At 42.7% G+C, this 257,507-nt stretch overlaps 7 protein-coding genes across 14 annotated transcripts; 6 read left to right on the top strand and 1 right to left on the bottom strand.

Annotated features, from left to right (window-relative positions):
• The first annotated feature begins 1,216 nt into the window (after window positions 1-1,216).
• unc80 (unc-80 homolog (C. elegans)) lies at window positions 1,217-47,325 on the top strand. 4 transcript variants are annotated; one of them, XM_088014825.1, is made up of 66 exons: window positions 1,218-1,417; window positions 2,560-3,041; window positions 3,249-3,297; window positions 3,484-3,640; window positions 4,953-5,281; window positions 5,348-5,471; window positions 5,551-5,615; window positions 5,756-5,898; window positions 8,771-9,044; window positions 9,120-9,254; window positions 9,334-9,550; window positions 9,935-10,075; window positions 11,121-11,389; window positions 11,472-11,798; window positions 12,527-12,661; window positions 12,769-12,916; window positions 15,012-15,062; window positions 15,521-15,669; window positions 17,341-17,504; window positions 19,137-19,235; window positions 19,400-19,608; window positions 20,176-20,282; window positions 20,350-20,443; window positions 21,922-22,094; window positions 23,445-23,657; window positions 23,726-23,861; window positions 25,339-25,472; window positions 25,560-25,737; window positions 25,816-26,025; window positions 26,303-26,400; window positions 26,479-26,679; window positions 26,753-26,860; window positions 27,352-27,490; window positions 27,628-27,809; window positions 28,634-28,765; window positions 30,237-30,423; window positions 30,506-30,634; window positions 30,773-30,916; window positions 31,969-32,069; window positions 32,214-32,300; window positions 32,374-32,557; window positions 32,640-32,734; window positions 32,852-32,941; window positions 34,124-34,225; window positions 34,298-34,478; window positions 34,545-34,810; window positions 35,109-35,243; window positions 35,324-35,462; window positions 35,935-36,031; window positions 36,102-36,272; window positions 36,348-36,440; window positions 36,529-36,747; window positions 36,839-37,039; window positions 38,260-38,383; window positions 38,689-38,814; window positions 38,896-39,019; window positions 39,096-39,302; window positions 39,451-39,635; window positions 39,714-39,879; window positions 39,959-40,138; window positions 40,328-40,475; window positions 41,597-41,653; window positions 42,514-42,595; window positions 43,264-43,369; window positions 43,870-44,063; window positions 45,031-47,325. In XM_088014825.1, the coding sequence occupies exons 2-66, from the start codon at window positions 2,950-2,952 to the stop codon at window positions 45,472-45,474; spliced, it is 10,146 nt and encodes a 3,381-aa protein (XP_087870951.1). In that variant the 5' UTR covers window positions 1,218-1,417; window positions 2,560-2,949; the 3' UTR covers window positions 45,475-47,325. The 4 variants fall into 4 exon arrangements, with proteins under 4 accessions (XP_087870943.1, XP_087870940.1, XP_087870951.1 ...); XM_088014821.1 differs by having other exon boundaries at window positions 20,350-20,503; window positions 30,503-30,634; XM_088014817.1 differs by having other exon boundaries at window positions 1,217-1,417; window positions 3,249-3,640; window positions 38,689-39,019.
• Window positions 47,326-52,374: 5,049 nt separating this feature from the next.
• Window positions 52,375-61,169, bottom strand: LOC106914877 (oxysterol-binding protein-related protein 11). Of its 2 annotated transcripts, XR_001417695.2 has the most exons (14): window positions 60,497-61,169; window positions 60,294-60,362; window positions 60,051-60,226; window positions 59,805-59,884; window positions 59,552-59,734; window positions 58,581-58,785; window positions 58,005-58,141; window positions 56,446-56,586; window positions 55,333-55,783; window positions 54,869-55,055; window positions 54,175-54,357; window positions 53,947-54,100; window positions 53,722-53,871; window positions 52,375-53,635 (listed from the first exon to the last, which is right to left on the bottom strand). XR_001417695.2 is itself a non-coding variant. In XM_088014797.1 (13 exons), exons 1-13 carry the CDS (start codon window positions 60,610-60,612, stop codon window positions 53,806-53,808), a joined length of 2,148 nt encoding a protein of 715 aa, XP_087870923.1. In that variant the 5' UTR covers window positions 60,613-61,168; the 3' UTR covers window positions 52,375-53,805. The 2 variants fall into 2 exon arrangements, 1 of the variants encoding a protein (XP_087870923.1); XM_088014797.1 differs by having other exon boundaries at window positions 52,375-53,871; window positions 60,497-61,168.
• A 240-nt stretch (window positions 61,170-61,409) lies between these two features.
• Window positions 61,410-65,724, top strand: LOC106914878 (glycerol-3-phosphate dehydrogenase 1-like protein). The gene is made up of 8 exons (XM_014982042.2): window positions 61,410-61,853; window positions 62,135-62,312; window positions 63,851-63,991; window positions 64,057-64,195; window positions 64,297-64,409; window positions 64,495-64,728; window positions 64,836-64,942; window positions 65,243-65,724. The coding sequence occupies exons 1-8, from the start codon at window positions 61,813-61,815 to the stop codon at window positions 65,337-65,339; spliced, it is 1,050 nt and encodes a 349-aa protein (XP_014837528.1). The 5' UTR covers window positions 61,410-61,812; the 3' UTR covers window positions 65,340-65,724.
• Window positions 65,725-75,797: 10,073 nt separating this feature from the next.
• On the top strand, window positions 75,798-202,793 carry LOC106914879 (nck-associated protein 5-like). 4 transcript variants are annotated; one of them, XR_015765861.1, is made up of 20 exons: window positions 75,798-75,976; window positions 85,024-85,114; window positions 119,835-119,908; window positions 144,627-144,690; window positions 155,811-155,944; window positions 168,828-168,921; window positions 171,282-171,398; window positions 172,502-172,570; window positions 174,971-175,009; window positions 175,976-176,095; window positions 182,653-182,757; window positions 183,869-184,057; window positions 184,376-187,872; window positions 188,157-188,262; window positions 189,557-189,644; window positions 192,462-192,734; window positions 193,262-193,350; window positions 193,496-193,567; window positions 193,649-193,791; window positions 200,216-200,353. XR_015765861.1 is itself a non-coding variant. In XM_014982043.2 (20 exons), the coding sequence occupies exons 1-20, from the start codon at window positions 75,855-75,857 to the stop codon at window positions 200,486-200,488; spliced, it is 5,751 nt and encodes a 1,916-aa protein (XP_014837529.2). In that variant the 5' UTR covers window positions 75,800-75,854; the 3' UTR covers window positions 200,489-202,793. The 4 variants fall into 4 exon arrangements, 3 of the variants coding, with proteins under 3 accessions (XP_087870921.1, XP_014837529.2, XP_014837531.2); XM_014982043.2 differs by having other exon boundaries at window positions 75,800-75,976; window positions 193,496-193,589; window positions 193,679-193,791; window positions 200,216-202,793; XM_088014795.1 differs by lacking the exon at window positions 200,216-200,353 and having other exon boundaries at window positions 193,649-193,845.
• Window positions 202,794-204,289: 1,496 nt separating this feature from the next.
• On the top strand, window positions 204,290-210,691 carry LOC106914880 (ly6/PLAUR domain-containing protein 1-like). Its single transcript, XM_088008182.1, has 4 exons — window positions 204,290-204,369; window positions 204,747-204,886; window positions 207,885-208,070; window positions 210,377-210,691. The coding sequence occupies exons 1-4, from the start codon at window positions 204,290-204,292 to the stop codon at window positions 210,598-210,600; spliced, it is 630 nt and encodes a 209-aa protein (XP_087864308.1). The 3' UTR covers window positions 210,601-210,691.
• A 5,923-nt stretch (window positions 210,692-216,614) lies between these two features.
• On the top strand, window positions 216,615-220,403 carry LOC106914882 (actin-related protein 3). The gene is made up of 12 exons (XM_014982049.2): window positions 216,615-216,800; window positions 217,821-217,876; window positions 217,958-218,082; window positions 218,153-218,263; window positions 218,344-218,439; window positions 218,684-218,791; window positions 218,866-219,009; window positions 219,091-219,264; window positions 219,340-219,432; window positions 219,541-219,666; window positions 219,734-219,817; window positions 219,892-220,403. The coding sequence occupies exons 1-12, from the start codon at window positions 216,757-216,759 to the stop codon at window positions 219,985-219,987; spliced, it is 1,257 nt and encodes a 418-aa protein (XP_014837535.1). The 5' UTR covers window positions 216,615-216,756; the 3' UTR covers window positions 219,988-220,403.
• Window positions 220,404-220,456: 53 nt separating this feature from the next.
• LOC106914883 (transmembrane protein 182-like) lies at window positions 220,457-225,498 on the top strand. The gene is made up of 5 exons (XM_014982050.2): window positions 220,457-220,783; window positions 222,096-222,192; window positions 222,283-222,396; window positions 222,462-222,599; window positions 224,204-225,498. The coding sequence occupies exons 1-5, from the start codon at window positions 220,616-220,618 to the stop codon at window positions 224,467-224,469; spliced, it is 783 nt and encodes a 260-aa protein (XP_014837536.2). The 5' UTR covers window positions 220,457-220,615; the 3' UTR covers window positions 224,470-225,498.
• The last annotated feature ends 32,009 nt before the right edge of the window (window positions 225,499-257,507 follow it).

The raw sequence follows: 257,507 nt of genomic DNA, 5'->3' as shown, positions 1-257,507 counted from the left end.
TTAAAAACTGGTGGATTTTTATCCACAATCATTTCTCAGTTTTACAGAGAATTAATAAAAATAATGGTGACTTTCCAGTGAGTGACAATTCTCCAGTTAAAATGCCTTGTTGGTGGCCACACTCAACAAACTGAGACTACAATTCACTCAGGGTCACCAAAATTTGACAACAGATTGGAAAATATCATCTGATCCATATTGTTTTGTTTTTTCTTATAATACCCAAACTTATAATACCCAAAGTTTGGGTATTATAAGATCTGGTGTCTTGCTTTGAGCACAGAGACTGAGAGGTTTTTCCTCTATCAAACATGCTATTTATTTTTATCTCTGATACCTGCTGGCCTCTGGTTTGCAACCAGCTTCTTACTATGAGAAACCAGCAATTTCCTCCCAGTGTCAGAATCTCACTGAGTAAGAAACTGCATGAGGTTTTCTTACACTTTAATATGTCTGCAATAATGCATATAAAATAAGCCAATAGAGTTTCAATTTACAATTTGTATATCTTCGTATCATGTGGTAGATCTCAGCCGGCTGGTGGGAGGAAAAGTAGATCTTGGTGTCAAAAAGTTTGGGTACCCCTGATCTAATCACCCAAACCGTCCTGGTTCTGATCTGAACAGAACCCCGACAAACCGGTGGATGTCTTAATATGCATCCATTATGCCCGTTTACAGGAAGAATGATAAATATGGTACAATTGGGATTATCTCGTGAGTAGGAAGGCCTGCTGCTGTAGAGGAGTTGATGAGCAGTAATTGAAATGGAGCTTTAGCAGAGGTTCAAGCTGGAAGACTCCGCCCCCTCCGTTCACCCATTGACGTCATGCTCATCCCCGTCTTCAGCCTGGACCTCACCCTGCACGTTCAATCAGCAATCAGGCTCTTCATAAGAGGATCCACACCCAAACCGTCAGATGCTTCCCAGCTGCGTTCAACCCACCACCTCCCCATCTCCACCCTCATCCTTCGGTTCTCCAGGATGGAACCCTTCCTGACCACCACCACCAGTGTCGGGCCCCGGGGGAGAGCATCCCTAATCAGTTATCGGGATGTTCATCGAGTTCACATCAAATCTCAGCTCAAATCAGCTGCCGGGGCCCGAGCGCCAAAGAACTTTTATTCATTGCTGTCATTAAATCTTTTAATTGTTTCTTGTTCTCGTCTGAGTCTGTCCAGATTGAACCCATCTGTGGGGAGGAAGATAAGAGGAACCGGAGTAGAGCCAGAGAAGTTTATTTCTTGGATTGGTGCTGACAGGAGGGTCGTTCCATGTGACAGGAGAAGAGGCTGGTTGCCTCTTTTAGGGAGCCGAGTGTTAGATGTGCCCTTTCAGCCAGACCTGACCTACCTGGTGGAGGTGTGATCCAGCACCTCAAGTGGAGCCTCACCTGCCAGAACCACAGGGTGACCAGGTGTGTCTGTTCAACACAGGTGTGTCATACCCTTTGACCCCATGAGGTGGGGGCTTTTTAAGAACTTAAAAGTATGCAAAGCTTCCATCCAAAAGAATTCATTTTAACTACATGTGAATGAATGAATGTACTTTATTAATCCCAGAGGGAAATTCACATTTCAGTACAACCTGTCCAAAAACAGCATAAAAACTTCACGCATGTCAAAAATAGTTTATGAATCATTTTATTTGTTTTCTCTTCACATAAATAGAAAAAAATTTGTGTGCTTTAGAGAAAGACTGGATTTAATTTCTAACTCTTTTGTTTGAGCTTACTTACTTTTTCCATGCATGAAATATTAAAAAAGCAGCATGTTCTTTCATTAAGAAGTTTCAATGATACTTTTTTAATTTTATACTGAAAGAAGCAAAACACCTAACCATTTTTTGATGCCTTGGTTGATTTATAAAGTTTGATCAAACTGGACAAAAATAAAATAAAACACAGGAGCTTACCATTTTATCCTGTTAGGGAAGTTTCTTCTTGTGTTGCCTCACAACCAATCAAAAAGTAGGAAATAATTTAAATTCTTCTGGAGGATTAAATAAATATACTGCAGTCCAATATAAAAAAGTAAAATAACCTTTTTTCTTCTTCTTTTTGTACTTTAACCGGGTAAATTAGTAAGAACAAATTCTTATTTACAAGAACATACATAAAATGAACAAACACTAACAGCACTGTTGAATCATAAAACAGCAAGAACAATAGGGACAAGGGCATATTATAAAAGTGACATTAAATTTTAGCTGAAGCATGTGCAGGTTTCAGACAGCATCTGCTTTAAATTACTACACACATGCGTAAAACCAATAGAAAACCACCCACATGTCTGATGCTGCCCTGGGCAACCTCCCATATGGTCCACATCAAACGTCACCTGAATACAATACACGAGTTTTACGACCGATAAATATGATCAGGTTAGGAAAAGTGAAATCATAGTTAGTTAAATGGTGTGTTATCTTTCAGTCCCCGCATAGGTGTTATATTTATATTTAATTGTTATAATTTATATTTAATTATAAAACAGTAAAACATCTGTAATCCTGGTTTATCGGATGAAGGTCAGACTTGATGGTGATGATGTTTCTTCCCAGGTCATTAACCAACCTGTTGATGCTGACAGATGTCAGCAGAAACGTAGCGTCTTTAGAGGAGCTGCACCCCGAACACAGCCCCCCTCTGCGGGGTGGAGGAACCAGAAACGATCGGCTCCAGCCCGCTGCTCCGCGGAGGTGCAGAAATCGTTTTGCTCTCCCCCTTTTTCCTCCTCCTCCTCCTGCCGCCGCTCTCTCTCCCTCTCAGTTTCTACAGCCGCCGATCGACACTTGCAGCCATTTTACGCAGGATGAACCCAATCATGTGCTGAGGAGGGAAGCGGGGGAGGAAGGCTGTGCGGATCACCTGGACGGAGCCAGGAGCCGCAGCCGCAGCGGGAGCGCCAGCCGCGGCTCCCGGTCAGCCAGCAGCACCGGTCCGGGGACAACATGGTGAAGAGGAAGAGCCTGGACGAAAACGAGCCGGAATGCGGGAAGGGAGTCCCGTTCCCCATCCAGACCTTCCTCTGGAGGCAGACCAGGTCGGTGGAGGCGGGATAACAGGTGTCTGGTATTGGTTCGGGTTCGGTTCTGGAGGGAGATGTGGAGGAGAGGGAAGGGGGTCTGGGGGTGGTTGCATGTTTGATGTAAAGTGCCGCACCTGGAAACGCAAATTTGCCCCCAGAAAGTAGGGCAGGCGCAGCTGTGGTGGAGGTAATCTGATTCCAATCATGTTAATGTGGTTTCAGCGCTTTCCTGCGGCCGAAGTTGGGGAAACAGTATGAAGCGTCCTGCGTGGTGAGTCATAATCTGTCTGTTTTTACCTTAATGCACCTTCAGGCCGGTGCTTTTCCTGCTTCACGTGAACTCATCTCCATAATGCTACTGCTGCTGGAGGGGCCATCCGGGCCCCCCACACAGCAAAGAAAGGCTGCTTTAATCCCCGTTTGTCCCCCCACCCTGTGCCTCTGGACGCCGGCCCAGTCCTTTGAGCGGGTCCTGGTGGAGAACAAGCTGCACGGCCTGTCTCCGGCGCTGTCCGAGGCCATCCAGAGCATCTCCCGCTGGGAGCTGGTCCAGGCTGCGCTGCCCCACGTCCTGCACTGCACCTCCATCCTGCTGTCCAACAGGAACAAGCTGGGTGAGGCTCCGGTGATCCAACACAAAGACTTTTTTTTTTTTTTTGCTTATTTATTTTTTTTCTTCAGTATAGCAAGGATTGGTCCAACTTTTTCCTCCCTAATTAATCCAGTTAATCCAGTTTCTATTCATTCATTACAGATCAGTTTATGTAAAAACCCATTTGATTAAAGAGTTAATTTAGATGGTGGCTGTGGAGAGGAGAGATCTCCTGTAGCAGTCTGTATTACAACTAATTTGAAGAAGCCTCTGACTGACTCACTATGTAGTTAGATAATATGATTAACCACCTAATTCATTCAGTACAGCAGAATTTTAATTCAGATCCATTTTAAAATGCACAAAGTTCAGTTTGAGACAAGTTAACCAGTTACAAATACAGTAAACCTCTACCAAGTTTCGTGTTTTTCTGTAAATGTTACACTGTAAAATGCAGCTTGAGAAACTGAAATACAAAAACTAAACACTACTAGACAGGCTATTGGCTGGTGTCTACAAAGCATCCAGGAGCAGCCTTTATTTACTGTGGCACTGATGGGCTGAAAACCAAAAGTAAGGAAGAGGGTAGATATTGGCTTCTATGGCAGCGCTAAGATGGTTTCCACTACGAATATTATGCATATTAATGTATATTTGGTGTTTGAACTTTAGAAATAGACATGTGTTTCTAGAGGAGATCTCAAGCATTTGAAACCTAATTCTGATCCAGTAAAGAGTGAGACTGCAGATCCTTAGTTGTCAAATTATTTCAGTCCAAGTCAGTTGGACTGACTTGTTTTTTGATTCAGTTTAAACTGATTATATACATCCTGGTTTGTTCCAGTTAATTTGCATAAGATGAGTAATGATTGATGCAGCTTCAGTCCAGTTACCTTCAGTAACAAAGTGTGGTTCAGCAGGACATTGCCCTGTTGGGTGTTCGGGTCGGTTATCAGTTGAATGTTTAAAGATTGCTACGATAATCCATTCATTCATCTCCATTAATACAGGTTGCCTCAATTTGATTGATTTCCAGTTGGATTGGAGTCAGAGTTCGGTTCTGTACGTTCCAAACACGTCCTGTCATAGACTGATGAAGCCAAACAGCTAACCGCAATAACCGGCTAGCTCCATTTGTAGCTTGACAGCCAATGAAAATGCAGGAAAATGATCCCATGCTGCTTGTAAAGCAGTAAGACGGGGAACTGCATCCATCAAGCCAAGTTCACCTGTTAACTGGTGTGTGTGCGCCCCCATGTTTAGTGCTGTACTGGGTCGCTGCCGCCTACTGTCCTCTGGACGTTAGAGGTAAAGTTGTCCTTCCCTCCCGTCAGGCCACCAGGACAAGCTGGGCGTGGCAGAGACCAAGCTGCTGCACACGCTGCACTGGATGCTGCTGGACGCCGCACAGGAGTGCAACCAGGAGGCGTTGGGCAACCAGGGCTGGTCCAGGGGCGGCAGCAGCAGCAGCGCCTTCCTCCAGCCACTGGGGAACCAGGGCTCCTCCCCGGGGGCCCCTGGCTCGGGCTCGGGCTCGGGGCCGCAGCACGGCAGCTCCCTGCTGGAGGACGACGACAGCGTGCGGGCCAAGCTGTTCCACAAGAGCATGGCCACCGTGGAGCTGTTCGTGTTCCTGTTCGCGCCGCTCATCCACCGCATCAAGGTGCGTTCCGCTTCACGCCCAGCACCGGAACCGGGGCTTTCCGGAGTCTAACCTTTGTTTGTCCAGGAGTCAGACCTGACCTTCAGGCTGGCCAGCGGCCTGGTGATCTGGCAGCCCATGTGGGAGCACCGGCAGCCCGACATCCCGGCCTTCACCACCCTGATCAAACCGGTCCGGAATATTGTGACAGGTAAACACCAAGACCAGAGAGGGTCTGTTCTCATTTGTTCATGATCAGGATCATAACGGGCTCTGTTCTGTCCCGCCAGCTAAGAGGAACTCCCCAGTCAACAACCAGTGCAGCCCCCAGGGGTCTGCCAACCAGAGTCCCCTGGTGAGTCAGTGTTTAGCTGCTCTCTCGTCAGATTCAGCCTGACGTTTCGTCCCCTTCTGGTTCCTGCCTCTGGGATTCATCAACGCCACGTGTCGGCCCTCCTTCCTGTCTGTCTTATCTGTCCTTCTACAAACCCACAGGGCTTCCAGGTGGTCTGTGAAGCCAGCCAATCAGATTCCTCCTTCCCTGCAGCAGGTGAGCAGAGCTGTCGCCGTGCCAACTCGGTGGAGAAGGGAGGGACGTCCCAGCAGCCCCCGGCGGCCAAGGGGCCCTCCAAGAAAAAGTGAGCACCTTAACCTGAAGTCCAACAGGGTTTAATAACGATGAGCTGATGTTCATATTAACATCATATTTGATTAGTTATGATACGTTGTGGTACATTTTATACATCAAAATGTGAATATTTTTGTCATGTTTCTCCTTGTGGATCTCCTACTGCATTAGGATTTCTGTTTTTCTGTCATATTGATTCAGTGTGAACTATACACTCACACTCTGATCCACTCCCGTAATATTCCTTGATTAAAAAAACACATTAAAAAATGTTCATGTTCAGAGTAGAAGGTTATTCTAATCAGGGTTTTATTTTGGTTTTTGACCTGACTTTTAGATCAGGGCCTGTTTATTTTAAATCCGGAACCTCCAACTGCTTCTCAAGAAAAGCAGGTGTTTCCATAGCAACCAGAGACTTTCTACCTCCTCCGGTAGACATGGCAGCCGTTTTCTAATTTTATATGATGAGGCCTGGAAACGTTACACCAGCAGAGTAATAGTTGGGGAACGCCACCATGTTGGCGGGGAGAGAAAAATGAGCCCTTCAGGCTTCCGTCAGATAAACTGCTCAGCTTATATTAATAGCTGTTCTGTCTCATCAGGCAGACGCAGAGGCTCTTCTCTCACTGTTCTCACTTTAACCCACATAACCAGGGTAATTATGCTCAAGTAATGTCTGACGCTGGCATCAAAGCTGGGGAGAATCTCCATCAATGAGGAAATATTCCAAAATTGTTTTTTTTTTTTTTTTTTGTATTCCATGAGGGTGTTTTTGTTTTTCCAAGTCTGTCACATCAGGTTGGATTCATTCATTTGATTCAGAACCGTGACAATCCTACAAATCCAGGTCTTGTTTATGGGCTGTGAGGGTCCTGATGTGTCCGTCCTGCAGGACTCAGGTGGGATCAGAGGCTCCGTCTCTGTTTCCTCATCAATCAGACTCCCGTTTTTATCCCTCCTCCTCCTCCTCCACTCTGCGGCCGTTTCCGGCGTGGGCCGATCCTCGCCGTTCGCTCCCGTCCTGTCCCGTCCCCGCGGCGCCATCCGCACCTCTCGCCAAGCCGCTGCTGATGCGGAGGCAGTTTCCATGGCGACCCCGGCTGCTGCATCTTCCCCCTTGTGCCAGGGACTGTCGTCACCGGGTCTCCGTGGCAACCCGACAACAGCAGAGGAGGGAAGGAGGAGGCGTCGTCCGCTGCTGCTCTCCGCAGATTATCCTGGCCCTCCTTCTGTCCCTCGCTTCCCTTCTTCTGGTTCCCAATATGTTTCTCTGCAGCGAGCGCTGACCTTCATCCAGCTTATTTATAGTGGACTCACGTAGGCCAAGGCTCCGTCTCCCCCTCACCCCCCGTCCCCCTGCTGCTGCCCAGAGGATGCTGAAGGCGGGCTTTGCCCTTGTTCTCCGTCCTCCTCTGATGGATTATTAATGAGGCATTGTGGCAGGAGGAGTGGACAGTTTTGTTATTATCCCCGTTGACTGACCAGATTTCTAGATTAAAGCAGTGAGAGTTGAAGTGAGACGGAGCAGCAGAACGTGAGTCTGGACAGCAGGAGCTGAGCCGCGTCATGCTTCGTCCCGTTAACTCCATCTCCAAATGGAACTCTTGTCTCCCAAAATAATCCCGGCCATGCAGGCCAGTGATGTGTGCTGTGATTTCTCAGAGCTGTCAGCTTCCCCTCGTTCTCGTTTTAACCAGATTCACCCCATCAACTGGCTGTGATCAGTGCAACGTGCTTATAATGGCAGGTGTGGTCCGATAATACCAGATTGTAAAGAAAATAGAAATATTCACCATCCATCTGTTCTTCATATCTGTTCAGAGGAATGTCCACCAGGTAATCACTAAATAACTAAATATTTAGTGAGGTGGAAAAAAAAACACATCCAAAATTGCTGGTTTCTGTGAAAATTCTGTTATATACATGGAGAAATGCCCGTATGCAAAGACATTAAAAATCAAGTAGCAAGTTTGTGTGTTAGAACAAAGCCAACCAGGACAGATGATGGCAACAAGCTTCAAGAACATTTTATTACATGAAGTTAGAAAATTGGGAGTAGATACAAAAGTACCTCATTTATAGCATCATTCCCACCAGCCGAGTTCAGCTCGTTTTAATCCAACTCCGGTCCATTTATCTTGAAAGTCCGGTTCGGTTGGTGAAGTGTGAACGCGGAATCAAACTCTAAAGTGAACTCTGGTCCTAAAAACCTCAGTCTCGGTTTGGTTGAAATTAACTCCGGTACATTTTGAATGCATATGAGAACACCAAGCGGACCAGAGACTGCTCCAAAAGCAGGAAGTGGACTGCAGCGCATGGTATTTTGGGTAAATACAACCGAAAAAAACGAGCTAGCCTAGTGCTAGTGGGAGAAAAGGTTTCTGGTCTTTAGCCAAAGACAGAAGAGAAATCCTCCACTACTAAAATCTGATTCCACTCCATTTTTCTTTCCATTTTGTGAAGAATGAAGTGTCACTCAGTGTCTTCTTCAGAGGGTTTTGTGTTGTTTCCTTCGGTGGTTCTTGGTGCAGCGCCCGCACAGGCAAGAAGGGGGCGTTCAATGTGTTTGGTTGGTTTGACTCAAAGCAGAGAGAAAAAAAAACCCCTCAGCAGCTGGAAATGGAACAAATGTTTCAGTTTTGATCCTAATTGAACCGAGTCTACCAGAATATCAGGGGGGAAACCAGCGATGATGTAACCGTGGTGATTTAGGAACAAAATGGTCTTTGATGTCATTGCTTTCTTTATGACTCTGCAGCCAGACTGGAGGCTTTGAGGTCCTTTTCGCTTCTCTAACGACTCAGCCGGTCTCAGACATTGATGAAGATATTGATCTGACCGAGCCTGTGGTTGCATCAACTGTTAAGTCTCTGTTCCTCCAGGACGTCAGCTCCTGCCGGTCTGCCGGCGTCTCTGGCGCACCGCGCCCGGTACGCCACCTACTTCGACGTGGCGGTGCTGCGCTGCCTGCTGCAGCCCCACTGGACGGAGGAGGGCGTGCACTGGGCCCTGATGTACTACCTGCAGCGCCTGAGGCAGATCATGGAGGAAAGACCGGAACGCAACCCGGAACCCCTGGTCACCCCGCTGCCCCGCCCTCGCAGCAGCTCCATGGTGGCTGCCACGCCCTCGCTGGTCAACACCCACAAGACCCAGGTAGCAACGGCAGCCACTTACCATCGTCAGATTTAACAACAACTTGATTGATTGAGGTTTTGTTTTGCTGTACAGGATATGAGTCTGAAGTGCAACGAAGAGGGCAAATCTCTGAGCACCGAGACTTTTGCCAAGGTTTCCCTCACCAACCTGCGCCGACAGGCCGTCCCAGACCTGTCCTCTGACCTGGGCATGAACATCTTCAAGAAGGTCAGCGCCCCAGCTTGACCCTACAGCAGGGTTCTGTAGTCTTTAGCAGCACCACTAAAGACTTCTGGTTGTGCTGCAGTTCAAGAACCGGCGGGAGGACCGGGAGAGGAAAGGCTCTATTCCCTTCCATCACGCCGGGAAGAAGCGGCAGCGGCGCATGGGCGTCCCCTTCCTGCTGCACGACGACCACCTGGACGTCTCGCCCACTCGCAGCACCTTCTCCTTCGGAAGCTTCTCGGGCCTGGGTGACGAGCGGCGGGCTCTGGACCGCGGCGGCTGGCAGGCCACCATCATGGGTATGTCACGACGCTGCTGACCTCCAGTCACATTCTCCTCCAGTGTTTCTGTTCGGGGTAACTGACTTGTTCAAGTCTTAGTTCTTACAGTTGAAAACCTTAAATAAGACGAAACGTTTAACACTCCAGTTACTTCAGTAACCTAAAATAAAAGCTCAAAGGAAAGGAGATAAAATGATTTGAACCAGAAGGTTTTTAAAATTGCTGGCTTGTGTATTTTGAAAGGAAATTGTAATAGTAGAGGAGGTGATGTAGTGCTTGTTTGTGAGCTGCAGTTACACAGATTGAGATTTTCCAGCTCATCTAGCCTCCAGCAGCATCTGCTGTTCAGGTTTTTCTTCAAAAACAGCATGTGAATCCCCTCGTGTTTCCATTCCTTTCCAGGTAAATTCACACGCAGAGGCAGCACGGACACAGCTGCCGATGCCGACAGCCTGAGCGCCAAGCACTCCCACTCCCACCACTCCCTGCTCAGAGACATGCCCGACCACTCCAACAGCCACAGCGACAACACGGTGAAGGAAGGTGAGCCGGAATAACGGCGCTAAACAGGGAGGAGCTACCGGCGGAAACCGTTAATAAACATGTCAAGGTTTATTAAGAAACAGAGTCCAGGAGTCGTGTTGTTTAACCGTTAATTAGATCCGTTAGAAGATGGCGGATGTTTCTGTCTCTGCCGGGTTACGTAACGCAGTTATTATTGAGACAAACACACACAGATAACAGGCCTGGTTTTAGACGCAGAGCGACACTCAGAACCTGGTCTGAAGCAGAAAACAACTTCACTGATCACTTATTTTTGTTGTTTTTGTTTCTATACCATGAGAATCTATGGAACCATTAGATGTTTATTTATAGAAGTTATAAATAAATAACAGGAAAATTAATAAATAAAATGTTTTTTTCAATCTCTTTTTTTTTTATCATCATAACCATGTAACTCATCAAGCGATAATAAATGCTGACAAGAAAAACGACCATATTCTTTTCAACATATCAGGCACCTTGATGCAACCTGAAATTTGTTAAACATTGTTAATTTACCACCAAGATTATTTATTTTTTGTGAGATTTGATGACTTTGATTTAAAAGGAAAATAAAAATAAGTAAAGAGGTTTGTAGCTCTCAAAAATAGGGCATAAATATCAATAATAATTCCAGTAACTGCCTCTAACTGGCCAGAATTTGAAGTTCAAGTTACTTACAGTTTTTTGTCGGCCAAAAACGTTTAATGCCTTTAACTTTTAATTTTCAGCTTGTGAAATTGTTTTTCTTTTAATAAAAAAAAAAATGGTAGAGGTGTTTATAAAAATAATAGAAGTTATAAATAAATAACGGGAATAGTAAGTAGAGCAGAAGGTACTGATCACTTATTACCGTTGATTTGTTAATTTGGGCTTTTTTCTTCAGTTTTTATAAAAACTGATGGTTGTTTACGTGTCATGTTTTGGTAATTATTAAAAATGGAAGAGAATGGGGGAAAATTCAGTCGAAGAAAAACCTTTTTGGGGATGTCATGCTGTATGAATTGGTGGATTTGCATTAAAACACTGAACTGTTTTTGTGAAGTGCGATCTCAGATCTCCACCATCACCATGGCGGCGTTCAACACCACGGTGGCCTCCTTCAACGTGGGCTACGCCGACTTCTTCACCGAGCACATGAAGAAGCTGTGCAACCCGTCCGCTGCGCCCGAAATCCCCGTGGAGCCGCTGGCCTGCAGCAACCTGCCCCGCAGCCTCACTGACTCCTGCATCAACTACTCCTGCCTGGAGGAGGGCGAGAACATTGAGGGCACCAACAACTTCGTGCTGAAGAACGGCATGCTGGACCTAACGGTGGGGAACTAGCCGGACCCTGAACGCATCTCCTCACGGCTCCGTCCAGCGGCATAATGCTCTTTCCCTTTTCCCGCACCAGGCCGTGCTGCGGGCGCTCTACGCCGTCCTCGCCCATGACATCAGCTCCAGGATCTGCGACGTGGCCCTCAACATCATCGACTGCCTGCTGCAGGTGGGCGTCGTCCCCGGCATGGGCAAGAAGCTGTCCAAGCCGGACAACAAGGAGAACCAGGAGACCCGGGCCAAAGACCCGGCCGGCCAGAGCCTGGCAGCTGGCGCCCAGGGTGGCGGCCCGCTTCCAGGAGCCGGTGGGGGTGGAGACGGAGGTGGAGGAGGGGGGAGCGGCGGAGGCAGTGGGCAGGGGAGCAAGGATGACGTCAAGAATAACAAAGAGAATGACAAAAAAGTGAGTTCAGAGATTATTCTGTAGATTCTAATCTCGAACACTTCCAGAGGATTATAAGCCTGGCAGGCCACCAGGCTTTACTTGCCAGGCTAAGCAGGGTTTTACTTATTTTATTTTATTTTATTTTTTTTATGTTTCCTTTTTTAGGACTTCGTGGTTGGTGTTTAGGTATTGTCAGTAATGTCTTCCAATAACGTATAATTACACAGCAAAAACACAAAATCTTGTCAAGTGTTTTTTGTCCAGTTTCTAATGCAGATATCTTAGTTTGCTTCATATAAGAAAAACAAACTTACAAGTAGCTTTTTAGCAAGATATAATTCCTTAATATTAATGAAATATTGATTGTAAAGTTCTAGTTCCATTGGCAGATAAATTTATTTATAACAACATTTTTTTCCAAGTTATAAGTGAAATAATCTGCCAATGTAACAAGAACTTTTTCATCAATATTAGGAAATTATTGACTTAAAACAAGCTCCAATGTCTTGCAGAAAAGCTTCTTGTAAGTTAGTTCTGTCTTATATTTGCACTAGAAACTGGACAAACATATTTGGTAAGATTTTGTGTTTTTGCAGTGTACCTGGTGAAATTTTCAGTGTTCCAGTCTACTTTGAACGTCTTTCACCTCAAAAACACGGTGGGCCGTTGGATGACTGACTTAGCACCGCTACCGACGGGCATAGCAAGTTTTCTGGGAGAAAGCCTGACTTTGTTTTCTTCATCAGGAGGAAGAGGGTTCTGGTTTCAGCACCCACCGCCTGGCTCTCACTATGCTGATCAAGATAGTCAAGTCTCTGGGCTGTGCTTACGGCTGCGGGGAGGGCCACCGAGGACTGTCAGGAGACCGCCTCAGGATGCAGGTTGGACACTTGAACTCAGCTGATTATTTCCCTATGAACATGGAAAACACTTCATTCTTGATATTCCCACAGTTCTTTATGATTTTATATTTTATCTTTCATTGCAGGCCCAGAACTGCCTGACTAATCTGTATAAGCTGGACAAAGTGCAGTTTCGCCAAACAATGCGCGAGTATGTCAACAAAGACTCCCTCAATAACATTGTGGACTTCCTGCACGCACTGCTGGGCTTCTGCATGGAGCCCATTACTGACAGTAAGTATGTGGAGTATCTGAGTGGGATGCAAGCCCTCAAAACGTTTGCATCAGCCTTGATTCCAGATGCAGAAACTGGATAAAATTGAGCAGCACAAATATTAGTGTGACATTATTTTTCTACCATTCGTTTAACGGAGAACACATATGCAGGATTTGGTGCAAAAAGTCAGGAATGAAAACATGCTCACATGTTAACATGCTACAGTTTAGCAGGCATGTTAGCATGCTTACCATCAAGTTTAGTTTGCTAACTTCTTAGCACCCAATAACTGCAAAAATACTATGCATTCCCATTCACATTCAGCTTTTCTAGAGCTAATTATTTAAAAAAATATACCTGGTGTTCTAGCAAGTTATAAAAGCATGCAGATATATTTTTGCAACAAATATATTCATTTGTTGCATAAAATTGCTCATCACATTAAGACAAATATGCTAATTATAGATCTTAGGCTAACATTAGCTTTTGAGTGGAAAGAAGATGTGGAAAAAATAAAGCTAAGGAATAAAAAAATGCTCACAAATGACTTTTTGAAGTGAGACTGACTTCTTAAAGTAAGGTTTGGAACAAAAAACATGTTATTAAAATATGGTGGTAAGCATACAGCCAGGCTGGGGCCTGTTTATTTTTATGTTTTTGGTAAAGTTTAACATAATAAACATTTTTATAACTTGATTTCATTTTATTACAAATTTTAGCCATAGACAAATCTGGATAAGGCTTTATGCACGTACGTTTACAGAAGGCAGGCTTTAATTAAACTACTACAGAAAATGGATTTTAAAAATACACTAAAGTAAGATATATGCTGAAAGTTTTTTTTAATGTGTAAGAGAAAAAGACCCCATAATAATATTGTAGAAATGCTAATGTTAGCATAAACCCAAAGTGTGTAAAATTTAAAATAATCCTCGCTACATGAAAAGTTATAAAAAAATATTCCAAACTTAGACATTAGAAATATTTACAACACAACATAAAATGGCACATTAGGGAGTGTGATATTAAGCTGAGCTTAAGGGTTTCTGAAAATAAATAAATAAATAAATAAATACAATGCTGCATTAGCAAACGGCAACAGTGTGTAAAGCTTGGGACCATTAGCTTGGCTAACAGCTAAACCATCATTAAAAATAATCATAGCTTAAACAAGGACTTCTTTAAAATGTAACAATTTTATCAGATACTACTCTGATACATAAAATTGCTAATAATATTAAGGTTTGTAAAGTTTGAAACAAGATTTATCTCAAGGTATTTAAATGTTTAAGGTATATAAAGAGCAGACAAAAGCATAAACATTGTAAACACTAAGATAAGCCTTTCCTGAAGATTTAGAAAAAAGACCACTCTCCTTTGCCAGATTTTTGGTATTATGCCAAAGTAGCATGTTAGCTAAACTGGTCTCAGATTTCAGTTTCTGGAAGACAGATTACTCTAGAAGCAATATAACAGTGATTAAATTAGTATTTGTCCCTTTAGAAGGGCCTCAATAACAGCTAGCATATTAGGAGTGAACAAAGCTAAATGTTTGACCTTGCTGTCCCACCCTGCACCTTGACTTTGCATTCCAGCCCTACCTGTGTCTGTGTGTATCTGTCTTCCCCCTCTCCTCCATCCACTTGTCTTTGCTTGTCATGTTTTTGATGTTTTCCTCCTGCTTACTTTTTCTTCATCCACTTCAACTAGCCGAATCCTGACTTCCTTACTCACTCATCCATTCTGTACACTTGCCAATTGGAAGCTTCTCCCATTGCATTGCTGTTCTAATGGTGGCTATGAGACACATTGAACATGCCAGTTTTCCAGTTTTGCGCTGAAATTTTCAAGTATTTTGTACATGGTACCGTCATTTAGTACAAAATACTCCGCAGTTGGCAAGTTGCAGAAGCAATGAGTGTTTGATTGATGGAAAGTGACCAGGGCACCTTGTTCGGTTTTTTTTTTGTTGTGTGTTTTATTTTTGACTTGTGTGCATCTTGGGGTCGCCTCCTGGTGGAGGTGGGGTGCCATGTCCTTTCTGAGACCACCTTACATGTCTGTGCCGGCCTGATGTCAATCAACTTGTGCCCCGCCTCTTTTCTCTTGCAGAGTACGGCAGTGCAGGTGAGAGGTCCAGGAGGGCGAAAAAAAGAAACATCGGTAGATACACACGATTAATGATTAACAACAGTCAATAACATAAGCAATACGATGATTTTACTCACCCAATCAGACCCTTCCCTAGACACCGCTTTCATCGCTGCACCCCTCACTCTGTCCGAAAGTGACAAACTCGCCTGCAACTCCTAAACTTACACCTGTGTGTGTTGAATCTGGCTTTTTTTTTGCAGTTTCATCTAACTGGACCCAGACAATAAGCCCCCTACTCTGTTTAAAGCAGGCCTTAGTCACTTGCATGTATCCCATACCCAGAATCCTTTTGATTTTGCTTCTCCCCCATATGCTTTATGAACCCCTTTCCTTTGCCCCTGCCTCCTTTCTGTTGTATGGGCTCACAACTCCAGCTGGTCAGTATTGTCCCCCTCCCACTCCCATCCCGCTGACTGAACCGGCTCCTGTATCATCCCCGGTCTCTCCTGCCTTCCTGCTGCTTCCAGACAAGGCGGGCTTCGGCAACAACTTCGCCACGGGGGACAACAAGTCGCTGGCGCAGAACATGGAGGCAGTGGTGGTGGGCTGCATGTTCAAGTCCCTCATCACCCGCTGTGCCTCGACCACACACGAGCTGCACAGCCCAGAAAACCTGGTGAGTGGGACGGGAAGTCCATCACTACTGGTTTTATCACGAATGAACAGAAAGATCCTGACTTACTGCTTTACTCGGTGATCACAGTGTATAATCGGATCTTATTTTCCATAAACAGACCACTTAGTACCGACCGAAACAATCAAGGTACGAACCACTGCTTTGCTTTTATGTATCGGCTTATCAAAAGACCAATGTCAAATTTAATTTTAAGTTTAATTTTTAGCTAAATTTGTTATTTGTTGGTATAGCAGAATATTTGACGTTAAATTATTTATTTAAATTATTTGACTAATTATTCTTCCAAGATAAATACTCCAACACGAAGCACTTCAACAGAAAACATAGAAACATGATTGTTTTTTGTTGTTACTTCATCCACCTGCTGTATTGGTTTCCCCACCAAGTAGCACTAAAGTCTTACATTACAGAAAATATGAAAGATGTGTTTAAAACTAGAAACTGTTAACAATGCTGCACACTTGAACTCATTTTTTATTATTTTGAAAAGTGGAAAATTCTGTTAAATTGATTTGTATTCATTGTGATATTAACTGGACAAGCTAGCTTTAGCTCCTATGTATACAGTACCAGGTATTGCACCCAAGTTAGCTTCAGCTTCGGTAAGTAACACAGGTACCTAGCTTATAGCAGCTATTCTTCCCCCACTTTGTCTGGAGGAATGAAACAAAATGTAAATAGTTTCATCAGAGTTAAAAATATCAGCTGAAGGTTATCATTTTTATTGTAGCCTGCTGTTCCAAATAGAAGAAATAGTCTTCAATACTACACTACATTTAGCTAGTCTTCGTAACATGCTAACATTAACTAAGAGGCAAACAGTACCACATTAGCTAAAATGGGCTCATTAGCACATTGGCCACCATTTGTTTAGATGTTTTTAGCATATTGGCTTGCAACACCATATTAACAAATGAGTGAACAAATTAGCTAATATGCTACAATTAGCTTACATGAACATTTAAACCAGCATTAGTCATTTAAAATGGAATAAATAAAAAAGATGCTCTCCAAGATTTAGAGCTCCATTTTTATTAGCTTACATTTAGCACTGTTGTTGCTAAACAACATACGCCTAGGTAATGGCGGGAATAAATCTAAAGGTTAGCCTTCCAATCTTTGCCGTTATGATAGGCCAGGTCCTTCCAAAGATTAATTAATTTAGACCCACCCATCTTCTATAATATTAGTTCAATATCACATTATTTTCTTTAAGGTAGGGGTATATTAGCTTATAAAACAATATTTCGACTAAAAGGCTCCTGTTAGTTCATTTGTTAGTGTAAATGCATCAAAAATAAAAATAATACAGCTAGCGTATGAAGCTTTACAGCTTCATTTGACTGATGCCACATCTATGCTTCTTTATGGAAGCATGGATTCCACAAAGAACAATGTTATTTATGGTTCATAAATAGTAATACAACGATGACTAGTTTATGTTAAGAAAGGCTTTAGTCTGAACCGTAATAAAAAGGTGCCACAGGCTGAAACGGGTATTTTGATAAAGTCCAGAGAGGATAGCTGCAAAGAATTCATCCTGATCTGTATGGATGTGAGTAAACAACAAATATCTGCCTGAATGTAGCTCCATTCTCCAAAATGGTTTCTCATTCGCACTTCGATCTTACTCTTGCTTTGCCTTTGCAGGGTCTGTACTGTGATATCCGCCAGCTGGTTCAGTTTATAAAAGAGGCCCATGGAAACGTGTTCCGCAGGGTGGCGCTGAGCGCGCTCCTGGACAGCGCCGAGAAGGTGACTGCCACCAAGAAACCCGACGAGAAGGATGACGGCAAACAGTACGGACCAAGAAGGTAGTGGCCAATCACTGGCTGGAGTCATTCTGAGAGACATCGTGTTTTCTCTAATCAATGCCGAACCACTCTCTTGCCTGTAAATGTAAACAACCTCTGTGTATCCAATCACAGTGACTGTTTCTCATCACTGCTTGGTTATTTTTCCTCATGTCTTGTCACCATCTTGTCTGAGTGAATGATTTGATGCTATCGTTCTCAAAATAATGTGGCTAAACACTTGAGAAAGTCCTCTTTGTTTGCCACATTACTTGACTACACCAGCAGCGTCACATAAATATTATGAGTAATATAGTGGTAACAATATTTAGTCCAGTTACAGCAGATAATTCTGGCAAAGCTTAATAGCCGGTTACGTGAAGTGGCTAAAACACAAGGGAAATTTGTTGTTTAGCTCTGGCCCTGAGCTTTTTCCAGAATTTGTTGGCCCCTGTTTGATGACAAAAGTCTTATGTCAAAAAGAAGAGATGAAAAAACAAGTTATTGTTGGATTTAAAACAAAAATGTCCAATCAAGGACTGGGTTTGCAAATTAGTTTTGAGCTAGAAAACCATTATTCAAAACAATGGTTGCATTATTTTCTCAGGTAACATTGTCTCATAAGTACAATAAACTCAACTTAAAAAGACAAGAAAAATGATGTAATGTCCCCTGTTTACCTGTAGGGGTATTGTAGGATAAACAAGTCCAAAATGTAAGCCAACATTATACCTCCAAGGTGAGGCGTTCATGATCATCCTAATCTTAAGATTCTTAAGTATGTGATCCACACCTCATGACCAAAAGAACGAAAGCATTGCCTTCTTTGCTCAACATTTTGGACACCATGACAGACCCAACGCTGTCTATCCATCTCTGGCTGACCCAGAGGGGACAGTCCACCTCCCTCTGATGGTCTCAACCTTGAAGGGGCTTCCTCTCATGGTTCCCACTTGGCTGCAAACTTTCCGTCTGCTCCTGGAAGGCTTTGGCCAGAAGACGCTAACATAATCACATCATCTTTGTAGAGCAAAAAAGTTTGGAAACCAAACATTCTTCTTTCCATGAATATGCTTTTAGATCATGAGAGGGACTAGAAACCAGGGACAGCCTTTGACAAGCAGTCATCAACAGATGGGAAATATGGCACAATTTTTGATATGATAAAAAGACTAGACAGGTGAAAAGATTTCAAAATGTTAAACGCTCTAGGATTGTCTTGTTCAACATGTGACAACAATCTAATGTATTCTACTGAGGAATATGGCAACAGAAGAAGAAATGCCTCTTTCCAGGGCTGGATAACCTAACCGAACGTCATGGAAGAATGTGCTGTGGTTTCTTGAAACCATGGTTGAACTTTTGGGAGAAGCAACAACAATGAACCCCTTTGAATTTAATGTCCTATCCAAAGAGAAATCTGGCGGTGGTACAATCATGGTTTGACTTGTCCCCAGCTGCTGCAGCAGAAACCTGACTTTACGTAAAGACCTACCAAACTGTTGGCATCTGAACCGTTATGAGGCCTTACCCGAACAGTTCAGCTCCATTCTGCAGTTACTTGTCCTGACCTGCTCCTCGCTGCATCAAATGAACTCATTTGGCGCCTTACTCAAGTGGGCTGTGTTGGTATGTGTGTGTGTGTGCGTGCAGGTCTGAGGTGGGTGTGTCCGGGGAGAAGGGTCAGGTGTCCAGTGCTGCAGATGAGTGTCGCAGCTGCATCTCCAGTAGACCCCCCCAGACCCCCGAACAGTGAGTGTCCAGATCACAGCATCTCCATGAAACATCATCTCTGTTGATCCCAGCTGCCATTCCAAACTGTCTGTGCTCCCCTTTGTGTGATCTCACGTTGTTGCCATTTTGGTGCGTAGGTATTCACACCCTCCCCTTACTGCCTTTCCTCTTTGTGCCCCTAGCGATGAACAGATCCCGGGCGCTCTGCTTGGCAGGAAGGACTTCTGGAGGAAGATGTTTAAGTCGCAGAGTGCCGCCAGTGACACCAGCAGCCAGTCGGAGCAGGACACCTCGGAGTGTACCACCGCACACTCCGGCACCACCACCGACCGACGCTCCCGATCCAGATCCCGACGCATCTCGCTCCGCAAGAAACTCAAACTACCGATTGGTGAGTCTAATCAACCTACAACCATCTCTAAACAGCTCAGTTTTATCTTGTAGCTAATAACCAAGTCTTCTTCGTTTCCATGACCATATCTCAATCTGATATATGTGCTTTGTGTCCAACGTTCGTTCATCCTGAGAGGTTGGGTCACTTCATCTCTTCAATCTGCTTTGTGTCTCTCTGTGTGCCTCAGTATGCCGTAGGACCACCTGCCTCCCCATCACTCGCTCTGTCCTACGTATGTGGACGCGGATCCATCCTCATGCAATGTTTTCACCTTCTCTTTGTCCCGTTTGTCTGTCTTTGTCTGTGTCCCATGTGTGCACGCTGCTCCAGACCGGGAGTTCATTTTTGTCAACTTTATGTCTTACGCAATGGGCTTCAGTGCGGAACACCACTGATAATTAGCAAAAATTCCCTCTTCAAAAGACCTTATTTAAGTAAATTCATGTTTCCAGTTCAAACTCTCTGTGTAAATCCTGTTTGTTAGATCATGCATGCTAATGTGCATTAAGCTGAAAGTGTTTCATAAAGGTTGTTTTAGTTGCATTATTGTCCTGATTGGTCCAGGAAACTGGCTGAAGCGCTCCTCCCTGTCTGGGCTGACCGATGGCGTGGAGGACCTGCTGGACATCAGCTCAGTGGACCGGCTTTCCTTCATCCGTCAGAGTTCAAAGGTCAGCCTCTCGGAGGGGCCCCTAGCTGTAGCCAGAAGCACATGTCGTAACATGTTTCACTTTTCAGGTGAAGTTCACGAGCGCGGTGAAGCTGTCTGAAGGGGGCGCTGCGGGGCCGGAGTACGGCAGGGACGAGGAGGAGAATTTCTTCAAGCGGCTCGGTAAATGGAGGTCTGGCAGGAGGAATCCATCCAAGCTTCACCACACAGAAGAGAAAGATGGTAGACCTCCCCTACCCTGGGGTGTCCCACGCTCCATCCTGCTTTTGTCTTTGCGCGCTCTCTCTGTCCTGTCTCAGTGGTGTCCTGTCTCGTCCTGTCTTTGGCCATCTGTTGTCCTGTGTCTCCTGGACAGCTGCTGAACTGAACCTTCTCAGCCCATCAATGTTTGGATCATGTTTCTAAGACGTTTTGCTACAAAAAGTTTCCAGAAGGTTGTGAACAACAAAACAACAATAATGGGGGCATAAGAGATTAACTAACCTGCATTGGCTCCATTTAAAATAGTTTGCAATTCATTAGTTGTATGTTAATAGTTTGAGTCTGGCTCATTGGGCTGGAAATGGGCCCCATATGGGATTAGTTGTGGGTCCCCAGATGGCCTTCCTTGTGTGAGTTTGAAGAAGAATGGAAGCTGGCCACAGCTGGGAACAAAACACAACCTGCCTGAGTCCAGTAATTAGTTGCATATGAAAGGGGGCCCATCTGGGAAAGAGAGACAACATCCATTAAGTAAAGACACCTGGATGTAGACAGATATGGAAATGAGCGACTGGGCTACATGTGAAGCCAAGATGGCTTGGAAAGGGTCTAAAATCATTGGCCCCATTTGGGGTTTACTGCGTACCGTATTGGTCCCAAGGTAATTCCTTAAATAGTTTCCCATCCAGGAAGTTTCCACAAAGTTTTGTTTGGGTTTAATACCTGGTATATATCATACAAAATACTGGTTATTAGTTGTAATTATTTCTAAATGTTACCCATTTAGTTTTGAAGTAAAATTATGTAATTCAGGAATTTTTTTTTCTAAATGTCTAACAATTATTGAGTGCATTAAGTGTTTTTGACTTTTTGAAACTTTTTGTGCAAAACCACAACGCTCAGGCGTGACTCCTTCCACAATAAGTCGCCCTTTTAATCCCAAGATGACCCAGAACCTGAGTGCAATTTGTCCAAAGTGCCTTGTGTTGTTTCCTCCTGGTGAACCTGGACGTTGTCTCTAATAAATCATCTGTTGGAGAGCTTCTCCCTGCTGCCGAGCATCTCCACGCCAGCTCTAGCATGACGCTGTCGGTGCTCCCTCTGTCTCTTCTGTGGTGACGTTGTGGTGGTATTTTCCAGCTGCTAGCTAAACGATAGTATCGTCTGCATACAGCTTTATCTCTGTGGGGCTGCGCTCACACTTGATCTGCCGTTGGAGGTATTTTCTTTGCATCATTTGGCAGCAAGTTGAAGCAGAAAAGGAAACGGAGTTCACGTGTTGGCTCAGCCCGTGGCTGTTTTCTCTCGCTCATGTTTTCATTCGTGTTCAATGTGCTGGAAGGCCACGTTACTTCATATAAAGTGAGACCCTTGATGCAGTTTTCCTGTGAAACGCGACCTGCTGTTCCAGCACCTTCCATCTGCGCCCCGTTCTCCAGGACCTCATGGTTTCCAGGAGCGCTTAGCGGCCAGTCAGGAGGCCATGAAGAACAAGAATGTGGTCAACCTGGGCGCCATCCGGCAGGGGATGAAGCGCTTCCAGTTCCTCCTCAACTGCTGTGAGCCGGGAACCATTCCTGATGCCTCCATCCTAGCTGCTGCTCTAGACTTGGTACAAGCTTCTCTGAAAATAGTCAAAATTAAGACTGTTGGACACCTAACATTGTCTTTTTTTTTTTTTTGTCAAAAGAGGTTATATCCATTGAAAGCCAGCTTCTGATTAGAATACTGAGCAGCCGCCAATGGAAAATGAGGAGAGTACTAGCTAGTGTTAGCTTTGGAGAGGCTAGTGTCCCTCATACAATATCTGTCATACATTAGATAATCCAATGTGACATCAAGCATAAACTTACTGTATGCTGAAACTGGCTTTTGATTAACACTTCCGATTCAGCAGATGGCTAAAGGGCGATTCCACCTAATTTTTCCACTACCTTCAGGATCTTTAATTTGCTTTAATTTAAAATCTTTAATGTGACTGCTCAAACATTTACAAGAATATTTTACATTGAAAGCAGATTAGTTAAAACCTAGTTTGTGACTAGTGAAATCTTTATTTTATTTGTTTTATTGAACTTTCATGGATCCATTTAACAGGTATAACAATCCAAGATATCAAATTTGGTGTTTATTAACTTTGATGTGAATATTTTATTAGCCAGACAATATGCACATAAATGTTGCTTCTTTAAAATGAGCCCAGATGTTATATATTTGAAGAATGAGTTCAATTTGTTTTATAAGTCTTTATTTTTTGTGAAATCAAAAATGTACTTAAGTAGACCATTTTGGAAACATATATATATAATTTATTACCATGGATACTATATTGTATAATATGCTCTGCTATTTTAACAGTTTGAACCTATAATTCTTTATGGTACATATTTTGTAGTTGATTGGTCAAAACATGTTTACATTAATAAAAATAAATGGATAGAATGGCCATATGGCCATCAGAAACCAACTTCATCTCCTGTCCATCATGTTTCTGCTTGGAGAAACAGTAAACTGTCAAAAGTACACTCAGTGCATCTAACGTATGATGACTATTGTATGACAACCATGTTCCTTGATAAAGTTTCCTTTAAAGAAGAACGTAGGAGTCGCAGGTAACAAAATTCCTGTGTCCAAGAAAATGACAAGGAGATAAGAGAAGCGTGCAAGAAAACTTGGTAAATTAAAATAGCAAAACCAGAACAAAGAACTGATAAGGACAAAGTGAGACCCTGTACACAGTCAGAGTTCAAAACCAGTCTAGGCATGCTAGCTTATCCTAAGCTAACGTTAATTAGTAGCCTCCTTCTCATTTGCCAGCAGAGGCTGCTCAGTTCCTGATGCTGGCCTATCATTAATCAGATTAGTAGCACCAAAATTAAGACTACTTAATTAAAAATTTCAAAAATAAAACCAAGCCAGACCAGTTCTGTTTAATCACTTTTTAACGTTTCTCTGCTGTTAGGAGGCTCCAGTTGTGGCTCGCGCTTCCCTGTTCCTGGAGTGCGCCAGGTTCGTCCACCGCTGCAACCGTGGCAACTGGCCAGAGTGGATGAAGGGCCACCATGTCAACATCACCAAGAAGGGCCTGTCCAGGGGCCGTTCGCCAATAGTGGGCAACAAGAGAAACCAGAAGCTGCAGTGGAACGCTGCCAAGCATTTCTGCCAGTGGGGAGATGTGAGTCAAACAGGATCAAACCGAGCTGCTGGTCCGTCTGCCTCTACTAACTGTGTCTGTCTGCGCAGGCCATCGGCACCAGGCTGAGTGAGCTCTGTCACTCAGACAGCGAGAGCCCCGCCAACATCCTGGGCTACATCTACGACGAAGAGACCAAACGCAGGATGAGGAAGGAAGATGAGGAAGAGGACTACTTGGAGGACAGTGAGTCACATCCAGACTGCCTTAAGGAAACATCCAGAGCTACAGGGAGATGGTTTAGATCAGAGCGTGTTGATTTGTTTGAATGGCCTAGTTAAAGTCCAGACCTAAATCCAGCTGAGAATTTGTAGAAAAGTTTGGAAGTTGATGTTCACAGATACCAGCCTGGAGCTTTTCTACAAAGAGTTTGCAAAGCTGGTGAAGAATGTTAGCTGTTGCTGCAAAGCCTCGACTCAGGAGGGCTAAATGCAAACACACAGCACACTTTTCAGAGTTTTGATTTGCATAGCATGCTTAAAATGTATCATTTTCAGTACAATACTACTCTGTGTAACATCCCATTAAACATCATTGTGACTTACTGCCTAACTCTAAATCCCACCGATTTCTATAAATGTACATTTTAAAGTCCCGCATTTTTTCTTTTTTCAAACTGATAAACATTTCACTTTGTGGAAACTTTTTTTGATGGGGGAACTTTTTAACTAACTTATACATAAAGCAAACTTTTTGCTGAAATGGGACAGATTTTTTGAAATTTTAAATCTGGAACTGCTACATGCAGTTCCAGATTCCAGAAATGTAGTTTTTCTTTTATGTTGCATGTTTCTGGTCTTTGTATATAAGGGAAAACATTCCAACTTTTAAGTCGGTTAATATTAGAGATGAAACTGGAACTTGACCAAAATTCTTCATACTAAAACTTGAAGTTCTTAAAAATGTATTTAGATTATTTTTTTTTTTTTTAAGTATTTTAATTTAAACCTTAAAGGGACAGTATTACGTAAAATTGACTTTTTTGAGCTTTCCATTATTTCCATCAATTTCAGGGCTTCCTCCTCACAGAGCAGCCCTCCCCTCAGACTCCTCCTCTCAGCTCCTTCAAACTAGCCAGAAGCAATTAGTAAAGACATGGTTGAACTGCTGAGCTCATTATAGGAGCTACTTAGTGGTAAAAATGTTAAAGGGTTACTCGTGGAGCCATGTTGAGTTGTGATGACTTCCTGAAGGCAGGAGTTCTTATTTAAGGAGTTCCTTAAAAAGACAGAGGTCCAAGTTCAAGGCATTAAGCTATGAAGTGAAATTTCAAATTTCTTTTAAGCCATATTTGACATGTATGGCAGTTTTATAACGACTGAAGGTAACATAGTTAAAGGATTGGGCTATAAAATGTCACTATGTGCCTGGAGAACACAAAATACTGCCCCTTTAATTCAAAAGGTTCGAGTTTTGAGCAATTTTTAGTGTGACCAGTAGATGGCAGCAACTGTCTCTTTCTGCCCCTTTAAAAGTTGTTCCAGTGCTGGTCATAAACACACAACTTCTTCATTTTCTTCATAACCATTTTACCTCAGGAGGTCAAGAGTTTAGAATTTAAATGTGCCCAGATTAGAGGTTTTATGTGTTCATTGTGGCTCTAGGTGTTCTATCTTATGATGGACTTCAGTTTATTTGCTAACCATGGTTTTTGTCTCATCAGACACAGTGAACCCTACGAAGTGTGGCTGCCCTTTTGCCCTGAAGATGGCTGCCTGCCAGCTGCTGCTAGAGATCACCACCTTCCTGCGGGAGACGTTCCCCTGCTTGCCTCGCCCTCGGACCGAACCATTAGTGGTCAGTCCTGAACCTCCTCTTCTCTTAATGTTTCCTGTATTAGCACCTCAGATGCTGTACTTGATACGTCATCTCCGTGTGCTTCAGGACCTGGACAGCTGCCGGCTGCGTCTGGACCCGGAGTTGGGCCGCCATCGCTACGAGAGGAAGATCAGCTTTGCTGGCATCCTGGACGACGAGGACGGCCATGACTCCCTGAACAGCAGCAGCCACACGCTGAAGTCTGACACCACGGGGGAGGAGAAGAAGCCCCAGGAGGCTCAGGGTGAGCCACAGGGGGGCAGCACCTGTCCACCCCCCTGCAGACTGTTTTAATATCTCTGCTGCTCCTGTCGCTCCGCAGCTCCTGTCAGGAAGATCCGCATCGGAGGCTCCCGGCTGCTGCAGATCAAAGGCGCCCGCAGCTTCCGCGTGAAGAAGGGCGGCTCGCTGTCTTCTATCCGCCGGGCAGGGAGCCTGAAGAGCACCAAGCTGTCCCGGCAGGACTCCGAGTCCGAGAACGAGGAGGGGCTGCTTTCCCAGACGCAGAGCAGGGACACTGTCACCGACATCGGTGAGTCGGGGTGCAGGGGCAGAACAACGCCTTGGTCCTGAACCCCACTGGGTACAGGCTGATCAATAATCAACAGGTCTGACCTGGGAGTTTCATACACCTGGAAACCTGTGTGTTTGGTGAGATTTGTTTCTAATATACTCTGTAAAAATTTAACTCAGTGTCCCATCAGCTAACTGAGCCCCTCTCTGGTATTTATTGTTCATTTCTGTTCTTTCATTTTCAAACTTGGAAACTGGTAATAAAGAGGTAACACGTGTTCATGTTGATGTTGCAGGGAGTCCCTTCAGCACCAGTGAGCCCAGCATTGAGCCTGAGGGGCAGGGCTCAGGAGGAGCTGAAGACAACTACCACCGCAACATGTCCTGGCTCCACGTACGTCCGTCAGTCTGAGCTGCTGCTCCACAGCTTTGTCCTCCAGACGCTCTGATCTGTCTTTATGTCTCTGTCCAGATTATGATCCTGCTGTGCAACCAGCAGAGCTTCATCTGCACACACATTGACTTCTGCCACCCGCGCTGCTACCAGCACCACGGCCGCTCCTGTGCCCGCCTCGTCCGCGCCATCAAGCTGGTCTACGGCGAGTCGGTGGACAGCCTGAGGGAGGACAGCGCCTGTGGTAACGTCGGAGGACGTGCAAAGAAGAACAAGGAGGTAAGTTAGCAAGGAGAGCTGTTAAAGGAAAACAGAGTCAAGTGTTTTTAAAGCCGTTTTTTTCCCCCTTCAGTGTTCAGATAAATCCTGCCTGAGAACTCCGTCCATGAAGAGGAAACCAACCGACTCCAACACAGAAGGAAAGAAAGACACTGGCATGCTCAAGTACATACGCAACCAGGTCAGCTGCTTTGCTCAGTCCAAGGATTACTTTATTAAATTCAAACAAAAGTTTGAATTTAATATTTCCAAATCCAGATGTGGGCACTAACCCTAAAGCACTAATCATAAACATTAGCTATGCTAATTCACCACATCAACATAGTGTTTAGATGGAACTAATGCTAAAATCTCTAAATTCCACCATGTTAATACCCATTGAGTGTCAGGGACACATCATTTATCGCCCTCTACAGGATCAAATTTCTCATTACACATCCTTTGCACTCAGGAATTGATTCTTTGAAACAGACCTAAAAGTGTACAAAACAGCCAAGTAAATAGTAATCAATGGGAGGCTAAATGCGCTAAATTTTTTCAAAATTAGCAAAATACGCCAAACGGTAAGCTATAAATGAGCTCAGCTAAATAGCGTAGGTGTACCAGCCAGTGTCCAAGTCTTTTGTTAAAGAAGGAAAACGACCATGAATCTGTGAATTTGGTTTATTTCAGGTGATGAGTTTGTCCCCGGCTCCTCTGTCGCTGCTGATCAAGGCTGCCCCCATCCTCACCGATGACATGTATGGAGACATCCAGCCCGCCGCCTGGGAGCTGCTGCTCAGCGTGGATGAACACATGGCAGCCGCTGCCGGTTAGTTCATACGCAACTGAGATTTAAGGGCTAATTCTATTGGATTTCCATCATAATTAGGTTCTCTTCACCTATCATCAACATTCCCTAACTATTTCTACCTGGTCCTCACCTCCACCCCCTTGAATCACCTCCAGCCGCCATGTTTCTCCTATGTGCCGTCAAAGTCCCCGACGCCGTGACTGAGATGATGATGGCGGAGTTCCACCACCAGGAGGCCTGTCAGCGCATCAACTCCATTTTGAAGTTCTGCACTCTGTGGCGTTTTCGCTACCAGGTGTGGCCGCGCATGGAGGAGGGAGCCCAGCAGATCTTCAAAGTACGGAACAACATTGGGGCCGAACACACTGCGGAAAACTGAGTACAACTCATGATTGAGCAGCTTGTACATATACTACACATGCACAAAAATCTATGTAAAGTAGTGATTTTCAAAATGATAGGCAAGGAAACCCTGCAAATGAATAAAGGTTTAATGGCCATGACATGGGGGGCCTCTGTCATGGGTGCCAGCCACCCTTCGCCTGTCATAAGTTTAACATTTTTATTCATTTGTTTGGTTTCTTTCACACATTTCTCTGTGTTTTGAAGTAAACATAAAATAGGTTTGTGGTGAGAGATATTATGTGAAGTCAAATGTTAAGTCAATTGTAGAAGTGAAATAAAAAAAATTGTACTGCCATCATCTTAGCAGTGGTGGGCACTGCTAACTAAAAAGTTAGCTGTGTGTGTTGACCACTATTAATATTCTCTGTATGTCTTAGCATTAGTGTAGTCCCAGAAATAGGTACAATATTTTAAATGTTATGAATTAGTTACTTATTTAATACTTTATAGGTTTTTTTAGTTCATTTGTTTAGTGTATTACATCTTTATTTGAATAAGAAAATCAGACAAAGTAATATTTCCTTCTCACTAAAACAAGAAATTCAAATAGATTTTTTTTGCACCAAATATGTGAAAAGTGTGAATCACTGATCTTTATTTTTTTCTTTTTAAGGTTGAATCAGCAGGTTCTTCCGTTTGTAAATGACTGATTTCAGTAGTTTCAGAACAATGTTTGACATGTATTACTTGGTAGGCACGGCTGTTGCTTAGCTTTAGGGAGTACTTAGTTACTGTAACCTGTTCTCCATCCGTCAGATCCCTCCGCCCAGCATCAACTTCACCCTGCCGTCCCCCATCCTGGGCATGCCCTGCGTCCCCATCTTCGACCCGCCCTGGGTGCCGCAGACCACCGGCAGCGTCCAGGACCCTATAAACGAAGACCAGTCTGTACGCACACAGGGGTTACTTTCAATCCTTTAATTACACTATTTTAACCAAACTCTCTTTGATTCTGATGACGACCTGCCAGCACAAATCATATACCATAATTTTGATCTATGAACTGTCTTTGTTTTTAGTTCCCCACATTAATTCAGTCAGTCCATACCATAGTAAGTTGGTATCTCTGTCCGAGTGTTTGCGCTGATGCATCTTGTGAAGTCAGATCGAGGATAATCATGAGGGGAGGCGGTCCCGATCTCGTGCTGCATCTTTCATCATTTGGGGGAAAAAGTCTTCCAGCACTTGCTTTGACTGCGAGAGGAGTGAAAAATGACAGCATGCGTCAGGCGTACTGACTGTTGACCGTTGTGCTGTTCGTGCATGCTCCATCGACTGAGAATGGCTGAATGTTTGACCGTACCATGTGTTGAGAGGACCGTACTTAGATACACATAAGCATTTTGAAGGATACGGTAACTTTCTCCCAGTTTCAGCCTCTGAACCTGATCAGAGATGCTCCCATGTTGATGGTGTGAACCTGCCAGAACAGTCTGGACTAACCGGTACTGTCAGCAGGGAGGGGTAAAATAAGGCTGAGCATCACTTCTTCAGTGTATTTTTACTCAAGTAGAAAATAGACAAAACTAAAATGCTATGTGCAAATTATGGTATTTTAAAGACCAAAATGGAAAAAATCTGCGAATAGCTCACAAATCTTAAGCAGAAAAATCACTTCTAAATCAGTTTATTTCAATTTATTACCAAAGCTCAAAATGCTACAACAGACTTAACGCACAGAAAGTAACATTAGAATAACAAAGACTTTGTAGAAACAAGAAGTCTCACTTTGACAAACTTTAGGTGTGTCTCTGTGTCAGGTTAATTTTTGGTCCATGTTTGTTCTTCATTCTAACAGGGTGTAGCATCCAGAAAACTTAACAATAAAAGTTCTCAAGTAAAAGTAAAAAGTACAGTGAAGCCCATCTAAAGTATTTTTTCCCCAAAAATGTTACTCAAGTAAATGTAAGTACTAGTTACTATCCACCTCTGGCTTTTCTTCAGGAAGCATGTGAAGGTGGATGAAAAGGTGGATCGGTTTGGGTTATTAATGTGACAGGCAGTGGAGAAAAGTTTTCAAAGTTTTTAAAATATAAGATGATCTAATTAGTCTCCTCATTGATATTAAAGATGCTTCATATTCAGGCTTTTTATGCAGTAATAACTTCCACTTGCTGGTGCTACCTGGTAGCCCTTTAGCCGTTCAGTGACTGTGAGGATTTTAAAAGTTTTTAAAGTGTCTCCAGCTGGCAAAGTTTGAATAATTGGCTTGAACTCTTCACCCTGTGGGTGTTCAGAGGAGCTCACTGGAGGAAAGTTACTGTTCTGTCGTTGAAACCGAGAAGTTCTCCTGTAGACAATCATGTTCGCTGTCCTGGGGGGGTTTGAACGCTCTCCGGCCCCTTTCTCTCGTGTTTAGAAATCATTCTCCGCTCGGGCCGTGTCGCGCTCCCACCAGCGGGCCGAGCACATCCTGAAGAACCTGCAGCAGGAGGAAGAGAAGCGGCGGCTGGGCCGCGAGGCCAGCATCATCACGGCCATCCCCGTGGCCCAGGAGGCCTGCTACGAGCCCACCTGCAGCCCCCCACCGGAGCAGGAGGAGGAAGGTGGGGCCGCCGCCCAGCGCACCGCCAGGCCGCGTTCTGCTCTCTGACGGTCTGTTGTTTCTCTCTTTGGTCCCGCCAGCAGAAGAAGTGGTGAACCTGGCGTCCCGCCGCCTCTCCGTCAGCCCGTCCTGCGCCTCCAGCAACTCCCACAGGAACTACTCATTCCGCCGAGGCTCCGTCTGGTCCGTCCGCTCCATGGCTAGCGCTGAAGGTAGAGAAATACTAGACAACAGGATTATGAAGTCATGATGAGCTTTATTATGTTAAAATTTAACATGAGCATAATGGAAAAAGTCTAGAAAATGTGGCAAAACAATGTTCTAACTTTCACTGGTTTGTTGTTTTAAAGATGAAGAAAACACAACAGATCACACTCCCACACACCACATGCTTCAGCCTCCTCAAGCTGTCTTCCCAGCATGCATCTGTGCTGCAGTCTTACCAATAGTCCACCTCATGGAAGATGGAGAAGTCAGAGAGGACGGTGTGGCTGGTAGGTTAAAAAAAAGACAGTTTTATTATTATTAGTCTTATTTAATATTTTATTCACAGATCCCTGGAGATAGGCACCAGAGGCCCAGATAAGAACCCTCTGTAGGCCCAAGTCCATTAGCGCCCATCAAGCCTGGGCGAAACCTGAGACAGTGGAGGCACTTCTACTTTTAGACAGCTTTCTCAGTCTAGAGAGTTCATGAAGTTAATTATTTTTGTTAGCTATTGGTCGGTGCTAGCAACAATAGCACCAACCAGAGCTAACTAATATCAGAGTTAGCTGATATTAGCTAGTTTGCTAAAATCAGAGCTAACTTTTTCTTTAGCGCTTTAGAGTTTTAGCTAGCTTTGAAAATATTTAGTGTACATAGCTTCCTAACTTTTCAAATAAATTCCCAAGTGCTAATTTACTTAACAACTATAAAACTAAATGAGTGAAATGTCTGATTCAAATAATCACTTCCTGAAGTTCAACTGTTTAGTTTGGTGTCCAATAATAAATTTGACCTGTGGAGGGCGATATAACAAATGTTGTGTCACTGACACATAGTTTGTGTCAACATGGTTGATATTAGCGCTATAACATTAGCTAAATATTCTGTTTGTATAGCGCTTTAGGACTAACAGAACTAATGTTAACACTGCTGTGCTAACCCTGTGGCCAGCACTGGTGCTAGCTAACCCTCAAAATGGCTGACAAAGCCATGATGGAACAGAAGCCTAAATTCAATAAACATTTAGAACAACACCTATTTTTATGGTTTAGTTATCTTGAAAGGGCCACAACTCAAATTATGATTGGCTCACCAACACATTACTAGAATCCATGCTGTTTAATGCTGCTGGTATTCAGACCACTTTCTACTCAAACTCTGCCTAGTGATGGCAGACCCGAATTTCTAATTGGTTTATTTTCCAAAAACAAAATGATTATACTACACCTTTATATTATAGAGGAGCATCCTTCTGCTTAATAAAGTATTTATTTCTAGCCATCCGAAGGTTCTAATTTGAATAATTGACCATTGACTCGCCTCTTACGGTTGGTTTCAGTGAGTGCTGTTGCACAGCAGATCCTCTGGAACTGCCTTATTGAAGATCCTGCTCTGGTTCTCCGCCACTTTCTGGAAAAACTCACCGTGAGCAACAGACAGGTGGGAGAGCTGTTTGAAGACACATTCTTATGATTTTTAAACAAAAATAAAAGCAGCAACAACAAAAAAAACTCTTCTCTACACATCAGCAGAGAATGTATGAATCTCTTGTGTGTGAGTTTTCCAAGCTGCTGCTGTCTCCAGGATGAGCTGATCTACATGCTGAGGAAGCTGCTACTGAACATCGGTGATCTACCCGCCCAGACCTCCCACATCCTGTTTAACTACCTGGTGAGATAACGCCCATCCTCCTGAGTGTGTTTGCTGCTCAGATACCAGTTCCTGACCTGGACTGTGCCTCCAGGTGGGGCTGATCATGTACTTTGTGCGGACGCCGTGCGAGTGGGGCATGGATGCCATCTCGGCCACGCTGACCTTCCTGTGGGAGGTGGTGGGCTATGTGGAGGGGCTCTTCTTCAAAGACCTGAAGCAGACCATGAAGAAGGAGCAATGTGAGGTCAAACTGCTGGTCACCGCCTCCATGCCAGGTCAGCAGCCCGACCTTTCACCCTCACTACAGAATGCAGAACCAGCAGCGTCTGCTGTAAGCTCGTGTCTTTTGGTTTTCAGGAACCAAAACGCTGGTGGTGCACGGCCAGAACGAGTGCGACATCCCCACCCAGCTGCCGGTCCATGAAGACACCCAGTTTGACGCTCTGCTTAAGGTAAACACCCAGTGCTGTCTCCTGTGGTCCACACACAGATATAACTGTAACTTTGCTGAACGAACAGCTGGGATCATGTGGAGGGGATGTTAGTTTTGTCCATCTTCTTCCCACCAGGAGTGTCTTGAGTTCTTCAACATTCCTGAGGCCAGATCGGCTCACTACTTCCTCATGGATAAGAGATGGAACCTCATTCACTACAACAAGGTGCAGCTTGAACCAGACTAAATGAGTTTTTTTGTTGTTGTTGTTGTTTTGTTTGTTTTTTTATCTTTTTGTTTTAGTTTCTCAACATTAATCTGTAGCTGATTAAAACCATTTTCTGGATCACATTATTGACAGAATGAAGCCAGGAGATCTCCCACACACTTCACTATTCTCACCACTTTAACACAATATCATCTCCAAACATCATAATCTTTGTTAGCTTCAGTAAGAGGAAGCTAATCAACATTAGCTGATTATGCATTTAGTTCTGCATTTAGTTAATTAATGTGATGACATAATTCCTGCAAGTTAAACTGATACCCAGATCAATTATGTTTTGTGAAATAATGGTAGTAATAATAATAATAATAATAATAATAATCATATGTGTCAGAGCTGAAATGATTAATTGTGATTATTGAAATATTTGTCGACTAATTTAATAATCAGTTAATCATTAACTAGAGTATATAGACTATACAAAATGTAATTTGCTAAAAGAACAACATACTTATAGCAGTAAATAGGCCAAAACTGTGCAAAAATACAAACCAAACCTTTTGCATTTAAGATGAAAAAAAAAAAATTCTGTAAATCTGTTCTGCCAGGACTCTACAGGCAGCTTTAGCTTCACCTGGTTCACATTCTGTAGAAAACAAAACCTCTGATTAAGCACATTTTGCTATCCAACTATTAATCAGTAATGCAAAAAATAATCAATGAATCTATAAATGACCAAGCATTCACTACAGGATTGATATGTTATTGTATTTTAGGCAAGAAAAGTTTTGTTAATCCAACCCTTTGCATAAAGTGAAAGGCGAGCCAATTTAGTTATTTCCTTATTGACTTGCTGTTAGCTGAAAATCTGTTTTTGTGTTGAGATTACTGTAAAGAATTGATAATCAGACAGAAACGACTAGCAGGAGTTTCAGTTTCAGTTTATTTTCTTTGATGCTGAAGACTGTAGATATTAGCTTCTGTGCTAGTTCCACTGTGAATGTTAATACATATTCAGGTGTATATATATATATATATATATATATATATATATATATATATATATATATATATATATATAAAATGCCTTTTAGAGGAGGTCTCAAGTATTTGTGGATTTTAGCTTAGTGGGGTTTTTTTACATTCCTGATCTACTTCCTGTTTTCCGTTTTGCTCTGTCAGACCTATGTCAGGGACATCTACCCGTTCCGGCGCTCCGTCTCCCCTCAGCTCAACCTGGTCCACATGCTGCCTGAGAAAGGACAGGAGCTGATCCAGAAACAGGTAGTGGCTCCAGACCCAAACTCCTCCTGTGACCCCCAGTAGATCCTGAACCACTGTGTGCCGCCCGCTCAGGTGTTCACCCGGAAGCTGGAGGAGGTCGGCCGGGTGCTGTTCCTGATCTCGCTGACGCAGCGCATGCCGGCGGTGCACAAGCAGTCCCACGTGTCGCTGCTGCAGGAGGACCTGCTGCGCCTGCCCTCCTTCCCCCGCACCGCCATCGACGCAGAGTTCTCCCTCTTCAACGAGCCTCAGGGTGAGTCGGACGTCTGTTAGTGTGGCAGGTGTTGCTACGGCAACGTCAACACTGTGGTCCGTCCAGGTAAGGAGCTGTTCGGCCTGGACACCCTCCACAAGGTGCTGTGGATCAAGCTGCTGGAGGAGATGTTCCTGGGCATGCCCAGTGAGTACCCCTGGGGGGACGAGATGATGCTGTTCCTCAACGTGTTCAACGGGGCGCTGCTGCTGCACCCCGAGGACAGCTCGCTGCTGCGCCAGTACACCGCCACCGCCATCAATACGGCTGTCCACTTCAACCACCTGTTCTCTCTGAGCGGCTACCAGTGGATCCTGCCCACCATGCTGCAGGTATGCCACCGCTGACCGAGTGATGGCCCCCAAACAGCTTCTGGGTGGGCAAACCCACAGATGATACTGCAAAATATAAGAAACATCAACGTTTAGAGTCATTTTCACTTTGACAAACACTGAGCTAATCAAAATGGCGGCGTCTATTAGGCAGCTAACAGACGGCGTCCTATCCAGTAATATCTATGGGTGTTGCTCACCATTTTAGCATGACTCGTTGCTGATGTAGCTAGCTAATATTAGCAGCAGAGATTTGGCGCCTATGGAGAATGACGGTCCTGCTCTGGTTCTGTTCCAGGTCTATGCGGACTATGAGAGCAACCCGTTGCTGCGGCAGGGCATTGAGTTCTGCTGCAGGCAGTTCTACATCCTCCACAGAAAGCCCTTCATCCTCCAGCTGTTTGCCAGCGTCGCCCCCCTGCTGGAGTTCACCGTAAGAGCTGATAAAGTTCCTCAGCCTGTGATGTGTGTTTGCCCTACCGCTCTGACCCGATCCCCCTTGAACACTCCCAGACCAGCACCAGCACCGGCCTGTCTAAAGGCGTATCAGCCCAGTGTCTGTTCGACCTGCTGGTGTCTCTGGAGGGCGAGACGCAGGACGCTCTGGACGCTCTGGAGCTGGTCCAGGCAGAGAAACCGCTGCGCTCTCTGGGTAAAACCTCACCGCCACACACCCAGCAGGTCTCCAGCTGCAGCCAAGGTTCGCCGTAAACCAGTCAGGGTTCCTGCACAGCCTGGAAACGTCTGGAACTAGATGCTGGAGGATTAGTAGAAAAACCACATGGAGAATGTTTTATATGCATCGTTTAATGCTGTCTCCATCCTTCTATTATCACTGACTGTATTCATTTAAAATGGACACTAACACAACGTATAGGCACATTGTGTTTAAACATTCTTCTTTCATTGCATCCTTCATTTTTTTCTTTACTTTCATTTATTGTGTCCTTCTTCCTTTACTTTCTGCATTCGGCCTTTCCTCCCTTGAAGTGAAACCTTGTAGATGGTAGAGTTTAGATGACTCTTGAGTGTTTCTATGGAGACCATAGTTGCCCTGTCCAGGCCTCACCAACAGACCGTTGCCTTTCATTGATTGTCCAACCTGTTTCTTTCTGTCCCTGCAGATTTCTGCTATGGTAATGAAGATCTGGCCTTCTCCATTAGTGAGGCCATCAAGCTGTGTGTGACGGTGGTCGCCTACGCGCCTGAGTCCTTCAGGAGGTAGACTGCAGCCACATCTTCTTTTTCGGTTCCCTACAGCAGACAGGCCCTGACGCAGGTCTCTGGTTAGCCTTCAGATGCTGATGGTGCTGGAAGCGCTGGTTCCCTGCTTCCTTCAGAAGCTCAAGAGCAACACGGCGACAATGGAGTCTGCATCCGCGGCCAGGGATGAAATTGCGGCCATCGCTGCCATGGCAACGTCCCTGCAGGCCCTGCTGTACAGCTCAGAGACCCTCACCAGGTTTGGCTTCCAGCAGTAGCAGCTCTGATGGTTTTAATCTTTGTATTCAGTGCCTGGAAATGTTTCCACCTGCAGACCAATGACCGCCCCGCAGATGTCCCGCTGTGACCAGGGACACAAGGGGGGCACCACCGCCAACCACGCCATGTCCGGAGGCATTAACACCAGGTGACAGTTGATCTGGTATTCCTAAATCAATTCCCAAGAGGAAGAGAATTAAATGAAGGGGTTTGTGTGTGTGTGTGTGTGTTCCCAGGGACAACCTGCACCTGCTGGAGGAGGGCCAAGGCATGCCGAGGGAGGAGCTAGACGAGCGACTTGCTAGGGAGGAGTTTCGCCGCCCGCGAGAGTCCCTCCTAAACATTTGTACTGAGTTTTACAAACACTGCGGACCCCGCCTGAAGATCCTGCAGAACATCGCTGGAGAGCCGCGCGTCACTGCGCTGGAGCTGCTGGACATCAAGTCCCACATGAGGTAGAGCTCCTCCCAGCGCCTGGTCAAAGGACTCTACAGGTAGTGGATGTTTTTCAGGTGTTTGGACGTGTTTTTATCTTTCTCTCATCAGGTTAGCGGAGATTGCCCATGCCCTGCTCAAGCTGGCGCCCTACGACACCCTGACAATGGAGAGCCGAGGCCTGCGGCGATACATCATGGAGATGCTGCCCATCACTGACTGGTCATCTGAAGCTGTGCGCCCCGCCCTCATCCTCATCCTCAAGAGGCTGGACCGCATGTTCAACAAGATCCACAAGATGCCCACGCTCAGGTGCGCTCGCCCACAGGCACTGTGCACCAGGTCTGTTGAACCCCGGACTCCCTTCTCTGTGGTGGCTGTGTCGTGCTGTGACGTGGTGTGTGCAGTAGCTAGGCGGCTTCTCGGCGCTGTCGTCCATCCAGCTGTCTTTGTGGCTTCTGGTGTGTTTCTGTGCCAGCTGAGTGTGAGGCGTTCTGGTGTGTGACGACTTGTGGACTAACAGTGGACCAGTGGCAGTGTTCCCTCTTTGCAGAGGGGTGTGTCCACTCTGAAGATAACACATTACACTAAATATCATGTCGGTTTAGCACTTTAGCATTAGCTTCCACTAAATACCATATAGGTTTAGCACTTTAGCATTAGCTTCCACTAAATACAATGTTGATTTAACGGTTTAGCATTAGCTTCCATTAAATACCATATAGGTGTAGCACTTTAGCATTAGCAAAACAAATATTTATGATTAGCGCTTTAGGCTTTAGGTGTTATCGCCACTAACTTTTTGGCTTATGGTTCCCACCACTGTAGTTCAGCCTAGAAACATACATTCAATAGAGACTGTCTCCATAGCAACGTGTCTGAGTTCAACTGGCAGTGCTAGCGGGATGATGGCTAATATCTTGCTAAAATGATCAGCAGTGAACCCTGTATCTGAGCTACAACCCAACGCACCAATAAAAGCAGAGACGGCGACCATTTATTGGCCAGTGAAGCAGTTGGTTACCATGGTCACAGATTCACGTTAGATTTATTAAGAAATAAAATATGTCCTTTTTAAAGAAGGAAAGACAGTAAAATAAAAACATGAGCAAGCAGATGGGAAAGAAAGAAAAGAAAATCCACTGTTTTATTTTTAAATTCCACTGAATTTTTTGTTTGTTTGTTTTGATGACTGAAGTCACCTTGAGGATGAATTATAAGAGAAAAGCAGGTTAGATGAGGAGCTCAGAGGGAACACTGATCTGAGATGTCTGTTTACTACTGGAGCTGCAGCTGTTTTTAAGCTTAGCTACATTTGATGTCTACAAGTTGATTCATTTAACTAAAATAACGGGAAAAAAAACATTGTTTAATGGCATGGTAAGTGAACTTATACTTTGTTTTATGACTGGATATGAATCCTTTTAGTTAGTTGCATTGGAGATTTAGAAATAAGACACGTTAGAGGAGTTTCCTGTGGGGCTTTCATGCGCTCTTCTTTTGTCATGGGGTGGAACTACGTGGTTTTCCAGGAGACAAGTGGAATGGGAGGCGGCCAGTAATCTGATTGAGGGGATCTGTCTGACCCTCCAGCGCCAGCCAATCATCTCCTTCCTTCCACACCTTCGCTCGCTGATTAACGTCTGCGTCAACCTGGTATGAAAGCACAACCAGCCACAAACCCAATTATGCAGTTTTTCAACTAGTTATTACTTTTTTGTTAAGTGCCATTGCAGAAAACATTACTATCTAAGTATTCCACACCAAGCTAACTGCCTGGTAAGCAGGATAAAGACCCTGCTGGTTGTTGTGAATTGGTTGCTTTCAGGGGTTTCCAGTGACTGTAGTTAAAAGCCTTTACAACAGAGAAGCACCAAAAAGTAGAAGCTGAACATTATTTTGTAACCAGATTCACCTGTTTGAAAGAAAAGTAGACGTCTAGTGCTGACCTTTGTCACCAGGTGATGGGTGTGGTCGGCCCCTCCAGCGTGGCGGACGGCCTGCCGCTCCTCCACCTCAGCCCGTACCTCTCTCCTCCACTTCCCTTCAGCACGGCCGTCGTCCGCCTGGTGGCTCTGCAGATTCAGGTGCTGCTCATTACAAATTCAGCTGACTCTTCAAAAAAAAAAAAAAAACCTGTCTTTAAGCACATTTTTCCTCCCCGTCAGGCCTTGAAGGATGACTTCCCTCTCAGTCATGTGATCTCACCGTTCACCAATCAGGAGAGGCGAGAGGGGATGCTGCTCAACCTGCTCATTCCTTTTGTTCTGACGGTGGGCTCTGGAAGCAAAGGTAGCAACACTAAAATCACTGAACTCACTCTTTATTTTACAGCTTATTAACGTTCTGTTGTGCTGTTGTGTCACAGACAGCCCCCACCTTGAGCAGCCGGAGATATTCCTGCTCCTCCAGACGGTCATCAACATCCTGCTGCCCCCTCGGATCATCTCCACCTCCCGCACCAAGAACTTCATGCTGGACACATCTCCGGCTCACTGCTCCACGCCCGGAGACACGGGGAAGGACCTACGCAGGGAGGGCCTGGCAGAGTCCACCAGCCAGGCCGCTTACCTCGGTACGACTGGGAGCTGGAAACACTTTACCTTCAGTTTAGTTCTGTCAATCAAAGCCTTTAACCGGAGTAATCACACTCTGACTCTGTTAACGCTGACGGCTCTAGTTTCATTACGATTTGTGTGATAACCTGGCTCCACCCTCCACAGCTCTGAAGGTGGTGTTGGTTTGCTTTGAGCGCTCGCTGGGAAACCAATGGTACCGCCTGAGTCTGCAGGTTAAAGAGATGGCTCTGAGGAAGGTGGGAGGCCTGGCTTTCTGGGACTTCATCGACTTCATTGTGCGAACCCGCATCCCTATTTTTGTCCTCCTGAGACCCTTCATACAATGCAAGGTAACGTAGCTTCGTCCATCAGTGGTTTTAGGTTCACCTAGTAGCGGACCTGTTGCTGATTCTTGACGTGTCGTGTAGTTGCTGACCCAGCCGGCCGATTCCCAGGAGGAGATCACGGCGCGGCACCACATCGCCGACCAGCTGGAGCGCCGCTTCATCCCCAGGCCTCTGTGCAAGAGCTCACTGTTTGCAGAGTTCAACAACGAACTCAAGATCCTCAAAGAGGCAGTCCACAGCGGCTCTGGTCAGATAACCGAACTGCTACGCGTTTCTCTACTGATGGTCTGACCTCTTAACTCTGAGCTTGGTCTCCGTCCCAACAGCATACCAAGGGAAGACGTCAATCAGCACAGTTGGCACCTCCACGTCGGCCTACCGGCTCAGTCTGGCCACAATGTCGCGCTCCAATACAGGAACCGGCACCGTGTGGGAGCAGGACAGCCAGCCGTCACGGCAACCATCTCAGGACACACTGAGCCGCACCGATGAGGACGACGAAGAGAGTCAGAAATAATACTTTCAACTGGGATGGGCATTTATCGTTAGAGTGAAAAGTTTATCCATACTGTTCCCCGAAAAAAAGTCACTTATTACAATATGATAAAACTCAAAGTCAATGTCGCCCACCGTTTCTTTCAAAACTTGTTTTTCGTTTGATGTCATCTTACCATCCTGCGCTCCATTTGCTGTAGATGACTCCATGAGTATTCCCAGCGTTGTGAGCGAACACGAGGCCTTTCTCCCCAGAGTGATGTCACAGCGGCGTTTCTCCAGCCACGCCACCGGCTCAGCAGCCGCGCAGCCTGAGAATCCTCGCACCACCATGCTGCCCAGCCAAAGGTAGCATCCCAGACACACGCAACAAAAAACACACCGTAGACTGAAGAGTTAGCTTTGAAACTTAAACATATTTTCTTACAACCTGGCTAGATTAGTGCTTAAGTTCAAATAAGATATTTTTTCCTTAAATGAAACCTGAATTAAGCTAAAAAAAAAAAACACATTAATTGTTTCAACTTAGAAACACATAATGAAAATAATAGCAGGAAAGTTAAATTTGGGTCATCAAAGTTTGTCACCAGTTTTTTAAGTCTTATGTCAACAGGAGTCCCAAACCACATCCTTGTGGAATGCCACAATGTTAGCGTTAGCTTCTAACATTGGCATCGTAATGTTAGAAGCTTTAATCCCTCTGTTCACTCCAGCCATGCATCAATATGATGCTTTACTTATAATTTTTACACTTTTAACCAATATAAATAAAGTCTTAGTGGTGTTATTTCTATACTTGGAAGCAATATACTTAACATTGGTAAGTCTATAAAATACTTTATTTATTTTAAGACTGACTTGTCTCCAATGTAATCAAATGTTAGTTTAGTAGATTTATGGTAAACAGGTTTAAATTTAATAGCCTAGTGATGTATTTACAAAAATTTAAGAATTAGCATGTTAGTGGTCTAGCAACGCAGAGGCAAGAGTACAACATTTCTATGAACTGATTTATGATCCATTTTCTTCAATATCTTAGAGGGACAAAACAAAGAAATATTGAAGTTTTAATAAATTCTGACATCAACACAGCAGTGGGAGCCATGATAGCTAATAGTTTAGCACCTTTCCAGATTGCAGGCAGAAAAGTGTCAAAATGATGTTCTAGGTCGTTCAGTTAGTTATTTCTGTGTTAGTGCAGATTCAGGTCTTCTTTATGTAGCATGCAGGACTTTAACCCAATCATACCCCACACCCACAGTCATATTTTTCTGTGTATATATCTGTGGATTTCTAATATTGCTTTAACTCAGCTGATTTTAAAAGTCTGCTCCGGCTTTGGTTGTTTTCAGAGCAAACGCCCCGGTTTTCCGTCCTAGACATAAATGGTCTCGGGGGGAGGGGTGATGGATCTCAACTACATTCCCTAAACTCCCACTCTCCCCCCTCCCTCCGCCCCCTTTTTACAGTGAACCCAATGTGCTAGATGAGTGCCAGGGCCTTCTGCAGGAGGGTAACCTCTCTAGGTACAGTGGCCCAGTCGTTGTGTGTGTCCCATCGGTGCATTCTTTGCATCTGTCCGCCACTGGGAGGGGGCATGGCCTCGGGACGGCCTCCTCTGCCGGCCGTCGATCACTCATCCACATCCAATCAAATCGCCCCTCTCCACTCTCCTGTCTCCTACTCTTTCTGTGTGGGTCCAGCCTTGTTTCCCCTTCACCTCCCCTTTGAGCTCCACACTGACCCTCATCTTCTCAGCTCATCTTGCTGCTATCCTAACCAGGCCCCCTCCCCCCCCGTACTCCCCACACTTCCTGAACTACAGAGCGCCCCCCCACTGGAGCCTGCTCCTCCTGTTAGCTGTGGGTCCCTCCAGTCGATGTGCCATCTCAACAAGTCAGCCTTCCTCCATCGGTGCCATGGTGTCTCATACTGTTTCCGTGTCTAACCGGCTTCTTGCTGATCAAATTGGGCGTCCTGTCGTGGATACCAATCTGTAGGGGCAACGGGGGAACTGGGGCGGCAACAACTCGCCAACACTTTGCTTTTGCTCCACTTTTCTGCTACTTTTATTTAAAACCCAACCAAAAAAAACCCTCACCTGTTGGTAAACTGGTGTAAGAAGTGTTGCTGCTCCAGCCCCCACTACCCCCTGTTGTGTTTTGGTGTCTGAAGCGTTAGCAGCACTTGTTTCTTTTCCTGCTCTGTGGTTTGGTGTTCTGTAGCATACTGTGTGTGTTGTGATGAGTAGTTTAGCATCTTGTGTCAATTAGAGGTGGGTTTCGGTGAGCGAACACTCGGGTGTTTTTGGGTCCCATCACACTGATACGTTTGTGTGTGTTTCCTGCATTTGTGCGTGTGTGTCTGGTCCGGTTGACTGAACCAGGGTTGCCAGCGTGCAAAGTGAGCCTGGCCAGCAGAACCTCCTGATCCAGCCGCCATTGGGAAGAAAGCGCGGACTCAGACAGGTACTGACATCCCTTCTGTTTGGTCCGGGGTAAGCTAAATTTAATAGCCATTAGCAACCTGGGGGAAATTTTACCAATGGGAAACATGGCCAACTGTCACTTTAGAGGTTTTACGTTTAAACGTTTTTCAAAATGAAGATGTCAATAACATTAATGTGAAGTGCTAGCATGCTCTCTTAGGTCAGGCCATATTTTATTGAGGTGTTGCTTTCCTTTCAGTGTTCAGAAGTAATTACCTGAGTCATTGTGTTAATATTTTTTCCAGTTTAAGATGTTATTTCACAGCTAATGCTAATGGTTAGCACCTACACACTTTTTCTTTGGCAGTTCCTCGTAACTGGCTCTGTTCTTTTTTCTTTTACCACTTTGTTTATTTTGAATCATTACAAACAAGTTTTTTTTTATTTGACTGAGTATGCAGAGAAATATTAGCATTAGCATTAGCCTGCTCTGATAGCTAACATTGCATTTCATTATGGCCGGTTTTCACTGATCTGTCACTAACTTTGTCACACTACATTTGATATAATGTATTACAGATTGCTAATAAGTGACAGCCGTGTGTTCACAGCAGCACAGACAGATTCAGCCTGGTTTGTGTTGAAAGGATTGGCCTGTGGATGGAGAGGAGCTCTACCTGATTGGAAATGATTTCTGTTTTCCTGCAGCTGCGACGCCCCCTGCTGTCCATTCCAAAGACTGAACCGCGTGGCCGTTCTGGAGCCAGACTCTCCACCACTCGAAGGAGCATCCAGCCCAAGAACAAACCTCTGGGTAACGGGAGGTTTTCTGTTTCCTGTTTCTAGATAAAGTCAGACCAGATGATTCTGATAGTCCTGTTGCTGTGCTGACTCAGCGGCCCAAACCCAAAGCAGTGTGTGTGTACCAGAGCCGTCCTTCCGTCCAGACCTCTGTCTTTGTTCCACAGCTGTGTGTTGTACCGCCTGCCACCACACTGACTCTGTCACTTTGTTCTGTCTCATGCCTTATGTTTCGAAATAAAGAAACTTTATTGGACTGTGAAGGTGAGACACAGCCGTTAACCCCTTCCTCTCCACCCTGCAACGGCCCGCCCCCTTTATATCTGCAACCTTATCCAGTAGGGCGCTCTGCATGTCTGTCTTGCTCCCCACCCAGTACCCCAACCACCCGCTTCCCCCCCCCCCCCCCGGCACATTGCCCCCCAAAACCCCACCCTGAGCCTCCACTACAGTGTTAGCCAGGTGCTAGCTACTGAGTTTTAGGCTTCTAACCACTAGTGTATGTTCCCTCAGTGCACGGAGACCAGAAGAGGTCTGTGACCTTCACTGAGACTCAAGGTCAGCAGGGGGCCCAACAGGGGGCTGCGGGCACCACAGAGCCCTCAGGTGAGGGCAGGAAGCCCAGCCCGGCTCCGTCCAAGTCCCCCACCCTGGAGGTGCCGTCAGCCACCGTCACAGCCGACCTGCACGGGCCGGCCAGCATCCAGGTAGATTCACAGCTTCCTGTTTACATTGGATCAGTGAAAACAGTCTCATAGTAACCAGGAAATCCTTTACAGAAATCTCATTTTGTCCACTACAGTAGAGTCAACAAGTTTCCTGTTAAACCAATCGGTCAAGGTCATTCTGAGTGACCTGTAGTTAGCAACAATTCAATAAACTCAAGATTTAATAATGTTATTGTTCTTATTCTAAAGGTACCATAAAATAAATATTAAATTAGTACACTTTCCTACTTAATAATCTGGACACTTCATGTTAAAAAAAAATCTGTTCTGTTGTAGTTTAATGCTTAATCTGTTATATTTGTACCATCCCTGTTTTTATACTCTTGATATATCTATTTAATATTAGATGTTATTTGTGTTTTTTATTGTATTATAATTTTCTAATCTCTAAACTTTGATTTTTTTTTTTTACCTTAACGTTTCTTAATAAAATTAAAACCACATTACTGAATGTTTAATTTTTCTAATATATATTTTTACTGCAAGTTATTTTTTATTAGTTTAAGTTTTAATATTATTTCAAATGAAATTGATTTTAACTCATCTTATGTAATTTTCTTTTTATTAAATTGTATTCTATTGTACTTTATTGTGTAATTAAATTTTTGTTTTTTTATGTCGTTTTTTTGTTTTAAGTTGTCTAACTTAAGTTTAATATTTTATTTTCTTATTTTTTCTTAAGCGACTTCTGTTAAATTCCATTTTCTATGTAGGTTAGCTTAAAATGCTAAAATCAGGAGCATGTTTATGGCTCCAGTCATGAAATCATCTGACCAGATCTGACCAATCGGATGCGGCGATGTGGCTCCACTTTCTGATCAGTTTTCTGTGATGAATAATAATCGGTGAAGACGTTCTTCTTCTGTGGTAGTGAAGTGGCAAAAGGGCTGACAGCAGGAGGCGGTGTTGAGGTGGTTTGTGTGACCTGGCCGTTTGCCGCCCCCAGGTTCCTGCAGCCCTGAGCAGCAAGGAGAGGAGGGAGCAGTGGGGGCTCCGCAGCAGCCTGTCCCCCCCACCCTCTATCTCCCGCCCGTCCACCCCCACTCCCCCATCCCGGACCTGCTCACCCCTCCCTCTGTCCCGCACCTCCTCTCCTCTCCCTCCTCCTTTGCCGGTGCTGAGCGCAGCCCCCGCCCCGGGCCCCCCTCCGCCGCCGCCACTGCCCCCAGCGTCCAGCATCAGGGACAGCCCCGGGGACGAGGACACAGCGGCGCTGCTGCCCCGCGGCAACACCCTGCTGCGGCTGAGCGAGGACGACGGCACAGAGAACCCACTGCTGGCCCCGCTGCTGGCCCCTCTACTAGGCCCCGCCTCTCCCCGCCGCTCGCCCCGCCGCTCCCCACTCCCTCTCTCTCCTGTCGACCTGGACCTGGATGAGTCCCATGTCTGACAGTAGAAGAAGAGTTTCATCCTAGTTCAGCTTCCTCCATCATCAGCTCCACCAGAGTTTTATCATCATTACGACTATTTCCTTCATAAATTCAAAGATTTATTTTTAAACTGTATTTTCAGTCACATATTTATCACTCTTAAATATTAAAGCTTCTAACAGATATTTATAGTTAAAGAAGGAACCCTATGATATTCACATTTACTGCGCCCTCTACACTTACTGGCATCATGGTCTGAAAGCGTCCGTCTAACGCTGGTTGTCGCATATTTTACACATTCCATAGGGTGAATAGTTAAGCTCTGCTGCCACATAGAGTTCGGAGTTATATCAGCTAAATCTGATTTTAGAGATGTTCATAATGAAATCTTAATTATTCACTCTCTGTATCAGTCAGTTTAGTAGCATCAACAACAACAATAGAGTGCCGCAGCAACACAGCTCCTCTACCATGCTTCACATTGTCCCAGTTAGTAAACTCTACATGTTTTATGTTTGTGATGGTAGGACAGAAAGGGCTTTTTTTTTTCCTCTGGCACCACAGGTCGTCAATAAGGAGACAGCAGTTAAATGTTGTCATGGAAACGGGGGTTGTCTAGTCTTAGCACAACTTGTAAATGTTTTAATAAGTGGATATTTGGAGAGAAGACCTGTTATTATTCCTTATGAGTTCCACTTTGAAGAGAAACTGGCCTCGGTGTCTCATCATATTTATTCCCCAGGGAAACAGGAAGTCACAGTTTACTAGTTAAACTATTACATTACTATTGCTACATATTTGTTTCATAGGGAATGCAAAGGCTGGAGCGCAGGGAAGATCATTTCACAGTGAAAACATGTGGAGGTAGCTGAGTTGTACTTTAACTAGGACTGTCTGCACACAACTTTGCTCATACCGACTAAAATTAAGCTTTGCCAAAACAAAAAGCCAAGAAAAAAAACATATGCAGAAAATCAGCCCACTGTTGGGTATAGTGTCTTTGTACCAATCTTCACCGGATCGACCTGTAACTGTAGAGGGCGCTGTCTCTAAAAGCCATTTTAAAGCTAATAAAAAGAACTTAGTCTTTTCATTATGTGGCATAAGAACATATATTCAGTATTTATTTAATAGAGAGTGAAAATGTATTCACATTTATTTCTTTGTCAGTGATTTTAGTCATAAAAATGTCTATTTTAAGCCATCAGGAGCCAACAGATGATGGGAAACAAAAAGCAGAAAAGCCCATTGTTCAGTTGGCCCATTGTTCAGAGAAAAGCAATATTTAATCAGCTCAGTACCCCTTTAAATTTGATATACTGTGTATTGATTGTGTTCTAATAGTAAAACAATAGAAGTAGCAGAAACATGCCTGTAGATTATCTGTAGTTAGCTTGTTTGTTCCGCTGCTACGTGTCGAGTTTCTCATCGTCCTGATGTTTGCGTCGTCGTCGTTCAGCAGAAAACCTCCAGCTGTGATGAACCTCATTGCTCATGTCATGCCTTAAGGGAATCATTTCATCTGTTCAGTTCCAGTTGTGTTTACCAGACATGGTTAGAGGTGTTTTATGCCATAGTTCACACCAATGCACTGTGACTGTAGCTAAATAGCTTCCTGTTTTCTGCTAATGTAACTCTTGTCCTGGAAACCTGTAACAATGGCTGCATGAGACACAATGCAGTTTCTTTTTACCTGCTAAATAAACAGGATTAACATTATGACCTACTTGGTTCATTTATATTGTCAAATTTTGCTGTTATGACTCTTTGATGCCAGTAGGGGGCAGTGTGTTGTTTCCCTTTAGATAAATGTCTTATATTCTCTTGTTTGAATATTTCTCAGCTATCTAAATAAACAAATGTTGTTTACAGCCTGCCTGAAGATTCTTTATTTTATTTTATTTTTTTTTGACAAAGTAGACTTGAGAAAAAACCTGAGCTGAAAATACACTTTTTTGTTTTTCATTCTTTGAAGTTTCTGATTTTTCCCAGAAGTGCAACTATGAAGAACACTGAGAGCAGTGACGAACGCTTCAGGACCACCGCGATGCTCTCATACTGACCTGCTGCCAAGGCTAAAGTAGGTCATTAGAAGCAGATCATGGCTTGGTTTATGGCGTTTGTTTGAATCATCTCCAGGATCAAAGCATCAGAAAAACACAAATTAGCTTTAGAACTGCAGAACTTTTTCTCTTTAAAACGTGTTGAAGAAATGTACAACTTTACCTCTACTGTGGTACATAAATGGTTCATTTCTGGGTTTTCAATCACATCTGGAAAAGTTGAAATTCATCAAGCAGCCATAATTGTACAGTTAAACTTCTAAGTGTAAACGTGTATCTTTATGCTTTAATCTGGTCTATGAATCGAAGATTGTTCACTTTTTTACGAACAGTGATTAATAAAGTAACGCAGTGAAGAGTTTGAGGGCCACGACAGACTGAGGGCCCTCAAATGAAGCAAATCCAGATGAGTTCTCTGGGTTCATGCGTCAATGAGCCAGGCCTGTTCTGAAAGCAAAATGAGACAAGTGACTAACCAGTCAACTGTGATATTAAATTATAAGTACAGTTATTGCTCATCTGAAAAGGTTTCTTGCTTTACAGTCAGGACAAATGCCGTTACTCAGCAGAAGACAAGAAACATTTTAAAGAGGATAATAAATATCATCTAGTTAATAAAGTGTTAGTTGGGAAAGGAGCTAAAGAAGAAGAAGAATAGTCGTGGTGAAATCCCCATCCTGCTGCCCAGCGAGCCTTTCACCCGGCTGATGGAGGCCCACAGGCCCATGGCCATGACCAGCAGGTAGAAGGCCAGCATGACCGTCAGCCCGGCCGTGTGGAGCGCCATGAACCTGATCTGAGGCCAGAGCAGCTGGACCAGGAGGAACAGGTCAGTCAGTTTCTCTCTCTCTTTCTCTCTGAGTGGAAAATGACTAAAACAGAAGAAGAAGCAGCTCTCCCTCTCGGCAGCTTACTTATCACACTACTTTCTGATTTGCTTGTTTTTGGTGGAACGGCAAAAGAAAAATATTTCATTTTAATTTCCAAACAAACTGAAGGATTGGCCGCTGGGTCCTTGGCCAGTTTCTGTCCGTCGGCGGCGTATCTGGTCCTGGTTCTTGGTACTTTTTCTCTTCAAATAGTCGCCTCTGTTTTTTATCTGTTCACGCCTCAAATGTTCCATCACACCAACTGCCACGAAGTATAAATCTATATTTTTATTTTTGTGTTGAATGTGTGTTTTATAATACATTTACCACTAATGACACACAAAAAAAAAAACTTTTCTGCAAAATTCACCAACTGGACAATTTTTGTTAAGTAGTGTAAGATAAATAGTATTTCAAAACAGCAGAAGAAATCTTATGTTTTTTTTCAATAGTAACAATTTTTGTTGTTAATCTGTTGCTAAGAGATGAGTGTGTTTACTGGTAACCGTGCGCCACAAAGTAAACTTCAGATTTTTATTTTTGTGTTGAATGTGTGTTTTATAATATATCCACTACTAATAACAAAGAAAATTAACTTTTCTGCAAAATTCACCAGGTGCACAATTCTTGTTAGTGTAAAATAAATAGTATTTCAAAACAGCAGAATAAATCTTACGTTTCTTGAACAATAACAGGTTTTGTTGTTAATCTGTTGCTAAGTGCCACAAAGTAAACTTCAGATTTTTAAGTTTGCAAAATGTACCAACTGTAAATTTCTTGTGTCTAATTAGGTAAGCATTATTTCAAAAGAGCTTATGTTTTATAAACTATATTACTTAGTATTAATATTAATTTGGTGTTAAGAGATAAGCAGGGTTTTTTTCTGGTAACGAACTGCCACGAAGTATAAATCTATATTTTTATTTTTGTGTTGAATATGTGTTTTATAATACATTTACCACTAATGACAAAAAAAAATAACTTTTCTGCAAAATTCACCAGCTGGACAATTTTTAAGTAGTGTAAGATAAGTAGTATTTCAAAACAGCAGAAGAAATCTTATGTTTTTTCAACAGTAACAATTTTTGTTGTTAATCTGTTGCTAAGAGATGAGTGTGTTTACTGGTAACCAAGCGCCACAAAGTAAACTTCAGATTTTTACTTTTGTGTTGAATGTGTGCTTTATAATATATCTACTGCTAATGACAAAAAGAATTAACTTTTCTGCAAAATTCACCAACTACCTTCTTAACAAGTATAAAATAAGTAGTATTTCAAAAGAGCAGAAGAAATATTAATTTTTTTTAACAATAATATTTGTTGTTGGTATGTTGCTAAGAGATGAGCACGTTTCTGGTAACCAAGTTCCAAAAAGTAAACATCTGATTTTCACTTTTGCAAAATGTACCAACTGTAAATTTCTTGTGTCTATAGCAGATAAGCAGTATTTTGAAAGAGCTTATGTTTTATAAACAATATTACTTATTATTAATTTGGTGTTAAGAGATAAGCAGGGTTATTTTCTGGCAACAAACTGCCACAAAGTATAAATCTATATTTTTATTTTTGTGTTGAATGTGTGTTTTATAATATATCTACTACTAATAACAAAGAAAATTAACTTTTCTGTAAAATTCACCAGCTGCACAATTCTTGTTAGTGTAAAATAAATAGTATTTCAAAACAGCAGAAGAAATCTTGTGTTTTTTTGAACAATAACAATATTTGTTGTTAATCTGTTGCTAAGAGATGAGTGTGTTTACTGGTAACCAAGTGCCACGAAGTAATGAATTAATTTTTACTTTTGCAAAAGTAAAAATCAGAAATGAGTGCATAAACATTGCTAATGTAACTACAGTAGCCTTTTTCCTAAAATAAGCTTTTTAGCTATTTTTTTTATTTTTTAACCATGTTTAGTACACTGAATGGAGGAAGTCAATGTAAGACAACATGCTAGTTATAGCCCAAATGCCACTGGCTGCATTTAGGCTAACATTACCATTTTGGCTAATTTCAGCTTGTACACTAATTTCAACATCTCTCCCCGGCCAGATTAGACACATAGACCATCTTCATCAGTTCATTTTAAATCCTGCCTCGTATTCAAAAACAATCTAATTATTATTAATAATAATGTCACCAAAAGCTGCTAACGCTGCTCATCTGACGGAGACATAAGAGAGAAGCTACTATTCTTTTAACGGATATAGACATTTGTTTACCAGTTGGTTTAATGGTTAAAATACAAGAAAAGTGAAAAACCAACAGACTCATAACCAGTTTACAGCAAAGCATAGAAATGGACTCATTTGTCTCCTTCCCAGCTATCAGCAATGTGGGCTGCTGACGCTGTGCTGCTGTTGGTGTCAAGCTCTCAGTTACACAGAAAAAGCTGGAAGACATTACGTTCTGTCTATTGTTTACGTTTCTGCACCGTACAGAACAAATGTGTTCAAGTGGGTCGTTTACAACCCATCAAATATGGAGCGGCAGCACCATTTCTTTGGGATCTTTCTTTATTCTATTTTTATGCTAACGTAAAATTATTAAACCAAAATTATTTCTTTGCAGCACTTCTCCACGCAAGCAAAATTTCTTGCCACATTTTAAAACAGCACCAGCAGCAAATGTTTTAAAGTTAAATTTCAGTTTACTTTTAAGATATTTTCAAGTCAAGTATAATTCCAAATTTTAAAGTTGATAGAATGATGAAAAATCCTACTTAAATTAATGGTATTAATATACCATTGTCATTCTAAACTTAATATTTAACCATTAAGATTCCTGTTTTAATCCCTAGACTCCTGAAATATACCCTTCTGAAGTCTGTCATGGTGCCTCGAATGATTCAGTGACACAGTTGCAAAGGGTTAAAAGTTTGAGTCATGCAAAACTGATCTGACTGTTTCCATAGCAACGATCAGAAGCAAGACATTCCCCCAAAACTACTCATTGTAGCTATGACCTCATCTAAATGCTTGCATCTCAAAACAGGAGGTTATATAGGAGCAGCTCTTTGACAATTACCACTGTGTTTTTCAAGGATTTTAAAAATGGCAGAGATTGCACCCACCATGTTTTTTCCCCTGACTTTTGGCGCAGGATATGTGATTACCAGAGGAGTGATGAAAGTTTTCAGCAAACTACTCCCTGGAATTACATTTGATATAAAAAGTTACAAGGACGAGAGCACAGAGTATGATGAGTTTAATGCTTATCTTTTCCTTTCCCTCTGGCTGAGGCTTGCGCGGTGCATCTGACCTCTGACCTCAACTCCTCAAACCTGTCCTCCCATGGACCAAATGATGTCCCTCCTACAAAACCAGCCGATGAAAATGATCGAGAAGATCTGGAGGATCAAGAAGACAAAATAGATCTCCATCACCTCCAGGGGACAACTGTCAGTCTCCTGTTGGGCATTTGGACTGAAAACTATGTGAAACTGAGCTTTAAGAACCTCCACTGGTCTGCTGTCCAGTATCAGCATAGAGGAAGAAAAGCTAAACGAGCTTCAAAGCTGCGAGAGAAGACGACTCTGAACTATTGACGCTTGTTTCATCTGTGGACAACATGGGCATTTCCTGAGAGACAATCTGGACAACCCAAAGATCCAACGACAAAACCAGTTGGACTGACAGGAAGCCAGAGGAGACGAGGGAGGATTTCGCTGCAGCAACGCCAACACCGAGTGGGGGAGAGGGGCGAAAAGACATTTAAGATAAGTTATACACACACACTGTCACTACAACGAAAACTGCTTGCTACTAACACTGTCCACATTTACAAATCTTTGTAGAACAATAGGTTTCTGCCATGTATTGCATGGGCAGGCCCCAATAATTCATAGTATTTAAATAAACCCTTCACTGTTATTTAGTAGTGGAGCACATTAATCTGCTAATCATTCTCTGTCCTTTTCAGAGTATTAATAGTTTTGAACCATGTTGTGTGTGAATGTAAAAAAAAAAAAAAATAGAAATGAAGGCTGTTATCAGAGTTTAGAGTTTTATTGGATTATTAGCACACGTCCGTTCCGCTACGACATCGGTGCATTTCACAAATCAGCAAGACAGACGACAGGAAGTCCAAACCCAGAAGTAAAAAGTGACTCCTTTCACTCCAAAGCTCTGACTCTTTAAAGAAAAATAGAAAATCAAAACATGAGAACAGAGCAGACATCAGTGCATCATTCAGGTTAACCACTGGTGGGAAACAACCGACTCTCCCTGGAGGAGGGAGGAGTCGCTAAGGCACCAGGACTGCAGGAGGGGATGGAGGGGCGGTAGCTTATCGATGGCCGAGTGGACTGAACCCGCCTGGAACCGGACCGGTGTCACTGGGACGGGTTCTTCACACAGAACCAGAACCATTCCAGCTCCACAAGGAGGAGGGAACAAACAGAACCGTTTTAAAACAGAGGAGAGCCATGCAGGAGAACCCGGACCAGCTTCTCTACTGACTGGGCAGGGCCGGAGCTAGAGCCACCTGGAGCTGGGGGGCCGACGCCCAGCAAGACCAGCAGCTACAGGAACCACATGGGGCCCCACAGTTACAGGATAAACTGTTAAGCTTTTATTAGCTGTTAATAAAATATGGAATGGTTCATAAAAATTGAAAAATTAGCATGCCTAAAGCAATGTTAACCCCTTAATAACCATTTATTACATGTTTATAATGCTAATAAAGTGTCATTAGCACTAAACGTAATAAATGATTTAAAACTTGTGATATCCAGGCAGTTTGAGTAAAGTGACTTTTTACATGTTTAGATGGATTAAATGAAACCTGAAGATGCTGGATTAATTTATTAAAATGTAGTTAAACAACAGAAAAACAAAATTCTACATTTTTTTTGGAAAAAACATCAGACACTTGTAGACAAAAAATAAACTAATGAATATGGGAAACGGAGTGAAGAAGGCCAAAACTTGTCATTCCAGCATATATGTATATACATATAGATGAATAACATCTGCTAACAAGACTTTGGGGATACATTTCTTTGATTTCTTGAACCAGTTTAGACATATGAACCGTTCTGCAGTGGGATTTTTGAGCAGTTTTCCTGGTTTTCCTGTGAAGTTCGTCCTGATTGGTTGAGCTGCTGGTCTGGAACAGACGCAGCACGTCGCTCGCCCCTCTCTCTCCTCAAACAAACGCTCCTCTTAACCAAAGTGAAGCTGAAGGTAGAGAAAAGAAGCAAACCAAGCAGATCCCAACCCTCCGAACCGTCTTAAGGCTGTTAGTACCTGTACAAGAATACGTCGAGATATAAAAAACGAGCAGCGGAGCAGCAGAGGGGCGGCAGCTCATCCTCCGAGGCTCCGAGCGTCACCTGATTGGCCGCCAGCTGCCAGAGTGCCCTGCCTTCATCCCAACTGTGTGCAACTCACTCACATTCAGCCACCTAAAGCTGGACTTAAAGACAGGAAACGTAGGACTTTGAGTTCTTCCAGAGAGGCTTGCTGTAGGCCCAGCCTTCACCCTGCAGAGAGAAACAGGAAGTAGTTTGGTTCCTGCTGCTAGGCAACAAGAAGGGCCGGCTGTGATGGACGCTCACCTCCCGGTCAAAGTATCTGGTCCTCCACGGCGTCTCAGTCTCGGCCCGCTGGCGCTCCTCGGCCCGCTGCCGCTCCTCCAGGACCCTCTTGTGTTCGGTGGCTTTATCAATGTCCTTCTGCCGCAGCGCCTCCGTCACATGCTGCCACAGCCGCCTGCAACACCAGTTCACCACGTTGGACAACGGATATCAACAACATGGACGCTTCCCGCCAGAAACCCAGCCCACCTGGACTCTGTAGGCGCTTGCTTCTCTATGGGCCGGACTCGCTTCCTGGTGACGGGCAGCTTGGTGACGTCCACGACCTTGGTCTCTCCGCTGGTGTAGCTGAACTCCAGCACGCCGTTCCACTCGCCCTGAACCCGACACACCACCGCGTTGGTGGGGTTGTGCTTCACCTCTGCCGTTACCCTGATTAACAACAACAACGTTTAGCAGGAGCCAACGCTAAAGTGCTCTACCAACGCCATATTTAGCTACGCTAACACTAAAGCTTTATACCAATACAGTATTTAATGGAAGCTGATGGCCAAACTTCAATAATGTCCATATTGTGTAAATTAACGTTTTAGAATCTATCTGAAAATGTTTAGCACACTTGGCTTCCCCTAAATGAAACATTAGCCCTGCTATTGGTGTATTAGCGGATAATAAATCCGTTATTAACATTGTAAATGTGTAAATAATACACATTTACAAAGGCTAGTAAACACTTAGGGTGGATTCTCCCTGGGCAGGTTAAACCCAAACACCTGGGGCTGCGTCATGCCAACAGGACAGACGGGACGCACCAGTCGTTTTTCTATCCTCCAATCAATGGATGGTGTTGTGTGACGCCAGTATCTCTACCTTAACCATTTAATGGAGCTGCAGCTCAAGGGAGGATTAGCTGGTGGTTTCCATGGCACCCAGCGTTACGTACTTGTGTAACTTTCCGCCGTAGAAGGGCTTGGTCTGGAAGGTGATGACAGCCGAGTATCCGGACTTGTTGCAGGCGATGTTGACCTTTCCGCCCAGCTCCACCCAGGGCACGGTGAGGATGGAGCGGGCGTAGGCGCAGGGCAGCGTGAAGGTGTACTCCTCGTCATGCTCCAGCAGATGCAGGCAACCTGGACAGAGACGTCGTGAATCAATCAGAACGGGTAAATCCTCGAGAGGCGGCCGTGAAACCAGACGCTGAACATCCAATCCCACCGGCTCTGATAAGCCTCATTAATTACTCACAGCCGCCGTTAAATATACATCAGCTGCTATCTGTTCTTTCCAGTCTGCATTAAGTACAGAAGAAGCAGCATATCCTACAGCCTGATGCCTTCAGGAACTGAGAGCGCAGTGCTGATCGAAACTAAGTTAACGCCTACGCCACAGGCTGATGAGTTCACTGACCTTCTCCGATCATGGACACGCCGATGGACATCCCCATGAACTTGCTCTTGGTCCACACGTGTGTGTTCACACACATTTGCCTCTCCGGACACTCTGCGTAGAAGCCAGACACCGGGGGATGATGGGACACCTGCTCCGCCACAAAGCGGACCTGGTAGGGCTCCGGGGCCTCGACGGGGGACTCGGCCTCCCCCTGGAGGGCCTCGGGCCCCCGAGGGACCCTCCAGGAGCAGTGGAAGGTCTCTCCGATGATTGGGTTGTAGGGTTTCTTGGCGATGGCGCCCTTGCGGCCCTCGTGGAACGACGTGAGGTAGTACTCCACGAAGCGGATCATGCGGTCCTCGGGGCTGTTGCCGTCGGTGATGGTGACGAAGAGCTCCGGGTGCGACATGAAGTCTGCGTACATCTCCAGCAGGGAGCGCTTCTCCAGGATGAAGGTGGGCAGGACCACCTGAGGGACGGGTTTACAGGTCACACCCTCCGAACCGAAAACCTCAACTCACCACAACACATATTTAACACTTAGCTGGCAGCTTCTGTTAGCTATGGAGATGAGTTTACCTGTCTTCTAAGTAGTGCTTGGCTCATTAAAATCACTTTAAATATGAATTTTTATCTTTAAAATCTTTAAGAGTAGCTAAGGAAACAATGATTAAATGAATCAACTCTAGAAAGATCCACTACATTCAGTCTGTAAATGTATCGACTACCTGCTAGTAGGACAGTTAAGCGCATCAATCCTAATTATACTAATAAAAATATATTTTATTGTTAAAACTGCACCAGGAAAATCCTGATTGGAGCATCTGGAACAGAAGCGACAGGGTTTGATTTGATTGTAACTAGAGTTACAATCTGACCCTGATTTTAGATCATTTCGTAAAACTGATTAAACACCACATGAGCATGAGAACTGCTGTGTGCCTGGTCTCCTGAAGGGGGCAGTGCAATTCAGTTTTAACCAGAAACTGTAGAGAGAAGACATCCAGGTGTTAAACCTGGACATTTTGAAGATTGATGCTTTATTAGCAAAAATTTTTTAGAACTAACAGCTTCCCCTTCTGATGTCAGGCTGATCCTGATCCTGCTCTGTGATTGGTGGACGGGCCGTACCCGGGTCAGGTCCATGCCCAGCTTGAGCTGCGACAGCAGGTGCAGGATGACGCTGCGTTCCTCCTCCACGGCCCCCAGGTCTTCCTCCGTGTCCATGAACGAGTCCTCCACCTCGTCCTCTGGGTCCACCTCCTCCTGCTCCTGCCAGACAGAGCCCAGGGCAAAGCCCAGCGCCTCGGGGTCAGACAGCTCCGTACAGTAGATATTACAATAACACTCTGCTGGTTCTGATCCGTTCTCCATCCAGAGCACCAAAAATGGCTGCTTTTTACTCAAAATACAATAAGCTGCTATTTAAAATAATAAATTAGATAATTTAATGAGATTTTGACACAGAATAAAATTAAGCTCTTCATCGTGCTTGTTCTTAACTTTAGTCAATGTGCAGTTAATATTTAGTCATTACTTAACACCATAAAAACCAGTTTGTTTACTTTCAACAAACTTTTTATTATTTATGTCTGAGGTTGCTAAATAAAAAGCACCATCTGCTCTCAGTCAGTTTTTAATCGCCATCGCTCCAATATCAGTTATCTGTCATAAAAACATGAATATCTATGAATCCCCACCTGTGTCCCTTCCACACACAAAAGGATCCTGGAAATATTAATTGCTTATTTGTATTTTTTATTTATGAATGTTATTAAACTTCAAGTAGTTCCCAAAGTAGATAAAACTCACAAGTTTTAACCCTTATTATTATTAAACTTATAAAGTTTTAGACGTTGTTCGGGTTTAAACTGGTAGATTTAAAGGAAATCATCTGGCAGCTTATTAAATCTAGCTTCTGAACTCTGATTGGTCCACTCCAGGTTGGCCGTATGCTACACTGTTAGCATCAACTCAACCCAAGCTATGCAGGAAATAACTCAAGTCTTATAGGAACCTCTTGGCTTCCTTGACATTTTATATTTTTAATTCATGATGTTTCTTGTTTGAAATTAAACCAAAATGCATTTTTAAAATTTTCCAACATATGAAGACTACTTTCTGTATCCAGAAACAATACAGTGATGAATTAGAACTTTACACTCCTTCCTGTTCTTTTTCACCAAGTTAGTTTCAATTATATGCAATACAAAAAAATTGAAGTCAATAAAATGAAACATAAAAATCAGAAATATCCTTTTTAATTTGCTCTTTCACTTGCTTTTGATTTATTTTCTTTTGTTTGAAATGCATAAACATTGCCATTTACAATTTGATTAATTTTTTTAATTAATTTGTGTGAAAATCCTTGAAAAAGTCTGGTTTTAATGTCTCCTCACTGAAGATGAATTATGAACTGAAATTATGAATTTCAACATAAGGATGGCAGAATTCAGTGACTTTTTCCACTAAACAGAAATGTTCCTGTTTTATTTACAGGTATTTTAATGGCTAAACTTCATAAATATGTGACTGAAACTAATGATGGCATTCATGAGAAACAGAACAGTTACGGCCCAGGAAGAGCATTTTATTGATAAAAACTGATCATGTTCGAAGTTAATAAAGTGACATTAAACAATGAAACATACAGTGAAGGAAGCCTGTCTCCATGGTAACGGCATTCTTACCCCAGAGCAGCTGCAGGTGTCGGGGGCGCTGAGCGGCAGGCGGCCCCCGTCCAGTGGGGTGTGGTCGCCCAGCGGACTGCTCCCGTTCTTCAGGACGTCGTCGTCCCCTTTGCGCTCCAGCCACTCGATGGTGGGCCCTGTGGAGGGAGGCGAGGGCCCCGCACAGGTGTCAGCAGCCGAGCTCATGGTGGCACCCCCTCCCCGCCTCGCACCCCCCCAGCAGCTCCACCTGCTGCTCTGACCCACTGGGAGTAACCTGGCACAACCTCAGACCGTGGCTATCACCACAGCTTTGCCCCACCCACAGGAAGCCTCCTGCTGCTCTAATTGGACGCCTGCTGGCCAGGTAAGGAGATCTGCTGTGAAACTGGGACACATTTAGCCAAGGCAGCGCGGTGGCGAGCGGGTCAGAGCGGATCAGAGCGCTGCTGAGTGGGCCGCTGCAGCTTCAGGACGCCGCTCCTACCCACTCCACCTGCCCAGGTGAATATTTAACAGGTGCAGATCTAATTACCTGTCCAGACGGCCAGCTGCTCCGGTTCCCATCAATAATGCAGCATAATTCCAGTCACTCACCTCCCAGGGCGGCCCGCTGCCGCGCCACCTGCTGCAGCTGCAGGATGTGCAGGCACTCGCTCAGGCAGCTCATGGTGGCCATGGAGGTGGCCTTCAGCATCAGCAGGTCCTGGTCCAAGGGGGACAGGCCGGGGCCCGGGGCCACCGGCAGCCCCTCGATGCTCTGGATCAGGTCCCGGTGCTGGCCCTGGGCCTGGCTCATCATCTGGTCACAAACAGAACCACATCTGGGTCAGAGATGAGCCAACATCAGCTCGATTCTGCTGCTGCAGCCTGCCAGGATGGCAGCAGTGCAGCAGCTCCCCCTGCTGGACACACAGTGCACCACCACTCACCTCACCCCACTACTGAATATTACATGATTTAAGACAGACAATACAGCTAATTACACATCAGCAGGAAATCACACTTTGCCCTCCCGTCTACAGCAGGGGGACCCCTGGGCTGCACCAAAGTGCCATTTGTGGCCCTTGCACTAATTTTTTTGTGGTCCCCAACTGCAGTTCAAGAATAGTAACAATTTCTTACAATGGAAAATGTTACGTACAACATAAAGTATTTGTATTTTTACAACCAGACTGTACGTAGAATGACGTCTATCTAGAATCGTCAACTTTGCAGCAACCAAATAAACTCTGATTTAATTTATTAAACTTCAGTAAATATGGGAAGTGTTTAGAAAGAAAGTGACCCGATTCCTGTTTTCATAACAGGATACGTTTGAATATTCTAAAAACTTGCCATATACAAAGTGGATTTGAAGACTTGATGCCTTTATTTTTCTTATAATACAGCAAATGTGAAAAATCCTTTTAAGTTTTGGATCTAAAGGGAATAACATCACATTTCTTCAAAAAACAAAACAAAACAAAAAACAGACCGATCCAGTCTGTCTGCTGATTCAACACGATTCAGAGACCGAACCAGTTACAGACAGACAGGTGTCGGCCATGTTGGGGTGTGTGTCATACCTCCCTGGCGTCCAGCAGGTGGTCTGGCATCAGGGACTTCCTGCTGGAGTAGACAGAGCCCTTGTGGTTTTGCGTCCAGCCGAACAAGGCCGAGGCACTCTGACTGGGCCGCCGCATAGACAACGGCGAGCTGGCACTGCTCTGGGACGCCACAGAGTACCTGCGGCTGGGGGCGGGGTTGCTCTGGGAGACGAGACACACACATGAGGAAATGGTCCAGAGCCGGTCTGGGTCAGAACCAGAACTCTCCTACCTTGCCCAGGGCCTCGGTGTGGTGCTGAGTGCAGATCTGCAGCCGGCTCACCCAGTGCTGCCTCTCTTTGGCGTCACTGGCTACACACACACACACACACACACACACACACACACACACACACACACACAGGAGAGAGAATCATCGATCCTGTGCCTCACCGGCTGCACATAATGGACCTGCTGCAGATCAATACCAGCAGCTGGATGATGATGGTGATGATGATGATGGTGGTGGTGGGCTCACCTCGCAGCTTGTACTGCTCTCCACTGATAGCGTTTACGGTGAAGGTGTGGGAGTCCTCGTCGCTGGGAGAGATGACGGCCCCGGCCAGCGGCAGGCTGCCCCGGGGTTTCTGGGAGCGGGACTGCTCGTTCACAAAGTACTCCAACAGACCCGCCTCGTTGTTCAGGACGAAGAACCTGGAGGAGCAGCCTGTCAGTGACCAGAGCACCCGGCTTAAAGCGCCAGCGCCAGGTCACAACTCACCTGTACTGCCAGCCTGTCACCAGGTTGGTGTACTTCATCAGGTAGCCGTCAATGTTCTCCATGTGATCGCTTCGGACAGACAGAAATGTTTGGGTCAACACAGACTGATGATCAGCGGCTCCTGACAGTCAACGCGCAGGGCAAAAGCCGCCCCTTCACTCAGGTGAGTCAGGTTGGCAGGTAAACAGAGCAAAAACACCCACCTGTACTGCCAGCTCTTCCCGCCCGCTCTCCCCGAACTGGGGGTTCTGTTCGGGGGAAATGTATCCACTTTCCCCTCGTTCTCCGCGACCCGAACCGCCGCAGTTTCCCCCTGCATGGTCACAAGGCAGAGCCCTTGCCTCCGTCAGCCCTGCTCCTCCTGCGGCGGCGGAGGCTAAAACTTCTGATGCTAAGCTGAGATTTGATCACCCAGCTCGAGCTTCTGGGTTCTAATTTCGCCCCACTCCAGGAAAAATCGTCACCCGCCTCTGGGAAAACCGGTTTGGAGCTCTCCTTCAGACAGTGAGCGGACTACGGTTGGGGAAACATCATGAAACGGTGTAGCTGGGTTAACAGCCTCCGCTAGCTGATGCTATTTACTGCCTCGGCAGGAACGCAATTGTCACGTGACTGTTTGACGGCAGCGCATTTCCGGTTTGGATTTAAAGAAATAAAAACAATTAAAAAACGAAAAACCAAAGTCCGCTGCTAATGATAAAAAATAAAAATTAATTTTTGTAAAAACGCAAAAGTTTTCCAATGTACAGATCGTATGAAGTACATTCAGAGTACTTCAATTTGCCCCTAAAAACGATCACTCGGCCATGTTTCTACAAATACATCGTTTGTAAAACAGATGTTACGCTGATCAAATTTCAATTCTAACCCCTGTTGTCATACAATTTGCTAACTGAACTTATTTATCACCTCATTAATGTAACTTATTTCCATTGTAAATATATTTACAGTATATTGCTAAGATTAAGTAGTTTAAATATGTTTCTATAAATGACGCAATATCTATTTTTTTCTTCATATTAGAATTTTTACTTTTGAATTTAATTTGATTCTCGCAGTCTTAAAACCGTTTACGCCATTATTTTGAAAGTCTCAAACCGGAAGACTAACCATTCAGAGTTCTGCTCCATAGTAGACGTTATGATTAGCGGTGTCCTAATTATTTAGTGGTTATTTATCAATCGGCGCCCTCTAAAACATCAGTGCAGTTTATATGCTGGTGTACTTTATTTTTTACGCACCCAACCCCGTATTCGGCTGCATTATTATCGTCGTTAAGAGTCATTTAATCCTTTTATGTGGAGCTGAAATGAGGAAGTGTGTGGAAATCCATTGAGATTAGCAGGTTTGTGCTCCACGCAACACTTCAGGTTGCTGAAATTCCACGGGAGGCGGAACCGTGGCGAGCTCAGGGTGGAGCGGGTGTCTTTTAGCAACAGCAGGGCGGATAAGGAAGTTCTACTGGCGAGTGGAGAACAACACATACTTCAGTCTGGCAAAGCGTTTATCCAGTTTCAACATGCCTGCTCAGAAAGTCTGCATCGTTGGATCTGGAAACTGGTGACTTTACTCTATATTCATGTTTTTTTGCCTTATGACTGCTTTATGTTGTGGTCAGCGTTTAACTAAATTTGAATTAGGCAGATTCAAACCTGCTGGGTTAATATAATCTGATTATCTCTACTCTGTCACTCCAGGGATTTAAATGTCCTCTTCTCTTCTTTTAAATGTGCAAATAAACCATTAGCATCAAAGCTTTACCAAAACTTGTCACCCTTTGTTAAATAATGCCCTGTGATTGGCTGGAGTCCTCCATCCTGAACTTGTGGCTCTTCCTCCAGGGGATCCTCCATCGCCAAGATCATCGGCCACAATGTGAAGGCGTCCAACCGCTTCAACCCCTTGGTGAACATGTGGGTCTACGAGGAGATGATCGACGGCAGGAAGCTCACCGAGATCATCAACACCGAGCATGAAAACGTCAAATACCTGCCGGGACACAAGCTGCCCAAGAATGTGGTGGGTGTTGGTCTTTCCGAGAATTTATCCTCCACAGTCCTGTCCCTGCAGGAGCAGGAATGTCCCTGGAAAGAGTTTATCTGTCTTCATTAATCCTGACCTGGTTCTGGGGAGCGGAGCAGTACTCTCTGGGAAAGATCAAAGTGTGGCCTTCAAGCCTATTGGTAGTGGCACCATCCATAGATATAATTATTTTTAAAAAATCATTCATTTCTCCATTATTCAACTTCCAACCCATGTCTACCTAGTAACAGGACAGGTGTCCAACCTGAATGTTTCCAGTCCACTGGGTCTGACCGTTTGTCTTGGCTGCAACTCAGTGAAGGTGCAAGTTGCTAATAATTAATAATTAATCAGTATGCTTTTGTACTGTACTTGTAACCAGGTACAGTGGAGCCCTGACTAGTCACAGCTCAGTTTTTGCAGATTATTCTGCGGGTACATAACTTTAAATTATTCATACAAAATTTGCCAATTCGTGGATTTTGTTTTTCGTATCTATAATATTCCAGACAAAATGCAGCTTGGCAAGCTGAGACACCTAAGAGTGATTCTACTAGACATGTTGGCATTTTGCACAGCAGCCAATCTGGGAATGCCATTAATTTTCCTTGGCACTGATTGGCTGTAAAGCTGCAGCTAATGATTATTTTACTAATTGCTTAGTCTGATGATTAATTGGGAAATCAGATTTTTAAAAACAAAACAAAACACTGCATTGTGCAGATTTTTCATTGAACCTTTTTTATACAACATTAGAAATACATAGAAAGATGCACATAAACAAGTTGTTTATTTGTCAAATGAGAAAATAAAAATTTTTGCCTAAATTTCAATAAGAGCATTTCTGAAATGACTGCTAGATCAAAGGTATAGTTATGGCTTCATTGCTGCTCTGCTTGTGCTGTTCTTTCAGCAAATTGTCTTTTTTTAGAATCTGGATGCTCCAGTTTACCATTAATCTATTACTACATTAGTTGTTAGTCATTTCAATAATTGATTTATCACGATTGATTGTTTCAGCTGTAAGTGGCTCAACCACCAAGAGCAGAGACAAGGAAGACTGTAGATGTTAGCTTCTGCTATAGAGCTATGCATATTTAGATATAGTTGGCATTTGAACTGTTAAAGTAGGTGTTTTTAGAGAGAGCCTCAACTATTAATGGATTATAGCTATTTGTGGGTGAAAACATACAGGATGTCCCTGTAAGTCTAATTTTGACCATTTCTGGAAGAGAGACCTCAACATGAACCCAAGGCCAAACGATGTGTAGACAGAGAGTCGTCCCAAGTTCTGAAGAGATGAAAATGAAAAGTCAGTCTGTTGCATTTGTTGTGAAATCTGTAAAAATGCAGAATGAAGCATAAATTTGACCTTTGAAGTTTTTTTGAAAGTAATACAATCCCGTCTCATTCTCATGAAAGCAGTATTGTGTCTCATGTCGTGAGTTTTGGGTATGGCCGTAGCCTGGTCAACACGTTTGAGACGTCAGTCTGGGTGGTGTCGTCTTTAGTGACAGAGGTTGCCGTTTTTACAGGTGGCTGTTCCTAACATCACCGAAGCGATGAAGGGAGCCAGTATCCTGGTCTTCGTCATTCCTCATCAGTTCATCAGTAAACTCTGTGACGAGATGAAGCCTCACGTGACGGAGGGAGCCATCGGGATTTCCCTCATCAAGGTGGGGTTGTGTTGGAGGAGCTGGCTGCAGAGGGTTCTGCTGCTGAACGCTGTGCTGCTCTGCAGGGAATCGATGAGGGTCCAGATGGCCTGAAGCTCATCTCCGACATCATCAGGGAGAAGCTGCAGATTGACGTCAGCGTGCTGATGGGGGCCAACATCGCCAACGAGGTGGCTGACGAAAAGTTCTGCGAAACCACCATCGGTCTGCTCTCGTTCTGGTTAAATGGGAAAAGTGATGATGTTAGCAGCCCACAGCGTGACTTCCAGTTTCAGAGTCTGACTCATGTTTCCGCTTCCATGAAGGGGCGAAGAACGAGGCGCAGGGCCAGCTGCTCAAGGAGCTGCTGCAGACGCCCAACTTCCGCATCACCGTGGTTCCAGAGAGCGACACGGTGGAGCTGTGTGGCGCCTTAAAGGTACACACACGCGTCGGCGTATAACAAACCTCCACCCATTTCCACTTGACCAGCTGTTCTCTGACCCTCTCTATCCCCATCCTAGAACATCGTGGCAGTGGGCGCCGGCTTCTGCGACGGCCTCGGGTTCGGTGACAACACCAAGGCGGCGGTGATCCGGCTGGGCCTGATGGAGATGGTGGCATTCGCCAAGATGTTCTGCAAGGGCAACGTGAGCTCTGGCACCTTCCTGGAGAGCTGCGGCGTGGCCGACCTCATCACCACCTGCTACGGCGGACGGAACCGCCGTGTCGCTGAGGCCTTCGTCAAAACCTCCAAAGTCAGTCAGACACAGGAAGTTCATCGCAACATTTCCCCTTCGTCACTTAATGGAATTGAAATGAGCTAGCTGCCAGGAATCATGGAGCGTTGTGTTTCCCTGTGCAGTCCATCGCTGAGCTGGAGGCCGAGATGCTGAACGGACAGAAGCTGCAGGGTCCACAGACCTCAGCCGAGGTCTACAAGATCCTCCAAAAGCGAGGCATAGTCAAGAAGTAAGTTCCCCACCACATACAGCAGCTCTAGTACCTAGGTTTATACGTATGTAGTATTAAAATTGTATTCCCACTGTTTGGTCTTCTTGTCCAACATCACTGTCTGACCTCATGAATGGATTTCTGTAAAAATGGTCCAAAATTTCCAGAAAGACTCTTCTAAACCTTGTGGGATGACACAGTAGAAGCTGTTACATTATGTTAAAACCTGTTAAGCTTATTTTGTTTCCCCCGTGTGTGTTCATAATGCACGCTTTGTGTTTTCTATCACTAATGCTGTAAAATGTTTGTGTCCAACAGGTTTCCTTTGTTCGTTGCCATCTACCAGATTTGCTATGAAGGGAAGGAGGTGAAGGAGTTCATCACCTGTCTGCAGAACCACCCGGAGCACATGTAGCCTCCAACTGGCTGCAACCTCAACCTCCCACCACTAGAGGGTGGCAGAGATCCACAAGACAAGCGCACAACATAGTAGACAACCTGGCACGTGAAGTGTTTACCTTTGGCTTGCAGTGTGTGTTTTTTTTTTTTTTTTTAATTTTCTAATTGTTATTTTTACTGTTACACTTTGTGGGGACAATCATGAATACAAACTCTTTTTTCTTCATGTTTTAATGGGTCCAAATTCACCATTTATAAGTCAGAGTGCCAGAAGTGTCTTCACTTTTTTACTTTTATATATCACTACACCATGCACATCCCTGATCTCAGAAAACCAACAACGGGTGTTATGTTTTATTTTCATGTGAAGTGTTTGACTTATTAAAATTGGTTTCCGAGAAGCTGTGAAGTCTTTGTTTTCATTGTGTGGAAAACATATCAGCTTTGAAGCATTATGGCAGGAAAATCACACTATTTAAATCTACATTATACATGTTAAAAATCTGTTATCACGCTGTACTGGCAAATCCATGATGGACCAATCATTTGATTTTTATATGTGGATTTTTGGATTTGTTTGTTAGATTCCAAAGCGGGCAGAAAGTGATTCCCATGGAAACCGCTGTAACTCTGTATAAAAAGCCATTTAAGCAACAAACTGCTTCCTTGTCCCATCATTCAGACCAGAAAAACCTTTGGGATTCCCCATCACATTTTCTTTCTATGTGCTTTGACCTTATGTGATTTTCTATTTTGGAATCTGATTTTTAACAATCACTTGTGTTGGTATATTATTTTTAACAGGAAATACAAATAAAGCCTCCAGCTTTGAGGGTTGACAAAGAGCTAACAAAGTGTTTACCTAAAAGCTAACATGTAGCATTTTAGTGCTAATATCAAAAATACAAATATACTTTGAGTGAAAAATATATTTTTCATTCAAACAATTCAGAGCTAAACACCATAGCAACTTCCTTCATTAGCAAATGTAGTCATAAGCATAATTAATTAGGTCAAATGAAATTATGAAATCAAATGTACATTAGCACCTTAGCATTTGAATTAGCTTCGACTAATTATTATAACTGATAGCAAATCAGGTCTAAAGAGAATAGAGATGTAATAAGAAAAGTACATTTTCTTTGAAGGCTTTGTCAGCTCTTTTGGTCTTTATTTGACAGTTGTCAGACAGGATCGCGGGTTATATGCGCCAAGGGTCGTTGGCCTTTGGCGAATGTCAGACTTAGTTACTTCCGGTTATTTCAGGCTAACAGTCACCTTTAGGAAGCCAGCAGCCTGCAATGTGCATTTACAAACACTAGATGGCACTGGTCTCCTTACTTAACCAAATCTAAGTAAAAAAATGTCCTCGCGAAGCAGAAAGCGCAGCTGTGCTTCGTTTGCAAATTATTTTTCCGGTCAGAAGTTGCAGCTAATTCGAAAAATGTATATCACGATTTGCAAACCAATTTTATCTGACAACAAAATCTAAATTAGACAAAGGCTACAAATTCTTCACCGAACAATACCTGTTTGACTATGAAGGTAGGTATTTTTGTTTTGCGTAACCGTTAGCTTAGCATTAGTGAATTTTGTTAGCTACCTAACTACGTGACATAACTGTTCCTTAACCAGAACTTTTTACTGTTTTTGAGCTATAACGTTTTAGGCTCTAATCTTGATCAGATTCTTATATTATAGACTGGAGTTGCCACTCATCCCATAAAATAGGGGTTTGTTTGTTATAAGCAGAGATGTCCGGTGCCGCAGCTCCTTTGTAATGCCTTCCTCTAATCGGACCACTTTTTCGGTAACGAATAATCTAACGAGTTCGTATTTCAAATCCAGTAATCAGATTAAAGTTATTTATCCAAATCACTGCGCATTAATATTTTCTTTTGTATTTATTTTTATTCCTTCTGTGCGTCTTTGTGAGAGACTCTGTGACAGTTAGCACCGACAGAAACATGAACAGTTCATGGAGATGCGCATTTTGTTGCTGGAAAAACAGAAGTGTCGTCAAGCCCAACTGTTATTTGTGGCTTTTGTCTTGTTTTTTCTAAACTCATAAAAAATAATGATTCACCGGTCGCGTTTTTTGGGGGACTTGTGTTTGAACGTGAAGTTGCTCATTTGAGCTTGGAAATGAGCAGATGCATAATGAGAAGAGATACATAATAAGCCCCAGACTATTTAAAATACTATTCTAAGCAACGTTGTTGGAAGCTGTCCTTTATTTTCCATTAATACATAAAATAAACCTCTAAACGTTACATCACTGACAGGCGGTGGTGTATATGTTTCCTAACTGTGGCTAAAGCTGCTGCTAGCTGGTTTACTCATGATCGGAGGCTGGTTCCTTTGAATACAGTTGGAGAATGGTAAATTGACAATGACTAATAACGGTTATCTAACACGTAAACACTGTTTTATAAAACACAGAAAGTGAACCTCTAAACCAGGGGTCCCCAAAAACTTTTTCCTGCGAGGGCCACATAGCTGGGGGGTGGACACATTCGTGCTTTTAGATAGATTTTTACCCAGAATGCAAATGGAAAAAGCCGTGAGTGAAACGGTGACTGGGACTGACTAGTATATATTCCATTGAGGGAAAGTTAGTTTCACATCTGCTCAAGCCCCCTGGTGGTTGAAGAAAAATCTACATATAAACCGGAAAATACAATATATGAAAAAAAACACTGAATGCTCTCTGGTATGAGCAGGCGGGCCGGATCCGGCATTGTTCAGGGGGCTGGACCAAATGATCCGGCCCGCGGGCCGTAGTTTGGGGACCCCTGCTCTAAACGTTACAGCACTGACGGAGAGTATATTTTTTCCTAAATGTGGCTAAAGCTGCTGCTAGGTGGTTTACTCTCCGATCGGAGGCTGTTTATTTTATACACAGTTAGAGAATGGGGAATTTACTATGATTAATAACAGCTATCTAACACTTAAATGCTGTTATTATTAAACTTGCCTTTTATTATATCCTTAAGATTATGAGAATGCGGGAATTTTTCAGCTTGGTTCCCAAGGCAAAATCACACCGGAAGTAAAGATACCCGGTTTTGAGTTATGGCGGCCATTGTCTGACGTCACTGTGAAAAGGGTCTATTTACAAAGAACAGGAGACTCTGCCAAGAACGAAAAAGAATGAGAATAAAGTTATTAAAGCTTTCTGCAGTTTAGGTGAGCATGATTGATCTCAGCTGTTTAAATGAAGCTTAATGATAAAATAGTAATATGCTTTTGAGTAAAAATGCGTGTTGGCATTATGATAGTTTTTGATTCTACTTACATTCTGCTTGAAGTTGCAAGTTTGCTTAAACAAAACCCTTGTTTTCGGAGGCCAACAGCAGCTGAAACAATTTATGGGGGAAAAAAAATTGTGTTAATTACGTCCATCTTTTGCATCTAATAGCATCTTGTTCAGGTGGATGAAATAAGAAATATTGCACAATTACGTCACAATTGACACATGATGTAAGCTCAGTACTGAGGTGGAGCTGTCCCGTATTTTGGATGCTCACTTAAGAATGAGGAACTTTTTCATTATAACGAGATAATTTCTTGTCTTAATCAGATGCAAACCTAATAATTATAGCAAGTTTTAAGTAATGAAGAGCTTTGAAACTGAATAAAACATGTTCCATATTTAAAAGAGGACATATTTAGTCAATTAAGATGACCTCTGCAGTCAGTCATCCTTTCATTGTCTTCCATTAAACGGCTCTATGAGGCAGGTCCTTGTTTCCCTCACCGCTGGCTAACTGTCTCCGCTCTGTGTGGCTGACAGGCCTCTACGGCGACCCACAATGCACTGAGACGGTTCGGGCCCGGGTTCCCATGGGAGAGCCGGGTTCTGCGGGCTCCTCCGTAACGCCACGGCTCCTCTCATATGAACAGGAACTGTCATCAGGCGGGTCAGAGGCGGCCCGAGAGCCCATAAGCTTCTGTTTCAAAGATCGCGTCCACCTTCAGATGGGACTGGGCTTGAAAGAGGAGCTTAATCACCACGGTAACCTGTCTATTCGACACACACATGCAGAACAAGGAGGCCTTTGGGATGGGAAAGGCTGTAGATGCGCTCCCCTCCCTCGTTGTTAGCCCCAAACTCAACGTTTCTCCACTCTCAGCCTCATCAAGAAAAAAAAAAAAAAAAAAATTTCCATATTTACTTTGAGTTAGTCCATCTCCACTGACACGTCTGTCAGTGTGGCTAAATCTGGCTGATTATTAACCTGTCGTGTGTGTGTGTTACGTGTGACGTGGCGAAATGTAAAAATGTCAACTTGTGGTTTTGATGGGACTCCGGTTACAAAGGGAGCCACTTTCTGAGGAAGGAAAAAGTTCACATGAAAGCTGATGACGAGGGTTGGCTGGAGAAGAAACATTTAGCTGCTTTACATCCAGAGGACTTAAATCCATCCATCCATTTATGTGTCATGAATGTATTTTGTTCTCTAAAAATTAGCCACAACAAGACATTGAAAACTGCTGATTATCTCCAAAAATTCTGCCGTTTTCTCTTGCTTATGGTTGAATTGTTACCCAAAACCAAATGAAGACACCGTTTAGCACACTCTACGTTGGGTCCAGATGGGATTTGTGAGCCAGGCTTTATTCACAGTTGGCTTCTCACACCTGTGTCTCCACGGATAAACGTCTCGGCTGTGAATCCCTGGAGAAACGGAGAGGGTTGATGATTATTTAAAGATCTGGGCCAGCGCGGGTCAGGACGACACGCTTTCACATCTTCACGTTTCTGAAACCACGAGGCGCTGCGAGGCAGCGCCAAGTCACAACAGCACAGAAAAACAAGGAATCACAATACGGTTTGGAAAATCAGCTTTGCAAGCAATAAATAATCTCGACAAAAACATCCACCATTCACTGTGATCTTTTCCACTTTAAAATGGTTGAATGGAACTCAAGAGTCAACACGATATCTGGAAAAACAAATGTGTTTTTATACACTTTGTCTTTTATCACCGTAAAAACTCTGTTTAATATCACTAAAAATGATTGTTTATCTTTAAAGTGGAGATTTGAGATTCTGTATTTGTGTTTGCATGAGTTCATAAGAAAATGGAGATTTAGGATCCTGTGCATATCCACTTTGACACATTGATTGATTCTCAATCAATATTGTCTTTATTAATTTTACGTCCTAATACAATATTTAATACTAGGTCAACCTATGTATCTGTCAAATATGACGGCGTATTAGGGTCATTGTACTTAAGGGGGGAAAAAAGGAGGATGCTTCTGTCCAAAAATGTAGACATTTTTAGATTAATTTCAGAAATTTTCTAGAAAAAACCTGGAAATTTCTGAGCTCCAAAAGTCTAAAATTTGCAAGAATTTTAATTTTAAACTCAGAAAATTTCACATTAATTTAATGTATTTTCTAAAAGAGAAAAACTTAGAATTTTTGTTGAGTTTGTAGAGTTGAGAATTGTTGATTTTCAGAAAAGTAATCTCAAAATTTCTGATTGTTTTCATGCAAATTTACAACTTTTTGAGCTCAGAGAATTCCCTTGTTTTTTTTAGACAGTTTCTCAGATTAATCTCAAAATTTCAGAGTACTCCTCTTTTTTTTCCTTCGTAAAATGGCTCTAGTATGCCGTCGTAGTAAACGCAATTGAACCTCGTGTTTTAACTCCTAACAGGAAGTGGTAATTGTTTTGAACCTAGCTGACTGGCTGACAGATTTTAGCTTCGCACTACACTGCCCCCTGTGGGCTTGGCATGTGAAAAACAACGTTCAGGGGTGGATCGGTGTGGGTTCATGTGGATGAAAACTTCTTTGAAAACGATCCATTGTGCTTGATCGTATTATTTTTCAGAGAACGCAGTGGATATGTTAAGTTTTCATAAAACCTGGCTACATCTGGACAAGACCTGAGTTTGTAGAAAACTCAGACTGTGAATCACTGACATCAGCATCTCTCTGATTTGTGGAAGCTGAGCTCTTCTGCGTCCGTGCCTCTCTCAGGTCTCCGCTCCTATAAAGCCACTTCCTGTGTGCTCTGAGGCGAAGAACCAGCAGCAGTACCTGCTTCCTACTGCAGCTGCAAATAACACGGTGATGGAGGAACAGAGCCACTTCCTGCACAGATCCTCCAGGGAAATCCAAACCATACGCCTCTGCAGCCGTTTCTGTCTTGTGGCTTTGACATGTTTGTTATGCAAATTAGCATTGGGGCCACTTTGATCACGGAGCAGTTTATATCTGAAGATCGCACTTGTTTTCTCCATATATATCAAATCATGTTCTGTGCTGACAGAGCCGCCGCGCATCTGGACCTCTGGGAGCGCCTGGTGCTTCCATTACCAAAGTTTATCAGCATTCCTGCTGATGGCGAAACGTGGAGCTGAAGGAACTGCAGCAAACTGGATGGCTTTATGGTCAGTCTGGTGTTCATGGCAGGACGATCAAAACATGGCTGAAAGAAGGATATGCTTTGTCTGAGTTAAATCATCTACAAATGTAGAATTTAGTTCAAATTGGTTACATTTAGGTCAATTCAATACAAATTATACAGCAAAATTATGCTTGTTTTTAAATGAAAAATATTAGCTAGCTCTTCACGCTCCTCTTTGACCCCTGGCCTGACAACAACTCGTTTTGATGCCGTTTCTCTAACTGCACATGAGTGTTTCATCCATCGTTCGGCCATTTTTGCAGTTTGGTAGCAGTTAAAATTCTCCAGCAGCTCAGAAACTTTTCATTCCCAAACTGATTAAAAGACACCAACAATGGAGGACAATGTGTCCATCCAGCCAAACACGTCGCAGCCAGAAAACGCTGCAACATGAACGAACACGTCTTTAAACGAGGCCTCAACGTAGTTAGTTAGCAAGTTAGCTAGTGCTAGTGCCAAAACGTCACTGAAAGCATTTGGTTTATGTGTTCCCCAACACAAAAACAACATAAATGATACCAAAAAATTCACTATTACTGACGTAATACAGTTTTGTCTTCAAGGAGCTAACTGTAAATTACTTTATTGATAGGTTGCTAGGTGATATACACAAACTTCTAACGGTAACTGACGGTTGGCTGTTTTGGACATGGTGCAGCGAGTAAGAGAGCGTACGAGTCACAGTTAAAGGGAGATAACTAGGGAGTGGTCCAACTAGGGTCTAGACAATTGGTTGGTTGGCGCTTGGTTGATGAAGGAACAAAGTGAGTGTTTTGACGAGAGTGTTGTATTTATTGAGCGTAATGTTTATGTTTCGACATGAAATAGTGTTAATATTTGATTAACTGTCGAACAGTTGAAAGTTGGAATACGTTTTAGTTCATTTGTAATATAGAAATGTTATAGTTAAGTAAATACATGTATTGTAAATTTAATTATATTACATAAAATAAGGTTAATTTGTTAAGGTAAAAGGTTAGAACCACTAAGAGTTACTAATGGTATTTTATTAGTATGTTTGTAGCTCTTAAGGTGTGTTCATGTACAAAGGCTGTTGAATAAAGAAACGTGAACCATCAGTTAGAGAGACCATCTTTTCAACCGGGACGCTACACTAACAGCTAGTAGACTGCACCAACTGCTAGCAAAACAACAGTCGATTAGCTAGTTAGCTGACCATGACCTTGTTTGGCAGCTCTGCAACAATTATCATGACCCAATAGTTAAAAAAATTGTAATAAGGAATAGAGAAAACTGAACGGATTGAAAAATATGATCCACACAACACTGGAAGACATTACATTTGAGTTTTCAGCTCTCCTAGAGACTCACAGTACACAACAAAATAAAATAAATATAATTATTTGCGAGCTAAAGAGGTGTATTTTATATGATACATCCGCTTTAGAGGTTGAAAAATAAAACAGCATTTATATGAACATTTATATACTCTTAACTCCGACATACAACGTGTTTAAATTTAGATAGACCAAATAAGGAGGTGATTATGGTATAATTTCTGTTGAACCTTTCCTGCAGGGTTCTGACCTCTCAGAGCCTGTTGGATGGATAGATCCGGGTCAAGATGCTTGTTCTGGACCGTTAGCCATTCCTGCCCTACTGGCATCAAACACAGTTCACCCGCAATGAGAAACTTCTGTCTGTGGCTAGATTGTGATGTAAGGATGGTAGAAATCTCGTTGTCTGGAGCAGATGAGAGTAAATGGAGGGGAGATAATTGAAACCAGCGTGTAGTTTGGGATGGAGAATGAGAATCTAAGTAATGTTTCTGATAAGAGGAGCGCATGCTCACAAGATGTGAATTATTGTCCTGTTGTTCAAAGGAAACCATGCCAGGACCTTTAAAGCGACGGTCCCTGTGGTTACCATATGGAAGACATCGGCATCATTTATTGAGTCAATTAAAGGTCATACATTCTTTGATTAAATTCAAGTCTTTTTCCATTCCGTCTATTAGATTAAGTGCACAAATCACAAATCTCCAATCTCACAATCAAAGAACTGAGAGGGAGAGAGAAATTATAGGCCATCTAATCATTTGTTATTACCCTTTTACTTCTGAATGTTTGATCCCAGCGCTGTTTTTATCCAATTAGCTGCTGACATTCATGTTCAGCTGAACCCTTGTGATGAACCCGTGGCTTTCTTTGTCTATTGGATCCTGTGGCAGATTCTCAGCTTCACTCCAACAAAAACATAATAGGCAGGATTTCATTTGTAGACAATGATATACGCCCCCTTACAGATTACTGTAGTTTTTGTTTTGTATGACCATTTTTAAGAATTCAACCATACCCAACAGTCAAGGTGGCCCTCTTTTCTTTGCAGAATGGCTTTATGTCAGCCATACTGGAGGGTTTCTGAGCATGACCAGGATGTTTGGGTTAATGCTACGACATCTCAAGCACTTTTATGTTCAAAACCTTAAAAATGGTTCTGTAATCCGTCCCAGACTGATAGACGTTGCTTCTCATCAGTTCAGCTTGAATGTCTTTAGCCTACTTCGTGTTGTCAGACAGGTTCTGTTGAAGTGATTTTCAGATTTTTTTACCAGGTTTTTTTGTAGAGACCAAATCAAGACCAAAACATTTAGTGGCTGAGAACAAGAGGAGTTCAAGAGCAGCCCTCCACACTAGCATTAGCTGACGTTAGCTTGTTGATCATGGTGGTTAACAAATAACGAGAAATGGAAACTAATGTCCTAAAACATACAGTATATAATGTTTTCAGTTAGCTACTAAGTTACAAAGATTAAGTTGGCTATCTAGCACAGGTAGGTAACTTAACTAGACAACTGACTCAGGTTGGGTAGCTAGCTAGCTGCCAAACATAGGTTAGCTACCTAAGATAACTGCCTATCTTAGGTAGCTAGCTTAAAATGTATAGCTAATATTGACTAAATCTCTTTGTGAGGAAGTGTAAAACATTCTTGTAGAGAGGCATACAGCTAACGTTGCTAACGTCCCTTACTCATAGCTTCCCTTTGTTTGTGCTTCCTTTATGTTACAATAAAAGTTTGACATATCACCATATCACTGTCTCAGAAACGCTGCTTTCTTTCTTATGGTTGTTTTTTTTTCAGTTATGTTCTTTAGGATTTATGTAGCTGAGTCGTATTTCTGACATCTTCTGCTCCCAGACAACCGCTGCTCACTTTGTTGGAGTGCGAGTGAAAACAGGGTGGAAACGGGTGACAGCGACAACAGAAATGCATAATTCGCAATGAGTCACGTTATTACTTGGATTTAATCATCATGTTGAAACGTTAGCAATTAAATTGGGACAAATATTCCGGCAATTTGGTGATTAAAATCCTGAGGACAAATGCACTACAACACTTCCTCTGGCTCAGGGAGTGTTTTTCCTTCTATAAATCTAAAGCAAATTATGATGCCAGGAATAATTAATGATGTACTGAAGCTAAGTCCAAGATGGGGTTTGGTCCCTTTCTTCCTGGATGGATGGCAGTGTGGGGTCCCTACAGAGAAGCTGATGAAAAGCAGAGTTGTTGGTGAATTCAGCCTGGCAGTGAAGCTGAGAGTCATGTGCCTGCGTTTAAAGGGAGCACAACCAGTGCTTTGGAGGAAGAGCAGGCTGGAGGATCTGCCAAGCCCCAGACGCTGCAGGAATGTCAGCTTGAGGAGCAGCACCTCTTCAGTCCAGTCAGCAGCTCTCACTGAGATGACAGCTAGCATGACGTTAACCTGAAACTTCTGACTAGGACGTTCTGAACAAGAGTTTTAGAAGAAACATTCAGTGTTTGGATGTTTTGGAGCTAAGTGCGTGTCAGTCAGCTGGATGAGGCTCGTCTTGAGCGCTGCGGGCATGTGCAGCGCCTCTCAGGTCCTGGCAGTTAGCTAATAAACACAGGCCTGTCAGCAGCTGCTGCTGATGTAATGAGGAACCTCTCCTCCCCTCCACGCCTCCCTGCCTCTCTGTTTACAAGTTTTACTGGGTGTTGCTGCAGACTTCCAGCCTTGGCAGCACAGATAGTGGGTTAAAGTGTGTTTGTGTGTGACTCCCCCACTAAATCCCCCCCCACCACCACCGACTGCAGCACTTCCAGGGGAATTTACAACAGCATGTTTTCAGCTGCCATGAAAGGAGAGTCCACATCATCATCATGCTGTCTTCCCAACCCAAACACTCCAGAGAGTCTGGGAGCTGCAGAGCTGCTGAGCGGAGCGGAACCGGCCGGCGCTCAGTAAGTTTCACTCCCTGCTTGTTTCTGTAGCCGTGTCGTCATTGTGAATCACTTTCTGCTTCTTGTACGACGCAGGGCATGAGTATATATGCTAGGAAAAGTTTCAAAAGTTCAGCGTTTAACATTTTATTCATTTATTTAGTAACTGCATAAGATGTTGGGATGTATCTTTAGGACTAGAAACTCTTCACTTAAAGCGTGAGTTGTGTGTTTTGGTGTTTTATGCAATTCACTTAAATAATAGAGAAAGAAATAAAATGTTTTCCCTGCAAAATAAGGAACTTGTTCCCCAAGTATGTGGAGTATGTTCAGATCCAATAGTTACTTCCAATATTTCAACTATTATGGTTCACATCATAAACAAAAATTCAATATGAACACATAAATAGCTGCTTGAAAATATGCACATTAAAAAAAATTTAATATTGTCCTCATGCAAGTACAATCCATCTCACTAGATATTAAATTAGCTGAAAGAGACTTTGCTGTAGGATATTTGTTGTCAATTGACACTAAATAAATAAACTGAACTGAAACTGGATTGATTGCAAAACTAAAATGGTTTAAAACAGAGCTATATAAAATCAGTTGGTGGGAGCACAAATTAATGTCATGGATTTTAAGGAAACATAGATTGAACTACTTTGTGCACTTCTGCAATGATTTAGCTAGCTAACTCAAAAGGAAGTTTAAATTAATCCCTTAGACTTAGTCATGTTGCCATTAAAAGACAGATTAAGATTCACATAAGGAATAATAAAAAAAAGTTAAATTAAACAACAAACTCTTTCTTTTAGTTAGGGTATCTAAATGGGGTTTTAGGCAGCCATGCCATTCTTTTACCAGAATAAACAAAAACATGGAAATTTAGTGCGTAAGTAGGAGAGACTTTGAGGACTTCCACTTTGTGTGAGTTTTATGAAGCATGAAATGTCCTGGTCAGAGGAACTGGAGGTAAAACTACTCAAATCTCTACTCATGAATTCACCTTAAATTTGCTTGGTAGCGAGCTAATTTATCCAACACTGTAAAATTAGCAAAACGTAACTGCATGAAAGAGAGAAGTTGAACTTGCATAATCTTGTAAAGACAGGCAAACTAAAGTTCAAACTATAACATTAGTAAAGCTAGTTCACAAACTAACCAAATATTTTTTTTAATAATGCTAGCTAGTTAGCTGATTGCAAGCAATTACCTACGTAGGTCAAGTTAAGTGAAAGAAGCAAAATGTCTGTAAAATTGATCCTGACAAGTCTGCTGAATTATCTGCCTAAACCAAACCAGCTTCCTACTAGCTTTCCTTACAAGCTAGTTAATTTATTCAATTTGGTAAATTAGTAAAAAAATAAAACAACAATGCACTAAGTAATAAAAAACGTTGCTGGGTAGCTCATAAGCTAAAGGTATCCAAACTGTTCTTTATAAAAAGTTGACAAAACTCACTAAAGCTTCCCAGAAACAATGCTACTATGCTAAAGTTTGATGTTAGCTTCAGGCTGCCAAAAACAGAAAACTTCTAAATTATTTTATTATATATAAATAAATAAATACATCCCTTTACAGAGTGGAAAGGTTTTTGACAACATAATGTAACATTAACAAAAAAGTTTAAACTTATTAGCTAGAGATTTAGATGAAAAACTATAGAAAACATTAGCATGTTGGGTTGTCATTGTAAACGTGTAATGACTGAATATTTAAATGAGCAGTTAGACAACTAGATATCACATTTTCAGAAAATACAAAAAATATTTCATAAAACTAATTGCAATTTGTGTGTCATCTTTTGTCTAAAAGACAAAATGGTCTAAAGAAATATTTACTCTTCTATTTGAATTGGCTTCGATAAAATAAAAACTACTGCATTTAAACTGTGCTCATACACAGTTGAGCACAGTTCAGTTTGAGTAGTTTTATGTATGTGGGAAAGGCAAATAAATGAGTTAAGAATGGATTTTAAAGACTCCTTTGTGATCATTTAGGATCCAGATAAATTAGATTGGTTATTTATTCCCTAAAGATAAACTTTTGCCATCTAATAATGATGTATTTTTATCAAACAAGCCTGGCTTTGTGTGCATCTCTTAACATAACAAGAAGTTGAGTGTCTCCCGGCGAAGCGACCCTAATTTGGTGCTTACTCTCTGTTGTTGTGGGTGAAAACAATGAGCCAGCGCTCGGGTTCACATCAAACCCGTGTGTACAATCGTTCTCTGTGAGGGGGGGAACTCCAGTGGAAAACATTCACCAGCATAAACACACTGTTGTTTCTCAAGCTGTCAGCAGTCTGCTGATGAAATGCATGTGTTCAGTGTTCTGGTGAGCTGCCGTCGCATGATGCTCACATACCTAGCTAACAGTGGTGGAGGGGTTGTTGTATATTTTGATAACGGTTGGAAACATTCCTCTGCCCTCTGTCTCTCTCGGCCTGCTGGGCATTCTCACTTGTTTTTCTGGCGTTTTTGCCTAATCCGGCACCGTCATCATGAGAGAGTTCAGCAGAGAGTCACGCTGCCGCCCGAGGAACACCAGCCTGGGGTGTCCCACAACAGGAAGTTAATCAGATCTGTTTCCAGGATGAATATTAAAGCATCCAATCTCTGTTTTGTTCATATTTTCCACTCACCTTTGAACCCACCCCCTCTCCCTGCTGTTTCACCCCCAACAGCAGCTCTGCTGACTAAATAAGAGCTGCAGTCACTCGGACAAGTTCATGCGTGTCAGAGAAGGGCATCGTCATGCTAACAGCTCGTTTCCTTTTGTCTTGTTTGACACAGTTGTAGGTCAAGAGGTGATTAAGGTGTTTGCTTAGAACTGGTCTGTTCAGTCTGCCTTTAGCTGTGGTTGAGAGCAGGTTAAATGCAGGTTCTAGAAACTAATAAAGGGTTTAGCTTTGCTGTTTCAACCTTAATTTAAATGTGCAGCAGCTTTTAGCTAGCAGGTCAGGCTCATTTCCATACACACAGTAAGATTTAAGGCGCTTTCTGGCAGATTTATGCCATCAAATTTTCTCTTCATGCAAACCGGATTTTTCTAAAAACATCTGTTTGATTGAGACGACTGACAGACTGAGCTTTGTGAATTTATTTTTGTTTGCATGGCCTCAGTTTGTGAAGCTCTGATAAATACTGCTGCCTCACCAGAGAGCGCTTCTATAAAAAGCCAGGCTAGAAACAGTCTTGTATTCTCCATTACTGAACTCACAGAACAGATGATTTGATTAAAAGCCTCTTTTTGAAAATACTTTGTAACTTAATTTGTAGGGGGAAAAATCAAGAAAAAGGATTTTATGAGCTTTTATTTTTAAGTAATAATCGCCTTTGAAAAATGAACATTGAAGTTTGTTTTCAATTTTCAGCGTGAGATTATTCACCTAGTACAATAGATGAATTTATTTTCAGGATTTTACACTTTTCGAATATATTTTTAAATAATTTAATTTAATATTAAATCCTATGAAAAATTATTCACTCTGTTATTATTTATAAATAAATAATAGTAATAAAAATGTTTCACATAAAACAAGTGGCTACATACATATTCCTGCCCAGTCAGGATGCTTATCTACACCCTTCCTGCTAAACTCTTCCAGCTCCGTCAGGTTGGTGGGGAGTAGCTGTGAACGGGTCCGGACTTTGACTAGGCCGCTCTCCATGTTGTTGCTGGATGCTTCGGATCGTTGTCTGGCTGGAAAGTAAATGATTTGATTGTCATTAATTTGTAGAAATCAGTTTTCATACTATCGCTGGATATAAAGCCTTTCCTTTTATACACTGTGATTGTCTCAGTGGTACCAGCTGTACTGTTACAGAATCACGATCCATGATCAGGAGGTTTCCAAACATCCGGTGACTGTGAACCATCTGAGCTGCTTTGTCCGCATCGTAAACCTCACGTCAAACGCGTGCCTGCTTTCATTTTCTTCTCAGTGAATGGAAAGTAAAGGCACCCCCTTGCCCCCCTCCTGGGTAAGCAGGCGGGGTGTGACCTCTTTTCACGGGGCAGGGACACTAAATGAACTGGTTCCTGGGGCTAAAGGGGGAGCACCGATCAATGTCCAATCTCCCCTTCCGTCCGTGTTCTGCTGCCGCCACTTCCTGGATCTTTTTAGGACGATTGATCGGAAACAATCTCTGAATTCTCCCGGTTCAGACCAGTGAGGCTCCTGCAGGATCCAGCTCCTCTGCCCAGTCTCAGCCTGTAAACTGTTTGCTTTAATGTATCTGCTGCATTATTACTAAAAGCTTAATGTATAACCCGACTCACAATGAAAGCTCTTCAAGGCTGCAGGTCAGAGGAGAGTCTTTCTCTGATGTTTCTGTTGCTCAATTAAATGTTTGGTCGATACGAAGAGGGGGCAAAGTTCACGGCGTCCCCTGGCTTAGCTTAGTGAGTGATAATGGCAGCATTTCCATTATAAATGTGCTCAAATCTTTGACTATTTTCTGCTAATTTAAAAAAAAAGCCCAAACAAAACACAATTTCGCAATTGCTGTTTCCATTAAAGAAGAAATTAAATTGAAATCACACTTAAATAATGTTGTTTACATGGTAAGTCATTAAAAATCATGGATGTAAACAGTTTCTTCCATTCATAATTCATATTCATAATATCCATAATGCATCCATGGTGCTAGTGCTCACCCATCAGCCATCACTGGAGATGTCGGTGTATTATTGAGGCGTTGGAGCGACGAGCCCCACCTACCTGCAAGTGGCGACATTTGTGCCATTTTGGGGGAATTGTAGTTTTACAGAAGAGCTACGGATTCAACACATTGGAATGACGCATAACTTTTTACTGTCGTCTTTTTCTGCATTTTGGTCAGTAGTAATGTCCAACCATTGGTCATGTGACTCGTGATGTGAAAATTGTATTTTGATATGGCTGAAAAACCACCTCATATCAAGCTCAAAAACGTTTTAGCGAAAAGCGTGAGTTTATTTGAAATTGCCGTGCATCTGTTAAGTGAAGCTATTTTCGTAATTTTGAGTTTAGTGGAAACGCAGCTCCTGACTGGAATCTCTCACTAAACCGTTAGAGGCGTGATGAGTGTTTCAGCTCCTGCTGCTCATGTTGGAGTCCGGATAACAAAATCAAAGAATCAAAACTTCAGGTTTTATAATGAAACTGTAAACCTGCCCAGACACAGAAGCAACACTTGAGAGCAGCTCAAATGGGTCAGAGGTGATGGACATGGTTAACTGGTTAGGTATTCCCACCTTGGTGTTCTTGTAATCTCCTGTTTAATCTCCACAATCTCAATCTGCCAATCTGAGTCTCACACCTTTATGCTCAACAAGAGTATCTGGAAGAGTCGATATCTAAAACGCTGAGATGTTACATATCACTGGACCAGTTCAGGCCGTTTTAATCCAACTCTGGTCCATCTCTAAAGTGAACTCTGTTCCTACAAATGTTGGTCTGGGTTCGGTTGAAATGAACTAGTGCAGTTTGAATGCATATGTGAACGCCAACTGAATCGGAGACTGCTCCAAAAACAGGAAGTGGACTACAGCGCGTGGCATTCTGGGTAAATACAACCAGAACAAACGTTCTAGCCTAGTGCTAGCAGGAGAAATCACTTGTGGTGTTTAGCCAAAGATAAAAGAGAAATCCCACAACCACTAAAACTCTGATGCTGCTCCATTTTTGTTTCCATCTGGTGTAGAAGGAAGTAGCGCTGTGTCTTTTTTAGAGGTTTGCATGTTGTCTCTTGGTTCTTGGTGCAGCGCCCCCGCAGGCGAAGATGGGGAGCTGCAGATTGAAGGCGGTGTGTGTTCAGCCTGCTTTGGACCATCAGCAGCTCTGGTTCATATTCATGGAGGATCTGCTGCGATTATCAGCAGTTATTTACACACTGAACCGTGATCCGTCTGTAGCTGTAAGAGTTATCATTAAGCTGTTCCCCCCTCCAGTCTGGGGCTCTGTGACCTCAGCTGGGTCCTCCCTTGTTCCTGGAGCAGATGTTTCCCCCACCACCACCCACCGTCCTGCCTGGTCTCCTCCCTGCGCCCTGCCATCTAATTACGCCGCCACACAAAGACTCCCAGATGTCAGCCTGCTCTGATTCTACTGCCCCCCACCTCCTCCTCATGCTGCTGGGCCGGGCCGGGCCGGGTGTCTCTGGTCAGCACCACGGCCTCAGCCTCAGTAATTGCTTCTGTTTAAATCAGTGGAGTCTGTGGTGAAAGGACAAGGACCACCATGGTCTCATGGACCGGCTCTGATGCTCAGATCTGTCGCCCCATTGGTCCAGCCAGCACTTCAAGTGTTTCATTTCCCTTCTCATCCGTCTGGACCGTCAGCCGTCTGGGAGACGGGACTGCAGCCGTGAGCAGAACCTTCATCAGACAGCCTGAGGTCCAGACGACCAGCGCCGGATCACTGAGGGTTCATCTGAATCAGACTTTGTTTCATTAGAAACATAATGAGACTTCTTGATGAGATGGAATCAAACTGGAACTGATTGGAAAGTAACTGGAAATAATGATATAGGAGCTAAATAACTGTATTTGCAAATCTATACAAAAAAAACAAACTACGTTGAATTGAATGTTTCCCGGAAATCCCCAGTTGTACTTTCAAACATCTTTCATTGTAATATAATTTACCATATTTCATATTTTCATTTCCCTTGTTCTCCAGTAGAATCATCACCTGTAGGGTAATGGTTCCTACACTAAATATATCTTAATATGCATTAACGCACACAGTGGGAACCATCTTTCCACTGTGTGAAAAAACCAGTTCCTGGTTTATTAGACTGATTTGCAGCCAGGTTTTATTTTCAGGTGTTGTGTTTACATCAGGACCGCTCCTTTCTGTAGCGGTCAGAAAAGCTGCTGGCAGCAGAAACCAAATGGAGGAGTGTATCTGACCTTTGATCTCTGAGCTGTTGGTTTAATCTTTATCACTCCTGATTGATCTCCAAAGATCCAGAACCATGTTTGTTTCTGCCTCATTAGAGACATCGCCGCGTCCCACTTCCTGTCCACTGATTAGTGACTTCCTCCTGGACGGGACCGAAACGGGGGCAGAGGGAGGTTCGGGGGTCCAACCATAAGTGGCGGTGCCCCGGGCGTCCCGGCACTTGGCGTTGATGAGTTGGGACCAGCGGGCCGGCGCCGGGTAGAACACGTCGGCCTGATGTGTGCTCATGTTTGACAAGTGCAGTCAGGCTGATGAAGCCTCAGACTGGCTGTAACGGATCCAGAGACGGCTAACTTCAACAACATGAAGCAATGTGGATCAGAACACTGATTCGTTTAGAAACAGGGGTAACACTTTATTTGAAGGGGGGTGAATAAGACTGACATGACACTTTCATAAACATGACATAACACATGTCATGAACATGAATAAGCCTTCATGAATATTTATGACTGTTGTCATAAAGCATCATTCGGTAAATTATGACACTTTTAATACAAAGTTGACATTATTCAAAATGTCGTCATTATGACAACTTGACATTAACCAAGAAATCATTACTGATATAAATTAGTTATAATAGAATTACTGATTGCACTTTAAAAATTAGGTATCTTTATGTTATTAAAGGTAAAGTTTAAACAGTAATGATTTCCTGGTTAATGTCAAGTTGTCGTAACAAAGACATTTTGAATAATGTCAACTTTGTATTAAAAGTGTCATAATTTACCGAATGACGCTTTATGACAACAGTCATAAATATTCATGAAGACTTATTGATGTTCATGACATGTGTTATGTCATGTTTATGAAAGTGTCATGACAGTCTTATTCACCCCCCTTCAAATAAAGTGTTACCAAAACGGGTTCATGAGCGAAGAACTCCTTTAATTAATCTAGATGTTTATCCTGTAAAACTCAATTAAAGACACATTTAGACTGGACTATGTCACACAGGACTGAATGATATGACTGAGAAACATTTAATATCAGTCCATATTGATCATTGTTGATTAGTTTTATATGTCTGAAATCCTACCAAACTGGTGGAGTGACCTTTCCTGTTTCTTCCATAGTTTTCTCTTTACGCCGTTGGCTTTTATTTTTTAGCAGTCATGATGCACGGTAGAGAAACCTGAAACTGCTGCTGCGCAACTTACTCTATACGTTGTTTCTAGGTAACCACAGAGTGGGTAAGTTGCTAGGCAACCAGAGCACGAGTGAGTGAGTTGTTGCCACCAGCCTTGCTCAGCTGGCCATGAGATGTTGGGCACCTGAAGCCTTTTCTTTGCCTACATCACCCAGAATGCTATGCAGTTCACATGACCCCACAGATATAGTTCTGTACTTTGACTTGGCCGTTCTAAAACTTGGCAAGCTTTCTTTATCTTCATGTTCCTGGTTGACATCTGAAGGTCAAAACAAACTTTTATTCAGAACAGTTTTAATATTTCCTCCAACATAATGAAAACAAAACGTATAACAAACTCTTTTATGTGGAGAAAAGTAAACCCACAGCATCATGCTGCTGGCACCTTCTTTCCATGTCATTTTTGGAATAATGTTCATCACATCAGCAACTACGGTGGCTGAGAGGTCCAAACAAACACACAAACGATGCAAACTCCAAAACACAAAAGAAACAGAAAAGCGCTGCAAGCAGAAAGCATTTTTTGTGCGTTTTTTTTTGTTTTGTTTTGTTTTCTTGTGTTCGCAGCGTGTTTAGGTGTTTGCTGCATGTTTGAACCTGTGGGCCACCGTAGCATGCTTAAAGGGATTAAAGGGCCTCTGCTCCTGCTTCCTGTAGGAATATCTCAGCCCCCAGTGGATTCTGTCTGTCCCCAGTGGGTCCAGAAGCCCGAGGTCTTTGTCAAAGCGTAGTCTGCATGAAGCGAAGTGTTTGCTTTCTGCTGTGGGTCCGACTGGTTCCCAGCTCTGTTTGGAAAGGCCTAGAACAACACAGAGGGGTTTGTGTTTGGGTGGAGGCAGAGATGGAGAGAGAGAAACGGAGAGGAAAGATAGGGAGGCATTAGAAAGTGAAACTGGACTCTGCTCTGACCCGGCGGCAGACTCAGGGCGTTCCCTGTTGACTCCTCCCCTCTGTGTCCTGCAGGGCTGCCCAGGTGAGCGGATCGGTGCTGGCTAGAGGGCCGATGAGCGGACGGCTGGAGAGGAGGGAGCAGCTTAAGAGGCTGTCTCTGCCGGTAAGTCAACCCGTCTTCTACTCCTCTCTGTCTGGGTCCGTTTGAACTGAACCTCCAACCATGAGCTCTTGGGTGAGCTTTCACTTCCAGCAGCTCCTTCCCAGGAAGGATCCACTTCTGTTGGGAAGTTAAGTTCAGAAAGGTGGTGGAAACCTTCAACATGCCTGTTAGATTACAGCTCTGGGCCGGGCGGACCGGCCTCCAGAACCAGCCCAGGGACTGAGCGGCTTGTCTTAACGCCAGGTCGCTCAGAACCAACAGTCTGGAAGTTTTTACTCTGATATGAAACTGGTGAAGAGCTGCGTTTTCAGGGTTTATAATCTAGACTGGATCTTCCTCACTGCCGGGTTCAAAGACTCCGACACAGACCCGCCCGCTTTAACAACCCGACCTGCTGTGTTTGGGCCGCCCGTCCCAGCTCTGACCCAGCGGACATCGACCTTATAACCGTATTGAACTGAGAACCATGCTGCTCCACCTCAGGCCTCCACCACCTCACTGCTTCATGTCAGCATCCAACCTGATAGAAGGAGCTGCTCTTTTCTCATGCTTTTAATCTGGGGGGTCAGGAGTGACTTTTAGGTCTCCAGGTTCAGTAGGTGAGGAAGAAACTGACAAAATGCACAACTAGAAACATCAAGAAGTGAAGTATTGCTGTGTTTAACCCTAACCCCTGTCGCCGGGGTCACGTCTTAACCAGTAGGGGGCAATGAAGGGAAACATGCTGTCTAAAGTTAGCAGTAGAGGAAAATAATGCAAAGTTTGCTTAGAGGTTTCAAACTATTCAAACCACAACATTACAATTAGACACCTTCACTCTGTTACTGCATTGCTCCTCACCCACAATCCAATCTGATGGGCAACTTCATTTTTTAAGTTCAGATTGATCCTACACAGGTGTAGAAAAAGTGAACTGAATTTTCAGTATTCACAGATTATTTCATTTTTTCTTCTTCTGTGGAACGTAGCTCCAAATTATTCACAGATTTTTCCAGCATATGTAAAATATTCCAAAGAAAATCCAACCTGGGAAGCGGGAATACCTCACACTAATACTAGCTTGCATGCTATTGGCTAGTGGTAGCAAAGCAGCCATTGGGCCATTCATTTTGTGTGTTGCTGATTGGCTCAAGAGATAAAAAAAAAGATTATAGATACTAGCTTCTGCTTTAGCGTTTCCACTGTGTTTGATAATGAATATTATGGTCTATTTGGAATTTTAAACTTTTAAAATAAGCAGCTTTTAGGGTTTTAGCTGTTCTGAACCAAAGGTTTTGCTACTTTAAAATGTTTTGTTTGCCTTTTCTGGACTAAACTCGGCAGATACAGTCTACATTCAACACTTTCTTCCCTCACAGTTCAGTTTGTCAGATCAAATCATTGAATTTTTGTCTTTTCCTTTGGAAACTGGATGTTAAATTAAAACGTGCATCCTAATCTAAACCCCTTATGTTCTGTACATCTAATATTGATGGAGCTTCCTCTCCGATTTGTTTTTTTTGTGACTCTTGGCATCAAACGGCGAACGTGTCCATCATTTTCCAGCAGAGAGAGTCTGGAGGAGCGAGACGCATCCTGATTTATTATTCATTCGCTGCAGTTTGACTCCGTGCGACGGCACCGTGTCGTCTGCCGCTTTCTCTTCATCAGGCTCCGCTCCACTCCGCCGCTTTAATTGCTCCAGAAGCCGTAGCTGCCGAGGCTGAAAGTGGGTCACGTTCGCAGGAACGGCTTTATGATTCAGCACGCTCACATTTGGACACTCAACTATCCGTGCACGTCATTTCCAACTAAAAAAACAAAAACAAAAAAATGAAATCTGCCATATTATTTTCTCTGATTTTCTCTCTCTGCTGTGATTCGGTGGAGTGTTGTGATAGCGGGACACAGAGGAGCCGGGAGCCTTTTGGTTACCGTCCAGCAGGAGAAACCGAAGACCCAAACATGAAGGATTAGCTTTGAATATGCACATATTTGACACGCAGCAGAGCCGCTTGTTGGGCTGGAATCACTGGGATTGGCTAAATATGGATAAATCATGGAAGCCTTAAAGGGGACACACGCTGGCTCTGATAAACTCAGCTGGGCCTCAAACATGGAGGACACGAGAATCGGATGTGCACTGCAAAATCACAAAATCTTACCAAGGATTTTTAGACTAATTTCTAGTACAAATATCTTAGGAGACTTGAAATAAGACATACTAAGTTAAAAAGTAACTTCAACATAACATTTGAGCTCATTTTAAGTCAATAATTCCTTAATTTTGATGGGAAAAAAATGCTAGCTCCATTTACAGGTCATTTCATTTATAACAAGATATTTTTCCCATGTTATAAATGAAATAATCCGGCAATAGAACTAGCACATTTTCATCAATACTAAGAAGTTTTTGACTCAAAAGAATCTCATACTGAACTTAAGTTAGTTTTGTCTTATTTCAAGTGTACTAAAATATTTACACTAGAAACTACTTGGTAATATTCTGTGTTTTTGCAGTGTGACTAGAGGAAACACAGGAGGCACTGTGGCCATCAGCCAGAACCTTCAACCCGTTAGAATCAGAGAAATGTTGGCGTCTGAAACGCCAAAATGATCTTCGTATGAAGCAGTCGGAGTGATCTGATCCAGCATTACGTTTAGGATTCCTGTAATCTGGATGCAGTGGTCCACTGCGGCAGTAACTGGGGCAGCTGCCTTACGTAACACGCCGTGTTGCCGGGTTGATTCTGCCGGCTCTGTTTATTTTTATGGTTTGATGGGCGCCTGCAGAGGAAAGTCTCTTCGTCATGCTAGGACGTGCGCGGTGGAGCCGGTGGCCTCGTGGTAAACGCTGCCAGCCGGCTTTAAGTAGGTCAGCTCAGTCAGGGTCCACTATGCATGCATCACTTCAACCGCATCAGGACGGATGCAGGGAAATCAGGGTACTGATGCTGAGATGCAGCTGGATTCTGATTTCAGCAGCTAGCTTATGGAGGATAAGTGGTTCTAAATAATAATAAGAAAACAAGTTTCAGAAACAATCAGATTTGGTTCCTAAATCCAAGGAGCTAAATCAGCTAGCTCTGGTTTACTGAATAGAACCCGACACACAGCCTGAAGTAGGAGAAAGATGACATTAGAATCAATAACATCCTGTTATCATAACCTGTAATATATTACTGGGTTGGATCTGATCAACTTTTAGTGAATTTTCTATAAAGAAATGTCCATATCTGGGGTGCTGTGGTGGCGCAGGGGTTAAACACAACCCACATTTGGAGGCCTTGGTCCTCGACGTGGATGTCACAGGTTTGATTCCCCTCATAGTGAACTTCACCACATGTCTCTTATTACCAACTTTTCTGCAAATTCACTGTCACAAAAAGGCCACTAGAGCCAAATCAGCTATTTCTGCAGGTAATTTGGATATTAAATGTATACTCTAACATCCCAGAGTCTTCATAGGTTTTACCCTCACAGTTCATTTGTCATCAGTCTGTATAACATAGCTAATCCTTTGGGTTAATGATGAGCTACAGTGGACACTACCAGGAGATTTTAGGTCCAGATTATCAAACTGAGCCAATAAAAATAAACTCCAGCAGATGAAGAGATGATGAAAGTGCAGAACGTTAACTGGGAGGTGGAATGATTTAGAGAAAGCTTAATGATTGCTGGTTGGAGTGGAGAAACTGTGAAGTCCAGACTGGTGAAGGTTCGTCTTTGTTTCTGTTATCTGCAGCAATTCAATCATCCTTAGTGATAATTGATAACAAATAGAAAACACTCTGCAGGGGAGAGTTAATAATCCAGTTCCCTGAATGACTGATTAATCGCTTGCTGAATGGCTGAGAGTCGTATTGAATAAACAGCATGTGGTTGTGTTTCCTGGCTCTTCTCGTGTGAAACTGTTTCTACATGCCGATTGGCTGCCACCGTCCTCTTGGAGCTCCTTTCATTGGCTCGTTCGCCCCAAAACACACAAATTAGTCAGGTCCACGCTAAATTTAAGCGCAAGGAAGCAAAGTTGTGCGTTCCGGCGTAAAGTCTCGTTCCTTCTCGTTGCAACTGGAGACATTAAAACTCAGTGGGGGAGTGGCGGGGGGTGCTGTGGCTGGGATGGGTAGGAATGCTCCCAGTCGTCTGATTGGCTCTGGCGTTGATATTATTACTGAGCAGCTCAAACTAATTGAGTGTAATTTTAGAGTGGAAATGCAGCGACCGCGCTGGCCCCATGGAGGCCTCCTTCTCACGCACAGCACCCCGGGGTGCCAAGCTTACGGCGCTGGAGGAAGCTGAGTGGACGGTCTGGGTGGGCCGGTGTTGCGTAACCATACTGACGTCCTCGCACATCACTCTGAGGGGCAAATAAAGACTCTGTGGGGGCAACTGACGGCTCCCTGGGGGGGGCAGGTGAAATACCGCGCATACCTGGGGTGGGTATGGGGTGAATGGGGCAGACTGGCTCTGAGAGGCAGAAGCGTTTCCTTGGCAACGCTTCCTGAGCTTCACAGCAAACCATTAGAGCCTCAGTTTTCCCTCCACTCCCGTCTGAAAGTCACTCGGAATCAGCCAAACGCTGCGAGGCCGAGCCGCCACCGTCCACTTGTAAATTGGTTTAATAATTCTCGAAGCCACTCGCTTGTTTTTCCACTCAGTTACAGCTCAGCTCCTGTTTTTATTAGAGCAATTATACAGCCATTTATGGATCATTGCATCATATCCTGCTAAATCCTGCCCTACATTTCTGCAACCCAGCACTGCAGCGGTCTGAGGTCATCTGTTTATTAGTTTTATGTTTGTTGAATAATTAACTTTTGCACGGGGTTTATGTTGGCTTTAAATGTGCAAAAGGAAATAATGAATAAAGCATTTTAAAGTTTGACTTTTTGAGGCTTTATAGAAGGTTATCTTTGGACTTTGGGTGGCTGCTCACTCATCTCCAGCCTACTTTGTTCAGTAATGGATCATTCAAGCAGAAGTGATTCCTAAACTCAGCAACGATCACATTTTAAACTGGATCTTTAGCTTCGAAGCAGGTCATTTTTCCCAAGAAATTTTAATAATCAAGGTACTCGAATCATTCAAGGAATCATTACACATCACTAAACTGGAACCAGCACAGAGCTGAAACTGATTTGCTTAATACCAGTATTGGTCAACTGTAGTGAGTCCTTTAAAGAACCCATTGTCTCTGTCCATCTAGGCCAGGGGTGGGCAATCCTGGTCGAGGGACTCTAAGATGTCTCCCTCTTAGATGTCTCCCTGGTCCAACACTTAGATGTCTCCCTGGTCCAACACACCTGGATCCAACAGCTGAATCACCTCCTCAGTGCAGTCAGGTTCTCCAGAGTCTTGCTAATGACGTCATTAATTGACTCAGGTGTGTTGAAGTAGAGATACACCAAAAAGTTACAGGAGTCCGGCCCTTGTGGCCTGGAGTTGCCCACCCCTGATCTAGGCTTATGGGTTCCATTAGTAAAACCACTACAATGTATTACTTATCTGGTAATAAAAACCACCAATACTTGACAGGAATAAACTGGCTATGTGTATCAGAAATTTTGTATGTTGCCAAATCGATGACAGCACAAAGTAATTCACTGTTTTGGTGCTGTTAATGATTGGTAAGTAATCAAATGTATGTTGAAATTTACTGAACTCATATGTTGTCCAATTCCAAATGATCAAGAAATCTCATATTTTGGTTATAAAATGTCTGGTCTTCAACTGATTGTTTGCATGACCCAGCTAAATTTTATGCTAACTGTTTGTCCATCAAGACGGCGGGTTCTTGTTTTGGTGATCTTATGGAAATAATACGTGGTACTTTGAGCATCTTTAGGTTGTCTCTGTGATGTATTGGTTTTATTTAAAGTAGACATAGTCAAACATTTGTCCATTGGCCCAAGCTGTTGGTGAGATTAGCTCGAGGTTAATTGCCGTTATCTTCATATTCTTGAGGTTTATTGGTCCATCAAAGCCAACAGCAATCAGTGGAAACATAAAAGCGGAATCTTTTGGGTTCGTTCCCGACTCTTACTTTGTAGTGCGTCCCCTCTCGCTCTGGGCCATCGTCCAGCTCATTTAATTGGACGTCTGTTTTCCTCCGTTCGATGATGCCGCTCTTTTGTCCTTGGAGATGAGGGGCCAATTATGGACTCTGCTCTTCCAATCATGAGTGAGATCAAAGTTGACACCTGGGTGCCGCGTGCGCTCCGAGTCACATGCATTGTTTTCCTGCAGCATTCCCTCCGGTCCTGACGGGGAACACTGGGCCTTCTGTTGAACCCGCAGTCTGCTGAACGCCCGCGCTCCATCAGCAGGCCTTATCTCCACACACGATCAACTCTTACTCACCGTCTCTCTAGATTCACTCCAGGCTCGAGTGGAGGTTTGGTCGAGACAAGGGAGCCACGCAGCTGAGGAGGAAATGGTTTGTTCGGGTCGGATTGGAAGAGGCCTGATAAGAGAGGAGAGATTGTGACACCTTTATGTTTCAAACCACACTGAGAACCCTAATCAGATCAGGTGGTAACCTTTCCCCTGAAGGAATGCTCACGTCCCTTTCTTGTGACTGTAGTTTCTATTTGCAGCTACTTTCCTCCTCAAGGCAAACGCTCATTATGGCAATGAATGACAGATGTATAACTCTATTTACCTCCTGCCATGAACAGGCTGTGTTTGACAAGTTTGAAAGCCTCTCCTGGACTCTTACTCTCATTCTTCTGGTCATTGTGGCCAAATAGTTCAATACCATTGACGCTTAAGCAAGTCTTTAAATTAACTTCATCCTAATACCAATACTGCTAAAATCTACCAATACTTGAGATCCCCTCTACCCTACAGCAAATCAGTGTTTAGAAAACCAAATGGCGCTCCTGCACAGCAAATTTGGAAGTGTTCCATCAACTCCTACAGAGTTAAATTCAACACTTTGAAAGTGTCTATATTGGTCCACTCTGGATGGTGTAGAAGTTACACTTTTGAAAGTGCTATTTGTGATAGAGTTGAATCAACACTCACAGTAGTTGAAATCAAATACAACTAGTGTATATTGTCAAAACTTAACACTATGAAAGTGTTAATCTAACACAGAATGGTGTAAAGTATATATTAACCTAGAAATCTGAGTTTTAAAATACTACTGGCAGGGTGTGCTGTGGTGGCGCAGGGGTTAAGCACAACCCACATATGAAGGCTCTAGTTTTCAATGCGGCTGTTGTGGGTTCACTTCCAAGTCTTCCCCTTCTCTCATTACCCACTTTTTTTTTTGTCAATTTACTACCAAATAAAAGCCACTAGAGCAATTAAAACTTTTTTCCCCCCCAGAAACTATTGGCCATCAATAATCCCCAAATTCATTTTAAAAGATATTAGATGCTGCATTAGATGCTATAGAAACACCAGCACCAGTTGCAGTATGTAATCACTTTTATTTCAAAACCTCCGCAGCTAAATGTTACCTCAAATGGCCTCCAGATTTTCCTGACAGTTTTAATGTTTGGTTAAGATAATAAATAGTCGTATATACCGTGATATCCAAACAAAAAAATTTACATTAAGCAAACTATGTATATGAATCGATACTCTTGTGTAAATGGAAAAATAATGCCTCCATAAAAAAATAGTCAAAAACATGATCATTTTAACATGGAACTTACCTTGTTATAATAAGCTCCAGACAAGACGCCATACTGCTGCCTCCGCTCCTCAGGCAAACGTGACGCAGTAGCGGAACAAGACGGCGTGGGCTGGGGGGGGTGGGGCTAATGACCGGGCCCAAATAACAAAGCTTATGATAATTTAAATTTACAACATGGACATGCCCGCAACAGCGAAGCTAACAAGTTTCATCACCAGAGAGAGCGACTATGTCATTTTGAAATTCACATGAAGTTCAACAAACCAAGAGAAGAGCAGAAACACCAGGCTACTGGTCACTAATGATGAAACAACACAAATTCAAAACATGTTAACGTTCCGTAGCTCTAGCTAGTTTGCCATTTGTTGCCAAGTGACTGATGATGATGTTGGTGACAAGTTTTACCCAGAATGCACCTGGAGACAATAAGGACGATTCGTTTGTAGTTTTGTGTGTCATAAAGTTAAATATAAGAGTGAAAATAAAGCAAGTCATGTGACACAACGTTTTATTCAATATTTTACACTCACTATGTCACTAAAATCAGTCAGTCTGGTAAGGTTTTGAGTCAACAATGGAGCACTCTACTATATAACCTACTGGGGTACCGTACGCAGATTTCAACAGGAGAGGGCTCTCCTTTACAGTTCCTATCAGATGTTATAAAGAAAATTTGTATCTCTGAAGACATGATCTGCCTCCCATGTGGTCCCCTTCTAGGTCGAGGCCGGGGGCATGCTGCAACCCCCACCCAACCTGTAGCTCCTTCCCTGAAGTGATGTCACAAATATGTTACAATTGCGGGTGGAACTGTCTGATATTGATTTCTAAATCAACACCAGACTGAGTGTTGATGTAGACTGTTGGAGTTAATTTAGAAATCAACACTGGACTGGATTGCTTTTTATTTAACTCTTTGGAACTCTTTAGTGAGTGAAGTAACACTCATGTTGTGCAATTAAGACTGTATTTTTAACATACAACACTTGCACTGGAAATCTGACACTTCCGAATTTGCTGTGTGGATTGGCTGCTGTGCAAACACCAGCCAATAGGGAGTCAAGTAGCATTGCTCCAAGGTATTTCAGTTTTCCAAGCTGCATTTTATTTTGAGCATTTTGGCTAGAATAAATCTGCAAATAGGGAGATTCCCATGGATAATTTAATCACAATCAACACCACCAACAAAATGCAAATAGGTGAATTTTGCATGCAAAAACAAAGAAAAAAAAAGATTGATTTGTCTTAGAACCATGAGATGGTTCCCAACGAACCATCTCATTGATCCATCAAGAGATGGTTCATTGGGAACCATCCCATATACTCAACATGGAACCAGTCATTGACTCATATTTCAGTGGAAAGTGTTCTGCCTGTTTAGAAACGCCTTCAAGTCTTCTCAGCCTTCAGTGATCGATCGTTTTATTCCACTCCTTGCTTTTCTTGGCAGAGGAACGGTAACCAAACTGCAGGGTGTTAACCCGTCCACCTGGCTCTGAAAGGGGGAGAGGATGTTTGGGTCCAGCACTGGCACAGCAGGGTCAAGTCTGAAGAAGATGTAACTGGCAGCTAACAGGATTGGATGTGCAGATTATCAACAGATTATCACCCCAAAGCTGAGGGGGAGGGGGCAGCACGCCCTGCAGCCGGGGGAGGCAGAGGGTGAAATATTGGCAGTGTGGGGAAGCCGGCACGGCCCGTTGGATCCATTGATCCATCGTTCTGATCGGGCTCTGAGCCAGACCCCCAGCTGGGTTCGTCACGGTCCGTTTCCTAAAACAAAAGATTTAAACGTCCAGTTGACAGACCGACTGTTTGCATTTTAAAAGCAGCAGCAGCATTAAGCTTTTATTTGTTTGTTTTGAAATTGTATTTCTGTATCTTAATTAACATATTACTGATTAAAAGAAAAAGTTTTAAAAAGTAACTAAAAAAAATTCAATTTAGTTTAACTTCTATTTTATTCTTGATATAATTGTACTCATACTTTATTTTTTAATGCATTCAATTTGTTTTTATTATTAATTATCCCTTTTGTTCTAATTTACAATAATCATTATTATTTATTCATAAAAGTAGAAATGAAGTTCCACTGACTGAAATAGTTTGAATAATTATAGTAATCACAGTTTATTTATATTTTTTGATGCTCTAAATAAATATTTCATTAAATTCCACCCGTTTCTTCCATGGAGTCCATAAAATTAAACAATTAGATGACCTGATGATGTAACTACAAAATTATCCTGAAAATATGGAGTGGTATAAATGAGCAAAACACAATTTCAATGTTTGCTTATTTGTTGAAATTGTTCTGCAATGCAGGTAATTTTCCACTTCAAGTCAAAACTTTCCAATATTATAAAATTTACCAAAAAAAATGTAAAATGACTAAATATAGAAAATACAAGCTAAAAGCAAAAACACAGGACAGAAACATTTCTGACAACATAGCTGAAATGAGTGTTAAAGTTTTTGCACTTCTGGGCTTCCGTGGTTTTAGTCATTTTTCGACTTTCCTGTGATTTTCTGTCCCAGTCTTTAGTTTTGACGTTGCAGTTTGCTTTGGTCAGAGGTCTGGAAACTTTTTAATAACCTCAGAATTACTTCCTGTCCAATCCCATGAAATATTAACATGTTTCCACATTAACTCCAACAAATGCGTGCAGAAAGCCTGTTACTGGTTGATTTATGAGAGCTCGGGGCTGTTCTTGTTTGGTTCATGTTGTCCTGCCCGATGAGTCTACGCTTGTGCTTTAAACGCGTTGTCACAAATCTGTTTGGATTTGCATGCGAGTCTCAAAGCGAGATCGTCTCGTGTGCCTGAGGATGAGGCGGGAGGCATTTCTGACGTGCCTCACCTATTCCTGACGTGCCTGTCGGACGGCTTCCCAACAGGTGTTCAGATGCTTCCTGCCACCTGGACTTTCCTCTGTTTTCAGCCCTTTTTTATTGCTGAGAACTTAAAGAGTTCAGGTTAAAATCCATCATTTCCATTTGACATGCCGGCATCGCTCTGGAATCTGCCTGTCTTGTAATTTACCAATCATTTCTGACCATATGATGGAAAATATTCCACTCTCGGCTCTTCCAAGCCACAATTATTGCCCTTAATTTATAATATTACATTTCTGTTATTTTTCCATTAATCTTGTTGAAGCTTTGACAAGCGGCCATTCTCATTTGCTAAAAATGATTTACCCAAACAGACCAGATTAGAGTCATCGTCCCTCTTTTCTGACAAATGAGGCATCCTTAAATTGCCAAAGGATGCATTACTAAAACATAAACTCCTATTACGCAGACATTGTTCCATATATCCAACCCAAATTACTTGACTGGAATTGTGTAATGGTTTATAATCATAAAACTAGTGGCTTCAGTCCCTCATCATTAAAACATTAGTCAGAATATTTGCTTGCACAATATTTCGAAACAGTTTTTTATCTCACGACTGAAGCTTTGACAGTAAACAATTAGTCAGTGACAGGAATGCGTTGGGGTTTTCACGCCATTGTCCCTTTGGCACTCTCCAAACAGCTGATCTGTGGTGAGAAGGCGCTGCCGGTGAGCTCATACATTCCTCGAAGAGGCTGGGTCAGGTGCTTGTTGAAGGATGAGTTTGTAATCTCATTTTGAGTGAGAACACCACCTGTCAGTCAGCATCCATAAATTAGTTTGATAGTCATCAGCTGAAAAGCCTGTTGAGGGTAAAGTCTTGGTAGGTTGAATGGATGTGGAAGTGGGATGAAGGTGTTGGAAGATCATGAGCTTCGTGTTGCATAATGATCTACGTAAATGTAGCATGTACAGGTTGACTGGTTCATGCTACATGCTACAGGTGCTAAACCCGTGCAGTTCCTTCACTATTTGCATTGGGGGGCGATAAGAAAACACAATTTCCTCAAAATTTCTGGTTTTGCACAGCTAAAGGTAACAACCTTGCCATACTTAGCAACAAGTGGGGGTGTCTACTCAACATGCTGGGGTTCCTCCATGTATATTAAAGCAATATAAGAACTATTCAAGGTAGCAATCACAGATAAATACATGATTTTTAAAATATATGTTCATTTTGAAACCCCTTTTCTACTGCTTCCCTGGGCAGTAGAAAAGGGGCTACTGCCCATAAAAACTTTGAACTTTCAAACAAGAATATAGTCCACTGAAAAATTTTCATACAACATTCGGTAACACTTTATTTGAAGGGGGTTGAATAAGACTGTCATGACACTGTCATAAACATGACATAACACCTGTCGTGAACATGAATAAGCCTTCATGAATATTTATGACTGTTGTCATAAAGCGTCATTCGGTAAATTATGACACTTTTAATACAAAGTTGACATTATTCAAAATGTCTTTGTTATGACAACTTGACATTAACCAAGAAATCATTACTGATATAAATGTGTTATAAAAGAATTAATGATTGCACTTTAAAAATTAGGTATCTTTATGTTATTAAAGGTAAAGTTTAAACAGTAATGATTTCTTGGTTAATGTCAAGTTGTCATAACAAAGACATTTTGAATAATGTCAACTTCGTATTAAAAGTGTCATAATTTACCGAATTACGCTTTATGACAACAGTCATAAATATTCATGAAGGCTTATTCATGTTCATGACAGGTGTTTATGACAGTGTCATGACAGTCTTATTCAACCCCCTTCAAATAAAGTGTTAACCAACATTCTAACTTAGCAAAAAAGTACAAAATATGTGTCCTTAATTACATTTTTTGTGCTGTGGGCATTTTGTATGTCACAGGAAATATAAAATGGAGAAGGAAACATTGAAAAATGTATATGGAAACTTTAATTTTTTTCAAATGTCCGATAGAGATTAACTGAGCCAAGATGTACATACCTTCTGTACATTCATTGGACGGAATGTTGCACTTTTGTCATACAAAACTTGTACAAATTCAGCCAGATGTCGATCAAATAACAAGTAATCATTTGTTTCTAATATGGTCAAATTGACTTGATGCCATAATGCCGATGCACCAACATATCTAAGGAACAGATGGCATCGGTTTGCGAGCTTTGCACCAATCTCTCGTACTGAGTCAGCGTTTGTTCAGACCAGAAGTAAACAGTGGTTTCCATGTGGCGTTTTGGGTCATTTCCATTGATTCCACTGGGAAGGCCAACTGTATGGTGTCTGTATTTCAAAGGTCAAGTTCTCCCTGCTGCATGACTTGGCCTTTGAGGTGCCAAAGCACTTTGTCTACCTCAACATTGTGAGAGTAATTATAAGTCTGCAGGGTTGAACTGTGGGAGACATCCTCCGAGGAAGAAAAATCTCCACAGTGAGAACAGGAACTTCTCCAATCAAGCAGACAGAAATAAACCCAGATTAGAGGATAGTTGTGGGAGAAACATGGCACAGTTTCCATAACAGCTTCCACGTTTTCCAGTCTGAACGAGAAAACTATCATTATCCATTGTGTTGTCTTGGACAGACCTCAGTGGGAGACAGAAACCCAGCAATCTGACATTCAGATTTAATTCATGGGGTGTCAGCGAGGAAGCTGGTGAGCAGAGGTTCTGATTCGACCTGGAGCCAAAGAATCATTCAGGAACTCCTGTGACTCTTTGGAAACGTGGCAAGCAGAGGTTTAGGTTTATTTAAAGACATCTAAATTCCAAATTGTAATCCAATCAAGGTAAAAGAACTATCTAAACCGATCTAGACCTGTGGGGCTGCATCTTGTACTGACCACAGTTTTGAAAAACTGAGTCAGTTTTACTCGACGGGTCAATGGAACCAAGAAAGTCCCCAAATAAAACTCAACTGACAACAAGAAGGAGATGATATATTCTCACACTGCAATGAATAGATTTCAGGTCATTTAGGACACGTGAAACAGCAGAGAACCTTCTGAGAAGTTGTGTTCCACACAAACTCCAAGAGATCATCAATGATTGATCCAGGAGGTCAACAAAACCAAGATCAACGTCTAAAGCTCTTCAAGCTTGAACTGTCTCAGTTATAGAGCCAGAATAACTGCCGAACAAACACAATGAGCCGTTTCAGGACTTTATCTAAGACCTTCTGTGGACTGGTGAAACGGTGTTCATAATGTTACATCTGGCATAGAGCTAACAGTTAAACATAGTGGTGATTACATGATGGTCGGGTCTGCACAGATTACACTTCCTCCTTCTGATTAGCTTAACTGTTGGTGTTACCAAGCAGAGGAAGAGATGGCATACATGAATCCCTTCTGGCCCTGGATCTCTGCTTTGGACTCTCCATGAGAAGCTAGCAGGTGTTTTTGGGTCTTCTGTCCATGTTCCAGACTAGGAAGGAAGAGGAAAGTAATAGTTGGGTGGACATAGAGTAACGTGCTAGTGACTAATACAAGGTATTTCCTCTAGTTTTCTTCCTTGATTGATTGAACTAAACTCTCTCTAAGCTGCTAAATCCTTCCTTTCCTTGAAAAGCATCTGCTAGGAGCCTACCCTTTACTGATTGAAGACAGACAAAAGGAAAACCATCAACAAAGAATCTACTTCTCAAACGTGTTAATGTTTTATACCTTAAAGTGTGTGCATAACCGCCACACTGTACACAAACACCTTAGATCTACTACACACATGCTGTTTGCTCCAGGTGACTTAATGCGACTTGACTTGGTGGTTAAATATTAACAGGACCTGATGTGGCCCTCAGTCAGGAGAGACACGAATTCATGCAAGGCACTTTGCTGCACTGCTGCATCATCGTTCCAACACACACGTGTAACGCTGTCGAATGCAAACACATACAGACTCACACACATACACACACAGCCAGTGGCAGGCAGCAGCTGAGACTCAGCAAGGCAGCTGGGGCAGAAGAGGGGAACCAAGCGGAAGAAGAGGAGGGCAACAGAGCGAAGGATAGAGGATGAGCCAGTTGGCGGAGCACGGCGTTGGTCGGATCCGAAGTGTTCCTCTTCTGGAGCTTCTGGCGGTGAGTGTTGGTTTTCAGATCCATCCGACCCTCAGCAACGCAAGGGAGATATTAGGGAGAGCACATCCAGAGCAGGACTCACTGGGGCAATGATGTTCTATGTTATAACGTTAGAGGAGGGGAGGGTTGTAATCCATCAGCTGAAGTTTGATTGATGACGGTGAGATTTCCTTAGAGGAGCTAACTTTGTTTTAAACCTGTCACTGGATTCTGGATGGTCTAGTTCTGTAAGTGTGTCAGTGTTTCTCACTGTTCTGTGACTGTGCATCTCGAGCGTTGCCATCCCATATGTAGGTCACTATCCGACAAGCTGTGGCTGCTTCTAATTAGACGTGAGAAAAGACTCGCTTCGTGTTTCTGAAGCAGTTCCAGGCGGTCCGGATCAGGGGTCCGGCCCACCATCTGTACAGGTTTCCCTCCCCGCTGTGAACGAGACGCTTCGCGACATGTGATGCTTTATGACGAGGTTACTATGCGTGGCAACAGCCAGATCTAAAAATATAATGGCTGTGGTTGTTGTGCTTTTTCAGCTGCTTCAGTTGAACTTTTCTCTTCGATTTGGATCTTCATTCAGTGGTGTTTTGTGTGTTTTTGCCTCTGCCATCACGTGGACGCAATTAAACAGACAAATGTCTCTGCTGGGCTCCGAAACGCCATACATCCTTTATGTAATTACATTAACAGGAGCTGGATAGTGACTAATGGGTTGTGGAGGAGGAGAAGGGGCGCGAAACACAACATGCATGGTTGCATTTTTCCATCCAGTTTCACCCTCTCGCTCATCCCCAAGCGCAAATCTCTCCCTCCAAACCAACACGGCTTGCTTTTCTTTTTTAATTTTCTATCCAGAGAGAACTTCTGAGGTTTATGACCTTTTGTGTGTCCTAATCTGGGATCAACTGTGGTTTAAAGGTTTGCTTGGTGGCATTGTCCACATTAAACCTGCATTCAAACCTTTTATTGGCTGGAAGAAAAAGGCCTAAACAAACGTTTACTCTCACATTTGAATTATATATTCAGGCTCTACTGAGTAAGAGTAGCCAACATCTTTTTATTATAAGTCGATGACTCAATAAGGGCCAAGAATATCTTAACTCGGCAAGACCAAACCCTCAAATGTGTTTGACTGGTACTCGGAAGAATGGGAAAGTCCAAGGATCTTTGTGAAGGTACAGATTATCAGATCATATGTTTTAACAATTACACCTAAATATAAGTTATTTAGATGTGCCACTACTTTCTAAATGTCTGTAAAAAGGTCAGAAATCTCTCTCAGGGTGCATTCCCAGCAGCCCTGTTCAGTCTGCTTTAACCCAACTCCAGTCCTTTCGTTTAGAAAGTCTGTTTTGTTTGGGGACAAGTGAATGTGTAATCAAACCAAAAAAAGTGAAGTCCAGTCTGCCTACAAACCTCGGTTTTGGTTTAGTTGAACTGAACTCTGGTGCGATTCGAAAGCATATGTGAATTCCACGCAGACTACAGCGCAGGGTAAATACAACCAAAGCAAATGTGTGAGTGTAGGATTAGTGGGCGAAATGGCTCATGGTCTTTAGCCAAAGACAAAAGAGAAATCCTCCAACCACTAAAATCTGACTCCACTCCATTTTTGTCCTCAAATGGTGAAGTAGGAAGTTGGGTTCTGTTGTCTTCAGAAGATTTTGTGTCGTTTCCTTCAGTGGTTCTTGGTGCAGTGCCCCCATAGGCAAGGATTGCTAAAAGTGTTTTGTTGGTTTGAGTGAGAAAGAGAACCACAGCAGCTGGAAATGGAACAAATGTTTCAGTTTTGGTCTCCAATCAAACTGACTATCAGGGGTTTAAATGGCCTAAAATTAAAGGAAGTAGTTCAGTTACTACCACGATTCAAGAAATTCCTGACGTGGACACTGCTGGAACACCAGTGGGGTCTTACCAGGAGATGATGGAGTCTGAATAACGTCTGTCTTCCCAGAGATTAGATAAATGTCTTTTGAGAGTGTTTTTTTTTTCTTTTCTTTTTTTTTGGTTAAATGAGACAAAGATTGATCTGTTTAATTTCAACAACTAGAGGAATGTAGGGAGGTCTCAAGATTAGGCTTTCAACCCTACCAGCACTGTACCAGCTGCCAAGCATGGCAGAGGTATAGAATAACGAAAAAAGGGGACTGTCTTCAAATTCCTTAACATCTATTGGAGTTTGGACACAATTGGGACAGTAGTCCGACACCCACATCCATATTGAATTTGGATCCGATAAATCAGGCTAACATTAGACTTCTGGAAAGTCCTACCCAAACCCATCAGCCTTCCTGAAAAGATGTTAACTTTGCTTAATATCAAAGACAAATAGTTCTAATAAAGCCTTCCCATTTGTCCAGGAGCAGTGGTTCAACATTCAACCAGAACTATGCCAGAAAAAAAAAACAACACATTATAAAATGCTGACTTGAAAACTTGCTTGATTGTGATTTAAAAATTTTGAATAGGGTCACATTTTGCCTTAATTTCCACATACTGAGATTATAATACCGGTTACGTAATGGAAATTATATGTTGTGTACAAACATGGATCCTCAAGACCTCAGAAAGTATCTCTGGGACAGAACGCCTGTGTTGAATTACTTTTCTCAATAGAGCTCAGTGTCTGAATCAGGAAGAAGGATATGAATTTGGACTGAGCCGCAGAGTTCTGGTGCCACATTGCTTTGGACTCAAAAAGAAGACGAGCGACTTGCCAGCTGCAGAACATTAAAACTAATTATGGATGGTGGCGAGACGACTGGAGGCCGAGCTTACACAGCAAAGGAAAGCAAGAAATCTCTAGAAAAATATTTTCCTTTTTCTTTGTGAAGTCTAATTACAGTCACAGACTGATTGATGATTATAATTGGTTGTTTGCATAAAACAGAAATGTTTTGATTTCAACTCCAAAAATGTTGTGTTGAGATATTTAAAGTCTTCTCAGCCAGTATGGTCGGATCAACTTTTTCATTTTTCCCTTTCATTTCTGGGGAAAGATGAGTTATTATGATGGACAAATCCCAAGATACTAGAATCCCTTGCCAAGATACTACGAATGAAGACACATTTATAGCAATAAGGAAACCAGAATGGGAAACATGAAGACAAACAGCTACAGAAACAAAAAGAGACAGAATTAATGTGACTTTCTACAAAGGTTCCCAACAAAAAAAAAACAACCTAACAGTGATAATGATATATTGCCTAATATGTCAAATAGACTCTCAAATATTCTGTAACAGCTCAACATAAGGCTGCCTTTGAGTTGTTATTATTATTATTTTTACCAGAACAGTCTTTATTTGTGAAACTCAGTTATGTTTTTCATTCTGGCTTTCAAAAGTTATAAAGTAGAACCCCAATTGGTTGAAGTAGGGAGTCATTACTAAGACCGTTAAACAAAAAACATAATTTTAAAAAATATATTATTTCTATGAAAGCCTTTAACTGCCAGGGTTGACTTTCCTAGTTAGCTGTAGCAACCTGTCCTATGTAGCCAGGTCTAGCTTTCCTAGTCATCAAGAGCGAGTTTTCTTAATTAGCCAGGTCTAGCTTTACTAGTTAGCCAGGGTTGGTTTTCCTAGCTAGTCAGGGCTAGCTTTCCTAGCTCTGGCTGTTTCAGTATATTCCTTTTCTTTCTTATTGCTTATATCTATAAAAGCAATTCTTGTGGAAAATAAACTTTGAGGAAAAGTTTTCAATTAATTATCTCTCTCTGTCTATTCACCATTCAGTATTTGGTATTTGATCTATTAAAATAGTCAGCTATATTTTTAGAGGAAGCCTCAAGGTGGTTCTCCAGCTATGGGGATCCATAATCTTTATTCAAGCAACAGTTAATTTTTGTATCAGTTTTCTTAAAGTCACACATTTTATATATATATATATTCAGAAATGGAAATCAATTAATAATCTTCATTGCTTAATGTAGAAAAAATAACAAATGGCTTCTTTGACAGGGAGCATACACGCTTCTAATAAGCCACAATTACAGCTATGAAAATGTAAATGAAGCTAATTGAGTTTCTTTCTTTTAACTGTCACTTTTCATCATTTTCTGGTCACTGAACAGGGCAGGTGTCAGTTATTTCCTGTTTGTCCCAAAGAGGCTTGCAGCAGACGTACAGGAGCTCAGTGGTCTACTGGCTTACATTACAATATGCTAATGCCCACCCCCCGAGCTGCAACCTGCACCACCCTCCTGCTCCTTCAAACACACACCATGCACACAGATACACACTGGCGCTCGCACATGCCCCCGGGACAGCCGCGGGGGGGGCCATGAAAAGGAAGCCGAGATGATTAATTAACTCTGCCCTCGTTTTGATACGGCCTTATTGGCTTTCAACACCTCGCGTTCGGCTCCGGAGCTTTGCATAGATTATCCTCCCACCGCCACAACAGACACACAACGAGCTTCCACACAGATTCAGGTCAGCTTTGTTCCCCGTACTGGTGTCAGTGGGCAAGATTTGGACCTTTTTTGTTTTATTTCATGATGTTTTAATTTTATTAATCGATTGGACGCCTAGAATCTTGGAATTACTGAATAGAACCTGCCTGACAACATGAAGTAGGGTAGGAGATCTCAAAAGGCAAAAACAGTTGGTGAACATAACCTTTAACACTGGAAAGAGTTGTAAAGTCTTTTGTAAAACTTTGGGACTTCATCAAACTACTGTGGAACAATGGCGATCCTTTCTACCCAAAATTACTTACAGACTTCTGGGAAAATGTTCTGAACTGAGAGCTATATAAAACACATTGTATCACTGACACATGGTGGGTATCCACATGGTTCAAGTTGGCGCTTTAGCGTTAGCTTCCACTTATAGCTATCTCAATGTAGCACTTCAGCGTTAGCAGGACTGATGTTTATGATTAGTGCTTTAAAGTTAGTGGTGCCCACCATTGAAAAACATCTTTTGAAAATAATTTATAAATCTTAAAATGGTTAATCGTTACTTTACAATTAATTTGCATTGCATGTCAAATGACTTAAGAGTTTCAGATTTTGCCTCGACTCAGGACTCGAATACCTTGACTTCAGTCTCAATGTGAGACTTTCATGTTACTTGGGATATGGAAAGACTTGACACGGTGTGATTGGAGGCAACAATATAGCTCTGCCACTTAAGTATCTGGATGACTTGCTGTAATTTATGTTGCAGGTGCAACTCTGGCTAAACAAAACCCTACCAAAATCAAATGTTTGAGTAGCTAGTTAAAGTTTATAGTAAATCTGATTTGGATGCTGTGGGATGACCTTATACAGATCGATTAGAGTAAGACTGAATTCTTTAAAGATATTCCTCCACAAAGACATGAAGGACTCAGTTTGGGTTGTTGTATTTGACGGCAGTCATTGCCATCTTGGGATGTTTACAGTTGAATGAGGAATATGTTTTTTTTTTTCTTGTTCTGGAAGTAAGCATTCATATGTTTGCACCTGATGGTTCTGGCTGATCCATAAGCAAATACAGTACAAGCCTCCATGTGGGCCTTTGTTGTGGTGAGGTCTGCATGGTTTCTGGACTCCAGGTGCACCAGCTGGTCATGTTCGTCCGCTGCTCCCCGGTTCTGCTTTCTATTCACGGCCATAAAGTGGCTGTCAGGCCTCAGCGGCGAAGCCAGACAATACAACTGGCAGCACTCCTGTGTGCGTCCTAGACCTTTCATCTGCTCCCTTTCTCTGCGAGCTGATCCACGGAGTGGCGGTGAGGTTGTGTTTCATCGTCCTCTTCCTTTCTGAACAAAAGATCACCTGCCCGGCTGTGTGATGTGTCACATGGAGCCCTGAGGGGAAGCCCTCAGCTTCATGTGCAACGCTGCAACTTGTGCGTCATGACAAGAGCGCTGCAGAATGAGTTTTAGGTCCTGTTCTGGTTTAATCCAATGTGACACGCTTTACAGAAACCAGCCGGTGGTTCTTTCCTCTTTCCTCCGCCGTCTCCCGAGCCAGAACTCTATGCCCTATGCTATGCAAACACCACAACAGAACGATGCAACAAAAGCAAAGAGATCCATCCAGCCTCAAACCATCGCGCTACAATGAGGCATTGTTTGCAGGGAACCATGATTCTCTCCGATGTGGTCTATGCTTGCCGTTAGAAGTGGAAGAACTGGCAGGGATTGATTTATTCTGTTGAGGTTCATTAGCCATCATGGTGACATGGTGATGGTAATAAGATTTATTACCATTATTAGAGGGTAACGTTCATGTGTGATGGTGCAACATTGGAAACAATCATAGCTATCCACCAATAAGCTGTAGGCATCTTGACAGCCTCCCTCTGTAGAGGGTTACCTTTCAGCTACTAGGCTAAATACAGACCTGAGTGGTTTCAGACTTCTGTTTACAACAAATGGAGTTAAACACAGCAGACCTGACACCAACGGTACATTTAGTCATTTAATGCAACAGGACGGTTTTCTTGGAAAGCCACAGGTTTAAAGAGTAACAAGTTCTTACATCATTGGAACATAGAAAGAGATAGACATAAGACATAGGTATTATGTCAAATGATGTTTTTAAGACTGAAAATTAAAAATTTAGAACTTGGCCTGGAGACTTGACTTGAAACTTGCGTGGAAAGATGTGAGACTTTCTTATCACTTGCGAAACAGTGAGTTCGTCCCACCTCTGAAGTAAACATTGTAAAAGAAAAGCCAAGGTTAGTAAGTGAATTACCTACCTGGATTTTATTACTCATCTTTGTAAACTTGTGTAAAACCCAAACCAAAACATCATGGGAACCTTTTGTTTTTATTGTTTATGTAACTTGGACAAGGGACAATGCACACATTGTGATGGTTGGACTAAAAGCCAGATTTCAGGTGAAACGTTTGGAGGGAGGCCAAGACGAGCAGGTTGCAGAGATCAAAGATAGGAAGCAGTTGTTTTAACACCTGCACCTTTTATTACGAAACCTTCCATGCTCCCACAACTTTTATCTGCTGCTGAAAACATCCTTAGTGCAATGTGAGATGAAGTCATTTCAAGACATTATTAAAAAGAAGGTACTTCATAGCTGAGCTGAAATCCTTGAGAGAATCAGCACCATCTGCATCTGAGTCTTCCTCTGGGGTGGACATGATTGAGTCTTGGTCATTTTCTCCACAACTCATCTTTACGACGCTGCGCTGCTAGCTTAGTGATCCCCGTACCTCTCATTTGATCAGCAACTAAGGGGTTTTTACAAGGAGGCCTGAAGCCTCAGGTGAACCGGACTGAAAGAGTCCGCCATGTCAACGGCCAACGGTTGACCTTTGTGTGTGGCCGGGGGGAGGCCTTTGTGTGGCGGAGCCCAGAGGGCCAATCGAACGGCCCAAACATCCATCTGGCCCCAACAGCTGGAGGAGCCGATGGGTTTCCAGGCAGGAAATTATGCAGGACAAACAAGGCCCCATGATTATTTCATTACCTTCATTTCTTTGGGATTATCATCATTTTGAAGGAAATGGCTGCGATGCGATAACAGCCCAACAAAGCAGTCTATATTTACAATTTGTTTAATATTGCAGAGGGGATTTTTATATTTCAGAGGCATTTCCTGACTGGATTTTCCGTCTCCTCTGTCATATTCATGGCTGAACAGAAGCAGTCAGGAGAGGGGGATTGGAGTCTCAATTCAAACCACATGAATTAGTGCATTATTGAGTTTTTTCCACCCCCTGACCCACTTCTCTCACTGCTGCATGGCTGGGGTCCAGGTTGGGCTTTATGAACAACCTGGAACACTCTCAGGATACTCCTGGCTGGAAAATGGACTTGCTGTGTGCAGAAGAAACCGGTGGAATATGAGGCAAGAGGGAAATCTCTCCAACCATTGCAAGCCTGGTTGCGTAGAAATGGCTTCATGCTTCTGCAATGGAACGATGAAAGATCCAGCACTGCTAAATACGACCAGATAGCCCTTTCTGCTTTTACAGTGTCAAAACAGAAGTAATAATATCTGTAAAATTCACCCAAATATCAATCCTATCTTTCCTTCCTTGTGTCCTGACTCCCTTCCTTTCATTTATCATCTTTTTCCTTTCTGTCATTTCTCTCATTTCTTTGCATTCATTACATCATCATCATCATCATCATCTCTCAGATCTGACCCATTCCTGAATTTTAATCAGGCCCCTGGTATAGAGAAAGGAACTAAGGTCAAAGGTCACTTTTTTGTTAGCTTCAACCAGGTAAATGTGTTAGAATGAGTTAATTCTATATCTTTAGCTTTAGCATTAGCTTTACCACCAGCAGGGATGGTGATGTAAAGGTTTGGTGGTTCTCTGGTTATTGTGTGGAGCTCTTTAGGCCTAGCATGCTCCACACAATTTGACCTACTAGAAGACAAAGCAGGAAGCTTTGTTCAGCATGATGCCATGGTAAACAGTTCATGCTGAAGGTAATGCTTTCATGGTTACTGCAAGGCCTCCTCTCTTCAGTCCGGGCTTGGATGGAGGATTGGGGGTGGGGGGCAGTGGGGTGCCCCAGATACAGAGAGGTAGCTGAGCAAACACTCAGTGATAGAACAGGGTTGTTATTGTAAGATCAGGAGGTCCGGCCTGCCGTGGAAGTTTTCCCACAGTAGAGAACATGTCAGGAAGTAAACACAGAGACATGCTAGAACACAAGCTAACGCCTTCAGTCAGTTTCCTGTTAGCACAGACAGTTATTTTAGCCATGAAGCTTTCATTTATTTACCATCTGGACTTTTGAACCCTTCTAGAGGACCCTGTGAAGCCCCTCAAACAGAGCGTTGATGTCACCTCGTCTAATGGGAACCAGCTCTGATGTCAGGGTCTTCCTCATGTCCATCTGGATGGAATAAAACAAGCATGGCTGCTGAAAATCCTGATACCAAAGACTTAGAGGCTCTAGCAGCCTGGATGAACTCCTACTGTATGACTTGCCAGGAGCAGACTCCATGATGAGGCACTTTACTGTTTAATGGATTGAATTATTGGACCCTCGGTCCGGGTTCAGCTGCTCTGAGAGGACGTTGTTTGCATTAACCCATAGAGCTGATGCTGCTGTGTGGAGATGATCTGTCCAAGGCAAAATTACTGCTTTGACATGGAGACTCAGGGAGAAAGAAGCTTTACTTTACAACTCTGGTTAGCTAGAATGGTTTCATTTAGTGATGCTGTATGCATCTGGCTGATGAAATAGGTGAAAAATTAAAGTATAACTGTTGTATAGCAGTGAATGAAACCACATGAATTATTGGACTTGAAATAATTTGCATTGAATGTTTGGTTCTGCTGAGGAAGAAAGTTACTTAGACCAAGTGATGGATGGATAAATGGATATATTTATAGATGGATCTATTGATGCATGGATAGATCAATAAGTGTCTGGAGACGGGATAGACTGGCAGACAGATGGAATCACAGATGGAAAGATTCCTGATGGATAGGTGATGTCAGGTGGATTCTTGAGGGTAAAGAAAAGGATGAATGAACAGATGGATGATTAAATTAAATGGATGAAAGGCTGATGTGCTAACTGGCAGATGGATGGATGGATGGATGGATGGATGGATTGAATGACAGATGGATGTGGGATGGGTGAAGGATGGATGAACAGTTGGATGGATGGATGGTTGGTCAGATGAATGACCAACCAACCAACAGTTGGATGGATGGATGGATGGATGGATGGTTTTGGGTGTCTGTGTTTCATATGATGTTTTTAGCAGCAGTGCGAACTAAAGGCTAACTCGTCACCGTGCTCTCTCCACTGAGAGGTCCATCAGATGACTGACTGTAACGACTCTGGTGACCTCACAGACTGTGCCCTGCATGTCCCACTGTCCTACATGTCCTGCATGAGACGGAGCCTGTCCTACATGTCCTACATGAGACAGAGTCTGTTCTACATTTTTTATTGATCAGCCTGTTCGCTGACGATGCTGTGATTTACGTAAACGCCTCCAGCTTGGGGCTTTCCTGGCTCTGCTCCACCCACGCCTGCTGGAGCTGTATAGCTGATCACCTCCAGTGGGCTGCACTGTAGGAAAATGCATTCAAAACCCTCATCACCCCCCCACTACCTTCTTCTGCTGCTTCTTCCCCATCAACCATTCTGAGAAATAATTCATGACTACGAGAATGATCATCAGAGCCAAGATTAAATCAAAGGTCAGAGGTCACTGAGGCCTATCTCTTCACATTTCCCTTCGGTCCTCTGCTGTAGGATTTCCATAAGAAGTGATAGGATTGTATCTGGGTTTTGTGACATTGGGAATCTGGATGTGCTGAGGTTGGTGACATGAACCAAATGGTCTCCTCTCGTCACATCACCAGTTCAGTTTCCAAGCAAGCCTTCAAGAAGACAGGGAGAAAACCATAAGCTGATATTAATGCATCTTCTGGCAGGAATGCAGGCACATCTGCCCGGCACATGGCTTGGCCAGCCGGCTCCCCAGCAGACCGTCAGACCGTCAGTAAATCACTTCCTGGATTAAAGAAACAGAGCTGCAGCGAGAGCGTGGAGCAGTCAGGCAGTTTGATGAAGGGTTTCTGGCTGGAGTATCTGTGGAAACAAACACCTACCTGGAGGTCAGGATGAACTGCTGCTGCTGCTGCTGCTGCTGCAACAATGAGGTGTTGATGTAAGATTGCTGGTTGAACATCAGATACTTCAAGCATTTGGCCAGGGGATCAAACTCACACCAACAGGAAACCCCATTTCTACATCTCTGGATCCCTCTGAAATTAGACAAGTTGTTTTTATTGTTTAAAGGCATGATGATCTTGGCGTATGTAAAAGATAGTAACAACAAAACACTTTATCTCTACTTATTCTGGCATTTAGCAACTAGAAATCATTTTGACAGACCACCTAACAGGAAAAGTGAAAATTTACTTTACTGTCATACAGTGGAGAGCATAATTTGTGTCTTTTTATGTTGTGGATGTAAATATTTGGTTTCTAATGTTCTTCAGAACAGGTCTTCATCGTTCAGGACACTGGAAACAGTCACACCAGCAGAATCCTTCAGTTTCCAGCATCTATTGAGCATCTCTGATAGCTTCCCACAACTTTCCGTGTCTTTGCTACTCTTCTTTAATTCCCCAATACATTATGTTAAAGATTTTGTTCTTCGTATTTGTGACCAGGTGATACATTTTCCCGCTTTTATGTAACGTTTCTTTGTTTTCTCTGTGAGGCTTTGGTTATATAAAAACAGGAACTTGTTCTGTTCAAGATATTTATTCCTTTATCTTCTTTTTGTGGATCTGTCATCTTTTTTCCACCTCAGAAATCCAAATGTTACAATTCTGCATCTACTATTGTCCAATACAACGGACTTTCCTTTCTCTGCTCCCATGTTGAGGTTTTTACTTTCAAATATGGTGAAAGTCTCATCATTCTTTACTTTTCCTCCAGTGAAAGATTCACCTTCATGATGACTGAGATTTATGCAGGCTCCTTATGCGCGGAGGTGATTTAAGCATTTTCCAGCTCTGGAAAGGTTTGGAGAATGAAACTGGAGAGTATTCCTTCATTCTCCCTTCTATTGTCAACATGATAAATGTCAGCATTTTTAAAATATGTTTCTCCATTCCTTTTATGCTTTTTTGTAATAACTGATGGGCAACATCTCTCTTAAAAAATACTACGTTTTTGTTTTCATCCATGCAAATCTCTGAAATGTATTAATTTACATGACAAGTTGGCGTTATCAAAGCTATCAGTTTTAATGGTATTTTGTGCAGCGTGTCAGCCGTTATGCTCGTTCTGGTTCTGTCTCTTGTCCGCCTGGTTCTACGGTGGAGCTGCCTGGATTTTGCCTCTCCGTGTTTTTCCTGCCTCCCAGAGGGCTGTCAACTCCAGGCTTCCTCTTCACGTCTGTCATCACCACACTCCCTCCCAACCCGACTACACCTGGTTGAATATTGGCCCCCAGATCATAATAAAACCCAGCAACCCTTAGGCCTGTAAAATTCAGACACTGTGTCACAACGGCCTGCAACCCTCCCCCAGACTTTCCTAGATTTCCATCTCGCTTGTCAACACGTTGGATCCTGCTTTGGCGGTTATTCCTAAAGGGTGGATTTCTATCTGGTCCGCCCTGGTGCGTTTAAACTGGCTTGAATTAAAATATGAAGCCAACTCTAAACAGATTCATATTAGGTATTAGTGCTGAGGGCTCCCAGGTTGATAAAGGCCGTGACTTGATTCCGTGAAAACACTCGGGTAGTGCCGGTCATACTGCGTCGGTCCTCGGTCTGCGGAAATGACTGGTGTCAGCTCTGATGAGTTTCATTCCCTCACAAACAGCTTTGCCCTGTTCCCAACAGGCATGAATGGCCCACTCTGTCAACCCAACCTGCAGAGGAGGAGCCCAAACAGAGGGCCTATCTTAATGTTTGGAAAGATAATCCGGAGGGATCTGGATTCCTGTCGGTGGCGAGGTGTTGATGTTTGGGCTGGGCCGGGCTGTAGGTGCTGGCTGGACCAGACACATCAGATAACCCAAGCTGCTGGAACTCACCCTGGATGATGAACAGGGGGCCTTTTGTGGCCTGAACACACCTCGCTGTTGGCCAGGTAGTCAGATGAAGAATATCCTGCTCACTGGAGGCATTGGTTACATGAACATCCACAACTCAATGAGGCCCCTGTGTGCCATTACAGTCAGCCACTGTAGCCCTCTGCTCCTATTCAACGTTATTTGGACACATTATTCTGTTGTCAAGAGTATTATGTCCTTTCTATTAGAATTCTTTGTTTCAAAGAACAGTTCATCTGAAAAACTCAGCAACTTCAGCGTTGTTAAGGGTTGATGAAAGTTTTTACATCTCTCCAAAGACTCCTTAATTTCGCTAACATGAAGTGAGATTGTGATCTTTGAAATTGGACTAGATGAATGGTTCTTCAATATCGGGCTTTGGACTTTAGCACTAAAATTCTGACAAATGCAGTGGAAAGAATCCAAATTGAACTCTTTTTGCAACCTTTCATTCATTCACACACCATTAACTTTAGATTTATCTTAGCTTTGCTCACTTTTGATCTTTTCTTTTTACTTGGCTTTGTTTTCCTTAGGTTGTAGCTTAGCTTTGTGAACCTTATTTAGCCTGCTGTAAGTTAGCTTAGTTTTTCATGTTCTAATTTTGTGTTTCTAGGTTTAGTTAACTTAAGCTCAATTTAACTTTGCTGAACTTCATTGTTAGGCTTAGTTGAACTTTTCTGACCTTTGTTTAGTTTAGTCTTGCTTATCTTACCATGGTGTCTTTTATCACACCTTTCCTTAGCTTAGTTTTTCTTAGCTTCATTTAGCTTATCGTAATCTACCTTATGTTACTTTAACTTTGTATTGCTTATATTATTTCAGTTTTTAGTTTGCTTTACGTTGGTGTCTTTTGAACTACTTAACTTGGTTTATCTTATGTTAGTTCAACTTACTTTAACTTAGTTTAGTTTGTGGATTTAGCTCGGTTGAAGTTTACACTATTTTTATTTACTTTGACTTAGTCTAGTTCATCATATCTAGTGTGTTTATTTTTTTATTTTATTTTACCATAGCTTAGTTCTCCTTAGCTAATTTTAGCTTACCCTGCTTTACCTTAGCTTAATTGTTTTCAAATATTCATTTAGCTTTACCAAGAACTGTTTACTTTAGCCACGTTTACCTTAGCTTACCTTTTATTGATCTACTTTATTAACTTTGTTTATTTTAGCCTACCCTAAGTTAACATATCTTTGTATAGCTTGTCTTACTTCAGCTTAGCTTACCTAAGGTTAGCTTAGCATGTTTTATTCTGTCTTAACTTATATCTCCTTAATTGTAAGGCTTGTATCAATTCCAGAAGTTCAGAGACGTTTGTTCTTTTATTAAGGTGGTCAAATGAAGAATAATTTGTGGTTTGGACACTCTGGTGGAGAACTCACAGGAAGACCTTTCAGAATTCCAAAATTAGACACGTGAGACCTTATAGATCTCATTTTGTATTTATAGAGACAAAAGAAAAAGTCCTTTCTCTTTTAGTGTTTAGAGCTTAACTTCTGTTTAGCATACTGTACATCACCTAAGCTTTAAAAGCTGAGGTGATTTTCCTTCACCTCAGGAGATTTTCCTTCAGCAGAGTGAGTCCTGAATCCATAATAGCTGAATACCTGATATGGTAAATGATCAGCTGGAGACGGCACTATGCCATGTTTTACCTCCATTTCATATCATGAAAATAATAATTATCTACTGACTGTAGGTAGACAGTAACATGTTCATTGTAAAATGGGCTTTTAGGATTTTTTTTTTTGCAAACTTAGAATATTATCGATTTCAATCATTTTTCTCTAGTAGTCTATTGGAATAAAAGTTGTTAATGTGGAACAAAATTGTACCTTTCTGGTCAGCTCTGTACATAGATACATTGTTTGACCTTTCTACTGTATCTAAAATGTCAAGTGCCAGATAAACATGAGTTGAGGCTGTTATCTGATGCTCTAGTGAGGATTAAGGAAGAAAAACAGCTGGGAGGTTGCTGTTTTTTTTCCCAATGCATACAATACTTCCAGGGATTTTGAAATGACAGATTAAAGATAAATATTATACAAATCAGTCATGTTGTGAAGATGCAGTAGCTGGTGCCCGATAAAACCGTCTGGCGTCATATCTGTAACGGACGCCAACACTACGGAGATTGCGGTTTCTTCCCTTATCCAAATGAGAAATGACACGCATTAACCCCAGAGGAAGCCCTGTGCACCAATAAACGCCACATCTAGCATGAGGAGGGTGATGGGTACTATCATGGTCCGAGGATATGAAAGGCAGATCGCTGAGCTGATAGAGCGAGGCCGGGTCATTGGGATGAGAGTGAAGAATGACCAGCAGCCTCAGATAAGACTAATGAATTTAACCAAGGCTGAGCGATACGTCTTGATATGAACAGAGGCAGGAGGCGATTAGTCAGGCTGATTAGTTCATGGCCTCCCTAAAACTGGATCAGTCATGAATTACATTAACGCATGTTTTTTTTTTTTTTTATTATTGCAGCTGATTAAATTAGTTTGCTTCTCATCGGAGACTTGCGTGGCAGCAGCTGTGGCCTGGCAGGAGACCAAAACCAACACTGGCACATCTGCCACACCTCACGGTCCTAATGCATCCTTAAGTAGGCCATAAAACATACACCGTGAGAGAAATCTTACAGTCTGTCGGCGTAACCTTTGCCCTGCAGCGGCCCATGTGGGATCTGAGCCTTCTGTCAAACCAGCAGCTCTCGGGTTTTCAATGATGCGGTCCAGGAGGTCAGAGCACCATGTCGTTGGTCTGCAGGGGAAGCAGAGATAGGCTGGGGAGGATCAAGGTCCTGACCTTGTCTTTGGACAGCGTCTCATTCCCACAACGTTTCTTATCGGCTACTCCCTGGTTGGTTCTCTGATCTGCAGACGCGTCAAGGTGGTGGAGGGAGCTCAGCGCCTCTTAAACAGACAGGACCCGGCCAGTTCACCACCGTTTTTCACTCCAGATCCAAACCAGACATTCTGCTAGGGTGGGATTACTTGCTCTGACTCATAAATGAATAATGCATCTGATGTTTTATGACTTATAAATCTGGATCATGACTCTTACATGAATGGAGTTCAGTCAAATCTGAATGTTTGATTCTGTTCTTTCTTTCCTTAAAACAATCCTCCTGTGAATTGGAGCCAGAGGTTCATTTGTTCTGCTCATATTTCATATTTCCCGAAGGGAGAAGAAGCAGTTGGACCCCTGCAGTGACAGAAGGCGCGGGGGGGGGGGGGTAAATAACCCTAAACATGGTAAACTTTACATTACAAACACATTAACCATCAGGATGGAACAAGTTCAGCCTCTGAAGTCAACACTAAGCATTTATAGACATGAACTAAACGCTGAATGTTCTGCTTCATAGTTGTACCCCATACCCAGACCTTTAGTATCGTCTTGTGTGTTCGGACAACTCAAAGATGGGATCAGCAACAAGCTTAGAGAAGCAACTGTTGATGCTTAGACATCTCCTGAGGGGTTTTGAGGCATTGTAAACAAATCTGTTGTCATACAGAGGAAAAGTTTATTAAATAAATGGATAATTTATGCCAGTAATCACTGAAGAGGTCTCAGCAAGGTCAGACCATCCTGTCAGACCTCTGTTAGCATGATGGTCTCATCTGTCCTTTGGAAAACTTTCAATCATGGTGGTGGACAGTAGTCTACGTTTCACTTGGTCCAGAGGATCTGGACCCTCGGCTACTTAGAAACAATCGCTTCCTGGAGGCGTGGAATTTGTTGAAGTTTGAATCGATTGAACTCAATTTTACCCAGTCGCTAACGTTTTTTCGTGACTTATTTAATGCTCCAGTTCAACCCTGAAGGAAGCCTAAAGAAAATAGTGTGCACCAAATTGGACAGTCCGTGTCTTAAACATTCCTCTTGCTCCAACTGTAATTGGTCGACATTTGGAACCCTGGCCAACATGAACTGAATGGCTTCGTTCCTCCACTGCCACAGCTAAAACTAAAACAACTTCTTCTGTTCCCTGATCTGCCCAGTTGAAATTATGAGAAATCGAGATCCATGGAATAAATTCCAGACAGAACACTGACCCGAGATGAGAATTGAGCAGAAGGTATGAAGTCAATGGTCAGGCTAGGAGGAGTATGGATTGTGACATTTTTTTTGCAGCCACAGGTCAAAGACAACATGCAGTTAACAATAAGCTCCTCTTTATCTTGAAGACTCTAAAGTCAAAACTAATGCTATCTGTTTAGCATCTAAAGCCAGACCCAAGCTAAGTCCTGCAAGCAATGATGCAATGTTGTAAAGAGGAGTGGACCTGAATCACAACTTTCTCAGCTGAATTCAGGAATGCTGTTCTACATCCAGTTCAGATGACTTAAAGCTGTTTTCCAACCAATTCATTAGCTGTGATTACGGTCGGCGCTCTTGGTGCCAAACTGCTTCGCTGCAGTTGTTAGAGAACCAGTCCGAAGAAATATGCCTTCCATAAAGTCTCAGGTCAGTGGATTTAGCTCATTGTGGTCTGAGCAGCAGTACCTGTCCTCAGGGGAGCGGTGTGGCTTTCACTGGAGTCATAAAGCCGTCAGAAATAATGCGCGGCTGAAGATATAACGCGCAGCATTACATACATCTAGACCTGCCTTAAATCTCCACCTTTAAACGCCCACTGTTCTCACACGACCACAGGCGTGCGACATTCCCTGCATTCCTCCATGTGTGCCGAGGATTATTTCAGTGCCCTGTCATTAGCAGAGGTCTGCCTGATGACAGCACAGACTTACACGGCTTTGCTGCACTTTGATGTGGCCTGTAAATATTTCCCTAGACTCGGGGCTTTCGCCCTCAAGGTTCCCTTTCTGGAGTCGCTAAAGCATCACACTTCTTATAAACATTTAGGACTTATCTGTCAGAAATACTGCACTGTCAATGAAAACAGATTATTTAGATTCAGCTAATTAAATGAGAATAAGTTATGACAAGCTGCGGTTTAGAAAGTGTCCATAATACAGATTAAGTTCTTGCTCCAAACCAGTACATGGAAACACGCCTAATTCGCATTTCCTTTTTGTTAGAATTTTAAAAGTTTACTCAAAACTTACACAACATTTGATAGTAGCAGTATCTAACAGTAGTAATTTCCCATAGTTGCGTCAGAATTTTACATGAACCACCTAGATAGCTTTATGGGCCTACCAGAGTACCCGTCTAGTGCTTTCCTTGAACTTACAAGTAAGTTACAGGGTACTTTATTGTACTTTACGTCATTTTTTACAAACTACAACTTACATGTTACATGTTGTTGAGTTGTTCATTTCCTGATTGGTTGATTTAGTCAGAATTTCACCAAACCCTCTAGCGGTCTAATAAGAGATGTGGTCATTTAGACCCCATGAGTTTTTTACTCTGTGTGTGATCTGGCGGGATTTTGCCAACCTCATGAGCGCTTTTGCGGGGGGTTTTTGTGGATGAGTGGTTTCGGTAACTGACGGTCTGACGGGACCGTCAGACCGTCAGTTACCGACACTTCGCATCCCCACTGTCTGACCATGACATTTTCCATGCTCTTTTTGAACATCACACTAATACTGTGGGAGGGCTAACTTAATGATTTCATTCTCATAATATCTTTTGTTAACCATCTTTTCTCCACCATTGATTGTAACTCTTTTCTTATCCTTCTTAACTTAGTTGATGGTCACCAGACTTTCATATAATTTACATTTTGGCACCAAGAGATGACCAGATGGCTTGAGGCTGCTGCTAAACATGAATGACTTCTCATGCTAATGTGTCACATTAGCCTGAAAAGTCATGATGGATTGCAGTTAACAGCGTTTCGTTGTCATTTTTCAGAAGCTATTGGACGTATATTGGCAAACTCCACTCCACGCTGTGAGGCATTGATCTGTTGTTGTGTTTTGGTTAAAAGCCCAGCTGGGCCTTCACTCATCAGGGGGTCCGGGTCTTTGGCATGTTCCCCTGGCACCGGCTGAAGCTGCTGGGTGATGACTGCATTGGAGTGGCAGTCCCAGACGGAGCCTTGGAGAAACAGACAAAACTTACTGTATTTAGAACATCTGGCCTGGTGAGAATTTGCTCTCAGGGCCACAGGTTAAAAAAAGCCCATGGGGTGATAACAGCAGCGCTTTAAGTACAGTTGGGCCTCAGAGGTCAGGATGAGCCCAAACACGACTCCAGGAAAATTATTTATCCTCCACACATTGGCTTTACCTCCCACTTAGATTTTTATGCGAAAATGCCAGCTACATTCTTGAAGCTTTGCAAAACCCTAACACTCCGAATGTTTAGCTACGATTAGGTCATGGTACATGGGTGGGCACCGTCTTGTTTCCAAAAAGCTCAGTTAATCCAGCTGAAGGGTCACAGATCAGATCGGATAAAACAAATGCCAAGGAGGTGAGGCTGCGAGAAAAGGTCGGGGCTTTTCCCTGTTTTCCAGCAGAATGTGCTTTTTCTAGTTGGCATGGTCGGTCGGAAAGCTTGACCAGTTCCAACCGCTGTCTGTGGACTGATACGGTATATGTGACAAGAGCATGTGTAGTTTTATGGCTAAAAGGCTCTATTTCTTTTACTGTAACTTCTTTTAAGAATCCATTTAATCTCCCTTCTTCTCAATTCTCCAATTAAAATATGCTTTTCAGAATGGCTGGAAATTTTACAGCCACTGACCCTTGAATACATTAAGCCCATCAAAGTCCATTAATTTCCCGTAACAATTGGAGAAAATAACTATGTGAAAATATGTTTGTACCACATCAAAAATGGGAATAAAGACAACAGTCGGTGTCAGTATGCTCATCTGAACCCAGTAGCTTATGCACCCTGGTGCTTCTGATGAATGACAACAGGAAAACTCAATATGCGCTGTTGCCATTTCTGCTTTGTTTTCCTGTTGATTCTGTTTCAAAGAATGAGTTCACAGGGAGTTATTTTTGCCAGGCACTAATTAGGCAGCTGACACTGAGAGCAAAGCGAAGTAGCTGAGGTGCGGGAGCTGCAGGAAATGTAAAAATAAAGGCTTTATGAGTGTTTTCTTTTTCTACTGGAGTGCGATTTCTTTACGGGACTCTCCAGTTTCTCATGAGCAGAAATCAATGGCGAGCATCTGTCCCCCCCGAGATAACCACTCACCCATGGGACGCGTCAAGCAAACGTCTAATTAATTAGTCCCAAACCTGGGCTTGGACGGCTGTGACAGCATCAAGTCACAACTGACTGGATGTGTGAAAAGCCAGATGTTTGAAGTGTGGTGGCCTTTTTCTAACGCTAACAGCCCCAGCGCCTGCTTTATACAGCCAGACCACTAAAAGGCAAATCATTAGGCCACAGACCAGAAGTTCTCACATCTGTTTTCCCCATTTAGCTCTGAGCTGCAGCTCATTCCTGTAACTCGGTAGCACACGGTTTGTAAGTGCAGGCTATTCCCGAATGACATTACACAGCTGGGGCCGGCTGTAGACGCTGCGCCAAGATGCTTCTGGATTTGCTCTCTCAAAGAAAGGAACTCTAATGTTACCCCCCCCCCCATTCCAGAAGACTTTATATTAGCAGTGTGATTTAGGAGGACGAATGAAAAGTTACTAATGCGCATAAACCTCTCTCATCTCTTCCTGACAGGAGTACATGGACGCCAACAAATGCATCGACGAGCTCCTGAAGCAGCTTGAGGAGGAGCGGCGAAATGTCCGAAGGTAAGCAGATGTTTTACTGCTGGAAGATGTAATCCATCCCCGACCAGCGGCAGCAGGACAATGTCGCCTTCTTCTGAGAGCCAGACAAGCTTTGTAGCTCCGCTTGAGAAATGTGCTTTGTCGCCGGAAGGCCCTGAAAGTGGAAGACAAAGCCTCTGTTGGGTCGAGCGGGACGTTTCTCAGGGAGGAGCTATTGGAGCAGATTTGTCCAGACAATGGGAATGAAGAGCTTATGGAGATGCCAATCTAATGACCTTGTCCCCTCCGCGCTCCGATCATCCCGGCTCTTCCAATGACGACAGAAGAAAGAGACGATTTTTTAAACTTCGCCCTCTTTTGTACCAACCTCTCACTGTCTCAATGGAGCTGTGTCCCCCAGCTCAAAGTAATTTTCTCCCTGAGTGAGCAGAGAGGGCCAGGGGCTGGACAGAAGGGGATGTAGGTCTCAGAGTAGGTGGCTCGGTGAGGGGGTGGATGACCGCTGACCAGCCCATTTACCAGGCCAGGACAGCCCCCTGAAAAAGGAAGCGATGTGTAAAGGAATGACCCTGAAGTCATTGGTGCCCCGCTTTCTGGACCCCCTTTGTGACCTAATGGCTACTTAGAATGACCAGAATGTTTCTGCATGAGCTGACCTGTGGTTGTACTGCCAGACCAAAAGCTTTCAGAGCCATGAACTTGTACCAAGCCATTAGACTAAACTACAACATCGCTGGAAGTCCCATCAATAACAATGTTTGAATTTTACCTTTATTAGGTAATGTGAGTCTTTTTAGTATAGTTCAGGACAGATCCATAAATCCCTTAACAGAAGGCAGCAAATGACCCCTAACTGGGGTGCAAATACCATCGTCTGGCACCTCTAAAATTAATTATTCCCCACTCCAGGGCAACTGGGTGTTCTTGTTTAGTGTGCAGTAAACCCAGTGGTTGACTGCAGATGACAGATGTCTACCTCTATCACAACGCCTGATGGAAACGCTCAGATCTTACAGTTTTGCCCCAGAAGTCATACAAATCTCTCTTATGTTTTGCATTTTGATTTATTTCTCTTCTTATTTGAGTCTGTTTAGGCACAGGCAACACTTATGCTTAAGCTTTTTTATATGGTCACAGACAATCCCACACTTGGACTACTTTTGGAGAAAAACACAATTTGAATTAGATTTAATTCAACAGACTAGTTTTTACCAGTGATTCGATGTATATTCGGGGAGTGGAACACTTCATAAACAGGACTTTAAAGTTTAAAAGTCACTAATTGATTCCTGGTCAGTGGAGAGTCCAATAGAGGTTCAGGGTTTCCCCCAGTGTATTAGAAGCCTGGCGGGCCGCCAGGCTTTACTTGCACCCCCACCAGGCTAAACATTGTTTGTTTATTTATTATATATTAGTATGAAACAACTGAAGTGCAAATAATTTACTTTTATTTTAATTGTCTTTTGATAATGTTTGCCTTATGGTTAGGGCAAAACATTATCAAAAAAAATCTATAAAGTCTATAAAGACTTTATAGTTGGTGTTAAGGTATTGTTAAAGTTTTCCAATAACGCAAAATTAACCAGTGATATTTTCAAATTTTCTGTCCACTTTGAGCATTTTTTAACTCAGTAACACAGTAGGCTGCTGGATGCCCTAGAGCCCCTGCCACCAGGCTTGGCAGGTTTTCTGGGGGAAACCCTGAAGTAAATAGAGGTAGAAATCTTCATCTAGTTGGCCTCGTGTTCCTGTTGATCTAAGCTAACACTAAAGCCAGACTGACTTTAGGTATACAATCATCCATGCTGCAACTGAGGCTCCTAACCTTCATGACTCTGTGTCTTCATGACCTATGGTAGCCTTCACAAAGGCTGGGAAGATTGTGTTGAGGTAAGAGTCCTGTGTCTGGAATTATCTTCTCTAATGAAAGAAGGTTTCCTTCAGGTAAAGTCTAACTCGGGCCAAGGAGTTGAGTGGTGTTCTGAAAACATTCTTCCTCAAACTAAAGTTTTATACATTTTTCTCCGTGCCTACTTGTTGCAGACACCAGGGTTCCAACATGATGGTGCTGTTTGACATAGCATGACTAAACTGGTTTGCCTAAAGGGAAGCGCTATCTACAAAGCTGCTTTTGTCTGTCGGAGTGCAGTGGCAGACACCTCTGTAAGGAGATTCTGCGCTCCTGAGATGCAATCATATCAGAGATAGTAAACAAACCCACTGTCGTCACTTTGAAAGCCACGAGTCTTTGATGCACAGTTTTTAGAAAAAAACAGAACATACCAACCACGAAGGGTTTGTTCCCGTTTCTTCTCTGGCGCTGTTTGATTCAGATGGAGTGACGCTGATGAATGACTTCACAAAGGCCTTTGTTTGGCAAAAACACAACGTCGTGTGAAAAAGAAAGCCTCTTCCCTCATTAGGCGGCACTTTGCTCTACGCCGTCCATGTCTCTCTCCACCCCTAGGAATATGGGCCCCACCAATCCGTCAAGGGCTGAAAAAGAAGCCCTCACATTCCTCCAGTTCCCCGCATCCTTCTGCCACGACCTTTTGACCTGGGGCATTCATATCACTCATTGTGCTGTATTATTGGCCACTTTCACACTAGTAGACAACACCCATTAAGTGCTTATGACTTTACACAACTTCAGATCTGGGAGAAATCTACATTTTCATCAGAAATCATGGAGCAAATTAATTTTTATAGTACTCTGGTTTAAGCATCTTTAAATCGAGACTGTAGATTTCTTGGAGAAACTTGAGTCTTTTATTTAGCAAATTTTATTCAGCAAAACATTTCAAGAAAAAATGTCTGAGTTGGTTTCTTTTTCTGGGGCTTTTTTCACAACTTCATATCTAAAAACTCAAGATTTTCTGGAGATATTTTAGAATTGTTTCCATTTTCTGCTGTGTTTGCCTTGATTGATTTCTAGGAGAATTGTAAATTTTCCTTTAGTTTAAGACAGATTGTTCAAAGAAATTTCTGAGTTTTTCATGGTACTTCAGTCTAAGCAACTTTATACTGAAAGAAAACACATATTTCCAGGAGTTATTGCAGATTAGTTGGCTTTTCTGTAACTTATGTTGATGCAACCATAGATGCTTAGTAAATATAGATTACTAGGAGAAATTGCAAACTTTTCCATGCAGTGTTCTAGTATAGCTCATTTTCTGGAACCTTTGTCCACGTAACTGTAAAACTTTGAAATAATTGGTTCCTTTTTTGTGGTACTTTACCTTGACATCTACAGGAAGTCCTGAATTTCCAGGGGAAGTTGCAGTGTTGCTTCTTTTATTTGGTTTGCACAACTTTAGTTCTAGATTTCCAGTAGAGAATTCAGAGTTGGTTCCTTTCCTGGTGCTAATTGTTGATCAACTTTAGGACTAGAAAAAGTTGTGGAGTTGGTTTAATTTCTGGTTTTAGCAAAGAAATTCCAGATTTCCAGGAAAAGGGACAATTTTAGGTGCTGTCCCTGTTAGTGTCCCTTCCTTTAGCTCTGACTGAGCATGGAGAACATCTGCGCCGTCTCTTCCGCCATGAAGCCTGTTCAGATGGATTCTCTGCATCGCTGCTCAACAGAGAACAAAACCCCAGTGGGACCCATCTGGGCCTCTCCTGCCTGCTCCATTCACTGCCGCCACTTCCTCGTCAGACGCACAAAAGCTCCACAGTGACGTGTCAACGTCGGACGGAGCAGATCCAAATTTGGCAACATCAGACAAAACATCCAAGGAAGGTTGCGCCAGGGATTGTGGGTATTCATCATGCGTTTGCCCCAGTTAACTTCGAAACGATGACATTTGTCTTTGCTGTCTTGAGTTTCTGATGGATGTATTGTGATTGTTGGAGACTCGTGCTGAGTGACAGACGCATATGGAAGCGCCAGCATGGCTGAAAAGCATGACGGGCCGGGATGACCTCTTTCTGGCAGGCTGCTGCGTCAAGCCACCGTGACTGTGTAATCTTCAGTGGATTAAAACAATGCAGATTGGATATTTTCCTCCTCTGGTGTGTCCCCGCTCTGAGCTGGCTCCTGGTTCTGACCTTGTTTTTAGTGGGTCAGCGGCTCCGGCGCTGCCGGTTCGGGCTCTCAACTGCCTGGTTCTCAGATGGCATTCACCTTTGACCTCCTCCACACCTAGCAGAGCAGAATGAATACTTGGCGGACTGGGGCCTCAGCTGGAAATGCAGCCAGCTGCAGCCCAAACACAAAGAGACGGCATCTGCTGATCAATAATCTATCTATCATGTTCAGAGCTGCTTCCAACAGGGATTATTGGTGAAACTAGAGACGTTTGCCTTCAAACAGATCAATATTTCAGCTCATTCATCCTGTTCTGGTCAGAACCAGAGCTGGTTCCACTTCTGACCCAAATTCTCACAGAACCTTTAATCTCTTAATCCAGGAGTTTTCAGGCCATAATCGTTTTAATCAACACTAATTACCTCGATCCAGTCTCTACTCGTCTTACTACACCACACAAACACATAGAAACTCACATCAGCTTTTGAGTTATGAGTTATGAGCTTTTATTTGAGTGAACACAAAGGAGAGCAATTTGAAAATAAAACATGAATTTCACATTTTCTTAGAGGTGGCCTATTACAAATTAGAATAGGGCTGTCAAAACAGGTTTGTTAAATTTTTTTCCACAAAATCATTCTTAAATAATGAGATTTCAGTCTGCTGAGTTCTGCCTCTGTTGAGCTGTTTAAGGGCCTTCTGCCCCGTTAAATCCAAATAAGCTGCTCCTGGCCACGCCCCCAACTCAGTGTTAACACTTGTTCATGAAAAAGTATGCAAAGAGAATCACAACTATACAAGTGTTCATATTTGAAAAGCAGAAGTGGAGCCTCCTGCACAGCCAACCAAGATGCAGCATGGCAAGTTGACAACAAAACTTGCGTCTTTTCCAGCAGCTGTTGTACAGCGCATACGAAACCAATTGACCAAACGTGTTGCTAGGTAACAGGCGGTGTTTGCTGATTTGTGATGTTAAATTCTTTAAATATTTAAAATGTATTATTTTCCAGACACCCAAAAAAACAAACTTATTGCCAGAGATGGCTGTTTTTGTCTTTTTGATTGCTAATTAAATGCTTGGACATTAATTAGCATTTGGAGGCAGCAGAAATTCAAATGTAAGGACATTCAAAATATAAATTTTGCTTAAATATAAATATAAATTTTGAATAAAAGTCAGACAATTCAGCTAGAATTTGAGTAAAACATGTCTGTGTGTGAGCATATAGTGTGACTAATGTTTCAGGGGGGTACTTTAAGTCAGATGAAAGGTTCATAAGTCGACTCCGTGCCGGTTCTGATAAAGACCGGGTTCCCCACCAGGACTTGTGCGTTGCCGTGGCGACCGCCAGGCGTTTACTGATTTAGCTAGATGAGTTGTCTGATCTGGTTTGGTCCCACTGGGCTGTGAGGAGCAGCCCTGCTCCCAGAGCGTCGCTGTGGCCTGGGAAGTGAGTGTAACCCGTCTGCTGGAGGTCGCTTTATGGCCCAGCCCGGATATCTGACAGGAACAGTCACAGGAAGTCGTTTCCGCTGCTGGAGGAACCTCTCTGGGTTTTTCCTAATGAAAAGCTTGATTAAAGCTTGTGGGCGCTAAATTTGAAGCAGCGTTCGCCTCCTCTAATTAACGCCAGCTACCGTTCAGCTGCGGCGGCAGCTAGCCGGGGGTCTCCTCGCCCTCCAGCCCACTACTCGGCGGTCCCGTAAATGCCGCCAGCTGAGGATTCATGGGCGGCATCTGGGCGCTGTCAGAGTGCTGCTTCGCTTTTAACGGCGCTCGGGAGAGGCAGAGGTTAATCGAAAGGCTTAATGAAGCCTTTTACTGATGATCCCTCAAGGTCGTCCTCAGAGGCAGGGCTGGCATTCCCATGCATGCCGCTGCCTCTCCCCAACACACAAACACACCACGCCGTTTGGTTTATTAAAGATTTGTTAAATATTCACTTAAAACAAGAAAAAAGAGATAAAATCATTCAGACTGATAACAGTCTGTTATCAATACCTACTGTTTGCTCAGTTGTCTTTATTGGGCTTCATAACACTAATGTTAAAATCAACTCAGTTCCCATACATTTGTAGCAAACTAACTCAAAAACCATTCTTAAACATATAACTGATCAAAATAAGGTTAATTTGGCAACATGGGTTTAGAAATTTTGACTCTACAGATAATTATTTTAGTATAATATGACAAAAGGTGACAACCATATTGATTTTTCCTTTAATAAAAGTGAATAAACATACAGTGTGTGCGGATGTTTCTGCTGACATTGAGCTTTACAGTTCTTTACGTCCTTATTTAAGGATACAAACAGCCTCGAAAATCACATCTAACTGCATATTTTAACAGTTCAAATACCAATTATACCTTAATATCCAATAACACACACTGTGGAAACTGTCTTAGTAAAAGCTGACATATTCAGTGTCCCTATCTCCACTTTATGGGGTTCAGCCAATCAGCACTAAGAAAAATGAATGCAGCTTCTGGATTGGCTGCTTGGAGAACACCAGCCAATAGCGCGTCAGATAGGTATCCTAAATTCTCAGGTTGTATTTCCAGTCTTGGTGTTTTCTACAACAAAAACCTTGAAGTATAAAAGTTAATGGGTGCATTAGCTTTATTTGTTTTGTTTTTTTCAGTTAATTATGGAGACTGAGCCAAGAGTACTTTCTATGGCCCAGAAAACCAACCGGTTTTATGGAATCTAATTCATAATTAAACGAGAAAATGTTTTAGTCTGTTTCTCCAAGTGTTATTTTTCTTACTAATGTACGAACTAGCGGGTTAATTTAGAGGAAATTACAACAAGTGCCTAGAGTAAAGGCAGGTCTGTTGTGCTGCAGTCATGTAAAGATGTGTGTGCTCCGTTGTTTCCCAGACAGAAAAAAACCTCTGTGATTAGTGGTTGCGCAGCTTCTATATGTTGGGTTCGAAACAACTTGCAACATGTTTTTGTCGGATTTAGGACTCAATAGAGCATTGTCTACATTCCTGGAAGAAATTAGCCGTGTTCAAGAGCCGTTTCTTTTCTTTTTTTTCCACTGGGCTCTTGTTTAATCCCTGCTGTAATTACAGTTGTTGGGTTTCCTTAAAATGAGTTATCAGCTGCTTGTTTGATGCCTTGTGGGAAGAATTTGTACTTTAATGACACACTGATGGAGAATGGCAAAGTTTTAATCTGATTTCAGACAGTGTGTCTGGCTGAATGCAGGTTAGCCTCAACACTCTATTAACCTGAGATCCTCTGATTTGGGTGATCGTGTTTGAGGCCTATTGAAGCTGAAGCAGCTGTTTGGACCAATGGGTGTTCTGTAAAAACATCCTCAGTGTGTGATAAGCAGGATCCAGCTCGTGTGCTGCTCTTGTTGATAGTTTTGGCTGGTGGGAGTCACAGTGGCTGCATCCTCGCTATTTGGGCTCAGGGCCACCCCAGGGCCCCCCAGGCTCTCATTGGAAACAGGAAGAGCCTGAAAATGTGTGAAATCAACAACAAAATGGTTGGGAAAAGGTGAAGAATGAAAACAGGTTTTACTGACTCTTCTTTTGGCAGAATAACTCTAGTTTCTGAAAGTTTGTGGCTCTTGTTTGCTAATTGTTCTGTCGACTTTGTTACTTTACGCTTTGAGTCCTTTAACATACCAGATTATAGGGAGGTTAGAGAGGTTCTCTAAGGCGGTTTCCCAACCCTGGTCCTCAAGTCACATTGCCCAGCATGTTTTACATGTTTCCCTGCTTCAGACACAATTCAAATTGATAGCTTTTTAACAGGCTTTTATTGAACTGCAATCATCTGAATCATGTGTCTCAAACCAGTGAAACATCTAAAATATGTGGGGCATGTTTGTGATTAAGGACTAGGGTTGGAATGTCCACAAGGAAGGTAAGAATTGACACAAAATTAAGCTGAAACTGGACATACAGTAGCTGCAAAAGTTTGGGTACAAAAAAGCCTGAACTACAAAAGTACAACCTGGTGAAGATGTTTGTGGTATTCCCTGAAAGGTTGACTTTGTCACATCTGATGCTCGTGGTGTTAAATAAATGAGGGCTATGGACCAATAATTGCATATTAATTGTTTGCATAGAAATCCAACACAAATCTTTGGAACTTTAAAAGATACCATGTTTAAGTCGTATAAAGTTCAGGTGTCTAACATACTGCCCCTGTCAGACCTCTTCATAGTCCAATCCAGACTGTGGTTCCTCTCACTCTCTGTTACATATAACTACAGGAAGAATTAGGAATCCTCAAGATATCTGAGTTTAATTAGAGATTAGCCGTATCTGTGTTAATCCATCTCCTCCCAGCCATTAATGACTCAAGGCATTTCCTGAGATCCAGGCAGAGGAAGACAGAGTCTCACTGGACCTCCGTCATCCTCTGCCTCATCCCGGCCCCCCATCACCCTGCTTAATGAAACATGACCGGAGCGCATTATCGCCTTCCTCGTACCGCACACTTCAACTTGCCACAAAGAAGTTACCACACACACAAGCCGCTCATGAACACGCATGCGGCAATCTCTGGAGGGGCTCTGCCAGATATCTTATAATTTGCATCAGTCTGGATGTTTAGTGTTTTTCCTTCTGTTGGGTAAACAAACATGCTGCCTCTCCAAAGTCTGGCATTTCCTCGGCTTGTCTTGATGTAGACATAACTCCCACCCCTTTTCCCCCTAAACTCCTCTCTGCCTGACAGCTCCATATCTCCTGGATAGATTGAAACCACAGGTTACCTCTTCCTTTATCACAAATTCTTGTCAGAATCATCTTTGGGGTGCCAAACAAAGGACTCTGCTCTCCTCCTGAGTGATGAATATCTGAGTGAGAATACACACCTTGACAGAGATATCAAACTGGGGGATGGGAGAATCACTCATCTGTGATCAAGCTGCAGGAGATTAATGCCATTGAGGAAAATACGTCTCAGCCAGCAGGATGTTGGGTGAAAGTTTTAAACTTTTCTTCACTTCAAGCAAAAGCAGAATACAGAAGATAACAAGGTTGTGTGCCTGCTTAGAAGCAACATATGAACATTTTATTGACAACTCAAGTCTTTGGCTTGTTTTGGACATCAACAATGTCGACATATGGTACAACCATACCCATTTGTCCATGCAGGGTCATGGTACCTATCTCCAGCGGTCATTGGACGAAAGATGGGGTTCACTCTGGATAGTTTGCTAGTCCATCATAGAGACGCACTCTCACCTAAGGACAATGTAGAGACCAACTAAGCTAGCAGTCATGGGAGAACATGCCAGCTCCCTGCAGAAAGAGCGCTTTCACTGGTTCAAAGGTGCTGACACCTGCTCGTTCACAATCACACTCCCCCATGACCCGCGTCCCATTATCTCAGACCTCCCTCCACAACATTACAAGTTCATATCAATCCTCCAGTCACTGTCCCAGCACCGTCCTGCCTCCTTCCCTGCACTCGTCCATGTGGAATGCTGGCCTCAGTGTGTGTGTGAGTGTGGGTGTGTGTGACAGTGGTGGAGCCAGGCTGGCTGTGTGGGCGACTGTGTGTTTCCAAACAGTGGAATCTGTCACTGACACCCCTGGCAGAGCAATAAGCGAAGCCTTAATGAGCTCAGCAGATCACTCGGCGCACACATCAGAGACGCTGCAGAAGCGGCGTGGACTCGTATTGTTACGGCGCTTTACTGTTGACTAAACATAACCACAACCAGCACACCAATGTAGCCACTCCATGCTGAGGCTTTAGTAGCGCTTATATGCACGAAGCTGCTCATTACTTTAGCATTTCCAGTATAAACCCACACACTCACTCCTAATCCCAACCCTAACCCTGATCCATGGAAGTGTCTTTGTCGGTCTGCAGACCAGAGCCATTGCTCAACAACTCTCCGCTCATTTTTGATCAAATTAGAGCAGAAGACCCCCTTCAATATTTCTTCATTATGATGCATTTATATATGTTAGTGCTGACTCAGTCCTCCATTTGTCTTTCTTACTCCGATGGGACAATGGTGTCTAATTGGTGACCACCTGCTTTGAAAATCACATCATGCTTGCTCTATATTCAGATTTCCCTGCACCAAACCAGCTGTGCGTATGATTTACACAATTACATGGCATCTTTGGTCACGTCCGCAATAATCAGGCATCATGAATCTTTGGGTTTCATGATGATGAATGGCTTCATCTGAAAGCAAACATGACAGAACTTTTTGATCATTCGTCGGTCGTTAAAGCTGGTGTACCTTTCCACCGTGGAGGGTTCCCTCCTCCACCCGCTCCTTCTCTCATGGTTGGTGTCATTGTTCATTGAAGACATTAGTGACAGTGAATGTGGGGCTCTAAGTCAGCCCCATCCTTTCATTCTCCCCTTTTAGCCGAGTGCTCCTGTCACCCAGACCCTTTTAATTCCCCCTTTCACCCGTCCGGTGGCCGGCCCCCTCTCTCACTGGTCCTATTGGGGAGCAGACAATGGAAGCCACCCCCTCTATCCCCTTCCCTGACTCACTTGCCTCTTCATCCCCCTCTCCTCCTGTCTCTGGGCTCTTGTAGGCGTCCTGCGTGGTAGAAACTGCTGGCTCCAGGCTGCAGTTTGTCACAGCCGTTCAGCTGAGACTGATTGTGATTGTGGCAGATGGGCCGGAGCTACTCAACCCAGGCAGACCCAAGCACTTCTGTCTGTCCTTTCTGGCCTTCGCTCCCTTGATCTCAACCTCTTCCTCGGTTGTCCCTATCTGTTCCCTCGTCACTGCCTTCTTTTTGTGTGGTGGTGCTCAGCCCAAAGCTCGGTGTTTGCTTCAGACAAGGTGCCTGTCAGATCATTTAACAGCCTGAAGCCGCCTCACCTACCTGACACTGGAATTAGTAAAGCTGGAGCTTTGCGTTGTTTGGAACTGTTCGTCTTCTTTGGCTCCTCAAGGCTGCCTCATAACTGGTCATAAAACTGGAGACTGATTTGAAACTTGATATTTCTAAGAGCTGTCCTAAAATCATTATTTTCTATTTCTTGGCTTGATTCTGTGCTTTTTCTACCAAAATGTTCCCACGATGTGGTGATAGTTTTATTTGTTATCCCTAGATTTTTAAGGAAATACAAAAAGATCACTGTCCAACTTTGCCCAAATATTTTAGCATTACTCGTATTAGTATACAAAAAAACAAACAAAAAAACCCACATTTTTTTCTGAACATTTCCAGTAAATTTTCTTAAACTACACTAAAACTGTCACATTGTAAGATGGTGCTAAGCTGAGACCAAACTCAGATGTAGAGTTGCATCTGACACTAGTATGTCTGAATTTGACCCAGTAAGCAATCACTGGATATTTCAACCCAAAGTTCAATGCGATATGATTCCATCAGAAACAACAAAGCTTAAGAAAATACTGGACTTCTTCCACATGTACCGTTGTACACATGCGTACGTTCAAATCAGCAGTGTCTCTTTGCTGTTCTAGCTATCTTCTTCTCTTCCACCTTTAAGCTAATATACTTAAACCCCCAAACCTGTTCAGCCTGAACACTCCGGGGATAAACAAAGGCTTGTGAACTGTATGTTTTATGTCTAGTCTACACTCATCCTGAGGCCATGAGGCTGGGTGGAGTAGTCAGTACTGTAAAAGACATTTAAAGCCTCATCTGCAGCTCTGACATCAACAGATCAGTAAAAAACTGAAAACTGTAAAAAAAAAAAAAAAAAAAGATTCTGGCACTTTAATCTTCAAATGCCTTTTCACATGATGGTAACACCAGCCATGTTTCCATCAACATTTTCTCTGCAAAAAAACAAAAAACAAAAACAAAATACATTTGTGTAAGTTCCAATGTACAAACCCTCCTATCCGCTCTACCCTCTATCTGGTAGAGCGGTAGATACCGCTCTACCAGTAGAGCGGTATCTACTGGTAGGTCTGTGCCTTACCAGAGGCACCAAGAGCTCAGAAATTTCTACATCTAAACCTCCAGCTTAGAGTGGAGGACTCCGAGATATTTAGTCCATGCTGTTAAGCAGCCTCTGCTTTCTGTTTATCACAGCCATGTGTAGTGCCAACATCTGACGATGATGCATTTCCTTTTTTTTTTTTTTTTTCTTTTCTGACAACATTGAACAGGACTTCATAAACCACATCTATCTCTGGGTGGGTTAGCATTAGGGGATCGTCATAGGCTACTTGCCAAAGTTCAAAGATCTATTAGTTTCTAGCATTCTTCTCAAGATAGTTCAGTCTATGCAGTCAATTTGGTCGTAGCATACTCGTCCAGGATGGAAACTGGCTTCCTCCAGCAAAACTCACAAAGGAAGGAAACCTGATGAACAAAAGACGAAGTGAAACCGTTTGAGTTGAAACCAAAAAAACTGATGTACCAAAGTAAAACAGGAATCAAGCAGACTAGAAAGCAGAACAAGGGCATGATCCGAACAACCTGAGAACAGGAACTCAACAGATCCGGAGGAACAACCTTCCAGCATCTTTATTTACACAGGCTTACAGACACATAAAGGCGTGTAAAGTTTGGAATCATTAGTAAACGAGGCCAATGTTGAGGCTGAGACTCTTGAGTTGAACATTACAAGCTGGCTGCTGCTTGTCTCTTCATGTCCCCTATTTGGAGTTTAAGTCCCCCTACCCCCTTCACACTGCTGTCACCCCTAAAAAACTCCTCCCTCTGTGTTCAACCCCCACCCCGACCTGGCTTCTCCTCCCCTGAGGACAGAGCCACCTTCGGAGGGGCAGTGGAGCGGTAGCCCTCTCCCTGAACACATGTCAGACGTCCTGTAAGCCCGGAGAGGAGGGACACAGTCTCCGCAGTCCGAGGCAGGCGCAGAATGAGAGCGGAGCAGGAGATGCACTGAGGAGAGAAATATTCAGAGAGAAAAGATAGAGGCAGCAGGCTGGATGGGCGGGTGGAGGGACGGCGCTCGGCGTTGAAGGGGGAGTGTGTTAGCAGCAGAGAGGAGAGTCGAGGAGAGTCGTTCTCCACCGGCAGACTGTGGGAGACGGGGAGGGCAGAGGACATCAGAGGAGAGACGCTGCATTGTGGATGTAAACTTTATCATCTGCGGATCGGCGGGGAGCAGCTGCAGAGCAGGAGCAGAAAGTGCTGCTGGATTACCATGCGTGTCATCTGAATGCACCAGGATGCTGCCTCTCCAGCAGGGTAAGGAGCCCGCTGTCATCAGCACACATGGCATGACTGAACTGCGTTACGGAAAACGCAACAGCTAGAGTTTACTGCCATGTAGGTCGATCCTGCACAGTCAGAGGAGCACATTAGTCTCATTCTGCATATTTCACTCAGAATGATCGCTGTTAGCCATTTGTGGGGGGAGGCTTGTCCTGTTGCGACAGTGTGGGGTCGGGTTAAACTCCTTCACTTCTGATTGATAGCAGAAGGAAGCAGCTCTCTTTAAGAAAGACAATCAGTCATTGCAGTGGATTTTAATCTGCAGGAATGCTCGTTTCCCTTCCTTCTGCTCCTTTTGTTTCCCTTCCACTCTCTCTGAGGCAGATTAAGTTTTTCAATCTGGCACACTAATCCCACAGTGAAATGACAGCATCTGAACAGGATGTGTGTACTGGTAAATGGCTGGGACTGTGCATGATGATGGTCCCTATGTAATGGTCATCTCATGAACTTTTTTCCTGAATTAATGTAGCATGACGTGAAGTCTTCCCTCAGACTCAGCGGGATGGGATGCTCGCAGCCAAACACACCAAGGATAGCAGAGTAGGATCCTGGACTCCGTCTTGATATTTTTGGCTGACTGTGTTATCTCTAAAAACAGAACTGTGAGGGAGTGTAGAAATAAGGGCATGGGAGAGTATGGGAGGTATCTAGACTCCCAGGCTGGTGTTGACAACATGCCAGACACAAATGCCATTCTGTGGTGGTTTTTTTTGAGATGGAGTTAGGTTGTTTTTGTTGCTTGGAACTGGTGCTTCTCTTCACAAGAGGAGCCATGTGTGGGATGCCCTTTACCTGTCAGCCATGAATGTTATCCCTGTAAACTTCTAGAAAGAAGAATTTTGTTTTTATCTGTCAAACAACCAAAATCAAATGAAAACAAAAATAAATCAGGCATCAAATAGTAGTGATTAGTGATTAGCACTCATTGCTAATTGAACCTAACATTTGTTTCTAAAGTTAGTAGTATATGTAGTATCCATCGCTAGTAGTTAACAAATATTGCTAATAGATGTTAATATCACCTCAAACTTTGAGCATTTTGATATCAGCTTTCATTAATAAAAGGTTGAAATGTCTTTCCCAGTCTATTGGCTGATCCTTTATTGATTAAAACAGATTAAAAAATTAAACGGATGCTAACATCGTGCTAAAGTACCATCCTCGGTCATGATCCAGGAGAACATGGTGAACTGCTCTCCATTTATGTCAACATTTACACTCTAAGCACATTGAAAGCAACACAAGCTTCAGAGACGTGACAACAATTAAAGTTCCTCCAAATCAGCTTCATTTTTCTCAAGTTTAGAGGATAACATGCACATAAAGCCACTATCAAATTGCTGACATGAACAGCGTTGTCATAGCAACTTAACAGGACACTTTGTAAATAGTTGCAATCACCTAGTGCTAATTGTAGCCATCTGCTTTTGCCAGAAATAACACTTATAGCTATTAAAGTAGCTTCAGATATTAATAATTGTAACCAACACCAACTGTAAATAGTAAGCAACAAGCAAGTTGGAGCTTTATTGTATCATTGCTAGTTGTACCAGCCATGAAAGAATGACCACAATTATATCAGATATTTATATTATTTTGTTATGTTTCATATTTTCTCTAGATTCTGACCTCAGGTTTCAAATAATCTGCAGCCTATTAAACATATTTAATGCAAATTATCATTCAAACTCAATAATTCATTCCCTATATACAGCCACTTCACTCTCTAGTACTCTAGGCAGCCTGGGCTTGAGTTTGGCATTGGTGGACCATTTAAAGCCTTTATTTGGAGCAGAGCAGCAGGCAGTCGATATCACCCTGCCACCAGGGCAGATGTGTTGGAAGGATGGGCAGTTTGAGCCTGCAGCTCTCTGAAACCTACCTGGGGATTACTGGATAAGAGGATTGCCAAGTGGAGGGATTTGATTTTATAGAATTAAAACTGTAATTCTCTCCATCCCGACTATGCAGACGTGTAGCTGTTTGTCCACAGAAACATTTCCCACCGCTGTGCTGATGTCATATGACATAAACTGCAGCGTGTGTGTAACAGTAATGACTCCCAAAATTTGGGTCAAGACCTTATTTGAAGTTGTACACCACCAGTAGAGGAAAATCTCCATGAACCAATTATGTACCCCCAAGAACTGTTACACAAAGTGTAAAACGTGGTCATAAAAAAAGGGGAAAAAAAGTGAATTTACTTATACGGGTAGCCATTTATAACCTTGGTATTTTATGGTTCAGCAAGACCACACCACTTTTTTTGTAAAGATATAGATGTGAAAAGTTTCAGACTGGGCCTGGAGCGCCCACCGACAGCACTCAGGAGGTGATTGTCATCAGCCTTGAAAAGAACCCAGATTAAGGCAATCCCAACCCATCATGCATTCTATTGTATTTACTTCCACCCCTCTAACTCCTGTCCATCACATCGCCTCTCACTCCTTCACATCCGACTTTCCCAACTTTCCCTCCTCCTCCCTCTGGCCCTCTCCCAGTATGTGGCGCTCCATATTTGGTGGCCCTCAGCCGGCGTATTGGGTCCAGGTCAAACAGAATTATTAAGGAATGTTCCCTCGTTCAATGACTGGCCCAGTCGGCCCCGGCATGGGAGCATTTCCCGTCCATTGACAGCCAGAGGACTCCAGCTCTGACTGAGAAGGGGAGGACACTCCTTCCAGACAACTTTCCCATATAATTCCTACTGTCTCTGCTGTGTTCACTGGCGCTGGGGAGCTGTAAGCTAGTTTAATGATGTGTACGTGTGAAGCAAATCTCAGGATCTCACCAGCCCAACCGAGCCTTGTTGAGACACTGCTTGTGTGACTGCAGGCCATCCAGCTCAATTAAGGGTGCTTTGAATGCATTCCTCCCTCTCCCCTGCTCGGCATTTATCTCTCCCAGACTAACTGCTTGTGGGATCTCTGAAGGCAGCCCAGTTCTGCTGAGCTCTCTCTTTCTGCAAATGCAGCGTCTGAAGACAAAAGCTTGATAAAAACAAAAAAGCCAGACTACATTTTTATTATCACGCAAACAGACAGAAGAAATGATCATCCGGATGAAACGTTGCGCTTTGTGTCTCCCTGAACGCTCACAAGTTGGGAAAAGCAGAAGGAAAGTAAAAGGCACTACCTTATGACTGCTCTCTTTGTCTCCCGTTAGCTGAATTTAGTGTAAAATCACTCAGCAAAGATGTAAAGTTTAATGGTGCAACACAGTTTATAACCAATAAAAGGCTTTTATTTGCTAGTTATCAATGGCTTATTGCATGCACTGACTGTTTAGCCGGGAGACAAAGCATTGCCCAGGCACCCTGGCTGAATGTTGAGTCACGGCGTCATTAGAGCGTTCTTGTGGTTTCCAAACTACCCCAGTGTTTGCATAAGGTGCTCTTGGACTCATTTCTGCATTTAAACGACCTGCTTTCCTGTCAGAATCAGACTAAAATACGGTTTGTTTCACAATAGAGCATCTCGGCTTGCAGATTTCCAACTTCTCTTTTTCTTGTTCTAAGAGCTTTTGTTGATGTGTCCCATGGCGTTCCAACTCTTGGAAAAAAAAATATAATCCCCAAACTGGATTTGTTTTTTAGGTCATATACTCGCATGCCAGCAGTTTACAAGATAATATGCTGCTGCCCTTGTTTTAGTACACACAGGCTTCCCGTTGACACACTTTCATTCTAGCATGCACGTTTTTTTGCGTTCCCTCTTGTTTTGGATTACCTCTCCTGCCGCTGTGAGGCTGTCAGCGGAGCAAGCCGTTTACGAGCTTGGAAAAGGAGTCGGTGTTGCATTCTAGCTTCGTGCGGGTCCAGGAATGTCAACAAACCTCACCTCTCTGCTATCTCCGCCGTAAATCATCGGATAATAGTTGGAGAAGCCCGTAGGGCCGCATCCAGTGGCTGGAGGTGTTGGCGCAGCTGGAGAGGAAATGGAGAGAGGGGTGCTGGAGAAGCTCAACTTCTGTGCTGTAAAACTCTTTTCCAAACACCTCTCATGTTGTCTTTAAGGTCTTCTGGTGACAGAGTGAATTACAGCGAGAGTACTGACTTTTAACTGCTAGATTACCCAGCATGCCGGAGTGGCTAGGACTCTACGGCAACTAAAATAACACGGCAGAGAGGATTCCTTGTTCTTTATCTCTCCATCAACACCTAGTTGCCTGCAGGAATGTTGACATCTTTTATCAAAGGGAAAGCAGAAGCCCTTTTATGGTACATCTAAATCAAGTGATGCTACTGAAGCTGACCTCTGTGAACCAGCCAGACAAACATCCAGAGATGGCTAACAATAAATGCTAAAGACCTTTGGGCCAACTGCTTCTGTTTACTGTACCTTTGTCTGTATTGTGTGTGAAGCGGTCATTTGTCCGCCTCTGCAAATGGTTACGCTTTTGGCTTTTGTGAAATATTGTAGCTACTGCACATCCTGCATTAGTCAGCAGATCCTTCCAGCTCTCTGTTACGGCAGTGAATGTGTCCCTGTGCCCCGGTCACCTCATTGCTACAGAAACCATGGAGTCAGATCTAGAAGTGTCTGGTTTAGCATTTTCTTTAATGATTTGGACTCTTTGTTTTGTTTGAGGCAGAGGATGTTGGGATGTGTCTCACTGGTAAAGACTTGCTGGTATTTGAATGTTGGACGTTGTGGAAGTGCTTGTGGTAGTGGCTGTTATTGGTCAGTTTGGGTCAATTCTGAGACCAATCTGGACTTTTCCAGACGTCCAAGAACTTTATGAAGAGTTATAAGCAATAAAGATGTTGCACAGTAGAACACCTACTTACTGGGCGACCCATCAAGGTCGGCACACTTTCTCTTTGGTGTGTCCAACCTAAATCAGCTATAAATGAAGCATTCTGGGGGACATTTTTAAACACTTGTGTGCATGAGTCTTACCTTTTGTAAATGCCTGCTGCTAGGGGCAACTGGCAAAAAGTCTTTGACAGATATTATAATCAGTTCACTCTGTGTTGTACCATACCAGAATGACACGGTATGATGCTATGGTGCTTTTTGGGATGTCACTGATGACATTTTCTTTTATAGGCATCACAAATCAGATTAAATCATATGACAAATGCATGACTTGACTTACTGCTGAATGAGCCAACAGAGAGGGTTTGAACACCTTAAATGATGTGCACGTGAAAATAAGAAGGGATTTTTACAACCTTATATTGAGGTGTTTATCAGTGACTGCTGATAAACACCAGATTATCAGCAGTCACTTACAAACTGGCATTTCTTCATTTCTGATCAGAAATGTAGAAATGCAAGGTGACAAATCATCAAGGTGTTTGTTTGTGAGAAACCACAACCAGAACCATCTTTCGTTTTTACAGAATCAGCTCTGGTCTGGCGCTCGAACCTCTTTGAAGTGGTTGAACACTGATTAGGCGTTGGCTCCGAGACATCACTGGCTCCACTCCCCACAAGAAACGCACATTAATAAGTGTTTCCCACAGGTCATTATGGCGCCATTAACCTAATTCACTTCTTATGACCTGTGTGCTGGTGCTCATTTCGAAAACAGTTCAATAATGAAATAAGCGCTAGGTCTGAATCAGAGATATTGTTAACTAATTAGGTTCAAGCGCTGCCCTTAAGTTCAGACGTTAAACTTAAGAAGGGGATTACTTTGAAAAGTCAGATTATGTAAGAGCATCTAAAACTCTTTTACTCAGATGGAAGTACTCAAATTCTTTATCTAGGTCTCTTCTACAGAAAGTACAACACCGTGAAAGGTGCTGAAGTGAGACATTCCCACCAGCTCGCCCTTAGTGTGGCATCTTGGCTCCTCTTCAAACATTCCTGCCTTCAGACACGACTTGGCGTCACATCTCGTGAGGAGCTTCTCCTTGAGGCGTGCAGCTGCCTTTCTGTACAAATCTGAAGCGACGGGAGTGTCTACCTCAACACAAGTTGTCATGTTTGTTTTTACTTTTATTGCCCCTCTTGAAAATGCAGGTAAGCGTCTAAATCACATGGTAATGGTTATCCAACAAGATAGTCACTTAAGCTCAATTATGTGTCATTGTGGGACACAAGCTGACGACTTAGACAAACAAAACCTGTAGGAATGTGAGTGCGTGGCTTTGAGGGCTGAGGCTGGTGGCTTCCTCCCTTTACTTTCATATCTGTGCAGCTTGAATGCTCACAGTCATCTCTCTTTAATGACTCGGACATGAAAGATTTACAGTTGTGTGCCTGCAAGTATTCGCAGGTCTTTTGCCACCGTGTTTGCACATGTGCGTTCATCCATGTGCCCCTGGTGCGATCAGGCCTCTCGCTAAGATGTGCTGGTAGGCGAACTGTCTGAGACGGATCGGCCGGAGGAGGGCGTGGCAGTGTGAGGTGTAGAGGCCATGTTTAAAGCACATCTGCTCCTCCTGGACAGGAATGCATCTGAGGCATGGAGACAATCGAGGTCAGGTCCCATTCGGAGAAAGAGAAAACACTCAGACAGAAAGGCAAGGGGTAATCCTCGCTCTGCGCAAGCATTCCTCTGAGTCTCAGAGGGTTCCTCATGAGGGATTTCTGCTGCTTCAGATATTTGTGCTGAATTAGTGTTTGACCTACTAAACGGGGCACTTTCGTCTCGCAACCATCAATCTTTTAGAATCTGCGACCAAATCTTGTGAAAAGACAACAGCCAAGGTGCCCAGGCATATACTCACAAGGAACCCTGACGTTATCAAACTCCAGGCACTCAACATCTTGTTGGCTTTGGAGGAAAACGACTCTGATTGTGATGTCAGCTTGCACTACCGCATTCTGCAGCAAGTCCAAACATACCTCCTGGTATCAAGTTGTGTTAAGTCGGCCCTTGTTGCTGCTGTTCACAAGGCGTGCAAGCATCCGAATCAAAGCAGGATCTGGCCCAGAAACTGCTTGTTCTTTTAAGCATGCGTTAACAACATGACGGTAATTATAAGTGTTTATTTTCACGGAGTAAAGCATTATTTTGGCACATGGCGTCCTGAGAAGACAGAGTTTCTTTGTTTGCTCACAGCAGAACCTCATCACATTTCAGCTTGTCAATAATTGATGCTCTGCCGCGGTGAGGCAAGGCTCTCTCTGCCTGGTCCTGGCTCGGTCTGTGTATGTGGGTGGGTGGGTTGGTGGGTGGGTGTGGGCTGGAGGTGCTGACATGTGGCTTCTGTCTTGCCGCTGGCCCTGCACTGCAGACGGAGCCCGCTGCAGGAGGCAGGAGGTCAGGAACCAGCTGTGTGCTCGGGTCAGGCCGCTGCTCGGCACCTTCTATGGTTCTCTTCGTGATTAATTGGAACTGCCTGATGCACTGGGCCTGACTGAATGGTCACAGATGTGTGAAGGCCCAACCTTAATATGCGTAAAGTAGATGAAAGTCTTCACACTGAGGGCTAAAGCTGTTCTTTGCATCCTGAGTGTTTTAACTCTGCTTTCCTGTCAGGCTGGGTTGGATGTCCTAACACATCAAATGCCTTGCTGGACCTTTTGTCCCACGCTGTGTTCTGGGTTGTGGGTTTGGATCTGAGCACAGCGGTTACATAACATGGCTGCAGGAGGATTAGGGACGGGGATGACTTGTCCAAGCCTAAATCGTAACCTCTGATCTGCCTGGCCTCTCTGACTGTGGGGATGGCGCCGCATCAGGACTTCTGCAGACACTCACCCTCAACCTCAGCAACTCCTGCAGGGTTAGAGGCAAACTGTGGAGTTTCATCTGTTAACAGAGCAGAATGGAGCTTATAATTAGATGGTGTTGAGCAGAATCAGAAAAAGCATCAGATCCAGCACTTTTCTCCTCTCTCATTATGTGCTTAGCAGCAAATAATGTTTGGATTAAAGCCCCCCTAAACATCTGCCTCCCACAATGCAATTCCAGAAGAACACGGGTCCAACGTGTCGGCTCAGGTTGGCAAACGCCTCCCACCGTGACTGATCGTCCCCCCCTAACCCTGACAGGTCGTGTCTTTGCATGTAGCAAAGGCAAACAGCATCAGGATCAGAATCTGGAGAAGAGGCAGGTGGAGGTGCTGCGAATGTTGCGAGGTCAGAGTCATGTTGGCTAGGGTCATGGTTTGATTCAGGAAGAGAGGGATGTCGTTTAACAGTGGACATTGTATTCACAAGGTGACCAGGATGCATTTTAACTGGTGGAAGTCTTGGATGACTTATTGGTTGCTTCATGGTGCTGGGCTCATTTTCTGTTGGGACAAAAACACAGAGAATCACAACATCTATATTGTCTCAACCGCTGATACCAGGGCACATCCATCCATCCATTCATTGAACCAACCAACCATCTGTCCATCCATCCATCTATTCATTAATCCATCCATCCTTCCTTCTGTCCTTTCTCCCTCCCCTGGTAGTTGGGTAAACTGTTAAACTTCTAAATGTTGAATCCCAAACTTTTAATATTTAATGTTCTGTTATTCCTACATTTAACCTCAATATAAGGGTGTAGACTCTGGTGTCCAGAACATCTGACCCTGATGTTCACGTTTCCCTGGTCCTAAAACAAGCTGGTGTCCAGTTTGGCTCCAGAACACATCCCTCCTTCTGGTTTACTTGCCCTGTTTCTCATGCCACAACAGAAGCTTTCTGCACATCTGGCAGCATCAGGTGATTCCTCCCTGACGTCAGGTGACTCCAGATCTCTGGGAACTGTTGGAGGTCTGGATCTGTCTGCTGGTTGAAAACATGATCACATAACCCACTGTGGGTTCAAGTAAAGCTCACATTTCCTTGGCGTTCAACTTTAAGATAAACAGTATAATGTACGTTTTTAGTTTAACCCTTTGAATCAAAAGCTACACCAAAACAAATAAGACCAAAGTTGTAGTAAAGCAAAATTATCCCTCATAACGACTCATTTAGTTATTTCGTCCATATGTTCCAACCATTTTAGGTGACATTCAAACAAGTATGTAGTGTTTACAATGTCTCGGACCAACCCCTAACAATAACATACCAAAGTTCAGCCTTCGACGATGGAGATGACTCGAGATAAACCCCTCCACGTAACAGCCTTTGCGTTGCTCCGTCTGGCTATTTTTGGGGCTGGTTTACACAGCTGGTAGAAATTCACAAAGTGAGTAATTGGCCAAAATGGGGGATTGAAGTTTACATGACATATTCAGAGTAGATTTGTAGACAACAGAGGATTATTTGCCGGAATATCGCTCCCCTCTGGCGAGCTGGATGTCACCAGTTAAGCATTTTCCACCAGGGTTCTGTTTTGACTACTGCTGGTGCCAATTACTATAATTATGTTTAACGCAGAATGTCAAACTGCTCTATATTTGTCGATGATTTTCTCGGCGGTGTAGCTGGCTCTCGCTCTGCTGCTTCTGAAACATGCCTGCTCATAAGTGGTCTGAAATTTAACCCCTTAGAGGGCCGACGCTCAGCCATAACACAGACTGGAGGAATGCCAGGCGGTCCGGCTCGAACAAAGCACTATCTGCTGTGAGAACTTCCAGATATGCCGTGTTTTTCTTCTCCTTTTTAAGGTGGTGTAATGATGCGTAGGGTATGGGACAACTGTGGAACTGGAGCATGAGCGGATGAGTCAATCAGGTGTGTTCACGTTTAGAAATGGTTTTAAGTATGCAACACTTTCACACACCCAATTAGCTCCACTTCTCCCCCCTCCCACCCTCCACTGCCACTACGTGTTTTTACACAATCCGTTGGGCTCCGCAGTCAGATTTACCTCCAATCCGGGAGTACTGGGAATCTGCTGCACGTTTTTCCTGTCCAGACAGTTGACTCATCCATCAACCAAACGTCTGGGGGTTAGGGGGGGGGGTTCCCGACAGGTAGGCTGCTCCTAAACAATGATGTCTTGTTATTAAAGGAGGCCAAGACGTTAGTCATGAGCTATTTGGGGCTGGGGTGTTGGTGATGGTTTCTGGGTGTCTGGTCTGGTTAAAAAAAATGTGAAAAATGCGCAGGTGAGTGTGATTACTTGTGTCTGTCTGCTGGACAGATTGTTCGTTTGGTACAGTGAGTTCAGTATGTGTGGATTTTTCTGCGGAATGTGACTCTTAATTATTAAAGTAAACCTCTGTACTGGCTGCTTTTTTTCATGCAGCATATCTAAAATATTCCCAAGGAAATGCAGCTTGGGAAGCTGAAACACATACATCCTACTTGACAAGCTATTTGCAAAGCAGCCAATCTAGGAAGGCCGTTTATTTTCCTTGGTGCTGATTGGCTGAACCCCCAAAGACAGAGAAATGGAAGTTATGCTTCAGTGATGGGGCTAAAATTGTTTCCACCATGCATATTAAAGTATATAACGGTATATTTGGTCTTTGAAACAGTTATAAGGGATTTTGGAGGTTTTGCTGATTTTAACTATTTGCCGTTTGCGTCCTCCGTATTACCAAGAACATGAATGCTACTTGAATCTACATTTACAAAAACTGTTTTAAATAAACATGTTTGATGTTTTCTAAGAGTCGTGCCAAATTTGTCTGTTCCAGATGAGATTTAATCCCATTTTCAGTTGACTTTATGCTTGGGTTTCAAAACTATGTGCATTTTCATGGTCACTTATGATCCGAGAGCCGGTCTTCTTATTTAGCTCAGAAATATATACATTGAAAATACATCTTGTCCAAATTCAGATAGAAGACAATTCAAATCCAATAGAATCAAATCCCATATGTTTTAAATTCACCCTAAAATAAAAACACACTTTTTCTTTTACCTCATATTAATATTATTTGTAAGTTGTTAAAATATGCTGACTCAACTCTCTTCTCATAACCAAAGCTGAGTGAAAACATGGAGGCGTCTTTTCTACGCCTTGCTTTGTGACTCAACGCTTTCAGGTGCAAACCAGATGAGCTCCAAACGTTTCCTCTTTGCCCTGATGCTTTTTTTGTCATAAAGGACGTCCTTTAAGGAATGAAACAGGGAATTGGTTCTCTTCAGATCCGTACCCTCTTCGTTTTCTTGTCAGCAGAATGACGAGCTGGTCTCGGAGCGCCGCTTCTATCCGGTGATCCCTGACTTTTCTAGAGGGCCGACTTTAAAACATGGTTCTTTATTATCCCTGCTAGTTTGCCAAGATTTATCCCATTAATGTCTGGAATGCCCTCACGTGAGAAAAGGATTGAGTGTGAACACAGCCGACGTCTTTGTCCCGCCTGCTTCACGCGTAGCAGTGTGTGTATTTGTGTGTAAAGTCTGATGGAGGATGCCCTGCTTTTTGTTTCCTCTTGGGCTATTTCTGTCTGGACAGAACTGGAAGCTCTGTTCTGTGTAGCGAGTGGGACCGATTCGTCTCTGTTGTGTGTGTTTATGTGTGTGTGTATGCGTGTGCGTGCGTGTATGTGTGTGGGCGGGTTTATCCCCAGGATGCTGCTGTTTCAGCTGTTTGGTGGAAGGAACGTGAAAAGCAATGTGGCAAATCAAGACGAACTGAGCAACATGATTTGATTTGTGCCACTTTTGAGGAGACATAGATTAGTAGATGTGTGTGTAAGCAGCTGTGTGTTGCAGAAATGATCCGGTTCTCTTGTTTTTGTTTAGGGAAAAGCTGGCCGTGGCTCGCCTGCAGAGGGAAGTGGCACGGAGCAAGAGTGAAGGAACAATGGTAAAGTACTTCCTCCTCATTCACACTGACATGAACGCTTTGGGTATTTAAACCACAGAGTAATTGTCAACATTTGCTGTGGATCTTTTCTAAATCACACATAGTTCAAATTATGTTTGCTCCAATATATATATATGAGTTTAACAAGTTTCACCTCAGCGACACATCAGAAACTTCTGATTGGACATGTGACCAATCTTTGTGTTTTATTGAAACTGCTTGGTTTTCTGGCAATAACCTTTCTATTAATTGTATTTATCACATTTTCCATAAAACCAATGTTCAGACTTTGCGTAGACCACTCCCAGCCTGCTGTAATTATTCCACCAGTTTTGGTGAACGGACCAGTTTCAAATCTGAGCGGTTTGGCCACAACTACCACGTTTCTTTGAGGCGTTTGTGCTGACAGCAGCATCGTGCTGTGGGACTGTTTCACTACCTGAATGACTGATGAATTGCACAAAGTAGATGAGAAGAAAACAGCTGAAAAAGGAGGCGAACATTGGAATAGTTTATCTTATCTCCATCTTAAACCTTACTAATAGTTTGAGGAAAACTGAACAATTTAAAAATATAAATCAGTCAAGAAGACTTTATAATATCCAGGAGAAACACACCAGAAGCTCTTTTATTGGTTCAAACACAAACATTAAAACCATTCATTCTCATGTTGAGTGAATGATGGAGGACTCACTATATCTGCTTCATACAGATCAAAACTAACATTCAGTTTCAGTCATATTATTGGTGTTGTTGTCCAAATATCTGATCAAAATGCTTGTTGGCTGTTTGAGGTTCATCAGGGTTTAAGTCATGATCAGTTGGAGTTGAGCAGATGGAGCTGTAGGAGCTCATCTTCCTCTTCCTCTTCCTCCTGGTCTGAGCAGCCAGTTTTTCTCTGAGGCAGGTCAGAAAGTCGCACCATGTGATGGAGCTGCGCTCAGCTGATGCTCCCACCGCAGGCTCAGCTGTTTGGCTTCACCCCTGTGACGCCTCTCACACACACACACACACACACACACACACACACACACACACACACACACGCACACACACACCAGGGAGGGATGATGAACTCTCAGGATGTTCAGGCTTGGTGTTGGGATTCTCCCTGATGCCTGGAGCTGAATCTGCTGGTTTTCTCTTCCCGCCTCGTCCCGCTGTGGACGAGGTCAGCAGCGGAGAGGTTTCGGCCGCTGGGGAGATCGTTTCTACCGTTAATGCTCAGAGTTGGGAGCTGCACAAATAACCTCACACTGTATCCCCGGCACAAATCATCCATACGCTACATCTTATTGTTTACGTTCGGGAATTTTGAGCATCCACACATCGCTGGGGGGCAAAAAGACTATTCTTTAAGAACCGTTAACTAAATGAAACCTGGAGATGTAGTTGTTATTAATTCAGTGCAGTGTGCCACAGCAAAGGGACAAATAACACAGAAAAATGCTAAAGAATAACTCTGAACGACTCATATTCTTCTTTTTTCTCGCTCTCTGTTTCAGCTATTCTATACACAGACCTGTTGCCATAGCAAAACACCAAAAAACAGGCTAACATTTCCCACATAAAGAACAGAATATTCATTCCATTTCAGTGTTAATATTTTAGGCGTGATGTTTATTTTGCAATTATCATTAAGTGTTGGTCTGAACACAGTTGTGGTTGATTAGCTAATTTAAAAGTCTGCTCTACTGATGATTTGTCTGACTTGGTCACCTTGTTTTTATTTTGTAACTGAATTGAAACACACCTAATTCTACAGCACATCTATATATTGAGATTTTCATAGTCAAGCTAGCATAACTGAACTACTTCACTCTCTCTCGCTACTTTTTTTGTAACTTTTTATTGACTTTATCTACTTGTAGATAAAGAAAAAGCGAGTGTCGCTTTTTCTTTTATATATCATAAATACTTTTAAGATTTATGTTGAAATTTTAACAGCTAAAACCAATGGCAGTCATCATCAGCCAGCGGTTTTTTGCTCTCCAGCACTACAACGTGTCTACATTCTGGATTGATGCTTCCAGATATTGTTATGATGAGACATTCTGAGGTTTTATTCCTGTCTTGTTCCCGTTTAATTTGCTGAAGCTAAGGGTGACACCTGTGAGTGTCGGCGCCCTCTGATCCCGAGGAAACACTCCTCTGAAGTGGACTGGGTGACATGCTAATCGCGGGAATGGACGCCTGCTCAGGTTGAGTTATCTGTGCCAGACAGAAGGGGGCGAGGATGGAGGGGAATATCGCTAAGCTCCATTTGAAATTAGGATTATCCCCGTTGGATTCCCCTTCGCTGTCTCTCTGCCATTCCTGGGAGGTTTCAGAGTTTCAGCGCTGCCTGGAGGAGATAATTGCCAAAGTGCTGCTGGTGTGAAGTGGGAGCTGCTAACCAGAGGAAGACCCCCACTCTGTGCCCAGCCCCCATCTATTCATGTCCATTAAACCCTGTGTGATCAGACTGAGCAGTTCTCCTCCGTTTGAGCTAAAAACCTGTCACAGAGATGTCTTCACAGCTCAGTGCAGTAGGCCTGAAGCTTAGCGGTGTAAATGACAGATTTACCAAGTGAATGTGTGCTTCTACTGGATCTCCTGATGTTTATTCTACAGGACGTATAGCTCAGTTGAACTGTTTAAGCTAGCATTAATACAATAGATACAGTTCTAAATGTTCAACAGTGTTGGTTTCACTAGAGCAGAGGTTCCCAAACTGTGGGGCGCGCCGCCTAGGGGTGCGCCGTGCCATTGCAGGGGAGGGCGTGGGATGAAAAAAAACCAAAAAACCAAAACATGAACGCTGTATGCGCTGGATTTTTACCTTAGAATGGCCAACTCTCTGTTATTCCTATGTCAATTTGATACAGTAGGAGCTACATTTCCTATATCTGTGTCCTCTGTCACTTTTATCAGCAGTTAAAGCTGTTTAATCCATTGTTAACATGTCGTAACCTGTTTTTTCGAGCCGCCTTTAAGCGCAACATGAGCGCAGAAAATGTTTGGAAACCGCTGGGGGGGCCCAGGAGAAAAAGTTTGGGAACCACTGCACTAGAGCAAGATGAAATATTAAAAATATTTCAAAGGTTTCACCAGGGAATCTGGTCGAGAAACTACTACAGCTTATTGTTTTTTTAATTTTAAGATGTTACGCATTTCCATTTTACTCTCAGGACAAACATTTCCAAGTTCCAAGTTGAACAAACAGAAAGACCGTCAGTACTTGAAACCAACCTCAACCTGAATGTCCAATATGGATTTCCCAGGTTTGAAAAGAAAGACTAGGAGCAGAGACAAATTTTAAGACAGACACTCAGTCTCAGTTTTTCTCAACTACATTAGTACTAAATGAACAGATTCCCACAATTTTTCACTGTCATTCATAATTTTCAGTTCCTTGCATATTGTCCTCAAATATAGTCAAAAACATTGGGTTGAAGTGAATGCTAACTCCTACCCACAGGTGGCAGTATTTCTTACTTCTACTACACCGCTGATATCGCACAAGTAATAATCACAAAACATATCACAAAAACAATTGTGAAATCCTGGAGGACGACTGCTATACATCAATTGTTAGGGAGAACATTTATTTATTGCTTGTATAAATAAAATGGAAAAGATTTGGCATTAGCCTGGATTGCTAATAGCTAGATTTTCACTTAGCTTAGCAGTCCAGCTCAGTTGTGACCAGTTGACGTATTTTTTGAACCCATTAGCTTCCTGGCTTGTTAGAAAGCTAAGAAGTTAATGTACTAATTTACAGTTTGAGTGTTAATAGAACAGATGCTAACATTACAGATATTAGTGGCTAACAGTTAGCTAGTGGCAGTATTGTCTGTGCTAATAAATCATTAATATCTTCTTTCTGCCATTTTAACCTTTGGGCTAACGTAAACAGATGTCTTTGGCTAGACCAACAGGAAGTGCTTGTTAGCCAACTCTGTCAACAGACCAACTTGGGAACATTTCATACTTCATACTCAGAGTGCTTAGCATAGATAAGTCAGTATTGAGTTTAAAGCACAGCTTTATGCCCAGGGTCCATAAGCTCAAGGTAAAGTGATACAGGAACCAACATTGTAGAAATCCCTTAAATATTTCAAATAGTTTGTTTAGGCTCCCCACAAATCCGGCCACACAAGACATATTGTTCATGATTTGGGAAAACAGAAGATTTCTTCCTGAAACAATCCCTCTCTGTCAGTTTTCCAGTCAGGCCCTGTATTGACGGCTTCGCCACGCTGCAGGTTTCCTCTGGAATCCTCCAGGCGTGGCGCGGGGCCGGGCACCTCCCTGTCTCCTGCTCGCCTTTTGATGCCACTCCAAAGTGCGACCCCAGTCCATCGGGGGCAGGATGTAGGGGTTTCCTGAGTCTCGTAAAGGCACGCAGCGAGTCTGGGGAAGGGGGTCGGAGGGAGAGGGCCGACCATTTAAGATTACGCCCTGCTGGAAACGCCTGTCTAAACAACATGTGAAAATAAACGAACCAGCTTTGGGGAAACACTTCGCTTCATTTTTCCTCTGGGTTTGGTGCGGCCGCTCGCTCTGACAGCCTGTTGGTTGAGTAAATGATTGGGGGCTGATTGCAGCGTTTGATGAGGGAAGGCATACAGGACGACTAGAGGCACTGTTTTTATCTCACTGCCTCTTATTTTATGATACATCAGCACAAAGCAGTGCATAACTGGAAAGTGGAAGGAAATTGACAGTTTTCAATTTTTTATTTCAATTCCAAAATACCTTTTTGATCCCAAAGGGAAATTAAATGTTGTTCTTACTGATATTATACAAGGTTCTTCAAAGAGTTGTAGTAGAGGCTAATGGCTGTAGGCAGGAAGGATCTCCTGTAGCAGTCTGTATTACAATGAATTTGAAGAAGCTTCTGACTGAGGATACAGTTTTTTTCTGTTTCTTTACAAATCCCTTTATTTTTATTTATATTATTATTTTCTTTTTTTTTTTTTTTTTTTTTTTACAAATAATCTCATTTTTACATTCTTATTATAATGAATTTTGTTGCTCACAAATAGTTTAATTTTGCCAGTTCTGGCGCCAGTGGCAAAAAGTCTGGACACCACTGGTCTGTGTTTTTAGAACCATTTTACAAGCCAAGTCCTTTATGGTTTGTCACAAACAGCCACTGATATTCTTCTGTGGAAAATAGGCCAAGTTCTACTGGATTCAATTGGATAAGTCTACTTTTCCAGCATACTTTAGGTTTTGGATTGAAGCCAGACCGTTAACTTAATAAGACCAAATTACAGACAATTTGGCTCCAAAGTAAAATTTTACTCTTTATCGGAGTAAAATGGGCAGACCACAAATGCATGTTACACTTAGTTTTCTTTGCGTTGATCTATTTCTTCCCAAATACGTTAGACTTTGTGGTTGTAAGATGACAGAATGAATAGTTTTGAACAAATATTGTTCTGATAGCGCAGGGCCACATTAAAACCTTAAAGAACTTGAGAAATCCTGGAGAAAATAAAATTAGGACAGCTGAACTTTGTTACTGGAGATGGACATCAGAACAGTTGTTCTTCTATGGGTCAGTTTAATGAGAAATCCTCTGGATAAGTGATTAAATGATGTTCTCCTCGTCCCAGTTGATGACCACACAAGAAGAGCTACTGATTTATGTCACTTTAATGAGCTGGCAGACCCAAGGTATGATATGTTATCTGACAGTGATTTATGAGTGTTTAAGACGCAGCTTCAGAGCGGAAATCTTTTGTGCTTCCAGCAGATAAAGAAGCGTTTTGAGGGTCTGAAAGACGCGGAGGAAGGCTCGGGCCTCGTCCGGCGCTCTGGGCTGGGCTCTGACAGCTGTTTGTTAGAACGGGTGACAGCGTGGAGGTTTGGGGTCTCAGGTGTTGTCTCTGCAGATTGGCCTTATCAGACCAGGCAGGGGCCGGAGCCGAGATGGGGTCCCCCGGCTCCAAGCGCTTGGTGTATTCACCGTGGTGACAAACGCTGACAGCCGGGCCCAAATCACACCTCAACACCGGGCCTTTTCACCTCTGTCTATTGGTTTTCCCAATGAAAGGCTGTGTGGATGTGGGGGGATGATAGATGAGCCACTCATATGGCTTAGCATATTCCTGGTGCGTGTATTATTGGTATTATTTTCCACAGTGCCGGAGGCTCTCTGAGGGAGAGCTGCTACACTCTAATGCAGACGCTCTCCATGATAATTGAATTGATGGAGTCCTGTGGGACACAATGCGCTGACTTTTTACTGAATAAAACACTGTTTAGACTCAAATCCATTTGAATAGAAAGTCACTTTTACGCTTTTTATTGTATTTCAAATGAAATGTGATTGGAGAGTGTGAAACTGAGCTTCAAATCCCTTCGTGCAGCGTGGTATGGAAGCCCTGAGCTGCAAAACACAAAGTAGAAAATAAAAATTAAAAAAAATAATTTTGCCAGGAAATACTTTATATTGATTGCCTTCAATTAAAATACTACATTTTAAACATCCATAATTTTTTATGGTGTGTCCAGTTTCTTTTCAAGAGAAATCAACTTTTATGCTTTTTATTATATTTCAGAGTGAAATTGTTTGTTTTATTATGGAAGCTCAAAGCTGCCAAACGCTAAAAAATAAGAAATTAGTACAGAAACTCAAAATGCACCATCATTTGAGAAGTAGACAAATATTTTGTACAACAGATCCCATAATAACTGGTTCTGTTTTGTATGTTGCTAAACTACTATTTTGTTGACAATTGTTTTTGTCCTGTGGGTAGAAATAGGGTTGAAAAGCAACCCATGTGAAACTGGCACAAAGCAAAATTGAATATCAACACCTTCCTAAAATAATGGTGTAAGTCATTTTTTTTGCCAGACGATAATTTAGGCAAATAAAAATTACTTTTGGCAAAACATGACAGGCCATTATTTTAGGAAGACAGTGATATGTAGAAAAGCTCCTCATGGCCACTGTTGAGTACTGTACAAGACCTGTGATTTTGTGGGCCTGTTTCTCTCTCAAAGATTCTAGTGAACCTTTTTGTGGTTCACCAGAATCCTAACTGGCAGAGATAACAAAATATTTTATTTAAAACATCTATCTGAAAAATCTGTTTTGTTCAGCTTGTGTTTTTGCAGGTTCCATGGTTAAATCCTGACAATTCTAGTAATATTTATATCTCACAGTGAACTCTTATATTAATACTTCAACAGTGGCTCAAACTTTCTCTTTAGAAATGTCAGCGAAGTGATTAAGAAACCCTGGATATCTTGATTGCATGTTTAGCATTGCAAACAAGCTACATTAGCTAGTTTCAGCCAAGGACAACTTCTCCTTATGTTACAGTTTCTGAATGTAGCCCGATCACACACACACACACACACGCACACACACACACACACACACACACACATGTGCACACACACAGACAGAGTGAGTGTTGTATTTATGTTTTATTTATGAATGAGGGACCTGCACGCTGCGTTGTGTCCCTGATGTTTGCTTTAGTGGCGAGCCCCTGATCCGCTCCCGGCCCTTTGATTAGGCAAAGAGCTCCGGCAGAAGGAGAAAGGGAGGAGGTTTCAGTGTAATGAAGAGATTATTGAGCCCCCCTACAAACTGCGTCCCAAACCCATGTACAGTTACAGATGGACGTCCTCTGCCAGCAGAGACAGAGTCAAGGCTGAGCGCTACATGTACATCCACTTAATGTGATAAAGCTGGCCTTTTACAGGAGACGGCATGGCAGGGACAAGCAGACGAGGCTTTAATTAATTTAAAGTCCTTGGTGGATCGTGCAGGGGTATCATGGGGCTTTGAGTCTTTTAGTGATTCAGCTTGGTTGAAAGTCATTACTGTCTAATGTTGACTGAATTAAGGCAAGGTTCACTCCTGGAGCAATTTAGACAAGACTTCTTTCTACCCGTCTGATCTCACAAAAGCTCCACAGATTCATGGAGATAAACTCTGGAAAAAAAACAAAAGTTTGGATCAGTATTTTTCTTTTCAGAATAAGTAGTTCATTTAGACTGATGGGTCTCTGGACATGTGTTTGGGATGATGGTCCTGCTTGCTAAAAAACCGAAACGTGTAAAAGTTGGGTTAGTTGAAAATAGCACCTTGTCTTCAGGATTTTGACCTCTTTAGCAAAGCAACTATACCACTGAGAGGGAAACAGAGGTCCCGGGTTCAAATCCCGGATGAGCCCCCAATTATTGTGACCTGACTCAAAAAGGGAGTTTCCAATCTATATATATATATATAGATATATATATAGATTGGAAAGTCGTTGAGGCTAATTAGCTCAACCGTTCTCTTGTCTGGCTGTTAAAGCTTTTCCTGGAACATATTTGGCAAATTTCAAACTGTATTTTTGGAGCAGATGGTTCCTGCTAACTTCCAACTTCTCAGTGCATATTGACATTAAGCTAGCATAACTGTGGATTATGACTTTGGTGGCCTAGCATCTTCCAGTAGGAGAGAGGATTTATTTGTGGATGCTTCCAAAACATCTTCAGTTTCCTTCCTCAGAAGGGGACAGTTTAGGTCATCGGTTGGGTTTTACTACTCTATCACAATCCGGACCACACACTGAAACTCATTTTGGAGTAGATAAATCAGGCTAATGTCAGGTTTACGCTAAACCTCAACCTCAGCCCCATTGAACATGAAAGCCTCTTTGGTGCAAAGAAACCAACCAGACCCATACTGACTCCTTCAAAACTTGTTCTTCCCTTTGGACACCGGTGCTGTCAGCAGCTGCTAGTTTCTGATCTCATCTTGGTGGTTCCAGGGGAAAATTTTTGAGAGTCTTTGGTTGGTTGAGTGAGAGGTTGTGTTCTCAACTGTCACTCCGGTTGAATTTTTATGCAATAAAAGAAGCTGATGTTGGCTAGCACACCAGAAGCGGCTCCAAACCCTAAGGTCTTACATCATGCTTCATCTGGCCCTGCCTGCATGGATATGTTTCTGTGTCAGGCAGAAAATGAAACTGGTCTCCACGGTGACAGAGGTCACGTTTAATCCTGAAATCCCAGCTTGTTTCAGATATATGGCTCAGCATTCCAGTCCATTTTAAAGATTACTCTCTCTCTCTGTCTCTGTTCCATTTGCTTTTCCTACCAAATGTACAGAATTGTTTAAAGGGACAAAGTGAGGTTTTATCACAGGACTGCATTGCCCTCTGCAGGGAAAACCTGGCACTACACCTGGCCATCTTGATGTCAGCCAGTTAAAAAGAGGATTATCTTCCTCAGTGGTTGGATTAAGTAAATAAATGTTCCCACGGGGAGTTTCCAGGCTTGATTTTAGCTGATTCTCTCCTTGTGGCCACTCTGCTTCTCACAGAATGTGGTTTCAATTAGCAACAGCAGCAGCAACAAACCAGTTCAACAAGAAAAACTGGCTTCATAAAGATACAGTAATGTTTGACTTAATGAGTTTTAGCCTTGTAAAGTAGCTGAAGTCATCCATATTTACCACAAAAGGCAGCGGCAGGGTTTTACTGCAGATGCTGACTGTTAATCGTGATGTTGTTGGCGAGCGACAGGACGGCGGTTTCTGCCTCGGGTGCTCGAGAATGAAGCTTCTGTGCAGAACAATACCTCGTCTAATGAAAGCATGCTTAGCATTTTTACCTCCTATTAAACCCATTTTCTATACCAGAACATGTTTGCACTTTATTACCAACACAAATAAAGCAAGTTTCTGGGTTGAAACAAAAAGAGGAGAGTCACTGGTTTCTGCTGCTGGCAGGGGGAGGGAAGACTTTATTCTTCGGTTTGGCTGAATTTATGGCGGCCATTACCTCTCCCCCACCCCCTTCATTCCCCATTAGGCCCCCCCGACAGGAGGAAACCCACTGTTGTGTAAAAACTCAGCCGCTCGTTGTAGCCATGAATTTATGAGCAGAGCAAGAAGCAGGAGAGCTTTTAAAGGTGACGCGGGTTTAATATCCTCTCCCTGACTGCTGACAGCTGCTGCTTCTGACAAAAACACACAGAGTGAAAGACAGCTCCCGATTGGCCGGTTAGCACAATCTACAACTCACAGCAATCCTTGAATATTTGTTTCATAGCAGCTGAACAGTTAAAAACCGACTCTCATCATTCAGCTGCTGTGCTTATTTCTGCCACTAGGTGTCCTCATAATTCTGTTCCTATAGGTGATTCTACTATAACCAGAGAGCAGGCTCTCTATTCGTCAGGATTATGGTCGCCCTCTAAGCAGCTCCAGCTAAACTCTCTGGGCTTTTGACTGGTTTAGTGACTTTACGAGGATTTATTTAAGATGATATTCCTGGCAGGACTTCTCCAGATAGTCAATAAATGTCCAGCTATGAAACAGGCAGCCAGCTTGCAACAGACAAGGCCAGAGAGCCTGAAAAACATTTCTCTCTCATTTGCTCCGTCAGCTAGAATTACCTCCACCAAGATCGCGGGAAAGAGTCCAGGATTGGTCGCCAGAGGGTTTTTCTTCTCAGATCCTGTGGATAAACTCATAAATGGGGTGGAAATGAAATAAAAAAAACTCAAAACTGGACTTTTACTGGCTTTAATTTAGCACTTTTGCTCAATCTGTTTGCTTATTTTACATTCCATCAGTAGCCAGGTTTGTATTTCTTCATAAACAGGATTCGTTGTTAGGGTTGTCTTGACACTTTTTTTTCCTAAGTGATAAATTGTCTCTGAAGTTATTGTGATAAATGGTAATTGTTGTTTGGACACCATTTCCTGTATTATAATGGTAATGCATTCTGAAAGATCAATAAACTGTAAATTTAACACTGGAACTGGAAGACATTTGAAATATTCAAAATAAATAAACAAAGCAACAAATTAAATGGATTATGAAGTCTCTGTAAACAAAATCGTCCTACTTGACAGGGGCAACTGTGGCTCTGTGGGTAGAGTAGTCATCTTGTGATCAGAAGGTTGTAGATTCGATTCCATCTTCCTCCTGGCACATGTTGATGTGCCCCTGAGCAAGACACTCGTCCCCAAACTGCCTACCGATCTGCACATCAATGTATAAATGGGTGAATGTGACTCTAGTATATAAGCTCTTTGAGTGGTCAAAATGATTGGAAAAGTGCTATATAAGTTCAATCCATTTACCATTTGATCGCCATCCTGTCTGTGCACAGCGAGAAAAGCTGATCCACGAGCTTGAGGAAGAGCGCCGCCTGCGACTAGAGAGCGAGAAGCGCCTGCGGGAAGTGACTGAGGAGTCGGAGCTGGGCCGGGCGCAGATGGTCTCGCTGCAGCAGCAGTTCTCCAGGTACGATCCAACGGGGACCTTCAATGCTTCCTCTCCACTCCTTCTGACTCTCAACTAGAAATAATCAAAGTTCATCAGCTAGCCTCTCAGCGACGGTTTGTTTAATTTAGACTCCAAAGGACAACAGTACTCTAAAAGCTAATTTTCAAAACAGTTATGTGTTTTTGGATTTTCCTTTCATTTCTGAAACTCTCTGAACTCACAAGCTTATTATTTACTCTTTCTCCATGTTTCTGCATAAATATGACCTAAAAACAAAAAATATGGATCTGATTCAAAACGCCATAGTTTTTTAGTGCGCTGAAGAAGACTGAATGAAGCATCACTTTTTCCTGCTGACTGGACAAAAGTTTTCTCTCTGCCTTAAACGTTTCCATTTATGCGAGTCAAAGCCTTGTTTCAAGCTGAAGCACGGTGGTTGTAGTGTCATGATTTGGGTGTCTGACACCTCAAAGGAACTTTTTATTAAATGGAGTTTTAGAGCAAATGAATTACCAGCATATAAGTGGATCTGAGTCTGATTAATGATTAGATTGTTCTGGAATAAATGAAAGCATGTTAGTGGCAATAATATGGTTTGGTGTGTTTTATCTCGTCCTAGCAGCTTTAAAACATTGTTTTTCCTCAGAAATGGAGAAAACATTCAGTTTTCTATCTAAGAAATTACCCATGAATATTCCTTCAATTCCACTTTTCCTTCTGCTGTAATATTCCTACCAGAGCCTGAAGAATTGGTCGGTTTTGCTTGCCTTTAAAGCCAGGCAGAGCTCCAACCCTCCTCCTGACCTCCACTCCGTGGCCGTCCTCCGCTGAGGCGCTGCTGGAAGGTGACGGCGAATCAAGAGTCAGATGCCATAATTAGGAGATAGGCACGCACCGCTGTACTTACGCAGGATTTCACATTGACTGCTTATCTTCTCATTAAGTCGGCTGGAAAAATCCAGTAAATTTTAATGGTCCCGGCGTTCTCTGCCGGGAGATGGATGAAATATTTAGGAGCCATTAGAAAAGACGCGTCACGTGTTTGATGGTTCTGCGTTGGGCTCGTTGCTCCGCAGCCTCGTTGCTGGCTGGCGTTTCCAGTTGATTCTCCGGGGAGCGGGCCCGTACACAGTGTGATCCTTTTATGAGCTGCTCCCAGCCGCTCCGGCAATTCATTCTCAGGTGTATAAATCATCACTGAGCTGCCGTCTCAACTTGTTTTTGTGTTTCTAACACAGCTCGCTGCACCTGTCTGAAACCTCCACTTTGGCCTAGTTAATTTCTATCAGAGGAGACTCCCTGTCTGACCACATGGACTTTCTGTGGTTTCCTGCCAAGAAAATGCAATAAAAACAGAATCCCTCAACTCTAAAAGTGAGAGGTCGAATTAGCAGATAAGAGATAGGGAACCATCTCCGTGCTAGGGTCTTCCTCAGATCCTCAATGAGACAGATAAATCTAGCTACGGTCGCCCAGGAAGATATTTCTCATTGGACCTTGTGCGGCTCGGCCGTTTTACAGACCAGACATTTCATTATATGTCCTTAAAACCTGCGATCAGAGCGAAGGGGGGGAGCTTATAGAGGTATCTGTAATGGAACTTAGCCATGAAGTGTCCAGACAGAACAGTCTGTCTGGATATTATTCGCTTAAGCAGCGCTGAGTATTTACCTGACAGAGTACTGAGTGAAAGTGGAGAGGTGGACTCTATGGCATTGGGTATTGACACCATAGAAGTTTCTTTGGTTGGCTCCATCACCACGAACCTTTGCCCCTGCCACTTTCTGGTCTGATGGCCCAGCTTCAATCCTTCAAGACACGCATGACCACAATTTTCCATTGTTTATAGGTCTTTAGTGATGTGTTGGCACCGGTCGTCCTCTAGGGTGGAATCAATCAGTCAGCCAACCAACCAATCGTTTATTTGTATTGCACATTTCAGTAACAAGGCAGTTCAAAGTGCTTTACATTATAAAAACACAAAAATACAAAGTCATAAAACAACATACAGTCTATGATCAAGAAGCTATTCAGTTAATTTTATTTATATATCACCAACAAGTGGTGAGCACTGCCAACTAAAAAGCTAGTTGCGCTAACCCTAAAGCGTTAATCATAAACTATTTCCTGTTTTGTGGACCCGTAAAATGTTTGTTGTTAATTCCTAGCAACAAAACTGAGAACTTCCTTTGGAAACTCTTCATGTTTTTAGATGAGTTTAATTCCTGAGTCTGCTTTTGAGTTGAAGGCTGCAGGATGTTCTTGGCCGTACATTCTGTGGCATTAAAACGGAACAAAAGCAGAAGAGCACATCAAATGAAAAACTATTTTGTGTTGTACCAAACATTTCCCGTTAAAGAAGATATAAATATGTCGTCTGACTTGGCTCTTACTTGCCGAAAGCCCCTGGCCGCAGACTTGGGTATGTGGGTTGGACTCATAAAAAATCAAATCTTCTCTTCCAATGCCAAACAGCTCAGTCCGCTACTGTTTGGTGGTGACATACTGGGAATTTAACATGCAACTCATTTCACAATGTTTTCTTGCTATAAGAAGCTATACACCTTTGCAGCTCTTGTTAACTTCTTGCATAATTCCTGGTTTTGCCACGGCTATTATTACATTAAACGATTACAAGAAAGTGTTTTGTCAGAAAACACAGAGGAAGGAGGGATGACTCAAGACGTCTGCACAGCACTCTCCATACCAATATAAGTCAAACAACACTTAATTGCATCCCTCCGACATAATATATGTTCTGATCAATTTGGGGCGTGTTATTTGCTGTGCATTAGAGGGAATGGAAACGTCATTCCGTCAATGTGTCTTTAAAACATCCCCTCAAATCACGTCAGACAGACATCCAATCTCTTAAGAAGAGCGGGATCTGTTTGACCTCCGGGCAACAATTGATTTGCGTATTGCTAATTAATTGGTGGTAGTGCTTTGAATGATGAGGAATTAGGCCAGATGGTTGATGGTGAAAGCCCTTCAAATTGTTCCAGAGTTCCTACGCAATCTTGAAAAGATCTCGAATGTCAAACTTAAGCATTTTTGGTTTCCGTACTTTAATCTTTATTCCACCAAATAACTGAATTCCTTTAACAAAAAGTCAAGTTTAAGAGAATATGTTAAGAATTCCCACAGCTGAAAATACCTTTCCTCTGGCACAGTTCAGACCAAATCATTTTCACTCTAACCACTTTGTCTTAGACATAGGTGTACACTCACGACATCAAATCCTTACATGCCCTCCCCCAACCAGTTGGGCTCTTATCCTGCTGTGGGTCACATGTCCAGCCCCTCCTGACTTTGGTCAATCCCCCTTAGGCTTTCCCCACTGCTTGCAAGTCCATGCTGTTGTTAAACTCCAATGGATTAGAGGCAGACTCCGCACCCAGCTCGGGCCCACCCAAACGCCCCACAACCCAGACATTCAAAAGCCAGAACAGGGCAGGGGAGACTGAAATATGGGGACAGAGCTACATCCTTCAGCGGATAATGACATTAGATGAATTTAAGAGAATTTAAAAGAAATAAATCAGTCGAGTGCATTTGGATGTCCTTTCTTGCTATGACGGTTAATTGCCTTAATTCATCTTCCTGGACTCACTTAAAGGATGACCAATGAGAATTCAAGCACTAGCGGGCCTATGGAGGTCCTGGTTCTGGCCTGAGGATGAGAGAGGCAGCTTTGAGGTAATGAAAACTTTGACAGTCAAGAGAACTAATTGTTTTGGTCTTTCTTGATGCATTTGCTGTATCTTCCATACTTATCCTGGTAGAAACTCTATTTTTAAGCTTTTGCTACCTGTAGTAGGAATAAGGTATCTTCTAAAATGCTCCTAAAGATAAAAGTTTGATACTTTCTTTTGGGCATTAAATGTCTCTAAAGAAATAAAAACTACGCAAAATTTGGAGACAAGAGCACAACATTTAGCAGATGAGAACATTAAATGGCTTAAAGACATTTGAATAAAACATTTTTTGGTGTTTAGCATCTTCTGGAATGCTAAAACAGGATGGGGCCACTAGGTATCCTGTTTCTGGCCTAATGATGAGATAAGCAACTTTAAGACAATGACAACAGACAAATCTTTCACGCCATAATTGCAGTTTTCTTGGTAGAACGAAGTCCCTTCTAATGACCCTAAAACTGTCCTTTGGACCGTAAGGTAAGCAAAGTGAAGAGTGAATAGATCCCTCTTTGACTCTTTGCGTTGCCTCAGGTTAGAGACATTGACAGCCACAACACATGCTTGTACATTGTCAAAACTGTGGCCTTTACTGGCGAACCGCTCAGCTTGACGTTGAATGATTACTGTCTTGAAGGGCCCTCTTCTCGACAGGATATGGGAGACTTACGGGCAGACTAACAACAGGAGCAGATGATGACGGCTGCCTGCAGATTTATGCCCCCAGTTTTCCTTCTGTGCAATACTCAGTGTGTGTAGAATGCAGGCATAGATGATGTAAACAGACAGGAATTGCTTTTCAAGTCTGGACGTGTTGTTTGGACGGTCATGCTCAGGTTGATCCCTCCACGGTCCGCGGAGTGTAGTTCGGGAGGCGTGTACTGTACGCATTCATGTGCTTCTCTCTTCATCATCTGGTCGGACTGCGGCGCTTTCAAACAGTGAGCTTTTTGCTGATGAATGCTGCTGGAGTCCAATCACCCAACCATCCAATCAAAGCCTGTCAAAGAGTTTTAATTTGGTGTGTTGGAAATCGCCTTGGCAGCTGCGAGGATTTAGCTTGTATAAATCAGGCCCCTGTTCTAGACGGCACATCTGGGGTCATTAACAGGAAACAGGGAGGTCGGTCTTTTGAAGTCACTTCCTCATCGAAGCAGAGCTGCTAAATAGATCATAGGTGTTTGGGCTATTTTGGAAAAACCTCGTGTTGGGCCATTTTAGCCCAGTTTTCACCTTGGTTTTGAGCCGGGAATTACATCTTATCAAACTTGAAAGCGCTTTAACATCAATCCCTAAGTTTTGCTTTGAGAGCAATCATTCACAAGGTTTCTGTGTTGAACCCTTTCTGACATTTAGTTGTGCCACTAACACTTCCTCAAGCGCTCCAACTTCTGTCTTGGATTAAGCACACTGGATGTGATGTCTGCAAGGCTGCTATCAGAGGTCAGATTACAAGCTTCTGTGGAAGTAGGGCATCCAGCCGCATATCGGGGCAACTTGCCTGTTTCATCAAGCTTATATAACAAACTGGTGCTCACAGATTGTTGCCTGAAGCGGAAAAAACATGTTACTGACCTAATGGTCATCATAGATTTGCTTTTCCTAACAGATGCTTAGGTTGGAACATATAGAGCAGCTCTTACTGAGCTCTACCGTATCAGCAGAGTAATGCTCCACTGGCATTGTTTGAAAGCTACAGAAAATACAAATACTGAGAGTCTGTGTTTAGTAATTCAAAGGTCACTTTAACAATGAATGGAGTCCAGAAAATTTCCACCGTATGGTCTCTCAAGATTTCCCAAGTTTCTTTTTGTCTCTATTTTTGTCTCATGATGCAATTTACCAAAGAAACATTGAAAGAGCTATCCTTCGTTATGAAGCGTATGAAACTGTATGCTAGATTTATGTGTTTTCCAATCAATAATTATTATATTTTTGCCTGAATTTTGCATTTACCATTCTTCCCATTAGTTTATACTCATATATTCATCCATTTTTAAGAAATTTGCAAACTGATTGTGTTTCATATGAATGCTTTAGTTTCTATTGAATTTTTAAATTAGTTTAGTATTAGAGCAAAAGTCTTTATCTAAATGTGGTTTTTACCTAAAAAAGAAAATATTTAGGTCTATATAATGTTGATGAAGATCTATCACAAGGCGGAATCAAAAAATAGAGATCAAATTATATTAAAAAAAATTTAAAAAATTGATCTAGAAATCTTGTAAAGTCTAAATTATTAATGTTCCAAGAAAAGAGGTTAAAAATGGCTAACTTAACAGTCAAGCTAATGTGGTGATACCATGATTAAACAAGGGGGCTTAGGGTTCTTCATAATAATTTGTTTTGTCTATTAGGCCAGCCTCAATTTCCTTGACAGTCATATTTCTATTATATTTTCAATAGCATAACTTTAGCTAAGAAAGTAGGACTAGGCTAACAAACTGCTAGCATGGTAGTCAGGCTAAAGTGGTGCTATCAAGAGGGGAAACTGGGGCCCTAGACCTTGTTAGAAAGCTGTAGCCTTCATGGGCCTTTAGGTGATTTGATCACACACAGTCATACTCAGTTTTATCAAGTTCCTTCTGCGATTCACAACAAATTATTTGGTTGAGATGTTGCAGATTGACTGTTGGTGTTAATGCCAAGACCCAAATATAGAAAAGAAAATGTATCACATCAAAGCTACCAGTACACTATCTTAATACCTCATGCTTGGGTCCAACCATAATCACCACCTCTGCTCCCTGTCTTGACCCTGCTTTGAAAACCGAGTGTTGGGCTCCTGCTGTCACCATGACTGAGGTTCCTCACTGGGAAAGCTGTATATCTTTCTCCCATGTGGGGTGCACATGGCTGTTAGTCACTGATGGAAAACTTTACGGGATGCTTCTGAGGACAAAAACACTTCCTTGTCTCTCTAATGGCTTCCTTTAGCCAGACGTTGAACTCTGATTACTGTAGGTCTCCCTAAATGCTGGAGTCTGTCCGTAGTTATTTTGAGAGAAATGTGACATAAAAAAGGTGATTTAATTATGTTTATTTGAATACTTTCTGCTTGGTATTGTTAAGATATATGGCTGTCAGAGCATGCTAAATGCTGCTACCTCCTGATCTGCATATGTGACTTGTTGTGAAGGTTAGAGGTCTCCAGCGGGGGTCAGCGGTCACAAGGTCACGGACCTTTTGTAATGGTATTCGGCAGTAACACTCATGACTGATGTGCCTGACTTTTACAGCTCTGGAATGAAGCAAACCTTTCACCGAACGCCTCCGGTCCAGCCCCCGCTGCGTTCGTTGCTCCCATTGATTTAGGTCACGTCTGAGCAAGGGTCTCCAACATGTTTTGCTGCAATAAAACAGCTCTAAGAGGATAAGAGTGGCTTAGCATTGGGTTAAGCTAGGCAATCAGCCGGTGGGCGTACATAAGCGATTTGCTGGAAGGGAGTCAGGATAGGAGAATGGAATATTTCTGTGCTGAAACGGACAGTTTGTTGAGTTGGGGTAAGAAGATTGCTGCGGTCACTGAAGCAGTCACGCGAGGTCCCCGCGGTTCCCGGGCTGGCCTCGTTTTGGCTGCACAACTGGGGGATTGTTCTCCCTATTGCTTCCCCTGCTTAGCAGATTGCAATTGTTCACCTGTCAAATCTGATTAGAAGGTTTTGTGGAACCTGAGCCTCTGACAGAGCCGGGGAAGTGAAGCAAATTCAGGTTTCCTTCAGGAATTTGTGGGCAAAAATTCAAGAAACAACCGCGTTCTTGGTCCTACATGAAAAATTCATGAGTGACTCCAGAATAAGATGCAGTGCAGAGGTTGCCAAGCAATGATGGGAGCATGCTGTAAAGCTCAACTCAATATTTACATAAAACTAACTTGATGGAGATACAAAAAGATAGCGTGGGTGCTTCCAAACCAACTCTATACAAAGAAATACATGGTAATTTAACCACATTTTTGGATTTCTCGGTGAAATGCCATTAGCCCTACCAAGGCTGACGGCTGTCAGACTTGTGGAAACAGGAAATCAATTAAACAGAACATGTGTGACAACATGAAGTAGGCTAAAAAATCTCAAAAACAATTGAGAAGTGATTGATGCAAATGGCTCACTGCCAGTTGCCGCAAATGCTTGATGGCAGTTCTTGTAAAGTATGACATTACAAGCTATCGGGTTTGTGGAGCAACTGCTTAATCACCAGGTTGCTTTGGTTGGCGTTTTTGCCTCAATAGAATCAGAATTTGAAAACTTCACTTTGTGTTTGCTCAGAATAAATGCGAGAAAAGACACCCTGCCTCTAAACGTTGCACGTTTGCAAAGACAAGCCCACAGAGACCGGCAGTCTGTCGATGCTTTTCTTGCACAGAAAGTGTGGATTTCCTCAAAGCCAAAGTCTCTTTAATCACCGGCACACACGCCTGTGCACGCACACACTCCAGCTGACAAAACAAGGGTGGATCTCCTCAACCCGAGTCGTCCTTCACCAATGCAAGGCTTTCCCATCAGGACTCTAGAGGCTGGCTCGCCTCCTGGCGGGGGGCCTCTCTCCTTCAGAGAGGGCTTAGCGTGGGCCATGTGGGAAAGTTTCTGCCTGCCAGAACGCCGTTCCTGCTCGGCACGCCGCTGGATAATGACATGCCAAAACGCAGCGAGGAGAAAATGAGAGCAGAAGATCAGACTCGGCAACCTGGCTGTGCTGTCGATTGAGCTGAAAGCACTCAGGCTTATATGATGACCACACTGGCCTATTTGTTCACCAGGAGACCCACATTTCAACAGCAGGGACTAGGTCAGTGTGAGAGCTGGCTGCCCGGCCGTGCGCATGGAGCTCAGGGATGTTTGCGCTGTTCTCCTGGCTTTCTTCAAGAGGAATGGAGGAGGTAAACATGGAGAGAAAGTCAAAATGGGGTAAGAATTTTTCAACTTCTCTGCGTACATCCAGAACTCTTTGAGATAAAGAGTTTACCCAAGACCTGTTGCAATTTCCTGAGGAACTCTACGTGCCCGGGTGTGTTTCACATTTGCGTTCACCTGCATACGAGATGAGTAGTTTCTTTGAAGATCATCGTAGACCTGCGGCTGACAATTGATCGGGCCCTTAATTGCATTTCCTGAACTGCTGACGAATGTTTGGAATTCAGCCGGAGTGGCTCAGAGGTCAAAAGAGTGAGAATTGGCTTTCACCTCAACACGCGCTCTCCTTCGTCCTTTACTTTGCCCTCTTCTTCCCTCAGTGATGCACTCAATATTTCCTTGGCTCGGTTTGTGATAAATCATCCTTCCACTCTGAGAAAGACTGTTTTAACATTAAGTGATGCTTGTGTCATCTGAGAGTTATTTCCCATCCATCATAAGCATTTAGCACACCATGTCGTCCATGTAAATAGGGTTAAACGGAGCTGGATTTACAGTAATGACAAATTACAGAGTTTATCTTCAGGGATGTTTTACCGGGAGCTCGTCCAGTTATGGCCTTAATGAGATTTACCACTTTGGGAACAGGAATTGATGGGGTTTTTTTGTGTGTTTTATAATGAATTTACATCACATTTAAGGGCGTATTTATGCAAATTCACTTGGAATTGCATCGCATTGGGTATTTCCGAATATCAGGCCCGACTGTCACCCAAGAACTTTATTTTTCTGAATGTTCTCATCGAGTTAGCATATTAGCAAATTGATTCCCTAAGACATTTATTTAAACTATGAAAAGGATTTCTTTTCTATGACGATGGTGAGCAGAATACAAAGTGAGTTTTTTTTTCAGTCTCTCCAGTCCATCACTATCACATCTGCGCTTTCAGAGTTCCCCTAAGTGCTCTCCCCCGGCCTTCAAATGGACACAAACCGGTCCGCTGAGATCTCGCACGTCAGTTCGGAGGGAGCTTTAGAGTTAGCGTGAAAAATGAAGCGGATCTTTCAGAAAACGGGAGCTCTTTCAGGTGTGCTGGAACGAAAACACCAGACCATTTCCTCCCGTTCAGCATGTGGAAGTTTCTTCCCGCCCCGCCACTTAGTGACTTGAAGGTCGCCGAGGAAGTTTGTCTGCAGGTAGTCGGGCATGCGCGGGCCACACACATTCACCCACTTAATTCCACATTCAGATGGAGGTGTTTTTACTCGGCAGCATTAGACTCACTCTGACTCCATCTGTTGGCTGGCTTAATGATATTTCCTCTCATCTCGGTTTCATTGGCGCGGCCCTCTTTTGCACATTAATCATATACGTATCTCGCATTACCCCTGTCGCCAGGTTCTACCTTAATTTCAGCAGATCAGATTATCAGAAATATTGAGCGCTGTAGAAAATGAGCTGTGAGGAAGTACCAGTTGCAACAGGTTGGACTGTTTTCACAATATAAACACAGAGAAAGGGAATTAAAAGTTGGATGGTGGCAGAAGGATCAAGCTGCAGATTTATCTGTGGGTGATCACCTTCTTGTACGCCCTCGGTTTCTTTGTGATTCCTACCTGCAATACTGATCAGGCCTGTCCTCAAATCCTTGACCTGGGGTCAGAGTCTCAGGTCTTAAAGGCTCTGTATGTCCAGATCTTCCTCCTGCTATAGGTTGTTCTGATTAAGGCCAGTGTTTAAAGCTCTTTGACGGTGCGGTCAGCAGCTAGAGGCCTGATTACAGCCGGCTTTATCGCTCAGCCTGTACAGATGGTGGGCATACAGCTACATCCTGCCTGCCTTCAACCGTTTCACTCACTAACTTGCGTCCAGCATCCACCACTGTTAAACTAAACATTTACATCTATTTAGTATGTTTGTGATGGGGTGGAAAGGCTTCTGTGTTGAATCAAAAATCATAAAATACTCGTATCAGAGCAGCAATTTCAAATTTAATCATTTAAAGACGCATGATAAATCTGCTGATTTGTAAAGTCACATATAATCATATTTTTTGTATTGCTTTTCAAGCTGAACAAAATTTGGCCAATCTTTTTAAATGTCTAATTTTGAAATGTCTGCTAAGTATTGATAAAAGTTTCATAAACGCTTACATAAATCGCATATTGTTCACTGGTTGAACAAAGGAAGTGGCTAACAATGGAAGTTTTTTTTTCATTAATATTTCTGTTTATTATGTATGTATTAATCACAATGTGGTTTTTATTCTTTGGTTTTCAGCAGCAAGGTTAATTTTTAATACGTTTGGATGTCTCTTTATCTGAAAAGCATTAATTCAATATGTATAACCTAACATTATTGATAACATTTTAGGGTTTTCTTTGATATTTACCAGGTTTAGTAGAGAAATTCTAATAAAATCTATCTCATTTTAAAATGTAAACTCTTGATCCCCTTTCTGAGGCGCTACGTTTAACTTTAATCCACTTAAAACAGCCAGATTGTCCGTGCCAAATGTCACTTTGTTTCATAAATCATGAGGCTTGTGTTGTTGAATAATTAAAAAACACCTAAAAACAGAGAAATTAAGATCCCTTTCTTCCGGTAAGGAGGTTCCTTCTGCCCCCAGAGTGATCCCGTTGTCCCTTTCAAATGTGTCCAGCTTTATCAAGCGGAGATGATCTGATGCTGTGGCTCTTGACAGGCGAACGGCGGCGGAACCACGCGTCTGTTTTGCATGCAGCCCACAGCGTTAGCAGCAGATTGTTTTTGAGCCGATCAGGCCTTGAAGCTCAAGGTTACTCGCTTCGCGTTTGCCGCTGTGATTGGCCTTAATTTGAAGCCATCAGCAGCCACATATGCGGTGGACTTGCACCTACAAACAATGAAAAAAACAAACGGTCCAATAAGCCGGGAAGCGGAGCGTGTGTGCTGAGCTTTCTCTGCATGGCAAACGAAGCGGTCCAAAAGCAGCGCCGTTCTCTGTTTCCACGCTTGCCATGTGTGAGTTGATGTGGACAAGCTTATGAAAATATAAAAGAGAGAATCCCTCCTGAGGGAAGATCCATTTCAGAGAGGTTGCATTCTGCTCTCATTTCAGGTGATTTCAGCCCAGACGTTCATCTTCACGTCATATCAGACACCGAATTTCCATCATAGAGAAAACAACGTAACAAGTTCAAATTCGTTCAAAAGACTCACTCAAACACAACCATCTATGCAACAAAGAACCTCAAAATATCAACCAAAACGTCTGCCTTCCTCTGGGCTGAGGTCTGAAAAGTTTCAAAAGTTACACAATTGTTGACAGTGAAAAATATCTCTAATATGCCATAATTCTGCTTTAATTATTTAGATTTTAGGCAAACAAGGGGAAAAATACACTCCTATAGGGTTAGCAGAGCTCCATATTATGTTAGCTACATGCTAACTGCAGTGTGACATGGAACTTTTTGGTTTTTATTCTTGGCACATGCTAATTTCGCTCTTAACACTTTGATACCTGAATTTATATCCACTTTCACAAAAAATTATGTACTATTTCTGGTTTTGTTCTCAATCAGATGTGAAATTGCTAAGGGCTTATCATTTTAAACCTTACATTTCCCATTGGTGTAAATTTAGCTATGATGCTAATTTGATCCACCAGGCAATTAAGGAATGAAACAGACTGTTCAGCTTTGGAATGCTGATTATTTTGTTGATGGTCAAACAAGATTTTGAAGCCAAATCAAAATAAATGTTTTTGAACATTTATTTACTTTTTCATTCTTACAGCTAAAACACTGAGAAATCCCATTACTGTTTTGTCCTAGAAGCTTTTATCCTTTTATCAGAATTTTGATAGCATGTTTATTTTAATATATCATATCTAGAAAACATTTGTCAGCCCGAATATATTTCATTGCACTGCAAAGCTCAGGGTTTAGAATATTCAGTCTATCAGCCAAATTCAACGCAGTCGACAATTTGTACGCTTCAACTTCCACGAACAACGTGTAGTTCTCACTCCGACCAGTAGATGGAACCAAAGCACATCTGATATCAGTCTTAGTATGAGAGGCAGATGCATCAACCAACATTTCTAGTATTCATATTTATCAACAGTTCCCGGTATAAAGCTACTTAGCCTCACTGGTTCATATAATAAAGGGTTAAATGAAGGAATTATTATCTGTCTGACATATCGGGTAGCCATGAAGGTCATTGCTGATTGTTTGCATTATTTGACGTCTCTTGCTTTTCTCCTCACATTTTAAAGCCCAAGTGACATGAGATTAAAAAAATATATATACTGTGTTGTTTAGAAACTCCTCAGCGACAAAGCATCCTTTCCTCTGTGCTGTGTGCAGGATGGAAGAAACGGTGCGGTCGCTGCTGCAGAACCAGGGCGGCGTCCTGGAGCAGAGCGCCGTGGACACGGTGGACATCATGAAGGCCTACAAGGTGGGACACTTTTCTACTTTGGAAAACCTTCATGGGAGCTCAAAGTTCTCCTTTAATACGGTTTGAAAACACAAATATCTTTCAAAGGATTTTATTAACAAGTTGTGCCCTGCTGGCAGCAGCATTCTGTAATCTGTCTGACATCAGAGCCTGTGGTTCCCTGAATGTGAATAATGTTACCACGGTTTACTTTGAAAAGGACCAATGTTTTTTTTTTTTTTTTCATTTTGTGTTGTATAAACCTTCATGCATTAAGGTTACCATTTGAAAAAAATGTTATATATAAGAATAAAAATAATTAGTTTTGCTAACATTTAATCAAGCCCTCCAGTTTTTGATTTTGTTTTTTTTTTTGGTAGAAATTCATGCGAAATCAACACATTCTTGCATTTTTCATGTCAATACATAATTGCAAATTTTCCACAAAAATGGTCAAAAACATTGGTTTTAATGTAGATTTTTGGGCTCAATTTCTAAAAGGGGGCCCACAAAAATGATGATTCTGATTGTAGAAAAGCACAGAAACAATCATGAACTCCATGTTTCGAGACTTTTTAAAGGTGATCAGATATTAATTTTCCATCCGTTTGTGCAGTTTGTGAACAAACTTTCCTCCTGCGATCAAACTGTCAGAGTGAATAAACATGGACGCCATTTATCCTACTCCCAGCGGGTGTTTAGCTCCGGTACGCGTCCCCGCCGCTGCTGCCCTGTGTGTATTCAGCAGACTAACTCAATAAGTGGAAAGGGCAGCGTGCGTTCCCGTCCACGCGCCGCGACTCGCTGTGGATTATTACCACAGCGTCCGACGGCGCCGAAGCGGACATCGCCCAACTGAAGACAAATCAAAGCTGTAAAGTACGGCTGCGGATCTGAGCCGCTGATGGAATCGAACAAGATTGAAAAGCTAATATATGTTTGGATGAGATTGAATCAAAGTGAAAACAAAGTTCCCATTAAGAGGGAGCAGCGATTGGATTCAGATGAGCGCAGCCATCTATCAGTGCCGCGAAGCTCAATCTGTCGGCTCTGCAGCACATTAACTAAAGATACCAGACAGCTGACTGGTGGAGCTCAGGCAGGAGGCACAGGTTTAACTCATGGTGACATACCTGCTCTTCATCTGACTGAATAAAGTTAACAAAATGGAAAAAAGCTGCAAAAATTCATTGTAATTTTTGGTATTCGTTTTGAAAAGTTTAAGCGGTGAGCCACAACTTTATTTTTCAAATATTTTATGGTCGAAGAAAAATCATATATATACACATTATGGATTGAAATGGTTAAATATTGAAGGAAAAACAATATGTCCTTTATTTACTATATTTGATAGCCAGGGGTTTATGGCCTGCTTTAATAAGCTGTGACAAACCCTTGATCTCTACAGGGCTGGCTAAGAATTAAACATAAAAGACAAATAAGTGCTTTAAAGAATTAAAATGCAAATGAACACAGTTGAAAGAAAGTGGAAATGTATTACTTTTGTTAAGCTCCAGGCTATTTTTATTTTTATTTTTTTACCTCAGCCTAAAAATTCCTTTAGCTATAGCTCCTAAACAACAAAAATAAAAACCCTCCAGGCAATAGTTTCCTTTGAAAATTAATGGAAAACCAGAATCTAAATATTAGACACTCATAATAATGAAGGAGTCAAAAGGAGAAGAAATTAAGCTAAAATAGCAAGCAGTTAAAAACGGTTCCAAGCCACCCATCACCCTAAGCCCCGCCTCTCAGACGCTGTGTCCTATCAGGAAACAGAAGCACCATTATAAGCCGCTATAGGGGGTGAGGAGGGAGTTAAAACGTGTTGTTAGCTGCACTACTAGGTGGCGTCTGCATTGGTGCATCAAGGGATGCCTTAACGAAGCTCTCACTAGCAACGTTTCAATTACAAATGTATGTAAAGCTTTTTTCCATATTCTGCGAACGTCAAAAAAACACAATTTTGTAATTGTGGTGTTTATATTAAATGAGAAAGTCACTGAATAAATCATTAAAAATCACGGCGTTGACAGAGGTAAATGCATAATTCAGCCATGGCGCCAGCGCTCATCTTCTATCAGCTAATCAGAGGAGATGTCGGCATCTTATTTAGGCGTTGGAGCAACAAGCTCCACCTACTTGGGTGTGGCTACGTATGCAGCGTTTTGGTTAAACGGTAGTCGGTTATTTTACAGAACAGCTATGGATTCAATATGTTAGAATGACACACAACATTTTATGAACATAAAAGTATCTGTCCCATATTTCTGTATTATTTTAATATTCCGTATTTTCAAATTGACCTGAGAAGAGGAGGACTCTGATGTGTAGATGGTGGAAGTGAGGTAAAACTACTTTCTGCTTCCCCGTCTCTGCAGGATAAACTGTCAGAGGAGGAGCAGAAACAGAATGACGACCCGGCAGAGAGCGACGCGCCTCCAGTGGATCAGGAGGACAGAACCAGGCCTCTTCTGGAGCGCCTCAAGGCCCTGGAGGTGAGCTTTGATGCTATGGGGAAAAATCAATTTTAATTAAAAAATGTAAGTAATTTAAATTTAAAGGTTGGACTGAAATAGGTTATTTCCTTTAATTCTCAAGAAGGATATTACTGAAACTAAACAATAAAAGATAAGATTATTGATAAAGTTTTTTTCATTTATTAATAAGAAAATATGTTTGTTTTAGTTCTGTGAAAATTGTAAAAATGCTGCTATTTCCATGGTAGGCCCCCAGGGGGCGATAACATCCACATCACATATAAGAAAGTGCAAAAAGCAGCTTGTGATTGGTGCAAAATACCTCTACTCAGAGTTGTGATGTCTTGGTTGTGGAGAACATTTATGGCTGAGAAGGTTTTAGAACTAACATGTGAAAAGAGGCTAAATATCCAAACTAGTGTGACAATTAAAGAGGAAGATGATGATTTATTTACGGTGTTGGATATTTCAACTTGTCAACTGGTGGTTCTGGTTCTGGTTGTTCTTTCTGGTGCTGTGTGTGAGCAGCCTGAATAAATCCGCTCACTCTGTTGTTTTAAGATGATTCCTGTTCTAGGCGTAACAATGCGAGAGATGTGAGGGGTTTCCTAATAATAGAGGCGCTAACACAACAAGGCGTTGTTTAATTACTCATCAGTCCACCTCCAGAACCAATTCCCACGCTCTGACGGTTTAATTAGTCAGCGTTTGGGCCACGCTGGAATGTTTTTGGGCCCCAATTACGTTTTCCATGTTTCCGTGCAGGGCCTGGTGGGTTGTGCTGAAAGGGCAGAGGGCGAGCGCAGCACAGCAGGCTGACAGCTCCTAATGCGCCGCCTGCCTCTGACAAATTGGAAACTCTGGAAGATCAATAGCGCGCCGCCTCGCCGCTCGCCAAGCAAAGGAGATATTCTTATTAGATTCAAACTCTCGCAGCACAAAAGTTCAACATCATAACTTCCGTCCCCTTGACCTTTCTCTCAGTTGCACTTGGTAATGCTTTTTATTGGCCGTCCTGGTTCAAAGTTGACATCTGACCTTTGTTATGGAAGCCTCCCTCTGATTGCTGCCTGCGTTGCTCATCGTTGCGGCGTGTCACTGAAGCGAGCTTGTTGTTTCAGGAGGAGAACTCAACCCTGGCCCTGGAGAACGAGAGCCAGAGGGAGCAGTACGAACGCTGTCTGGACGAGGTAAGCCACCGCCGGCTCCACCGGGTGGGTTCTGCTGCACGGAGGTAAACAAGAGGCCGCTCACGAGGCTCCGCAGAGCACGGCGCTGCCCGTTTACTGCAGCCACGCGCACTAAACCACAGCATGAATGCTGAATCCACACCCCAAAACAGACACCAGCCTCATATTTATCAAATATTATGACAGCAAACGACATGTTTTCAAATCACTTTGACCTTGTATTATGTTGAGAACAAGACAAACAGTGTGAAATCTGAAATTAAGGACCTATAGAATTGGCCTGATTCAATGTTAAAGATGCAGCAAGTTGAAATAGACTGCCACCTGCTGCTACCTGAGGAGGAATTGTACCTCAATGGCCAACCAGGCGTTGCCATGGAGATTAAAGGACTTCTCAAACAAGAATGAAAAAGTCAAAGCAACACTCCAGGCATGTTATAAGGGAATACCATTATAACATGATGATAAGCTGAAAAAAGTTGATTTCACACAATACTGTCCCTTTAAAAGTGGAACATAGTGACATCTAACTGTAAAACCTGCAAACTGGAACAATTTCATCATAGTCCATCTTACAAGAAAGACTAAGCAACCTTTATTGGCAGAGTCAACCTTTTCCAGCATGCGAAAAACGTCGACATCTAGTGGCAGAATCTGCAACCGCAACAAACCAAAGAACAATTTATAACAGAGATGCGATCCAGTTTATCGTACTGTATCTGCAGAGTTGGGAAAGAGTGGCATCTGCTGGCAAAAACTGAAAACTACATCTAATCCGAAACAACCTGGTGTCCTTGAGACCACTGCGCCTATGGAAGGCAGGTGAAAGTGCAGCGTTTCTGATGGTGACATCTAGTGGCACAATCTATAAACTGCAGCCAACGCTTTGATAATAGAAGGGCACATGGAGGCAGGTATTGTGTGGGTCAAACTAAACCACTAAGCTAAACAGAACTTTGCATTTGGCTTTAAACCACCATTACTGAGAAATAAATCATTTTAAAAATTTTCAAGATTTAAAGAAATCAGAGGCACAAACTGATAAACACCTTCTATTGACTCTTACGCTGTTTCTGCAAGTTACGAAAACTATTTTTCAAACTGATTTTAAAGGTGCAACATAAGGACCTTTATGTTGCACCAAACCAGTATGCACCAGGTTTGGTACATACTGCACCAAACCTGGTATCTATTTACCTCTAAACTTTAGCACCAGGCAGAAAGCTTTATCCTGCAGTCAGCATTTAGTTGGACCCTTCCAGGTACCATTGATTTCAAACATTAAGGCATAAGTAGCATAATTGTTGATATTTTTCATAGTTGTTATTGCCACAGTCGCACTGATTTTTTTATGTTTTAGTTTCAGAAAGTACACTTTAAAATAAATGTAGGTTTTTCTGGGAACCCTTTCTGATGCAGATTTTGGCATATCGATGGCACCCTTGCTGAGATCCTCGTCCTCCTGGACTTTAAGCAAACACAGTTCAGTCAAAGTACAGAAGAGACCAGCAAATACCTACTCAACACACACACACACACACACACACACACACACACACCCACACACACACACACACACACTCTCTCTCTCTCTCTCTTGTGCGCCTCCCACTTCTGATGCTGCTCTGGGTAACTGCCCACATGGTTAGCATCAGAAACGGGCAGCGCCTGCTTCCTGTCGTTATTCCTGCAGCTCATTTGTAACTTTTTGCAGCTCCAGGGAACACAGGGAACGTTTAATATCCATAAGTGTGTGTCGGCAGAGCAGCTGGAGCCGTCGTTTACATAACAATAGCCCTTCAGAGCCTGCTGGTTATTTGAGAGGGCCTGATAAGCGCAGCTGGGGGAGTCGCAGCAGACTCTGGATCGCTGTGGGACAGCAGGTCCAGCAGGAACGAGTTGAGCGGCTCGTCCTGGAAGCCGAGGAGATTCCCCCGGAGGAGCGAGGGACCGGGATGAAAGGAGGAGGAGGAGGGCTGGGAGTGATGCCCGGCTGCCTCTGCTAGCCTCTGGCTGCAGAAACGCTTAACACACTGATCTCCATGTTTACCCTGCTCTCTGCTCATTCAATAATCCAGAGTGCGGCTTCACACGCTATTAATGAGCAATCGATGATGGTAATAGGAGCTGCGTCTCCATCGGCCTTGTGGTCTGAGTTACACGAGGGTGTGAGGAACAACAGCACTTGATCCAGTCAGGCCTCTGCCTGTACATCAGCCAGCCTGTCGATACGGCCATCAGGCAGGAAGGGAACAGGAAGGCGCCCGCTGCACCTGAGCGACGCACCACAAACACATGAACAAAACCAAACATGACATCTGTTTGGGTTTTCCTTTAAAGCTGGAGAGTCATTTCACGCATAAAGCTAAAGCTGATTTTTCTCTCTCTTCTCTGTTTAAGGTTGCCAACCAAGTTGTCCAAGCTCTTCTCACACAAAAGGTTTGTTTCAAATGTTTCTGTTCTTCATTTCAGTGCAGCTCTCCACACATTTCAGCTCTTGCTCTGATTTTGACTTATTAAAACGCAGAAATACAAAATTTCTCGATAAATATTTCCAGGTTGGTCAGACTTGAAATCACATATTCACAGATGAATATGATACTCGGACAAATGGACTTGAAGCTAAAGCTGTGTACACACACATCCGAGTCTTTGTAAAAACGAATATCTCTGCCACATCGTTTAAAAGAAAAATAAACAAAAATCAAACCTGAAACTTGCATTGGTTGAACAAGACAGAGATAATAGACCCGGTATAGTAGGGTTAGAGTGAGTGCGTGTCTTTGTTGCTAATGTGTGTTTAGACAAAAAAAAAATACAAAAAAGACTTTGGTAAGGTGAGATAATTTTATTCATATAACACATTTTCAGCAACTTTTATCAAAAAAAAAAAAAAAGAAGAAAATCCAAGAAGTTTTCATTCCAATCCACCCCTGAGCGTTTTTTTTTTTTTAAACATACCTAACCCGTAGGGGGCAGTGCAGAGCTAAGCTAAAACCCGTTAGCCAATCAGATTCAAAACAACCTCAACTTCCTGTTACGAATTCATCATGGCGCCAGGAGGTTCATCTGTGTGGACACACAGACTGCGATTAAATAGTGAATTAGAATATGATGTTTAAAAATAAAAGCTGATGTTGGTTGGGAATTGCGTCAAAGCCAGTAGTATGTGGATATATTGGTGCTTTATTTGTTACAGGACCATAAATCTCTGTTTCCCCATGAACACAAATAATTGTTCTTTTTTTTTGTGTTACTAAATTGAGTTTCTGTGTGGATGAAATATAAAAATGTCCTGGTTTTTTCCATTCTCCTCTTTTTTTTAGAGAAGGTTTTTATTCTTTGAAAGAGCAGTGATCAGCGTTATGAACGTTAAACCCGGCTGTTTGTCTGTTTGTGTGTCAGGATCTGAGGGAGGAATGTCTGAAGCTCAGAACCAGAGTCTTCGACTTGGAGCAGCAGAATCGAGCATTGAGCGTTTTGTTCCAGCAGAGGATCAAGCCCGCCTCAGACCTGCTTCTCCAGGTAAAAACCAGCTCCTCTTGACCTTTCACCTTCCACCGCTCACTTAGGAATATCCATTTTGATAAAACAATCTTTTTAGATTAGAGCTTTTCAGAAAAATGTTCCCTCGTGTAAATAATCTCTTCCGCTGACACTTGACAAAAATAAAAGTCTCCGAGCTTTTTCTACATCATCAGATCTGAGTCAGCCATTTCCTGTAAACATTAAAAAAACATCTCCATGTCCTTTTAGGGAGCTTGTTTTGTTTCTGATTATTTTGTGTTAAAAAGCTCTGGATCTGACTCAGTCAGTGACGCGTGTTTGATTCGACACGTTTAAACCAGGATCTAGATCTGGATACATCAGCGTGTTTGTTACACAATGTGTGTGGACTAAACCCAGTTGGTAAAACAAGTTGTGTTTTCTGTGTGCATATAGCCCAAGGTCAAACCCATGTGGGGCCCATTTTATGCTCACTTACAGCGTATATTGGCCCTATGCGTACCTGAAAACGAGATCTTGAAACAATCTTTTCAAGAATTTAGAACTGGCTAGGAAGACGCTAAAGCACCATTGTTTGGTCATACAGACAATCATCCCAAATGGGGCCCATTTTCAGATAATTTTTTAACCATATGGGCCCCATATGGCTTAACATTTAACAAAAAATTTGATCCAGCCCAAATCAAAAGCAAAGTAAGTGGCTACTTTTTCAGCCACAGGTCTTTGAATATTCTCACAGAACATCAATCTCAGAAAGTCTTAACTGTAAGACCAGTTTTTAAATTAGAGCTTAAAATTTCATATAATAAATCTCTTTAAACAGAATACATCGATTTTAGGTTTAATTCACATCTAGAAACAAGTGGGCTCATTACGGATGTGTTCACACCAGACCTGTTCAGTCCACTTTAATCCAAATCCAGTCCGATGTGAGCTGCGCAATCAGACTATGATGCGAACCAAAAAAATCTAACTATGTTCCTCCTACAAACCTCATGTCTCGGTTCGGTTGAAGTGAACTCTGCTGTGTTTTGAATGCACATATGAACACTAGGCAGACCGGACACCGAAAGCAGGAAGTGGACTACAGCACAGAGCATTCTGGGTAAATACTACCAAAACAAACGCACTAACCTAGCGCTAGCAGGAGAAATAACTCATGTGTTTTAGCCAAAAACAAAAGTGAAATCCTCCAACCGTTAAAATCTGATGCTACTCCATTTTTGTTTCCATTTGGTGAAGAAGGAAGTTGCGGTCAGTATCTTCTTCAGAGGCTTTCTTGTTGTTTCCTTCAGTGGTCTTGGTGCAGCGCCCCCTCAGGCGAGGAGGGGAACAGGCTGCTCAAAGGGTTTGGTTTTTTGGACTCCGAACAAATGTTGCTGTTTTGGTCCCAGTAGAACAGACTCTACTGGACTATCGGGAGGAAAACAGTCAGTTTGTTTGCTAAATCCAGTGGCTATGAGGCAAACACACTGTAGGCCATAGCTGTGATTCAAATGGATCGTCTTCGTGGTAGAAAATCCTCCCTTTACGTATGAGATCTCCGTTAACGTGCGCTTACGAAAGAAGACCTGCCACTCTCCGAAGGAAAGGACACTTTCAAATAATTGTTGAAATTGCTGCAGGGCAATTTACTGATCATATTAAAAGAACAAAAAAAAGCAATAGAAATAAGAGGAGAAAAGAGTTGTCATTCCAGTCAGACAAGAGGAGACAGAGAGAGGTGAGGATGGAAACGGGAAGGGAAGATAAGAGGGAGAAAGAGGACAGAGGAGTGAAAATGGAGAGAGATGAGATAGCAGAGAGGCTCCGGCTCTGACAAGAAGGTCAAATTATGAAGAGGCAGAAACGGAGTAAATGGAGTAAAGACAAGAGAGAAGAAAGAAATAAAATCTGTGAGTGCGTTTTAAAGGGATTTGTCAGTTCCTTGCTACCTCCTGTGACTTTATTGAGCAGAGAGGAGCAACGCTAAGTGAAGCTGTTATATAAAAGCCTCGCAGAGGAATATTGATGATACCACCAAGAAGTCCAATCTCTCTGAAAAAGCGTGTAGACCCACAGAAACATGATGGAGTGCAGCTCAGACCGCAATTTGTTTTTTCCTCTTCTTTGTGAAGGCAGAGATGCCATCTATAAATTAGCTACACGTCGTCGTCAGACAGGTAAAAAGAAAATTAATAACATTGTTTGTTTACGTAAGTAACTGATCAAAGTTCTCGAGTTCGTGACTGTGTCCTTTTTTTTTTCTTTTTTCTTTTCTTTAAATTAGTCGCAACTTTCCCCACAACCAGCTGGGGGATTTATTGTAAGTATTAATCATAATACGGTGACGCTACAGCGGATGTTCGTTGCATTCATTATGAGTTGTGTTGTGTGTGGGAGAACTGTTAAAAACAGCTAAATCTGTCCGTGTCAGCACGGACGGGGACATCCTACGGAGGATCTATCTGTTCTCCCTTCTATTATTTGACTGCTGTCCCAATTACAGAGCTATAGGGGAGGATGAAACATCTTTGTTAGACGTCTGTTTAATATGAAGACACAAACAGCCAAAAAAATGGCTTAGCTTCCAGCCTGGAGGAAGGTCTGCTCACTGAACACATGGCTAGGCTAAAAGACATAAATATCCCCAAGATATAACCGTGTTTATCATTTTCTTGTTGCTGTAAAAAGATCCAAGTTATCAGTGTTTTGGTAAAGAGAATTAATTTGAGGTAAAGATAAAAAAAAAACCTTGACATGTGATGAGCTAGCTTATTTTAGCCAAGCTAAAATAAATTAGCTTCACTAAACTGGTCAATTTGACCAGTTTAGTGATTAAACTGATCAAATTGATTAAAAAGTTAAGTGAAACTATTTAATTTCTCTGTTTTAGTATTTTTCTTTTTAAATGAATGCTGGCAGTTCAGCTTCTGTACACACCGGAGAGTTGGTGAGCAGTTGAGAGACGCTCATCTGTGCACAACTTAATTCAAAAATTAGCATCGTGAGAAAATTATATTTGCTTTGTGTTAACATGTTACCTAAATGTCAACACTATTCCTATATTTTAATTGCAAAATGAAAACTAGCAGCATACTTTTTTATGAAATACTTGTACTTGAGTTTTAAAAAAAATGAAAGCGAATTTTTGAAAAGGAGTTGAAACTGTTTACTGTCACCTGAACAAAACAATGTTACTTTAATCTGAGTTGTATTATACTTGTAGTTTTGGCTTCTATTTGACAAAAAAATTGAGCTTGAATTCAGACATAAGAAGCTCCCCTATAAAGGATGATCCTTTAAAATTAATATTTTAGCTATCAGGGTTTTTTTATATATTATGATTGTAGGTGGAGTGCCATAAAAAAAAAATTCTGAGTATTAACGCTGATAACCTGAGTGAATACAAAAAGCAGCTTTTAAATGAGCAAAGTTTGATGAACTGAAATATTAAGTTGTGATGCAACGCAAGAAGAAAAATAAATGAAAGTAGCAAGGTAAAAAAAGAACAATAAAACACACCTTTTGAAACATTCTTTCAGTGTTGTTGTCAGGCCGTGTGTTTGTGCGCGGCAGCAGAATATTAAGGCAATCAGAAGAAAACGTTTGGTTTATGGGAAGCAGATAGTTGGGTGGAAACAGAGAAACGCCCCACGTGAGATCCTCCTCCATTTTGTCCCCAGGAGCCACAGGGAGACCTAATCAGGCGTATGAGCGTTGGGTTTCTGGACCTTTTTTTGCTTATCAGTAATTAAACGGCCCCGGCTCCCCACGGCCTCTCCGGTTCCTCTGATAAAGAAGTGCTAACGCTCTGGGAGGGAGCCGCGGCAGAGGAGCCGAAACGCTTCCCTCTGATTCCATAAAGGTTTTTGGTTGGATGAAGTAGAGGTGTGTGTGTGACTGCTGCTTTATCTGCGTGTCACGTTTGACAGGTGTCACATGAGTCACCGTTACTGAGGAAAACAGGTGTTGTTTTTTTTTTTGTTTTTTTTTCACAGTTCACAACAGAGGATGTTCAGCTGAACCTCATTAGGGAGAATAAAATAATAATAATAATAATAAGACAGAATGTTAGCAGGCTGCTTACTTCCACAGGAGTCCTTTAATGCTGCCGCATTAAAGGAGTCATGGACAGGATTTTTTTTTCGACATAAAAATCCTGTCATGGACAGGATTTTTATGTCGAAGGCCGATCGTAATAAACCCAACTTACAGAAAGGCTGTGATGACTGCAACTGTGCCTTCCTCTCTCAATGTGTGCGTGTGTGTGTGTGTGTGTGTGTGTGTGTGTGTGTGTGTGTGTGTGTGTGTGTGTGTGTGTGTGTGTGTGTGTGTGTGTGTGTGTGTGTGTGTGTGTGTGTGTGTTGAGACTCTTCCCCCAATGTGAGTTTTTGACAGCGGTTGCCGATACTGACGGATTTGTTTGGAAGCTGCCTATTGCTGCTATTCCGGGTTGATATTCATTATCTTGAAATATGGCTCCTGTCAAAACAAAACAAAAAAACACACACATACACACAGCTAACAAACAGCAGAGAGGCTTTCTTTCTTTCTTTTTTTGTGTGTGTTCGTCTCCCTCGGAGTCTGGAGGAAACTTCTCAGGCTGCAGACGTTCAGAGACGCAACTATTTGCATGATGGATTACGGGAACTTTAAATAAAAAAATCTGTGACTTTGAGCGTCGGCCTTGAGACTGAAAAAGAGAGAGAAAAAAAAGAAGAGAGCGGCTTCGTCATCTTCCATTTCCTTCAGCCCCCCTCCCACCCAGTGACCCGGTGACACTATCGACTGCATGGCTGATGAGGATGCTGAGGAGGTGAAATGGAGCACCGTGCGATAAGATCGAGGGCCTGTGACGCGGCGGCCGCTCCCAGCCTGCAGCGAGGCCAACGCTCACGCTGGCCGCTCAGACAAAACTACCAGAATTTCATCAAAGTATTGCTTTGCTGTAAAGTGGAAGGAAGAAACACACAAAACGCTTCATCTCCTTTTTACTCTCATTAGTAGAATAATTATGTAATATTACCAGGAGAAAGTGATGAAATGATCAGACTAAAGTTGTTTTAGTGAGAGCAGAGCTGGGGTAGCGTTCTCCAGCTCAGTCCGTCCGCTTCTTCCTTCTCAACAGAATCAGTTGTTTACAGAATTATTTAAGATTTCTGCCAATTATAAATAATAATTTGATGCGGATGTGTTAACAGATGAAGCCAGTACCGAAGCAGAACTTTAAAGATCTTATTAAATTACTGTTTCATTCTCCTAATATAAAACCTTATTCTGGTAATGTTATGAATCTATATTGGTAATATCATCACATCATTTTGACTTTTTTCTACTATTATTTTGACTTTTTTTGTCATACAAATTTATTCTCATATCAGTTATAATGACTTTATTTTTTACTTTATTCTCTTCACATTATCACTTTATTCTGGCCTTCGTACTCTGTTGTAATCTTCAGAAATCCCTTCATGACAATTAATAATTATTTATTTTATTATTAGTACATGACGTCCATGACACATAAATTGAGTTTTAATCATTTCTGTGTAATAAATGACTCGGATTAGTTATTATTGGGCATAACTCTGGATGGAGGAACAGTTCTTCCGTTTTGGTGTGACTTCGTTCTCATGTTTTCAGACGATAGTTATTCAGAGGCTGGACGCTCGCAATACAAAACAAGCTTTTCTTTTTAATGTTTTGCAAACATTTGAACAAAAAGAAAAAGAAAAAAACAAAAAATCAAAGCCCCGATGCTTTCATGCTCCGAGTGAAATAATAATGCAGGCGTTCAGAGAGAAGTATTTGTTGAGGAACAAAGGAAGTCGATATAAACCGAAGCATTTCTCGCAAACAAAATCACCTCTTGCCAGTTTTCTGTAATATTTATGAGCGTTTAGCTTTGCGAGCGGATCAGATGAGCAGAGCCGTGTCTGTACATGCGGTCCCTAAGTGAGGGGCTGCTGCTGCTGCTGCTGCTGCTGCTGCTGCTGCTGCTGCTGCTGCTGCTGCTGCTGCTGCTGCTGCTGCTGCTGCTGCTGCTGCTGCTGCTGCTGCTGCTAGTGGAAGTGTAGCAGAAGATCAAGTGTTCTGCTCCTCTTTATTTCCAGCTTAAGTTAATTTGAGCGTGGGGAATGGAGCGTAATTAAGTTCTGAGATGAGTGTGTGGGAATGCATTTGGTTTTGAGTCCTTCCCTCTCATGTGTGAGAGTTAACTAACAGAAGAGAGTTGGACATAAATTTAAGGGAAGCAAATCAAATGAATCCCCAGCCCCCCAATGTAATTATTTCCTATTCACACTGGTTTTCTTTTTTGGCCGGCTGATGACTGTAATGACTTTGAGAGAAGCGGAATCGGCTCCAGCGAAGGGAATCTGATTTGTAAAACAGCGCTCAACCTTGACCCAAAGTTCTCGCTGTTTCATATTTGGACCGCGCTTATAATTCAGTTCAGTTTCTGACTTAAAAAGAGCAAAGAATCAATAAAAACCCTCACATCTTTCTGCGAGGCTTACTTCAATCTCCGGGGCTCTCTGTAGCTGAAACTCACCACTCCGTGTCCTTCGCTCTCTTTCTGCTTTGACTTACAGAAGCTGCACTCTCGTATCATGGATCTGTCTGCGGCCGACCTGCTGCTGGAGCCCGAGAGGAGCAAGGCTTTCCTGCTTTCCAGGAACTCCGACTCTCCTTCTGCTGTAAGCCCCCCCAAAAACACATCTGCAAACCCAACGATTGGGGGTCATGACCTTTCTGAGTGGAACCTCTGGTGTTGCTTGGCACTAAGAGGCATAAATCCTCGTCGTGTTACCAGAAAAGCATCGATTCAGACTCCACGTCAGTTAAAATGACTCCACAAGACGCACTGGAACATTAGTCATCTTATATATTATGCATTAAGGCTTGAAGATGAGTTTTCTCCTCTTTTTTTTTTTTTTTACCCCTGAGAATGCCACCTGATAAACTGAAACCAGGAAAGTGAATTATGAATCCTCTAAATGTCCACATATCCTTCAGACCCAAGTGGGGCTTTTTTTTTTTTAATCGCTCCGTCTCTGAGGTTCTAATTTGATAAACATGTGTGGGGATGTGGCAGCAGTGCATAAAAATTAGATATCTCCGCAACGACTGCAAGATATTTCTCTGGAAGGATTTGGTCGGTCGGCGACAGTCGATCCTCGCTGAAATACCATCAAGACGGTAATTAGGTATGCAACAGCAACCAGAGCTCAAAACCGAAGCAACGCTCTGATTCATTGGATGTTGAAAAGGAAAACTAGAACTGGATGCTAATGTTTGACTTTCATTTACACAGAGTTAGTGTTATAATTAGGAGTTTTACTTCCTTCGTCGTCACCAGTCATGGTGATGACCAGTTTTCAGCCTTCAGTCTTAGCAACTTCAAATTTCTACAAAGATCCTGAGCCTGTAAAAGTCTAGCCATAGTTGAACCCTTTTCTTCCCAGGTTTGTTAGAGCTTCATTGAAGTTGGTTGGTTTCATGGCAGCAATCCCAACATTGTTGTTGTAATTGAGGTCAGGCTGGTTCCACAAAACCAGTTCTGTGAACTTGGGGTCACTTTCCAATGGAGCTCAAGTTTTATCCATCTGAGCAAAACGTTCACCTGAAATGATAGAAAGATTAGCTAGTGTGGGTCATCAAGGTCTGGAAACTGCCACCACCAGTTTTAGTCAAGACAAAACGTAAGATTAACACAATATTATTGACCACGATGAAAGTTTTCCTCTTGGTACAGACCCATAACGTTTCACCGGTACTTAAAAAGCTTGTCTTTTATGTTTCTTCCAGGAGGTCCAGCTGAGTGGAAAGCCGGGTCTCCCTGTGGCCAAGTGTTTGAGCCAGCTGAGCCTGAGCATGCCCCCGCCCGTCTACCCGCGCAGCAGCTGCAGCAGCAGTGAGATCTCCCTGTCAAGTGCATGCAGCGAGTTCTCCAGCGGCTCGTACACCTGGAATGATGGACGCTCCTGCGGGAAAAAGGTAAACCCATACATCGGTTCCACAAAACAAATCACGAGTGGCAGCTCATCAAAGTTCCCTGCTCATTTGAGACCCTAATTAATCCCATATCCTCCTGGAAGAGTTTGATGACCATGACTAAAGAAAATACTCCTTAGAAAACTGTTAAAATAGATAATACATTTAAAGTCTATGGTAGTCCAGAGATCTTAAAAAATGGTTTTGTACTGTGAGTAATCTAACCCTTACTATAAATGTTATTAAATATAATGTAGTTTGACAAAACTGTTAAAACATGACCTATTACAAGTGTTAACTTTGTCTCTTTGTGCTTTTAAGTCTTCTCTGACATGGGAGAAGAGGCTGAGTTTGGGTTCGTCGGCTCCTAGTAACATCTGCGCCCCCTCAGAGGAGCAGCGGCCCACCAGATATAAGGAGAGCCACATCCTGGAGGGACTCAGGAAGCTCCAGAGGAGGAAACACCGGAGCTCCTCCTGTTCTTCGAAGGTCTCCAGATCAGGTTATAAAGACTGCATGAACTCCAACGAGGGCATCTACTCCCTGGGGATCAAGAGCAGCAGCAAAGGGGTTTCCAAGCCCAGCTACTGTGGCAGGACTTTCACCGCTCGCGGCAAGCAGTTCTTCTACGATTCGGATGATGCAGATGATGAACTGGCACAGTCGAGCCGCAGAGATGACATCCCCACCAAGGACTGCTGGTTTCACTGCAAGAGACTCTCTCACAGCATCTCGGACAGCTTATGCAGCTGGGACGGGACGCAGGAAGGCGACGTCCCTTCAGGACCGACGGTCGCGAACCCTTGTTCTGGCTGTGACTCCAAAGAGCGTCCAGAGAAGCTTGTAAGTTTCATCAGTTTTCTCACAGATGGGGAGCACAAGTCGGCTTTTAGTAAACCAACCAAGCTCCACTTCAACCCGCCCGACCCAGAAAGCACCAAGCGCCTACGTGATGTGGACGGCTGCGAGGAAAAGTGTACTGAGGTCCGAATGTCCTGTGACCAACCGACAGAACAAGCAGAGAGGGAGTTCAAAAGACTGTCTAGGGATGCTGCAAAGCTCCTTAAACAAAAATACTTGGGCAGAGACCAGGGACGCACCCAGTCTGCCGATGGGAGGCCCAAACCTTTAAGTCTAATGAAGGAACCAAAAGCCTCCAAGTGTACCCAGTCTGAAGAAAGCATATTGGCTATCTTTGATGCAGAAGGGGAACCTATTGAGCTTTGTCCCCAAAGGCTTCCAGCAGATGCAGATCAAATTCAAGGGAGTAAAATTGTTGCTAACTATGCAGAATTAGTACCACCAGAGAGACCAACAAGGCAAACATCTGCAAATGCAAGAAATTATAATGTTCTGGAATCTCCAGAGAAACCTTCAGAGTGTGAGAGTAGGACTAGTAAATCGGCCAATAGCAAGGAGGAAAGTACAGAGAGACTGTATTTGCAGTCGACTCCACAAAGAAAGCTAATCAAACCATCAGGCGTCCGAGCAAATAAGGGTCAGTCCATCCCTCCGTTGAATGATGCTGCCTGTCCCAAGACTAGTGGTTCAAAGATTCCTGGTCGTAACAAACCGTCAGCATCCCCACTGAGGGTGTCTAAAGGTTCAACAGCTGAGCCAAGCAATAGTGGAAACTCAGGATCCTCCATTCAGGAGAAATCCCCTTCCTCTCCTACCGTTAAAATGTCCAGATTCATAAAAACACAAACTAGCTCTCAGAGCCCAAAGGCTGTGAACTCCAAATGGAGTAAGGGTCCCTCATCCACTTCCCCCCACCTCCCAAGGAGGCTCTTGGAGTTTGGTGACACTAGTGAACAACCAACCAGAGACAAACACTGTGAACCTAGCAAAAATAAACTCAGGTCTCCTTCTCCTCCCCCTCCCCCAGGCCGCACCACCTCCCTACTGATCAGACCAAACTATGAAGGTTCCCCTCAGGCACATAAAACAGGGGTGGCTCCACCATCCACACTAACCACTGGGAGGGGCCCTCCCCCGAGTTACTACACCTCATTGGCACCAAATATGCAAACCACTTTACCCATCAAGGATAAAGACTGTTTGGATTTGGATGCAGGCTATGGGACTGCACTTGCACCTCAGAAACTGGTCGAGAAAACCAGTCAGCACCTTCAGAAGTCCCCTGTTGTGACTCAGACTCCTACTAAAGGCACTTCCAAACGAACAAAAGACTACCTCCCTTCTGCAAACTCAGGGTCTGCTCGAGAACCTGACAATGCACCTAGAAGCTCAAAGAATGTCCCTCCTCCCTACAGCGCCCTCAGAGGCTCCTCACTACAAAACACATTCGCAATTAAGAAAGGACCCACTCATGAAAATGTCCACCAGACAGTTCAGAAGACCTCTATAAGTTTACCCATATCCCTTCAGGATTCCCCTCAATGTCAGCCAGAGCAGCAGAATGCTAAAGCTATTGTTAGCCCTCCTGCCTCTGCTGTTATGTCGCCCAGCCAAGCAGAAAAAGTTGCAAAGACTCGCATCCCAATGGGCTTTAAAGCCTTTTTGAAATCACCTCCTACAATTAAAAGCAGTCCAACTGTTCCTGGTAAGCAAGAGAAAGACCATATCAACTCAGTCTCCAAGGAGACGGTGACTTCAAATGCCTCAACCCAGTGTGATGGCTTGCAAGCGGCGTTTAGTATCGCTTTACCACCCAAGATGTCTTCCACAGAGGCAAAAGGTGAAGTCCAGTGTTGCGTCCCAGAAGGGGACGTACATCCCGCTGTGTTGCCTGAAGAAACTGATGTGTATGAGAAGGGGAAAAGGACCAGTCAGCTCTTTGGTCGATCCATATCTGTGACAACAAAAACCCATCTAAAACCTGCTCTGGGAATGAACGGCGCCAAAGCTCGTAGTCAGAGTTTCAGCACCAACTACATGGAGAAACCCAACATCAGTGTGCTGGAAGGACCCGGGAAAGTTCGGACTCAAATCATTACCAACTCAGGTGAGAGGGGAAACTCTCTGTCAAGGCAGAGTTCTTTAGAGGTACCGGCTGTTGGCTTGGCTGAGAGTCCGCTCCATTCACCCAGGATGAGGCTAAGCCACTATGGAGGCATGACAGCTTCAACCAGTACCAACGGCCTCCCCGACAAACCCTCAAAGTCAGGCTCTAAGGGCGAAGCCATCACCTCCCCTACACATAAAGAGGTGCGCAGTCAGCCGACAGGTGAAAGGACGAGTTTCAACAACATCCGGAAACCAAAAGTGGCCTCTCACCAACAGTTTCAACCTCAGCCATCCTTCTATAGCCCTGAAAACCCTGCCAGAGAGAAGGAAAGCCTGGTAACCAGTGTCAACGAACCGGGCAAAACACAGCTGGACTCGCCAACCAAACCAACCGACACAGAGGACAAGAAAATCAGCCCGACAGTTTGTACAATTGAAGAGAAAGTCATGATGGGCATCGAGGAAAACTTGCAAAAATCCCAAGAACAAGAGAAGGTAGCAGCCAGCGAGGCCAAACAAAAAACCGGCCCGTCTCTCGCTAACTGGTTCGGCCTCAGAAAGAGCAAGCTTCCGGCTTTGAGCGGCAAGAAATCCGACTCCCCCAAAGGGAAGGAAGAGAAGAAGGACCTAAAGATCGGGTCTGTCCTCGGAGGGAAACAGGTCAAGCCTGACAAGAAGAAGGACAAGAAGAAGGAGGGCCAGGAAATCCAGAATCTGTCTGAGATGAACAACAAGCTGAGCTCCATCATGGACCACTGCAACAATCAGATGGGTCAGATCGCCAGTCAGATTCAGAGCACCACGGCGTTCATCGGCAAAGACCAGTTTGTCAAAGACCTCCTTGGCAGGTGGGTAGAGAAGTATGATTCTTGTACTGTCCTACAGTAAAACCAGCAGTTTCCAGTCAACTCAGAGTGTTTAAGCTAATAAACATTCCACATCTCCTCTCAGTTTGTTTTCCTCTCTGTACCCCAGCTGACAGGGTGGAAGGCCTCATGCAGGCTGTTAAACATTATATGAGATGTCTGTGTTTGAGTGTGTGTTTGCCTTCGTGAAAGAGCAGGCTATTTCAGTTTATCAGCTCTCCGGCTTGACGAAGCTGATATATAAACCACGTGCCCTTCCCTCTCAGGACGGTGGTGAAGGTCAGCAGCGTGACCGCCTCACCGCCCGCCACGTCCACACCCAGGAAGCACGGCGAAACCAAGGCGGACCTGCAGATCTGTCCCGATACGGCGGTGAGTCGATGAACTTCCTCCAACTTCTGCTGCAGCCGAATGTTCTGGACTCCAGATTCCCTCAGGTTTCTGGTTTCTGTTTCACATTCGAACAGAACGTCCATCCGCCTCTGCAGCCTCGCGTCCCCTCAAGGCTCGCTATTGATTCAGTTTGTGTTCTGACTCCGGCTACTCTACAAAAACATTGCCCGCTTATTTTCCTATCTGTTGTTATCACCGTCCTCGGCTGATGGAGGTACCTCAACGGGGAGCAGAAAAGTTTCACTCGTGTTAGGCTTCTCTAATTGTACGGAACCTAAAGCCTTTCCACCCATTGAACCATTTCACGTTTTTGTCACGTTAAAGCAACAAGATCTAACAACCTTTATTGGAATTTTATCAAACTACCAATACAAAGTGCCATATAGTAAAAGGTAATTGTTTCAGCATAGCACATTTTCAGCAACAAGGCAGTTCAAAGTGCTTTGCATAAATCAGAAGGAAATACAAACAAAACAGCAAAACTAATAGAAAGACAAAAAGGTAAAAGTATAAAACTTCATATTGATTCAAAGTTTTAGTTAAGACTCTAAGTGGGATGATTAGGGGTGGACATTTACTAGGCCATTCTAATATGTTAATGATTTAAGCCGTTGGGGTCATCGTGCAGTTAGAAGGAAAAAATTTCATTATGGTGGAACCTGACCAGATTAATTTTTTCCACATTCCTTGCAGCAAAACTGTCCAATAGTTATGTAACTGACCAACAGGGAGACGTCTGATGGCTGGTAGCTGCTTATTTAGGGGTGCCCGAATAAAGGGGACTGAATACAAACCTGTTGAAGATTGTAGAGAAGTTTCAGAGCCTGTTTCGACGCATTTCTGGGTCCAGGGAACGACGGTGAAAAGGTTGAAGCAGAGTGAGTCAGCAGCGGTAACAAAAGGAGCGGAGTGAGCCGATGAGAGGGGCCGACGGGTCCGCGGCATAATGTGGGAAATTTAATCCAGATGATGCCGAGTCTCGATAAGGCAGAGGGAGCCATTTACCGCCGCCTCTCCGCTCCACAAAAGGGCCATTTAAAACCGTCCTATCTGCTCCCCACAGAATGCAACAAAAGAGCCACATTTCATGACCCACAAGCGCCGCAGCAGCCCAATTAGAGCCAGATAGAAAAAAAAAAAAAAAAAAATTGCTTCTCTGGCAAAGAAACAATGTGAAGAGTCAGAAACGAACGGCTCTCAATGAGGCTTTTCAAAACTTTACGTTGTTCTGAGGGTTTCTGTGACCAACATGGAGCATTTGTTCGTTTTTCAGACCCTGATAATAAGTCAGAAGATCAGCTTGAAGGATGAGAAGGAGGACGGACACCTTGTAGACTCCAGCTGTCAGGATCACATGATGGGTAAGATTATCATGGAAAAATCGCCCTTGAGTTATCGATGAGCAACTACGTCTTCATTTCCTTTCTCAAAATGTTTGTTTTTTTTACTGATTTTCTTCTCGTTTTTTTCCGTTTCCATCATTTTCTCCTAAAATGGAGCGTTTGATAATAAAATGTTATTTTCCATTTCTGTTTCACTCCTCTGCTGGGCGCCTCTGATCCTTTCTGACCGCTTGCTCTCTTCACACTGAGATTTTTCTCTCTGAAAGTCAGAAGCTTTGTGCCTGACCCAGAAGCCAGGATGAAGTTTCTGTGACAGAACATTGAGGTTTTGCAGGATTTATTTACACCAATTTAGGTAACAAATCCTTTAAGACAAATTTCTTAATAAGTCTTCTGTTTTCCAGGTTTGTTCCAATACCATTTTGCTCATTTTACCTTCTTACATTTAATGTTTGATCTCGTTTTATTTAAGCAATGAGACGCTGACATAACATCCAAACATCTCAGGAAATTAATTCAATTCTCATAATTATTATTATTTAGAAAAACTAAGCAGAAAAACTGCAATAACGACTAGCAATATGACAAAATGGATCCTTGGATGAAAATGTTTAAAGAGGGGAAAAATACATATGCACATAAAATAATACATAGGTACCATTTAAAACAAATGATTAAAATCACGACAAAAGATATAATCAAAAGGATGCATAAATATAGATGAATAACTGCCCTGATTAAAAAAGAACATATGTGATTAAATAAGCAAACATAATTATTAAGTGATTGAAAACACAACTAAAAAAAATCTTATATATACATACAAGTAATAATTTAACAAAGGAATGAATGTATAATATAAAATGATTGAAGAAACAAAAACATAAGTAAAGAAATGCTTAAATAGATTCTTAAATAATGGATAGATTATTTAATCATAAAAATATATAAATACATATTTTCCTATGAAAGATGATGTTATTGTTACAAAAAGAAGATGGAGCTGATTTTGTTGCTGCAGCTCCAGTTGTGTCTCAGATGGAGCAGCTAATGCTGCTAATGTCTCCTCTGGTGTTTTTACTTCCTGTGGCTCATTCATATTGGAATAGAGTTTATTTAACGTCTAAACCCAAAGTTTCTAGTTTATTATGTAACAAAACAGCAGTTTTCTGGTTTTGCTCCATCTTCTTCTTATGGTTTGTTTTGGTAGCAGAATCAGTTTGTGGCAGTTCTCCTGTCCGCCATGCTGCCGTCCTCTAACGGGTTGGCGTCTTCGCTTTCTGCCTGCTCAGCCTTTCCCAGTCAGTCTGAATTAGAAGTGGCTGCTCAGCTGCACACGGCGCCACTTCTATCCGACGGCAGGTAAACACATCAGTCATGGAAACGGTGTATGCTCCGGCCGCCTCGTGAATCCATGCCGGGGTCGGAACTTGCTTCCTCAGAGCCACTCGGTAATCGTGTAGAAGAACTTTTTGCTCCAGGTGGTTTTCTCTCATAAAGGGACAATAAAACAAGCCCGACTCTTTCAAAACCCTGCCAGGTGTGGAGCAGCGAGGCTAAGTGAGCACAAGACTTGGGCTTTAAAGCGTGACATGAGGATGGGCCGTGGCGTGCTGATACCCACAGCCTGCAGACGGCCTGCTGAAGTGATAGGGAGCTCATGAAAACTAGATTAGGTCCAGTTGTTTCTGGCCGCTGGCTGAAATTACTGTGGACCTTGTTATAGCTGGGATATAGAGGGCATTTTGAACTGCCAGGCTTGGCATTCAATTACCCAGCTGGGTAATCTATGGCTCCCTGTTTCACTCTGCAGCTCATGGCTGCATTAGCTGGCTGAACGCCGTGCATTCAGAGCAGCATTCCTGCTAAACTCCACATCATGTCACGCTGGAGGAACAGAAAGACCAGAAAGACAGAATAACGCAGATAACGCCCTGCATTTTAATTGGTTGAAGGCTCCAGGGGGCCATTGATTCAAAAAGTACCCCTGCTTGACGAATAGAGACTCTCTACTGACCCCTACATCTTACAAAGAGAACTGCAGTGAACGTTTAGCGTCCACGCTAACAGGAAGTCGGTTTGTCTGAAGTTTTTCAGCCAATCACTATAAAACTCCACCGAACCAATGACTTGTAGAAGAGTCAATCATAGTGCATAGGGCGCCCCAGGTGGCGGCTCAGTGTTTCTGTAGAACGTGACTTTAAAATATCTAAAGTATCCCAAAGATAATAATGCATCATGGGAAGCTGGAAGACATAGCCTCAATGCTAGCTGGCATGCTATTGGTTGGCGCTGGCAAAGCAGCCAATCCAGAAAGTGGCAATTATTTTCCTTAGCAGTGATTGGCTGAGCCCCCTAAAACATTGGACGTTAGCTTTAGCAGTAGCACTAAGACTGTTTCCACTGTGCGTATTAAAGCATACTAAGCTATGTCTGGTGTTTAAACTGTTAAAATCTAATCTGTTCAGAGATTAGCTAGTATTAGCTATAGCGTGGGCAGCTGTGACCCTTGACCTTGGTATTGGTGGGAGTATTTTGAGGACCAGTTACTGTAAGTTAAAGACTCCTTCTCATTGTAGTATAAACAGAGCTGGACGCTTCATCACTGACTGGATGAAGGTTAGCATTAGCATCAGGTCATCCCTCTAGCATCCCTCTGATATTAGCCCGTCTGGCTAACCGGCTAACCTGTCCTCATGCTGTACTGTTCTCTGCCTCTCTCTCCGACTCGCCCGCCACAGACTCCCTGTTCTCCCCCCCTCCTTTCCGCTGCATGTAGCTCCGAGCCGCCCCCCGTCTTGTTGTTGTGTCACACTCCTCTCCCTGTCCCTCTAGGCTCCGGCTGTCAGATGCGCACCCTGGACAGTGGCATTGGCACCTTCCCCCTCCCCGATTCAGTCTCCAGGGCCGCCGGCCGCCACGTCCCCAGGTCCGAGTCCAGCCCGGACCGGGTGACCTCTGACCCCTCGCAGCCCCATGTCAAAGTGCCTTCCCTCCCCAAAGTGCAGCCGCACCCCTCCACCGGCAGCATGGCCCACTCCACGTCTGACCCTGGTGGCAGAACGGGCCAGGACACCCAGAGCCGTCTGCCCAAACCCTCGACCTCAGGTCAGTCACCGAGCCTTCAGCCAGGAGAGACATGATGGTTGTTCAGGACAAGAACCACATTACAGAACCCTGAATAGGACCCAGAACCCAGACTAGACTTGTTAATCCTGCTAGCTGAGAGTATTCTTTCCATGCATTTAAAATTGAAGACTTAAAATGTCTTAAATTCATCTTTAAAAAGTATTTTGGCCTTAAATCCATTAATCCCAGGTCTTAAATTTTACCAGGGCTATTTAATCCTATATATTGCTTGTAGTTTACTTTACTAGTTTACAGGCAAAAGTTTGAGTCACCTCACACATCTTCATTGCGTTCCGTCACTCACTGCTAACATACCGTTGCTAGTTAGCTAGCTTTTTTGCGTCTGTTGTGGTAAGTGTAGTTTTCTGGCCAGTTGACTGGAGCAGTAGCACATTTGTACATTTCTTTGTAGGTTTGGCTCTTAAATTTCCTCCATGGTCTTCTTATAAAGTCTTTAGATCAGTTTTTATTTGCTGGTGTGTTTCTTATGAACTGTTTGCTTCCAGACGCCATCCAGACCAAGAGGCTGAGTCTGTTCGCCCAGCGCAGCAGCAGCGACCAGGACAGGAAGAGGACAGCAGAGCATGACTCAACGGTGAGTCTGTTTCTGCTGCATCTGGAGCAAAGCATGCTGGGAGGAAAAAAAAAACTGCTTTAAAACCACTGGTCTATGTGGCATCCGGCGTGGTGGCAGCATGGTGATGTGGGAATCTCTTTTTGATGTTTGTCGTCATATCCAGGACGGAGTCCAGATGGTGAGGACATTCTCAGGGAGCGACATGGAGACAGAGCCGGACAGAACCGGCGCCACGGTAACCAGGAGGCCCGTCTCCGGTAATATTCCCCCCCCCCTCCCCCCACCGTAACCCCCTTGGCTCTGTGTTGCCATCTAGAGGTTAACCCGGTCCTGTCCATCCTCACAGTGGAGCAGAGTGAGGACACTCTAAAGACATCCCTGTCCATCATGGACTACTACCAGCACGAGATGCTGTCCCAGCTGGACTCCCTGGACGGGTCAGCCCAGGACCGGATCAGCGTGAGTACAGGACCACGCCCCCACCTCTCACTTTGTTTACACTCCAAGGTTCTGCGCTCTAGGAATTGTTGGCCGATTCTCATGAAAAAAAAAAAACCCCAGCTGTCCTAATTGCTTTCGATCGCCTGGGCTGCGGGTGTCGGCGGGTATTTGCCTACCAGTATTTAACGCAGCTGAATGACAAACGAGGAGCAGGGAGCATGAAATGGCCTCCAACGCTCGGCTCCCCCACACCGACACCAAACCTGACACAAAAATCCATACGCTGCCAGAAAAAAGCTCAGACTCAACACAACCCCGATAGAAAAGCAGTTTGTGTTTGAGAAGCCGAGGGAACGCAGCTGGATTTATGGCCTCCAGACGCCTTTTCAAGTGGAATCTGATCCAGGGATTAAATGAAATAAAACACGAGCTCATTATGTGTTCATTTGAGAAATATTCAACAGATGTACGATCTGTTAGGAAACATTAAAATTCAGCAGCTCACTCCTGGGAGTCTGAGGTCTAACTGACGACAAATAGCTGGATATTTAGAAAAATTAAATTCTTAAAACTCTTCATGCAATCAGGTTCAGCTAACTTTGTGAAGTCAATATGTGTCCTTCTGGTTGCCTGATGTTTTTCATTTAACTCTGATTAATTTCAGTTCAGAGAGAAAGACGTTGCCATCCTCACTTTTTATGAGAATTTTTTTTCTCTCACTTTGAAAGATATTTATCTTTTCTGAAAATATTCTGTACATTTTTAGCTTGCTTTATGAAAGTGTATTATCTATGAAAAGAGAACATGAAGTTCAGGAAGGAATGGAGAGCAGCAGGAAAAAGTAATGAGTATCCATCATGTCTTCCAGCAGCCTTAGCCTATGGCAGCGATAGCTAGTAGCACAGAGGAGAATGATGGGGATTCAAAGCAAGAACAGTTTATTACAATGTTACAGTAGTTAAATAATTTGGATAAAAACTTGATTTATTCTTTAAAAGTAATAAAAGAGTAATTATGGAGCAATAATGCTGGAGTAGTATAAAAAATGTAATAAGTTCAATAACAAGGTATAGGAAATGACTTGCAATACTAGTGTAATAACTCTGCTATAAATATACAGTAAAATTGTAGTAATTAGTAAGTGTGTAACAACAGCTACATAACAGTAGACTGGCAGTGGAGTTAGCTGCTTTTAGTTTTCTGTTTCCTTTTCTCAGCTAACAGGAAGCTGAGAACAGCTAACAGGAAGTTGAGAAAAGCTAACAGGAAGTTGAGAGAAGCTAACAGAAAATTGAGAGCAGCTAATAGGAAGTTAAAAGCAGCTGACAGGAAGTTGAAAGAAGCTAGCAGTAGGGTAAATAACAGAGCTGCTCATCTGTGAGTTGTGGAGTTAAAGAGCATCCAGTTCTGTGCTGCTACTTTGTGGAAGTATGGATTTATCTGAGCTTAGCTCTGTTAGCTAACGTATGAGCTAACTTATTTATCTGACCGCCGCTGTGAGCTCAGCTCTGTTAGCAACAGAACTACTGAGCGTCTGCCCCATCCTCTCACCAGTCTGAGCTTTAATTAGCCGTGGTGAGCTGCCAAGTTGCTCTCATTATGCTCGGCTGGTGCCTTCAAAGTTTTCTCCGAGTGAGTAAAGGAATCCCTCGTTGCGATAACAGTTTTGTTAGAAGCGGTGTAGAGCTGCTGATATTTCTGGCATTAGCCTAATTCCCAGACTGTGAATGAAGCCTGATGATGGATGACTACTGCTGAACTCATTTACCCTACATTATTCTTTGGGAAAAGACGATCCATCCCACTGTCGCCCCGTCTTCACCCCGGCCGGCCGCCTCCCTACCTGCGGCGGCCACCTCCCATCGCTGGGCTGCTGACTCCGGAGACGGTGGCGTGGATCGGGTCTGGGGGAAGTTGGGCGGCTGTGTCGGAGCGACTGTGATTTAAGCGCCTTTAATAACCTTTCACAAACACTCAGGAGAGTGATGTAAAGCTCAGCGGCTCCCATCAGGGCCCTCACAGCCCACGCTGGCCTCCCATTCATCATCCTGACAACACCTGACAGCCCTGCTAACGGCGGCCCCCGCCTCCTTCTCCTCATGGCCTTGCAGTCTCTCTTTCTCCCACATGTCTTCCCTTGTCTCACTTTCACTTTTGCCTCTCTATTTTGCTTCCTTAGTTTTCCTTCTTACCTGACTTCTGCTCTAAACAGATTTGGCTTTCCCCTTCATTTTTCTTGCTAAAGTCTCCAACTCTTCTGCCGATATCCATACGTTATGGGCCTGACAGGGACAGATGGAACGTGAGGAGAAAAGCCCAGTGTTCCTGATGCCGTGGAGATTCCTGAGCTAGCTTGCATCGTCTCGGTATGCATGGCGTCTCCCTCGGAGCGCGGTAGCTTGTTAGCTCCAGAAATGATTGCGCGGCAAAAGGAAAAGCAACATTTCAGTCGACAAGCAGGCGGGACGGAGTCCGGAGCCGGGATACGGGGTAAATGAAATTATATTTGTGCGCAAATAAATTCCAGCAGCAGAAATATTCAGGAGCCATCTGTCGCTGTCAGGAAGCCCATAACGTCCTGCTCAATCACGCTGGCCTGTAATCAACAGGGATGCCTGTTTTTTAGTCTTCCACTTTATTCAGAAAGCTTAAACATGAAGTCAAATTTGTCCACACTCTGTCATAGAAGGTATTATTTTTAATTTAAAAAAAAGTGTTGTCATGTATTTAAGTTCGGAGGACAGAGGAAATGGATTGTTCCACGTCAGATTTCAGGAATTGCTTCGAGTTTTTTTCCTCTGGCGCTTTTATGGTCTCACACTTGTCTTCTTGATTTACACTGATGATAGTGGCCGTCTGATAGCGGCTAGCTGCTAGCATAAATCAAGAAGATGAGTGAGACCTTTAAAGCGCCAGAGGAAAACCTGGAAGCAAAGTCTGAAATCTGACATGGAACAATCCATTTCCTCTGCCCTCCCAACTAAACACATGAAAACAATTTTATATTAAATATTATGCTAGCGGTTAGTTGCTAGCAGCTATCGCTTAGCCACTAGCTTCTTTCTGTTAGCGCCTAGCTGCTGGTGCCTCACCATTTATTTTAACACACCATAAACTGAAAACCAATCCTGTCATGAATGCTGTGGCTGCTTTTCAGTTTTTCCTCATTCCTTGTTCCTCTTTGGCCAAGTGTGAACACTTAACAGGTTTAGTAAAAGTGTGAAATTTCCTTTAAAAATTCTCAGTAAATTCTGACCTGAAAATAAAAGCCAACTCTTTCCCTGGTGATCGTTATAAGTGTTATTGGCAGCACTGTGATGTTGTCAGTTTTTAAAAGTCTGTGAATTACGGTCTGCGTGCGTCAAACACTTTGGTAACTGCAGGTTTTATTATAAGAAACCACTTAGTTTAAAAGGTTGCTCTTTAGACATAATAGGCACTGTTTTTGCCTAACTGAAAACTGCATTTTAATCTATATTTTAAATCTGCTGGCAGAATAAACTACAAACTAACAGACTGGAGAGACTTAAGTTGTATATATCCTGTTTGTATGGAATATATAACTTAATACAGGAAAAAAAAACTGTTATGAAAGGTTTTGTATTTTTGCTTTTTTTGGTATTTAAAGCTAACAGGCATTATTAAGAAATGATGTATTTTTCACTATATGGTTGCAGTTCTCTTTATTACCATGGTAACGCACAGGAACGATGAATTTACTGTGAGGTGGGGAGGGGGGGGAAGCTTGAAAGTTTAAATTTGGCTTTGGAGATGTTGCAAATGGTTGCCAGAGTAACTGATTGGAGAAGACAGGAGTGTATTTAAGAGCTTTGCTTAAAGAAAGCGACGGTTCTGCTGATATGTGGGGCGAATGACGAGCATCCAGACCCGACAGAACCAGAGGATCGGACCTCTGAAGCAGAAAACACCGGCGCTCTAAACGGAGGAAATGTGTTCCTCAGGTTACAATAAAAGCTTCTCGCTGAGCTTTTGTCACTGAATTCAAGTTAAGAGATCCCATTACTGACATGTGATGCAGAACCGATTGGTGGTGTGTGTGTCTGCATGCGTGCGTGTGTCTGCGTGTGTGTGTGTGTCGGTTCACCTGGCTCCAGCCGGGTTGTTACCTGCAGCTGCGGCTGCTTCACAGCTCCGCATTTAGAGGCTTCAATCAGCTGCTAAATTACCTTCCTGTGGAATCAAATCCAATTAGAGATCGCACAAACACTTCTCTTCCTCTCGCTGTTCACCCAGAGAGCTTAAAGAGTTATTTTAGAAAGAATCGATCCCATCGCATCACCGGCTCCTTTCTCCCCCCTCGGCTGAAATGTGGAAAAGCAGAAGTCCTGCGAGGTGTGATGTGTGGGAGCTGAACTGCCTGTAATTTAAACTCCACACCTACAAAAACCTGCAGCTTAAACCCTCCTATTCTTTTCCCAAACAATCAATACGACTTAATAACGTTTAAGTTTCCTCTTTTTTGTAAAATGCTTAACGTCAGGCGCAGAGAAGATTTCTCTTCTCTGTTGTTGGTAGAAGGAATTTTCTAAATTACCTGCAAAACTCTTTTGGAGCTCCAAATTTATTCCATTTTAATGCTTAAAGTTTTGCTCCTGCTGCTTTTTGGTATAAGTTAGAATAAAATAAATATTTAATGTAACATTTAAAAATGGCACCGTGCCTTGTTTGATGATGATATTTCACTTTCTGGAAAGTTTCCAACACCCGGCAGCAACCAGCTTCTTCAGTCCCACAAACAAAAAACCGAGGAATATGAATAAAACAACACCAAGCTCTGATTATTATAATAAATAAATCTGACTTTTTACTGAGAATCTTAGCAAAAACCAAACAAAGATGTGTCAGTCAGAGCAAGAACCACAGAAAATGATTTAAAGTTCTTTTCTTGATTCAGTTAAACAAAACCGTTAAAATGCCAAAAAAGATAAATAAATTAAATCATAAAAGATATTTTTTATGCTTTTCTAATAAGAAATCCAACAAACCCCACATTATTCACACGTCAGCAGTTGTGGATTTTGTAAAATATTCCTAAAGAAATGAATCTTGGGAAGCTGAAATGACTCAATGCCATTTGACACTATTGGGTAGTATTTACAAAGCAACCAATCACAGGAAGCCATTTATGTCCCATTTCTCTGATTGGCCCTCAGTAGAGAAGATAATGAAGACTGTAGATGTTAGCTTCTGTGGCAGCGCTAAGATGTTTTCCACTGTTAGAATCAAGGCATATTTGGTGTCTGAACTGCTAGAAATGTTTTTAGATATTTTCAAGTGACAGCCACGGTTCCACTGTATTTGGGAACAATGTCAAAACCCACAGAGAAAAGCTTCAGCAGCCTGTTTGACCTGCTGACTCACTTTCTGGAGTCCATCTAACTCATTTGGCAACTCGACCTCTCCCAGGTTCTCCAGAACCGGTCGGACCGTGACGACATTGTCCAGAAACCAGTCTTCTCCTGGTTTCTGGCCTTGCGATCGGTGTGTTCTGTACAGCTTAGATATCTCGTGTAAGGAGGAAAAGGTTTGAAATTGTCTCTTAAGAGGTTGTTTTTTGAAGAGACAGGAAGGTGTAAGGTGTACATTAAATCCTTTTGTTTTGAATTCAGACTGAAGAAACACCTCTGGCGTCCATTAAAAGCACTAGAAACTTTGAATTGCTCTCCCGGCTCGGTGAGCCTTATTACTGAAGCAGCCGTCTTGGTGCCTTGACGTCTCTCCACCCTGCAGCTAAATGCTAAGTGGTCCAAGGCAGCGCCTTCCCTGGCGGCTCGTCTTGTCGCCTGCAGCTCGCCCTCTCTGCTGGAGTAGCTGCTTGGACGGCTGCTGTTATCTCCCCGGCTGGAGGAAACGAGCCGCTCCTCTGTGGATGTTGTTTAGCTCGTCTCTGGAGAGGTGAGGCTCAGGGCTAGCTTGTTAAAGAGCCATTTGAGACGCATTAGGACAGCTGTTTTCAAGGTTTATGTGTTGTTTTGTTCCACCTCCGTCGACATACAGAGGCTCTTCCTCTGTAGCTGCTGAGTCTAATCGCTACCAAGGTGCCTATAAGCACTCGTAGTGGAGAAAGTAGCAGTCCACATTAAGAAGGGACGGATCGCCCTGACCGTAAAACCCACAGACACTCGCTCATCTAACCACTAATGGCCTCCAGATAAGACTGCTGCTGCTAATTGAAGTGGAGCGCCAGTTTCTGTCTAATCTGTTGGACGGGCGACATTTAACAATAAAAGCCAACGTGGTTATGGTAACTGGGAGAGCTGGGAGGCCGACACCCAAGATGTTCATCAGCTGCTGGAGCTCAATTACAATCTCTCTGATTTCTTTGCTGGTCAAGAGGAGGAGTGAAGTCGGCGCTTGGTGTACGTTATTCCAGGATGTGCGCAGTGTGTTGGGTTCATGTCTGCTCTTTGTTCCCCTGCAGAAGGAGCTGTCGGTGGAGAAGCTGCCCGTCGAGCCGAGCCGTCCGGCCTCTCTCCACATCTCCCTGGAGTCCCTGAACAAGCTGAATCACGGCAGCGTCGCTCCAGACCCCAACCTCAGAGCCGACAGCGACGCAGGCAGCAACAGCTGCAACGGCAGTGAGCCTCTACCGTCGTCTGGCTTTGCCACCAGGCCGGGGCCGGACCACTCCCTCAGCGACTCGCTGTATGACAGCTTCTCTTCCTGCACCAGCCAGGGTTCCAACGGCGTCTGAGGAGCTGCTGTACCGCTGGATGTGTGGCCCTGTATTGACCTTTCACCTCACCCTTTCACTCTAGTGTCAGTGGATTAATGACTTGGATGTTGAAGGGTACAGACGGCCCATTAGACCTGTTTTTAGGTTTCCATACCTGGTGGCTACAAGACAATGAGAACTATTGTCTCTTCTCTTGACTCAGCCAACGCGGTGGTTTCTAGAACCCAGTGGTAAGGATGATCTCAACATCCTCAGAAATCTCTTGATCTTCATGTGATTCAATACCATCATGTGTGGTGAGGATGTCTCCTGGTTTGAGAGGACCGCCCACCTCTCATCAGGTCCAACCAGACCAGGAAAAGTTAGTCCAACTAACCTAAATTTAAAGACGGTTGTCAAAAACAAATTAACTGTCATTAAATAGCAAAGCAGTGCGATCTAAAGTGTTGAGCCAGGCAAAATATTTTGGCAGTTAAGGATATTTTCATGATGATAAACTTATAATGTATTATCTCTCAACTGATAATTGGTTGTTTTGTGGGTCAGAGGATAAAGTTTTTCAGCACTGTTACTCTTTGATTTTCACAAGACACCAAAACAGAGGTTAGAAAGTAGGGGTCAGGATGCTGCTGTAGGTCAATCCCTTTTGTTGTGGTTTGGGGATCTTTAGGAATCTTAGAAACTGATGTTTTGTTAGTCAGAGACTGAAGCCTTTGAGATTTCCAGTCTTGGAGAATCACAAAACAGTTTCTGCAGTGAAGAAATGTATCAGTGAAACCTTGGTGAGGCGCTAATGGCACCATTCTTCACTGGTAGATCCAGACCTTGCTGTGGGTTTGAACCTCTTGACTAAATCTCTATTATTTTTCCAAAAGACTTTAGCAGCCTCACCCACAAAGTGACCCATTAGATTTTCCATACAACCAAAGCACTTAGAAGATCCGTCAACATAGACTCAACCCAATCCAGAACCCTGATTAGTAGAGAAACATGTTACCAAATTGTCCTGACTGACATAAACATTATTTACACCCAGATTTATGGTTTATACCTCTGGGTTGAGGAAGATCTCTCTATAACTGCCTCTGTTGAGTTCCAACAATTGGTCATAAGGACAAGGTTCTCATTTGCCAGTGTTCTGGATGTTGTCCAACATATGTTCTACTGATTGCAGTTTTAAGGAGATGCAATCTCTTTTCATAAACCAGGTTTGGGTATAGACTAACGGTAGGGTCTCAGATCTTGGTTACATCTTGGTAACATCATGGTTGGGTCTTGGTGAGATCTTGATTAGGTCTTAGTTGGATCTTGTTTGGGTCTTTGTTAGATCTTCTTTGGGTTTTGGCTAGGTCCTGATTGGGTCTTTGTTAGATTTTGATTGGGTCTTAGTTGGGTTAATCTTTCATCCATCACACATCCAGAGGACCATTTTGGCCTCCTAAATGTTGAAGGCAAGAGATATCTACGCTGACGTGGGTTTGAATACTTCCTGATGCGAGTTTAGTTTTTGGTACATCAGTCCTCCGACTGTTTGATTTCTTTTGCTGTCGGTAACTCAGGGAACTTTCTGGACTCACAAAGATTGTAAATTAAAGCGTCTTTCCTCCCATATGAGAAACTTTTGATCGTCTCGATGAGTTCAGGTTTCAGAACCGGTCTCTCTCCCATGTAGCATCACTGCAAACCTTTCTACTGTCCTCAGTTTCTCTTTGTGTCTGTATATTATGTTGTACATAAAATCACTATAAGTTAATATCAGAAGGGGCATTGCTGATTGATATGTGACTAAAGCATTTTGTAAAGAAAAGCTGTACATTTTTGCCAATCATTCGACTAACCTTTCCAGTCGTGCTGTCTGAAAACGGCGCGGATCGTTTTCTGATCTTTTAAAGAATAAAAGTCTTTATTTTGAATCAATAAATGCAAAAAACACTTTAGGTGTAATTATGCCAAATTGTTGTCTGGAATCTGACAAGCTGGTGCTAATAATCAACATAGTTTGGATTTTTTTTTTATTTTTTTTTATGGAACTGTAATTATTGTAAGAAGAGAGTGTGAAGGGGAGGGTTGTGTATTTTTCTAGCTGCCCAGTATTTATACCCAGGTTTTGTAGTGTGACCGTCATGCTTCACCTCTTTCCTTACATGTTTCTTTGTAAAGAGAACTGGTTACCAGCAGTGTTACTTTGGTAATTATTGTTATTATTAATATTATTATTATTATTATTGCTGTGTGCAATTTTTGTCTGTTACTCTAGACTTTAAGGCTATATTTTATGTAACTATTTCCTAAATAAACATGAGAAATTATTTCCTATTTCAAATGGAGCCGCTGGCTGTTTATTGATGTGAAAATTGTAGGTTTTAGTTTTCATCGTTGTTGCCCCTCCTCCCCACCCTGGTGGGGGGTAAAGTGGGTAATAATCACAGCGTCGCAGTCTGTTGGTGACGGTTCAACGCCGCCCTGTCCCCTGATGGGTAATTACAGGCGCAGGGCCGGACGCAGCTAGCTTACTCACGCCTGGCTGGGTCCGGCTCAGTGCTGCTATTGATCACCGAGCGGACGGCGAGGAGCAAGGGGGGGAACGAGGGGGGCTCATTATGCTGAAAATGGAGGTTAATTTGTGCTGAGTCGATGATGTTTCTATTATTTTAGGGGATGAGGGAAGAGAAAGCGCTGAAATAACGAGGTGGAAATGCAGTTTAGACGGCAGGCGGCTTTCATGGAAGAGGTTAATTAGATAGATTAAAAAAAGTTATCAACCTTTGCGGGATCGCTTGCTGTTCCGGGTAATTGTGTTTGCTCACAACACTTTTTGATCACAATCCAAACTTTACTCATGTTTGCTCTGATTTGTTTCTTGTTTTTTTTTTGTTCCTAATATTTTTTTTGGCTTAATCTTTAAATTTGGATAATTAGGAAGAAGAGTGTTGGACGTTCAGGTGTAACAGCAGCAAAGTGACATGGAGGTTCTCTCTGGAAGAATTTCTGCTCTTAGTTTTCTACTTTCACACAGCTGTTATGTGTAACCATGGCAACAAGGTTTTTTTTGTTTTTTTTTAACCTACTGATTAGCATAGCAAAATTTCAAGTAATACCGGAACTGAAGAGAGGAGGAAGTTCAAAGCATCCCCAGAGATTTAAAGAGAAGTAGCAAAAGCAAAGGAGGTGGATTAGCAGAGCTAGCTAGCTACCTAGCTAGCAGTTGATGATGTCATCTGGACGTGTTGCTGTAGAATATCATCTCTGACTGAAGACTGTTCATGACCATCGTGACACGGTAACAGCTTGGTATCCAGAGGCCTCAAATCAGTGAAGTCTGCATGATCAGAAGTTTTTCTTCTTTTGTCTATCGGACCACAACTTTTTATGCTAAACATGCTAACTTTGTTGTTGCCATGGATGCCACCAATTGCCTGGTAAACAATGATGCAATCTAGTCCAGCTTGAAGACGGAGTTTCTGAGTTTTAAGTCTAGGAAAGTGACGGGAATGCCTCAGGAAGTTGAAAATTCCAACTTGGAAAGTTGGAAGATTCTGACTGTAAATTAATTCCCCGTTTGAGAAACAGAAGGTTGAACATTTGTGTCACAACAGAACATCTCTCTGCTGCACTTCCTGTAAATAAAGGAGACATTTTGCACTTTGCATGCGCGCCGATGTGTGATTTCTCTTTCATAAACCTGTACAGCACTGTAAGGCAGCTAATCTGGTTCTGTTAGGTTTAATACAGCAAGATCTCAGACGTTCTGAATAATGGTGCGATTCATCGGCCATATTGGTTGTTTTAAAGCTGGAGTTGGTGAGTTGTACACAGAAAATGGCGGCAAAATCAACTGAAAAAGTCGGAAACCTCAAGATCCGGTCTCAACATCTGTTTGTGTTCCAGTCATACTGCAGGTAAGACACTGAGTGCTCATAACCTCCCAATAGAGTCCCACTTCTTTAAAAAAAAACAACAAAAAAAAGTGACACCAGATTAGATCAAATAAAAACTTTCAAGACTTTTCTTTCCGGCAACATTTAGCAAATGAATCAAGACAGAATTTACCTCCAGATTAAAAGCTGATACTTTAGTGAAAAATAAAACAGATTTCTAATAATTTGGATAATGTGATCTTTGTGTGAAGGGAGAGAGGAACGTGGTCACGTGGTGCGCTGGATGCTGCTGTGCTCCAGCTTCTTCCTCTCCAGTCGCTCTGAGCGCAACAACCTGTGCGGAACTCCGTCCCTCCCTCCTCCACCTCATCCCTCCATCATCCCTCCATCTGCCCCAGAGGGGGAGAGGATGAGCCGGCGGACCGACCCCTGCTCCTGCCGCTGATTCCCTCCCGCTCTCATGGTTCTCCTCCGGGCTGCAGGCAGAGGATGCGGCTGCTCGTTTTCGCCACTTTACTGGGACTCTTCCTGGACGCAGGTGGGTCAGCTGGACGCAACAGGAGAAGGAACGCGCTCACACACACACAGACACACACACACACACACACATACACACACAACAAGCTGCATCTGAAATGTTGGGGAAACCGTTTGATTTTAAGCGCGCGGTAAATACACTTTAGTGGAAAATATAGCAAAAAAAAAAAGAAAAAGTGCGTTTTTGGTGCAAGATCGTGCGCACTAATCCATTCTCTGCTGATTTTGAAAATTGATTTTAATTTTTCTTTGTTGCTTGGATTTAAATGCTCAACTTGTGTGTGGAAAAGTTGCAAAAGTGTCCTTTGTTTTTTTTTCTCTCTCTGAATTTACACATTTCTCCACATTTGCGCAGATTTAAGAAAAATTTTTTTTTAGCGGTTTCTTCTTAGCGGATGGTTGTGATGAATCGAGCTGGATTTCAGCTCCTGCTGAGTTTCCACTAATGTCTTCTGGCTCCCCGCTGCTGTGATTAAACAGCACTAACTGAACCCGTCAGCTGAGCTTAACGTGACATGATTCTGTCTGAGGCGGGATTTCATCTCCAGAGTTGTTGAGTTTATTTTATTTTTCCCAGATTGCGGCTGAAATGTGTTTTCCGAGGCGCCAGGTTTCCTCCTGCAGCCGCCTTGCCCTTTCTGCAGGTTCAGTGTGCAGAGCCGACCCAACGGGGAGGTTTCCAGGGCAATAAGAAAAGCTCAGCTGGTGGAGTTAAAAGCCTGGAAAAGAAGAGAGCAGAAGCCACAGATGATGGTTTATTTTTTATTTGATTTGATGTTATTTTATCCGTTTTGTTCTGTAAATGCTCCTTTAATCAAACGCGTTTCCCCAGAGCCGCAGCCGCCGCGGTGTTCTCTGGAAATGTGCGCTTTTCTGTGGCTCCAGGTGCAAATTTGTTTCCAAGCGCAGGCTGGAAAAAACAGCAGCAGCTTAAAAAATAGATGCGTTTGTACCTGCGTCTGAGCCCAGGTATCTGCAAAACCTGGGCTCTGTGCGGAAGTCCAACTAAAAACTAAGAAAAAAGAAGAAGGGAAAAAAGAGTCGTTTTGATCAGAAACAGATGAAAATTAAACTGTAAAATGAGTCGATTTATTCACTGTGGAAGGAAACGATGCAGATTTTTAATGTAGTTGATTCCGGTTCTGATTTTTTTTTTACCTTCATTCAACCTGATCTGATAATATTTACATTCAGAGCTGTAAATGCCACCATAACACTTTATATATTCATTTATCTAGATAAAATTTAATTTATGGTTCATTTTAAATATTTGGGGAAAATGTGGAGTTAAAGTGGAATCCTGAATGATTTTGTTTGTTTAGAATTTTATTAGAAATATTGTTATGCCATTTAAAAAAAAACACTGTTCTGACCCCAAAGGGGAATTGTTTAATGGACAGAAGGATCTCTTGCAGTCTGTGTTGCAGCAATTTGAAGAAGCCTCTGACTGAAGACTCTGTTTTTCTAAGACAGTCTGGTGCAGAGGAAGGTCAGGTTGTCAGTATTGAACCCATTTTGGTTTGTAATGAGAGAAACATGAGACTTTGCTCATATTTCTGCCTCGTGTTTCAGGTCTCCTTCATTTCTCCCAAAGGCCATGGTGGCCATCTTTAGTTTTTTCCTGCTGAATGATGTGATGAGCTGCAGCTTATTGATGTGATGAAGAAGCAAAAAAGCAGACGAGATGCGTCCCAGTGAGCGAGATTAAATAATCAATATTGCAAATGAAAATGTTGTCGTGTCGAGGCAGAAGGATCTCCTGTAGCAGTCTTTATTACAGCGGTGCTGTAGAAGCCTCTGTTGCTGTGTAACGGAATGATGGGGAGTCGTTTGTCATGTTTTACGTTTGATGAAGAATCCTTTTTGTTTCTTTCGTTGAAGCTGCTGCAGGGTTTGAAATCATAAACAGATTAATTATGCAGCCAATTATTATGAATTAGCTGACATGGTGCCTTCACTGACCAGGAAAAAAACCCAAATAGTTTTAAAACTCTCTTTACAACTTTTATAAAACATCAATTCTTCTTATTATTGCATTTCTCATAAATGCTAATCAAACATTTCATTATACGCCAACTAACCTTTTGATTTATATTCGTATCTTTATAAATATATATGCTATGCTATTATTATCTATGACAAACACCCAGCTCTTTTCCTTCAACGCCTAGCAGTCTTCTAAAGATCACCATAGAAACATTATATTTTACAACATTTCTTCATTTTTTAATAAATGCCATTCGGTCCCCCTGACACAAAAACACATTTTTGAATGAATTTTCTAACAATTGAATCCCTTAAGAGTCAGAATCAGATTTACATAATTGTGGCTCAAATGAGGAATCTGGTTTTGTTTTTTTAATCCTCAGCATCTCAAAATATAACGTTTAAAAAGAAAATAAAATAAGGATGAAGGAGTGATGCTTTTATGTATCTGCAGCTATTTTTTTCCATAATGTGAAAGAATAACAGAAGGGTTGTTGTGACAGTTAAAAATGCTTATTGTGTGAATATTTTTTTTGCACTGTCACTATGATCCTTCTGAAAAGCAGATTTAGCAAGTAAAGTCTATTTTTCTGCTTAGTCATCATAAGTTTGTGAGAAAACTTTTTTTTTCTTCCATCCAATAAATATTAATTTACAAATCTGACTGGCATATAAAAATCTATAAATACCTTTGACTGGGAAACATCAAAACAGGAAATTCTGAGCAGATTTCAACCCCAAAGAATAAAATAAATACAAGTAATAATCTTGAATGGAACAAGCAATTCTTGTTCTATTTAATTTAAAAGGCACATTTAAGATTTAAAAGTGGACAAAATTCAAAAAGCAAACAAAAAAAACAATGAAGAGTTTAAGCTGGAGAAGTAGAAGTCAATGCTTCAAACTGTTTGGCTGTCAGCTTTTATTGAAGTTATTGGCTAGAATTTTTATAGAAAGATACATTAAAGTTAGCGTGAAGGCGGATTTAGTGCCTTTTCCATAATATCTGTGAGATTCACGTCCGTTTCCTGTCTGCTTCCTGTCCGCTTCCTGTTTGCGTGTGACAGGTGACGGCCTCCAGATCCAGTGCTACCAGTGTGAGGGTGTCAACTACGACTGCTCCACTCCCGAGTTCATCGTTAACTGCACAGTCAACGTCCAGGACATGTGCCAGAAGGAGGTGCTGGTCAAACCTGACGGTACGACACCACTTGCTAACTTAAAACCCCCCCAAAAAACAACATGTCTAGGGTTCTAATGCCTACTTTCTGGAGATTTAATTTGTGTTTTCTTCTATTCAGAGCTGAGGATGCAAATGACAAAGTGTCCAATTAGAGCTGCTATCTTGTTCCGGCTGATCATGTGGGAACATGAGTCAGCGTGGAAACTTACACGACCTCCAAACTCGGTTTCCTCTGAAGCCTGAGAACCAGGGAGACATTTTCTGCTGTTATGACATTTATTTTTTTTTGATTGCGCGAAGCCAAACAAAGATAAACACCTCATTACATCTGCGTCGTATTCGCACCTTGAGTTTTTTTTTTAAAAGGTAACATGAAAAGACAGAAATTATTTCCCTAAAGAAGCCAGCCGCCACCTCTCTCCTTTCTTCCCGTCTCAGATACATTCCTCATGTCTGACTTACCTGGCCCCTCCAGGAGGTCAACACAATCTCCTGTGATTTTCGCTGGAACCGACATTGTTATCTGTTATTTCTCTCCTCCGCGGAGCTTCAAAGAAAGCTGATGTGTGTCCTCACAGCTTTACAGCGGTAGAAGCCTTTGCAGGCAACAAATACCAGTCAGTTCAATCTTTCAACTGGATAAATACATGTATCATTTCTCGCTGTGATATCTTTCTCAGTGCTTGTAAAGACTGTCATAAAACATCTGAAAATCTGCCATTTTATATGGAATAGGCTAGCATTAGCTTCCAGTGGTTCAAAGTTAAAAATCAAACCAAAGAAAATGAATAACAAGGCTTTTAATACTGTATTTCAAATGCTGAGAGACTTTTAGCTAAAAAAAATAAACCAACCCAACAACAAAAAGAAAAAAACAAGGAGACAGTCTTACATTATGGACTCTACTAGCTAGCTTAGCCCTTAAGCTAATTCAGCTAAATATTGATTTAGCATTATGAAACCAGCTGAATTTGTTGAAATGCTAAAGGAACATGCTAAAAACTGTAAGTTGTTCAATAGCATGTGTATGTGAGGTTTCATAAGAGACAAACTGTTCATAAATTCAAACATAGTTAGCTTTATCGGATACTTTCAGAGCTGCTTGGGAACCATTAACTTCCCAAGCCATAATTATACATTTACAAAACTCTTAATTTAGCACAAAGCGGTGCTTTCTTTCTTACCTGCCTGATAGTGTTCGAATTTATCTTAAATGAGAATGTTGAAGTCAGCTCTAGGTAGAAAATGTAGTTATTGAAAACTGAGCTTTTCCCTGCTGGTGTAAAATGTTCAACTTTAGCTCAAACAAATGCTGAAACCTCACAATTTAATGCACTGATGGGCTTTTAAAGTAGTTATATCTGTCTAAATGTAGCGTAAAAAGCATAAAAAATAGGCTAATTTCAATCAGTCTGATTGTCACATTTCTGAAACAAAATCTAGTTGAGCTGTCTCAATGATTAAAGGTATAGCACTGGAAATAGTTTTCACATTACTTTAGCTTTGTTATTCTTTTGAGAGTACCACATATAGGGCTTATTTGATAAATTAACATTAGGTGTAAAGAACAAGTCCTGATGCTTCTGCTAAAAGGGGTTAATGAGAATCTGTACATTTCTTTGCAGATGATTTGCTGCTGTATCAACATGAACTTTTAGCTTTTGGCCACATTTAAGTATTTTAGCTGTTAGAAAAGTTGAGTTGTTAAAAATAACCAGTGAGACTTCACAACATATTTTTTTGGTTTTTGGAACTTTATTTAAAAGCAAATCCAAATAAATGTATTTCAGATAACAGAAGTATATGATAAAAATGTTTGGGTAAATATTTCATAGGTGACTTTCCATGACTTCTATGTCTAAAACTAGATTAACCAAAAAAAAAGATCAGATGTGATTAAATCATGACTTGGGCTTTGTTTAGACCGTATTCTCTACAGGGCTGCTTAGCTGGTCATTCTGTTTATTTATTGCAAAAACAAGTTGACAATTATTGCTGTGGAGGAAGAAAACTCTTCATCTCTCCATGCTGTTGGTGCAGCTAACGCAGCCCGCCTGCTGTAACATAACAGATGTTGCTAATATGGAAAAGTTGGACCTGATAACGGCCAGGCTGTCTGCCGTTTTTCTTTAAGCAGAAATATAGAGCCCACTGATAAATATCAGTTAATAAGATCAGCTGGAGGATCGATGTCTCCATAAGTCAAACAGAGCAATAAACTGCTGTGGCATGCCAGAACAAAGCAAAGCAACCTGAGTAATCTGATTACATTAGAGGAAATGTTTCTGTTCAGGAGGCAGTAAAGTCGTCTCCCTCCTGCAGGAACCCACTACAGGAAGTCGTGTGCGTCGTCGTCGGCCTGCCTCATCACCTCCTCCGGCTACCAGCAGTTCTGCACCGGCCGGCTCAACTCGGTGTGCATCAGCTGCTGCAGCACGCCGCTCTGCAACGGCGTCAAGAAGAAGCGGCCTGTCCTGTCGGCCGCCGCCTCCAGCAGGCGGGCCCTGCTCTTCCTCACACCGCCCATGCTGCTCCACCTGACGTAGACGGGCCTCCGACTGTCGCGTAGAACCACGCAGGGTAGACGTAACTCTTTTTCTGGTTTGTTGCTCACGAGAGCAAAAAAAAAAAAGGAGTCTAATGTATCTCCTTGGTCATTTTGTGTTAATTATTAAGTATATAAATCATTGCATCAGCTCCTGTGAAGCACGGTCGTGACGGGGTGATGCTCGGGGCCTGTTGGATCCACAATCATGTTAGTGCTACCAGCTTTTGAATCAGATATCTAAAGAAAAAGTGGCTAAAAGCTTTGATCTCTAGAAACCCAGCCGCTGTTTCTGCTTCAGGAGGTAAGAAGAAAAGCACGGCGGTGGCAGGGTGGTGATACGGGCTTGTTTTTATATACCTGGGACTGTCCATCCAGGGTGGAACGAAGTTAGCTTGTGATCGTTTTCAAATCTGAATGCTGACGTTCTGTTCCAGTCCCAGGGTCTGACCGGTGAACGGGTTTGGACTCTGGTTCGCCAGTCGCCGGCGTCGCTTTTCGTGAAATGGAGTGTAATCGGCATAAACTTTGGATCATTTCAGGCTTTTATTTTATGCTCTGATGGTTTGAAACGGCCTGTGGAGTTGACTTTGTGTTAATATAGTCGTCGTTACTTCTCAGAATTACACTTTATTTATATTTACGTATGTATATTTACCCACTGCCAGGTGATATTTTATTCTTCTTTCATTGCAGGAAGTATAAAGGAACCAAAATGCATCTGTTTAAGTTGCTGTCTATTAATCTACAGTCACATAATCGAGTTAATTCTTTAAAAATAATTTAAAAAGAAAAATTTGTGGGGCATTTAGATGTCTAAGACATGAATTATTATTATTATTATTATTATTATTATTATTATTATTATTATTATTATTTTAACGACAGCACAGCATTAGAACGAGTGAAAAACAATAAATGCGCCTCACAGCTTCAAACTGAATGTTCTCTGGACTCCTTAAACTTTAAAAATGTCAAATTCAAGAGGAACAATTTTAAAAAATAAGCATTTTCAATCTTTGTCATTATTTCCCCAATGCCTCACATTTCCACCTCACTCTGCAGGGTTTGAATGTGTTTGTGCTCAACGCGCCGTGGACAATAAAGTGTCAGATGTTATGTATTTATTTGAGGCTGATTCGACAGTCTGTTTTTACAGTGCTCTAGTTATGGTAGAGGAGGGACGTCCATGGCTTCTTCTAAAGAGTCTTCTGTGAAGAGTAACGCTGTATTCTGCTGATATGTGGTTTCAATAAATGTTGCAGAAAAATCAGCTCTTAAATCGTGTTTGTGGCAAATCGGCAGAACGTCCTGGCATTTCTTCATGCTGATTCTTTTTCAACCCATTTATTGTATTTATCATCCTCTGTAACATTTGAGATAAACTTGATATTTGAATGTTCTTGATTAAGAAAGTAGCGTCTTGTGTGATCAACTTAATTCGCAATATTTGAGTGAAATGGAGGCGGAGCTTTGGGTATCTGAAGCAATTCCAAGATGGCTGATTACAGCTAACATGGTTCCAACACACACAAAGGAAATATACGACTAAAACTTTGGATTCATAAGAAAGTAAAACAATGAATTAGATGGAATCTAACAGACACCAACCCATCAAGGATGACTGTGGAACCTCTGGAAATGATCCAAAGTAAAATAAAAAGAAACTATGGACAACCCTGACCATTCTCTTCATAAGACCGTCTGAGAAAACAAACTGTCTTCAGTCAGAGGCTTCTTCAGATTCAGTGCAGTATAGACTGCTACAGGAGATCTTTCCTCCCTACAGCCATCACTGTCTTCAATAACTCTTAAAAGAATCTAAACTAATGAGTTACAACAACATTTAATTTCTCCTCAGGATCAATAAAGTACTTTTTGAATTTGAAATCATTTTGTTTCCCAGCATGTCTGGTTCAGGCTTGATGACTGACCTCTGTCTGTAATTACAGCCCTGATGATGGACACACAGCAGAACCTCCTATTGGATTAACATGTTTCGTTTACCAAACCACTGAAGAACTTAGAGCAGCGTGAACAGCATGATGGTTTAGCTACAGCTAAATAATGCAGGCGGTAGTTAGCGGCTGGCTGTGTGGAGGGCGTCCTGCCGACTGGATGACTGAGCATCATTAGGCCTGAACACGAAGGACGGCTGATGATCACAGCGGGAAAGTGCCGACTTCAGCTCTCCAGGGGCTAAGAAGCAGCAAAAACAGCAGATTATTAAAAATAATAAGACCCTCCTCTGCCTGGCTCTAATGGCCGTCGAGCTGGGCCCTGACAGCGGTCATACTTCAGCTGATGAGGGACCTCTGTATACCCAGCAGGCCAGGCTGCGGCGGAAAGAGGGCCGAATTATTTGTTTGTGTGTGGGCGAGGATCAAAAACCTCCAGGGAGTCAATTACCCCTCCATCGTCCTGCTGGAGGAAGCGGCCCTCACTTCCTGTGAATCGTTGGGGCCGCCACCCCCCCGCTGCAAGGCCAGCTCTGGAGGAATTAGAAACTCGTTTAGCAGGATTAGGCTCCAGGCTGGAATTAGGGGCTCAAACACTAACCTTACTTTGGTAAATGGGAGGAAACGGCGTTCTAGTTAAAGCAGCTCCATCACTGGCCTAGTCAAAGCAACTCCAAGGAGGGATAATTTACAAGCACCTGATCTGCAAAAATTCTGTGGAAAAATACAAAAACCTGCTATTCATAATGTTGTTTTTGTATTTCAGTAAATGTTTTTAGAATCTATTCTCATTCGGTTTGTTTAGTAGATTAATTGATTCAAACTCTTGGGGTGGGGGTGGGGGGGTTCCTCGTTTTAGACATGATGGGAGCTCTGCTGCCCTCTGGTGGACAACATCCTGATGTTCAAAAGCATTCACCTGCTCATTTATTTTTTACCCCTCCTTACCCAGACAGTGAGTCAGCTGATCGGAGGTGGAAATGTTTTGATGTGGAGTCATGAGAGACAAGGTGAGTTGATGTTTAATGATGAAAGCTAAATCTGGGTGGAACTGAAGTGTTTTATTCAGTTTATTCCAACCTTCCATACTTTTAATATACAATAAAAATAATGTTTACATGTAGACTTTCATAAAAACACACTGACTGTACCAAAAGTCCACAGTTTATCTACTTCTTCATCTGGTGTATTACTGCCACCTGCTGGTGGAAACAGGAGCCAGCAATAAAATCCCTTCACTAAAGCCTGAAATCTAGTTAACAGGCATATTAGCTGGGAAATTATCCCACATCATTGCAACAAAAATAATGACAAATGTCGAGATGTAAGTTTATAGATACTATCTTTATTTATACATAAACACTGAAAGAAACTCTTTAAATCCCCTGTATTACATTAATTGGGGCCTGCCCATAGCATTACATAGGACAGAGCAGTCACTGCCTATAATGCATGGCAGGCACCTATTGTTCTACACCTAATAGAAGGTTTCTTTATTTATTTCTTTATTTATTTTTATTCCATCACCGTTAATGCGGCTCGTACCGCTGCGACCACCCCCACAAAAGTGTTATCAAAACATGCGGCTCGATCTCGAGAAGGGAGCTTTTTATTTTATTTTATTTTTATTTTATTTTTATTGGGATTCGGGGTTACCATGGCGACATAATTCGTGAAGAACGACCCCCCAAAATCCCATTAAAGTCAATGGAGCGAGGAAAAAAAAACAATCCTTAAAATACCCTATTTTTGAAGAATCTCTACGTCGTCATACATTGACATAGAAATGCCATTTAAATTTCAGTTTGGAGATACGTCCGTGATCTCTAAAGTGAAGATGGTACATCAATATCAATTACGATTTGTCCACAGCTTGTCTCCAAGCGACCCAAAATTTTCGATTTTTCGTAAAATTAGAGTGTAACTGAAACCAACTGCCGCTCTGCTAGAGTGAGAAAAAGAGTGGATTTCTGACCCCAAAATAAGTTTTAAATCGCCGCCACGCCTACAGGTATCGCTGTATCGGTATCAAAGTCAGTCATGACATTGATACGCATGCCTGCTCCCGTAAAATGTTTTCTAAATTTCCCTAGGGCTTACTATTTTCTTTCAAGGTGCTTTAAAGCAAAGTCATGGGACAGGGTAATCTGACGCTCTCATCAAGTGTTTTCCACACATTTCTGAAAAATTTCAGAGCTCAGCGCACACCATTTTTCTCTTATCGCTGTTATTACTTTGAGTTAGGTAGAGATATGAATCGCGGGACTCTCGGAGACGACAAATAGCCCTCTCATACGCTTCAAACGGTTTTCGAATACGTATCACGGTTCCCGAACGGGAAGGAGTTGTTCGGACTACTTTTTTTAGTGAAACTTGTTGACTCAAACAGATGGAATTATGTCTCCCCCTGTGTCTCTCTCACAGCTGACAGTTGGCAGAGAGGATTAATTACCATAGCAACCGAACACAGGCCACAGCTGCTGATTCAGACTACAAACACATGGCTGTCTCTGTAGTTCTAACTATGGCGAACACTCAGTTAAAACAGAGGGCTAGTATACAACTGGTTTAACCCAACCACTGTTACACATTGGATTAGTGTGGCCATTTAAAATGACGCTTACTGAAAATTTCAAAATAAAAGCCTTGACCATTTTTACATAAAGCAATTGGTCTTTTGGGCTTTACATGACTGGTTTAACCAAACCACTGTTACACATTGAATTAATGTGGTCATTTAAAATGAAGCTTACTGAAAGTTTCAAAATAAAAGCTTCAATATTCCTCCCATGTTAGTGCGCTGCCATAGGCGGTGCAATAATACTAGCCTTTTTTATGTTTTTTCCCTCAGGATAGTGAGATAACAGTTCATTAACATTAGCATAAACATTAGCATTTCACTGCCTCCCACTAGTGCATTAGTTAGCTAATTACCATAAAGTTAGCTATTAACTAATTTCCTTATTAATTAGACATGTTTAGTACACTGAATGGAGCAAGTCAAATTAAAACAACATGTTAGTGATGTTGCACATGCTACTGCCAGCATTTAGGCTAACATTAGCACTTTGGTTAATTTTAGCTTATAGACTAATTTGAACATACAGAATGGGATAAGTCCATGTTATTCAACATGCTTGAGACTCTCCACATGCTGCAGAGTACATTGCAGCTTTCTTTTGCATTGATACTAATTTTTTGCATCAGAATCCTGGGTCCAAGCTGACAGGCACCAGAAAATTTCTTCAGGAACTTTCTAGTGTTTTTATTCTTAATATTCTACTGATTCCTCTAAAAAAATGTTAGGGTTTTTGAGACTTTAAATTTACACAGTAGTAAACTATTTCCAGACTTTTGCACCTTTGATGTCAGACATGGCCTGCATGGTTTGACTGAGAAAGGCACATATTGAAAAAAGTTTTAATAAACTGGCTGCATATTTGTTGAATTCTTGTGAATTTGATCACCACTCATACGGTTTTAAATAACACTGTGGTCTAGTCGAGGTTGGTGGAGTTTCTGAGTTTTAAGTCCAGAAAAGTGACAGGAACGCCTCATGAAGTCGAAAGTTCCAACTTGAAAAATTAAAGGATTCTTTCAGAAAGGCTACCTCAAAATCTAATATGGTTGCCATTCATAAATCTCAAAGTGATAGTTATAATAAACACATTTTTACACTAAGAGTAGTTTGTTTTTAATCAAATTCGCGGCCCACATAGGAATACATACCATTTTTCCTTTATGGCATTTTATGAGCCAGATCAGCTGCAGGTGGTGAGACAACAATATTTAACTTTCCTTTTGGACAAAAAAAGTAGTTTTGAATATTAATCTGAAGAAAAATATTCAGAGAACATTGAAAAGGATTTAAATATTTTTACAAAATATGTTAACTTTTGTGTCAAACTATATTTTATGCGTTATCAAATGTTCCAGAATCATGTATTTGAAATTCTGTAGCTTTCCTAAAGCCTTGACACATGCTGGTTCCAGTGCCAGCTCGGTCCAGCTGAGGGCGCTGTTTCCACCATCGAGCTGCTGACTTTGCATTAGAAGCTGCTGCCACGGAATCCGGAAGTGTTTCCGACTCGGCGGCTCTTCATTCAGGCTGCTGCGGTCGAAACTCGCCTCTCCAGCCTCTCCTAGCCTCTCTTTGGGGTCCATATCTTCGCGTTTGGGTCGTGAAGCGGAGCGGAACCATGGCAGGTCGGCTCCCGGCTTGTGTTGTTGACTGCGGCACCGGGTGAGTAAGGCTGCCCGCTTGATTCTATTGAAGCCCCTGTCAAACTTCCAGCTAACGCCCTGGAAGCCGCTGTCCGGGGTTCCGCCGCGTCCCTCTCCCCCGGTAAGCTCCATCCAACCGGCCTGCATGGAGCTGGTGGACCCCAGGAAGCGGCCCTAACCGTCCAGCGGCTCGGTTCGGTCCGTTTGAGGGGCTGGAAGTGGTGATTAGCCGCTGCTAGCTGCTGGAGCTAAAGCCACTTCCTGGAGAGTCCACCCCTCAGACAGCAGTTCCTACCTGGCTGATCACACCCAGACCTGGCTGACCTCCAGGCAGCAACACAATTTATTATCGTTATCATCATCATTTTTATTATTATTATAAAGTACATTTAGTTTACATTGTGAAAACTTCTATTTATTATACTGTTGTAATTTATATTTTATCAAGTTTCAATGATTGCCAGGTTTTTTTTACATCGTTTATTATTTGTTTATTTTAGTTTTCCTTCTAGGTTTTTCTGTGACTTATTGTGGTTGTATATTAATATTTCTTATCTGCTTTACATACATTTTTCAGTACATGTATTGCATTTAGTAATTAGCTTTTCACTTTATCCATTGCTTTGTTTTATGAATTAGATTTTTACTGTTAATTTTTTATTGCACTTTTTTAAATTTTATGTTTAAATTATGTGTTGAATTTTATAGTTATTTTTTTAGCTTATGATTTAATTTATTTGAGCACTTATTAAATGTAATTTTTTTAGTATTTTTTTTTACATTTGTTTTATACCTTTTTAAAAAATAAACTAAAATTAACTTTACAATACAAATTTTTACTTGTATTGCTATTTCATTTATTACCTTTAATTATTTTAGTTGTAAATATTTAGTCTTTTTTATCTCACTTTATTTTCTGATATTTTCTAATCCAAATCTATTTTTGAGTTGTCCTGTAGTGAACAGATCTATTGAGCATTTTTCCAAGCAACTAAACTTGAACTCTTATTAAAAGTTCTGTTGTTTGGATCTTCTCCAGGTACACAAAGCTTGGATATGCAGGAAACACGGAGCCACAGTTCATCATCCCGTCATGTGAGAACCCAGGAAGCCACATCTCTCTGCTCTGATGATGATGATGTCATCCTGCTGACAGTCTGCTGGTTTCTGCTGCAGGTATTGCGATCAAAGAGTCTGCTAAGGTGGGAGACCAGGCGCAGCGCAGGATGATGAAGGGCGTTGACGATCTGGACTTCTACATCGGAGACGAAGCCATCGACAAACCTTCGTACGCAACAAAGGTGAGTCGGCGCTGAAGCAGCAGTCAGGGTCAGGGGTCAGCTGTGGTGTTGACGCCTCTTTCTCTCGCAGTGGCCCATCCGTCACGGCATTGTGGAGGACTGGGACCTGATGGAGCGCTTCATGGAGCAGGTCATCTTCAAGTACCTGCGGGCGGAGCCGGAAGACCACTACTTCCTGCTGGTACGGACCGAAAGACGGAGGTGCCTGGAGGACGGAGCGGGAACATTCGTGCTAATGATGAGTTCTGGTTCTGTGTGCAGACAGAGCCGCCGCTCAACACTCCTGAGAACAGGGAGTACACGGCTGAGATCATGTTCGAATCCTTCAACGTCCCGGGTCTCTACATCGCCGTCCAGGTACGACCAACACCTCAGACCCGTCTGACTTTAGATCTGGTCTGGTTCTCAGAGAGGAAGAGGAAGTTCCTCCAGGAAGCTCTGACTCTCAGTTCCTCTATTAGAAAGTGACTTATTTCTCTGTGTGTATTAATAACACCAGTGTGTTCGTTGGTAACCTTGTGTTGGTTAATAAAACCATTGTGTGTATTAATAACCCTGGTGTTTGGTTAATAACCCAGTACTGGTTAACCCCTTGGTGCAGGCTGTCCTGGCGCTGGCCGCCTCCTGGACGTCCCGGCAGGTTGGCGAGCGGACGCTGACGGGAACTGTGATCGACAGTGGAGATGGTGTGACGCACGTCATCCCGGTGGTAGGTGTCACTTCCTTTCTTTCTACCACCTCCTTCCTGTGTGCCTCAGCCACATTGGTGTCGCCTTCCCCCAGGCTGAAGGCTACGTGATTGGCAGCTGCATTAAGCACATCCCCATCGCCGGTCGAGACATCACCTACTTCACCCAGCAGCTGCTGAGGGAGAGGGAGGTGGGCATTCCCCCGGAGCAGTCGCTGGAGACGGCCAAAGCTGTTAAGGTCCGTACCTCTCTGTTCATCTGCTCAGCCACCAGAGGGCAGCACAGCAATGTGAAAATGTTTGACCTGTTCTCCCAATAGGAGCGGTTCAGCTATGTCTGCCCCGACCTGGTCAAGGAGTTCAGCAAGTACGACACAGATGGCTCCAAGTGGATCAAGCAGTACACAGGTGTCAACGCCATCACCAAGAAGGAGTTTACCATCGACGTGGGCTACGAGCGCTTCCTGGGGCCAGAGATCTTCTTCCACCCAGAGGTGCCTCCAGAACACATCCGGATGGAGCTCTCTGGTCCGAAACAATGAGTTAACAGAGTTCTCTCTTTGATCCAGTTCGCCAACCCAGACTTCACTCAGCCCATCTCGGAGGTTGTTGACGAGGTCATCCAGAACTGCCCCATCGACGTCCGACGTCCTCTCTACAAGGTAGAGACAGTTCAGACCCTAGTAGACAACCATAGACCACGGTGGACCACCATAGACGCCACTAGACCCAAACAGACGGTGTTGATTCATGCGTTGTTTGTCCTGCAGAACGTGGTTCTGTCTGGAGGCTCCACCATGTTCAGGGACTTTGGCCGGCGCCTGCAGAGGGACCTGAAGAGAACGGTGGACGCCCGGCTGAAGATCAGTGAGGAACTCAGCGGCGGGAAGCTGAAGGTAAGCCATCAGCGTTTCATTCTTTAACTATGTACGTTTTAATGACACGGGTCTGTTTGGGTCACAGCCGAAGCCCATTGACGTCCAGGTCGTCACCCATCACATGCAGAGGTACGCCGTGTGGTTCGGAGGGTCCATGCTGGCGTCCACCGTGAGTATTCCCCTCCTCTCAACATTGTTGGCATCTAATTGTCAGGAGAGCTAACCTGAGGTCTGTCTCTACAGCCCGAGTTCTACCAGGTGTGCCACACCAAGAAGGACTACGAGGAGATCGGGCCGAGCATCTGCCGCCACAACCCCGTGTTTGGGGTCATGTCCTAGTTCAGGATGGACCAGAAGAAGTGTTTGTACAACACAGCGACGGATTGGAACGCAGCGAGACGGACCAAACAGACTTCCTGAACATCACAGGAACCAGAAGTTCTGGTTAAATGTTTCACTTCTCTTCACAGGGTGGTCATTAATCCCCCTCTCTCTGAACGGGCCATAGCATCTCTGGGTTGTCATGGGAACACTTTGCAAAATCGCCTGAAGCTTGTTTTTATTTGTCTGGTTGAAAGATAATCAGATACTCAGCAGTGTGCATCTTGTTTGTTAGCATTGATCAGCAGGTAGAGGAGGAAGCAGCTGGATGAATAAATTAACGACTGTTTCTATTGCCTCTGTCATTCTGGACAGCCTGGTTCTGTACAAAATCTGGATTTATAAATGTAATAAATGCTAAGCAGGTGTTTCTAGCTGTGACTGTGTCTGTCTATTCCTGCTCTTCTATTCCTGGAGTGTAACCGGACCTCTTCCTGCCTCGGCTGGTCCGTAGGAACCAGAAAACTGCTCTATTTTTGTAGGACGACGCCATGCCTGGGCGTTAAACTCCTGATTCACAGTGAAAGTCTCTAGAACTGAAAGACCTGAAGGTACGGAGCAAATAGACACACCAGCAGAGGGCGCCATGTCTGCTGCAGACAGGATGAAGGTGCTCCTCTTCCTGGCCTTGTTCTCCGGAGCATCTGGAGCATTGTTCACGCTGCTCTGCTGCGGGACGGAGTACTGGCTGCTGGCCGCCGAGTCCTGCAGCCGGACACGAGAGGAGAGCGACAGGAAGAGGAACACCTTAAAGGTAAACTGTGAAAACTCTTCCGAGCCATTACAGCCAAAGGTACGTAAACTAAAACAATGTAAACCCTGAACACCTGCATCAAATCAAAGAATCACTGCTGTGTTCTTGGAATAGATGACAAATAATTAGAATAAAAATACATTTGAGACGCTAAACATAATAAACTATAACTTACACGTGTGGCAACATAATAGTGGAAAGACATCCTTCATGAGAGCCGTAAAGAACCAACTGTTGCAACATCGAGATTGATAAATCCCACCAGTTCTTCAGGCTGGGTGTTCTCTTGAGGTCAGGAATAAATGTTAAAAATTTCACAAGCTTAAAAACAGCTATTTAAAATAAATAAATAAATTGAATAGCACTCCAATTAATTGAGAAATAATTGAGGAATATTCACGTATTTATGATTCAGCAGGTTAGGAAGCCGAATGACGGAGCACCGTTTAGTTTCCTTGGTGCTGATTGGCTGAGCCCTCAGATTGTAGAAGTTCGCTTATGTGCTCGCGCTACAGCGGTTTCCACTGTCAGTATTAGTGCATATTAAGATATATTTGGTATTTGGAAAATTAAAATAGAGTTTTTAGAGGAAGTATTAAGTATTTCACCTATTCATGGTGGTCAACAGGGTCTTGCTGGGGCCTTTGGAGTCGCAGGTCCTCAAAGCCCCGCCGGACGTGAGTAATATGGGCCGTCATACTCACTAATACCAGGGTTCTACGGTACATGCAGACGCATTCACTAAATTAGAATATTATTAAAAAGTCAAGTTATTATATACGTTTATTCAGATGTGTGAAAGCCTTTATTTCAATGAGTTATGATTTTTCAAATTACAGCTTCTCAAAACTCATTTAAAATTAGAATATCACATCAGAACAATAGAAAACTATTTTTAAAAACTGAAATGGGTTTACTGAAATGTTTATTTCCTTCTTAAAGGTTATTTTCAAAAGGTATTTTAATATGATAAGCTATATTTATTGAGATGTCTATTTTAATTTATTGAATATAGAGTGAAGTCTTCATCTGAAGCAGTTTTTATTATGTAACTGAAGCAGAAGAGAATCTGTATATTTGTCCTGGTTTTGACAGTTTACTCATCAAATATGGCGTCTGGTCACACCATGACTCTGTATGAGACTTCCTGATCTTACTGGTTGGGTGTAGACGTTTCCTACAGAGTTTTCTGGGAAACGGAAAACTACTAAGCGGCTCCTGTTGGGTAGGAATGTCCCACAGTAAAGTGATTCTGTGTGCAGCAGGAGTCGGTGTTTATCTGTCGGGACATTAAAGTTTTTGTCTCTGTCAGCCTGAGGACGGGGTGACGATGTTCCACCAGGGTCTGTTCTGGCGCTGTTTTTTCACCGCTGCCTCCTCTGATTTCTCCGTCCTGGACTTCTGGATTAGTGAGAACCCCCATTATGCTTAGTAGATAAAAAAAGAAGCATAAAACAGTGTTATTATATCAGTTTAAAGCTGCTTTTCTCCTTCCTCAGCGAGTCGGCCTGAGTCAAAGACCTGCCAGCCTGCCTTCCTCTTCCCGTTTCCTGCACCCCACCCGGCCTGGACCGGCTTCCCCTCAGAGCCGTACCAACCTGCCTCCGCAATTGGTTGGTACAACCACACAGAGCGCACCCACTCTGACAATCCCCCACTAAATCACCGGTTTGTTCAGTCTTCAGAACCTTCTGGAGCATCTTCCTTGTCTCAGGCGTCATGGCTGTCGTCATTGGTGGACTCCTGGTGCTGTGTGCTGCTCCTTTGACCAATCGTAGCCTCTACAGCGCTGGCGGGGCTCTTCAGATCTGTGGAGGTAACAATCAGCAGTGTCCACCTGATGCATCATCAAAAAAAGTTCTTTATTTCAGTCATCAAATAGAGATATTCTGACATAAGGGTCCATTCATGGAAAACAGAAATTAATATTTCTAGACAAAACTGAACTGAAGTTCGAGGTGCGTTGGTATGGAGGCTTTTGGAAAACCAACATATCTGGGACAAAGGCTTTAAGTTCAAGCTTTAGAGGAATCATCTCCAAACATAAACTACACATGTACCTTTAGGATGGAACTAAAATAAAATGTAACAAATGAAATGCTCTGAGTTTTTATGGCATGTAGTCGAGGCTTCACCAACAGCTCCGATGTCTGTGCTGATGATCCAAAAATAATGTATCTTGTTCAAAATCCAAATTAATGTGTTTAATGTCCATAAAAAAGCTAAAATTGTGAGTAAAACTATTCCAAGCACAAGCTTTGATTTCTATCTTGAGTTTAAAAAGAGAACAGAGTTGAATGAGCTGAATTAGAAAACCAAAGTACTGTCCCGATATAAGCAAATTAAATATCTTGCTTAAGATTCAAAGTCAAGTTTTAGTAAAATTTATTCCCTAAAGGATATTGCTAATGTGATGGGCTTTTATAAAAGTGACACTATCCTATAAAAATGAATTAATTACAAGTTTCTTTACAGTTAAATAAGTTTTTCTTTCGTTCTTAAAGGACAAAATTCCAGTTTCTTCATCTGCTAACAAACAAACCAAGAGAAAAATGACCCCAAAAATCCCATATGTATTTTTAGATGCTGTGCTTTTGGATGAAATGCTTCCATTTCGCTGCTCTCCAAAAATAATCAAGTGATAACAGAAGCATGTGATCCCGTAAAACCTTTTGTGTCCGGTGTTTGCTTTGAGTAAATGGCTGAAGCCAAAGACAGGCCTCAGAAACGCCTCCAGTTGAATCATCTGCAAATCTGGAACCAAATGACAGACGGCAATTATATTTTGGGCCCAACATTTGCTGGAGAAGACGATAAAATAAGTTAAAGGAGTGAGCTTGAAGGCAGGCTTTGTGTAAAAGAAAACAAAAATAAAAAAACGAGGCATCCGGTGGAAGCGCTTCAAGGACAACTTCCCACTCCGTCATCTGCCAAAGATCAGCCAAAAAAAACATATAACAAGTTCATGTCAGTCTGCACACAAACAACTCTTTTTGTCATTTAATAGAAAAACAAACCAGCTTTGAACACGACGATTCCAACTAATAATAGTACAAACTGGCTTGTTTCTTCTTGAGACGGAGCGGAAAACATTACCCGCTGAGCCTCGGGAACAGCTGCAGGTTTCCAGCCCAGACGCGGCGAGGACAAAAGCCTCGTAAGCGACGCGGTGACAAAACACGACAGGCGCGACACGAGACGGCGTTGAACTGAGGGACGGCTGCGAACAGGGGTTGTGAACACGCGAAGCTTCCTGAAACGACGACGCGTCTGACTTCTGTCGGCTGCGAAACACAAAAGGCGCTGTCACGTCGCGACGCTTCGCTTTGCTGTTGTCTGGGTTTTGTTTGGTTCTTTTGAAGCTGGGGGGGAATTAAAAGCCATTATTGATGATTGTCGTTGTCTTCCTGTGTTTCTGAGGTATGTGCCTGCTGGTCGTCATGGCGATGTACCTGGTGTGGGTCCAGGTGCTGGATACCCTGGAGCAGTTCGCCGCCCATCAGCGCAGCGTCTCCGGCTGCCCATCCTACCAGCTCAGTGTCCAGCAGGGCCCGTCCTTCCTGCTGGCGCCCGCCTCTGGCTTCCTCTGCCTGCTGGCCGGACTCCTCTTCATCCTGGTGGGGCGCGGCGTTCAGGGGGTCCGCTCAGACCAAACCATCCCCAGCCCGTCAGAGACCGAGCTGTGATGAGCGTGTCCTCTTCAACAAACTCTTTGGGACAAAAATGAAATTACAGCTACAGCTAAATGCCTGGAAGCTCAAGTAGAAGCCTTCTGCCTTACACTTGTTGAAGTTGTTACTTTATATCAGTCTACATCTGTTTATTTGAAATAGGCTGCTGTTTGCTTTTGATTCTGGTTGACTGTGACACAAACACCACCATGTTTAACACTTGGACTTCAGTTCTTTCCTCACAAACCGACTACAATTCCAGTCAAAATGTAATATCAGCTTTAGTTTGCCAAGCTGAATCTCTAACCTGATTTATGATTTGCTGTTGACGTCCAGTGGAACAGCGTAGCTGAACATCTGATCTGTTGTTTTTCTGTCACTCTAACGTAGCCTGGCCACTGCCTTCCTACTCACTTCCTCTTAATTCTCATCTCCCCTCAGTGGTCAGTCAAGGCTTTCTCCCATTGACCCGAATTCCTTCGGTAGATCTTCCTTCTGGCCAACCAGCAAACTGAAGGAGAACTTGTGAACTTCTGCGGCGCTTTAGACTTGTAGTTTAAACAGCGAGTTTAAACTACAAGTCACTTCATCCGCTGGATAGCGGATGAAGTGAAGGAAGTTGTTCAGTCCCTTTCGACCAGAAAGTTGGCAAAAGTCTTTGCGGTGGAGGATGGTTGTTTACAGTTCACGTATTTCCCGTAGCTTCCTTCTCAGTCAAGCTGGTACGTTGCACATGTCTCAGTCAAACATGAAATCAGATCCAAATATTCAACAGTCCAGCGAGCAAACTTTTCTCGGTATTCAAAACTCCGGACTGTCAGGACGAGGCGAAGTGTAGAACCAGTGGCTGTTTTCTACCCAGCTATCACTCCTGGCAGTTTCTATGGAAACCTTTCTTGTAATTGTCAAATGAATTTGTTCTTGTTCTCTTTATTTGTGTTACAACTTGGTAAAGCTGCTACCTGAATAATCAGTTGTTCTCTCCAAGCTCATGTTCCTCTGTTCATGATATGGAAATAAATAAAAGGAAGTTGATAAGCAGAACTAAGGGGACCTTAAAACTATCCTGTCGCTACTCAGATCAACCAAAACCAGAATGACTCAAAATACTAAAACAGAGAACGTCAGAAATGGAGGTTGCAGTAGAACAGGAAGTTAATATAACGTTGAGGATGACAGAGCCACAAAACTAAACAGGAAATTGTTATTTAAAGACATTTCCTGTAATAACTTTTGGTTTTGAAATGAGTTCAAACAGCAATGTTGATATTTCTCTTAAACTAGTCTGTCCACCTTCAACCCAGCCTGCTAGTTGATGAGCTCCTTCTGCTTGGTTCTCCTCTAATCTGCTTGAGAGCCCAGAGAAATAGTTTCATTTTGTTCTGTTCCTGTTTTGATCCAATAAAATCACATTAAACCGAGAAGCAGTTTCTCCTCCAACCATCTGTCAGGATTCAGGTAAAAATCAAACGGTCAAACACAGAAATGGAAGTCTTCATTGATCGTTGGTTACTACGGATTATTTTTCTAATTTATTTACCACATCCCATAGTGATTAGTCCTCCAGCTCTCTCGCTCTGCTTGTATTACCCCTGATGAATCAGTTTTGACAAAAATGTGGCGAGGAGTCCTTGGTTGGCGTCGCTGCCGAACGTTTTTCAGGGGCTGAGTAGATTGACTGTGACCGCGGCTGCCTGTCGTCTCCACGTCAGGTTGAAACTCCGGGTCACAGAGATGGATATTGCAATAAATTAGACTGTCATAATCCATTTTCTGACAGCAGGGACACTTCAGAGGTGTGCAAGCCGTTGGCCAGCCAGTAGAGGGCAGTGTTGGTTCAGTTTGGCCACCGCATCCCAACGATGTCCATCAATATTACTGCGAAATGCAAAGTTGCACCGCTCACATCAGATTAGGCCTGCAAAGGCTTCTACATCTCTAAGTGATAATTATTTCAGTTCCTGAAGAACAGAAAGAAAATTATTCTTTATTCCTGAAGTTCAGCGTGTTTAACATGATATGAGGAGAAGGGGCCTGGGGGATGTAGCAGTCACACCTTTATAATTGGAAAAGGCAAACAGAAGTGAGACCCTGAAATGATAAAGTGACAAAAGACACTTCGCATCAGTGAGTATTTCAATATTCCTTCATGTCTGACGCTCCTGTTCTTATCCGTCCCTTTGCTTCCCAATCTCCGCTTTGAACTATGTGATAATAATTATACCTGAGCATGTCACGTTGGCTCCCTTGCCCTCTCCGCCCGTAAACGCCTCCGTCACCGCCGAGTCCTTACCTTCTAATGAACACCAGGAGATGGAGTCATATCGATGTTTGAGAACGTGGCAGATTCATTATTTGATCACGGAGTAGAATGCCAGGCGCTGCTGTAGCTGTCAACCGGGCATGCAACACAATCTCCGCTCCACTATCTGCTCCTCACATCCCGTCACTCTGGGCTTTTGTCCTCCGGAGATGGAGCTGTCTGCCGCAATTACAACAGGACATCGTGAGGACACGAGCGTCCCGTTTCAAAAGACGACGGGACGTCTAAATTAGCTTAAATTGATACTAAGAACTGGTTCAAAACTACAGTCACCTCTCAGTTTGACGTTCACTTTCAGTTCCTGGAAAAACCTTTGCTCCTTTCAGAAGAAACATCTTAATATCTGAAAGAGAAAACCTGAAAGTTTCCTTTGGGATTTTATGGCAGAGTAAGACAAGTCATCTGGTCCTGAAGCATCAGCAAGCCCAGACCATCACACTTTCACCACCATCATTTTTTGTTTGCTTTAGGCCAGATGGAACATGAAGCTCTCCTGACCCCACTGGGAAAAGGGTGTGCAGAAAATGGATGGAACATGAAGGTTCATTTCTAGAAATTTATTTTTGGTCTCATTAAAGAATTCGGCTTGTTTCCATCTATTGGTTTGGAGCAAATCAACCAAGCTAGTTGGATTTCATCAGATATTGATGCTACTTGTGGCTGGAGCAAACAGAAAAAAGAGGTTGCTAACTATCATGGACCACAAATTTCATTAACATAGACTGTAAATTTTTTAAGAGTTCGGATCCTCTGGTAAGGCACAGACCCTTACCAGAGGATCCGGTAAGGGTCTCTAGGGTCTCGGCCGTTTTGGTGAAATTAAAAACCGGGAATGTGAATCCAGTGTTGCAGTTCTTGGACCACATCTGAACAAAAACCGATGACAACAGTTAAAAATCAGCAGACCCTGAAGACGTTTTGTCCACCTGTCCGTCCCGTTGAACAGAGATGGAGTCTGGTCCTGGTGCTGAATAGAGTCCGTTAGAAGAAGAGACGGGTCTGGAGTCACTGCAGCAGGTGGAAGGTTCTGATGCTGATGGATCAGGATGTTTCTGCTCTCTCAGTGGAAACAGGTGAAAACAGAGACTGTTTTTATTTTTGGAGAGTTCTCAAAAATGACACCCCCAAATTGAGTTCCATATGTCTCAGGAACAGCAAGGTTTTTTTATTCAGTCCTTTGCTCAGCCAGGTAGCATAACTGAGACAACCGCGGGCCAACGATGCATCTGGACAGCAACTCATCAGTTCAGACATGAAGGTGAGATGGTAAACAGTTGAGGAAGGTGACCAAACCGGGAATCCCCCCTCCACCAAAAATAAAAACTGAAAAAAAAAAAGAAGTTAATCTACATAAGTACAGATGTGGAAGAACCACAGTGGTGGTTCTGTTGGACCTTAGTGCATTTGATACCATAATATAATATTGAAACAACTGAAAAGTTGGATAGGACTCTCCGGTCTAGCACTGGACTGATTCGAATCTTGCGTAAAGAACTGAGATTTCTTTGTTGATAGGTAACTTATCATCAGAGCGGGTTTGAATTATCTTTATTTTTTCCATCCTAAATTGCTGTTCACAAGTCAGTCCAGATGGTGGCGGTAATGTACCATTATAATTGATCTGCCCACCGCCGTTAAGCACAAGAAGAAGTAATTTCTCGTGATTTATGATTGCTGCGATTATTTATCTGTAAGTTATATTTTTCTAAATTGTTTATATTTTCCCTGATAAAGTTATTGAAGGCACTTTTGGATTTCAGCGGATCCAAGCAGCGCGGCGGACAAACGGCCCGACCTCTGACTCAGCGACATTTTGTTTGGGTGCTGGACTCCCGAAGCATCTGAGACAGAAATTGCTTCAGGAATCAGCAGCACAAGGAAGATGGACATTAAAAAGAATTGCTACAATTTAGTGAGGATCTGCTGGACTCATTAAGGTAGGAGAAACAACATCTGGAATGGCACAGAGAAGACTTCTCAAGGTAAGAGCTGCGGTGGTTGATTGCTAAAGCTGTCGATGCTAACGGTGTTTACAGGAAATAAAAATCGTTGCCAAAGCTTTGGAGAATCAAGTTAAAAATCCGCAGGAAGAACGTTAACTCTTAAAGTCATTGAGGTTTGGAAATCTATTAACCTTTTTTTGGGGGGGGAGGGGTTCTTAGAGACTCCCTAGAATGAGCGGGGTGGGGGGAAATCGACTTCTTTGGGGGCAAAATGAATGTGCTCTTGTTCTTGTTGCGCTCTTATTGCGTTTAAAGGCGGCTCGGAAAAACAGGTTACCACATGTTAACAACGGATTAAACAGTTTTAATTGCTGATAAAAGTGACAGAGGACACAGATATGGGAAGTGTGGAAGCCCCTACTGTATCAAATTGACATAGGAATAACAGAGAGTTGGCCATTCTAAGGTAAAAACCCAGCGCATACAAAGTTCTTTTTTTTTTCTCCATCCATCCAGACGGCTTCCCGCGCCCCCTCTGCAATGGCACGGCGCCCCCCCTAGGGGGCGCGCCCCACAGTTTGGGAACCTCTTCCCTAGGAGACTAGTTGTGGGAATTAAATTATTTCACACTTATTTCAGTTTAGTTGTAGCACTTTCTTTCCTGTAGGGGGCATCGGCTGAGCTACTTCTGTACATAACTCCATGTTCTCCCTCTGGAGATGATCCAGTGAGTCCTGCCTTTCAGTTTTTAACCCCGTTTTTCTGGTAGGCCAAGATACTGGCTGACCTTTTGTTGCAACTAACATCCTACATACTTTATAATTAACTGTTTAGTTGTCCTACATGAAAATGTTTAGCCAAGTTGAATAACAAACTGATCTTGATGCAGTGTGTGATTATTATGAATGCTTTTTTTCTTTGTGTTTTTGTAGTGACATGTCTTGTGAATTTGTGTTTGAATGAACTGAATTGTGTTTGTGACGGTGTGTCACATGTTGAAAGTAAAGTGCATCACCTAAATCAGGTTCTGGAGGAAAATCCTCTGCTTCTTCTACCCAAAAGCTCCCACACCAAAATGAAGAGCGAACCCCTGATCCGCACTAAGCTAAAAATTAAAAACACCCCACCAAAATGACAACCAACCTACCGCCCCCCCACACACATACACACCAAAATGAAAACAGCAAACCCCTAATCCCTCAAGAACCAAAAACACCCCCATACCAGCATGTAAACCAGATGCTAAAATAAAAACCTCATAACCCCCCCACAGCAAAAATAATTTTTGAAATTAATTTGAACTGTAAATGAAAATATAGCCCTATCCGCAAATTAGAACGTTGCTTCAACAATAAGAACCATATGTTCTCCATATGTGTGACAGTCACAACAGTTTATTTTTTGATAAACTACTTGCCTCTTAGTCCAGCTGGGTTTGCCTCTTGGATACAAACAGATGTCCAAGACTCAGAGCTCCTGATCCAGGAGCTCTGAGTCTGTTTCAGGTTTTGGTCTTTGTTGTAGCCATAATGAATATTCCTGATTCCCGCAGGTATGTGGTTGTGAATGGAAAGAGGAGTTTCACAGCCCTCAGTGCTAGATACAGAAGTATTTTTGTTTTACGTACTTTTACATTACCTCCCGTTGTATCCTAGCATCAGGCTTGTTCTTCTGCTTATTAGAGCTTGTTAAACAACTGATGGAAACTCCATCACATCCCTGTCCTCCTATGGTGACATCTGCCTCGCTCGCCTTCAGGAGGCTTAAGACATTCTCGGGCTCAATAAAGATCCGTCTGACTACTCCTAACATTTAGTCACGTTACAATATCTGTTTAAGGTTTTGTGAAAACCTTAGAGGGGAAAATGTAAGAATCTTCCTAAAGTTGCGTCACTAAGAGCTAATTCTGGCTGGGTTTCAATCAATTATTTTCCAACTAAAAAGAATCGTTTTTTTTTTTGTTTTTTTTTTCCTTTTCTGCAGTACATGTGATTGTTCTGATGCTGTAACCACTGTTGAGAACTGGACCTCATGAAGGGACCAGTAAAGAGTCTCTGCTGCTAGTTTGGACTTCACACGACTCACATTAGAAATGACTGATCATGCAACAGTAGAAGATGCTTATGTTAGCATTTAGAGCAGCACTTCAGAGCTGATCTAAATGTTGTCCCCTTTAGGACAACATTTGGATCTAAAGATGTGAGTTGCTTCAAGACTAGAGCTACATGTGTTTTCAGACCCTTCTAGAAGCTTCCAGAACCCAATTGATTTCGTGTTGGGAGTGATGACTTGCAGAACCTTAAACTGGGACTAAATATCTGTCTCTGTGAAGTCAGATAGGTCCTGCAGAGTCCAGACTCTTTAGGACTTTAAAAATACTGAGTTTTCAAGTCAACACATGGCTTTGATTTGAATCAAGTCTCTGACTGGGTCTTTGTTTCCCTTGATTCCTGATTCAGAATGACTCGGATCAATATCAGGAATAAAATGTTCTGATCGGGTTGTTGGTCTGGACTGATCAATGTGGTGTCATGTAAAACAGGCAACTTGCTTCTAGAGCAGGAAATCTAGAAATCAGCATTCTAGAAATAAGACTGTTTGTCCACATAACAGCAATAGTCTGGTAGACTTCGTTTGATTGGGGACCAAAAATGCACCATTTGTTCCATTTTCAACCTTCACACTGCATTGAGTTAAACCAAGCAAACCAAAAATGCTAAATCCCATGTGGAATATTGCTTAATGTATTAAATCATATTTTCCAATATACTGCCATATATTTTTTTTCGTAAGGTTATCAGGCAATCGGGTTGTAACGATCTGCTCCAGGACCTGCCTTTTTAAAATCATTTCTAATATTGCACATGGAACCTTTCTGGACATTTCCACCGACTAAAATTTCTCCAAGGTCATATTGGTGAGTCTTCCAGGAGTTCCCAGTAGAATCCACGTCACCACCACCGATGGCCTCTCTGTTCTCAGGAAAGGTCAGAGTTCATAGGTTAACATTAAAAGACGAGGCAATAAATGGTTGGAGAACTCTGACATAATAAAGCCGAGAGAACACGATCCACTGAACCGGCCTCAGCTGGGCCTCTGATCCAGATGTTCCTGCCTCTCATCCCAGAGATTAAATCCAACTGTCTTCCATCCATCACGGCTTTCATCTAAGACTGCTTTTCCTAGCAAACAGAGGGAATCATCAGCTGATGGAGGCTTTAGGTGAGGTTGATGGGATAAGTTGGCGATCAGAGAGTGAATCACTTCCCAACGTTGCCCATGGTGGTTTTCTGGCTGGATGTCTAATGAGAGCCAAGGGAGCTGTTGCTTCTCTCTTCCCACCAGTTTACCAGAGGAGTGTTTATATTGAGTTAATGTCTCAGCTGCAACCATCACAGCCTCTCCTTGACGTCTCAATTCAAGCCAAAACTAGCTGGAAGATGTGGCTAATCCGTCCAAAACCCAACCCAAAACTAAACCTGATTTCTGCCTCGGTTCCTTCAGACTTGGCTTCCGCTCTAATCTGAGTATTTTTCATTAATTTTGTGTCAGGACTAATTTTGTGAGGAATGAATACAGATGTCAGGATGCCATCGGATCCCATCGCAGGGCCTTTCATGAGATAACAGGCTTTAGTCACAGAATTAGCACCACTGAAGGGGAAAAAATGAACCAGATTACTTCTCAGGGCTGTGAGAGTGGAAAGCACGGTGATATTAGACCTGCCCTGCCAAATCGCAAATCTATTTCCAACACTCTTATTAATTATCAAACTAAAGCTGCTGTTGCATATTGATTCATCAGCGTGCCCGCTTGCATTATCTTCCATTAAGCAGGGAGAAGAATGAGATTATGCGGAGCCTTTGGGGGCGTTTGAGGAATCCTGCGAGCTTTCTAAACCCGGTTAGGGACAAGCTGGGAACACGGGGGCTTCAGCGCCATCTTAAGCTCTAAATTTGATTATTTTGGGGGAACATTTTTCAATTAACGCAACAGTTACAGCTACAAATATACTTTCGTCTATATGTTGCGTGCAAAACTGTTCATTCAAATCTCGGGGCAGACAGTGATTAGAGGCAACCACAAGGAGTCTGGCTAATGCTGTTATTGAATTCTGTAATTTTGCGTCACATGACGGCTTCATGCATGTAACCTTAGCTTGGCTAATGCCCAATTGGATGTGCTTGTTTTGGTGTCACGACTTTCAGATTAGCTGTTGTTTATCTGGTGTTGATTTGACCCCATATCTCATGCTGCCCTGGGTAACGGCCCATCTCAAAATGCTGGATATTTCTGAAACCATTACACAGTGCAATGCTTTTATGATTCTTTAGTGTTCTTAAGCTGTTTTAAATTAGTCTGCCTTCAGAAGGTGTTCATGCCATGACATTTGCCATGAAACAAAGCATTTCATAAACAGAGAATGGCCCAGGAGAAAATACCTAAATAAGATCAGCATGAGAAAACGTAGTAAAAACAATCTGAAATGCAAAAGTGACGCAGAACTTCAAATCAAAGCAGGGACCTAAGTTCACCAGATTGGGACGCCTAATTGAATCATAACTGCATCCGCGCTGACCAAGGCATTTTTCTGAGAATTGTTTCACACTAAACTCGAAACGGAGTCTTCGGTACAGTATGGTGATGATCCGATGGCCCGCCTGGGAATATGAAGGAAAGTGTTCCAACTCGGTCCCTACGAGCTGAGGCGTTGGATACACACTTCAGGAATAATGAGACCTCCAACGGTGTGACACCCATTTCACACATGGATGACATCTGTGATTGGGAAACATATGTTTGTATTGATGTATAATTATGAGCATTGAGCTTCTCCACTTCCTCGGAAGTTGGTGGGAAGGATTGCGCGGCGCAAATGATTGACTGCGGCACAATAAAAGACAAAAGAAAGACGGCCGGGAAGAACATCAACACCCGCCGACTGCACTCCATCTTTCTTATTTATACAGCGTGAACGCAAGTCGCTGCCTGTCCGGAACCGGTGTCACCAATTCATCTTCGGCTTCTGCATCACCTCCGCGCTGCTCAGGTGAAACACAGGTAGTGGAGCTGGAAGCTGCTGAATATTCAAGAGGTGTGAAGCCCAATGCTCGGCTCCAGGCTCTGAACAGAGCAAGGAGGAGAAGGTGCAAGGAAAAACAAAAAGGGCAGAGGAGGAAACCTGAAAGATTAACAAATTTAAGGGTAAAGTGGGATGGAAATGAGAAAAGAGGAGAGATTGGAGTGGGGGAGGGGCAAAGCTGTTAGGAAGGAAAGTCTGAGGGGTAACGGAGTGGTGGGGGCTGGCGTCGAGGACGACGAAATGAGACCAAATTTTCTTTGGCAATCTCCGTGTTCCTGCTGCAGGTGCTGGGGCCATTTCACTAACGCAGGGCCAGACGCGAATGTCATTAGTTCCTGAGCCCCAGGTGAATTTGCCACAGTTCCACATGATTAACCCAGATAATTGTGTGTTGATAGTGAGCATGGTCGATGGAATACAATTTTCGGGCCCAGATTCCTAAACAAACAGCTCAGCAGCAGCAGCAGCGAGTCAGAGGGAGGGGATAACGGCAGGTTATCCGTACGTACTGAGCTGTACAGAAACACAGACAGGAAGGAGCGCAGTGGAAGTGTTTTATCTGGTTTTAGTCATTTTAGGGATCAAATATCTCCGTTTGAAGTAAATCCCTTTGCGTCATGACAGTTTTTCATTGCTCAAAATAAGGATTTTATTTGTTCAATGTTTCCCAAAATGAAGAAAAAAAGGAAAACATTGTAGTTTATCTAAAATACAAGCATATTTTTAATGATGTATTAAGATCTTTGTTTTTCTCTTCTGTTTCAAAACAGAAGAATTATCTTACATGCTGTTAGCAGCTGAACTCCTGTTAGCTAGTGGCTAACCATAACAAACTTTAATTTTTTTTTTATTTACACGACAATGAAAAGATTGTTGAAGGTAATATCAGAAGCTAAACGTTAGCATTGCCAATTTCCCATTGGCTAACGGTTAACGGTAACTAGCTTCAAAATCTACACTACTTTAAATAAAGTATTTCACTGACTAAAAATTATTTAAAATATTCTTTCAACGCAAATTGAACTGGAATTAACACAGGATATGAAACTAAATGTTGCTAAATAGGAAACATGATGTATGCTAATCTTTCTAGTTATTTTCTTGACATAAATGTGTAAAAGTAAGAGTAACAGCAGTAAACCAGCAGCATTTCTTGAGCAGTGAATGAACAAGACTTGTCAAAAATAGCATCTCAATATGAAACTGCTACCTTCAAGTTTTTATTACTAAGTTTGCTGCCATTAAAGTTAAATATCTACCAAATTATATAATTTAGTGCAGTTCTAGTGAATTGAAACAATTCCAGTGACATTGCTTAAAAATAATAAACTTCTGAAACTAAGCATTTCTACCACTGGCTGTTGAAAAGCCTGTTTTACTTCAGTTTGTTTTCCAGTTTGATCTCACTGAACAAAACCTGCTGAGTGAGCAAAGGAAGACATGACTGCATTCATCTCCTGGCTTATGTGATCTCTAATGCAGTGGATTCATCAACAGGGTGTGAGAATTAGCCAGAGGTGAGAGACGAACTCTGTGCTGAGTAAACACACTCAGGATACACACCAACAAACCTGCAAGGTGAACAAAATACATTCATGCATAGCTGATATTAAGGCGCGATAGTTTGGCTTTAGAGTCGGCCATATTGTCCTGCAAACCCTGTAAATATGTAGAAGAGCTGAAAGGATGAAGAAATGGTCAAATATTTATTTAGTTCATATTGTACATTTGAACAATATATGTAAAACAAATATACATATGTAATATTTTCAGCAACCAACTCTCCTTTCCGTTCCCCACCCTGAGTAGTGAAAACTGAAGTAAAATGTAAACTTTTCAACTTGGACCAAAAAAAAAAAAAAAAAAAAAAAATATAAATAGAAAAAGAAGGAAAAAATTAACACCTACAATAGAGTAACTAATGACAACTTGATCACCAGAGAAAAAACATTAAAAATAAAAGTAATACTGTTTAAATGAAAATTATTCATTTTATCACAGCTGAAACCAGAAGTTTGCATACACTGAATAAAGGGACATTTATTTATTTTTTCATTACTGTGTGAAGTTCAATCAGACCAAACGTCTCTAGATTTCTATAAGCTAAATCACAAAAAATCTTTTTTATTTGCGAAATGCCACAATGAGCAAATATGAAATGTATTTATTGTCAAATATTAATGGCAGGGCTTTACATACTCATTCTATTAATTGGAATATTAATAAAGTTCATTTAATTCATCATCTCAATCATACATTATATACAGAACAATTAGACAAAGATTGTTTCAAGACCTTCATTTCTCTTAATTATGGTCAATTTCTGCTAAAGGCAAATGGATAAAATATTACAACAGACACATAAACATTACAGTTGAGATGAACTTTTTAACCTGTCTAAAACCACATAGACTGGAAAATGAACCATGTTTGTCATAGCTTTGGTTAAGCTGTTCCTACACATTGTGTCTGAGTTTTTCCATGAGAAATGTCAATATCCGAACATTGAAAAATAAAAGAAATATGGAAAGAAAAAGAAAATTAGCTTTTAATCTGACAAACTGGACACAGAGGTACGTATGTTCCAATTTATTAAATACGATTGTACTGAGTGGAAGAACTCCTAAAACGTTTGCTGCCTTAAACTCCCAGTAAGTTAACAAACTTTATACTGACTCGCGCTCGGCAGTGAATCCAGTTTAAGAAAATACGTTGTGCAAACACCGTTAGTGTGTTTTTGCTTTTTTTTTAAGTGAAAGATGAGTGAAGAAAAAATAAGTCTGAGAACAAAGCCTCCTGCTCAATCTCATCTGAGCACAAACCCGCCGTTGCATCAGGTAACAAAACAACCCAGTTTAACCAGAGGTGCGCTCCTTAATCTTGTTTTGGCACATCCGTGAAGTCCCCGGAAGACACACCGCTCGGCTTCAACGAGCGCCGGCAACGCAGCATCAAAGAGGAGGATGAGGAGGGAGAAACGCTGGGCTCCGTGTTCCCACCAGGAGAGATAAACCAGACAGGGAGCCAGGTGTGGAGGGGAGGAGAAGAAGAAGAAACAGTGGAGGAGGAGGAGGCCGCCAATCTCCCCGCTGCATGCTGGGAGTTGAACCTGGCAGGAGGAGCGAGCGGCGCTGTCGCTAAGTGAAAGGGATAATCCCTGTGTGACGAAGAGGAGAGGTGGGGGGTTCATGATCCCTCCTGTGTTCCTTCGATTCCACTCCCAGCCAGGTTTATTTATTAAGACGATAAGCCCCCACGGTGCACGCAAACCTGGGAGGAAGTGATGCGGCGTGAGGGGAGGTTCTGCTGGCTGCAGGCCCAGGCGAAGAGCAGCGGATCAGAACCACGCAGCACCTTCCTATACATGTCACACACTTCCTGCTTTCAAAGACAGAAAGCCTTCTCTGAATCTTGATCAATCTGTAGCCGGATTACTGATCTGTTCTTTTAATATGTAAACATCTGAGATCGGTAAATGGAAGTGAAGAGGAGAAAGAGGATTTGTAGAACCACGAGGCCAGCAGCTGCTCTGGAAACGCCAGACTGGGACAGATTTAAGAGATAAAACCTTTTCTGCCTGGGCATCCCACTTCCTCTGCAGATTTAACGATCCAACACCAGAACGCCCACATTATTTCATACACATTCTGCTCTGTTGATGTTTGTATCCTTACTTTTAATGAAATCCTTGGATCAAAGTATTTTTTGAATTTGAATTTGAATATGGGAATCCAACTGGATTCATTTGGAGACAAAATGGAGACAATTGAGTTAAACTTGAAGACCGTGTCAGCTCTACAAATATACAACTTCTTGCTTTGGTTAGTTTGGTTTGGAAGTATTTGCATGAAAAACATAATTTTTCCTCATGAACGTCTTATGGAAACGGTTCAGAACTGGATGAAAAGGGACGAAGCAGCCAAATGCTATTAGTGCAGTTTGTTTTGGAAAAAAAAAATTGACTTTTCCTTTGAAAAAACCTGGAAGCACAACTTAAAACTACTTCCTGTACAGCAAAAACGGACAAAACAAAATAACACACATCACCTTCAACATGACATCGCCAAGGTGAAACATGGCTGTGGTAGTATTGTGCTGTGTAGACATTTTTCATAATGTTGTATATTAGAAAAATATAGAAATAAACTTGAATGAGAATAAAATGTACATTCTGACAAACTGATAGACATGCTTGAAATAAAACTCGAGATTAAAATTAAAGGAAAAGCATTTGTTTCTATATTAAAGTACAACATATGGGAACACCAATAGTTCATACTAATAAAAAGCTTAGTTCAGAACAGAATGTTCCTTTATAAATAAAAAATAAGTAGTTTGAAAGCAGCTTTAAGACCCGACACAAAATCACTATCAAACTGCAGTTTTATTTGCTCTTGTACCTTAACTCACCCATAGAAACTCGTTATTGCTTTATAATCAGTTGATTAATAGTTATCACCTAGGAGAATGATTAGTTTTTCTATTAAAAGTCCATTGAAATTTGAACAAAAGCTAAAGTATTTAGCACCACTGAGTTTATCTCCGTTATTTGTGGTTTATTTTAAATTCTGGAGTGCATTTGAGTGTTTGCCTCAATCCACAGTGGAGTTGCGTTTGCCCCTCTTCCATCCCAATCTCTTCTCCCTGATGAACATCCTTGGGCTAACGAGCGCCTCATCGATTCGTTAGGACATGGAAAGATAAGAGAAGAACCGTTGAGGGGTGACGGAGGGAGGAGGGGATGGTGGTAAGAAAAGGAAAGAGCAGCCATATTGTGAAGTTAAAAGGTCTTTGGGTTGTTCCACCTGCAAAGGAGATGGGATGAAACACCTTATTATGTGTTAAATGTCAGACTTAGATTGTTAACAGGCTGCTCACTTGTATGACTGAACAATGATTCACCCAGCTGGAACTGTTGCAGGCGACAGCGAAGTGTGCTGTTCGTGTCACATTACCACTGTACCTGTGAGGAGCCGCTGCTAACTTCCTAATGATTTCATCTCTGTTTCATCTGCTGGGGTTCTGCTCGCTAACGGCGCCCAAACCAAACCTGACTAACGCAAACTTAGCGCAACAAACACTTTTCTTATCAAGCAAACGTTGAGAAAACATCTTTCATATTGTTTTATGGTGTTGTTTCTGCATACTATACCACAGTAAATATATCTCAAACGTCAGCTAAAAATATAGCTAATCTTACAATAAAAAGTTAAATATTGTTTAAAAAAACCCTGATTTTTTAGCAGTTATTTCAAACAAACAAGCTGAATATTTATAACTAGCAAATCTATCTATATGTTGGTTAAAATGTGACCCATGTTTAAGTAAGTAGTTTTGCATTTTTTTTTTTTAAATGGGTCAAAATTTAAGGATGGTGAGATTAATTTTATGCAATAATGGTTGACAAGAAAATAAGTTTGTCAAAAAAAAAAGACCAAAAACTGAGTAAGTAGTGAATGACAATTAATATGTAACATAAAATAAGTGATTACCTAAATATTCACCTCCTTCATACTGACTGACCTCATTCAACAAAGGTCCAACCAACTGGTGGTTCACAATGAGTGAACAGAAGTCAGTTGAGAGAAGTGTCTCCAGTGATTGTAATGTAAAGATCTGGTTCTGGTAGGTTCATAAATCAGTACTTCTGGCTCCTATTACAGTAGGAACATGCCAACCAATCAGAACAGTTTATTGAAATGTATCAGTCAGGGGATGGAGATGGAAACATCTCCAAGACCCTGAACATTCCTGGAGTTCAGTTAAATCTTCATCAGCTGAAGGAATCTGGTCCATGTGTAAATCTGCTTACCTGAAGACTATAGGTTTTAATTTTGAGTTAAATCTCAGTTCACAATAAAATATCAAAATGCACAAAAAAACAAAAATGAAAATAAAAAAACACCAACCGTGTTTAGTTTTACATTGGGTGAGCTTTTCAGCCCCAGTTTGGATTTCACTTCCTTAATTTAAGGTAAGATCGAATCCAGTTTCCCTTAAGGTACCAATGAGCCGGCCAGTAAAGTCAAGCTTTACTTTGATGTTTCTGCTGTAAAACTTTTGAGAATTTGGTCTTGTCTAACAAAATAAAAGCAATATATTCATTTCAACTCTAATTCCAGACTTTATATCATATTTTAAGGGAAGATAAAATATGTTTAGGCAGTCAGGTTTGGATCAAGTCAGATAATCATTGCCTTGCTGGTAGTCAATTGTCTTTCAAGTGTATCTTCAAGGAGGGAATCGCACCACTAACTACAAATAGGCATAATCAAAAATCTGCCATGGATTTGTTCTGTCCTTCCTCTCATTAGGTGGATGGAAATCAAATTTTACTACAGCAGATCCCTCCATTATGCCACCCACATCCACCGAGGGGTATTAAATCCTTTGTAAATATCAAACTAAGACCTCCCAGTCACAACAAGGACTCTCCTTGATGGCTGTCTCAAAGCGCCAGCTATCAGATGAGACGGCTTGCTTGTTTGGGGGCTGCTGAGAAGAGTGACTAGGATGAGAGGCAATTTTTCTTAGTGTCAGCGATAAAAATCCATCTGATTGAAATTGCAGGCCATTATGATATGAGAAGTAGAGTGCTAGAGAGACGGGCAGAAAGAGAGAGTGGCTGCACAATTGCTGAGCTGCTCCTTTCTTTTCATTTTCAGATGAAAGCTAATTACTCTGTGTGGCGAGAAGACAGGGCGGCGTGCACGGCGCAGGAAACGGGGAGCCGAGGTGGTTAATTGGGGTGTGTGATTACACAGGGCTGTAGTTAGAGGGAATTAGGCAACAACACACTCGGTAGCACAGCTCATCATGGCAAGAGTGAAAGGAGCAGGCAATAACGGGCTGATATCATCTCCACTCAGCAGACCTGCCCTCAGCAGCCACTCCATGAGCCCCACACACGAGGATTTGACTTGGAGATTGGAAAGGAAATATGAGCTTTGCAGATAATATTCACCTCCATTCTCTCCATTTATAAGAGATCTTAAGAGACAGTTGTCCGTTTTGATGGACATCAAGATGGAAACGAACTGGTGAAGGTGTTTGAAACAGAAGCTGAAGCATGGAGGTTGCCAGTCATTTGGAACTAGACAGTAAATATGTCCTTGAAATCAGATATTAATGAATTTACTAAGGACTTTAATATTGGAGCAGAATCTGGATTTAACTGTTTTAAGGCCGTTTTCCCATGTGTGGTAGACACCAGGCCTACCGGTGGCCAAGCTGCAACATTTGTTCCATTTCCGGCTGGGGTGGTGGTTCTCTTTCTCTCTGCTGTGAGTCAAACCAACCAAACCCTTTGACCAACCTGTTCCCCTCCTCGCCTGTGGGAGCTACTTTCTTCTTCACCAAAGGAAAATAATCTCTTCATGTTGTGAAGGCAAAAAGACCAATCTGTTTCCCTCCTCGTCTGTGGGGGGGGAACAGATATCATCTCCACTCAGCAGAGCCACTGAATGAGTGTAGCCCTAGCAGATAATTTAAACCTTTATGGAAAACATCCTACACATACTTATGAACAGGAATTGTGAGGTATACATTTAATTTTTATGATTTCACTAAGATTCATTGTTAAGCCAACCTGTAGCTAAGCAGCTCAAGGGTTTGCTTCAAACCCCTTTGTGATAAACAATCATCCCAAAGCTTGTTCCACATAGTTAGAGGTGGTAAGAAGTCGTCATTGATCTCCAATTTTGCTTCATTTACCAGAAAACAAAAGCCACCGTTTCATTCAAACTCTATGCACTCGGGGCATTCACAGGTGATCTGTATTGGCAAGGGATGAATGATGCCAGAAAGGGCTTGTGAGGACATGAGATAAAGTCATTGGAAGACGAATGTCCATACTGTAAGGGTTTGTTCTCTTCCTCCTCCACATATACGTCCGTGACAGATCTTTCATCTTAGAAGCGGTGACACACGGTCGAAACCTCCTTTCCCTTTTGTATCAGATGGGTAACTACCTTTAACTCACCCTGAATGTCTTTCAAAGCTAGTTCTTTTGTTTTTGGAAATAAAAAAGGTAGGAAGTCAACATGAAGAGGCAGGAAGACATTGAGAAACATGGTAATCAATAGAGGCAGTCCAACATGGGGAAGATTCTGGAGAGTGCAGGTTGAGTCCTCACAGTGTGAAATGGTTAATGTTGACTGGTTCTGTTCTCCAACAGAGCTAAGGCAGCCCAAAGTGTTGGCGGAAAGTCTAATGCCTTAACATGGCCACCACCCATATTGCCCACTTATCCTATGACAGATATGCAACCAAAACAAAACAAACGAGCTATCCTAGCGCTGGCGGGAGAAATGGCTTGTCATCTGTAGCCAAAGACAAAAGAGAAATCCTCCTCCCGCTAAAATCTGACGCCACTCCATTTTTGTTTTTATTTGAAGAAGAAAGTTGTGCTCAGTGTTTTCAGTGGTTTTCGTGTCGTTTCCTTCAGTTGTTCTTGGTTGGTTTGACTCAGTGCAGTGAGAAAGAACCACAGCAGCTGGAAATGGGACAAATGTTGCAGTTTTGGTTCCAATTGGGGGAGAAAAGAGCTTTAAGTAAATTCAGATAAGAACAACTGAAATCAATCCAGGGGGTTCAAAGAACCGACCATCCTGATCCTAACTCCACACCCCCAAAACTCAAGTCACTTTCTTGTCTGGTCTTCCTCTAGACATTTTGAGCTGATCATAAACACTACCTTCAAAAAGTACCACTGCTCAGTGTCCTCATGTCTTTGGTTTCCTGAACAGACCTTCCACCATGAAAATTTCCAGTTAGAGAAGACTTCATTGAATGATAGGTTCAACATTTGAAGGAAACGATGGGTTTGGTATTCTTGCTGCTTACCGTGATCCCTTGAAGCCAAATATGAATCCCCACCTGTGGATAACCCTAGTTTACGTCCCTCTCGTCTCATCATGACCTGGCCTCTCCTTTTCCCAGATACCCGCTGTGTCCGCCAAGGCCTCTCCAACACCAACCTCTTGTATCAAAGCCCGCGTGTTGGGAGGAAACCGCCCACATCAAAGGCGGCGAAGCGTGTGTTGTTGCCGGACCCCGTTAGCCTTTGAACCTCCCCCTGCCGCCTGTCTGGGTGACAAAGCTTCAATTAGGCGGCATGGGAACCGACAGGAAGCGGCGGTTCTTCAGCCTCGGTCTCTCATGGCGGCCCTCTTGATTTACAGATGCTTTGTTTTTGGTGAATTATTCCTGCTCAGTCAGCTGCTGTTATTGTTAATCAATCCTAACCGCCCACACAGTGGTGGAGGTAACACTCAGACGAGAGCAAACACGGGCAGATTAGGCTGAATCTATTAGACGTGTAGCTTTCAATGTGAGCCTACTTTAAGCTACATTCATGCTATGCTTTTAGCTTTTCTCTCTATTTCTTCTTCTGACAGCATTCAAAACGCTGCACAAAAAATCTCTACAGCTGTTTCAACGAGCAGGAAATAAAATGCAGTTTTTCAAATCTTCTGAGATCTAAAGAGGGAAGGATAGTTTCTTTGACTCTTTGATTTAAACGACTCGGTCATTTAAATTGCTTGAGGCAGATGTTTCCATCAAGAGACAAACAACCAATCAGTTCAGGGGAGGTCAGAGGTCAAACATGGTGAGGTTGGGGTTTTCCTTAAAAAAACCCATTATTTCAAAACTTATTTTTGTGTGTCAACTTGATATTAAAGTTAGTTGATCTAAAACAAAGTGACAAAAAATGTAAAAACTAATTATTTGCCACACTAGTTGGTCCTGCGGAGGACAGTGAGGGGAACTGAAAGGGTGACCATAGCTGTGTGGTCATAGATCTGTGGTCACCCTCTGACTCAGACGACAGACCTGCTGTTCTAGAATCACTGGATCTATGTGATCTTGTTAGTTCTTTTACTTTACTGATCTGTTGATCCTGTCTGGTTTTACCACCATGACATTAATTTGGTTTGACCCGCCATTACTGAGTAGCCTGGAAGAAGCACAGACAGAGAAAAGTATTTGCATTTCCAGAGTAAATACCACTGTGTCAATCTTGTTTTCTTTTCATCCTCCCTTTGTTCTTTTTTATTTCCAACAATCTTTCAATTCTTTCTACTTGTTGTCCTTCCTTCTTGATGTTCTGTCTCCTAAATGCCACTTTTCTTTCTTGTATCTTTCTCCCCTTCATTTCTGTCTCTATTTCTTTCCATTCTTGCAATTTTTCCTTCTTTCTGGTGTTTTTCCTTTATTGTGTTGCTTGTATCTGTCCTTGTCCAGCTCTCTCCTCTTGGTTCCTTTATTTCTTTTCGTTTTGTTCTTTTCTTCCCTGTGACGCAGTTCTTCTTTGTTTTGTTATTGCTTCATTTTATATAAATCATAGATGTTTGCCTTAAAAAGTTTGATTTTCTCTGATTCTACTGCTGCTCTGTGACTGATGGCCGTATTGAGTTACTGGGTATTTTAACAGTACCAGTATGAAGTTGAATGATTATTCATATAAACTGTATATTTGTAATGAGAGAGGCTGTGGCCTCACCATGAATCCACATGTGCACAATTAATTATTCTTCTGGGACAAAAGAGATTTATTCAGATTTATCTAAACAAAAAAATATTTTGCTAAAGTTTTGTGGCTTTTTGTGTTGTATGAATACAGATTTTGGGTAGCCCAAATACAAACATGAAGGAAGGAAAATAAAGGACTGAAAGGACACAAACAAAAAATTCAAATTTATTTTTCAAGTTTCAGAAAATGGAACAAGACAAACACATTTTTTTCATATTTAGGCCTGTCACAATTGCAAATTTTGCTGGACGATAAATTGTCCCACAAGTTGTGATAAACGATAATGTTGTTGTTTTGAAACGATTTTCAAGTAGTATAATGTTAATAATGGCATAACGCAAGTACACTTTCTGATGATCAATAAACTTTAAATTCTGACTAACATTTACCGCTAGAACTGAAAGACATTTTAAATATCCAAATAAATAAAGAAAACACAAACGACAGATAAGAATTATGAAGTCTCTATAAAAATAGAACCAATGAAGATTTTTTGTCATCCAGATTTTGGTTAAAAAGAGAAATCATGCAAATGGAAATTGAGTTTGTTTTAATTTATTATGCAATTATAATTGATTTCTTACTTATTGCGACAAGTCTGTCCATATTCTTGTTTTCGTCTTCCATATTTATTCAGACAGCATTCAACATGCTAAGTTTTCCTACTTTGTATCTATTTATATGCTAAACATAACTATTATTACTAGTCTTGAGTGCAGCTGGTTGTGTACAGTAGTCTCTGGGTGTTATTCTATTAGTGGCCACTAGATGTCAGTCTAAGACGAGAGAAAACTAAAGATCCTCCTGCTAAAGTAACAGTTTCTCTCAAATAAAAGGAAGAACATCTCAGATATACTTGATCTAGAATTTTAGAACATCAAATATTTATAATGTTATATTCTGTAAAAGTCGCATGAACAAAACCATTAAGTTATCAGTAATTAGCAGGTGCTAAGTCACAGTTTCATAATGAAAGGTAATGAATAAGCGAGGTTACAGATGCTGCAGTGTGTGGCGGTGCTCAGGTATCATTTTTCACTTCTTGTTGTGAAAGCAGCTGCCTTTTATTGGCCCATTCAGCCACCTTCTCAACAGATTGCCATTGCTCCTAATTTATGCAGGCTAACCTTTTGTAAAATGTCCATATGCTGGCTGTGGCTCCCCAGCGCCGGCGCTCACTAAGCAGCTCACTGTAAACACAGATGGACCCGGCTGCCACACAACCCCAGCCCAACATCTGGACGCGCTGCTGCCACGGCGCGGCGTCAGGCCTCGCTTTTTACTTCAGACACGGGAGACGGAGGACGTATATTTTTTTGCTTGCGACGATTGAGTTCAAACATGGCTCCTGTGAGAGCTGACTGGAGGCGTACAAAGGGCGCTGATGAGGTGAAGCTCGCCCCTCTCCCCTGTAATCTGGGCGAAGGGGGGGGCTCCTTTCACACACCTCTCTGAATGAAGACCCCGTGTTGTAATTTGGCCGTCCGATAGATTGCCGGGCCCATCAGGAAGGGAACGACCAGGGCCCACCGCCGTGAATGGAAGGAATTGCATTATCCGCTCTTTTTTTTTTTCTTTTTCTTCTTCCTCTCAAGGAGCTGCAGGTTTCAAACTGCCAGCTAATGATTGAATTAATTCCACAAAAGCAAATGATGTTTCTTTGTGAGAAAATTCAAAGAGCAATTCTTCAGGTGCCATGTCAACTCCCAGAACGAGACGGAAAACCCCCCGAAAAAACACACTTGGTAAATAATACAGAAAGGAGAGAGGAAAGGAAGGAAGCGTTTACAATTTAAATAAGCATTAGGAAGTCACAACCCCTCGGAGCGCCGCGGTTCAGGATTCACCCAAATTTAATATAATAAATGCACTGTTTATAAATTTAGATAAACCCATGTGACATTTAAGTGTAATTCTCATTTAAATGGGACACTCTGCCTCCGAGTAAGCTAACGTGTTGGAATAATACGCATGCTATTACACTCGCCGAGCGTGTTTTACATAATTTCACTGACTGTCGGAGAAAATGAATAAACAAAGAATTATGTAAAATGTTGTGATCTGGATTGCTGGAATAATGCACATGATTAAGATGCGCGGAAAAGCGGAGAGGAGGGAGAGAGGAGGCAGATCACACACCTAACCCAAACTTCAACGAGTTAAAAAAAAAACAACTTTTCAATTTTTCTATGATTAAATCACCTTTAAGAGAATGAAATATTACTTGATTAATTCTGTTTTGAATTTCCATATTTCTAGACCAACATGGCCCTACTCTTCCTGGAAAGCAGAACCACAATCTGCCCAGGATTAGTTTGAGCAGGGAGAAAAAAACAAGACACATTAAGAAAAAGTTGTTTTAATAACAAACATTAGGGCCATAATTATTAGGAGTAATCATAACTAACATTTAAATGTGATCCCATTGTCATGACATTTTTAAACCATAAGACTTTCTGCTTTGTGCTATCTTTTGGCCAGTCTTCAAAATAGGAAAGACAAGAGAATGTACTTGTTTAGAAAAGTAATTGTAATTTTTTAGAAAAAAAAAAAAAAAAAAGCTTCTTAACTACAGCCAGAGTAAAATTAAAATGTTTAGAAGAAACGAGGATGACGGTAATGGAGGTAAAAAAACACATCTCCCATGTTGGTGAAGGGAATGGAAAAAGCTGGCATGCAAATTGTTGATTATTTTATCATTTGTATAAAACTATTCTATTCTAATTTCTAAAAAAAAAAAAATATATATATATATATATATATATATATATATATATTTTATTTTATTATTATTTTTTTTCCGTAAATGTTTAGTAAAATGTTTCCCAATTGTAAATGATGCTAACGACAATTGGGATTATAAAGCTCAGTAAGAAAGCAAATTTATTTATTTATTTTTATACATTTTTTTCTTACAGTAAGCAGAGATTCTCGGTACGTTGTCTAATTTAGAAGGAAAAAACTTTCAACACAAATTTTATTTACATGTTTAAATTCAATCTTTAGACATGGCAAGAAATATTTGGTATCTTAGAATAAAATTGGAAACAGTTGTTTTAAAGTTTCAAGGTTATTTTTTTATACTCTGAAGGTAAAAGAACTGAATTATTAAAACTGAACCAATGATGTTACTTGTTTCTATTTTATTAAGCCATGCTTTAAATTTAGTCAAAAATATGAACAAACCTAAAAGCCACAAAACAGAATGAATCAGGAATGAATTTTCTCAGTATATCAGGATAGCAAATTTCAGCATCCTTATTCTAAAGTTCATTAATGTTCAGTACATTATATAAAATATTGATGCTTAAGGCAGATTTATGGGTTGTTGCATCGTTTTAAAAGTAAAACTCATGGTCAAAATAAAAAAAAAATGTTTAGAAGCCAATAAATCTGAGATCTTTACGTTTTTGTTAACTCAAGGGGAAAAACAGTCAGAAAAAGGCAACATCCTTTGGTTGCATAGTTCAGCCTCTTTAAATAAAATATTTTACCAACAGGTGTGAGAAATTAATCGTACCAGGATCGATTGGAATTAAATGTGAAGTAGGATTATAAATTGTATTTGTCTGAATTACATTGAAATAGTATTTTTTGTTTGTCTCTATATTAATGAAAAACATCTCCTGTAAAATCCTGTTATTTGCAGGTAAAACCCCAAATTAAACTGATCAAATGGAAGCATTTGGTGGTGGTCAGATGATTTTTTTCCCCCCTATTGTATTTTCCAGAATAAAACCTTCTGGCTCAGCCTCGCCAAGCAGACATTTTATTTTTGCATATTTCAGCTTTGACCGAGTTCTACCTGTGCAGCAGCTGGAGTCGGAGCTGAACTTTTCTGCCCTACATCAAGGCCTGTATCCAAAACAAGATGATTGACCTTTGCCACTGGCCCCCGCTGTTGTTTTTAATGGCGATGCATGGATTTTCTTTAACGTGCTGCCAAGCGGCTCGCATTAGCATGCCATTTAGGAACCCGTGATCTTGCCTGAAATAACACTCATTGCATAATATCCCCGACGAACAAGCTCCGGTAATACGCCACAATTAAGCCAGAAAGCGTTTTGCATCTGCCAAGCCTTCCACTAGCTGCCATTATTTGGCAGTAGGTACACAAAGGGGTTATGGGCAGCCGTTTGATGGACACACAGGGCTTTTGATTTTTAATTGTAATTGTAATCCTCTCCACTTGAGGACTTGGAAATCGTTTGAACCCCCCACCGCCACCTCCTCCGCCTCCTCCCTGCTCTTCTGGTGGGGATGGAGAGTGTTCACCGGCTGCCCACTTCTCCACTGCATGTTGCTTTTAAAGGTGTAATCCCAATGAAATGTAAATCACAGTTCTTGAAAACAAATTACGCACAAAGATAACAGGGCCAGCGCTCCATCAATAAAGCATCAGAAAGAGCCGGAGAAGGTTTTTCTTTTTAATATATATTTTCTTTCAGGGGCCAAATTGCGGCAGACCTGTCATCAGGGGGTAATGGTGAGCTGTCAGCCAAGCCAGGTTGATTACAAGGTGATATAGTAAACAATCCTGTCTAGCTGTGGTGGGCACACATCACATTCATCAAGCAGATTTAAAGGAACCCCAGGTTCAACCGTTCAGCCATCAACAGCTGATAATTGCCTCTATTTCTGCTGCTGCTCCTCTGCAAACCCTCGCTTTGCTAGCAAGCAGCACCATCAAGAAAAGCCTTCATCTGAACAAGCTGAAGAAGGTTACTGCACAGGTATTGGTGGACTCAGACTTCTGGTCCTGGTTAGCGCCAAAGTTCGTCAATTAAAGAGCTGGCTGAACAAATTTGCTACAAGTGGAGTCGCTGATGTGCTAGGAAGCTGGGGAGGAGGTGACGATGTGGGGGAGGTCTGCCCTGATAGAAAGGACACACAAGCAGCCGGGGCAAGAGGCCCGGTTCTCCTGGGCCCTGTCCATTAGACGGGCGGTTGGAACAATCGGCTCCGTTGTTCAGTCCGGGGAAAGTGATGAGGCTGCAAATGGATTCCTGCGCAGGGAAACAAAAGATGAGGAGATCGTTTAGTGCAACCGGACTCTCCGGTAGGTGCCCCTCTTGGACACGTTAATTGATCTCATTTGTTACCTATACCTGCCCGATCAACCTGCTATCATTGGCGGGGGGCGGGGGGAATAGGGGGCAACGGAGTGTCGGCGTCCTGCGAAACAGAAAGAAACCCAAAGAATAAACGCTGAAGCAGGAGAAACAGAAGCAAAGAGGAATGAAGAGCAGACCTTAAGTCCTTGCTGCTCTAGTCTTACAGGCTTCATTTCACCACCACTCAGATGGACCCGAAACTAAACACTCACAAATATCCCAATTACACCTGCACTTCTTGTCCTTTTGTAACAGGAATTCCTGCTTCTTCCCTCTCCGCTCCCTGAATCTCTGCAAACACAAAGCGGACGATTGTCCTGCGGCAGGGCTGCGGCGACCTCGCTGAAACATCCGTGTCTGTTTTTACTCCAGGCGCGCGGATCGGATGTACCTTTAATGGGCCTAATTGCATGCTATATTGGTCTGGCATTCTGGAAAATGGGTGCTTTTCAGCTGTAGTTTGGTTTGGTGAATTTCCTACACCTTCGGTGAGATTCCAAAGACATGAGGGGACAATAACGGTAAGAAACAACAAACTCATCCACATTTCCTGATTTTCAACACCAAACAATCACCAGGAATTTACCCTGGACTTCTCCAGAGGTTTTCAACTTGAAACCTGAAGAGATGATGTGTTTTCAGTTGGCACCATGTGAATAAACTGGATTGAATGGATGGAAGGCTGGATGGATTGATGACTAGATTGACCAATGGATGGACAATGTCTGGACCCGCAAACATTTTGGACCGCATCAAGCACTACAAACTACTTGTACCCTTCTCCAGACTTTGTTGGACCCTTGAGTGGTGAACATTGGACTCTGATAAACCAATAATCAGCTGCAGTGTTGCGTTTTCCTCTCCCACTGCTCACTGCTGATGTTTCCTCTGAAGCTGACACAGAGACGTGCTTCCCTCTGGTCGAGGCAACGCTGTACTCTTCTTGCCCTCGGCGACACAAAGTGCAACTTTGTCAGTTCAAGGTCCCTGGAAAGTGAGCGGCCGGTCTCTAGCTGTGCTCTTTTGTCTCAGCGTGTCTTTCGCAACTTTCGCCCCCCTCCTGCCGGCGTGTCTTCTGATTCTGGCATGGCAGGGTGAGAGCTCTCCAAGCTGCCCGCAGCTTCTCATGCATCCTGCTTGGCTGTCACAAGACGACATGGGCGCCATTCAACCCAATTAGTGAGATCCACTCTGATGTTGGGAAGGAAGGAAAAAAAACGAGGAAGAAATCACGTTTTTATTTTGCCCCTGTCTGTCATCTGCCAATTTCAGTGGAAGTAAGAGAGTGGCATCAATTAATGGCGGTGGGCCGGAGGCGGCGTCAGCCCTGGCCCAGGCACAGGGTGGCATCATGTGAGTCCTGTGTCTTTGCCGAAGCTAAAGCAAATGAGATGAGACTAATAGGAAGCTGGTTTCCAGCCACTGATTAGAGGCTGGGAGACCCGAGGCATCGCCCAGGTCCAGGTCCCGGCCTGGTGTCACGTCTTTTTGGACGTCCTAACGTCTGTCTCCCTCAGGTCATCTTTCTTCAGACTCTTTCGCTTGTTCTGCAGCAAAGCTGGGTTAGGAAACCTACGTTCTCCTTTGGGGGTGTTAATTAAGGGAAGCATCCGAAATTAATCAACAAATTCACTAGGGCGAAGGACGATGTGTCTGAAGGCCTGGAAATGGAGTCCGTGGAGTGCCTGCGGAGAAAGAGGCCCTCGGCTACGGCCGGCCCGATAAACAGGCGCACAGACGGTGATCTGACACAAAAATTCATGTAAGTATAAAATTTTACACTCATTTTCCCTGTCAGCTTGTCACAATGAATTATAAAGGTTGATTCGATGGTGTGGCTAAGGGAGATCATCCACTCCGGTCGTCTGAGCACCGTCATATGGTCAACGTCTGTTGGTGGAGGCCTGTGGTATGACCACAGTGCCGGGGTGCATCAGCAGGAAAACAGCAGGCCGCTGACCACCTAGCTTCCACTACCGCCTAGCAAAGAGACGACCTGTTCAGGAAACTTGGACAACGATACTCCAAGCAACTCGCTTTCCTCTGACTGGTTTCTTTCTCCTTTCATTCACCTCGGCTCCACCTTCATTAGGCTTGTGCTCTTAGATAACTCTCCAGTTTTGTCTTTCAATTTATCTTTGGAGTTTTTTTTTTTGCCACATTCTCTAATTAGCACAGTGCCTGCAGGCTATTTGTGACCTTTCCATATGTAAATAGATGGATGCTTCCCTCCCCTCTCCCTTCTTCCTCCTCTCTCTGTATGGCTTGCAGTGACAGGACGAGCGCTCACGCTCTCCGCGCTCCGCACCGAGCCGAGCCGGATGGATGACACCACTCAAGGCGTGTTTTGGCGGGGGCCCTGGCGATATCAGGGAAGAGAGGTGTTTTCTTCTTTTCCTGCGTGGTGAGTGACAGCTGCCAGGTGTGACACCACCAGCTTGCCGCAGTGTGCAGCAACTGTCTGCTGTCACTTCCCCTCTCCTCATGGCCAGGCGCTGCGTCACTCACGCCGTCCTTTAAGTCCTCTCGCCCGCGGTGCTTCAGCAGCTGGAGAGCTCTAGCTGCAGAGTGCACTTCGGAGGATCTCGTCGCTCCACCGCTACGCTGACAGAGCTTGCTTTATGCTGGAATCAAAACTAACTTCCATCTCTAATAGTTAATAATTAAAATCAATTAAGTTATATGGGAATGTTGCTGATTGTATCCAAACCATCAACTTAAAACTGTCCAGTGTAGGACCAATTCTCTTTGGATGACACACTACCACTACGGAGTCTCAGTTGGTCCAGTTCGGCTGGTTGGATGGGACTGAATACGTCCGAATAAACTACAAACACACAATATATAGCAGTAGTACTTTGCTTGGCCAATGGTTTACTTTCCAGTGCAGCGCATCAGTAAAATATTTATGTTAAAGTCCCTAAAATTATACATCTTGATCTTAAACTGATCAGACTTTGACTCTTAAATAGTACGCCCTTTTAGGAAAACACAAGAAAAGGAAACCATGATTCCAAACTTTATCTTTCTGTAATCCAGTGGTTCCCAAACTTTTTCTCTTGGGCCCCCCCAGTGGTTTCCAAACATTTTCTGGCCTTCCCTATGGATTACAAATAGCTGTCTGGTTGAACAATGCTTGTGAGGAGGGGGGATTCTTAGAGACTCCTTGTCTCTAAGAATGAGCGGGGTGGGGGGAAATCGACTTCTTTTGGGGGCAAAATGAATGTACATAGCTGGACATAAACAACATCAGTAGCCTACAGGCTACTTGTTAAGCTTAAGGTGATGTATTGATATTAGCTAGCTAGTCATCTTTTAGCTAACTTTACCTGCATCCAACAGCTTCACTCAACAGTCTGTTAGTTTGGGGGGAAAAACTGTGAAAAGTTCTTTGCGTTTAGCTGGTTTGCTGCCATGATTCTAACACACCTGAGTAGCTCTCTGCTCAGCAGCAGCAGGTCTCCTTCACTGCCACACAGGTGTAAACTCAGTGCGAGCGTCGTAGCGCTCATGTTGCGTTTACAGGCGGCTCGGAAAAACAGGTTACCACATGTTAACAACGGATTAAACAGTTTTAACTGCTGATAAAAGTGATAGAGGACAAAGATATGGGAAGTGTGGAAGCCTCTACTGTATCAAATTGACATAGGAATAACAGAGTTGGCCATTCTAAGGTTAAAAACCCAGCGCATACAAAGTTCTTTTTTTTTTTTTTTTTTCATCCATCCAGACGGCTTCCTGCGTCCCCCCTGCAATGGCACAGTGCCCCCCCTAGGGTGCGCGCCCCACAGTTTGGGAACCTATGCTGTAATCTGACAAACTTCCTGTTCACTTCAACTGGAAAACAAGAAAATCTGTTGATGATGTTCCAGTCATTTGTTGTTTCAACATCCTTAATATGTTGAGGCTGAGATATGACTCTTTTTCTATGGTTGATTTGTGGTGAGTCATAAAACATTGTCCACAATTTAAGTAAAACTTCTACAGCAGTAACTCAATCTCATACTGAAAAATTAAAACCATAAAGTAATGTGTATCATAGTTACTGTTAATAGCTTAGTTGTAACTGTGTGGTGTAATATATCACCAGGTAGGAATCACTTTCAAAGAGAAGCAGACCCACAACATCACAGATCCTCCACTGTACCTAAAGTGTGCTTGGATAACCATTTAGAAAGATTTAGTCCTTAGTGAACAATTTCTGCTTAGCGATGTGTTTTGGGTCATTAACCTGTAAAATGTCTCGGTGGCCGTTTTTAGTGACAGAGGGTCTCAAGTTTTTATTGAAAATGTTCAAGAACTGGGCATGTAGAAGAGAAACATCCCTACAACATGAAATATTCTCCATTCTGACCAGAGAGGCGGTCCTCCAGAAAAAATCTCAAATTTCATCCCTTCAAAGATCACAATTCCTGTAGCTGACGTTGCTAATAGGGACCGAGCTTTGTGAAGGGAAGCTTCCCTAACAACCTGTTGGCATGGAGATGCCTGCTTGATGGGAGCATCTTGTGGCGTTATTTTTTTTTAGTTTGAAGAGTAGTTATGAGAACGAGCCTCTGTTTTGTGTTGAACCTCAATCAAAATAAAGTTCACATTTCTCATGAAGGAATAAAAGCTACAAAACAAATGTAAATATGATAGAACACGGCATCATATTTTATCAGAAAGCACGAACGGAAAGTCCAAACCGTTTGACTCTGCTAGTTTCTTATCAAAACTTTTCAAAGTTCAGAGAGTTGCTCATCCTACTTTATAAATGAAAATGTCAAGAAGTACCAAAACTATTTGAGTAGTATTGGCACTATTTGAGTGACTTCCAGCAGCCTCCAGGCCTGACCCACTGTGAAGAGTTTCACAATAAAATGTGTTTCTGTTCAACTGGATACTGATTTGTTAGTATGTCATGTCATACAGCAACAGTCTTCAGTCAGAGATATGAGTAATTAGACATTTTTTTTGCACATCTTTTTTCAAAATTCAAAGTTTTATCTTTTGACACACATTCACATGAAAATTCTGCCTTTTGTGCAAAATAATAATTAGTTCACAGCATGACACTGCCACCACCATGTTTCCCAGCAGGGATGGTGAATCCAGCATTTTTACAGCCCACCGGCTGAACTCAAAGTTTTCTGGGTTCCAAACGAGGACGGGGCCGCCGGCTTCCTGCCTCCTCTGAGACGATCTGCAGTGTTTCAACTTGCATTAGCATACATTAGAGGATCGCCAAGCTGCGGCGCTTTAAAACACAAAACGCACACAGAGCATCTGAAAGTGAACCCTGTGATTATGGCATATTAATTGATGGTAATGTTGCGTGCCAGCTCACCACTTAGAACTGGGTAGAGTGCGACCTGCGCTAATTATAACTACAGAAACAGATAAACATGAATGGCCCACACACATATTTACAGCTAATAACTTTGAAGAGTTGTCATCGTCTCTACTCACCAAAATAAAGCAGAAATATTGGTGACATAACGCGGCGAGGACGCTGTCGGAGGGAGGAGTATTTACGGAGGCCGGGGTCCCTGGAGGCCCCCGTTGTCTCCGCTCAGCAGTATTTAATATCTCTAAAGTGCATAATTGCTGATCAGAGAGTCTCTGTTTGGTGTGTAAAGGACTTCTTTGAACATGGGGAGGAGAAGCAACGCTACACCTCTGGTATCATGTGCTGTGCTTGTTCACGCCGGGGCCAGGCGGGGCCAGACACACAGCATAGGAGCGGCGGGCTCAGTGGCCGCTCGGTGTCTCTTTACCGCCAGTACAGCAGCTCCAGTTGACCACAGAGAGCCACTTAATAAGTAAAGGCCCCCAGTGATTCTGATCTGGCACCGTGACCTCCAGAGAGGCCCCCCTCGTCTCCCCCCCCTCCGGCTGCATCAGCACCTGCTCAACTCCCCCACCCCCGCCAGCCCTGAGTGGTGTCCCCGACCGGGCCGGGCCGCGCCGCATTCCAGCCGAACACTGATGCGAGGTGACCGAAGCGGCCGGTTCACACGGCCCCTGCAGTGGCGCTGGGGCCGCAGCCAGGCCGTGATGCAGACAGCTGGGGGCCACGGCGCAGGAGGAGGATGAAGGAGGGCACCAGCAGCCACCAGAGGGAACAAGTGGAGCTAAAGTTGACGGGTTCAGCAGAGCAGCTGAATGTCAGCAACCGCAGCCAAGCCACCGCTCAACAACAAACAGACAAAACTGATTAAAAGTGCTCCTCCTTGATGCCTGCTCACTGTTTATCAGCACTAAATATGACTATCAAGCTGGTGTGGTTCAAATGAAGCTGTTCCTAATATTGCTTATGAATATCTGCAGCTTCTTTCCACTGATTTGTAATTTCCTTTTATAAAGTGGCTAAAAAGCCACAGCGTCATCATTTTTTGCAAAAAATCAATCATGATGTGGATAAACAGTTTTCATCGAAGTACAGACATAGATTACTTCCAGACTGCTGCTACGTCAGAAGTGAAGCTAATGCTAGCTTCGTATGAAACAATCTTTAGCCATTTTTTTTAGCTTAAATCCACAATTTATTTTTACATGTAATCTTTAAACAAATTCCTGGATAAATGATATACGGTTAGCACGTTAGTCAGCAAAACTGTTAGCCTAGTGCTTTTGAGAAAAAATAAACTAGCTCTATTAGCTAAAACTATACTATAAAACTTTTCAGAAATAATTGAGGTCAATGATGTATTACAATTGAGGAGCTAAACTGTTACGACATCAGAACTGAAGCTAATGTTAGCTTGGTGTTTTATGTAATGAAAGCAAAGCTAAAACAAACTGTAGCTAGTTTTTAAAGCTAATATTCTCCGGTGGTATTTACGTATTTTTTAAATCAAATAAATGGATAAACATTTTTTCCCAACAAAATAGAGTGAGCATGTGGGGCAAAAGCTAATAGTTAGCTTGTTGTTTTTATGGTAAAACTAGCTTTCCTTCCTTTTTTTAAAACTTTGCATGAAGTTATTTATGAGAGCTGAAACTAATGTTACTAATGTCATCACCCTAATCTTCTCTCAAGTCGGTGATCTGGACGAGTCACTAAACAACGTAGATTACTTCTAGTCAAAAGAATCCTGTTGAAATTAAGATAACTTTGCATCTAAAGGGGATTAATAATTTGGGATTACCCATTACAATATGTTTATTTTTTCAAGGAGAGCTACTTTGTTTCTAACTTATTTGATATTTGCTTTGAGAGGCGCCACTTTCAAATTATTCATATTTTGCCTGTTTTAAATAATTATTTATGTATCTGGTAAAATTCAGTGAGTTTTCAGTTATGTTGGTTTAAAATATAAAACAGTCTAGCTTACAAAACTGTTTTTGTTAAACTCTAAAAAGAAATTTAAAAAAGTTGTACTGTGAATATAACCCAGTCGGTTTTGCTGTTAAAAAAATTGGTTTACAAGAAAACGGAAATATGGTAATTTGGTTCAAACATTGACAAAACTATCAAACAATAGAAAACAAATGACAAATTATCCACTGCACATATCCAGTGACCTATATAAACAATTTATACCAAAGAAGCTATTAAATTACTCAAAACCCAGTTTACTTCTGTTTGTTATTGCAGTCACTGTCAGTTTCTCTAAAAAAACCAACAAAAAACAAACGAACCATTAACGAAGCTGCAGCTTTATTTCCACACCAACAACAAAAGGAGCAATTTACTGTAGTTTTTGCAAACTAAACTAATGAATAATAATGCAGATATAAAAGAAATCCAGAGCTGCGTCTTAATTAAATATATCTGCTTGAAGGCAAATTTTGTCGAGCCGACAAACATTTCGCTCCTCGTTGAATGCAGAGATCAGTCGCGTCAGGAAAGTGTTAATTAACGAGAGACGAACCTTCCTGTCTTTTGTGCCGTACTCCGGCCGCAGCCGCTCACACACCCACACACCGAGCCCCATTAGCCGCCGCCCTTATGTGGGGATCACTGTTTGTTGGTGAGCCGCTGCACTGCTCCTGTTTTTTTTTTTTTTTGGTGAAGTAGAAACAGAATGAAATGAAAAGACGAGGGGGCACAAAACAATTTGTTTCATTT

The sequence above is a fragment of the Poecilia mexicana genome, unplaced genomic scaffold (genome assembly GCF_051168715.1).
Source record: "Poecilia mexicana isolate PSO_F unplaced genomic scaffold, ASM5116871v1 scaffold_2, whole genome shotgun sequence".
Classification (NCBI taxonomy): Eukaryota; Metazoa; Chordata; class Actinopteri; order Cyprinodontiformes; family Poeciliidae; genus Poecilia; species Poecilia mexicana.
The sequence above is the reverse complement of the archived record's forward strand: the minus strand, read 5'-3'. Positions and strand labels throughout refer to the sequence as shown.

Coding starts and splice junctions, on each gene's coding strand:
- unc80 (XM_088014814.1), top strand. CDS start 2,950: ATGGTGAAGAGGAAGAGCCTGGACGAAAACGAGCCGGAATGCGGGAAG. Junction 30,424..30,502: donor ACCGGAGCAGGAGGAGGAAG/GTGGGGCCGCCG, acceptor TGGTCCCGCCAG/CAGAAGAAGTGGTGAACCTG. Junction 34,479..34,544: donor CCTCTTCAACGAGCCTCAGG/GTGAGTCGGACG, acceptor TGGTCCGTCCAG/GTAAGGAGCTGTTCGGCCTG.
- LOC106914877 (XM_088014797.1), bottom strand. CDS start 60,612: ATGCAGGGGGAAACTGCGGCGGTTCGGGTCGCGGAGAACGAGGGGAAA. Junction 60,363..60,496: donor GGGAAGAGCTGGCAGTACAG/GTGGGTGTTTTT, acceptor GTCTGTCCGAAG/CGATCACATGGAGAACATTG. Junction 58,786..59,551: donor ACCTGCTGGACGCCAGGGAG/GTATGACACACA, acceptor GTTTGTGACCAG/ATGATGAGCCAGGCCCAGGG.
- LOC106914878 (XM_014982042.2), top strand. CDS start 61,813: ATGCCTGCTCAGAAAGTCTGCATCGTTGGATCTGGAAACTG. Junction 62,313..63,850: donor ACAAGCTGCCCAAGAATGTG/GTGGGTGTTGGT, acceptor CCGTTTTTACAG/GTGGCTGTTCCTAACATCAC. Junction 64,410..64,494: donor AGCTGTGTGGCGCCTTAAAG/GTACACACACGC, acceptor TCCCCATCCTAG/AACATCGTGGCAGTGGGCGC.
- LOC106914879 (XM_014982043.2), top strand. CDS start 75,855: ATGTTTTCAGCTGCCATGAAAGGAGAGTCCACATCATCATCATGCTGT. Junction 75,977..85,023: donor GCGGAACCGGCCGGCGCTCA/GTAAGTTTCACT, acceptor TGTGTCCTGCAG/GGCTGCCCAGGTGAGCGGAT. Junction 193,590..193,678: donor AACCAGGAGGCCCGTCTCCG/GTAATATTCCCC, acceptor CCATCCTCACAG/TGGAGCAGAGTGAGGACACT.
- LOC106914880 (XM_088008182.1), top strand. CDS start 204,290: ATGGCGGCAAAATCAACTGAAAAAGTCGGAAACCTCAAGATCCGGTCT. Junction 204,887..207,884: donor GGGACTCTTCCTGGACGCAG/GTGGGTCAGCTG, acceptor AATATCTGTGAG/ATTCACGTCCGTTTCCTGTC. Junction 208,071..210,376: donor GGTGCTGGTCAAACCTGACG/GTACGACACCAC, acceptor TCCCTCCTGCAG/GAACCCACTACAGGAAGTCG.
- LOC106914882 (XM_014982049.2), top strand. CDS start 216,757: ATGGCAGGTCGGCTCCCGGCTTGTGTTGTTGACTGCGGCACCGG. Junction 218,083..218,152: donor AACCTTCGTACGCAACAAAG/GTGAGTCGGCGC, acceptor TTTCTCTCGCAG/TGGCCCATCCGTCACGGCAT. Junction 219,667..219,733: donor TCAGCGGCGGGAAGCTGAAG/GTAAGCCATCAG, acceptor TTTGGGTCACAG/CCGAAGCCCATTGACGTCCA.
- LOC106914883 (XM_014982050.2), top strand. CDS start 220,616: ATGTCTGCTGCAGACAGGATGAAGGTGCTCCTCTTCCTGGCCTTGTTC. Junction 220,784..222,095: donor GGAAGAGGAACACCTTAAAG/GTAAACTGTGAA, acceptor TGTCTCTGTCAG/CCTGAGGACGGGGTGACGAT. Junction 222,193..222,282: donor CGTCCTGGACTTCTGGATTA/GTGAGAACCCCC, acceptor CTCCTTCCTCAG/CGAGTCGGCCTGAGTCAAAG.